Source organism: Bos indicus x Bos taurus, chromosome 3 (assembly GCF_003369695.1).
Source record: "Bos indicus x Bos taurus breed Angus x Brahman F1 hybrid chromosome 3, Bos_hybrid_MaternalHap_v2.0, whole genome shotgun sequence".
NCBI lineage: Eukaryota > Metazoa > Chordata > Mammalia > Artiodactyla > Bovidae > Bos > Bos indicus x Bos taurus.
In genome coordinates, this window is record NC_040078.1 from 82108933 (window position 1) to 82397290 (window position 288358).

Here is a 288358-nt window from a genome sequence, read left to right on the forward strand (position 1 = left end):
AGGAGAGGAGGGTTTGATCCCTAGGTGGGGAAGATTCTCTGGAGGAGAAAATTGCAACCTGCTCCAGTATTCTTGCCTGGAGAATCCCATGGACAGAGGAACCTGGCGGGCTACAGTCCATGAGGTCACAAAGAGTCAGGCGTGACTAAGTGACTGAACACCCCCGCATGTTAGAAAAAGGAAGCAACTCCAAAGGTCTAATTTGACCTACTGCTTTCCACCTGTTTACTGGTGGGCCACACACTACTTCCTCTGGTTAGGGTGGCTACAATAATAGGTAATATTTATCGAATATAATGTTTCTAAAGTAGAGGTTTTATTATTTTCACAATTTTATACTCACAAAGCTGAGATTTAAAAAGTAAAATGACTAGTCAAGACCACAGAGATAAGTACATGCAGGAGGCCAACACAGGTGGGTGTGGCTCCCAAACCAGAGCTCTTACAGTGATTTGCCTGCATGTCACCAGGGAGAACTAGGAAATGTACAAGAAGGCTTGAGAAATGTATGTACAAACACATACATTATTACCACCAAAATACATCAGTTATTCACATAGTAGAAAATTGGTGAAGAGATCAAGAACTGAGGTGGCCATAAAGGGTTGGAGGATACACAGTCAGTAAAAATCTTGATTGTTAAGTAGGAATCATCAGTCTTTCTTTTAGGCTCAGCATCTCCCTTGATTTAGTGAGAGTGACTGTCTCCTCTGCTTGAGAAATGTGTCATTTACAAGATGTGTTAACTGGGGAAAGCTCAATATCTGTGGGCATCTGCTTCTTTACTATAAAATAGAGACAAACCCTATCTTAGAATTTCTACAAGAATTAATGGGGTTTTGTATGTCAGTAGTTCTCAATCATGGATACACAGTAGACTCACCTAAGACACTTTAGAAACTACCCATGTTCTGGTCCAAATCATAATTGGACCAGATTCAGTCATAATCAACTGGTGTAAGTAAATCAGGTGGCCTGGTGCCTGAAACACAGAGACCCAAACATAGAGGTCAAAAAATATTAACTTGCTTTCCACAATTCCAAAACCAAAGCTTATTGTTAACCTGTGAAATTGATTATACTCATGGCCATTTAATGGTTAATTGGTATAGCTTGATCCAGGAGGGAGGCTGAATGATGCAAATAGTTGCTGACTCTCAGCAATCAAGTGTTCATATACAGGTTGATATAGGTGTCATGTGGATATAGATATGGGTTTTAATGCAGCCACTACAGATAAATTTCAGAGGTAAATAACATGTGAAAACTAAATTCTGGACAACTGATATTGATTTCTAATATTTACACAGAAGTTCACAAAGTTTACAGAGTTGTTGTTCAGTAGCTAAATCATGTCCGACTCTCTGCAACCCCGTAACTGCAGCACACCAGGCTTCCCTGCCCTTTACAGTCTCCTGGAGTTTGCTCACACTCATGTCCATTGAGTTGGTGATGTCATCCAACCATCTCATCCTCTGTCTCCCCCTTATCCTCTTCCTCAACCTTTTCTAGTATTAGGGTGTTTTTCAGTGAGCTGGCTTTTCACATCAGGTGGCCAGAATATTGGAGCTTCAACTTCAGCATCAGTACATCATTCAGTGTAGTATCATCTTGTGAATTAAGTAGTATAATCAACCCCATTTTATAGGCTAGTGCATTGAGAATAGAATGGTTGGCTGTAATCAAGTTTACTTGATTCCACAAAATGAAATATAACATAGAATCACTGAGTCTTAGAAATACCTACCTCTCAGAGTTGTATGGATTAACTGACATACTGAATATAGAGCTGTTTGCACAGTACTAATACCTGCTCAATAAGTGGTCACTCATTATAAAACAGTGAACTCAACTTCACATCACATGCTCTTTCTCTATTCTTCCCTATCTTTGGAACTAGGATGGGAATTTTCATTTACAAGGAATTGTCCCATATTTCTCTCACCTCACAAGATGTAATAATTTAATAATTGGCTTTAGCTACATAACAAATCACTCTTGAATGTAGATGGTCACCATTTATTATTATTATTGCCTGTGGTTTTATGAGTTAACTGGCTGGTTCTGCTGACCTGGGCAAGACTCTGCTGTCCCTGACTGTGCTCCTGTGGCACAGTCTCCAATCTCTGTGCCTCCTGGTAACCTCACCTTGATGTAATCCCCTTATGTTACTTTTCTTACCGTGTAACACATCACCACAGAGGCAGTGACTTAAAACAATGCCCACTTATTATCACAGTTCTACAGGTCACATGTCTGGGTGGGTTTTGCTGGACTGAATGTTCACAGGCCGTATAAAACAAGGCTGAAATCAGGATATTGGTGAGGCTGGGCTCTTTTCTGGAGCTTCTGGGAAGAATCTGCTTCCAAGTTCATTCATGTTGTTGGCAGGATCCATTTTCTTGCAGTTATAACTCAGAGGTCCTTGTTTCTTTGCTGGCTATGAGCCAGGCTCCTCTCTCTATTCCTAGAGGCTGCCTACAGTGAGTGAGTCCTTCTCCTGGCTGCATTCTCTGCCTCCTCCTTCCACCAAAAGCTAGAGAAAATGCCTGCTTTGTAAAGGGCTTGTATAATTAGATCAGATATACCTGGATAATCTCCCTTTTGCCATGTAACAACAATCGTGGAAATTATATCCCATCATATTCACATGTTCTGCACTCAGAAATTGACCTACAGAGATTTCCAAGTTGTAGTATTGACAAAAGTAGCGGAATGATTCTCATTCCCTCCTGGGTGACAACTGAAGACGGAAAGGAAGCCACTGGACCTGATCTGCCCATACAAACAGAAATGAGAATTCTCGGCAGTGTGGACCAGAGGCCAAGAGTTAGACAGGATGATCGTGTGCCTCCAGAGACACTGGGTATCAGATGCCAGGTACTCTTCTTCCCCTATGTTTGGCACCATATAAGCTAACTGTACCTAGTGACAGTCCAAGATAGATTATCTCTGGCAAATGAAATAGAAATCAAGATGAATTCTAGAAAAAAAATATTATTTCCTGAACACCTAAATTTGGACTGAGATTTGTGTCTGCTCAAAGAAATCTGATACATATACACAATGGAATATCACTCAGCCAGTAAAAGGCATGAAATAGTGCCATTTGCAGAGATATGGATGGGCCTAGAGATTGTCATACAGAGTGAAGTAAGAAAGAGAAAAGCAAATATCACATAATATTGCTTATGTGTGGAATCTAGAAAAATGATACAGATGAACTTTTTTGCTTGCAAATCAGAAATAGAGTCACAGATGTACGGAACAAACATAATTACCAAGTGGGGGGGGGTGGGATGAGTTGAGAGATTGGCATTGACATTTATGCACTATTATGTATGAAATAGATAGCTAATGAGAACCTACTGTATGGGATAGGGAACTCTATTCAATGTTCTATGGTTACCTAAATGGGAAGGAAATCTAAAAAAGAGTGGATATATGTTCCCTCATAGCTCAGTTGGTAAAGAATTCGCCTGCAATGCAGGAGAGCCTGTTCAATTCCTGGGGTGGAAGATCCCCTGGAGAAGGAAATGACAACCCACCCCAGTATTCTTGCCTGGAGAATCCCATGGACAGAGGAGCCTGGCAGGCTACAGTCCATGGGGTCGCAAGAGTCGGACACGACTTAGTGACTAAAGAGAGAAAGATAATTGATTTACTCTGCTGTACAGCAGAAACTAACACAACATTGTAAAGCAACTATACTCCAATAAAAATTAATTAGAAAATAAACTGATTAAATAAACTACAATTTATCCATTAAAAATTGTATATATAATATTATCCTACTTGAGCTATTTAATTTCTTTCTTTTAGAAACACATGCAAAGGACTAGAAGAAAATAGATCAACATATATAACAATAATTACTTCTGAGTTGTGGGATAGAATAATTTTTCTATTTTCCTCTGTGCTTTATCTGGATCTTCCATGCTTTGTATACAGAATTTATATTGTTTCTATAGTAATAAAAATACATTTTTTCTTTTTATTACCTCTTTTAAGTGGTAATTCTCATGTTATTTCATTAATAAGTTATCCTTTAGATGGCATCCATTCATTGATTCACTCACTCCACAGATGTATTTTTGAACTGGTACTAAGCACCAGCTCTCTAAGAGGTGTTAAGCATTGCAATTACTAAAACCTGTGCACCCTAGAGCCTGTGCTTTGCAACAAGAAGCCATCACAATGAGAAGCTTGCACAAGTAGCTGCTGCTCATCACAACTACAGAAAGCCCCCCACACAGCACAAAAGACCCAGTGTAACCAAAAATAAATAAATAAATCTTGGGGAAAAAAAAAAAAGGTGAACAAGTCAGAATAGTCCCTGGTCCCAGAGAGCTCGCAATATGTTAGAGGAGACAAATACTAAATAACAAATCAGAATTAGGATAAATGCTACAAATACCTAGAGGTGATTTAAAATGTAAACAGGAGGATCTATCATTGGAGGGAGTCAGGGAAAGTATCCTGGAGGAGGTGATGTATAAGCTGAGGACTGGAAGGATGAGCAGTAGTTGGTCAGATGAAAAAGGAGGAAAGAACATTTCATTCCATGAGAGGGAATGTTAAGGGGGCAGGTTTGAAGTAAGAAGGAAATTCTGTCATCAGAGATTTAAACTGTAACTGTGTTTACACAGTAAGTGTGTAAAGTGCAATCAGTGTAACTGTTCACACACTGTAAGTGTGTAAAGTGCAATCAGTGTAACTGTAACATAGAAACTGAGGGACAGAGGGCCTGATCATGTCTGGCCTTCTAGATGGTGTCAAACATTGGAATCTTTATCATAATAGCAACAAGCAATCAAAAGTTTTTTTTTTTTAATTGGAGGGTAATTGCTTTACAATGTTATGTTGGTTTCTGCCATATAACAATGTGAATCAGCCACAAGTATACAAATATCCCCTCCCTTAATATACATAATATAAAAATCATTACTTTAACCATTTTTAAGCACATTCAGTAGCACTGAGTACTTTAATTGCACAACCATTACCACTATCTCCAGAACCTTTTCATCATCCCAAACTGAAACATTGTACCCATTAAATAATATCTCATTCCTCCCTCTCAACCCTTGGGAACCATCATTCTACTTTGTCTCTATGAATTTGGTTATTCCATTCTCATATAAGGGGGATCATACCATACTTCTTCTTTTGTGTCTGGCTTATTTAACATAGCAAAATGCCTTCAAGTGTCATCCCTGTTGTAGCATGTCAAAAGTGTTTTAGGCAGAGAAATACTATGATCATAATAGCATTTTTAAGAGATCCCTCTGTCTGTTGTGTGGATGAGTAAAAGAATGTGGATGAAGTGAAACCAGATTGGCAAGTTGAAAACCGTAGTGGGTGGATTATACTAGATGGAAGTCAATGGAGATGTATAGGAGTGAATAGACTCAAGAGATTTTCAGAAAGTAGAGTCAACAGAACTTCCTAATAAACTATATGAATAGGGTATACACCTAGTGAAAAGGAGTAGTGTCTCCTGGCAATCTGGGACTGGAACCACTATAAAAAATGTGGGGTTGGAGGGTAGTATGGCATAGTCATGAATTCTGTTTTAGATTTGCAGGGTCTGAGGTGCCTGTCATGCCTCCAAGAGGAGTAATAAAGTAAGGTTTTAGACATAGAGGTCTAGAGTTTAGAAATGAGACCTGGTCAAGGGATATGAATTTATATCCCATTAGCATATAGATAACATTTGAAAACATGAGATGAATGAGGTCACCTAGGGAGAGAATATGGGGAGGTGGGGGAAAGAGTCCAACAGCAAGCTCTGAGATACTCCAACACCTAAAGGCCAAGAACTGCAGTGTGAAAAAGTCTTTTCTTAACTTTGAAAGAGAACTTTAGGAACATCAATCCAGCAGGAAGATTCAGACATATTTCTTCTGTATGCCATCCATACACCTGAATTCAGACCTATTAGGTTAATTCAAAGGCAAGGAAGGTTTACTCCTTTTTAAAAAAATATAATTTTATTTATTTTTGGCTGTGTTGAGTGCTTCAGTAGTTGCAGCACATGGGCTCAATAGTTGAGGCTCCCAGGCTCTGGAGCACAGGCTCAGTCGTTGTTGTGCATGGGCTTAGTTGCTCCGCAGCAACTAAGATCAGGGATCAAACCCATGTCTCCTGCACTGACAGGTGGATTCTTTACCAATGAGCCACCAGGGAAGCCTGAAGATTTGCTTCTTAAGTAAGTTATTAACATGCCATTTAGAAACCTTCCTAAACCAAATTATCTTGAATTTTGTTAGGTTTGATCTAGGTCAAGGAACAAGCAGTTGGCGATTCTGTGAAAGAGTTGAATGATTTCTCTGTTTACATATACATGTGCATATAAATAGGTTGGTTAAATTGTTGCTAAATAAGTGTACAATACTTGGTCAAATTCCATTTCCAAATACAGTGTTCATTAAGGCAGCTTTACCTTCACCTTTCACAAATCATCGTTTGCATTCCAACTATAATGATTTAAAGAAATATGTTTGCTATAGGATAGCAATCTTTGATGACTTCAACAAATTGCAAATAGTATGCATATGGAATTTATAATGAAAAAGACATGTATAGAATTTATAGTGGAAACACTGGGTAGTGAAGTGGGTGATTAGTGGCACTAGCCATTTAACATGTATATGACTTATACATAAACTGATTATCAAAATAAAAAATACTGAAAAGTAATCCATTAACAACACATAGACAAGGCCTTGGAGAAGGCAATGGCATCCCACTCCAGTACTCTTGCCTGGAAAATCCCATGGATGGAGGAGCCTGGTAGGCTGCAGGCCATGGGGTCACGAAGAGTCGGACACAACTGAGCGACTTCACTTTGACTTTTCACTTTCATGCATTGGAGAAGGAAATGGAAACCCACTCCAGTGTTCTTGCCTGGAGAATCCCAGGGATAGGGGAGCCTGGTGGGCTGCCGTCTATGGGGTCGCACAGAGTCGGACACGACTGAAGCGACTTAGCAGCAGCAGCAGCAGACAAGGCCTTAGAAACTAGCACCTATATGGCATACAATAAAAATATGTATCATACTGTTGTTTAAAAACAAAACACAACCCTTTGTGTACACTCAACTTCCTATCTGGTGGTGTCAAGTAATGGTGTAACACTATGTATTGAGGAATATTGGGCTGGTCTCCAGTTTAGGCCTAGAATGGTGACTCAAATCTCTCTCCTACCTAAGAGTTCTTCCTGGCCTGTAAGGCAGTCCCTCAACGATGACAAATCTGATGAAATAGGTACGTTGTAGATAATCTTCTACAAGAATTTTCAATTATTTGTAGCTGTCAGGTAACTATTAACAATTGATGATTCCACATCCCCAAGCAAATTAATACTGAATAACACAGCAAATATCATGTTTGTTCTTTTGTTAAACCTAAATCATAGATTCTTTATGGCCGTAGAATTAGTTCATTATGTTAAATTTTGATCTATTTATAATTTGCTAAAATAACTTGTTTCTACATGTGTCAGTAATAGAAAACCATTTAAAATTTACTCTATTTACACCTGTAAATTATTTAAGTGCTTAAAATTTATTTAAATAAAAGTTAAAGTCATCTGTAGTCAATGATTCTGAAATTGTTTTTGTTGTTGTTTACTCACTATATCATGTTTGACTCCCTTGCGACCCATAGACTGTAGCCCGCCAGGCTCCTCTGTCAGTGGGATTTCCCAGGCATGAATACTAGATTGAGTTGCTATTTCCAGGGCATCTTCCCAACCCAGGGATCAAACCCGCATCTCCTGCATTTCAGGTGGATTCTTTACCTCTGAGCCGCCAGGGAAGCCTAGGCAACAGCTTAGTGACACCAAATGCATGATCCATTAAAGGAAAAATGGATTAATTGAACTTCGTCAAACACTTGCTCTCCATATGACACAATTTGAATGAAAAGGCAAACTATGGACTAGGAGAAAATATTTGCAAATCACATATCTAACAAAAACTGTATCCAGAATTTATAACGGATCTCCAAAACTCAATGGTAAGAAAACAACTCAATTTAAAATAGGTAAAGACTTAGGAGATACTCATTAGAGAGGATTTACACAGATAGTAAAGAAGCATATGAAAAGTTGTTCAATATCATTGGCCATTAGGGAAATGCAAATTTAAACTACTGTGAAATAACACCACACATCTATTAGAATGACTGGTATAAAAAATACTGACAAACTAAGTGGTAATGAGGTTGCAGAACAACTGGAACTCTCATACAGACCTGGTAGAAATGCAAACTAGTAGAGCCAATCTGGAAAACACTTTGCCAGTTTCTTTAAAAAGTCAAACATACACTTAAACATATGATAAAGTAATCTAACCTCCAGGTATTTACCCTAGAGAAATGAAAACTTAATTCACGGAAGAACCTATACCTGAATGTTTACAGCAGCTCTGTTAATATTGCCGAAAACTGGACATAACCTAGCAGATGAATGAGGAAACTATGGTACGCCTTTATGATGAAAAACTACTCACCAATAAAAGGAACAAACTACTGATACACCAACTTGGATAATTCTCAAAAGCATTATGCTGAATGAAAAAAATTCAGTCTCAGAAGGTTACCTAATACACGATCCCATATGACAGTCTCAAAAAGAGAAAACCATAGTGATGGAAAACAATCAGTGATTGCCAGGAACTGGGAGAAAAGAGCTGGGAGGAAAGGAGGATGTGACAATAAGGGATAGTACAAGGGAGTTTTTGGTGCTGAAACTACCCTGTATCCTGACTGTGGTGGTGGTTAAATGAAGCTATACATGTGCTAAATTAATAGACATGTATAACCTCACTCTTCCCCCAACAAAAGGTCAAATTTATTGTACAATAATTACTTTAATACAGAATTAAAACTTTATAGAAAAAAGTATGTGTTAAAATAGAAGTGTAAGAAGTATAATACTTTCTTCTTGATTGAGGAAAGATTTTAAGGGCTTCATGAAGAATGAAACATTTTTAAAAATGTATGTTAAAGGCCCAGTGGGTAATATTTGTTCACAATCTATCTTCTCTGATAGACTATCTAATGAGAGCAGGAACAAAATCTAGCTTGTTCACTTCTGTATATGTAGTAAATAAAGCAATGCTCTATACATATTAGGCAATCAATAACTATATGACTATGGACTTACTGCCTATGATATTACTAGCAGAGATACAATACAGGAAATTCTAGGAAAAGTGAAAAGCATGAGAAAATGCCTGAAATTTCCTTCACCCTCCTCCCCCCACCCCCAACTTCTGAATCCCTCTTATCCTTTCAAGGTCGAAGTTCATTTCCCTAAATCTTCCAGCCACACTAATCTTTCTAACTTGTCCAAACTGTTTCTACGAAACATAATCTCATTTTAGTACAGCACTTCACAATAAAGTCTATGACTCATTTCCTTTAATAGTTATGAAAAGGTGCCTTTTCCCATTATTTAATTTTAAAAATATTATATTGCATGACTGAAAACAAATCAAAGCACTACTTGGCTTCAAACCACACTTCTTTCATTCCTTCAAGCCTCCAAGAGAATCTTATTGTCCTTCTCCCCTCAGATTGAGCATGTCTTCCCTTCCCTCTTCTGTTCCCATACCCTACCTCATCACTCAGTTCAGTCGCTCAGTTGTGTCCGACTCTTTGCGACCCCATGAATCACAGCACGCCAGGACTCCCTGTCCATCACCAACTCCCAGAGTTCACTCAGACTCACATCCATCGAGTCAGTGATGCCATCCAGCCATCTCATCCTCTGACATCCCCTTCTCCTCCTGCCCCCAATCCCTCCCAGCATCAAAGTCTTTTCCAATGAGTCAACTCTCCGCATGAGGTGGCCAAAGTACTGGAGTTTCAGCTTTAGCATCATTCCTTCCAAAGAAATCCCAGGGCTGATCTCCTTTAGAATGGACTGGTTGGATCTCCTTGCAGTCCAAGGGACTCTCAAGAGTCTTCTCCAACACCACAGTTCAAAAGCATCAATTCTTTGGCGCTCAGCCTTCTTCACAGTCCTTCTCCACAGTGACCTCATCACTAGTTTATGCTTAATGATCAGTGTATACTAATTTAAGATTTAATATTACTCTTAATAAGATAACATGCAATTCATTTCCTCAGCTCTTTCTTCTCCTGAAGACAGATATCATGTCTACTACTTCTGTATTGTAAATAATACGTGTGCTAGATACTTGCTAATTGTATTAATGAGTCCTTGTATACCGGTCACCAGTCTACTTGACTTCCAAAACTGTTACTGCTTTGCTAGGAAGAAAACAATTCTTTTTAAGAAGCTAAATCCAAACAATTTTTGCAACAGATGTTTATAAAAGACACAGAGATATGTACTTTTTAGTAATGCTGCATATTTATATCTGTAATTACCAAAAAGGTTACAATGCTGGTATTCTGTAACTGGCACTATTGTATTTCTATTGTATGCTGACACTAACCTCATACAGATAATTGAAATTAAGCTGGCCTTGAATTTAAGTTAAATTGTAAAATAAAGAATAAGTTAAGAATATGTATAAAATATTGAATGTTTACCAATTGTTTCTAAAAGAAAATTTAAAATACTATTTTTAAATTTTGGGGAATGTAACCATACTTCTAACCAATTTATAATATGTTGGTCTTCTTTTTAACATCTATGTATACCTTTAGAAATGTATTATGTAATTTTTTTTCTTTCCATTTGTGAATCACACATTTTGGGACCACCGCTGCATACCAGTGTTCTAATCCATTCAAGTGAAATACTAATTTCATTATGTCTGGGGTGACTGTATAATTTGTTGTTCAAACTGGGTAACTTTGAACGATGAAAAGGAGGATATCAATAACTGTTATAATTATTCCTGCTGGGTGGTATAAACTAGGACTGTGGTAGGCGCAGTGGGAGGTAGGGTCATCTGAGTCATTTCACTCCCATCTGTAACCTCAATGCCTTCCATCCCCAATGAATAGAACTAAATTTTTAACTTGCCATCCAGGAACTTCGTATCAACCCTTTGTGTTTCTCTGATGGGTGTACTCACCGATCTCCTCACATCCTTTACTTAAACTTTTCTACCCTTGCACCTTTGCTTACATTATTCCCTCTCCTTAAATGTTGGAATGCAAGGAGATCCAACCAGTCCATTCTAAAGGAGATCAGCCCTGGGATTTCTTTGGAAGGAATGATGCTAAAGCTGAAACTCCAGTACTTTGGCTACCTCATGCGAAGAGTTGATTCATTGGAAAAGACCCTGATGCTGGGAGGGATTGGGGGCAGGAGGAAAAGGGGACGACAGAGGATGAGATGGCTGGATGGCATCACTGACTCAATGGACCTGAGTCTGAGTGAACTCCGGGAGTTGGTGATGGACAGGGAGGCCTGGCGTGCTGCGATTCATGGGGTCACAAAGAGTCGGACACGACTGAGCGACTGATCTGATCTGATACCATTTCACCAATCTAGTCCCTGTACAAATTTTAAAGTAGAATTTCTCTCTCCTATTTCCTGTAAAACTCCCCTACTTTAGTCTACTGGGATTACTTTCTCTTCTCTCTGAACTCCTAAGCACAGATTGATCACTTGACTTACACTTGTAAGCTTGCGTTGATAACATTTTAATTATCTGGTAACTCTCAGATGGATTTCAGATTCCCCAAAGACACCTTTCCTATCTTAAACTCCCTTTTGGTACTTCATTCTTTCTCTTACTCTTATTATCTAGATAAGAAACTCTGGAGGTGATGTCAAAGTGAAGGAAGGGATTCTAGAGGCCAAAGATTACAAGAAGTAATCTCCACTGAGGTGGGTCCTGGTACATGGGTGGACCTGAGGTGACTGGAGAGATAGACAATGTGGCAAACTGCATGGCTGCACCAATAGTTATTAAAAAGGGAGTTTGGGTGAACTGTCATATAAAAGTGGGTCATGCAGAAGAGAGTAAGTAGGCTGGGAACAAATCACGGGAAAATTTGGGAGGAACGTGGCTGTAGAATTCTAAATATTGTTTAGTCCTGGATATTTGCTATTTAAAATGTTCCACAGTCCAGAAGTACTTGTATCACCGAGAGCTTACTAGAAACACATATTCACAGGCTTTGTTCCACATCCGAGTCAGAATCTTTGTATTAATGAGATCACTACCCAATTCCTTTGGGACACACTGGCTTAGGAAATCTGTTTGTCTTTGATGTAGATTTTATGGTTAAGTTGGGTCCTGGCACAGGGGTGGATCTCCCTGAGTTGACTGTTCAAGGATGATCCTCCAGATATCCAGTAATAAGGGTGGGTTTGTTAAATGCTGAAATCATTTTAATTCCCCATTGGTTCCTGAGTACTTCAAATGATGGTGTAGGTCTTGTACAGGCTTTTACAAAGGTGGGGAGGGAGGAGATTTGAGCTCTATGTGTGTTAGAATGATATTTTTCAGATAATAAACTGTGACTTAATATGAGTTAGGTGGAGAAAAATGGAAATAATCTAATTATGGATGAACCAGAGTTTACAAGTGTGTTCACATCATTAGGATCTGTAAGATTTTGACCTCAAGTATATTCTTACTAGTTTTAAGTGCTTCAGGACAGGAAAACAGTTGGCCATCCAGTTTTACTAAACACTTCCTTATGTACAAATATAAGATGCACTACTTGAAGGAGCTAGAATGGCACTGTGGGAAGAATTTAGGATTCTCTATATAAACTCTCAAAGATGAAGGGCTTGGCCTGTATCAAAAATTAAATAAATTTTTGTTGAGAGTACTTCTCATACTTTCTTTGTAAGCTTTTGTAAGCTTTGTAAGCTTTCTTTGTGTATAAATAGAGAATGTATTTAATCAGAGTTGGAGCTACATATAGCCACTTACCCACTTTTTTCCCTTTGTAGAATAGAAAACTTTGCTATCCAAATCTTTAAGTAAATTTGGTTACGTTTTTCTTGTTGCTTTCATTATTAAATTAGAAATGACACTTAACTAGTTAAAATTTACTTAACAAGAAAAAAAAATGAAGTCACAGGTTGAAAAAGACTAATGATGAATTTCTGATAAAACATTAGTTGTATTGAACTATAGGAAAAAAGCAACATATAGAACATAACAAAATTCAGTGTATGGTGTTAAACACATTGTTTTCACTACAGATATAACAAACGCAGAAACATGGAAACCTTTCAACATTATTAATTTTACTCTTAAATCTGTTCCCTCCCATGAGTTGATCTAACTAGTCTTCAGCAGACTTTCTTTTTTCCAGTGATCCCTATACAATTTGTCATAAGATTTTTTTAATGAAAAAAAAGAGTAACTTTTTTTAAAGTACAAATCAACAGGGTCAAATATCACAAATATATGCAGCTTGTGAATTATTCATAAGAATTGAGAATGTCTATTCTTCTTCCTTAGATAACAATTAACCATAGTTAATATGTATACACTTCAATTAAAACCCTTTACCCTTTAGATTTTCAGCAACCATTCCTAGTTCCTGGCCCCTAAATTGTGTCTCTGCCTGAATTTCATCTACCTTCCCTAAATCAATTCCATTATTTGCCTCTTTTTTATTCAAATCCTTATTTAGTTCTTATTTTTTCCAGAAAGTAAACTAGCCTGAGTAGCAAAAATAAGCTTTATAATCCCATGTAAAGCTAGCAGGGCTATCTCTTTATGTCTTTATACTGTAACTTCATGAAGAAGTGAAAGAGCTGAAGATTTAGTATCCAGTTTACAAACCAGAAATAATCTTTTATCCGTTCCCTAAAAAGAATGGGTGTATATATATATATATATGATACAATTGATTTCCCCAAAGCCATCTTAGAAGTCATAAAGGATTTAACCCATTGCTGAGAAATACCAGTCAGCTTCTGTCTCTGTATCTCTCTCTCTCTCTGGCATATGTGTATACTAATGAATAAGGAAATAATATGCTCACCCTCTGGTGGTCAAAACCAGAAATACATTCCCACTTTCCTGGATTATATCCAAAATATGATCAGTGTGGTGGATTAAGTTTCTGCTTCATATTTAACCTACACCAAAAATAGATCTTAAAAAAGGTCACTGGCTTAAAAAAATAGGTCACTACAAATGTAATGGAAAAATCAATAAATTATTAAATATAGTAATTTAAGAATTACTTATGGCAGCATTTGATATTTAACACTTATTTGGTTATAAAATATTGGAACTGTAGAATTTTGGAGCAGGAAGGAATTACAGTGAGTTAAGAGAGGATGTGGAATTTGGGAGAAGGTACAGAAGTATGGTTGGAAAGAAGCTTGAAAAGGAATGGTCAGAGGTTGGAAGAAAATCTGGAAAGCATGGTGTCAGAGAGATCAACAATGTCTTAACACTGGAAAGAAGACTTAAAAATATCCACTGGATTTAATAAGGAAGTTACTGATGTCCTTGGTGGAACAATCACTAGTAGAATTAACTGGAAAGAATGGGAGTCAAGAAAGTGAATATAGACAATTCTTTCAAGTCATTTCCGTGTGAAGGGGAGGACAGAACAATGATAGAGATAGATGGGGAATGAGAGCTTTCTTAAAGATGAAAAGTCAAGAACATGTATAAATAATAATGGGAAAGAAAGCCAATTTTGAGGAAGTGTTTACTGTAGATAAAATTCATCATGGAGACCTTTAATGTAGATACTATGGAGATAGCCAGGGATGGGACTGAGAGCAAAGGAGAGACTTGGGGAACTTAGATGGTCTTTTTTGTAAGTTGAATCCTTGTGATTTTAAAATTAAACAACATGCAAAGTTACCTCTAAAAATAATAGTCAATGTGTACAGAACTACCCTCAAAAAAGGAAGCACCTTTAAAGAAAACATTTTTACATGTTAATCAACAATATTTTGGTTGAATAAAGAATCACTATCAACCTGTGAGTCTGGTATTTCAGGACTTGAATTAAACTTTTCTGGATATTTTAGTACCACAGTACTCAAGTAATCCTTTAAAAAAATCATTTATTTCCAAAAATGGAAAAGTTACATTCATTAACTAGCTGATACCCTTGGATTTTCATTCACTTGGAAGAAAGATTAACTTGAAACAAAATACCTTTCAACTGAATAACTGAAGATGGAACCATGATAGCTGGATTTTTTTCCCCCTCTAATAAGAGTGAAAGGCTTGGTATGTCTAAGTGGTAACAGTGGTGGAAGATAATGTTTAAGTGCTCACTATTCTTTCCTGGGCCTCCATCTTCCAATGTTACCTATCATCCTGTTATAAAAAGTCTTTTTAAAACTGGGAGTAGAGATAGCAACTTTATCACATACTTTTGGTAGCACAGCCAATTTATGTCCTGCAAGTCAATACTTTGTGAAACAGAATATAGGGCCACATTTATTTGACTTATAAGGCATTTGGCAATTAATAAAATGTTTTTTGAATTGTATTCCTTATTTTTTTGGCCATGCCCTGCGGCATGCAGGATCTTAGTTCCTCCAACCAGGGATTGAACCCATGCTCCTTGCAGGGGAAGCATGGAGTCTTAAACCCTAGCCTGCCAGGGAAGTCCTGCATTACTTTTTAAGATATCACTCGAAGAACTCAAACTGCTAGGTAATGACAACCCATTTTACAGACATCCAATGAAGGGCCAAAAATCCAAGTGACATTTAAACTATGTGCTAGCATGTGCTGGGTAAAAATAATACACTGGTATTCATATTTCAAAAGTTGACATTTACTAGCCAAGTATTCTGTTACTGATATGGCTACACAGTTTTTAATTGCTTAATATAGTTTTTCATGCACTGTACTACTTCATTAAACGCTCTTCAGATTTAATGCCTATTATTTCAAAATAATTTCATTAAAAATAATTACAAGTAAATCCATTAAAAAATTTACCAACAGAACAAAATATTCCCACTGTTGTGATTAGATTTTGACTTCTTTAATACCAAAGGAATTTCTCCAAATTTTGCTTTAATTATATTTTCATTGGAAAACTACAGTATATAATGGCTATTTCTGCATTCACATTTTTTCCTTTTAGTGATTTTTAGTGTGGTCACAAGTTTGACAGCCACAATACACTGATAACATAGCTGAATACAATATTTGAAATAAGTAAGTTACAAAAGTGTGGCAAGTTTTAAAATGTCAGCTCTGAGTGATGGTGCATTTCTCATGTATTTGCATCTGTACCCCAATCAAAACTCAGTGTGTTTATCCTCACTGAGTGAAGATGTATGCCTCACCTAGGTCAGGGTAGGAGCTACTGTGCCTTTCTGCAGACCCGGATTTTCGAGAGCAAGGGTTGAACTCAGGCATTCCATGCAACATGTTGGCAACACAGGGTTTTGCTTTGGTTCGGGTAAAAATGCAATTACTGACAATCACTTATGTGAGCCACCTTATCTCCCAGGGCGTGGGCTAGCACAAGGGCTATTTTAATATCCCTGCATGACATCAGTAGGCAGTTCCTGTACACGTTTCCTTGGACAGGGGGTTGTGGGGTGCCTAGAAATGATGTGCAGTCTTTCAACACACTGTCAGGGTCAGAGATGGAACCAAGATGAAACTCATGGTAAATTTTTTCATCAAAGGTATTAACAGTCCAAGCAACAACCTGCATGCCTTTAAGTTGACCACTTCTTCAAGTAGTCTGGGGATACAAAATTCTTTTGCAGGAGGAAACCTGAAATTCCACACAGATACCGTAAAGGTATTACATTTGCTTTAGGCAAATGAAATGTCCATTACCACAAACATGCATTGTGTCCACAGAGTATCACAGTCCAATCTGCATGTCTAAGGTTCCAAGGTTTGTAAATTAATGGCCATTACTACACTATGATCTGTTTGTTTCATCTTACAGATAACTTCTGGCAAGAAAAAGCAAATGATACTATTATTGTTAGTTGAAGAAATTCCATACACATTTTCTTTAGTACATCAGTAGCAGTATTTGCATGGCTTTTGACATCAAGAAAGACTGTGAGATTATGGCTCAGGCACTCTGCCCCAGCTTTCCTGAGGGTAGAGGTCTTCTCATTAGGGAAATTATTTCTGGATCTGTAATCTCCTGCAGGGTTACACTTTCTAATTTGTTCAAAGGTCAAATTACATTGACCAGTCCCATCAGTCCTATCTGCTTGTGCTCTTGTACATTAAGCCAGTGATCTCATTAGAAGTAAACATAACATCCAACTGTTCTCAGACTCACTGGGACTGCCGCAACCAACAGCAGAAACTTGGTCCTGGGGCTTTAGCACTGGCAGAGCCCTGTGGGAGGGCACATGCTCAAGGCTGTGAAGAGGTGCAGCAGGAGATAGAGGCTGCTGGTGAAGAAGCAAGTGGTGAAGGGGCTGCGGGTCACCAGCCAATCAGAGGCAGCAGGAAGGAAAGGGGGCCCTGGAGCTCCCCTGGTCCTCTCACAGTCACATGCCTCTAACTATACGGTGAGGATGGGAGTCCTGGATCCACTGTGCTCCTTGGACAGGCCGGAGTACAGGGATAAAGCACAAGGCACTGGCTACAACTGGGGCATTTATATTCTATTTCAGGATTTTTTTTGATGAATACATCAAGAATGTATAGGATTTTATAGAATTCATTGAGTGTTACTTTTTAAAAGCTTACCTGTAATTTAATTTCAAATTATTAGTCACAAATGAAATATGCCAAGTATCCCATTACATTAATAAGAAGGCCACACATTAAAAATTATTTCTATTTTAATAATACAGTATATAATAAGGACATGAAATCCAAATGCATACAAATTAAATAGATTATTATGTACATCAGTTAAATTGATTACCTGTAGTGATCAACAAATAACAAACCAAACTTGAAATAATTCTTCTTAGTTTGACAGTCTCAAGCACAGTAATTTCTTAAAAATAGTGTTTAAGATATAAGGGAATACACACAATAATATATCCATTCTTGTCGTTCATTCAGAGCCATTACATGTTGACAGACCTGCACATAAAAACAGAAAGCCTTGACTTTCCTTTTACATACTATAATTTTGGGCTAATTTTTCAATAGGACATTTCTAGAACCTATATAAAAAATATCTCTGTGCAGATAAAATTCTTTAATATTTGTACTTAGCAAGGACCTGCAATCTACAATCTGATTTCCAACAGACTAATCCAGCCTAATTGTACTGTAATACAGTAGCTGATGGTTGGTATTTGTGAAGGTGGGTAAAGAGGGATGGCAGAAAGGGAAGTAAGTATTATTTCCTCTCTAAGCCTAGAGCACTTTTAAAAATCCTCACTGGAATAACAGCAAAAATAAATTCTCTTTATCCTGTTCTAGAATGTTTTAGGATTTCATAGACAGTACAGAGAGGAAAAGGGTAAGAACAGAAAGCTTCTTCCTTTTCCTCTTCACTAGACAGCGTTCTTGCCTGGAGAATCCCAGGGACGGGGGAGCCTGCTGGGCTGCCGTCTCTGGGGTCGCACAGAGTCGGACACGACTGAAGCGACTTAACAGCAGCAGCAGCAGCAGCAGCAGACTAGTTTCAGGGTTTACTGATCTCTCCCTGCCTTTGAACTCCTGGCTAAATCAGACGCCTAGAGTTCTGCTAACACAGAACTTCAGCTACTCAGCTCCTGACTTAGTTGGCTATCTAACACTCAGAGGCATTTTCTCTTTTAGGTTACCTTAGAAAATCAATAATGGAGACAAAAATATTCTGAATTATCAAAAGTCCAATTACTATTAATATTACTTTGTAGTTCTATATAATATTCAATACTGTTTTTCACATGTATCACTTTATCTTTACATTAACTTTGTGAAGTACCTAAAACTGGTGATATCACATTAATTTTACACTTATAGAGACTGCAGCAGAGAGGTTAAATGAATGCCCCATAATCACTGAACCAAATAGTGAGAACTGGATTAGAACCAGTTTCCTACCTTCTTGTACAGGATGGTACTAATACAAATATAACACAATTTTCCACTTTACTTCATACCTACAAATTTATTCATAGCATTAACTGCAATTTTTTCAAACTGATAAAACAAAAGCCTTTAATTAAAAGCAAAGCATTACCATTGTAGAGTTTGGTGCCACTTCTACTGCAAATATGCCGAGGCCTCTGTTGTTTACACAGTTTTCACTCAGCTCATTGTTGACGTGAATAATCACTTTATCGTCTGACTATAAAAAAAGATGTCATAAGTTGCTAGTCCTTTCTTTACTGAATATATACAAACAAAGTGATCATTACAAAACACTTTGCAAGTCTTGGGATAAGAGATTTTCACAGGGTTCTATAGAAACATAGAAACAAGACAGAATATCATGGAAGAAGTTATATTTGAGATGACAGACCATTGATAATAGACAGCCTCTAGGTTGGAGAGAAAACAGAATGAAGCTGATAAATGAGAGAAATGTACAAATTAAAGTAGTACCCTGTTAAAGAACCTGCAGTCACTCCCTGATGACTACACAGGGGCAATGCAACATTATAGACTACTTAGATTCATCTCTCAGCTCTTCTATTACTTAGCTGTGTGACCTTTTGCAAGTTATTTAACATCCCTGTGCTTCAGTTTCCTTGTGTATAAAATGTGGATAGTACTTACCTCACTGGGTTGTGAGAAGCAAATGCGTTAAAGTGCTTGGCACATGTTAAGCTCTAAAATGTTATTACCTCATTTTGGTGGAAAAATTTAATTTTCCTTGAGGAAAAAGAAGGAGATGGAGGGTTGAGAACTGAAGGTAACAGAAGTGCAGAGGAACTGAGGTAAGGTAGTGGCTCTCTTCCACCCTTTTAATCCTAATAAAACAGAGAGGGCATGTGCGCACGCGCGCGCGCACACACACACACACACACACACACACACACACACACACACACATATCCACATAATCAAAAACAAACAAAAAACACAGAGGGCAGAAACAGAAACATGCAGGATCTTAGGAATCGCTTTCCAAAGTGTTATGATCCATTTGAAGATAGCAATCTACTGGATGGGAATCTATCTTATTTCCTCAAGTCTAGACTCCTCTATCTTGTTTTTAATATAACATACATAATCTGGATCCATTCAGCCTGTATTATTTACCTTTCAAATGCTTCTCCAAATAAAGCTCTCTGCTTCTGCAAAGGAGATATTCCCATTCTTTCATTTATAGTTCACATTAAGGCTTACTCCTATTTCTCCTTCAGAGAAGGCAATGGCACCCCACTCCAGTATTCTTGCCTGGAGGCTCTTGCCTGGAGAATCCCAGGGACAGAGGAGCCTGGTGGGTTGCAGTCCACGGGGGTCACTAAGAGTCGGGCACGACTGAGTGACTTCACTTTCACTTTTCACTTTCATGCACTGGAGAAGGAAATGGCAACCCACTCCAGTGTTCTTGCCTGGAGAATCCCAGAGACGGGGGAGCCTGGTGGGCTGCCATCTGTGGTCACACAGAGTCGGACACGACTGGAGCGACTTAGCCGCAGCAGCAGCATATTTCTCCTTACACTGTTTCCTCTGCTTCTAAGGGCCGGCCCTCTGCCTATCTAAATCCTAGTTACCCTTCAAATCCTATACCACATGCTCAAATTACACATCACAATTCCGTTCCTCCCTAATCACAAATCCTTCCCCAACTTCTACAGTCCCAACTAACATCAACTACAAGAGATACAGTTACAGTATAATTCCTATTGCACATACAAACTACTATATAACTATTCTTTGATCTCTTTTGAGAGTATTAATTTTGCCTTTACAAATAGCCCCTAAACTCCTTGAAAGCAGTCTCATGGTACACGTTCTAGTGGCCTGTCTTATGACTAGGAGAGTTAGTTACATAATATATACTCACAATACTCGGCCAAATTTTAAGCACTTAAAGAAATTTATGACAGGCATAAAAATAATGTAAATCTCATCCAGGAACAAAGACAAATAAACCAACAGTTCTAAAAGCCTAGCTGTCTTGAGTAAGATTTATGAAAATATATAGTTTTTAGAAAACTAGGTGTCTCTGACTTAAAGAATTTATGTGAGCATCCTCTTGACATGCAATATCAATAGTATTCATAGCACAGAAGATGGACAAAGCTAGAAATAACTGGCTTGATAAAAACAGATCCTAGACAGTAGAATATGTTTAATTAGATAACATGATGATAATCTGTAGGATTTTTGATACTGCAAAGTCTGGGTTAAAAAGCTGGGCTAATAAAAAGGAATGCATTTGAGTCAGTTCTAGGAAGGTGGTGAACCTAGAACCTCTTATACAGAGTGAAGTTAGAAAAAGAAAAACAAGTGTCGTATATTAGCGCATATATATGGACTCTAGGAAAATGGTACTGATGAACCTAGTAGAGAGAGGACTTGTGGACACAGCGGGAGAAGGTGAGGGTGGGGCGAACTGAGAAGGTAGCACTGACATATACACACTATCATGTGTAAAATACTTAGTGAGAACTTGCTACAAGGCACAGGGAGCCCAGCCTAGCACTCTGTGATGACCCAGAGGAGTCAGATGGGGGAGGGGAGGGAGGCTCAGGAGGGAAGGGGGATATATATATATATATGTGTGTGTGTGTGTGTGTGTGTGTATATATGTATAATTATGACTGATTTGCTTTGTTGTATGGCAGAAACCAACATAACATTGTAAAGCAATTTTCCACCAATTAAAAAATAAAAGAAAAAAAAGTTGGGCTAAATTCTTTACTTTGTTTACATTTCTTTAAAACATGATGTGTGCTGTTTAAAATAGCTATGTATGTGTGAAGACATTTAGTAACAAACCAAATACTTTGCACCCAGATTATGCTCTATCTTCACAGATCTCCAAATATTTAATTTTCATATTTTAAGAGAAAACTATCTCAAAAAGAAACACAAAAATGAGCATCTCAGAAATAAATATACTTTAAAAATATATAAAAATTATCATGCCCAGTTTGAGTTAGAAACCTGATTAGAAAAAGAAACTGATTATTATAGATATTATTAATGTAATGGGGTTATTTAATTGCTATGTAAGGATAGGGTAAGAAAGAAGATGGAATGTATTAACCATTGCAGTTATGAGAACCACCTCATAACTGATACCTTGTTTTCAATAACTGCTGTTATCCAGGTGTCACGCTTGTAAGTATATATAATTATATTTTCATAGCCATCCATCACTTTGGCATTGCCTTTGTTAAGAACAGATTTACAAATGGCCTTCTCAAGTTGTCCACTGCATGCCTCCATATGGACAGCTTTAATTCTTGGCTTGCATTTGTCTGCATAGATATCAATGACAAATGGGCATGCCTGAAATGAAAAAAAGCACACTCTGTTTTAGTCTTTTGACATAATTTAAATTATTTATTATTAGTATGTTTATCTTATGATTTGGACTTCCCTGGTGGCTCAGATGGTAAAAATCTGCCTGTGGTGCAGGAGACTGGGGTTCGATCTCTGGGTCAGGAAGATCCCTTGGAGAAGAGAATGGCAACCCACTCCAGTATTTCTGCCTGGAGAATTCCATGGACAGAGGAGTCTGGTGGGATACAGTTCATGAAGTCACAAAGAGTCAGATATGACTGAGTGACTAACACAAACAACAAAATCATACGATTTAAGAAGACACTATACTTTCTAGCTTATTCCTCTGATACACATTTAAGAATTAATTAAGTTTAAGTACAATGAGTTGAGTAATAAAAAAGCACGAAATCATGGTTTTTTGGTTGCATATTAACTGATAATGTCCATAGAAAAGGAAAAAAACCTCTTTTACCCAGACCCCTCAATTTGCTCTAAAGCTAACTCATGTCATGTTAGTTACTTAATTTCCTTTCTTAACTTTAAGGTTACAGAAAGAATTCATCTGTAACCTTAAAGAAATTATGGTTATAATTGAAACAGTAGGTGAATATAGAACACCAAAAATAGCAAAATGTAGAAAAATTCTCACAGTTTAAAGTTAGTGTAAAAGTAACTATGAAAATCTAAGATCTAAAGAGATTTTCTGCATTTAGAAATAGATTTTTCTAATTTCTACTCTTTAGTTTTTACCATAGCCTACAAGATGTGCACAAGGTAACCTCTGACTCTCTATACAGCCCAATCTCCTGCTTTAATGTGCTCTAGTTACTCTGATCTTTCAGACCCTAGAAAAAATAAAACACTTTCCAGTGTTGGATTTCATAGGTAGTGTTCTCTCAGCTTGGAAGAGTCACATCTTTTCAGTGTGTACCTCATCCTCCTCCTTCAAGATTAAGCTTACGTGTCACTTCTGCAGAGAGAGCTGCTCTGGTCCCCCAGTCTCCTTCACTACCCGACTCTTCTCTATTTTGACCACTGGTTTGTTTCCTTCAAAACACTTTTAAATGATTTTTATTAGTTCTGCATTTAATTAGCCATCCTTCTTCATGGAATATCTAAGAGGGTAGAATCTTTGACTTATTCATAACTGTAACCTAAGTGCCTCTTTATTGTAAGCTTACTGTATATAGGCATTACAATGTAATTTTTGAGGAAATGAATGAATTCATACACATTGATGATCAACTTTTTATTTGGGGGACAAAAGATAAAAGTCTGAAGTTAGTAGAACAATATAGATTTTTATCTTTTAAACAAGTTTTAAAATAGTTATTGACTCCAACCTTTGGCAAGAATAAAGTTACCTTTTATAAAAGATGGCAGACTAAAAAAATCTTGGACTAGAAGATCTGAGTTTGTAACTGAGTTTTGCCATTTACTAGCTACATAATCTAGGGAAGTCACTTAACTTCTTTGAGGCTTGATTTCTTCACAGAGAAAGTGGGGATAAACATTGTATTTTCTGCCAAGAGTTGCTGGAGATATCTGATAGGTAATATGTATCAAAAAGGGAAAAAGAGAAAGCTAAGTTGCTTCCGTCGTTTCCAACTCTTTGCAACCCTATGGACTGTAGCCCAACAGGCTTCTCAGTCCATGGGATTCTCCAGGCAGGAATATTGGAGTAGGTTGCCATTTCCTCCTCCAGGGGTCTCCTCGACCCAGGAATTGAACCTGTGTCTCCTGCATTTCAGGCAGATTCTTTACTGCTAAGCTACTTGGGAAGCTCAATATGTATCAAAATATTTCACAATATAGAATTCTAAAAAAATTATAATGACTGTTGTTGGTTTAAAAAGCTGGCTTAAAACTCAACATTCAAAAACCTAAGATCACGGCATCTGGTCTCATGACTTCATGGCAAATAGATGGGGAAATAATGGATACAGTGAGAGACTATTTTTTGGGCTCCAAAATCACTGCAGCCATGAAATTAAAAGACACTTGCTCCTTGGAAGAAAAGCTATGACCAACCTAGACAACATATTAAAAAGCAGAGACATTACTTTGCCAACAAAGGTCCATCTAGTCAAAGCTGTGGTTTTTTCTAGTAGTCATGTATAGATGTGAGAGCTGGACCATAAAGAAAGCTGAGGGCCAAAGAATTGATACTTTTGAACTGTGGTGTTGGATAAGACTCTTAAGAGTCCCTTGGACTGCAAGGAGATTCAACCAGTCGATCCTAAAGGAAAGTCCTGAATATTCATTGGAAGGACTGATGCTGAAGCTGAAACTCCAATACTTTGGCTACCTGATGCGAAGAGCTGACTCATTTGAAGGGACCCTGATGCTGGGAAAGACTGAAGGCAGGAGAAGAAGAGGATGACAGAGAATGAGATGGTTGGATGGCATCACCGATTCGATGGACATGAGTCTGAGCAAGCTCCGGGAGTTGGTGATGGACAGGGAAGCCCGGCGTGCTGCAGCCCATGGGGTCGCGGAGAGTTGGACACGACTGAGTGACTGAACTGATTGATGACTGTTGCATTTTAAAGTACTGAATTTTCAATACTGAATAGATTCTGGCATTATTTTAACCATTTTCCAAGTCTTAGTTATCTGTTTTACTTGATCAAACAGTATCAATATTAAGTTTACCTGTTACTGAACATAAACATCTTAAAAGGTCTTTGTTAAAGACGCATTCCCTGAAATTTTTAAATAAAATCTTATCTACATAAAAAAGGTGCCCTTTGTATCCTTTTTTTTTTCTCCTGTTCATGGGTTTAACCTTCTATTTACTCATTTTTTTTTACCATATTAAGTTAAATAGGAAGCATACAACAAGGAAGAAAACTATTCATTATGAATTGTTAATTGTAAAAATATTAACAATATATAAAAAGGAAGATCAGGAAGATAGGAATAAGAAAACCTAGATTAGGACATGCTACTTAAGTTTTGCACAAAATGTGGCTCTTAGCTACATGTTAGCAAAGATAAAAGTGACACAGAAAATATTACACAGCTCTCAAAATCTAAAGAAAATGAAGTAAAATTTTCCCAGTTCTGAATTCTAAAAAGATTTTATTCATGAAATTCTTTTTTTAAAAAAGAAGCAAAAAAAGGGAAAACAAAAAACAAAAAAACAGACATATATTTGTTCATCAACATTCAATAAAAAAGCAAATTATTGTTATGGTGATATAAAAGCAATGTACTTGCAGGAGGAACAATAAAGAAGTTGTGCTGTTCACATGGAATTCTGCTCAGTGTTATGTGGCAGCCTGGATGGGAGGGGAGTTTGGAGGAGAACAGATACATATATATGTGTGGCTGAGTCCCTTTGCTGTCCACCTGAAACCATCACAGCATTGTTCATCAGCTCTACGTCAATACAAAATAAAAAGTTGGAAAAAAACAACAAAAAAGAAGTTATACTGCACTTTGAAAGAGGTTCTGCCTTTATAAATTGATAGAGGGAATGGATAATCTATAATTTTAAAACTAAATTAGGGGATTTAATTAAAAAATAAGGTAGGAAAAGGTGACACAAACTGAGAGTGAGTTGCTTCAGTCATGTCTGACTCTTTGCGACCCTATGTATGGATTGTTGCCCGCCAGGCTCTTCTGTCCACAGGATTCTCCAAGCAAGAATACTGGAGTGGGTTGTCATGCCCTCCTCCAGGGGAATGTGCCCGACTCAGGGATCGAACCTGTGTCTCCTGCTGCTTCTGCTTTGCAGGCAGATTCTTTACTACTGAGTCACCAGAGAAGCTGGTATAGTAACCTAAAGAATGCTTAACATAAAATAAATTTTGGTTTACTAAAATGATTCAATTAATGAGATTTAACAAACAATCCTAAGCTGTTTCCTAAATCCTAACTTATAACTGATACTTTGGTTAGTCTTTGTGACATAATACCTACTAATTTAATAGGTGGGGTCAAAATGTAGCTCATCTAGAGATTAGATTACTTACATAATATATAATTCAGGAAACTGCCAAAGAAATAGCTATGGTTCCAGAAACCTTATGGGCAAAATCCTCTACAGACATATTCAAACCAATTAGAACACAGCTCATAAGATTATAAATGGATTCTTCCTAGATTATCATAAAGCTTTCTTTTTTTGTTTTTACAAATATGAAAATGTTAGGTCATGCTCTAGGTATATTAACTCAATAACATAGCACATATCAAAGAATCAATGCCCATCAAAGGCAATACCTTAATTGAATAGCCTCATTGTCTCAGAGTACTTCCAGATATCAGTCAAAACTAAATTAGTCAAAATACCTTTAGGTTTTGTATTAATCCTTTAAATAAAATGTTACATGTGTATATCCCCATCATTAATGGAAACATTCAACATTTTTATACCAATTAATTAATTATGAATTATCAGTCTCACTGAATTACCATTTGCTGGTATAATATTTTCAATGCAACAACTCTATAACCCTTATTGAATAAGGAGAATTTCCTCATTATGATTCTATAAATCAGGAAGTATCCATACTCAGAACAAAATTTTTGGACACTTCAATACCAAATCCTGACATAGTATTGTTTGTTGATGGGGTTATATTAAAAAATAAAAAGGATAATATAGGCTTGACATACAATAAGTAGCCTAGTTTCCTTGTAAAAATCTACTTCCTTACAATGAAATAGTTTAGCTCAAATGATTAAATTATGGCTCTCTCTAAGGCATATCAAATTACTAGGAGAGTAAAATATATATAAAATAACATCTAGTATGCTCTTAGACTAACTGACCCGTCTTAGGACTGCTTTTGTTGCATCCTATAGATTTTGCTGCATTCTATAAAGAAAGCTAAGCACTGAAGAATTGATGTTTTTGAATTGTGGTATTGGAGAACACTCTTGAGAGTCCCTTGGACTGCAAGGAGATCAAACCAGTCCATCCTAAAGGAAATCAGTCCTGAGTATTCATTGGAAGGATTCATGTTGAAGCTGAAACTCAATAATTCTTTGGCCACCTGATGCAAAGAACTGACTCATTTGAAGGGACCTTGATGCTGGGAAAGACTGAAGGCAGGAGAAGGGGACGGCAGAGGATGAGATGGTTGGATGGCATCACCAACTCAATGGACATGAGTTTGAGCAAGCTCTGGGAGTTGGTGATGGACAGGGAAGCCTGATGTGCTGCAGTCCATGAGGTCACAAAGTGGGACATGACTGAGCGACTGAACTGAACAGAGTTTGTGTGGCTGTCATTTGTCTCAAGGTACTTTTAAAATTTCCTCTTTGATTTCATTATTGACCCACTTTGTAGTGTGTTGTTTAATCTCCATGTAATCATTTTTTCTCATTTCTCTTTCTGTGGTTGACTTCCAGTTTCATGGTATTGTGGGTCAGAATAGATGCTTGAAATAATTTCTGTCCTCTTACATTTGTGAGGCTTGTTTTGTATCCCTGCATGTGGTCGAGCCTAAAGAATATTCAATGTGCATTTGAAAAGAATGTGCTTTTTTTTTTTTTTTTTATGCAAGGTCATGAAAATAGCAATTAAGTCTAACTGATCTTTTATGTCATTTAGGATCTCTGTTGTCTTACTGAAGTTCTGTCTGGAATATCTGTCCATTGATGTCAGTGGGGTGTTAAAGTCTCCTACAATTATTGTATTCTCAATTCTCCCTTTATATGTCAATATATTTTTTTTTAATGCATTTAGGTGCTTCTATATTGGGTGCACATATGTTAATGGGTGTTATGTTCTCTTCTTGTATTGATCCTTTTATCATTATATAGTGTCCTTTATCTTTTTTATGGCCTTTAAAATCTATTTTGTCTGATATCAGTACTGCCACCTACCCCTGATTTCTTGTCATTTCCATTTGCATGAAATATCTTTTTCCATCCTCTCACTTTTGATCTGTGTGTGTCCTTCACCCTTAGTGGGTTTCTTGCAGGCAGCATATTGTAGGCTCTTGTTTTATTATCCAACTGCCACTCTATGTCTTTTGATTGGAGCATTCAGTCCACTGACATTTAAGTTATTGATAAATATGTATTTATTTTCATTTAACTCTTGTTTTTTCCAATTGACTTTGCATTTCTTCTTTGTTCTTCTTTTTATTTTTGTTTTTCCTTTTGTGGTTTTATGGTTTTCTTCTGCATTATGCTTGAGCTTTCTTGGTTTTGTTTTCTGTGAATCTACTGAATGCTTTTGATTTGTGGTTACCTTATTTTTCAAGTATGTTAACCTCTTACTATATCTGGGAGTCATATAGGCTCAAACACACTCTAAAAAATGTATATTTTCTTACTCCCTTCCCCCACATTTTATTTTGATGTCCTTTTTTACATCTTCACATTTACCTTTTTGCTGTTTATTGTGGTTATCATCACTTTCACAAATTTTTTTTTATATACACTGCCTTATTTGTGATTTTTCTCTTTTCTGTAGATTCTTATTTCTTTTCTATTTATAGAATAACTTTCAGTATTTCTTTTAGTATAGGTTTAGTATTGCTGCTGCTGCTACTGCTAAGTTGCTTCAGTCGTGTCCAACTCTGTTCAACCCCAGAGATGGCAGCCCACCAGGCTCCCCCATCCCTGGGATTCTCCAGGCAAGAACACTGGAGTGGGTTGCCATTTCCTTCTCCAATGCGTGAAAGTGAAAAGTGAAAGTGAAGTTGCTCAGTCATGTCTGACTCGTAACGACCCCATGAACTGCAGCCTACCAGGCTCCTCTGTCCATGGGATTCTGCAGGCAAGAACACTGGAGTGGGGTGCCATTGCCTTCTCCAATGCGTGAAAGTGAAAAGTGAAAGGGAAGTTGCTCAGTCGTGTCCGACTCTTAGCAACCCCATGGACTGCAACCTACCAGGCTCCTCTGTACATGGGATTTTCCAGGTAAGAGTACTGGAGTGGGTTGCCATTAAATACTCAAAAGAATTTAGTATTCTTTTAGCTTTTGCTTACTGAAAAATTTATTTCCCCTTTCTATTCTAAATAATACTCTTGCTGGGTAGATTATCCTAGATGCCAGTTTTTCCCTTTCAGGACTTGCTACTCTCTTCTGGCCTGCAATGCTTCTGTAGAACCTCATCTATGGAATGTTGCCTACAACCTCATCTCAGCCTGGGAATCAGGCAGTCAACCTGGATGTTGCTCAGGCACCGTGTTCATGGAGCCACCAGTGCAGGACCCTTGTGCAGTTTCACTGAAGCCAGGCACTGGGACCCACCATAGTCACAAAGTTGTGCTCTGTGTGCACAACTATATGTGTGCACAAGGGAATCAGGGCAGACCCCAGTGCTATGTCTACATGTGTACACCCATAAAACCTGCAGCTGCTAACTCCAGACCTGCCCCAGATGTGGAAGCACCAGTAAATCCATGCAGATATTCCACAGACACTGAGATTATAAAGTCCTGGCAACATACATCCATCAAAGTTGCAAAGCCGCAGGACAAGGCTGATTCCAGCCCAGCTTCTGAAATCAAGCAGTCCTGGGGATCAGCTCAGATTTCAGCTCTGCCTCTACATGTGGGCAACTGCAGCGCTTACATGCTCCAAGAGCTTGTGGAGGCAGAGCTGCACCCACTGTGAGGTCACTGGAGAATAAGGCTGCAAGGATAGGGCCCCTGCCCCTCCCTTTGCTTGCATAACAACAGAACTTCTATAGTGGACTCGGGCTTTGTTCTGTGCACACTCCCAGTCGCAGCCTGGACCACACTCTAGCACCTTCAAGCTGTTTCCATGTAGTCAACTTTAGTCCTATATCCAGGGCTGTCTGCTGAAGTCTGAGTTTCACCACCGAGCCACTGTGCACACCAGCAGATGCGACCCTCAGGCTGGGGTATGCGGTGAGGTTGCCAGGACCATTAATGCTGGTCTCAATCTGTTCTGCCTGCTCCAAGCCAGCTGCTGACTCTCCGCTGAGCCTCTGAATCTCCCCTTCTGCCCAGCTGATCTCCCAGTTGGTGAAGGGGGTTCCCAGGGTGAGGGAATCTTTTCTCTTTCACAGATCTCTCCCAGGGGTACAGCTCTGTCCCATTCTGATTCCTTTTTTTTCACCCTACCCGTACATGGTGATCTTTCTTGTAGTTTTGGTTGTATATGAAGTTTGCTAGTGTCCAGCAGGTAATCTGTGAGAATTACTCCACATGTAGATGTATTTTTGATACATTTGTGGGAAGAGGTGAACTCCAAGTCCTTTTATTCTGCCACCTTGATCTCTGGCCCCAGAACTTGTTTCAAATATGTTCAACTGATCTGCAACAACTCACCTCAATAAACATACTTCTGTAAGTCAGCTAGGGTTGGCTTTTCACTTTTGAAAGTCAAGCAGTCACAGACAGACTCAAAGTAAATAAATATATCACTGAGTATATCAATCAACCAACAGTCTCATCTGAATAACCATGCTTCCCCAATGCCCTTTATAAATAAGATGAACATTCTGCTTTGTGCCTGACCAGCATAGCTCTCCCTTGCAGTAAGCAATCAATTCAGTTTTGTCTTTTTATTTCAGCTATTGAGTGGTGGTCTCATTATCCTTTGACATTTTCACTGTATATATATATGTATATATATATATATACATATATATAAATTTTTTACTTTTGGAACTTCAAACAATGGAACTTATTACCTATTAAATACATTTTAAAAATTTAAATAAAAGATCTTTATCTCAGAAATCCTTCTTGTGATTTCAAAAGTCAATGATATCAGCAAACGCTATTATCTGCTCTTAACTTAAATCTTACTGTAACTTAATCTTAAATGCTATATCTTCTCTTAACTTAAAATGTCACAATCGTCTCTTAACTAACTCCTCTGTTAAATGGAAGCATGTGTAGCAGACACAATATTATTCACAGATTAGGTGCTGATTTTCACCATGCTTAAAGATGTAAGATTCACTAAATGTTAAAGTAGAATGTAAAAAGTTACTGTAACTATTCACCTCTTATTAATAAAAATGGCAAAAAAGTATAGAGAACTTCGCAGAAAACAAATTTTTGAGGAATTTTAAATGATGTCAAAACTAGCAACTAAACCAAAGTCTCAGTACACCCCAAACTTAAAATTTGTTTCTGGTAGTGTTACCCTCCTAGGTTGATGTATTTAGAGAAAGGACAGATACCATTTTTAAATTATAAACAAATGTACTGTTATCTAATTTGTGTGGCCTAAAACTCTTAAATCCTTTATTTTAAACTTTATTAAAGGACACAAAAATATAAAATTTAAGAAATAGGCCTAATTTTTATTATTCCTCTGGTTTATGCAAGTCTTATTCAACTTTTATACCTTACATGTTAATAAATAATAATAATCATAGCTAATACATACATAGTGCTTTATAAGAGCCAAGCACTGTTTCAAGTGTTTTACAAATATTAACCCAAGGAGTACCCGTGTGAAAAGATCAGAATTCCAGTTCTCATACAGACATATTCTCCTTATTTTAGGAGGGCTTTTATTCTATTAGGACAAAGAGTCTCTGAAGTCTCGGAACGGAAGCAACTGTTGAAATTTTAGCAACTCAAACAGCCATCACCAATTAAGAAATGTAACTTTTCATATTACCAATCTTTTTCCTGCATATCATAGGCTCAAACTACTTTTGTTCCTGAATTATTAAGATGTTGTGAGCAATTAAATTTCATATAAGAGCTTGCATAAACTAGCAGAAACATACTGTTGCACCCAGGATTCATTTGTATATTGAAGTTCATGGATTTGAGAGCCCAATTCAAAAGTCCTGTGTCAAGAAAATGTTTGTGGGGGAAAATATTATGTACATTACACCCACAGCAAACTTTAAGACTGCTTTACCTCCGTCAGTTCCAGAGCTTTATTGTAGCCCATTGAGTGCAGAGTTACCCAGAGATCACGAGGATCTCCTTCTCGGTCGTTGGCTTCCATCAGATTCAGATCCATAAAGCCCTGTCTTGTTAGTTCATTTTTCTTGGTATCAAAATTCTCTGTCAAAACAACCAAAAGTTTCTTCCTTACATATTTTAAGTTCATACATTTACTAAAATGGCTATATTATTATTCATAAATGTTTACTTTGAAGGAGGCCTTAAGAATCTGTGAGCACTATCAAAGTGAAATAAGAATGGCTCAAGGACTTTCCTGGTGGTCCAGCGGTTAACAATCCCCTGCCAATGCAGAGGACACAGGCTCGATCTCTGGTCTGGGAAGATTCCATATGCTGTAGGGCGACTAAGTCTGTGTGACACAACTACTGAGCCTGTGCCCTAGAGCACGCACGCCACAACTTCTGAGCCCACCCGCTGCAACTAGAGACAGACCCCATTCACGGGGACTAGAGAAAGCCTGCGCGCAGCAACGAAGACCCAGCACAGCCAAAAATAAATTAATTAATAAATAAACAAAGACCATATTTAAAAAAAAAAGAGTGGTTCGAAACATGTTTGAGAGATACTGTTCTAATTTCCCACAACTCAGCATAAGCACTATCACAGATTTAGTTTTTCAACAAGAGCTAAAGTCATAAATAGTACAAATATATTTCAAAATTAGAGGAAGTCTTAATTTTTCTGGGTAAATTCCAAGCTGCCTGCTTATCAGAGTATATACTAACATGTATTTTAATATTAGGGTATATACTGGTGAAGCCAGTACTGTATTTCAAAAATTAAAATACTTACTTGCCACTTAAATGCAAATGAATTTGATGTAATATCCCCCAAACTACTGGTATTTCAAAAGGGAAAAGTGAATGGTGCCAGATTCAAGGAGACTATTATATGCTTAACTGCTTTAATTTTAATAGAATTGTCCCCTGGTCCTTAAAAACTGTTAGATAATAGGGAATACTTTGAGTCCATGAATGTCCCACACAAATCTAAGTATGCCCATTTTAACACTGTTTATAAGCAAAAATTCATGTAGAAATATCTATATATAACTCTTGAATGTGACTATGAAATAGATAAAAAATAGCTACTCATTTTGGATTATGTTCTGTTAACTGCCCTACAACAAAGAAAGATTTTATTTTCCAACTCCCATCTATAATATGCCCAAGGAAAATGGGTACTCTTATTTGAGACATCTCTTTAATACACGTTACTGTGAGAAAAGAGGCAGAGACATAGCTGTTTAAAACTGGTTGACTGATTAATAGTTTAAAATGCTTAGAGTTTGGAAAGTGATTCATAACTTTTGTAAAGACAAAAAAGGAAATGTAGATTAAATTAGATCATAGAGAGATACAGTAACAACTAAAATGGAAGCTGGAGCTACTAAGTAGAGGAGCAAGATGAAAACATTAATATTTGATATATAATACAAAGAAATAATTACTTTTAAGAATAATGTATATAGATATAATGCTATAGAGACTATCAATAACTAATCTACTTTTAAAACTTAAAATTATCAATTCTCCATTAATCTTTTAAAGTTTGTTAATACCCAACTTCAAGACTTCCTTTAAAGCTACAGTAATCAGGAGAAGTGTGGTATTAGTGAAAGATGAGACAAATGGTTCAGTGGAATAGAACAGAGAACTCAGAAATACCCATACAAGTATGACAAAGAGAAAGAGAATCAAAATATTATATCAATAAAGTTACAAGATGATTGCATCTTCCTAAAACTAATACTCTATTATGTGTTATCAATCTTGTTAATCAAAGTTTAAAATTGTAAATCAATATGTATTTCTTGTTATTGATTACACTACATAAAACTTCAGTTAAAAACAGTTAGTCAGCTATACCCTAATACAAAATAAAAAGTTAATAAAAGATTAAAAAAAAACTTTATATTAATAATACTTCTACTTTACTTGCTCTTTTGAAAAATAGATTGATCAGATTCCTCCCTAGCTCACTGACTGCCAAGACCATTTCAAGAACCAGAGGATTAGGACACATTACTACTCCAGTGACAGCAACATGTGAGTTAATCTCTCTCTTGACTACATTCCAACCTTCTCAGACTTCTTGCTCTATGATTTATAGTTGGCTATGGTTTTCCGGCGTTCTCCTTTGACCTTTTAGTCCTTAGATGTAGCCAGTCTTTTTTAGATTCTTTTCCCATAAAGGTCATCACAGAGTATTGAGAATTCTCTGTATTATAGAGTAGGTTCTTATGAGTTATCTATTTTATATATATAGTAGTGTGTATATGTTGGAGAAGGCAATGGCATCCCACTCTAGTACTCTTGCCTGGAAAATCCCATGGATGGAGGAGTCTGGTGGGCTGCAGTCCACGGGGTCACTAAGAGTCGGACACGACTGAGTGACTTCACTTTCACTTTCACTAAATACACAAGCTCTATCCTCTTTTCAGTCTTCTCCCAAGTAACAACTGACTTCACCTCACTCTCATTTTTCTTTGCCCATGTTAGTATTTTTGGCTTCTCCAATGGGACCCCACTCCCATGGATGGAGGAGCCCGGTAGGCTGCAATCCATGGGGTTGCTGAGAGTGGGACACGACTGAGCGACTTCACTTTCCCTTTTCACTTTCATGCATTGGAGAAGGAAATGGAAACCCACTCCATAATGTTCTTGCCTGGAGAATCCCAGGGATGGGGGAGCCTGGTGGGCTGCCGTCTATGGGGTCACACAGAGTTGGACACGACTGACGTGACTTATCAGCAGCATACATCCATGGGTGGCCTTTCTTAATTCAACTCAAATACAAAAAACAAAACAATTCTTAACATACATAAACAACTTCCTGGAAACCTCTTAATATGGAAAATCCCATGGACGGAGGAGTCTCGTAGGCTACAGTCCATGAGGTCTCGAAGACTCGGACACGACTGAGCGACTCACTTTCACTTTTCACTTTCATACATTGGAGAAGGAAATGGCAACTGACTCTAGTGTTCTTGCCTGGAGAATCCCAGGGATGGGGGAGCCTGGTGGGCTGCCGTCTATGGGGTCACACAGAGTCGGACACGACTGAAGTGACTTAGCAAGCAGCAGTAGCAGCAGTCTGTTAGCTCTTTGCTGCCCTCTCCTGGGCACAGTTTGGGTCTCTTCACTACTTCAGTCTTCACTATCAGAGCTAAGACAAAGTTTTTATATTCTAAGCTCCAAAGAACGCAGTAATTATGAGTAAGTAATTTACATTTTCTTTTAACTTGAGTACTATACCAACTACCAATTTAAGAAAAATAAATGTTTAATTTGTTATGATCTACAAACAATGCTACTATTTTTAAACTGTCCTAACTGCTATAACGGAGAAGGCAATGGCACCCCACTCCACTACTCTTGCCTGGAAAATCCCAGCGGAGCCATGGACAGCGGAGCCTGTTAGGCTGCAGTCCATGGGGTCGCTAAGAGTCGGACACGACTGAGCAACTTCCCTTTCACTTTTCACTTTCACGCAGTGGAGAAGGAAATGGCAACCCACTCCAGTGTTCTTGCCTGGAGAATCCCAGGGATGGGGGAGCCTGGTGGGCTGCCGTCTATGGGGTCACACAGAGTCGGACACAACTGACGCGACTTAGCAGCAGCAACTGCTATAATATTCAATGGAGAAATTTGATATTTCACTTCTTAAGGATGAAAGGGTATATATACGAATATAACACACCCATTAAGAAAAAATGCTTACCTCTGCAGACAGCCCAAGCATCTTCATCACACTTCTCACTGCTTGTTCTCAATTCAAAAAAATTATATTCTTCAAGACTAAGAAGACCATTTCCATCTAAATCAATTACTTCAAATATATCTGATAAAGTTGACCTAAATTAAAAAAAAATAGCAAATTATTTGTCTCTAAGGCAACTAGACTGAAGAAGGTTTCGATGAGGATAACTTTCAAAAGGAAGTTATATCAAGGCATTAAACAATATTTGTGATGAATTCATCTATGAAACAGAAACAGACTCAGACACGGAGAATAAACTTGCGGCTGCCAAAGGGGAGGGAGAGCTGGGGGGAGCTGGACTGGGAGTTTGGAATTGATAAACAACAAGGTCCTATTGTATAGCACAGGGAACTATACTCAATATCTTGTAATAAACCATACTGGAAAAGAATAAAATAAAAACAGTATTTGTGAATGACAGAGTTAATGTATCCAAATATACATTCTACTCTGTCTAGCATTACATGACATAATCAAGCTTCTAAAGCAACCGCAGTATCTTAACATGTAGCAGGAACTCAAACAGAAGTTCCCCTTTTCTTTTTACCTGTCTCCATCTTTCTTCCTCTCTACTGGTAGCAAGATCTTACTTACATATTTAGAATATGGGAGAACTACCCTATTTGGATTTCATATTAGACAGTTATCTCAGACAATAGTACAATTAGCAGGACCTATTTCTAGTGGAGGAGAAATCAGTAAATTTGTAACTAAAGTTGACTTGCCAACTATACGGAATCCAGAAATAAATGGCAATCCCATTCAAAACCTTATGAATAGAAGGTCACAGTCAGATGCCTAGTGGATGAGTTGAGCTACTGATTAGAAACTGGGGCTGGGGTTTGCAGCTAGCCAAAGGAAAGGATGGAAGGCAGGCTACTGATCCACATCCAGTCTAGTGTTATACCTCGGACTTTAATAAACAAAACTTACCTAAATTCCTTTGTAAGAAATAATTCCCCTGTTTCATCTCTGTATACAAGTTGGGCTTCTTCTGTTACTGGTTTTACTTCTTTTCTTAGCCTGCAGCCAGTTGTGGAAGGAACTAACCAGTAAATTCCAGGTCCTAGTTCACCAGTCCACCCAAACGTCTTTTCTCAAAAGAATTTTTAAAACAAACAAACGCCATGAGTCTTAATGACTTTTAATCATTCTTATGAAAGAGAAGCATTAGAAACAGTTTTTTTTTTTAACTAATATTCACCAATTCTATTATGGTTCTATCATTGTTTTACAGGCTTCAAACTCTTTTTGTTAATGCTAAATCCAGTAATATTAGATGCAGTTCTTTATATATTTATAAAATAACTAAAATTCTAATAGGTTAGAAGTTATACAACTTCTAAATCTTCCCAATATTCTTCAAACATGCCAGTGATGCACTTAAGGGGAATAGTTTTAATTTTTTTGGCTGTTTTTAAAATGGGATGTTGGATAATCTTGCTACCCATACTCTTTCATACTGAATGATTATAGCATGAAAGATTAATGTGTATTTGGAAAAGATCTGCTATATTTTATGCAAATTTCTGGTATATTTTATGTAAAGTTACATAGTTCATATAAAATGAATGAATATTAATTTAATATACTCACTTGAAGGTAGTGGACTTTATGAAACAAAGCAAATTGTGATTCTATAAAATTTTCTAGAATTTATTTTTAACATTTAACAGCATTAAGGGAATTCACTAAGTCCTAACTAAAGTTTCTAAAATATAATACTATGTACTTTATCCATTAGTATTAATAACTAGTTATGAAATATTTGTTATATTGAAAATGGTCTTAAAATACTATTTTGAGTTTTGACTGTGTGCAAATATTTCAACAGGAAACAAAGAGAAAAAACTTTAAGTAATTTTTCTGGGTTATAGTTGCCTAATATGATTCATATTCCATTCAATATCACAATAATCCAACTCTGTGCTCTGACCAGTAATACTGAAGAAGCTGAACAGTTCTATGAAGACCTACAAGACCTTCTAGAACTAAAACCCAAAAAAGATATCCTTTTCATTACAGGGGACTGGAATACAAAAGTAGGAACTCAAGAGATACCTGGAGTAATAGGCAAATTTTGCCTTGAGGTACAAAATGAAGCAGGTCAAAGGCCAACAGAGTTTTCCCTAGAGAATGCACTGGTCATAGCAAACACCTTCTTCCAACAATACAAGAGAAGACTCTAAACATGGACATCACCACATGGTCAATACCAAAATCAGATTGATTATATTCTTTGCAGCCAAAGATGGAGAAGCTCTACACAGTCAGCAAAAACAAGATTGGGAGCTGACTGTAGCTCAGATCATGAACTCCTTATTGCCAAATTCAGACTGAAATTGAAGAAAGTAGGGAAAACCACTAGACCATTTAGGTATGACTGAAATCAAATCCCTTACGATTATAGAATGGAAGTGACAAACAGATTCAAGGGATTAGATCTGACAGAGAGTGCCTGAAGAACTATGGACAGAGGTTCATGACATTGTACAGGAGGCAGTGATCAAGATCATCCCCAAGAAAAAGAAATCCAAAAAGGTAAAATGATTGTCTGATGAGGCCTTACAAATAGCTAAGAAAAGAAGAGAAGCTGAAGGCAAAGAAGAAAAGGAAAGATATACCCATTTGAAAGCAGAGTTCCAAAGAATAACAAGGAGATAAGAAAGCCTTCCTCACTGCTCAATGCAAATACAGGAAAACAACAGAACGGGAAAGACTAAAGATCTCTTCAAGAAAATTAGAGATACCAAGGGAACATTTGGTGTTGGAGAAGACTCTTGAGAGTCCCTTGGACAGCAAGAAGATGCAACCAGACCATCCTAAAGGAAATCATCGAATATTCAGGAAGTCCTGAATATTCATCGGAAGGACTGATGCCAAAGCTGAAACTCCAATCACTTTGGCCATCTGATGCAAAGAACTGACTCATTTGAAAAGACCCTGATGCTGGGAAAGACTGAAGGCAGGAGGAGAAGAGGACGACAGAGAATGAGATGGTTGGATGGCATCATCAACTCAATGGATATGAGTCCGAGTAAACTCCGGGAGTTGGTGATGGACAGCGAGGCCTGGTGCGCTGCAGTCCATGGGGTTGCAAAGAGTTGGACATGACTGAGCACGACTGAGTGACTGAACTGAACTGAACTGAAGGGAACATTTCATGCAAAGATGGGCACAATTAAGGACAGAAATGGTATGGACTGAACAGAAGCAGAAGATACTAAGAAGATGTGGCAAGGATATACAGAAGATCTATACAAAAAAGATCTTCATGACCCAGATAATCACGATGCTGTGATCACTCACCTAGAGCCAGACATCCTGGAATGCGAAGTCAAGTGGGCCTTAGGAAGCATCACTACGAACAAAGCTAGTCGAGGTGATGGAATTCCAGTTGAGATACTTCAAATCCTAAAAGATGATGCTGTAAAAGTGTTGCACTCAATATGCCAGCAAATGTGGAAAACTCAGCAGTGGCCAGAGGACTGGAAAGGGTCAGTTTTCCTTCCAATCCCAAAGAAAGGCAATGTCAAAGAATGTTCAAACTACTACTCAATTGCACTCATCTCACACGCTAGCAAAATAATGCTCAAAATTCTCCAACAGTACATGAACTGTGAACTTCCAGATGTTCAAGCTGGATTTAGAAAAGGCAGAGGAACTAGAGATCAAATTGCCAACATCTGTTGGATCACTGAAAAAGTAAGAGAGTTCCAAAAAAGCATCTACTTCTGCTTTACTGACTACACCAAAGCCTCTGACTGTGTGGATCACAAAAAACTGTGGAAAATTCTTTAAGAGATAGGAATACCAGACCATCTGATCTACCTCCTGAGAAATCTGTACGCAGGTCAAAAAGCAACAGTTAGAACTGACATGGAACAACAGACCGGTTCCAAATCGGGAAAGGAGTAAGTCAAGGCTGTATATTGTCACCCTGTTTATTTAACTTATATGCAGAGTACATTATTTGAAATGCCAGGCTGGATAAAGCACAAGCTGGAATCAAGACTGCCAGGAAAAATAGCAATAACCTCAGATATGCAGATGACACCACCCTTATGGCAGAAAGTGAAGAAGAACTAAAGAGCCTCCTGATGAAAGTGAAAGAGAAGAGTGAAAAAGTTGCCTTGAAACTCAACATTCAGAAAACTTAAGGTCATGGTATCCGGTCCCATCACTTCATGGCAAATAGATGGGGAAATAATGGAAATAGTGAGAGACTTTATTTGGGAGGGCTCCAAAATCACCGCAGATGATGACTGCAGTCATGAAATTAAGATGCTTGCTCCTTGGAAGAAAAGCTATGACCAACTAGACAGCATACTAAAAAGCAGAGACATTACTTTGTCAACAAAAGTCCGTCTAGTCAAAGCTATGGTTTTTTTCAGTAGTCATGTGTGGATGTGAGAGTTGGACTAAAAAGAAAGCTAAGTGCCGAAGAATAGATGCTTTTGACTGCAAGGAGATCAAACCAGTCAATCCTGAAGGAAATCAGTCCCGAATATTTATTGGAAGGACTGACGCTATAGCTGAAGCTCCAACACTTTGGCCACCTGATGTGAAGAACTAACTTTTGGAAAAGACCCTGATGCTGGGAATGATTGAAGGTGGGAGGAGAAGGGGACAACAGAGGATGAGATGGTTGGATGGCATCACCAACTCAATGGACATGAGTTTGAGCAAGCTCCGGGAGTTGGTGATGGACTGAGAAGCCTGGCGTGCTACAGTCCATAGGGTGGCAAAGAGTTGGACACGACTGAGTGACTGAACTGAACTGAATATGATTCAAATATAAATATATGATTTGTAATTCAGATTTTATTGACAGAAAATAAAAGTTTAATACAGTTTAAAAGAATTCACTATTTGTATGAATTAGCCATATTTGTAAAAATCCAATGTGAACAAAAACACTGGAATTTTACTATTATTTATGTAATATGTACTCTAAAACAAGATGGTAGAATCCCAGATAAACCTACCTTATACAAATTCTTTTCCATCATAGGATATTTATAATTAGTGCCAAGACATTTGTATAGGAAAACATTTTATTTTCCTGTTGTATGAAAGAAAACAAAATGACATCCCTACGTACCTTCTACGGAGAAGGCAATGGCACCCCACTCCAGCATTCTTGCCTGGAAAATCCCATGGACGGAGGAGCCTGGTGGGCTGCCGTCTATGGGGTCACGCAGAGTCAGACACGACTGAAGCGACTTAGCAGCATGTACCTTCTAGGTGCTTTCTGGAGCCCAATGGCTTCCTATAAAACCTAGGAGTTGTCTCTGTCAAATATATTAAACCTAAGAACTGAAGCATTTTCTAGTTGTGTATAAAGTAAAAGTGAGTCACTCAGTTGTGTCTGACTCTTTGCGACCCCATGGACAATACAGTCCATGGAATTCTTCAGGCCAGAATACTGGAGTGGGTAGCCAGGGGATCTTCCCAACACAGGGATGAACCCAGATCTCCCGCATTGCAGGCGGATTCTTTACTAGCTGAGCCACAGAGGAAGCCCATATCTAAGCAAATAGGTATTTCTGCTTCAGCACAGAATTTATTGTTGTTTAGTGGCTAAGTCATGTCCAACTCTTTTGTGACCCCATGGAGTGTAGCCTACCAGACTCCTCTGTTCATGGGATTTTCCAGGCAAGAATACTGTAGTGGCTTGCCATTTCCTTTTCCAGAGGATCTTTCTGATCCAGGGATCAAATCTATGTCTCCTGCACTGCAGGCAGATTCTTTACCACTAAGCCACTTTGGAAACCCTCAAATGCAAAACAAAGTTGCTCATTCAAATTCTCAATTCAGCCCTATTTCTGCTCTCACAAGTCAGAGGAATGATAATCATACTAAAGTGACCATGTCCTATGTTGGATTATAAGAAGCAACCCAATATAAGTGAGGGCTATTTTGAAAATTAAACATTGACCAAACTCATCTTTTGGAAATCATAATCTTTTAGATTGGCCAGATATAAACTGATATCCATGTGTGAAAAACAATTCTTGCTGTTTCCTAACATACGTTCTCTGATGAACCTCCTTGTCTCCACGTATAAACTTGAATTGCCATAGTTGGCAAATGCAAAGTCTTTCATGGGCACAAAACTCTTCTTAAAGAAAATAACTGTGAAACTAAAAGTAAAAATCCTTTGTAAATATGACGTATTACAGATAAACAGAGGAGTAAACAGTAAAGAGGTAAATAGAAACTCATTCAAATTTTACTACAGGCTTGCTATGTACTAAGATTTTTATATATGCAATATCACAAGAAAGTAATTTTAGACAAAACAAAGTAGGAAAGCCATTGTTTTAGACAATGTTTTTTATCTTGAACTTAACTATGTAGTCAGTTTTGAAGAAGAGTTTAGTCAAAACATTAACTTTTGTCATTTTATTTGTTTCTTGACTATAACTATTCTTGTCTGTTAGGAAGCCGACAATAAAGACTTTTATATAACATTCCATCAGGGAAATGTTTGTCTGTCGCTGGGCCTATATAAAGATTAAATATGATATTGCAGTAAGCTCTTGAATAGTATTATTCATGCTACTGTGTAGCAGATGTATTTTGTATTCCTCATAAAATAAATAGCCACATTTATGTATCTGCCTCACATATTTGGCCTCTGAGTAAATATATAATTAGAAAAGATCAGAACAACCCCATGGGCAACATACAAAATCATTTGAAAGCATTTCTTCAGATCAATCTATTTTTAGACCCTCTAATATGAGGAAAGCCTGAGGATATGAAGTTTTTCTTTTTTGCAGTAGTACTAAAAGTAAGACAAACATCTAGAGGAACTTTTTCAAAGTTGAACTGCTTGAATTAAGGGGAAAAAATTCCCTGGCAACAATCATTTTTATTGAGTATAAGAAAAAAAATGTTCACATGTGGGGGGGGCATCAGGGTATCAGAAAAGATGAAAGTGAATTATAATGTCGCACACAACATATAAGTTATAAAGTCAAGGCTGCCAATAAATCCTCAATTTTTAAATCTCAGCAAATTAAAATCCTTCACAATTAATAAAAACATATGAATAATGATAAGAATTGTATTTACCTTAATTGAAAGAGAAGAAAAAAAGGTTAAAGATATATAGAAAAACTATTATTTTCCCCAAACTTGAGATCATATTATACTTTTAACTATACATTAGAAAATAAACATGTATACTTCTCTATTTCGTAGTTCGGTAAAATACAGAAGTTGTAGATTTGCTTGACTTTCATTTTCCTTAAGAATATATAAGGCAGTATCAACTGACAACCAAGGGGATGGTTTTCCTATAAACAAAAAACCCCAAACATCTTAAAATAAGCAATCACTACTTAGATCTTTCCTATTTTAAAAAGAAGTTAATGGTTTCTTTCCCCTTTGAATTATTTTTTTTAATTCACATCCATTTTCATATGTAAACATCAAAAGACATTTTCAATAAGACATATAACTATACAAAGTGATCTTGTTAGAAACATTCTGCATATATACACCTCTAAAAATCATAAATTTTAAAAACTCATTAGAGAGCTAAGGTTGCAACGCAACCAAGTAGACTGAAATCCAAGGAAAAACAACCCTTTCAAGAAGGGACAAGATACAAGTACTGGCTCACTTGTAAAGGAGCATAGGAGGAAAAGATGTTAGACATCATTCATATCCCCTGATAGACTTTTCCTAGGAACATTAGACCCATATATCCAACTGCCTATTTGACATTTCTACTTGGATTTCTATGCCTAAAACTATCCAAACACCTGAAGAAAAAAACTGTCCATCTATAGTCTTCTCTATCTCAGGTAAGAGACAGAGAAGAGTATCTCAAACCAGTTGCTCAACCCCCCAAATCCTGGAATCATCTTTAACTTCTTCCGTCCCTCCTATGTCATAAACAAGCTTCAGGAAATGCTATGGTTTGACCTTCAAGACACATCCAGAATCTTCTACTTCTTATCTCCTTTGCACCTCCGTTCAAAGCAAAAGCATTCTTTGCTTTCTCCTGAGTACCCTTCAATCTGTTTTCAATATACAACCTGACTGCTCTTGCTAAAATGTCAGAAAATGTTCCATCTCTACTCAAAATCCTCTAATAGAGTTGAAAGTTGGAAGAAAGCTGCTCCCATCCTAACAATAGGAAAAAAATGCACAAACTACAAAATCATAGCATTTCTTAAACCCATAAGATATGAGGTCACAGGATTACCATGAAGTCTGAAATCCAAGGAAAGACAGACCCTTCTAAGGAGGGATGAGATGCAAGCATGGCTGATCTGTGGGGGCACAGAGGAAAACAAGATGTCAGGCATGGAAGTGGAAGAGAGAGCGCAGAAGAAACAAAGATTCAACATTTTCTAAAAACAATAACCAACATAAATCCAAGAAACTCAGGGCTTTCTAATAGGATAAATACCAAAAAATAAACACAAACAAACAACAACTTAAAAAATAAACTTCTCCAAAATTCAAAAACAGCATCAACAAGAGAAACAAAGAACATCAAGACACATATTCAAACTATTGAAAATCAAAGATGAAGAGAAAATCTTGATGGCAGCCTCCTAAGGGTTTTTCATTTCTATTTCTTTCAGAGTAAAAGTCCAAGTTATGCACTTTTACAACATTATGGCAAAAAACAAAACTCTACCTGGTTTCGTCCTTGTTTCTCCTTTGTCTTCATCTCTTACCATTCTCTCCTTCCCTACTTCATTACAGCCACTCTAGCCACCTTGTTCTAACACCAGGCGCACTCTACACCTCAGAGCCTCTGAACAGAGGATTCCCTCTACCTGCCCCTTGCTCTTCATCCATCCCTTCCGCCACCCCTACATCCACTAAACTTGCTCCCTTGCTTCCTGTGGAAGACAGCAAAAAATGGCTGCTCCTGTCTGCATTCACAGCCCTTTGCAATGTGATTTTGCAGCTCTTTCATCAAGAGATCAAATCTATTTCTCCACCTTATAAATCTGTACTTGCCTTGTGATTTGCTGTGAACAACAGAGAGTAACAGAAGTAATGTGCCGGTTCTGATCCCAGGCCTATGCTGCTTCTGCTTTCTCTCTCAGATTCCTGTTATACCATAAGAACAAGTCCAGGCTAACTTACTAGAGGATTAGAGACTACACAAGGCAAAACCAAGTTGTCTCAGCTGAGGCCCACACAAAGAAAAGAGCCCAATCAAGACCAATTAAAGCCAGCCACCAGCTATCCTGCAGCTGATCACAGCGGTATGGGTGAGCTCCACAGAAAAAAGCCAAGCTCAGTTCAGACCAAAAAACTGTTCAATAGACCTGCTCATGAGCAAACAAATGTTTAATTATTTTAAGCCACTGAGTTTTGGGGGTAGTTTATTACATAGCTGCTGCTAAGTCGCTTTCAGTCATGTCCGACTCTGTGAGACCCCATAGACGGCAGCCCACCAGGCTCCCCCGTCCCTGGGATTTTCCAGGCAAGAACGCTGGAGTGGGTTGCCATTTCCTTCTCCAGAGCATGAAAGTGAAAAGTGAAAGTGAAGTCACTCAGTCGTGTCCAACTCTTTGCGACCCCATGGACTGTAGCCTACCAGGCCCCTCTGTCCATGGGATTTCCCAGGCAAGAGTACTGGAGTGGGGTGCCATTGCCTTCTCCGACTGTAGACGCTAGGAAATCATTAATTTTTATCTATCATTGGTGTACAGAAAAGTATTACCATTACCATACAAAAATTATTAAATAAGGACTAAGTCATATGACATAGGACTTTGAAGGTATTCAAAAATACTTGCAGCTCTTATTTGTCCCAAATTACGCTCCTACTGAAGTTCTCTCATGTGTATTCACTTAAAGAATTGATAAATGGAAAAAGCTAAGGATTAATTAGTGGATAAAAAGTTAATTCTATGTCAAGAGGAAACCAGGTAACATTTTGTTCTTTGAATAATATGACAACACAGTCAACGTCTAAATTACTTTTTTTCTTCAAATATATAACCACGTCTCTTACTTTGCATAATGTGACAACATAGTGTATAAACAACTTTCTTTAAATGTACGTAACCATGTTTCTTAGGCAAATCCATTTTCTTCACTAACTAGAACCATCAAATACTTACATAAGTATTTTTAAAGCTGGCATAAAGTGATGTATTTTTTAAATATAGAAAATTTAAACTTGCCTTCAGCTTGACTCAGGCTTAATGGCTTAATTGTTATATAAACCAGGGATCTCTGAGCTATTTGCATCTTGTATTGATGACTAATGATTTCACCATCTTCTTCTAAGAAAAAGCAACCTTTTGATTGTACACATTGCCACTCCTGGAATAAAGGAAAAATTTTTTTCAAAGAATATTCATTACAAGTTTCCAGCATGAAGAGCAATGAAGAAAAACCTAGGGAAGATATAAAAAGAAATGTCAACTAGAGCCAATGCCATCCAGGAATTTGTGACATCTTTAAGAGGCAGTATTTAAGTAACAAAAAATTAGGAAAAGATATAATAGGAGAAATATGAAAAATACAGTTCATGAGAGTTGGAGAAGTACTGAAACAAAGTAATAAATAAACATGCTGCTGCAATAATCAGGGTGAGGTTAGTGCTTAGAGCATATTAAGAATGGAGAACTAAGGATTGTTAAAACTGATATGTTGAGAGAAAAAGCAGTAGGATTTTATATTTAAAAGACAAAGTATGTGACAACCAAAATACTTGTTTCAAGTCTAGGTAACTAAAACACTAAACTCACTTCACAGCTATAGCAAAATGCTGATAAATACTAGTTTTGAGAAAGACCTCTCTAAATTAGCTCTAGAGGGATGGGATGCTTGGGAGGTGGGAGGGAGATTCAAGAGGGAGGGGCTGTATGTACACCTATGGTTGACTCATGCTGATGTATGGCAGAAACCAACACAATATTGCAAAAATTATCCTCCAACTAAAAAAATAAATAAAATTAAAAAAAAAGAAAATATATTTAGGGTAGTAAATTCAAAGTTTTTATAACACAGTGAAGTTCAAAGCGGGCTTCAGTCAAAAGTACAACTATTAATGATGAGTAAGAGTATGTATAGACTTTCAACTAACCTCCTTGTATTTACATTTACCCAACTGGAATGATAAAGGATATTAATTTAGAATTACAGAATATTAAAGGTAGAAATCTAAAAAGCAACTCAGTACAGACTTCTCTTTTAATGTCTGAAAAATAAAGTGATATGCTTAATTCACAATTCTCATTGATTGTAAACCTATATCTGAATTTAGGTGGCCTTGCTTTCTCTCCGTACTATCAGCTATATTCAAAATTCTTTTTTCCTGCACTTAATATCTGCCATGATTTTTAATCTAATATTTAATATTTTAATGATTTAAAACCTCATATTTATGAAATTATTAAGTATGATAATGCATTATTCAGAATTATACATATATTGATGTATAAATATAATTATTTGTTTTTTTTACTAAAAAAACAGATTTTAGTAGCTAAAAAATTTTTAATTGTGTTCAAATTATGGGTATAGCTGCCTCCTGCTACTGCTGCTACTGCTAAGTCGCGTCAGTCATGTCCAACTCTGTGCGACCCCATAGATGGCAGTCTACCAGGCTCCGCCGTCCCTGGGATTCTCTAGGCAAGAACACTGGAGTGGGTTGCCATTTCCTTCTCCAATGCATGAAAGTGAAAAGGGAAAGTGAAGTCGCTCAGTCATGTTCGACTCTTTGCGACCCCATGGACTGCAGCCTACCAGGCTCCTCCTTCCATGGGATTTTCCAGGCAAGAGTACTAGAGTGGGTTACCATGGCCTTCTCTGATAGCTGCCTCCTACCCCTAGGTTAAAAAAATGTTTAAATGAAACTAAAAAGCAATGCACCTTGCCTGGTACACTGGTCCCATCATTTCATGGCAAATAGATGGGGAAACAATGGAAACAGTGACAGACTATTTTCTTGGACTCCAAAATCACTGAGGACAGTGACTACAGCCATGATATTAAAAGATGCTTACTCCTTGGAACAAAAGGTATGACAAACCTATACAGCGTGTTAAAAAGCAGAGACATTACTTTGCTGACAAAGCTCTGTATAGCCAGAGCTATGGTTTTTCCAGTAGCCATGTACGGATGTGAGAGTTGGGCCATAAAGAAGGCTGAGTGCGAAGAATTGATACTTTCATTCAAAGTGTCATGCTAGAGAAGTCCCTAGGACAGCAAGGAGATCAAACCAGCAAATCCTAAAGGATATCAACCCTGAAAATTTATTGGAAGGACTGATGCCGAATCTGAAGCTCCAATACTGTGGCCACCCGATACAAAGAGGCAACTCACTGGAAAAGACCCTGATGCTGGGAAAGATTGAGGGCAGAAAAAGGGGATGACAGAGGACAAGTTGGCTGGATGACAGGATGTGGCATTTGGGAAACTCAAAGACGAAGAATTTCTCCACGTGCTTATGATATTTCTGGCTGACAGGACATGTTTTTATAAAATTTGGCTGGGGAATGAGTTAAAATTTTTATTAGAAGTCTTTCCAAAATTCTAATTTTAGAAAAGCTATAAGTAGAAGAGTATTTATAAGTTTCTTTGAAAGACATCAAATATAATACACGGTTAAGAAGGCTAGAAAATGTTAAGACAATAGCTATTATAAAATAGAAGAAAGCCAAATGCCATACTATATAAATCAACCAAACTTCAATATGATAATCATATTCTTTTGAATAGTAAATAACACAATTAGGAGAATTTGTATCTCTCTTGTTTCAAAGGAAGAATTCAAATTCTTTAAATCTATCAGAGTTATTAAACACGCAATGCTTATTCAACCCCAAATTTCCTTTAAAACAAATAGACTTTCAATCACACAAAGCTTTTTCTCTAGGACCTATACTAAAATGTTATAAATTAAAAGGAAAAAAGTACTGACAAAATATCTGGCTCTTTCAAATAAATTAATTTGAAAGGATTATAGATTAAGTTGACAGTTTGAGTGTTATGAGAAAAATGAAAGAAGGTTCAGTTTAAAAAATAAAATCTTAGCATGCTAGAGTAAGAAATTCCATGTATAATTTTTGACAATATAAAGCAGAAATAAAACAGTAGCTTGTAATTCTTACACAGGGCATAAGGTGGTGCTATATTCTACCAATTCAAGTAAATTCATATAAAAGGAAAAAATTCATTTGTCATATACAAATATTATTCCATTCACAATGTACAAGGAAATGCTTAAAAGCATAAATTAAAAATAGTAAAGTTGAAAATTCTAGCTATCAAAAACTTAAATTTATCAGTAAAATTATATTTTTCCTGGAACACTAGAGAATTTAATTTGTTTTGACATATAATTCTGCATTATTAAAGGTTTAGGTGAGGCAGAATTTAAGTAGTCGGTCTGCCGTGTCTGCGTGCACACTAAGTCGCTTTAGTCATGTCCGATTTTTTGCAACCCCATGGACTTCAGCCTGCCATGCTCCTCTGTCCATGGATTTTCCAGGCAAGAACACTGGAGTGGGTTGCCAAGCTCTCCTCCAGGGGATCTTCCTGATCAGGCATCAAACCCACATCTCTTATGTCTCCTGCATTGGCAGGCAGGTTCCTTACTACTAGCGCCCCCTGGGAAGCCCTTCATCTGCTATGGACTTGGTCAAAAGAGGAACTTGTATGTCATCATCACCATCATCAACATCACTGTTGTTTCTTATAAAGATTACCTTCTATTACATTATTAGAAGGCTATTTGCTGTCTGTTAAGAAAAGTAAGTAAACAGACTGCTGTTGAACTTTTTTTGTTAATAAAGAATCATAAACTGTACATACTTAAAAACAAGAGGTTAAATAGATGATTTATAAGGGAAAAAATTGATATGGATTGCCAACCTAATCAACAAGTTGAATTGATCAACATTTTGAAAATGTGAGACTTTTATAAGAAAATTATTATCTGGAGCTTTCATAAAAATTAAGTTAGACAACCATTTCAAGAATAAAATGTTTATATTTTTCTTGTTTTACATATATAGACATATATAACTTACATGTTATACATAAATATATGTAAAATGAGCTTTCCTGGTGGCTCAGATGGTAAAGAATCTGCCTGTAGTGTAGGAGACCTGGGTTTGACCCCTGGGTTGGGAAGATGCCCTGGAGAAGGGCATGGCAACCCACTCCAGTAGTCTTGCCTGGAGGATCTCATGGACAGAGAAACCTGGTGGACTACAGTCCATGGGGTCGCAAAGAGTCAGACATAACTTAGCGACCAAGCACATGGAACATATATGTAAAATAGATGTAGGCATTTCTAACTAGGGGTCTGGATATAATACTGAATCTCTGGAATTTATAATTCATGACTTTCTCTAATTTTAGCCATGACTGTCAACTGAAGCTATTCTCTTTAAGAAAAATTTCTGACATTCCCTGTACATGATAAAATCTAAAGTAAATATTTAGATAGAATTGAGGGCTGAGAAAAGAACAGTGATACAGTACCTATGTATAGCATACAGAAAGTAATACATGTATAGTTCCTGTAAAGGTTATATTTTCCTCCTCCTTGAAGGGTATAATTCAAGTCTTTTATCATTTGTGTGGATTTATGGTTTACAATCTGGCTTTATGCGTACCCCATTACAATAATTTTCTAATTTCTGAAAAGACCCTTCTTATCTGTCCTAATTCCATACTTCTCCACTACACATAAAATTGAGGTACTAAACTTGTTTAAAATAGATTTAAAGTCCTTGAAGAAAATTTAATAATTCTCTTAGTAATTTTTTTCTACCAATCTCAATTAAAACAAATTATACAATAACTATATTCCTAACCAAGTACTTTTTAGAGTTGTTGTGAAACTTAAGAAACATATAAAATTTAAGAAAAATTTAAAAGTAACCTCAAAGTAAAATGCAAACAAAGAACTAAATTTTGCTGAATAACAAAAGGATCACAGATTTTTTAAAAAATCATTTCTGCTCATGTAAGAAGTATTAGAGAATACAAAACAGTAGGCAATATCAAGATCAGGAAAAGGACAAGAAAATGTCAGGTAAGAAATATGAAAGCTATGAAGTATTTCCAAAAGACATTAGATTTTATATGAAAGTCACAGAATTTACAAGTTGACAGTATGCCTTCTTCATTCAATCATTAAATTCTCCTACTACCTCTCACCTAATTCCTAATACCTAAATACCTTTCCTTGTTGTTGATGTAATTAGATGCAAAGATTTAGTCTTCTGTTACACAATTACTATGGCCTACAGATTAATTTTGGCCTTGTCTATTATAGGAGTCCCCAGCCCCCAGGCTGCACAGCAAGAGGTGAGTAGCAGGAGAGGGAGCAAAGTTTCATCTGTATTTACAGTGCTTCCCATCGCCTGCATTCCTGCCTGAGCTCTGCCTCCTGTCAGATCAGCAGCAGCACGAGATTCTCATAGGAGAGCAAATCCTAACCCAAAGGTCAAGGTGGAATATCCTGAGATAGCCAAAGAATAGAAATAAAGTGCACAATAAATGTAATGCACTTGAATCATCCCCAAACCATTCCCCACCTGGCCTGGTCCATGGAAAAACTGTTTTCCACGAAATGGGTCCCTGATGCCAAAAAGGTTGGGGACCCCCGGACTATTAGATCTGTCCCTTCCTTACTATGTTCAGGTACTACTCTTGGCCTAGCTGTCCTCTATCACCCTCTCAATAGTCTCCTTAATTTGAAGTCTCCATACATAATACAATAGTAGAATAACTTTTCTTAAATTATCTTTCATCATGTCATTCCCATATTAAGACCTGCAGTAATTTCTTTGTTCCATAATAATACTGGGCTTCCCTGATAGCTCAGTTGGTAAAGAATCCACCTGCAATGCAGGAGACCCCTGTTCGATTCCTGGGTTAGGAAGATCCACTGGGGAAGGGATAGGCTACCCACTCCAGTATTTTTGGGCTCAGCTGGTAATGAATCCATCTGTAATGTTATTCCAGTATTCTGGCCTCGAGAATTCCATGGACCGTATAGTCCATGGGGTTGCAAACAGTTGGACGCGACTGAGCAACTTCACTTTGGACTGCCCTGGTGGCTCAGACCGTAAAGCATCTGCTTGCAATGCGGGAGACCTGGGTTTGATCCCTGGATCGGGAAGATCCCCTGGAGAAGGCAATGGCAACCCACTCCAGTACTCTTGCCTGGAAAATCTCATGGATGGAGGAGCTTGATAAGCTACAGTCCATGGGGTTGCAAAGAGCTGGACATGACTGAGCGACTTCACTTTCTTATAATAATATTAACGACAATATTATTTATTAAAGTAAAACTATTAATATATCCTTGGCACTGTGATAAATGGTTTATATATGTTAGGTGTTTAAATCTTTAAAAAACACACTAAATTTAACAACTTCCAATTTATAGATAAGGAAACTAAAATTCAGAAGGGCTGCTGACCACCTTATCAAAGGTCACACAGTTATTAAGTGACAAAGCTAAAATTTAAACACAGGTCTGTCCATTCTAAGGTTTTAACCAGCACCTTAGGACAATGCTTGGCACAAAAGAGTCATTCAATAAATATTTGTTGTCGTGGGAATTCCCTAGCAGTCCAGTGGTTAAGACTCCATGTTTTCACAGCTGAGGACTTGGGTTCAATTCCTGATCAGGGAACTAAGATCTCACAAGCTGTGTGGCAAGGCATAAATAAATATTTGTTGAATAAATGAATTAATAAATGAAATATTATGCTATACTAACTTGGTATATTATTAATAATGAGACCGAAATCTTCATTTTTTTATTCAGTGCCCACTACACTAAAAATAGTTTGCACTGTTACCTTTTTAACGAATATTTGTTGAGCAGAACTAAATTAAAGGAATGGTATTGGTATAGGCCCAATAAATAACAGCATGAAGCACAGAAATAGTTGGCCTTAATATAACCCACATTAATATTTAAATGCTTTACCCTCAGAGCCACATGGATAGAATAAATTTTTATTTATACTGGCTAAAATTATATTTATGTATATAATTAAACCAGGTAAACAACAGATATTTAACTAAGTTGATTTCATTAGCATTTAATTCAGTTGCAAAATACAGAAAGTTTCCATTGGTGGAAAATAATATTGTTGGAACACTAAATATTGTGTGTGAACATGTTGGACATGCACACCAAATTGCTTAGGGTGTACAGATTCCTAAACAGTCTGAACAAAATTCCTTTGAGATAATGTTTTAAAATTTTAATATAGAACAAATGTCACTGTCTAGCAATTTAAAGATATAAGGGACTTCAGAGTTCAATAACAAATACAGAGTTGTTATTTGAAACAAAAATGTAGCTCTTGAGAACAATCAGTTCAGTTTTCTAACAGCAGTTATAGTATGTGGTCATAACCATTTTCCCCCCTTTTACAGAGGTCCCTAGATACACATTTTTAATGTATCCTAGCAGTTTCCAGTTAATGTTTTATATTTCTGTAGCTATTATTTTCTGTTGAAAGAAAACTAGTAAAGGTTGAGTCTAGAAAGGGAAAACAAAGGAAGAAGATCAATATTAACACTCTACAAATATTGACTTAGTAAAGTGACTTTGCTGTCTTTCTCTCAAAGGAACTTGATATTGAATGAATGATTTATTTATAAGAAGCACCTATTAAAAGTATTTGTTAAAACCAAAAAACTGCTTGGCAAAGTACACGCATAATCTCCTCATCAAGTTCAAAAATTGAAGAATCATTATTTTTAAACTGCAGTCCTTTTAATATTCCTATTCATCATTTAACTTATTAGGACTGGCTTATAGGTAGAAATGCTGCGATCCCCAAAAATCCTCAAAGAATTACTTCATAAACTTTACCTATTCTCTGTAAACATTAAATAGTCATTAATAAATTTAATGTCAAATTTGTTTTCAGAAAAAGTTGTATCCATTCATTTAAAATACTATACCTTTATTGAGTGTGGCTCAATTAACTTTGAGTTTTGATTGCTATCAGCACCCATGGTAACTGTGAAAGAAACAGATGTTTTGAACTGTCTAGCTGTTGCCAGTGAAGAATTCCTGGTGTCACCTGTAAGAAGTAATAGTTATTTAGTCTTACATTATGAAAAGCTGTGGATAAGAAGTCTGTTTCTAAACACAGTGTAGTATGAAAGGACTATATATTAATTTCATTCTCTTTGTTCTTCCTACTGAAATAAACTCAAAAGATTTTATATTTATAAGGCTTTAATGGCTCTTTATGATTTTAATTTATGATCTACTAATAAGATTTATTTAATTTAGAATTTATGACCTACTAATAAGATTCTTTATTTAAATATGTCATCTTTTGGCCTGAAATTTTAGTTTTAATAAAACATAATGAGCATAGCCAAGTTCCATAATAAAATTTTACTTTACTAGATTTTTATAGTTAAGTGAGTCCAGAAACAGTAGCTATCAAAAGTTGGGTTTTCATTTATCACTGATAAGCTAAGACAGAAGGAAAAATTAAGGACTACAATCCTTAATTCTTAACAGAAAAGTAAATACCTTTATTTGAGAATGATTCCTGATCAGCTTTTCTTATGATTCTAGGTGATGCTTTTGCTACTGGTGATGGGGCCCTTTCAGGGGACCCTTCCACGTGGCTTCCAAACTGCTGACGCCTCAGTTTACTGTCAACCTCCAATTTTTCTAGAGTCGTTTTGAGACACTGTTCATTGGTTGCCATATATAATTTACAAAACTACAGGAAACAAAAAAGTATTCCAGTGGATAAAACATTCAATCATACATTTGGGAGGAGAAAATGTACATTAGTAGGCAAGAATGATAGATGGAATATATTTCCTATTGAACTAGGTTACTCATTTTATTTTCTTGAATCAGACTGACCACCCTCAAGTGCCCTAGTGAAATGCAGCCATAATTCAATGAGGAGGCCATACCCTGAATGAAAATAAAATGTTACACAAAGAGAGGTGATTTATTATTTTTTTTACAAGACATGTGTAGACTTGTATTTGTTCTAAATAATTTTTATGATTCTTCCACTCTCAAAAAGGCATATTTCAGAGAAGACAGTGTGTGTTCGTGTGTGTATGCACATGCATGTATTTTAAGTTGATAATATTATTTTTAATGTAGTCATCAGATTACAATTGGACTGGAGAGACTAAATTTCAAGTAAAATTAGTACATATATATATCATTGTCAATATTTAAATGATATGCCTCTTTAAAAATACCTCTTCTATCCAGTAGGCAAATTTACATCAGAATGAGCTTATGTACCTTGATATAGTCAAATTTGCCATCTGCATTTACATCAGCCAAATTTATTATGGCATTTACTTCTTCTCGAGTCATCTTTTCACCTTTCTGGAAGAAAAAAGTATTTAAAGCAACATAACGATTACTTTGTCATGTATGGGGAGAATGGAAATTTTAATCTTTTCTGTAGGTAAGTTTGAATATATGTTACACTAAAAATCTCAGAATGAGTATAATGTCAAGCAAGAATGAACCTGTTACATAAAATAAAATTTCACAATTTTATAAAGTGTATAAAAACTGAATTTCAGTTTACTAAATTTCAAATATATATATCATAGATTCAAGAATAACTACTATTAAATTTAGAGTAAGAATACTCTCTCATGCTGTACCAAGAAACAGAATGGTTTCTGAATCTCATTTATACTTTAGTTCTCTTTTACTTTTCACATATGAACTTATCACTGATTTACAAATTGTTCTGGCAGGAAAGAATTGCAAAGGAGCACAACATAGGCTCAATTTTATACTCTCTTTTTTTCAAAAAGCATACTTCATACAGAAGGATCCTTAAGTACTTTACAAACAATATATAAATGATTCATTTCACCTGCCAGTGAAACAGTTCTTTCTTATGTGGACTTTGGTAGCCAAAGCTAGATTCCAAGTTGTTTTGCAAAATAGGCATATTATAAAACTGTTTGACAGATCTTACCTTTGTTAGAAGCTTATAAAGATCAGTGTGTAAAATAGAGCCATTATCATTTACATCTAATTGCTTAAATGATTTTAGCAATTCTGCTTTTGAGGTTGGTTTTTCCTTTCTTAAAATTATACAAAAATCATCAAAATTCAGTTTGGCAGTTTGAGAAGTCCAATACTTATTAATGGTCTTTTGGGATGGATTTCTTCCTGCGTGCTGAAGAGCTGCCCAATAAAACAAGTATTATTTGTTACAGTAACATCTGGAATTAGTATTTTAAGTGTATTTTTTCTTTAAATCATTATACACTATAATGTTATATAAAAGTACACACATATCAATATATTAACTTTGGTGTTGATAGTCTAGTGAAATCAATACATGCCTTTCAAATATGAAAATATACATATATGTTATTATACCAGCTACAAATTCTCAATGTATTAATGCCAGAATTAAATAGGTTCTTCCCATTCTGACATTATTCCCAACTTACATAGTTTAATTAATTGATAATATCTGATTTACCGCATAAGAATGCCTGGAGGAAAAAAACAGATTAAAAACAATCATTCACTTAATTGTTTTGAGGACATAAGAATAAAGAAAATGAATAATTTATTATTTTTCTGGTTCAACAAATATCTTAATTATGAGGAAATCATTAGTTTGAGAATATTACTGTCAATGTCATGATGTCTAAAATGTTCATCATTGTTGTTTGGTCACTAAGTCTCATCCAACTCTTCGCGATGCTATGGACAGCAGCACACCAGGCCTCCCTGTCCTTCACTATCTCCTGGAGCTTGCCCAAGTTTATGTCCATTGAACTGGTGATGCTATCCAAAAATCTCATCTTCTGTCACTCTCTTCTCTTTTTGCCTTCAATCTTTCCCAGCATAAGGGTCTCTTCCAATGAGTCAGCTCTTCGCATCAGGTGGCCAAACTATTGGAGCTTCAGCTTCAGCATCAGTCCTTCCAATGCATATTCACGGTTGATTTCCTTTAGGATTGACTGGTTTGATCTCCTTGCTGTCCAAGGGACTCTCAAGAGTCTTCTCCAGCACCACAGTTCAAATCAAAGTATCAATTCTTAAGCACTCAGCTTTCTTTAAGGTCCAACTCTCACATCTGTACATGACTACTGGAAAGACTACAGCTTTGACTATGTGGACATTTGTCGGCAAAGTGATGTCTTTGCTTTTTAATATGCTATCTAGGTTTGCCATAGCTTTCCTTTCAAGAAGCAAGTGTCTTCTAATTTCATGGCTGTAGTCACCATCCACAGTTATTTTGGAGCCCAAGAAGAGAAAAATCTGTCACTACTTTCACTTTTTCCCCTTCTACTCATTATGAAATGATGGAACCAGATGTCATGATCTTTGTTTTTTGAATGTTGAGTTTTAAGCCAGCTTTTTCACTCTCCTCTTTCACCCTCATCAAGAGGCTCTTTAGTTCCTCTTTACTTTCTGCCATTATGGTGGTATCATCTGCATATTTGAGGTTATTGATATTTCTCCTGGCAATCTTGATTCCAGTTTGAACTTCCTCTAGCCTGGCAATTCACATGATGTATTCTGCATAAAAGTTAAACAAGAGAATGACAATATACAGCCTTGTACTTCTTTCTGAATTTTAAACCAGTCAGTTATTCCATGTAAGGTTCTAACTGTTGTTTCTTGACTTGCATACAGATTTTTCAGGAGGCAGGTAAGGTGGTCTGGTATTACCATCTCTTTTAAGAATTTTCCAAAATTTGTTGTGATCCACACAAAGGTTTTCGTGTAGTCAAAGAAACAACAGTAGGTGTTTTTCTGGAATTCCCTTGCTTTCTCTATAATCCAACAGATGTTGGCAATTTGATCTCTGGTTCCTCTGCCTTTTCTAAACCTAGCCTGTACATCTTGAAGTTTTCAATTCAAGTACTGCTGAAGTAGCTTGAAGGATTTTGAAAATAACCTTACCAGCATGGGAAGTGAATGCGATTGTTTGATAGTCTGAACATTCTTTAGCACTGCCCTTCTTTGGAACTGGGATGAAAACTGACCTTTTCCAGTCTTCTGGCCACTGCTGAGTTTTCCAAATTTGCTGACATATTGAGTGTGGCACTTTCAACAGCATCATCTTTAAGGATTTGAAACAGGTCAGCTGGAATTCCATCAACTCTACTAGCTTTGTTGGTAGTAATCTTCCTAAGGCATACTTAAGACTCCAGGATGTCTGGCTCTAGGTGAGTGACCAAACCATCATGCTTGTGGTGGGTCATTAAGACCTTTTTTGTACAGTTCTGTGTATTCTTGCCACCTCTTCTTAATCTGTTCTGCCTCTATTAGGTCCTTTACGTTTCTGTCCTTTATCATGCCCCTCCTTGCACGAAATGTTCCTTTGAGATTTCCAATTTTCTTGAAGAGATGACTAGTTTTTCCTGTTCTATTATTTTCCTCTATTTCTTTGCACTGTTCATTTAAGAAGCCCTTCTTCTCTCTCCTTGCTATTCTCTGGAATTCTGCATTCAGTTGGGTATACCCTCCCCTTTCTCCTTTGCGTATCACTTCTCTTCTTTTCCCAGCCATTTCCTCAGTTTGCCTTCTTACATTTCTTTGGGATGGTTTTGGTCACTGTCTCCTGTACAATGTTACAAACCTCCGTCCACAGTTCTTTAAGCACTCTGTCTACCAGGTCTAACCCCTTGAATCTATTCACCACCTCTACTGTATATCATAAGCGATTTGATTTAGGTCATACCTGAAGGACCCAGTGGTTTTCCTCACTGTCTTTAGTTTAAGCCTGAATTTTGCTATAAGGAGCTGATGATTTGAGACACAGTCAGCTCCAGGTCTTGTTTTTGCTAACTGTATAGTTTCCCGTCTTTGGCTGCAAACAATGTAACCAATCTGATTTTGGTATTGACCATTTGGTGATGTCCACGCAGGTCAGGAAGCAACAGTTAGAACTGGACATGGAACAACAGACTGGTTCCAAATAGGAAAAGGAGTAAGTCAAGGCTGTATATTATCACCCTGCTTATTTAACTTATATGCAGAGTACATCGTGAGAAACGCTGGCCTGGAAGAAGCACAAGCTGGAATCAAGATTGCCAGGAGAAATATCAATAACCTCTGATATGCAGACGACACCACCCTTATGGCAGAAAGTGAAGAGGAACTAAAAAGCCTCTTGATGAAAGTGGAAGAGGAGAGTGAAAAAGCTGGCTTAAAGCTCAACATTCAGAAAACGAAGATCATGGCATCTGGTCCCATCACTTCATGGGAAATAGACGGGGAAACAGTGGAAACATTGTCAGACTTTATTTTTTGGGGCTCCAAAATCACTACAGATGGTGACTGCAGCCATGAAATTAAAAGACGCTTACTCCTTGGAAGGAAAGTTATGACCAACCTAGATAGCATATTCAAAAGCAGAGACATGACTTTGCCAACAAAGGTCCGTCTAGTCAAGGCTATGGTTTTTCCTGTGGTCATGTATGGATGTGAGAGTTGGACTGTGAAGAAAGCTGAGCGCCGAAGAATTGATGTTTTTGAACTGTGGTGTTGGAGAAGACTCTTGAGAGTCCCTTGGACTGCAAGGAGATCCAACCAGTCCATTCTGAAGGAGATCTGCCCTGGGATTTCTTTGGAAGGAATGATGCTAAAGCTGAAACTCCAGTACTTTGGCCACCTCATGCGAAGAGTTGACTCATTGGAAAAGACTCTGATGCTGGGAGGGATTGGGGGCAGGAGGAAAAGGGGACGGCAGAGGATGAGATGGCTGAATGGCATCACTGACTCGATGGACGTGAGTTTGAGTGAACTCCGGGAGATGGTGATGGACAGGGAGGCCTGATGTGCTACAATTCATGGGGTGGCAAAGAGTCGGACACTACTGAGCGACTGAACTGAACTGATGTGTAGAGTTGTCTCTTGTGTTGTTGGAAAAGGGTGTTTTTTCTGTCCAGCTCTGTGAAAATGGATGCATAACTCTTTCCCACAAGTGGCAGCTCAAATGCTTATTGCTATCTTCAATAATAAAATGCTTTTTAAATGTACTAGGTTGTTTAAAAGAACAACTTTCTCAGAATAAAATTATGCCAAAATATGTAGTAGTTATACATTTCCATATCTAAGAAACAGGTAAAATTTAGTAAATACTAATGTAACTTTAGTCTTTAGTTTTAGAATTGGAGCTCACTGTTAAGTCCCATAACAATGAAAAGGAGAAGGGAGTGGCAGAGGATGATGGTTGGATAGCATCACCAACTCAATGGACATGAATGTGAGCAAACTCCAGGAGACAGCAGAGGACAGAGGAGCCTGGCATGCTGCAGTCCACAAGGTACCCAAGAGTTGTACACAACTTAGCTACTGAACAACAACAATGACAACAAACAGTGAAAAAACTGTGTAACTGTAAATGGTTAAAGGTTTACACCAAAATACTGACCTTTTGCCAGGGTTTATTTTAAGCTTTGATATGAGTTTATAATACCTATATTACTGGTAAGTTGGGGGGACAAAAAGAAACTTTGGGGAAAGAAAAAGAAACTGCTTTATCCTATTTTGAAATGGAATGTCAAAACACATGGTATGTACATAAAAGATGGATGGATACCAATGAAAAGCACAATAGTTAAGAAAGAGACATCACTGGTTCACAAAACCAGTTTGTTAAAATCTAGATTATCTGAAAGCTTTCATTGCAATTTTACAAAGACTATTCTACAATAAAACCAAAAGCTGAAAAGGTAAGCATTGCATTATTATCCTCCCAGATAGTTCTGTAAGACTGATAGCACCTGAGTAATACATACTCATTGATTTATTAATACAAACCAAATGCCACAGTAGCAGAAGGCATGTTAAACCTTTAAACTTAGTAAATTCATGATCTCAACCAACTTTCAAAAGCACAGACAAAACTCAAATTAAAATAAAATATAAATTGCAATGATTTGAAATTTTATATTTCCTCAAATAGAAATCTTATTGCATACAAATCTAAGACCTTGTTGCAAAAATATGTCAGATTTTTATTTCAGGAAAGTGCTTCTGAAGTTGATACAATAACTCAGTTTCTCTACTCCTAAAGTTATTTGCCTTGATGGAACTGACATGAATATAATATTATCTGGTATTTCTGTTTACCACCCTCTCAAGAATAAAGACCACCAAGTCATTTGACACACCTAGTAAGGACCAAATTCACTGGTTTGTGGGATATCTGCAACCAGAAGAGTTTAAAATATAACGGAAAACTCAACCTTACAAAATCATGGGATGCATAAAAAGCAGTTATCAGATAAAACTAAAAGCTGGTTCTTTGAGAAGATAAACAAAATTGACAAACCTTTAGCCAGACTTATCAAGAAAAAAAGAGAGAAGAATCCAATCAACAGAATTAGAAATGAAAAAGGAGAGGTTACAACAGACAATGCAGAAGTACAAAGGATTATAAGAGACTATTATGAACAACTCTATGGCAATAAAATGGATAACCTGGAAGAAATGGACAGATTCTTAGAAAAGTTTAATCTTCCAAGACTGAACCAGGAAGAAACAGAAATTATGAACAACCCAAATACAAGCACTGAAATTGAAGCTGTGATAAAAAATCTCCCAAAAAATAAAAGCCCAGGACCAGGTGGCTTCACAGGAGAATTCTATCAAACATTTAGAGAACAGCTAATGCCTATCCTTCTAAAACTCTTTCAAAAAATTGCAGAGGAAGGAACACTTTCAAACTCATTCTACGAGGCCACCTTCACCCTGATACCAAAACCAGACAAAGACAACACACAAAAAGAAAACTACACGCCAATATCACTGACGAACATAGATGCAAAAATCCTCAACAAAATTTTAGCAAACAGAATTCAGCAACACATCAAAAAGCTCATACACCATGTGTTTAGTTTAGTTCAGTCGCTCAGTCATGTCCGACTCTTTGCAACCCCATGAATCGCAGCACGCCAGGCCTCCCTGTCCATCACCAGCTCCCAGAGTTCACTCAGACTCACGTCCATCAAGTCAGTGATGCCATCCACCCATCTCATCCTCTGTCGTCCCCTTCTCCTCCTGCCCTCAATCCCTTCCAGCATCAGAGTCTTTTCCAATGAGTCAACTCTTTGCATGAGGTGGCCCAAGTACTGTAGTTTCAGCTTTAGCATCATTCCTTCCAAAGAAATCCCAGGGCAGATCTCCTTTAGAATGGACTGGTTGGATCTCCTTGCAGTCCAAGGGACTCTCAAGAGTCTTCTCCAACACCACAGTTGAAAAGCATCAATTCTTCGGTGCTCAACTTTCTTCACAGTCCAACTCTCACATCCATACATGACTACTGGAAAAACCATAGCCTTGACTAGACAGACCTTTGTTGGTAAAGTAATGTCTCTGCTTTCAATATCAAGTTGGGTTTATTCCAGGGATGCAAGGATTCTTCAATATACACAAATTAATCAATGTGATACACCATATTAACAAATTGAAAGATAGAAAACATATGATAATCTCAATAGATGCAAAAAGCCTTTGACAAAATTCAGCACCCATTTATGATTAAAATTCTTCAAAAAAATGGGCATAGAAGGAACCTACCTCAACACAGTAAAGGCCATATATGATAAGCTACAGCAAACATTTTTTTCTATGGTGTAAAACTGAAAGCATTCCCGCTAAGATCAGAAACAAGACAAGAGTGTCCACTTTCACCACTATTATTCAACTTAGTTCTGGAAGTCCTAGCTACCGCAATCAGAGAAGAAAAAGAAATAAAAGGAATCCAGATCGGAAAAGAAGTAGTAAAGCTCTCACTGTTTGCAGATGACATGATACTGTACATAGAAAACCCTAAAGATAGTATCAGAAAATTACTAGAGCTAATCAGTGAATTTAGCAAAGTTGCAAGATACAAAATCAATTCACATATATCACTTGCATTTCTATATACTAACAATGAAAAATCAGAAAGAGAAATAAGGACTCAATCCCATCCACCATTGCAACGAAAAGAATAAAATATCTAGGAATAAATTTACCTAAGGAGACAACAGAACTGTACACAGAAAATTATAAGACACTAATGAAAGAAAACAAAGACGATATAAACAGATGTAGGGATAGTCCATGTTTCTGGGTAGGAAGAATCAATACTGTGAAAATGACTTTACTACCAAATGCAATCTACAGATTCAGTGTGATCCCTATCAAATTACCAATGGAATTTTCTCAGAACTAGAACAAAAAATTTCACAATTCATATGGAAACAAAAAAGACCCCAAATAGCCAAAGCAGTCTTGAGAAAGAAGAATGGAGCTGGAGGAATCAATCTTCCTGACTTCAGATTACACTACAAAGCTACAGTCATCAAGACAGTATGGTACTTGCAGAAAAGCAGAAATATAGACCAAGGGAACAAGATAGAAAGCCCAGAAATAAACCCATGCACCTGTGGGTATCTTATTTTTGACAAAGGAGGCAAGAATATACAATGGGGCAAAGGCAGCCTCTTCAACATATAGTGCTGGGAAAACTGGACAGCTACATGTAAAAGAATGAAATTAGAACATTTCCTTACACCATACACAAAGATAAACTCAAGTGGATTCAGGACCTAAATGTAAGACAAGACACTATAAAACTCTTAGAGGAAAACATAGGCAGAACACTTGATGACATAAATCAAAGCAAGATCCTCTATGACACACCTTCTGGAGTAACAGAAATAAAAGCAAAAGTAAACAAGTGGGACCTGATTAAACTTAAAAGCTTTTGCACAGCAAAGGAAACTATAAGCAAGGTGAAAAGACAACCCTCAGAATGGGAGAAAATAATTGCAAATGAAACAACTGACAAAGGATTAATTTCCAAAATATACAAATAGCTCATACAACTTAACACCAGAAAAACAAACAACCTAATCAAAAAGTGGGAAAAAGACCTAAACAGACATTTTTCCAAAGACGACATAGAGATGGCTAACAAATGCATGAAAACATGCTCAACATCTCCCATTATTAGAGAAATGCAAATCAAAACTACAATGAGGTATCACCTCACACCAGTCAGAATGGCCCCCATCAAAAAGTTGACAAACAGTAAATGCTGGGGAGGGTGTGGAGAAAAGACCTGTTGCACTGTTGGTGGGAATGTAAATTGATACAGCCACTATGGAAGATGGTATGGAGATTCCTTAAAAACCTAGGAATAAAACCACCATATCACCCAGCAATCCCACTCCTAGGTATATACCCTGAGGAAACCAATATTGAAAAAGACACATGTATCCCATTGTTCACTGCAGCACTATTTACAATAGGTAGAACATGGAAGCAACCTAGATGTCCATCGACAGACGAATGGATAAAGAAATTGTGGTACATATACACAACGGAATATTACTCAGTCGTAAAAAAGGAACACATCTGAGTCGGTTCTAATGAGATGGACAAACCTAGAACCTGTTATACAGAGTGAAGTATGTCAGAAAGAAAGATAAATATTGTATTCTAATGCATATATACGGAGTCTAGAAAAATGGTACTGAAGAATTTATTTACAGGGCAGCAATGACTTTTCACTTTCATGCATTGGAGAAGGAAATGGCAACCCACTCCGGTGTTCTTGCCTGGAGAATCCCAGGAATGGTGGAGCCTGGTGGGCTGCTGTCTATGGGGTCACACAGAGTTGGACACGACTGAAGTGACTTAGCAGCAGCAGCAGCAGCAATGAAGAAACAGACATAGAGAACAGACTTATGGACATGGGGAGAGGGGAGGAGAGGGTGAGATGTATGGAGAGAGTAACATGGAAACTTATATTACCATATGTAAAATATATAGCCAATGGGAATTTGCTGTATGGCATAGGAAACTCAAACAGGGGTTCTGTATCAACCTAGAGGGGTGGGATGGGGAGGGAGATGGGAGGGAGGTTCAAAAGGGAGGGGATATATATATATATATATATATACTTATGGCTGATTCATGTTGAGGTTTGACAGTAAACAACAAAATTCTGTAAAGCAATTACCCTTCAATTAAAAAATCAATAAATTTAAAAAAACAGTTATTAGAGGGAAATTCATATGAAGGAAGCAATATGACCTTCCTCACAAAACAAGAAGAATCTCAAATAAATAACCTAGCCTACCACTTAAAAGAATTAGAAAAAGAAAAACAAACAATACCTGAAGTCAGCAAAAAGAAGAAAGTAATAGACATCAGAAAGGAAATAAAATAGAGATTTTAAAAAAATAGAAAAAGTAAAAGAAGACAAAACAAAACAAAATCTGGTTCTTTGAATGGATAAACAAGATTGACAAACCTCTGGCCACGCTTACCAAGAAGAAGAGAGAACACTAATAAATAAAATAAGAAATGAAAAAAAGAGACATAACTGATAACTCACCATAAGGGAATAATCATATGAAAACAAATTTGACAACCAAAAAGATATGGACAAGTTTCTTGTCCTAGAAACCTGTATATTTACTGGAAACAAACAGCCACCAAAATTGAACCACAAGGAAATAGATTTTTTAAAAAAGAAGAAATATATAATTTGAACAATTTGAAAAGATGGATCACTAGAATTGAAATAGATTTTGTAATTTAAAGGGGGCTATCCTTGTGGCTCAGCTAGTACAGAATCTGCCTGCAATGTGGGAGACCTGGGTTCGATCCCTGGGTTGGAAAGATCCCCTGGAGAAGGAAAAGGCTACCCACTCCAGTATTCTGGCCTGGAGAATTCCATGGACTGTATAGTCTGTGTGGTCGCAAACAGTCAGACAGGACTGACCAACTTTCACTTTCACTTTGTAATTTAAAAAGTCCCCACAAACAAAAGTCTATAGGACCAGATGGCTTTACAGGTGAATTCTACCAAACACACAAAAAAGAACTTATACTGACCCTTCTCAAACTCTTCGAAAAAGTTAAAGAGGAGGAACACTCCCAAGGACATTTGATGAAGCCACCATCACTCTGCTACCAAAACCAGACAAAGACACCATCAAAAAAGAAAACTAGGCCAATATCTCTGATGAGTACAGATTCAAAAATTCTCAACAGAATGTTAGTACACCAAATCCAACAACATATAAGAAAGATCATACACCATGACCTACTGGGATTCATTCCAAGTTCACAAGGATGGTTCAACACATGCAAATCAGTCCATTTTGTTTCTGATACATCATATAAACAAAAATCAAAAACCACAAGATCATCTCAGTAGATGCAGAAAAAGCATTTGAAAAAATTCAACATTCATTCATGATAAAAACTCTTACCAAAGTGAGTATAGAGGGGACATATCCCAAAATAGTACATGCTATTTATGACAAACCCACAGTTCATATAACACTCAATGGTGAAAAGTTGAAAGCCTTTCTGCTAAAATCTGGAACACGACAAGGATGTCCACTCTCACCATTTCTCTTCAACATAGTATTTGAAGTCCTAGCCAGAGCAATCAAACAAGAAAAAGAAACAAAAGGTAGCCAATTTGTAAGAGAAGAGGTAAAATTGTCATTACATGCCAATGATAGATACTATATACAGACAATCCTAAAGACACCATACAAAAACTACAAGAACTGATAAATGAATTCAGCAAGGTAGCAGGATACAAGATTAACATACAGAAATTGGTTGCTTTCTGTACATCAATGATGAAGTATCAGAAAGGGAATGAAAAAAACAATACCTTTTAAAATCACAACCCCCAAAATAAAATACTTAGGAATAAACCTCACCAAGGAAGTGAAAAACATGTATGCTAAAAACTATAAAACATTAATAAAGGAAACTGAAGATGATTTAAAGAAATGGAAAGATATCCCATGCTCTTAGACTGTAAGAATACTGTTAAAATAGCCATACTACCCAAAGCAATCTACAGATTCAATGCAATCCCTATCAAATTACTCATGACAGTTTTCACAGAATTAGAACTAATAATCCTAAAATTCATATGGAACCATAAAAGACCCAGAATTGCCAAAGCAATCCTGAAGAAAAAGAACAAAGCAGGAAGCACAACCATCCCAGAGTTGAGAAAATACTACAGAATTATAGTAGTCGAAACAATGTGGTATTGGTACAAATACAGACTATGGGCCAATGGAACCGAACAGACAACCCAGAAGCAAACCCACACACCTACTGTCAGTGAACCTTCAACAAAGGAAGTAAGACTATACAGTGTAAAAAAGACAGTCTCTTCAGCAAGTGGTTTTGAGAAAACTGGATAGCTGCATGTAAATCAATGAAGTTAGAACATATCCTCACATTATACCCAAAACTAAACTCAAAATGGCTTAAGGACTCAAACATAAGACATGACTCTCCTACAAGAGAACATAGACAAAACATTCTCTGACATAAATCATACCAATGTTTTCTTAGGTCAGTCTCCCAAGGCAATAGAAATAAAAACAAAAATAAACAAATGGGACTTAAAGTTACAATCTTTTGCACAGCAAACGAAACCACAAACAAAATGAAAAAATAACTAACACAATGGGAGAAAGTATTTGCAAACAACATGACGGATTAGGGCTTAATTTCCAAATTAAACAAATAGCTCATAGAACTCAACAACAACAAAAAACAAACAACCCAATTGAAAAATGGGCAGAAGATCTAAAGAGACATTTCTCCAAAGAAGACATACAGATGGCCAATAGGCACAAGAAAAGATCCTCAACATTGCCAAGTATGAGTGATCTGCAAATCAAAACTACAATGAAGTACCACCTCATACTGGTCAGAATGGCCATCATTAGAAAATTTACAAACAACAAATGCTGAGATGGTGTGGAGAATAAGGAACCTTCCTACACTGTTGGTGGGAATGTAACATTGGTACAGCCACCATGGAAAACAGTTAGGAGGTTCCTCAGAAAATTAAAACAGAATAACCATACGACTCAGCAAGCCCACTTCTGGGCGTATAGCCAGACAAAACTATAATTCAAAATGATACATGCATCCCTATGTTCACAACACCACTATTCACAATAGTGAAGATACAGAAACCACCTAAATGTCCATCGACATATGAATGGATAAAAAAGACGTGATACATAAATACAATGGAATACTACTCAGCCATTAAAAGAACAAAATAATGCCATTCGCAGCAACATCAATGCAATTAGAGATTATCATACTAAGAGAAGTCAGAAAAATAAAGGCAAATACCATATAATATCACTTATATGTAGAATCTAAAATACAGTTGAACCTATCTATAAAACAGAAACAGAATCACAGACATAGAGAATAGACTGGCGGTTGCCAAGGTGAAGAAGGGTGGGAGGGGTTGGATTTGGAGTCTGAGACTAGTAAATGCAAACTGGTATATATACAATGATAAACAACAAAGTCCTACTGTATAGCATGGGGAACTAAATTCAGTATCCTGTTATAAATCATAATGGAAAAGAATATGAAAAAAGAATGTATAGATAGATAGATATAGATATGCTAATGCTAAGTCACTTCAGTCATGTCCAACTCTGTGTGACCCCATAGAACTGGCAGCCCACCAGGCTCCCCTGTCCCTGGGATTATCCTGGCAAGAACACTGGAGTGGGTTGCCATTTCCTTCTCCAATGCATGAAAGTGAAAAGTGAAAGTGAAGTAGCTCAGTCATGTCCAACCCTCAATGACCCCGGGGACTGCAGCCTTCCAGGCTCCTCTGCCCATGGGATTTTCTAGGCAAGAGTACTGGAGTAGGGTGCCATTGCCTTCTTAGAGATACAGATATAGATATCTGTATAATTGAGTCATTTTGTTGTACAGCAGTAATTAACATTGTAATTCAACCATACTTCAATTAAAAAATTAACAATATAATGAAAACAGAAGACCAACTCTGTGAAACCCTCATCCCTAAAAAACAGAACCTCAAATTCTTTTCTTTAAAAATTTTACTTATTTTTTAATACTGCCCTTTTACAATCATTCAATACACACCCACATGGATATATGTGTACATATATATAAATACATACATATCCTTTACATTTTCTCCAGTGTAGGTCAAATTTAGACTAATGATTCAGTTGTCAAAAGCATTGTAATCTATTATCATAAATCTTAAAATACCAATATAAGAATTTAAAAGAACATTTTAAAGCAAATAATTGGTGTAAGCTTTTAAAAAAAAAGAAAACTAAGATTATGGCATACAGTCCCATCACTTCATGGCAAATAGATGGGGAAACAATGGAAACAGTGACAGACTTTATTTTTTGGGCTCCAAAATTAGTGCAAATGGTGACTGCAGCCAAGAAATTAAAAGATGGTTGCTCCTTGGAAAAAAAGCTTTGACAAACCTAGACAGCATATTAAAAAGCAGAGACGTTACTTTGTTAACAAAGTTCTGTCTAGTCAAAGCTACGGTTTTTCCAGCAGTCGTGTATGGATGTGAGAGTTGGACTATAAAGAAAGCTGAGTGCCAAAGAGCTGATGCTTTTGAACTGTGGTGTTGGAGAAGACTCTTGAGAGTCCATTGGACTGCAAGAAGATCATACCAGTCAATCCTAAAGGAAATCAGTCCTGAATATTCATTGGAAGGACTGATGTTGAGGCTGAAATCCAATACTTTGGCCACCTGATGCAAAGAACTGACTCACTGGAAAAGACAGGGAATGAGATGGTTGGATGACATCACTGACTTGATGGAGATGAGTTTGAGGAAGCTCCGGGAGTTGGTGATGGACAGGGAAGCCTGGCGTGCTGCAGTCCATGGGGTTGCAAAGAGTTGGACATGACTGAGCGACTGAAGTGAGCTGAACTGAATCCATACAAACATTGAAAGTTTTATTTTGAAGCTCCTGGATTATGTGAGGGCTTCCCTGGTAGCTCAGATGGTAAAGCGTCTGCCTGCAATGCAGGAGACCCGGGTTTGATCCCTGGGTCAGGAAGATCCCCTGGAAAAGGAAATGGCAACCCACTCCAGTATTTTTGCTGGGAAAATTACATGGACGGAGGAGCTTGGTAGGCTACATCTAACCATCAAACCTCGATTATGTAGCTATATAAAATGACATAATATGGGCTTCCTTGGTGGCTCAGTGGTAAAGAATTTGCCTGCCAATACAGGAGACATGGGTTCAATTCCTGGTCCAGGAAGATCCCATATGCTACATTGCAACTAAACCCATGTGCCACAACTATTGAGCCTGTGCTCCAGAGCCCAGGAACCACAATCACTGAAGTCCTGCACCCTATAGCCCATGCTCTGCAGCAAGAGAAGCCACTGCAGTGAGAAGCCCATGCACTCCAACTAGAGAGTATCTCCGTCTCATCACTAGAGAAAGCCCGTGCAGAGCAAGGAAGACCCAGTGCAGCCAAAAATAAATAAATACATACAATTAGAATGGCACAATAGCATAATGTACTTCTACCGCTCAAGCTTAACTAAGTAACTGGAATGATTCAACAATGTAATTTTAATTGGAGTCTTTCTGATTTGTTAACTTTCAGCAAATAAGGAAAACTACTTAGTCAAAAAAATTACCTAAGTAAAGTTGATCTTTAGAAATAATGTTATCTAAACTGCTTTTGAAAACAGTTAAGTAGGCAGCTCTACAATTCATATAAAATATCTCTTCTTCAGTTAGCAGAAATTTCTTTGATCGAGGACTCTCTGAATGCGTTGGTTTCTGACCCGAGAAAGCTGCATCACTTCCTGGACTGATGGCCATTCTATTAGAAAATAATTTAAAATTTTGTTTTAGTCACTGTTAGTCCTAAAATGAAAACGTCACTTTGGCTTTCAAATGGTGGTGGTGGGTGGGGGAGGAGAATAAAGACATGAAGGTTTTTATATGTGGAAAAATGATGTACATTATAATACGCATATGGTTATATTATCATATGTTAAACTAGAATAAGTTTTTGGCAGTTGATTTCTAAATATATTATATATACATATATATACACACAATATATACATGAGAACCCAAAGAACAAAGCTAAAACAAAGATGTAACATAAATACAAAAGAAGACTCATAGGGCAAAGGAAAAGCACGCATTTATTCTCTCAAAATTAGAGGACAGTCAGTTGAGACTCATCCTAGGATTGTCATGAGGATTAATTAAACTAACACATTTGAAGCATACAGAGCAGTGCCAGGCACATAATAAATGCTAAATAAACTATAGAGTGAAACTCCAGCATAATGATAATTTGAATATAATGTGATTGGCAGCTGGCATTCATCTCCATAGCAGCATCAACCACATCATTTCACTAACATCTCAATACTGCAGCCCCACATTTAAAATGACTGAATTCTTAAAATCCCATGTATAGCATTATCCTGCGGTTTTACTGTATTCTATTACCACCAATAATAATGTTAACAATAATTTCGGGGTTTATACAGCACCTCTGCTCATAAGAGTTTAAAGAACTGTCATACATCTTGATACATACCTACTACAGTGGTCAGGTACTTTCTGAACCTTTTACAGATACGAAAATTGAGAGACAGAGATCTCACCCAGCTAAGAGTAAGCAGCAAAAGCATGTAAATTTCGGTAACAGTTTCTTCTTTTTTAATGTTATAAAAGGTTTCTTGTACAACAGTTACTATAAGGCACTATAGTGGTGCCTTATAGTAACTGTGCTGGTGATCTAACAGCTTCCAACATTATTTTACCCAGCTTTGACTTCTAAAAATACATTTCAACCTAATAAATTGAATATTTCTAGTTCAACAATAAGACGACACAGGTAGGGTCCCCTTCAGGACTCATTGGATTCTTACTCAGGAGGCCTAAATTACTAACACCTTCTTGAATTATATAGGTCTTTTACACTTGGGAAAGAAAGATAATAATCGCTTATCATGGATGAAGTACCCTATTTATAATACACAGACCGCTTGCCTGACACTTTCATCTTACACCAGATTTAGAAGGACCCCACAGGGATGTGGTGTCACAGTCTGGTTACTGCAAATTGGTATAACTATAATTAAGCATCACAGTTTTTAAACACATATGCGTGCACGCGTATCTTCACAAATGTGAAAGAAATCTGTTTCAATAAGGAAAGGAGAATGAACGTTCATTTTGAAGCCAGAAACTTAGAAATTTAAGGTTTTGTGTGTGTGTGTTTCAGACTGTCCTCAACTGTTCTTTCCAAATAAACTGACGCCCTCAAATGGAAATCCCACAGCAAAAATGTTCCAGAATTCTTCCCCCCCCGCCCCCCGCTCTGTAATATGAGATTAAACTGAAGCATAATTAAATATATAATTCAGCTCCTCAGGCTTGGAAACCTCCTGCATTTAAAACTCCAGCCTGAGACCAAGACAGGGGCCTAGAGAGTACATTGCAGCAAATGCTCCATAAATAACCAGCCACACAATAGCAAGAAAAATAAACTGTTAACAAGCGCCTAAGGCTTCTAGAGGGCCAAGTGAAAACAGAGAGTCATCTAGTCACCGTCCCTACACTGTAAAATACGTTCAGGGCTGATCTCGGGCAACATCTCTCTATTTTTTGTATTACTCTGGGAATAAAATCGCATTTATATGTACATTTTAAGTACAGACATGGAGCAAGGCTACGTATGACAAAGTAATAAAAGATGCGGGTGAAGAAAAGGAAGCCGAACAGTGAGGGACGGAGCGGGCAAAGAGAGAGACAGCGAGTTGCTTGCTACCTAACTGCAGGTCACAAACGGGGGAGCGTAGTCAATTCTCCTGAAAGCCTCCGCAATCCTCTCACTGCAGCAGTACAGTCCTCGGCCTTCTTTTAATTACCATGGAAACTGCACCTCTCCGCCACCGGAAACAAGATGCGGAGCACCTCCCTAAATGGTCCGGCTAGAAATCTGCGGATACTTATTCCAGAGTGAACAGAGATGGCTCTGTCTCCGTTTTTTCAGGGGGCCTTCTTGTCAGAATCCTGAGAGAGGGCCCTGCGTTGCCCTGGCAGGGGCTGAGTGCTGTCTATGTGTTGACTCTCCTCCCCTCTTACTGGCGTACACTGGGATCCCTTGTCGCTGGCGGAATGTTTCCGGCGGTCTTCTTTGAGTGTGGCACAGCGTCGAGTGACTGTTGGCCCGCGTTTTTCAGGCTTCAGTGTTTCTCTTAGAAGGTTCTCTGTTTACGGAAGGAGTTACTTAGGGATTTTCATCTGGCGACGGAGGTGCATTCTTAAAAGTCGAAATGCCGTAAGTATCTCTTCCTTCGGGTGTTGCTGTGTTTGGGTACCTCTGTGAGCAAGACGAGTAGATATTTTGTGGCCCAGTAACCTTTTCCGTTGTCCTTTTCAGAGAGTAAATTTGTCTGTTTCTCCGACTGTTCCTGGTGCTTGGTACCCCAACCCAACTCTGCTTCTCTTCCTTCCAGTTTTATTTATCTAGTAGTATTTCTTCACTTTAATTCTGATTCTCCAAGGCTTTTGACAGATTTTATAGGCTATGGGCTATATTTAGTGATGTATTGCTTGAAATGATTTCAAATATGTTTAACATACCGAGAATAGGACCAGAGTACATTGCAAAACGCCGTATAATTTGATAAAGCCCCTTAATTTCTAGATTAGTGTGGTTAAGTTCCTATAAACTTGTAGCAGAGCCCACGAACCGGGTCCCAAGAGAACTAAATTTCATCTTCCAAAAGAGGACGCTTAGCCAGTTCTGAAAAGAGCTGACCAACGTTGAGTGAATCACTTAACTTCAGGCTTTAGTTTTCTTGCTTATCATTGCCCTGTAGACTTTTGTTGTTGTTGTTCAAAGCTCAGTAAAGAACGTTTTCTTTGGGGTATGAGTGGAGATAATATATCAGTTGAGTTCAGTCCAGTTGCTCAGTCGTGTCCGACTCTTTGCGACCCCATGGAGTGCAGCAGGCCAGGCTTACCTGTCCATCACCAATTCCCGGAGTTTACCCACACTCATGTTCATTCAGTCGGTGATGCCATTCAACCATCTCATCCTCTGTCGTCCGCTTCTCCTCCCGCCTTCAATCTTTCCCAGCATCAGGGTCTCTTCAGATGAGTCAGTTCTTCCTATCAGGTGGCCAAAGTATTGGAGTTTCAGCCTCAACATCACTCCTTCCAATAAACATTCAGGACTGATCTCCTTAAGGATGGACTGGTTGGATCTCCTTGCAGTCCAAGGGACTCTCAAGAGTCTTCTCCAACACCACAGTTCAAAAGCATCAGTTCTTCCACGCTCAGCTTTCTTTATAGTCCAACTCTCACATCCATACATGACTACTGGAAAAACCATAGCTTTGACTGGATGGACCTTTGTTAGCAAAGTAATGTCTCTGCTTTTTATATGCTGTCTAGGTTGGTCATAACTTTTCTTCCAAGGAGTAAGTGTCTTTTAATGTCTTGGCTGCAGTCACCATCTGCAGTGATTTTGGAGCCCAAAAAATAAAGTCTGACACTGTTTCTGCTGTTTCCCCATCTATTTGCCATAAAGTGATGCCATGATCTTAAGTTTTCTGAATGTTGAGCTTTAAGCCAACTCTTTCATTCTCCTCTTTCACTTTCATCAAGAGGCTCTTTAGTTCTTCACTTTCTGCCATAAGGGTGATGTCATCTGCGTATCTGAGGTTATTGATATTTCTCCCGGCAATCTTGATTCCAGCTTGTGCTTCTTCCAGCCTAGCATTTCTCATGATGTACTCTGCATATAAGTTAAATAAGCAGGGTGACAATATACAGCCTTGACGTACTCCTTCCCTGATTTGGAACCAGTCTGTTGTTCCATGTCCAGTTCTAACTTGCGTCCTGTCTTGCATACAGATTTCTCAAGAGGCAGGTCAGGTGGTCTGGTATTCCCATCTCTTAAAGAATTTTCCACAGTTTATTGTGATCCACACAGTCAAAGGCTTTGGCATAGTCAATAAAGCAGAAATAAATGTTTTTCTGGAACTCTCTTGCCTTTTCAATGATCCAGCAGTTGTTGGCAATTTGATCTCTGGTTCCTCTGCCTTTTCTAAAACCGGCTTGAACGTCTGGAAGTTCACAGTTCATGTATTATTGAAGCCTGGTTTGGGGAATTTTGAGCGTTACTTTACTAGCATGTGAGATGAGTGCAATTGTGCAGTCGTTTGAACATTCTTTGGGATTGGAATGAAAACTGACCTTTTCCAGTCCTGTGGCCACTGCTGAGTTTTCCAAATTTGCTGGCATATTGAGTGCAGCACTTTCACAGCATCATCTTTCAGGATTTGAAATAGCTCAACTGGAATTCCATCACCTCCACTAGCTTTGTTCGTAGCAATGCTTCCTCAGGCCCACTTGACTTCACATTCCAGGATGTCTGGCTCTAGGTGAGTGATCACACCATCCTGATCATCTGGATTATGAAGATCTTTTCTGTACATTTCTTCTCTGTATTCTTGCCACCTGTTCTTAATATCTTCTGCTTCTGTTTGGTCCATACCATTTCTGTCCTTTATTGTGCCCCTCTTTGCATAAAATGTTCCCTTGGTATCTCTAATTTTCCTGAAGCGATCTCTAGTCTTTCCCATTCTGTTGTTTTCCTCTATTTCTTTGAGGAGTGCTTTCTTATCTCTCCTTGCTATTCTTTGGAACTCTGCATTCAAATGGGTATAGCTTTCCTTTTCTCCTTTGTTTTCACTTCTCTTCTTTTCACAGCTTTTTGTAAGGCCTCCTCAGAGAGCCATTTTGCTTTTTTGCATTTCCTTTTCTCGGGGATGGTCTTGATTGCTGTCTCCTGTACAATGTCACAAACCTCCGTCCATAGTTCTTCAGGCACTATGTCCATCAGATCTAGTCCCTTAAATCTATTTCCCACTTTCACTGTATAATGGTAAGGGGTTTGATTTAGGTCATACATGAATGGTCTAGTGATTTTCCCTGCTTTCTTCAATTTCAGTCTGAATTTGGCAATAAGGAGTTCATGATCTGAGCCACAGTCAGCTCCTGGTCTTGTTTTTGCTGACTGTATAGAGCTTCTCCATCTTTGGTTGCAAAGAATATGATCAGTCTGATTTTGGTATTGACCATCTGGTGATGTCCATGTGTAGAGTCTTCTCTTGTGTTGTTGGAAGAGGGTGTTTTCTATGATCAGTGCGGAGATAATATGTAATATATGAAGTTCTCTGGCTGCCTCTTGTCCCCATGCTGATTTAGGTACCCTCCTCCTGTGCACTTCTAGAGTAACTTTTCTCCATTATTTTCAGTTCAGTTCAGTCTCACAGTCATGTCCAACTCTTGGCAACCCAATGGACTATAGCACGCCAGGCTTCCCTGTCCATCACCAACTCCCAGAGCTTGCTCGGATTCATGTCCTTCGAGTTGGTGATGCCATCCAACCATCTCATCCTCTGTCCTCCTCTTCTCCTGTCTTCAGTCTTTCCCAGCATCAGGGTCTTTTCCACTGAGCCTGTTCTTCGAGTCAGGTGGCCAAAGACTTGGAGCTTCAGCTTCAGCATCAGTCCTTCCAATCAATATTCAGGACTGATTTCCTTTAGGATGGACTGGTTTGATCTGGCAGTCCAAGGGACTCTCAAGAGTCTTCTCCAACACCAGAGTTCAAAAGCATCAGCTCTTCGGCACTCAGCTTTCTTTATAGTCCAACTCTCACATCCGTATATGACTACTGGAAAAAGCATATTTTTGACTAGATGGACCTTTGAAGGTAAAGAAGTGTCTCTGCTTTTTAATATGCTCTCTAGGTTTGTCAGGGCTTCCCTCATAGCTCAGTTGGTGAAGAATCCGTCTGGGATGCAGAAAACCCCTTTTCAATTCCTGGGTCGGGAAGATCTGCTGGAGAAGCGATAAGCCTCTCACTCTAGTATTCTTGGGCTTCCCTGGTGGCTCAGCTGGTAAAGATCCACCTGCAATGCCCAAGACCTGGGTTCGATCCCTGGGTTGGGAAGATCCCCTGTTAAAGGGAAAGGCTACCTGCTTCAGTATTCTGGCCTGGAGAATGCCATGGACTGTGCAATCCATGGAGTCACAAAAAGGCGGACACGACTGAGCAACTTTCACTTCGCTTCACTTCCCTTCACGTTTGTCATAGCTTTTCTTCCAAGGAGCAAGCATCTTTTAACATCATGTCTGTAGTCACCATCTGCAGTGATTTTGGAGCCCAAGAAAATACAATCTGTCACTGTCCATTGTTTCCCCATGTATTTGCCAAATGCAGAGTAACACAAGGTGGAAGGAGGAACATCTGAAGGAAATAGAATTGATGTGAAAGTGGGAAGATTTACAGAAATAATAACCTACATTTATTGAATATGTAATTATGATTTGGATACTGTAATTAACTGTTTACCTACATTTTTTGATTGAATCCTAAAAAAGACCTTGGGAGGTAGATGCTGCTGTTATCTCTACTTTCTAGATAAGAGAGCTTAGCACCTAATACAGAGAAGGCAATGGCACCCCACTCCAGTACTTTTGCCTGGAAAATCCCACTGACAGAGGAGCCTGGTAGGCTGCAGTCCATGGGGTCACTAAGAGTCAGACACGACTGAGCGATTTCACTTTCAGTTTTCACTTTCATGCACTGGAGAAGGAAATGGCAACCCACTCCAGTGTTCTTGCCTGGAGAATCCCAGGGATGGCAGAGCCTGCTGGGCTGCCGTCTATGGGGTTGCACAGAGTCAGACACAACTGAAATGACTTAGCAGCAGCAGCACCTAATAAGGTATCCTACACACAGGTACCAATAAATATGTTTCACTTATACCTTTAGAAGTTATGGATTATTAAAGAGGTTTTCCTTTCCCCAGAATGAAGAAAAAAGACTTGCCTTTGTACTCTTGCACTAGAAAAAGAACCCAGTTAGCACTTATACAAAACTATGAGGATAACGTTGCAAATTCCCTGTCAAATAGGAAATCAGTGGAATGTGGTTTGTGTTTGCATAATAAGTAGTGATACTTCCTGAGGTATGCTTGTGTTCTGCTGTAGATAGTAGGGAACCCCTAAAAACTTTTAAATGTGGACCTTTTGGGCACCTGTTTTCTTAACATATTAACTGGTACATGTTATCTTAGGAGAGTCTGCAGTAATTATATTCTGACAATAAATACATGACCTTAAAGTTGTATAGCAGCTTTATATGTATATATATAAAGTTGATATATAGCAACTTCACTGAGTTAATTTTGGCAAAGTGATTCAAGATGAAATTAATGGTTATGTAATGCAAAAGTACTTCGGTAGAGGATCTCCATAATTGTTAGGAAACTTTTAGTTTTCAACGTGGTTAAACTGCAGGGTCACAAATAATGGTGCAAAAAGTTATCTTGATAAGTTATATGTGAAAGTGATATGGCTTTTAAGTGATGTTGAGATGATAACTTTTTGATATGAACTTGGCATTTTTGGCATGGGATTGTGTGACCTATCTCCTCTCTAATTTATTTTATCATTGACATGGAAAAAGTATAACAAGTAATTTTGGAATATGCATGGCCTAAATTAATGTAAAGGAAGTATAACAGTAATGTCCCATAACAATAGAGTGGATGGGTGAATCTTAAAAACATACCGGATGAAAGAGCCAATTTGTAGAAAATTACATATAGCATATTACCTTTATAAAGCATGAAAGTGAAAGTCGCTTAGTTGTGTCCAACTCTTTGTGACCCCATGGACTATACAGTCCATGGAATTCTCCAGGCCAGAATACTAGAAGTGACCAGAATACTGTCGATTCTCCAGGGAGTCTTCCCAACCCAGGGATCGAACCCAGGTGTTGGGCTTTGCAGGTGGATTCTTTACCAGCTGAGCCACAAAGGAAGCCCTTATAAAGCTTAAGAACAAGCAAAAAACTATAGTTGAGGATTCTGTATGTTTATAATAAGTTTATTTATGGAAGAAAAACAGAGGAATGATAAATACAAAATTTAGTTTAATGATAGCCTTTCTGGGGAAAGCAGACGGATTAGAGACAGCACATATAGGTGTACCCATCCATATTGGTAATGGTCTAGTTCTTAAGTTGTATGGTGAGTTTATGGGTGTTTATTTTCACATTATGCTTCATAAACTAATCATTCTATATGTATTCTTTAGTGTCAAATACTACTCAAAATGTTTTTTAAAGATTTAGAAATTATCTTGAATTATAGTCTCAATAACTATAGTTTTCTCCGCCTTCTCTTTGGTCATATAAAGCAGATGCTATCTTGGAGTTGGGAAAACAAATGCATTGGATAAATGCTGTTCCTGATTCCATTAGGCTAATCATCATCCCTTTCAACTTTGCTTCTCTCCTGTGTACATTATAAAATTAGTGTCATCATTATTTCTCCATCTAGGTTGCAACCTTAAATTTTTTTAATTTTTGGATTTGAAGACTTTGAAGTAAGACAAACCAGGGTTTGAATCTTGGTTCTGCTACTTTACCAACTGTGACACTTACGTTGTTACTCATTGATCTCATGGATTAGTATAGTTATTCAATAAATAGTAATTGAATGATTAAGTTGCTGCTTTAAAGAGATTTCATCTTTTGTAGCCAAATTTCAAACCATGTTTATATTTGCATAATCAGTTCAGTTGCTCAGTCGTGTCCGACTTTTTGCAACCCCATGAACCACAGTACACCAGGCCTCCCTGTCCATCACCAACTCCTGGAATCCACCCAAACCCATGTCCATTGTGTCAGTGATACCATCCAACCGTCTCACCCTCTGTCGTCCCCTTTTCCTCCTGCCCTCAATCTTTCCCAGCATCAGCGTCTTGTCAAATGAGTCACCTCTCCACACCAGGTGGCCGAAGTATTGGGGTTTCAGCTTCAACATCAGTCCCTCCAATGAACACCCAGGACTGATCTCCTTTAGGATGGACTGGTTGGATCTCCTTGCAGTCCAAGGGACTCTCAAGAGTCTTCTCCAACACCACAGTTCAAAAGCATCAATTCTTCAGCGCTCAGATTTCTTTATAGTTCAACTCTCACATCCATACATGACTACTGGAAAAACCATAGCCTTGACTAGATGGACCTTTGTTGGCAATGTAATGTCTCTGCTTTTTTATATGCTGTCTAGGTTGCTCATAATTGTCCTTTCAAGGAGCAAGCGTCTTTTAATTTCATGACTGCAATCACCATCCACAGTGATTTTGGAGCCCAGAAAAATAAAGTCTGACACTGCTTCCACTGTTTCCCCATCTATTTGCCATGAAGTGATGGGACCGGATGCCATGATCTTAGTTTTCTGAATTTAAGCCAACTTTTTCACTCTTCTCTTTCCTCAAGAGGCTCTTTAGTTCTTCTTCACTTTCTGCCATAAGAGTGGTGTCATCTGCATCTCTGAGGTTATTGATATTTCTCCCGGCAATCTTGATTCCAGCTTGTGCTTCCCCCATCCCAGCATTTCTCTTGATGTACTCTGCATATAAGTTAAATAAGCAGGGTGACAATATACAGCCTTGACGTACTCCTTTTCCTATTTGGAACCAGTCTGTTGTTCCATGTCCAGTTCTGACTGTTGCTTCCTGACCTGCATATAGGTTTCTCAAGAGGCAGATCAGGTGGTCTGATATTCCCATCTCTTTCAGAATTTTCCATAATTTGCATAATACTAAAAGTCAGATTATTATTTGCATAATACTAAAAGTCATTTCATCTTTGGGACAGATGAAAATGGGAAATATTTCCTTCTGTCCCAAAGGAAAGATCTTTGGAGTACACATTAGATACGTTAAGATTGAAAGAGCAATGGCCCCTGAGTGGCTCACAAACAGTCTGGCAGTCAGAAGCACTTTACAAGGAGAGGCACACTCTGATAATGAACATGCCCAGGGGCCTCCCTTGGACTTGAGGCATCCAATTCTAATTTCCCCTCACAGGAGAACTGGAGAAGGAGACAGCAACCTACTCCAGTATTCTTTCCTGGAGAATTTCATTGACAAAGGACCGTGGCGGGCTACAGTCCATGGGATCACAAAGAGTCAGACATGACTGAGTGACTAACACTTACACTTTAAAGTCAAACATAGTTTTGTAATAGCTCTTCCTATAAATAATCAAATCTCCTTTTAAGTGCTTCCCCTGCCCCATTATATCTTTTCCTTTTTAAAGATTCCTAGTATTACTTGCTTAGTTTTTCTAATTACTGTGGATTATTATACTAATTCAGAGAAGGCAATGGCACCCCACTCCAGTACTCTTGCCTGGAAAAGCCCATGGACGGCGGAGCCTGGTAGGCTGCAGTCCATAGGGTCGCTAAGAGTCGGACACGACTGAGTGACTTCACTTTCACTTTTCACTTTCATGCATTGGAGAAGGAAATGGCAACCCACTCCAGTTTTCTTGCCTGGAGAATCCCAGGGACGGAGGAGCCTGGTGGGCTGCCGTCTGTGGGGTCGCACGGAGTCGGACACGACTGAAGCAACTTAGCAGCAGCAGCAGCAGCGTTATACTAATTCAGACAAGGACATTCCATCTGTTTCTGTGAGTTAATTTTATTCTGTTCCAAGCTGTCGACTGAGTTAAGGTTATAGTTGGAATACTTTTAGTATTGGAGGAAACTATGTTAAACAGTATTTCTGTGGGGTCCATTCTGATGACATATCATGAAAATCGGTGAGTTTCTCTGAGAGAACATTAAAATATGCTTTATATTCCTTGATAAAGGAGATTGATTCCAGGAAGCCGCACATGTACCCACATCTGTGTATGCTCAAGTCCCTTATATAAAATGGCTTAGTAAAATGGAAATGGTTGGCCCTGTGTATCCAAGGGTTTTCTGTCCACAGATTCAACCAACCATGGGTGAAAATCTTGACCACAGATGTGAAACCCATTAATATGGAGGGTACACTGTATATTTATTGAAAAAAATCTGTATAAGTAGACTAGTACAGTTCAAACCCATGTTATTCAAGGGTCAACTGTATATATTTTTTGCTTATAACTTCTTGAATAGACGCAAGTGTTTAAAGCAAGAATAATAATACTTATTGTGAGTTTTATAACGTTTGTATGTTTAACAGTATAACACAAAGGACAGAGTGAGTGGACAGTAACACTGTAAGAGTCTTACATTTTTGTAAAGTTGTATTAACTCTAAATGAACTGTGATGTGTTAAAAAGGTATGTTATAGTTCCCAAAGTAACTAATAAAAATTACAAAGAAAGATAATACATAACCAAAAAGTAAAAAAAACAGTAGAAGAATTGAAGTGGTATATTAAAAATATCTAATCAAAAGAAGGCAGCAAAGGAAGATCAGAGGGAAAAAAACAAGAGACAGAAAACAGGTAGCAAAATGTAGACCCAACTGTAAAATAATTCCATTAAATCTAAGTGCAGTAAAGACACCAATGAAAAGATTGAGAATATCGACTAGATTTAAAGCTATATATATATATCCCAACTCATTTAATCCTAGTAACACAGATACCACCCCCATCAGAAACCAAAGTACAAAAAAAGAATTGTAAGAAAATTGCTGGCTGATGTATTCTTTTTCATGAATGTAGAATCAACTCAAAATTTAAGACTTGAAGGTAATACCTAGGATCATAAAACTCTTGAAGAAAACATAGGCCATAAACTCCATAACATTGGTCTTGGCAATGATCTTTTGGATCTGACACTGCAAGCAAAGGCATTAACAGAAAAATAAGTGGGACAACATCAAAATAAAAAGTTTCTGCACAGAAAAATCTTCTTCATCAACAAAATGAAAAGGCAATTTGCAGAATGGGAGAAAGTATTTGCATATTATGTATCTGATAAGGGATTAAAATCCAAAATATACAAAGAACTCCTACAACTCAATAGCAAAAAAAGAAAATGAAAACCAATCAGTTCCAGAGAGGTCATTTTTTAAAGGCCTGCTCCCACCAGCCCAGCCCAGACCAAGCCGACGTTGAGGGCCGCTCCTCAGCGGAAGGGCCGATGCAGGCCGCGCCCTGGAAAAAAAAAAAAAAAGAAAACCAATCAGATTAAAAAATGGGCAGAGGATCTGAGGAAACATTTTTTCTGGAGAAGACATACAGATGGCCAGCAGGTACATGAAAAGGTGTTCAGCATCACTAATTAAAATGGAAAGCAAAACCACAATAAGATATCACCTCACACCTAATAGAATGGCTCTTATCAGAAAGATAAGAGATAACAGGTGCTGGTGAGAATGTGGAGAAAGGGGATCCTGGGCTCTCCTAGTGGGAATCTAAATTGGTGCAGCCACTATGGAAAGCAATAAGGAGTTTCCTCAAAATATAGAACTCCTATGTGATCCAGCAACTCCATTTCTGAGTGTTTTTCTGAAGGAAATCAAAACACTAACCCAGAAAGATACATGTACATGTTCATTACAGCATTATTTACAATAGCCAAGTATCCACCAGTGGTTGAATGGATAAAGAAAATCTGGTGTGTGTATATATGTGTGAGTATTATATGAGTGTGTGTATATATATATATATTATTCAACCATAACGAAAAAGAAAATCCTGCCACTTGGAATATGGATGGCATCTTGAGGCCTTATGCTAGACAAAATATCAAAAAGAAAGGTTAATACCATATAATCTCAGTTATATTCAGAATCTTTAAAAAGAACAAACTCAGGGAAAAAGAGGTAAGACTTGTGTTTACTAGAGATGGGGGATAGGGAGGGAAGAATTGAAGGAAGGTGGTCAAAAGGTACAGACTTCTAGTTATGAAATACATTAAGTACTGGGAAGGTAATGTACAGTGTGGTTACTATAGTTAATAATACTATATTGTATGTTTGAAAGTTACTAAGAGAGTAGTCAAGTGGGCCTTAGAAAGCGAAGTCGATTGGGCCTTAGGAAACATCACTACAAACAAAGCTAGTGGAGATAATGGAGTTTCAGTTGAGCTGTTTCAAATCCTAAAAGATGATGCTGTTAAAGTGTTCCACTCAATATGCCAGCAAGTTTGGAAAACTCAGCAGTGGTCACAGGACTGGAAAAGATCAGTTTTCATTCCAATCCCAAAGAAAGTCAATATCAAAGAAAGTTCCAACTACCACACAGTTGCAGTTATCTCACATGCTAGCAAAGTAACACTCCAAATTCTCCAATCCAGGCTTCAACAGTATGTGAACTGAGAACTTCTAGATGTTCAAGCTGAATTTAGAAAAGGCAGAGGAGCCAAAGATAAAATTGCTAGCATCCACTGGATCATCAAAAAAGCAGGAGAGTTCCAGAAAAACATCTGCTTTATTGACTATGCCAAAGCCTTTGACTGTGTGGATCACAGCAGACTGTGGGAAATTCTTCAAGAGATGGGAATACCAGACCACCTTAACTGCCTCCTGAGAAATCTGTATGCAGGTCAAGAAGCAACAGTTAGAAACAGATGTGGAACAACAGACTGGTTCCAAATTGGGAAAGGAGGATGTCAAGGCTGCATATTGTCACCCTGCTTATTTAACTTAAATGCAGAGTACATCATGCAAAATGCCAGGCTGAATGAAGCACAAACTGGAATCAAGATTGCTGGGGGAAATATCAATAACCTCAGATATGCAGATGACACCATCCTTACGGTAGAAAGTGAAGAACTAAAGAGCCTCTTGATGAAAGTGAAAAAGGAGAGTGAAAAAGTTGGCTTAAAGCTCAACATTCAGAAAACAAAGATCATGGCATCCAGTCCCATCACTTCATGGCAAATAGATGGGGAAATAGTGGAAACAGTGACAGACTTTATTTTTTGGGCTCCAAAATCACTGCTAATGGTGACTGCAGCCAAGACATTAAAAGACACTTACTCCTTGGAAGAAAAGTTATGACCAACCTAGACAGCATATAAAAAGCAGAGACATTACTTTGCTAACAAAGGTCCATCCAGTCAAAGCTATGGTTTTTCCAGTAGTCATGTATGGATGTGAGAGTTGGACTATAAAGAAAGCTGAGCGTGGAAGAACTGATGCTTTTGAACTGTGGTGTTGGAGAAGACTCTTGAGAGTCCCTTGGACTGCAAGGAGATCCAACCAGTCCATCCTTAAGGAGATCAGTCCTGAATGTTTATTGGAAGGAGTGATGTTGAGGCTGAAACTCCAATACTTTGGCCACCTGATAGGAAGAACTGACTCATCTGAAGAGACCCTGATGCTGGGAAAGATTGAAGGCAAGAGGAGAAGGGGATGACAGAGGATGAGATGGTTGGATGATATTACTGACTCAATGGACCTGAATTTGAGTAAACTCTGTGAGTTGGTGACAGATAGGGAGGCCTGGAGTGCACAATCCATGGGGTCACAAAGAGTTGGATCCGACTGAGCGACTGAACTGAACTGAAGCTCCCTGGGTTGATGATGGACAGGGAAGCCTGGTGTTCTGCAGTCCATGGAGTCGCCAAGTTGGACACACCTGAGTGAGTAAACTGAACTGAAGAGAGTAGCCCTCAAAGTTTTCATCACAAGAAAAACAATTATAAATGAGTGTGGTGATGGATTTTAACTAGACTTACTATGATGATCATTTCACAGTATATACATACATTGAATCATTTTGTTGTGTATCTGAAATTAATGTATTTCAATTGTTGAATTATTGTTCAGTTATTGAAATTAATTGTATTTCAATCAAAGAAATTTCCTGACTTTGTTGGTTGTATTGTGATTATGTAAGAGAATATTCTTGTTCTTAGAAAAACACACAGAAATATTTTTGAATAAAGTTATACAGGGTCTCAAGATTGCCGGGAGAAATATCAATAACCTCAGATATGCAGATGACACCACCCTTATGGCAGAAAGTGAAGAGGAACTCAAAAGCCTCTTGATGAAAGTGAAAGAGGAGAGTGAAAAAGTTGGCTTAAAGCTCAACATTCAGAAAACGAAGATCATGGCATCCGGTCCCATCACTTCATGGGAAGTAGATGGGGAAACAGTGTCAGACTTTATTTTTTGGGGCTCCAAAATCACTGCAGATGGTGACTGCAGCCATGAAATTAAAAGACGCTTACTCCTTGGAAGGAAAGTTATGACCAACCTAGATAGCATATTCAAAAGCAGAGACATTACTTTGCCAACAAAGGTTCATCTAGTCAAGGCTATGGTTTTTCCTGTGGTCATGTATGGATGTGAGAGTTGGACTGTGAAGAAGGCTGAGTGCCGAAGAATTGATGCTTTTGAACTGTGGTGTTGGAGAAGACTCTTGAGAGTCCCTTGGACTGCAAGGAGATCCAACCAGTCCATTCTGAAGATCAGCCCTGGGATTTCTTTGGAAGGAATGATGCTAAAGCTGAAACTCTAGTACTTTGTCCACCTCATGTGAAGAGTTGACTTACTGGAAAGGACTCTGATGCTGGGAGGGATTGGGGGCAGGAGGAGAAGGGGATGACAGAGGATGAGATGCCTGGATGGCATCCCTGACTCAATGGACATGAGTCTGGGTGAACTCCGGGAGTTGGTGATGGACAGGGAGGCGTGGCGTGCTGTGATTCATGGGGTTGCAAAAAGTCGGACATGACTGAGCGACTGAACTGAACTGATACAGGGTCTCTAACATTTTCAGTAGATCATAAAAAAAAAAAAAAATTGTATATGTATATATTCGTGTTTGTTTATATAGAGAATGGTAAAGCAACTGGGACAAAATGTAATAAGTATTAAAGTCTGGGTCAAGGATAACAAAAACTTATTCCTAATTTTTTTTTTTTTTTTGAGTGCTTAGGTCTATAGCATTAGATTATATGGACTTGATTGGATTAGATGATTCCCTTCTTTCTAGTCTGCCTGCAATGCGGGAGACCCAAGTTCAGTCCCTGGGTTGGAAAGATCCCCTGGAGAAGGAAATGGCAGCCCACTCCAATATTCTGCCTGGAAAATCCCATGGACGGAGAAGCCTGGCAGGCTACAGTCCACTGGGTCACAGAGTCAGACATGACTAACAACTTCCACTTTCATAGTTGTTTTACAATACTATGTTGGTTCCTGTTGTACATACAACAAAGTAAATCAGCTCTGTGTATACATATTCGAATCCCTCTTGGGCCTCCCACCCACCCCCAGTCCGTCCTACCCACTTGGCATTATAGTAGAGCATCAAGCTGAGCTCCGTGTGCTGTACTGCAGGTTTCTGGTACAGATAACTTAGAATATTTTTAACTTTAAAATATATAAAAATTAAATTACCCCTCAAACTACTCATCAAATTGTTTTTTAACTTGCTCTGTAACAAGAGAAGCCACTGCAATGAGAAGCCCTCTTGCCACAACTAGAGAAAGTCCGTGAGCATCAATGGAGACCCAGTGTAGCCATAAACAAATAAATAGAAATAAACATTTAAAAATGCTAATGGATGGGTTAAACAGTAAATTAGATGCAATTAAAGAAAGAATTGTAAACTAGAAGATTGACCTGAAGAAACTGTGCAAAAAGTAGCATAGAGATTAATGATAAGAAATAGATGTTTAGACATATTAAAAATGGAATAGAAAATCTAAGATTTCTTCTAGAGGGATTCGCAGAAAGGTAGAATCAAGGAGAACCAGTATTTGGAGAGATTATGGCTTAGATTTTTCCAGAACTGATAAGATACAAATCCACATAAAGAGACTGCTTTAGATACAAACCGACATGGTTGTGTGCTTAGTCGCTCAGTCATACATGACTCTTTTTGACCCTTTGCACTATAGCCCTCCAGGCTCCTCTGTCCATGCAATTTTTCAGGAAAGAATACTGGAGCAGGTTGCCATTTTTCTTCTCCAGGAGATTTTCCCAACGCAAGGATCAAACTCGTGTCTCCTGTGTCTCCTCATTGCGGGCAGATTCTTTACCCTGTGAGCTATACGGGGAAGCCCAGTTCTCTATCAGTCTTTTGATAGAGAAACTTTTGACACCGTAAACATGTTGCCCAATAACTGGTCATGGTTTGGGCCAGTTTTATCATTAAGAATAGCAAGATTAATCATTAGTTACTTTCACGTGGTAACCATGTTTCTGTGTGCATTGGAGTGATAGTCCCACTTACCCATACTGTGATAGTGAATTATTATATGACCTCTGTGAATGTTGAACACAAAAGAGCATAAACTTGAGTGAAAGGGAGAATGCAAAAGAGATGGGAGATTCTTATTCCTTCTTTGCTTATTCCCATATGTAGAATGAAAAACATCATTTTAGATTTCTTAATTTATATCTTTAAGAGTCACATGGGATGTGAATTTGGCCATTGCCTTTAGTCAAAGGATTTCTAAGGGTCTCATAAGCATATTGCATAATCTTCTAAACACTCTTCATGTAGTTGTAGCTGGCAGTAATATCTCCATTATAGAGAGGAGTAAATGGAAGCACGGTATACCAAATGATATTTTTATATCCATCAGAAATGTCTTACTGGTTTACAGGCCAGTATTACTATCAACTTTATGAAGCTTAGTGAGATTATGTGATTTGCCCAACCTTAGAGAAAGAATTTGGCATAACATCAAGGCTCCCTGAGTCTTATCTGCCTTACTAATTTTATCTCCTCCCCACACATACACACACTTAGCCTCAGTTCTGCTACTCAAGTCATATTTAATCCAATGTTTTAAAAGTCCTGTAAGGGATGATGGATAACTGTTAGTCACAATTGTGGTTACTTATGAGGGAAAAAAAAGGCTGAACAGGATGGGACAAAAGAAAGGTTTGGCAGGAGGTGGGGGTAGATGAAACACATCTCCCATCCAAGTTCTAACCAGCTCGGACCCTGATTAGCTTCTGAGGTCAGATGAGATTGGGTGCATTCAGGGTGGTATGGCCATAGACAGATGGCAAACTTCTATTTGTTCAGTGATGGTTACAAGTGTGGTTGCCTTATAATAATCCATTAAGCAATATATTTGTTTAATGTTAAAAAAGAGAAAGTCCTGTAAGGGAACCTTAACTCATGTAGCTTCATGAGTCTTTGAAGTATCATTCCTGGTTCTTAATTAAAAATCAAATGATAGTTTATTTTTTTCTAGAACAACTTTTTAAAAAAATATTGTAACTGCTATTAGTAATGTTGTATACTAAAACTCATGCATTTGTTCTGTTCTGATGAATTGTTATTCATTTGCCAAGTCATGTCTGATTCTTTGTGCCCTCATGGACTGTAGCCTACCAGGCTCCTCTGTTCATGAGATTTTCCAGGCAAGAATACTGGGGTGAATTACTATTTCCTTCTCCACGGGCTCTTCCTGAATCAGTGATCCAATCCGTGTCTCCTGCATTGGAAGGCAGATTCTTTACTACTGAACTAGCAGAGAAGCCCTCTGATGAGTTAGAGAATCCTAGTCAGGATATTACCATGTGGTAAGCTAAATAAAATAGTGGAAGATGGTCTTAAAGAGTAATATGGCTAATTCTATACAGTTACTCTCTGCCTGTTGATATAAAACCATATTCTTTATCTTTCTTAAATCCTCACCAGCAGTAGTGCTGGTAGCAAACAGAATTTGATCCCAGTGAATCTAAACCTAGTACACCTAAAGCTGGACTTACATTCAAATTGTGGGCATAGGTGTGGATATGGGTTAAGGTGGAAATGAAGAAAACCTGTAGAATTTAAAGTTACCCATAAGAGGGGTGTAATTAGGAAATAATAGGTGGGATGTAATTAGTATATAGTGAGGCTTCCCTGGAGACTCAGTGGTAAAGAATCTGCCTGCCAATGCAGGAGACACATATTGAGTCCCTGAGTTGAGACTATACTTGAGAAGGAGATGTCAACCCACTCCAGTATCCTTGCCTGGGAAGTACTATGGACAGATGGGCCTGGGAGGCTGCAGTTCATGTGCTCACAAAAGAGTCAGACATGACTTAGTTAAAGTGTAGTTCTGTGGCATTTAAGTATAGGTAACCCTTGAGTTATTTGGGGATTAAGGACACCAGTTACAGTTCACTTATAGCTTTACAATCAGCATTGCGTATCCCTTGTTCCACATCCACGGATTCAACCAGCTATGGTTTGTGTAGTACTACAGTACGTATTTGTTGGAAAAATAAAGCTCAAGTATAGGTGGATCCTCGCAGTTCAAACTCATGTTGTTCAAGGATCAACTGTACATTCACATAGTTGTATAACTGTCACCATCATTCATTTCCAAAACTTTTTTTTATCTTGCAGAACTGAGATTTTCTGTCTGTTGAACAGTAACTCCCTATTCACCTCTCCTCCCAGCCCCTGGTGACTACCTTTCTATTTTCTATCTTTATGAATTGACTACTTTAAGCACCTCACTTGAATGGAATTATATAGTATTTGTCCCTTTTTGATTGGCTTTTTCACTAGCATAATGTCTTCAAGGTTCATCCGTGTTGTAGCATGTGGAATTTCTTTCCCTTTAAGGCTGAATAATATTCCCTTGTGTGTGGTGTGTGTGTGATTGTGTGTATTCACACACAGATATATATATATATGCCAAATTTGTTTTACATATTCCTCTGTCCACAGACACTTGCACTGCTTTCAGCTTTTGGCTGTTGTCAGTGATGCTGTTATGAACATGAATGTACAGATGTGTCCCTGCTTTTAGTTCTTTAGGGTATATGTTCAGAATTGGGATTGCTGGATTATATGTTAATTCTATGTTTAATTTTTTGAGGAACTGCCAAACTATTTCTATAGCAGCTGTACCATTTTACAGTCCTATCAGCATAAGAGTTCCAGTTCTGCATCCTGGCAAACCCCTGTTTTCTAGGGGTTTTTGGGGGGTGGGGTGGGATTGATAGTAGTCATCCTAATGACTTGTGGTGTTATCTTGTGGTTCTGATTTGCATTTCCCTAATATTATTGATGTTGAGCATCATTTCTTGTGTTTTCCACCCACTTGTATATCTTTTTCAGAGAAATGTCTATTTGAGTTCTTTGCCTGTTTTGACATGCCCCTTTTTTAAAACCAGTGAAAGTCTCTCTGTCATGTCTGACTCTTTGCGACTATACAGTCCGTGGAATTCTCTAGGCCAGAATACTGGAGTGGGTAGCCTTTCCCTTCTCCAGGGGATCTTCCCAACCCAGGAATCAAACTGGGGTCTCCTGCGTTGCAGGCAGATTCTTTACCAACTGAGCTATCAGGGAAGCCCTGATAAAACCAGGTTCAATTCCTAGATTGGAAAGATATGCTGAAGAAGGGATAGGCTACCCACTCCAGTATTCTTTGGCTTCCCTTGTGGCTCAGCTGGTGAAGAATCTGCCTACAATGTGGGAGACCTGGGTTCAATCCCTGGATTGGGAAGATCCCCTGGAGAAGGGAAAGGCTATCCACTCCAGTGTTGTGGCCTGGAGAATTCTGTGGCCCATATAGTCCGTGGGGTCACAAAGAGTCGGACACGACTGAGTGACTTAAATTTTTTTAAAACCAAGGTAGTAACCACAAGAGATACTTATTTATTACTTTATAGAACTACCAGAGATAGATCACTTTTAATTGCTAATTAATACTGGTAGCAGATGAATAAATACTTTCGGAAAATATTTGTATATATAAACATGTAATCAAGTTTTGCCTATCCTTTGTGCATTTCATCCATCTCTTTCTGTTTCTGTTAACACAGTCCTAATCCATTTAACATCATCTCATGTTTGTGCTACTGTTGGTTGTTTTTTCAAAAAGGTAAAAGCATTTAGTGGGTGCTTAATTTGATAATTTATATCTTGACACTGGGCCCAGTTCTAACAGAATGGTAAAAATAGATGTTCATAAATTCCTCTAGTAGTTTGCTCTTCTTTACCTCTTCTTTAGCACCTCCCCCTCGATTCAACAAGGATTTATTGGGATGTGAAATCTGAGTTTCCCTGAGATTGTGTGATAGTGGATAAATCACACCAAGTCTTCCCTATTGGATGAACCAAATAATCTCTTAGGTCCCTCCTAGTCTTGTCTGGTAAATGTCTTTATGATTTTTGTAAATATTACCAGCTTTTGGTCATTAGATGCCTGAATTATCTGAAAACCACATTACCCACAATAAACCATGTTTTTAGATTTTCACTGAAGAGAGGGGAAGATAACAGTCTAACTCAAATTACTTTCTTATTTACTATCATATATCTCCTTGGGCTTCTTCTTAGATCAATGTCAGACCTAACTAGAAACCTTTTAAATACAAGCATTTAGTTTTCTAAGAATTAGCCATCACTCATAAAGCAATATAGTATTTTGAGCAGTTAATGTCAGGGTGGGGTTTGTTTACTTCTGAAAAGTCGTATTGCGTCTTAACAGCATGTAAAAACAAAGGCTAAAACTGTACTGTGTACTTTTAGTTTTTGATTTCTACTTTTGAAGTTTTATGGGCTTCCCTTGTGGCTCAGCTGGTAAAGAATCTGCCTGCAATGCCAGGGACCTGGGTTTGATCCCTGGGTTGGGAAGATCCCCTAGAAAAGGGAAAGGCTACCCACTCCAGTATTCTGGCCTGGAGAATTCCACAGACTGTGTAGTCCATGGGATCGCAAAGAGTTGGACACAACTGAGCAACTTTCATTTTCACTTTCACTTTGAAGTTTTATAAATACAAAAACGTCTCACACATCTGAATAGGGTAATATATATTCCGAAACTAAATATGTGTACTTTTTTGAATTAAATGCCATTTTTATTTGTTCATACCTCTGTTCACTTGCTTTATTGAGAATTCACATTAAATTGATTTCAAGTGGACTTCTAAAAGATATGAGTAATTCTTCAAACCAATTTAGTTAATCTTAAGAAATAATGTTATATGTTAGGCTAATGTAAATATAATAGCAAAATTAAATGAACTATTCTAGATAAACTTTTGTATTTAACATTTATTGCTGAATAATTTTTATAAATTGTCTATTTCTTCTATTTTTGCTCCTGTCACTTGTTCGAAATTCAGTAGTCAGTTATTTATGAATAGTCATTTTTTAGGATCTATGATTTTTTTTGTTTTCTGTAATAAAGCTATAATAAATTTTTTTCTTTATGCTCAAATTCTCTAATATTTTAAGTAATTTAATTACTTTTTCTCAGAGATTAGGAAGATACTTTTAATGCTGCGTTTGTCACTGGGAAAACTAGTTTTAATTTATATTGACCTTTTTCTCCTTTGAGCATTTAGTCTGCTTTCAATAAAATGTTGATGACTGCTCTTTAGAAGACAGCTGTACGAAATAAAGTATTATAAATATTCAGCTTTCCTTTCTAAGCTTTGTCACCAACAGCTGGGCATCCAGTTTAGCAGAACAGATTTTGCACAGAGAGAGCCTGGCATGTTCCTGAATCAGTATAGTGAAGGAGACAAAAAAGTAGTTTCTTATGGATTGGGGACTTATAAAGACATAGAGCATCTGTTCCTCAGTTTAGTCATAGTCTGGTTGCACTGAATCATGTTTAAAGCTAGAATAATGTGTAAAACTTTTTCACCTTGCTCATACCTTTATTTTAATATCTAGTGTATTATTTTTGCAAATAAAATGCTTTCAACATCTCCATTGAAGGTATGTAAATGATTTTGCTCTTATCTATAATTTTTCGTTAGTGATATTTTAAAACACACACAGATACTAATTTTTTACTAAGATTATTTTATTATATAACTTTAAAGTTTGAATTGTATGATAGTGCATATATATACAACTCATATATGAAAATCCATTTAAATATTTAATTATGATTTCATCTTGATATATGCTATTAAACAGTTTCCTCATTGTGAAAATTGCTTTCTTCATAGGTATTCTACTTTAGTTGGTGAAAGTAACTTAAAATGGAATCTTTGTTTATACAGATTACTCTTAAATACTTGGCTATTTGAAGCATATTAAATCTAAGATGTCTTTAAATATTTTGTTTGCAGTGTTAAAAGATCACTGAAATTGGATGGTATGTTAAAAGCAGATGTAAGTATTTACTTGTGAATTTGTAGTTGCATGATAACATAATAAGATTGTATTTTTATTTTTTTAACAGCTAATTTTCTCTTATACTAAATGTAAGAAGTATCAGAAACTCCTGTGACATAATTGTTATTGGCACACCATTTTCTACATATAAAGTTTGTAATATATGGAAATTCCTTGCAGGCTTGATATTTTTATTTAAGCGACAAATTATTTAGAAGCCTTAATGAAGTAATTTAGTAGAAAAAAATGCTTTGCAACTTAAATGCAGATAAAAATGGAACAGTGACAGTGCTTTAATCTACATTCTGTAATCTGCTAAATTGAAATAAAACATTAACAACATTTTTATATCAAAAAGGTACCTACCCCCTCACCTCACTGACATGATTAAACATAAAATACTAGCACTGTAATAACTTTCACCATGGTTATCACAATAAGAATAAAATTGTACTGTTGCTGTTACATTTTATAAATCTTGTCGTAGCACATTCCCAATACCAGCATATCATGACATATGCTAGTTTAGTATCTGTTTATTATCTTTTCATACCAACAGTGGATCTAGATACAAACACTAATACTAGCATACTTATGGCCTTAGTAATTTTAAATGCAAATAAATTGGTGAGAAAGTAAATTAAAATAAAGAGCTAGTCAATAAATGGGCTCCTATATGAGATCCCATATGAGAATGCCATTTCAACAAATGGGTTTTGTATGGAATTTCTCTTCAGAAGACTGGTATTCAACAATTTACCATTTTTAAAACTTCCTAGATGCTTTTCTAAAAAATTTAAACAAAGGTGGCAAAATACTGCATTGCCACTAAAAAAATCATTAGCGGTGTAATTAGCAATTTAAAACACCATTATCCAACTTGTTCGGTACAGAATGCAGCTGTGACTGTAATTTTGCATCTGTTTCTTTGGTCAGAATGGTGTTTTGGTAGATGAGTAGTCCAGCTTGAAATGAAATACAGTTCTTCTCTGCCCCAAGACTGTTCTTTGGGAGGTGGTAACACCATTTGAATGAAAGAGAATGGCCATTTAGGAATTCATCCTTTTCATAAAGTACAGTTGTCATGGATAGCTTTCTATCTAATTTCTTTCCAGATTAGGATGTATCAAGGTAGCCAGTGAAACAGTGAATATCCTGTATTAGAAAAATACATTGTTATGTTTGGCCCAGTTCTGTACCTTTAAACCAGTTGACAGTACCACATGGCCACCGACTGCTAAATGCAGATTCCTTAAATCCTAGCCAGGGCCTTCAACATTTCTATTTTCTAACCTATTTCTAATATTTATTATTATTTCTGATATTTTCAGCTTTTGTACTTTTGCCTCATCATTTATTTGCAGCTCTGTCTTAGATCTCACAACTTTTGCTCTGGCGCTACATCTAGGCTTCTCTCCTTAGCTATATTTATGCATCTGTCTACTCCAGTAATTAGCCCTGAAGCAGCCTGGTTCCCAAGAATCTACCTATATGCCAGTGGTTCCACTGAGGCTGCCTTAGCCCATGCAAAGGAAAATCAGACATTTAAAACATCACCTATAAGTCGTCTACTACTACTACCACGACGTCGCTTCAGTCATGTCCGACTCCATGCAACCCCATAGATGGCAGCCTGCCAGGCTCCCCCGTCCCTGGGATTCTTCAGGCAAGAACACTGGAGTGGGTTGCCATTTCCTTCTCCAATGAATGAAGGTGAAAAGTGAAAGGGAAGTCGCTCAGTCATGCCTGACTCTTAGCAACCCCATGGACTGCAGCCCACCAGGCTCCTCCATCCATGGGATTTTCCAGGCAAGAGTACTGGAGTGGGGTGCCATTGCCTTCTCTGACCTATAAGCACCTAATTGCTTTGAAGCTACAGAGGAACTTGTAGTAACTTTGTGCTCATTTTGCCTTACCAGCATGATGCTGAAAGAAGACAACTGTGGTATTGAAGGAAAGGAGATGGCTCTTAAATCCTAGTTGGTTGAAGTGTAGTCTGTTCATCTTAAACATCTAGTGTTTGCTCTCCCAGAGATGTTTGGAACTAGCAAATCCCAGTGTTCCCAATGTGGCTATGGACCTTCATGAAGATAATGCTCCATGATGTTAGGGCAAGTCTGCAAAAGTAATTTTCCTTATGATTCCCCTAATAGGAGAAATTGAGGTATGGCTCATCCCCTGTGATCCTCCATTTCATATATAGTGTGTATACTATAAGTACCACTATTTGCTAGTCCTCCCAAATTGTCGAGGGTAGTGAGGAGTGATAAAGATTTTGATTTCTCAACACCTACAGTATTGGGGTTGCTCAAGTTATTACCCTTCAAACACTGTTTTTAGATGAATTTTCAAAGACAAAGTTGAATTATTTATTACAAGTAATTTGAAAATTATTCATTACAAATAACGACCAGTGGCAGTTCAGATGAATTTGTAGGGACAGCTGTAACCTGCTCATATACCTAGCCAGCTTGACCTAATCTCTTTCAGGCTACCTCAGAGAAGGAACTGGAGAACAGATGCTGCAGATGGGAAGGGAAGGAGCATACTTCCTACCAGATCAGATCAGATAAGTCGCTCAGTCGTGTCCGACTGTTTGCGACCCCATGAATCGCAGCACGCCAGGCCTCCCTGTCCATCACCAACTCCCAGAGTTCACCCAGACTCACGTCCATCCAGTCAGTGATGCCATCCAGCCATCTCATCCTCTGCCGTCCCTTTCTCCTCCTGCCCCCAATCCCTCCCAGCATCAGAGTCTTTTCCAATGAGTCAACTCTTCGCGTGAGGTGGCCAAAGTACTGGAGTTTCAGCTTTAACATCATTCCTTCCAAAGAAATCCCAGGGCTGATCTCCTGCAGAACAGACTGGTTGGATCTCCTTGCAGTCCAAGGGACTCTCAAGAGTCTTCTCCAACACCACAGTTCAAAAACATCAATTCTTTGGCGCTCAGCCTTCTTCACAGTCCAGCTCTCACATCTATACATGACCACAGGAAAAACCATAGCCTTGACTAGACGAACCTTTGTTGGCAAAGTAATGTCTCTGCTTTTGAATATGCTATCTAGGTTGGTCATAACTTCCCTTCCAAGGAGTAAGTGTCTTTTAATTTCATGGCTGCAGGCACCATCTGTAGTGATTTTGGAACCCAGAAAAATAAAGTCTGACACTGTTTCCACTGTTACGCCATCTATTTCCCATGAAGTGATGGGACCAGATGCCATGATCTTCGTTTTCTGAATGTTGAGCTTTAAGCCAACTTTTTCCCTCTCCACTTTCACTTTCATCAAGAGGCTTTTGAGTTCCTCTTCACTTTCTGCCATAAGGGTGGTGTCATCTGCATATCTGAGGTTATTGATATTTCTCCCGGCAAAGGCCAACTTAATAGGCATTCTGCCAGAGGAATGGCAGTGCAGATTTAGGGGAAGTTTGCTGATTGGGACATGCATACCCAGTCGAAATTACTGCATTACCATTAGTAGGATACTCCTAAGTCTGATTATTCCCATTATCTCATCTCTCTGAGACAAAACTTTTCCTGACTCCTGAAATTAGAAAGAACATTGGATTTCAGGGCTTTAGAAAATATGACAGCTCACATTCTGTAGGCTCACTTATTGGTCTGGCTCATGTCTGCTCCTTTCTCCTCTCCTTCCCTCCTCTTCCCCTGCTTTTTTCCTTACCTTTTTATTACGTAAATTTTTGAACATACACTAAAGTAGAGACAATAATACAATGAAGTACCATGTAACCATCACCCATCTTCCAAAAGTATTAACATTTTGCTATTTTTGCTTCAACTATCTCTATATATGTATGCATATATTTACATATGTGTGTATGTATCTGTATATTTTTCCCTGGAATTTTACAAATCTCACACATGTTATTTCATTAGAATATTCTTCAGTATGAATTTTTAACAGATAATGACTTCTTTCATAACTATAGTGCCACTATCATAACTTATAAAATAAGAAGTAACTCCTTAATAATATCTTTTACCCAGTCCATATTCACATTTCTATGGTTGTTTTAAAATGTCCTTTTTTATTAAAATCAGGATCCAAACAAGATTTCCACATTGTAATGGTTTTTATGTATCATAAGTCTTTTTTTTGCACCAAGTCTTTTAAAATCTTTTAAAATCTCACTTTTTTTTTTTTAATCTCACTCTTTTTCTTATAATTTATCTTTTGGAAAAAAACTGAAATATTTTTTCCATAAGTGTATTTCACATTCTAGAGTTTATTGTTTTCTTGTATTCTTTAGAAAAGTGATTTCTCTATTCACATTTCTCTATTTCACAATTCACATTTCTTCACATTTCATATAAAATGTCATTAAAGCTAGAGGCTTGATTAGATTCTGGTTCATATTTTTGCTAAGAATGCCTCATAGGTAGTCTTTGTATTTCCTGTTGCATCACTTCCACAAGTACAAAGTGGTCTTGGTTTCAAGTGTTGCCAGCCTGATTCACCCATAGTAAAATTCTCAATCTTCTAATGTTTTTTTTAATTCATTAATGATTATTTTATAGTTCCTTATTTCACTACAGTTACCAAATACTGATCCCTTTTTTGCCTTTTGATTTTGGAGAATTTTGATTATAGAGAATGAGCTGCCTACTGTACAGCTTCAGTAAGTATCAACACAAGGCTAATATTGTTTCATATATGCTCCCATGCATACTTCAGTATCCCCTGTACTAGATTATTTGAAGCAAATCTCAAACATCATCCATATCATCCATAAATACTCCAGTAATTATTTTTAAAAGATAGACTTTTAAAAAGGTATAATAGTATTATACCCCACTTCCACCTCTGCTATGATCTCTGCAAAAAAAATCTCTCTGAAAATTAACATTAATTCCTTAAGTGGACATCTTTGCTCACATTCTCCCAATTATCTCATATACCTTTTGACAGTTCAATTCTTTTAAATTTTAGCATTTTTTATTCACATATAATGTAAAATTCATAATTTAAAAGTATACACCAGTGATTTATTATGTACTCATTACATTGTGCAGTCATCATCACTATCTGATTTCAGAACATTTCCACCACCCCAAAAACAAATCCATACCTATTAGCAGTTAGTTTCAATTCCCTCCTCCTCTCATTCCCTGGCAACTACTAATTTATTTGCTGTTTCTGTGGATTTGCCTATTCTGGCCATATTATATAAATGGAATCATACAATATGTGGCCTTTGGTGACTGACTTCTTTCATTTAGCATAACATTTTCAAGTTTTATCCAAGGTTTATCACATGAACAGTACTTCATTCCTTTTTATGGCTCAATCTTATTCTTTTGTATGGGTATATCACCTTTTGTTTTTCTGTTCCTCAGCTGAAGAATGGGCTTGCATTCTTCAGTGCTGCTAGTGGTGAAGAAACCCCCTGCCAATGCAGGAGACACAGGTTCTATCTCTGGGTTGGGAAGATCCCCTGGAGGAAAGCATGGCAACCCACTTCAGTATTCCTGCCTGGAGAATCTCAGACAGAGGAGCCTGGCAGGCTTTGGTCTATAGGGTTGCGAAGAGTCAGACATGACTGAAGCGACGTAGCACACACATACAGCTGAAGGACCTTTGAGTTGTTTCCACTTCATTACTATTACAAATACTGTATATAACATTCTTGTACAGCATTTTGTATGAATGTGTTTTCAGTTTTCTTATATACCTGGGGTGGAATTGTTGAGTCATATGGTGATTCTAACTTTTTACAAAATTGCTAAAGTCTTTTCTACAGCATTGTACATCCCCACTAACAGTATGTAAGGGTTCCAGTTTATCCACATCCTCCTCAACATTTCTTATTATCTGATTTTTTGATTCTAGCCATCCTACTGGGTGTGAAGTCATATCCTGTTGTGGTTTTCATTTGCATTTCCCTGGTAATATTGAACATCTTTTCCTGTGCTAATTGGCCATCTGTATATTTTCTTTGGTGAAATATCTTCAAATCTTTGCCCATTTTTTAATTGGGTTGTCTTTTTACTGTTGAGTTGTAAGAATTCTTTATATATTCTCAACACTGTTACCTTATCAGATATATGATTTGCACGTACTTTCATCAGTTCTGTGGATTGTCTTTCTTGATAGACTCCTTTGATACACAAAAGTTTAAAATTTTGATGAAGTCCAACTTATTTTTTTCTTTGATGGCTTGTGCAACCTATAGTAATGCCAACTTCCACTATATTTCTTTCTAGGAGTTTTATAGTGTTTAGCACATATGTTAAAAATCTAATAGATAATAGAGTTCATTTTTGACATGGTGTGATATTAGGGGCATGTAGTTCATTTGTCCTAGCAATGTTTGTTAAAAAGCTATTACTTCCCCCATTGAATGGCCTTAGAACTCTTATTGAAGATTAGTTGACTATAAATATATTGTTGGGGGCCGGTGTGAGGTACTCCGCCCGTGGCAAAGGTCATGAGGAAGGAGGCTCGACATAAGCAAAGGCAGGATCGAGCCTCAGGAGTACCCCTGGAAATCCTCGAGCATCTACCCCCATAACCAGAGCCTGCCTACTTTGCTACTTTGTGCTCTCACCTACACCTCTGACTTTACGGGGGGCTGTCCCCCACCACCTCTTTTGGAGAAGGAGTTAACTTAGAGCTCATGTTAATAATAATTCCTGGGCGTGATAGGAGTGTTTCAACCTACAAACTCCTCAAACTCTACAAACCTACAAACTGCCTGACAGGCTTGTCCGGCCACATGTGATTGCTCACAGCCTCCCAACCGTGAGAGGCACGAGATGCTTTAAACCTTCTAAAAACAGGTTCCTTAGAAAAGTTAGAAAACTATTAGTATAAGTATAATGGGCTGATTAGAAATTGTATTGGTGAAGGGTTTTTCATTTGTTGAGCCAATGTTTGTTGCTAAGTCTCCACATCCCCTGCCCTTACACACATTAATGAATATATAGAACAAATAAGTATTAACCTTTGATATTAATCACATTAGACCTTAGGCTAAGTAAATTCTTTCCTTAACTAAAACCCACTACACCCTCACCCTATAGGAATGTAACTTTATTTGGGTGGCGTCTGTTTTAAGAATAATCACCCCTGGAGAAATAAGTGTCCTTGTTGACTGACTGCTGTCACAAGGAGAGGGTCATAAATTGTCAGCAGGTCCCCTGGCCAGAAGATGATGTAACACCCCTAAGACCTCTGTATACATTTGTATGAAGCACCTGACTTTGATAAAAGTCAGGACTGCTGACCCCACGTGACTTTTGCATAACATCTCAGTGTATAAAAGTAGACCATGGAAAATAAAGAATTGGGATCAGTTTCTCAAAATACTGGTCTCCCCATGTCGCGCTCTCTCTTACACTCTGGCTGAGTCTCCATCTGGAGCGCGGAACCTGCCACGCTTACTAATTTTGCCTGGGCTTCTAAGATCCGACCGGGGAGGCCTCAGTATCTCCTCTCCTTCGGGAGAACAGAAGGATGCCTGCGGCCTACGTAAGTGGTGCAAGCTTCTTGTCTTAAAGTTTTATTAGTCTCCCGCGTAAACCAAGCTACTCAGCCTCTTTTCTCCACTGAATCTTCCTACTGAGCTATCCTCATTCTATTACTCTTTACATCTTTAATTAATATCTAATTGAAGCTATTGTATCCTGATCCTCGCCGACGCCGTCCACGCTTCAAATTCCCTGGATCAACCGGGGCTGGACCCCGGCAATATATGAATTTATTTCTGGACTCTCAAGTCTATTCCATTTGTCTACACATCTGACCTTATGCCACCACCATGCTGTGTTTCAAAATAAAAAGTTTTTTAATTACTATAAATTTGAAATTAAGAAATATGAGTCTTCCAACTTTGTTCTCTCTGTTGCAGAGATTGGGCTATAGTTTTCTTTTAAGGTATTCATCTGGTTTTGCTATCAGAGTAATGCTGGTCTCATAGAATGAGTTAGTAAGTGTTCCCTGCTTTTTTATAGAATTTGAGAAGAATTGATGTCACTTCTTTAAATGCTGCTAGAATTCACCAGTGAAGCTCTCTGGCGTTACAGTTTTCTTTTTCACAAGTGTTCTGAATTAATCTAATCTGTTTTCTTGCTTTTAATGTGTTCCAGTTTTCCATTTCTCCATGATTCAGTCCTGGTGGGCTGTGTATTTTGGGGAATTTGTCCACTTCATCTAGATTAGCTAATCTGTTGGCATACAATTGTTCATAGTATCCCCTTATAATCCCTTTTATTTCTCCAAGGTTGGTTGTAATATCTTCCCCCTCATTCCTGATTTATTAATTTGAATCTTATTTCTTTCTTGGTCAGTCTAGATAAAGGTTTGTTGGGTTGTTTTTTTTTTTTTTCCCCAAAGAACCAACTTTTGAATTCATTGATCTTCTCTTTTTTCTTATTTTCCATTTCATTTGCTTTCTCCTTAATATTTTTTTTCTTCTAGTGTCTTTGGGTTTAGTCTATTCCTTTTCTAATTTCTTAAGTTGAAAGCTTAGGTTATTGATTTGAGAGCTTTCTTCTTTTTTTAATGTAAGTGTTTAAATTTTTCTCTGAGTACTACTTCCATCCTATAAGTTTTTATATATGTTATGATTCATTTTCATTCTCTTCAATATGTTTTCTAATTTCCATTTTGATTGGTTGTCTAGGAGTATGTTATTTAATTTCTATAAATTTATTTTCCAAATGTCTTTATGTTTTTAATTTGTAATTTTAAATTCTGTTGTGATTAGAAACTATTCTTTATATGATTCTAATTTTTTTCACATTTACTGAGTGGTTGTTTTTTTTTTTTTTTTTTTGCTGCTTAACATATCTTCTGTCCTGGCTAATATTACGTGTGCACTTGAGAAGAATGTGTATTCTGCTATTGTTGGATGGAGGGCTTGATAGATATGTGTTAGGTCTAACTGGTATATAGTATTGTTCAAGTCTTCTGTTTCCTTGCTGATTTTTTTGTCTAGTTGGTCTATCTATTATTGAAAATGGGGCATTGAAGTTTCCTCTATTATTTTTCTTTTTCTTCCTTCAGTTCTGTCAGTTTTTGCTCCTTGTATTTTGGGGCTCTCTTGTTAGATGTGTGTGTGTTTATAAATTTTTTATCCTCTTTTCTTTCAGTATCAGTACGTCTTTATTCATTGAGTTTTCTTGGCGAGAAGAGGAAAGGGAAAAAGGATCAGCATATAGCAGAAACATAATAGTAAACCTATTGCAGAAAGGAAAGAAAGTATCTAGTACAACCAAGAACACACACTGCTGATAGAGTCACCAAAGGTCAAGGGAGCTCAGTTTTCTCTAGTTCAGGAATGAGAAGAAGGAATCAGGGAAAGAACAGAGGATCAGGCTATCCTTCCTTCCCTATAAATTCAAGAACTGGCACAAAGCTTTACTGTCTAGTAGTAAAACATGGTGGAGAAGGCAATGGCACCCCACTCCAGTACTCTTGCCTGGAAAATCCCATGGATGGAGGAGCCTGGTAGGCTGTAGTCCATAGGGTCACACAGAGTCCGACACAACTGAGGTGACTTAGCAGCAGCAGCAGCAGTAAAACATGGAGTTGTTAATTTGTCCATCTCTTATTAAACATAAATTTCAACTTAAGTTTTTTGTATCTGCATAAAGGCTCCTGAGTGACTTAAATATACATTCATCTTCCTCTCTTGGTTTCCCACCCCTTCTTTCTACATGAAAGCCTCCCATTTCTCCTCTCTCAATAGGAAATTAAGTAGATTTGGTTCATTCATATGCCAATGTAAGTTTTGGCATGAATCATATCAAGGAGTAGTCTTGACTCACAAGGTTTGGCACAAGGAATGACATTCCTAACGTCTTCAGGTTATTTTACACAAATCATTCAAAAGTTATGGAGACACTCAAGAATCACATGAATATGTCTATGTAAGGTAGGAGTCAAGCTTTTAGGAAAAATCTGGTTTAAAACAGGAAATAGGGAAAGGAGAAAAAAAGGATGACCCAAGGCTTTCACTTTTTTCCTCTTCGTTGTTTTTGTTTAGTTGCTAAGTCATGTCTTACTCTTTGTGACCCCTTGGACTATAGCCTGCCGGACTCCTCTGACCATGAAATTTCCCAGGGAAAAATACTGGAGTGAGTTGCCATTTCCTTCTCCATTTCTTCAACTTAGTGAGATATAATTGATCAAAATGTAAGATATTTGAAGTGTACAATGTGGTGATTTGATTTATAGATTGTGAACATGTATATTCATTGTGTGTACGTATATGTGTGTGTGTCTTTTTTATACACACACACACACATTGTGAAAGGATTGTTCCCATCAATTAATCCATCTATAACTTCAACTTTTTCTTTTTCTTTTTTGGTAAGAACATTTAAATTCTACCCTTCTAGCAGATTTCAGTTACTATATAATAGTGTTATTAGTTATAGTCCCCATGCTGTCCATTAGATCCTCAGACCTTATTTATCTTACAATGGAAGTTTGTACCCTCTGTTCCTCCATCTCCCAGTGACTAAAAACCACTTTCCTACTGTCTGTTTCTGTGAATTAGACCTTTTTATTTTCTTTTTTTAATTTTATTTTATTTTTAAACTTTACAATATTGTATTAGTTTTGCCAAATATCGAAATGAATCCGCCACAGGTATACCTGTGTTCCCCACCCTGAACCCTCCTCCCTCCTCCCTCCCCATACCCTCCCTCTGGGTCGTCCCAGTGCACCAGCCCCAAGCATCCAGTATCGTGCATCAAACCTGGACTGGCAACTCGTTTCTTACATGATATTTTACATGTTTCAATGCCATTCTCCCAAATCTCCCCACCCTCTCCCTTTCCCACAGAGTCCAGAAGATTGATCTATACATCAGTGTCTCTTTTGCTGTCTCGTACACTGGGTTATTGTTACCATCTTTCTAAATTCCATATATATGTGTTAGTATACTGTATTGGTGTTTTTCTTTCTGGCTTACTTCACTCTGTATAATAGGTTCCAGTTTCATCCATCTCATTAGAACTGATTCAAATGTATTCTTTTTAATGGCTGAGTAATACTCCATTGTGTATATGTACCACAGCTTTCTTATCCATTCATCTGCTGATGGGCATCTAGGTTGCTTCCATGTCCTGGCTATTATAAACAGTGCTGCGATGAACATTGGGGTATACGTGTCTCTTTCCCTTCTGGTTTCCTCAGTGTGTATGCCCAGCAGTGGGATTGCTGGATCATAAGGCAGTTCTATTTCCAGTTTTTTAAGGAATCTCCACACTGTTCTCCATAGTGGCTGTACTAGTTTGCATTCCCACCAACAGTGTAAGAGAGTTCCCTTTTCTCCACACCCTCTCCAGCATTTATTGCTTGTAGACTTTTGGATCGCAGCCATTCTGACTGGTGTGAAATGGTACCTCATAGTGGTTTTGATTTGCATTTCTCTGATAATGAATGATGTTGAGCATCTTTTCGTGTGTTTGTTAGCCATCTGTATGTCTTCTTTGGAGAAATGTCTATTTAGTTCTTTGGCCCATTTTTTGATTGGGTCATTTATTTTTCTGGAGTTGAGCTGTAGGAGTTGCTTGTATATTTTTGAGATTAGTTGTTTGTCAGTTGCTTCATTTGCTATTATTTTCTCCCATTCTGAAGGCTGCCTTTTCACCTTGCTAATAGTTTCCTTTGTTGTGCAGAAGCTTTTAAGTTTAATTAGGTCCCATTTGTTTATTTTTGCTTTTATTTCCAATATTCTGGGAGGTGGGTCATAGAGGATCCTGCTGTGATGTATGTCAGAGAGTGTTTTGCCTATGTTCTCCTCTAGGAGTTTTATAGTTTCTGGTCTTACGTTGAGATCTTTAATCCATTTTGAGTTTATTTTTGTGTATGGTGTTAGAAAGTGTTCTAGTTTCATTCTTTTACAAGTGGTTGACCAGTTTTCCCAGCACCACTTGTTAAAGAGATTGTCTTTAATCCATTGTATATTCTTGCCTCCTTTGTCAAAGATAAGGTGTCCATATGTGCGTGGATTTATCTCTGGGCTTTCTATTTTGTTCCATTGATCAATATTTCTGTCTTTGTGCCAGTATCTTACTGTCTTGATAACTGTGGCTTTGTAATAGAGCCTGAAGTCAGGTAGGTTGATTCCTCCAGTTCCATTCTTCTTTCTCAAGATCGCTTTGGCTATTCGAGGTTTTTTGTATTTCCATACAAATTGTGAAATTATTTGTTCTAGCTCTGTGAAGAATACCATTGGTAGCTTGATAGGGATTGCATTGAATCTATAAATTGCTTTGGGTAGTATACTCATTTTCACTATATTGATTCTTCCAATCCATCAACATGGTATATTTCTCCATCTATTAGTGTCCTCTTTGATTTCTTTCACCAGTGTTTTATAGTTTTCTATATATAGGTCTTTAGTTTCTTTAGGTAGATATATTCCTAAGTATTTTATTCTTTCCATTGCAATGGTGAATGGAATTGTTTCCTTAATTTGTCTTTCTGTTTTCTCATTATTAGTGTATAGGAATGCAAGGGATTTCTGTGTGTTGATTTTATATCCTGCAACTTTACTATAATCATTGATTAGTTCTAGTAATTTTCTGGTGGAGTCTTTAGGGTTTTCTATGTAGAGGATCATGTCATCTGCAAATAGTGAGAGTTTTACTTCTTCTTTTCCAATTTGGATTCCTTTTATTTCTTTTTCTGCTCTGATTGCTGTGGCCAAAACTTCCAAAACTATGTTGGATAGTAATGGTGAAAGTGGGCACCCTTGTCTTGTTCCTGACTTTAGAGGAAATGCTTTCAATTTTTCACCATTGAGGATAATGTTTGCTGTGGGTTTGTCATATATAGCTTTTATTATGTTGAGGTATGTTCCTTCTATTCCTGCTTTCTGGAGAGTTTTTATCATAAATGGATGTTGAATTTTGTCAAAGGCTTTCTCTGCATCTATTGAGATAATCATATGGGTTTTATTTTTCAATTTGTTAATGTGGTGTATTACATTGATTGATTTGCGGATATTGAAGAATCCTTGCATCCCTGGGATAAAGCCCACTTGGTCATGGTGTATGATCTTTTTAATGTGTTGTTGGATTGTGATTGCTAGAATTTTGTTAAGGATTTTTGCATCTGTGTTCATCAGTGATATTGGCCTGTAGTTTTCTTTTTTTGTGGGATCTTTGTCAGGTTTTGGTATTAGGGTGATGGTGGCCTCATAGAATGAGTTTGGAAGTTTACTTTCCTCTGCAATTTTCTGGAAGAGTTTGAGCAGGATAGGTGTTAGCTCTTCTCTAAGTTTTTGATAGAATTCAGCTGTGAAGCCATCTGGACCTGGGCTTTTGTTTGCTGGAAGATTTTTGATTACAGTTTCCATTTCCGTGCTTGTGATGGGTCTGTTAAGATTTTCTGTTTCTTCCTGGTCGAGTTTTGGAAAGTTGTACTTTTCTAAGAATTTGTCCATTTCTTCCACGTTGTCCATTTTATTGGCATATAATTGTTGATAGTAGTCTCTTATGATCCTTTGTATTTCTGTGTTGTCTGTTGTGATCTCTCCATGTTCATTTCTAATTTTATTGATTTGATTTTTCTCCCTTTGTTTCTTGATGAGTCTGGCTAATGGTTTGTCAATTTTATTTATCCTTTCAAAGAACCAGCTTTTGGCTTTGTTGATTTTTGCTATGGTCTCTTTTGTTTCTTTTGCATTTATTTCTGCCCTAATTTTTAAGATTTCTTTCCTTCTACTAACCCTGGGGTTCTTCATTTTTTCCTTTTCTAGTTGCTTTAGGTGTAGGGTTAGGTTATTTATTTGACTTTTTTCTTGTTTCTTGAGGTATGCCTGTATTGCTATGAACTTTCCCCTTAGGACTGCTTTTAAAGTGTCCCACAGGTTTTGGGTTGTTGTGTTTTCATTTTCATTAGTTTCTATGCAAATTTTGATTTCTTTTTTGATTTCTTCTGTGATTTGTTGGCTATTCAGCAGCATGTTGTTCAGCCTCCATATGTTGGAATTTTTAATAGTTTTTCTCCTGTAATTGAGATCTAATCTTACTGCATTGTGGTCAGAAAAGATGCTTGGAATGATTTCTATTTTTTTGAATTTACTAAGGCTAGATTTATGGACCAGGATGTGATCTATCCTGGAGAAGGTTCCATGTGCACTTGAAAAAAAGGTGAAATTCATTGTTTTGGGATGAAATGTCCTATAGTGCCGGTGCCAGCCGGCAAAGTCGATCAGGTCCCGAGAACGTGCACGGCGGGGCTAAGAAAGAAACTAAAGCAAGAGACTACAACAAAGATGGGGTCGAGAGGTTCAGACACGTCTCCACGAAGGGACGCAGTCTGACACCAACTTTATTCAGTATCTCATATTTATACAGAGGAGTGTGAGAAAGACAAGACAGTTGACTTTTTTTCTTGGTTGTCCTATACATCTTACAAACAGTCACAAGAAATCTTGAGAGCATGGGACTGGCTCCCTGTTATTATTTCTTCACCAGATAACATTTCTCTGTGCGTTGTAAGTTTGCACAGACTCCAGGTGTCTGCAGTAAATAAGCGCCTAATTTCTGGGGTGGCGGGACAGAGAGCTATGTTTGCAAGCAAACCCTCAAGGACTGAGGCAGCTCCCAGAGCTGTGTCCTTCAAGCAAAGGACCCCGTTCTCACGGGCAGCTCCCCGCACTATAGATATCAATTAGGTCTAACTGGTCTATTGTATCGTTTAACGTTTGTGTTTCCTTGTTAATTTTCTGTTTAGTTGATCTATCCATAGGTGTGAGTGGGGTATTAAAGTCTCCCACTATTATTGTGTTATTGTTAATTTCTCCTTTCATACTTGTTAGCATTTGTCTTACATATTGCGGCGCTCCCGTATTGGGTGCATATATATTTATAATTGTTATATCTTCTTCTTGGATTAATCCTTTGATCATTATGTAGTGACCATCTTTGTCTCTTTTCACAGCCTTTGTTTTAAAGTCTATTTTATCTGATATAAGTATTGCCACTCCTGCTTTCTTTTGGTCCCTATTTGCATGGAAAATCTTTTTCCAGCCTTTCACTTTCAGTCTGTATGTGTCCCCTGTTTTGAGGTGGGTCTCTTGTAGACAACATATGTAGGGGTCTTGCTTTTGTATCCATTCAGCCAGTCTTTGTCTTTTGGTTGGGGCATTCAACCCATTTACGTTTAAGGTAATTACTGATAAGTATGATCCCGTTGCCATATACTTTATTGTTTTGGGTTTGAGTTTATACACCGTTTTTGTGTTTCCTGTCTAGAGAATATCCTTTAGTATTTGTTGGAGAGCTGGTTTGGTGGTGCTGAATTCTCTCAGCTTTTGCTTGTCTGAGAAGCTTTTGATTTCTCCTTCATATTTGAATGAGATCCTTGCTGGGTACAATAATCTGGGCTGTAGGTTATTTTCTTTCATCACTTTAAGTATGTCTTGCCATTCCCTCCTGGCTTGAAGAGTTTCTATTGAAAGATCAGCTGTTATCCTTATGGGAATTCCCTTGTGTGTTATTTGTTGTTTTTCCCTTGCTGCTTTTAATATTTGTTCTTTGTGTTTGATCTTTGTTAATTTGATTAATATGTGTCTTGGGGTGTTTCGCCTTGGGTTTATCCTGTTTGGGACTCTCTGGGTTTCTTGGACTTGGGTGATTATTTCCTTCCCCATTTTAGGGAAGTTTTCAACTATTATCTCTTCAAGTATTTTCTCATGGTCTTTCTTTTTGTCTTCTTCTTCTGGGACCCCTATGATTCGAATGTTGTAGCGTTTAATATTGTCCTGGAGGTCTCTGAGATTGTCCTCATTTCTTTTAATTCGTTTTTCTTTTATCCTCTCTGATTCATTTATTTCTACCATTCTATCTTATAATTCACTAATCCTATCTTCTGCCTCTGTTATTCTACTATTTGTTGCCTCCAGAGTGTTTTTAATTTCATTTATTGCATTTTTCATTATATATTGACTCTCTTTTATTTCTTCTAAGTCCTTGTTAAACCTTTCTTGAATCTTCTCAATCCTTGTCTCCAGGCTATTTATCTGTGATTCCATTTTGATTTCAAGATTTTGGATCAATTTCACTATCATTCGGAATTCTTTATCAGGTAGATTCCCTATCTCTTCCTCTTTCGTTTGGTTTGGTGGGCATTTATCCTGTTCCTTTATCTGCTGGGTATTCCTCTGTCTCTTCATCTTGTTTAAATTGCTGAGTTTGGGGTGTCCTTTCTGTATTCTGGCAGTTTGTGGAGTTCTCTTTATTGTGGCATTTCCTCACTGTGTGTGGGTTTGTACAGGTGGCTTGTCAAGGTTTCTTGGTTAGGGAAGCTTGTGTTGGTGTTTTGGTGGGTGGAGCTGTATTTCTTCTCTCTCCTTTCAAAGACTTGGGTTGCTTTTCTGGGTGCCTTATGTCCTCAGCCGGCATTCAGAAGTTGTTTTGTGGAATTTACTCGGCGTTTAAATGTTCTTTTGATGAATTTGTGGGGGAGAAAGTGTTCTCCCCGTCCTCCTCCTCTGCCATCTTAGCTCCTCCTCCCCTTTTTATTTTCTTCACATGTAAGTGAGACTGTGAAGTGGTTTGTCTTTCTCTCGTTGCATTTCACTTAGCATAACGTTCTCCAGGTTCATTCATGTTGTCACTAATATCAGAATTTCCCACTTTAAGAAGAGCAGCCTTAAGATGATGTTTCAGATCCCTTTGGCTGCTGAACAATCCTCTGAAAGATACTTCATTTTTTTTTTTTTTTGATACAAAAGAAATTTGTATACAATTAAAACCCAAAAGCACATTTGGAACGATCAATACATTACATTTACATAGTCTGAGTCACATAACAGTCACCAAATCATTAGCTGTCAAGCTTTACAAATCTCAGACAGATATTTAAATGGAAAATTAGCAAATGAAAAAATATTCAGTGTTATTCATCATTGAAAATACAAATTAAAACCACAAAGTGATAACCATTCCCACTCACTAGAATAGCTAAGTTCAGTTCAGTCACTCAGTTGTGCGTGACTCTTTGTGACGCCATGGACAGGAGCACGCCAGGCTTCCCTGTCCATCACCAACTCCCAGAGCTTGCTCACACTCATGTCCATTGAGTTGGTGATGCTATCCAACTATCTCATCCTCTGTCATCCCCTTCTCCTCCTCCCTTCAATCTTTCACAACATCAGGGTCTTTTCAGATGAGTCACTTCTTCGCATCAGGTGGCCAAAGTATTGGAGTTTCGGCTTCAGCATCAGTTCTTCCAATGAATATTCAGGACTGATTTCCTTTAGGATTGACTGATTTGATCTCCTTGCAGTCCAAGAGACTCTTAAGAGTTTTCTCCAACACCACATTGCAAAAGCATCAATTGTTTGGTGCTCAGCTTTCTATATGGTCCAACTCTCACATCCATACATGGAGAAACCAATGGCTTTGTCTAGACGGAACTTTGTTGGCAAAGTAATGGCTCTGCTTTCTAATATGCTGTTTAGGTTGTCATAGCTTTTCTTCCAAGAAGCAAATGTCTTTTAATTTCATGGCTGCAGTCACCATCTGCAGTGATTTTGGAGCCCAAGAAAATAAAATCTCTCACTCTTTCCATTGTTTCCCCATCTATTTGTCATGAAGTGATGAGACCAGATGCCATGAACTTAGTTTTTTGAATGTTGAGTTTTAAGCCAGCTTTTGGAGTGTCAGACCACTTCAGTATTTTTGCCATGAGAACCTCATGAACAGTATGAAAAGAATAGCTAGATAGCAATATCAAAACAGAATGACTTTAAAAACCAACACAGCAACACCTAAAACAATCTAAAGGTTGGTGAGGATGTGCAGGATTTAGAGCTCTTATTTATTGATAGCAATTTAAAATGATATAAACACTGTGGGAAAGGAGTACATCGAGGCTGTATATTGTCACCCTGCTTATTTAACTTATATGCAGAGCACATCTTGCAAAATTCAGGGCTGGATGAAGCACAAGCTGGAATCAAGATTGCCAGGAGAAATATCAATAACCTCAGATATGCAGATGACACCACCCTTATGGCAGAAAGCAAAGAGGAACTAAAGAGTTTCTTGATGAAAGAGGAGAGTGAAAAAGCTGGCTTAAAATTCAACATTCAGAAAACTAAGATCATGGCATCTGGTCCAATTACTTCATGGCAAATAGATGGGGAAGCAATGGAAACAGTGAAAGACTTTATTTTCTTGGGCTCCAAAATCACTGCAGTTGGTGACTACAGCCATGAAATTAAAAGACACTTGCTCCTTGGAAGAAAAGCCATGACAAACCTAGACAGCATATTAGAAAGCAGAGCCATTACTTTGCTAACAAAGGTCCGTCTAGTCAAAGCTGTGGTTTTTCCAGTAGTCGTGTATGTGAGAGTTGGACTATAAAGAAAGCTGAACACCAAAGTATTGATGCTTTTGAACTGTGATGTTGTGAGAAGACTCGTGAGAGTCCCTTGGACTTCAAGGCGATCCAACCAGTCCATCCTAAAGGAGATCAGTCCTGAATATTCATTGGAAGGACTGATGCTAAAGCTGCAACTCCAATACTTTGGCCACCTGAAGCGAAGAACTGACTCATTTGAAAAGACCCTGATGCTGGGAAAGATTGAAAGTGGGAGAAGGGGATGACAGAGGATGAGATGGTTAGATGGCATCACCAACTAGATGGACATGAGTGTGAGCCAGTTCTGGGAGTTGTTGATGGACAGGGAAGCCTGGCGAGCTGCAGTCTACAGTATCACAAGGAGTCAGACACAATTGAGCGTCTGAACTGAACTGAAACACTTTGGAGAACTATTGAGCCTTTATTTTATGTATACAAAATAAATCTACAGCCATCCTATAGCCTGGCAATTTTACTCCTGGACTTTCCAAGTAAATAAAATCATATAGCCACAAAAAGACATACAAGAATGTTCTTAGCATCTTAATTCATAATAGCCCCTAACTGAAAACAGTTGAGATTTAGAACTCTTTTAGGAACCTTAAGCCTAAATTGTGAAAAATCCCTGAGACAGCTGGTATTTTAAATTTTCTAATGTAATTCCATAAGTACTAGTGATGCATAGTGTCTTAGGTGCATCATTCCAATAACTGGTTTAGCCAGTATAAGGTTATAAAGAATTGTCTCTATTAGCTACCCTAGTTTTCCTTTTGCTTCTCGTTGTCCAAATACCTACAGTACCTGTATTTTAAACATTTCAGTGATAGCATAGGCTAATATTTCATAATAATAGTAGCAGACCCATTGTATACCATATTTCATCCTGAAAGAACCCTAAGTTGGTACTTTTTAGACTGTTTATAATAGGTAAAAATCAATAACTCTTTTTGGTAGAATATGCTTTAAACAAGGTGATGAAGCAGGCTACAATTTGTGAAAGAACTTGAGAAAGGATGTCACATATATTTGAAATTATGGAGTGAACATTCATTTCTTTTGTTCTGGGCAGAAAAATCAATGCTCAAATTTTAGTTTTGCTAATATACAAGGTTTGACCTCCTTACAAAAAGTACAGTAACATTTGGACTAAGTAGGCCACGTCCTTCGATGTTTGTGGTTTGGCAAAATGGAAATTCTTAAATGGATTCTAGGATCATCTTCAGAGTGTAAAAATTAGGTTAAACTTGGAGAGAAATAGAACTTAAAGAAGTATGATTCTGGAGTTCCCCTTGTGGCTCAGTGGTAAAGAATCCACTTGCCAGTGCAGGAGACACAGGCTTGACCCCCTGGTCTAGGAAGATCCCACATGCTGTGGAGCAAGTAAACCCGCGCACCACAACTGTTGAGCCTGTGCACTGGAGCCTGGGAACCACAACTACTGAAGCCTGTGTGCCTAGAGCTGGTGCTCCACAGCAAGAGAAGCCACTGCAATGAGAAGACCTCACTGCAGTGAAGAGTAGCCCCCACTTGCTACAACTAGAGGAAAGTCTACTCAGCAACAAAGACCCAGCACAGCCAATAAATAAAAATAAAGAAATAAAATTATAAAAAAGAAGTAAGATTATACATTTTTGTTTCTAAGTAGACAGATACATATAAATATGCAGAATATTTAGTGGGATAGTAGAGAAAGGTAGACTTTCTTTTTTCCAAGTATATTACCATTATATGGGCTTCCCAGATAGCGCTAGTGGTAAAGAACCTGCCTGCCAATGCAGGAAGTACAAAAGACTCGGGTTCAATCCCTGGGTTGGGAAGATCTGGATTAGGAAACAGCAACCTGCTCCAGTATTCTTGCCTGGAAAATTCCATGGGCAGAAGTCTGGCGGGCTACAGCCCAGGGAGCCGCAAAGAGTTGGACGTGACTAAGCACACACACACGCACACACACACACACACATATTACAATTGTGGACAGACATTTTCCCTTGTAATCAACACATCACACACAAAAAAAACGCTAGCAAAGGAGAAGCCTTAGTATTTTTAAGGTGAGGGCAAAAATTTTATATATACACACGCATGTGCACGCACATGTACACACACGAAGACCTATTTTGCGAAAGCTAGAAAATTGTTTTCAAGGAGAAATATATGATCTACAGTTGCAATGCTTAGATATTTGGCAATTGGAAAAATAATTTTTGGTGAAAATAGGAAAACAGATTGACATCAATGTACATTAGCGTAGTGACTTTCATTTCTTGTACATACACTGTGAAATAGTTCTGGGCAATAAATTCTTAGAAAAGTGGGGTTGGATTGGACAAATGTCATAGTTTATGACTGAATACATATAAACAGGTGAAAACTCAAGGTAGAGGGGTAATAATAGCCACCTGATAAAGAGACTTAAAACCCTTTCACCTTACGAAAAAGATTGCTTTAGAGCTATAACTTGATATTATAGTTTGATTTTTTTAAAAAAGAAATTGGTTACATTTGTGGCTACTGTGGATACAGAAAATAAAGAATGGAATGCCTTTTGTTCCCCCAATACAAAGAAGTATCTATCATTTAAAATCTTAACTGTAAAAAAATAATTGATGCTATAGATTCTGGAACTAATACCAAAATTATTGGAAAAGGTAACATAGCTACTATTTCTGCCATGGTGTCTTAAAAATAAAGAATAGTTGACAGTAGAGAGTTATATAACTATTTCAAGTCAGCAACCAAGCTAAAGTGTAATTCTACAATGTTTGCAACATATCATGACCCTTCAGACATTTCCTTTATCCCCCAAATCCACCCTTTGCTGTCCATTTCATCTCTACATTTCAGGTTTTTCATACCTTTTGTTTTCACTCATCTAAGCCTCACGCTTCCTTCTCACAGGAATCCTGTGAGATTACTGCAGACTATTTTGATTTTCCCTCTTCAAATTTCTATAGCACACATACTACCTTTAGACCTGTTCTCTGCTGTTTATGAGGCCAGAGCAATTTGTTTCATTCCTGTATGTACATTAGTTAGCCAGATGCTGGGTGGTGGGTAAGTATTATAGAAAACAAGTTTAAAGGGAATTCAGAACAGGAAACAATTAATAGTGTGATGATGAGTATTTGGAGAAAGTGGATTATGAGTGAGGTCCCAAACAGTGAAAGATAAGCCGAGGCCCAAATGAAAAAGATGGCTTAAAACTCAACATTCACAAAACTAAGATCATGGCATCTGGTCCAATCACTTCATGGCAAATAGATGGGGAAACAATGGAAACAGTGAGAGACTTTATTTTGGGAGCTCCAAAATGACTGCAGATGATGACTGCAGCCATGAAATAAAAAGATGCTTGCTCCTTAGAAAGAAAGCCATGATCACCCTAGACAACATATTAAAAAGCAGAGACATTACTTTGCCAACAAAGATCCATCTGGTCAAAGCTAAGGTTTTTCCAGTAGTCCTGTATGGATTTGAGAGTTGGGACCATAAAGAACGCTGAGCGCCAAAGAATTGATGCTTTTGAACTGTGGTGTTGGAGAAGACTCTTGAGAGTCCCTTGGAGTGCAGGGAGATCCAACCAGTCCATCCTAATGGAAATCAGTCCTGAATGTTCATTGGAAGGACTGATGCTGAAGCTGAAACTCCAATACTTTGTCCACCTGACAAAGAACTGACTCTTTAGAAAAGACCCTGATTCTGGGAAAGATTGAAGGCAGGAGAAGGAGACGACACAGGATGAGTTGGTTGGATGGCATCACTAACTTGGACATGAGTTTGAGTAAGCTCCAGGAGTTAGTGATGGACAGGAAAGCCTGGCATGCTACAGTCCGTGGGCTTTTGAAGAGTTGGATACAACTGAGTGACTGAACTGAACTGAACTGAAATGTGAATAGCCTAAGTGACTGGGACTATAGGTGTCATTTAATAATGGATGAATGAACAAATGAATATATTTTGAGTGGAATCACATGGCTAAGTTTATTGGACTGTTCCTTTTGTTTTGTTTTTTTTTTTAATTTTATTTTATTTTTAAACTTTACATAATTGTATTAGTTTTGCCAAATATCAAAATGAATCCGCCACAGGTATACATGTGTTCCCCACCCTGAACCCTCCTCTCTCCTCCCTTCCCATACCATCCCTCTGGGTCATCCCAGTGCACTAGCCCCAAGCATCCAGTATCGTGCATCAAACCTGAACTGGCAACTCGTTTCTTACATGATATTTTACATGTTTCAATGCCATTCTCCCAAATCTTCCCACCCTCTCCCTCTCCCACAGAGTCCAGAAGACTGTTCTATACATCAGTGTCTCTTTTGCTGTCTCGTACACCGGGTTATTGTTACCATCTTTCTAAATTCCATATATATGCGTTAGTATACTGTATTGGTGTTTTTCCTTCTGGCTTACTTCACTCTGTATAATAGGTTCCAGTTTCATCCACCTCATTAGAACTGATTCAAATGTTTTCTTTTTAATGGCTGAGTAATACTCCATTGTGTATATGTACCATAGCTTTCTTATCCATTCATCTGCTGATGGACATCTAGGTTGCTTCCATGTCCTGGCTTGGACTGTTCCTTTTGAATCATCTGTTCATCATACATTTTTTAGTTCTAGACTACAAAGATGAAATAACAATTTATTTTCAGAAACGTAAATTTTAGTGGAGTATACAGAAATGTAAAGAATTATTAGAATTCACTAACTCCAGTAAGAGGTATACACGAGGTCTATGTAAACACAGAGCAGGAAGCTGTAGAGAGGATTTATTTAGAATAGGTAAAATTCTCAAAGGCCTTATATGCAATACTCAATTGCATTGAAATTGAAATACTGAACATTATTTTGGTCATCATTAGGACATGTGTCAGAGCAACTTTGTGAAGCTGTAGGACACCACTAACTCTTCCTAGGATTTCCCTGTGGGTCTTACTGAGAGAACTGCTGAGCATTTCTCTTGCCTAGCCCTGTAATTATCCTTCAAGTTCAGCTCAGTTCAGTCGCTCAGTTGTGTCCGACTCTTTGCAACGCCATGAACCACAGCACGCCAGGCCTCCTTGTCCGTCACCAACTCTGAGAGTCCACCCAACTCATGTCCATTGTGTCGAGGATGCCATCCAAGCATCTCATCCTCTGTCATCCCCTTCTCCTCCTGCCCTCAATCTTTCCGAGCATCGGGGTCTTGTCAAATGAGTCAGCTCTCCGCATTAGGTGGCCAAAGTATTGGAGTTTCACCTTCAACATCAGTCCCTCCAATGAACACTCAGGACTAATCTCCTTTAGGGTGGACTGGTTGGATCTCCTTGCAGTCCAAGGGACTCTGAAGAGTCTTCTCCAACACCACAGGTCAAAAGCATCAATTCTTCAGCGCTCAGCATTCTTCACAGTCCAACTCTCGCATGCATAAATGACCACTGGAGAAACCATAGCCTTGACTAGACAGACCTTTGTTGGCAAAGTAATGTCTCTGCTTTTGAATATGCTGTCTAGGTTGGTCGAAACTTTCCTTCCAAAGAGCAAGTGTCTTTTAATTTCATGGTTGCAATCACCATCTACAGTGATTTTGGAGCCCCCAAAAATAAAGTCTGACACTGTTTCCACTGTTTCCCCATCTATTTCCCATGAAGTGATGGGACCGGATGCCATGATCTTCGTTTTCTGAATGTTGAGCTTTAAGCCAACTTTTTCACTCTCCTCTTTCACTTTCATCAAGAGGCTCTTTTGTTCTTCTTCACTTTCTGCCATAAGGGTGGTGTCATCTGCATATCTGAGGTTATTGATACTTCTCCTGGCAATCTTGATTCCAGCTTGTGCTTCTTCCAGCCCAGTGTTTCTCATGATGTCCTCTGCATATAAGTTAAATAAGCAGGGTGGCAATATACAGCCTTGACATACTCCTTTTCCTATATGGAACCAGTCTGTTGTTCCATGTCCAGTTCTAACTGTTGCTTCCTGACCTGTATACAGGTTTCTCAAGAGGCAGGTCAGGTGGTCTGATATTCCCATCTCTTTCAGAATTTTCTACAGTTTATTGTGATCCACACAGTCAAAGGCTTTGGCATAGTCAATAAAGTAGAAATAGATATTTTTCTGGAACTCTTCTGCTTTTTCAATGATCCAGCAGATGTTGGCTATTTGATATCTTGTTCCTCTGCCTTTTCTAAAACCACCTTGAACATCTGGAAGTTCATGGTTGATATATTGCTGAAGCCTGACTTGGAGAATTTTGAGCATTACTTTACTAGTGTGTGAGATAAGTGCAATTGTGCAGTAGTTTAAGCATTCTTTGGCATTACTTTTCTTTGGGATTGGAATGAAAACTGACCTTTTCCAGTCCTGTGGCTACTGCTAAGTTTTCCACATTTGCTGGCATATTGAGTGCAGCACTTTCACAGCATCATGTTTTAGAATTTGAAATAGCTCAACTGGAATTCCATCACCTCCACTAGCTTTGTTTGTAGTGATTCTTCCCATGGCACACCTGACTTCACATTCCAGGATGTCCTGCTCTAGGTGTGTGTGAGTAATGACACCTTTGTGATTATCTGGGTCATGAAGATCTTTTTTGTACAGTTCTTCTGTGTATTCTTGTCACCTCTTCTTCATATCTTCTGCTTCTGTTAGGTCCATACCATTTCTGTCCTTTATTTTGCCCATGTTTGCATGAAATGTTCCCTTGGTATCTCTAATTTTCTTGAAGAGGTCTCTAGTCTTTCCCATTCTATTGTTTTCCTCTATTTCTTTGCATTGATTGCTGAGGACAGATCTTTCTTATCTGTCCAAAAAAGGACAGCTTTTTTGGGTGTTAGTTCTAGCAGGTCTTGTAGGTCTTCATAGAACTGTTTAACTTCAGCTTCTTCAGCATTACTGGTCAGGGCATAGACTTGGATTACCGTGATATTGAATGGTTTGCCTTGGAAACAAACAAGAGATCATTCTGTTGTTAAGACTGCATCCAAGTACTGCATTTCGGACTCTTGTTGACTGTGATGGCTGCTCCATTTTTTCTAAAGGATTCCTGCCCACAGTAGTAGATATAATGGTCATCTGAGTTAAATTCACCCATTCCAGTCCTTCTTAGTTTGCTGGTTCCTAGAATGTCGATGTTCACTCTTGCCATCTGTTTGACCACTTCCAATTTGCCTTGACTCATGGACCTAGCATTCCAGGTTCCTATGCAATATTGCTCTTTACAGCATCGGACCTTGCTTCTATCACCAGTCCCATCCACAACTGGGTATTTTGCTTTCGCTCCATCCCTTCATTCTTTCTGGAGTTATTTCTCCACTGATCTCCAGTAGCATATTGGGCACCTACTGACCTGGAGAGTTCCTCTTTCAATGTCCTATCTTTTTGCCTTTTCATACTGTTCATGGGGTTCTCGAGGCACGAATACTGAAGTGGTTTGCCATTCCCTTCTCCAGTAGACCACATTCTGTCAGATCTGTCCACCATGACCCGCCTGTCTTGGGTGACCCCTTAGGGCATGGCTTAGTTTCATTGAGTTAGACAAGGCTGTGGTCCATGTGATCAGATTGGCTAGTTTTCTGTGATTGTGGTTTCAGTCTGTCTGCCCTCTGATGCCCTCTCTCAGCGCCTACCGTCTTACTTGGCTTTTTCGTACCTTGGATATGGGGTATCTCTTCACGGCTGCTCCAGCAAAGCTCAGCTGCCGCTCCTTACCTTGGATGTGGGGTAACTCCTCTCGGCCGCTGCCCCTGACCTTGGACGTGGGGTAGCTCCTCTCAACCGCACTCGTGTGCCATCCCAGCCGCCATGCTTGTGCTGACAGCAAATGTCTGATGTAACTGGCAGAGTTGGTTGTCTCTACTTGCTTGGAAATACCATCTCAGAAGGTAGCAATCCTTCAGTGTTAAAACTTCATAAACATCAGATTGAGATACCCTAATTAGTATGGAGACCTGAAAAATGTGCATACCTTGAAATAACAGTGTTCACTTTGAAGATAGTGATGGTGTATATTTAAATCCAAAAAGAAAGAGCAAAGAAAAGAGTATTTGTTTGAATTTTGTAAGTTTTTCAAATGTATTTCCAAAGGTCTGTAACTAAACATAATATATTTGTCCCAAATTAATATTTATTTCTAGTCATTTGGTTCTCCTAAAATCACAAGGAAGAAAAGCGCTGCAGACTATTCTCCAACAACTGGAACCTGTCAGATGAGCCCAGTTGCTTCTCCCACAAGCTCAAAAGAACAAGAAAACAGAAATGGACCATCAAATGGTTAGTTGAACATTCTTTTCTGCTTATTGTGAGATTTTTTCTAGGTGTTGGTTAAATTGGAATTTTGATTTAATAATATGTGAATCCTGCAGCAGCTGATTTTTGTCTTTTTTAAAGAATTCAACATAGAAAAGACTAGAATATAGGTAATACTTTGGACATAAATGTAATCTCTAGGCAGTTACATTAAAATGCTGCTGCAGACTTTGTTACCTTACTTTCCCATCCATTAAATAGAAGTTATGGCGTGACTGCCTTCAGCCACTATCAATTATAGTAGTTTAGCCCCTTAACAAGTTAACAAGCTATCTATCATGTGCATAAATTAAAGGGCACATAATTCAGGTAATGCACTACACTTTAATACTTCTAAATGTTATTTTTATTCATGTTGTCCATTGAGTTTTATCCACATTTCCTGTGTCTTTATAGCTTGTTTTATTTATTGTATTTCATTCTCTTCTGTTACTATTTTAAGTGCACTTGCAAAAGGTTTGTATAATTACTGTTAGAGAATAATCTAATTTTAATATGAAATTCTTTATTTTAAATTATTGTTAGTTTAATTTTGACCACATATATTTCTTATCCTCTGGTAGTTTATTGCTAAAATATTCATTTAAAAGATGCAGGAATCTAGATTTCATAGGCTTAATTTTTAATATTGTAAAAAAGTCGTGAATCAGTGACCTGTCAAGTTTCTATAATATGAAATATTAAGTAGGCTTAAATTGAAAAGAATATATTTTAGATATACTGTGATTAGCCTGATTCATATTTATTGTAAAACATTTGAGTGCTAAGTATATACTGGAAGCTACAGAGAAACAAAGAATTCTCCTCATTTTACCTAATTTGTTGTAATGAAACCTATAATGAGATCTTAACTTTTGAATGACTTTAATCAGGTGCTTCTTAATCTATCACTGTTAAGTTTGCTTTCACAAAAATACATGAAGATGTAGATGTCTTCTTCAAGCTCTATAGTTCTGGGTTGTTGTTTTTTCTTTAATTCACTTGATACACCTTTTGTTTAAAATGAAAAATTAGTGCCTTAGATATGGAACATCTCTATACTGAAATGTGAATAGATTTTAAGTGGATACGTACTTAATTTCCATATTGAAATTAAATATGGACTTAAGGGAACATTTCTTTTGCCCATAAAAAGATTGGTCACATGATCTCAGTTGACATTTAAGTGGATAATTATCACCGGTTATAGTACTTGGTAAGCTCTTTTTTGAAAAGTCATATAGCAGGAGTTCCTAGAGTGCTGGTAATATTCTGTTTCTATATGATGGCTATGCTGGTTCACCCTATAATTATTCATTAAACTGTACATATGTGTTTTATGTATTCTTTGATATATAGTTCTCACACAAGCCTCAAAATAGAATTCTGCCTAGGATCTTGTAGCAGATTATGTCATTTGTAATCATTATATTGATTTTCCTAATATGTCATCTTATTGTATTTTAAAAATAGAAAAGCTTGTCTTACAAGTTCTAAATGAAATTATAACTTCTGTTAACAGCGTTACTTTTTAAGTATTGTACAAAACACAAGGTACAATTTAAATAAGCACTTCTGCTTAAAGCACATTTTCAAAGACATTTTAGGTGCTCATCTGTCTCATTTATTCTCCTGCCCTTCCCATGTTTACAGTACTTCAGCCACCCTTATTTTCTGGCTATTTGTCAATCATGCTGAGCCTGTTGCCTCCACAAGAACTGCACTTGCACTTCTTTCAACCTGGAATATTCTTCCTCCAGGTATTTATATGTGCTTTCTATGTTCAGTGGAATTACATACTATGTGAACAGGTGGCAATATTAAATTTATTTACAATTATAAAAGGAAAAAAATCTAGATATAAGTCTTACCTCTACTTAAATTCTACATAGCCCTCAAATGGAGTGACTGCTTCCAGTTTATACAGTGAAGATATGCCTACACATACACTCTCCCTCTCTCTCATTTGTCATTGTGTATATTGATTACATTTATGTTTGGTTGTGTGTGTGTCATTATACTGCCCTGCCCCTTAGGAGGGGTCATCCCCGTCCCTGCTGCTGCTACTAAGTCGCTTCAGTCGTGTCCGACTCTGTGCGACCCCATAAACGGCAGCCCACCAGGCTCCCCCATCCCTGGGATTCTCCAGGCAAGAACATTGGAGTGGGTTGCCATTTCCTTCTCCAATGCACGAAAGTGAAAAGTGAAAGTGAAGTTCCTCAGTCATGTCCGACTCTTAGCAACCCCATGGACTGCAGCCTACCAGGCTCCTCCGGCCATGGAATTTTCTAGGCAAGAGTGCTAGAGTGGGCTGCCATTGCCTTCTCCTGTCCCCGTCCCTACCACTTGGCAAATTTTTCCAAAGTAGTATCCTTTTTAGAGGAGAGAAAAGATGGTAAAATTTTGTGTTCCTTTACTCCTAAGAATGCACTTGTTTTTTAATAGTTGGGGTGGAAGGATAAACACCAAATTTGACAGTCAAAGAGAGTACTTGTAAAATAGACAATAGATGTGTAGAAATCACCCCAGATTGTAGCAGTGTTAACAGCATAGACAGATAAACAGATGGAGTATATGATAAAGCAGTAAAGGAAAGTAATGGATAGAATAAACTCCAACATATGTCAAATAGGAGTTCCACAAGAAAGAAGAGAAAAAGGAGCAGAGGCAGTAGTCTAAGATATATGAACTATCAGGTTTTCGTAGTTGAGGAAAGATGGAAATTTCCAGATTAGAATAACATGCTTTGTCTGAGCAAGATGAATTAAACAAACTCACACCTAATCATATCATGATAAAACTGCAGAACATCAAAAACAAAGACAAAATTTTAGCGACAGGCCGACATTAGACTTCTCATCAGTATCTATAGTCTGTGGCAGGAAATGGAATAATACCAACTGAAAATCACATCTGAAGTTTTCATTCAGGAAGTAAGAATGAAGTAAAGGTATTTTCATTCAGTCTGAGAGAATTAACCATTCACAAATACTCCTTGAAAGATTATTAAAGAATATTCTTCTGTGAGTACATGCTCATAGTTCAGTTAGTTCAGTTCAGTTCAGTCTCTCAGTCGTGTCTGACTCTTTGCGACCCCATGAATCACAGCACGCCAGGCCTCCCTGTCCATCACCAACTCCCGGAGTTCACTCAGACTCACGTCCATCGAGTCAGTGATGCCATCCAGCCAACTCATCCTCTGTCGTCCCCTTCTCCTGCCCCCAATCCCTCCCAGCATCATAACTGAGCCTCAAATAAAGGAATGGAATGCAAAGAGCAGTGGTAAAATAATAAATTAACAAGCATGTTGGTAAATCTATAAACCTAGTTATAAAAATGTGATTACCAATTCTGCTGACTATAAAGCAAAAGAGGGGGTTAAAAACAAGTACTAATAGACCATAAGAGCTTGGAAGATATATGTGGAAGCAGGAAGGAATTACAAATTTAAGGTCCTTGTAATCTTCAGGGAGCAGATGGAATATCTGTCAGTTGAACTTTTAATTGTGTTTTTGTTTACTTGCCTTTAAAATGGGGAAAATAACATCTACCTCAGGATTGTTATAAGAATTAAAAGAATTAACATACAAAAAGTACTTAGAACAGTGACTGGCATATAGTAAGTGTTTAATACATATTTTCAGTTCAGTTCAGTCACTCAGTCGTGTCCAACTCTTTGTGACCCATGGATTGCAGCATGCCAGGCTTCCCTGTCCATCACCAACTCCCAGAGCTTACTCAAACTCATGTCCATTGAGTTGGTGATGCCATCCAACCATCTCATCCTCTCTCGTCCCCTTCTCCAACCCACTTGATTCTTTCCCAGCATCAGGGTCTTTTCCAGGGTTAGTTCTTTGCATCAGGTGGCCAAATACTGGAGTTTCAGCTTCACCATCAGTCCTTCCAATCAATATTCAGGACTGATCTCCTTTAGGATGGACTGATTGGACCTCATTTCAGTCCAAGGGACTCTCAAGAATCTTCACCACCACCACAGGTCAAAAGCATCAATTCTTTGGTGCTCAGCTTTCTTTATAGTACAACTCTCACATGCATACATGACCACTGGAAAAACCATAGCTTTGACTAGATGGACCTTTGTTGGCAAAGTAATGTCTCTGCTTTTTAACATGCTATCTAGGTTGATCATAGCTTTTCTTCCAAGGAGCAAGCATCTTTTAATTTCATGGCTACAGTCACCATCTACAGTGATTTTGGAGCCCCCCAAATAAAGTCTCTCACTGTTTCCATTGTTTCCCCATCTATTTGCCATGAAGTGATGGGTCCGGATGCCATGATCTTAGTTTTCTGAATGTTGAGTTTTAAGCCAACTTTTTCACTCCTCTTTGACTTTCATCAAGAGGCTCATTAGTTCCTCTTTGCTTTCTGCCATAAGGGTGGTATCATCTGCATTTCTGAGGTTATTGATATTTCTCCTGGCAATCTTGATTCCAGCTTGTGCTTTATCAAGCCTGGCATTTCACATGATGTACTCTGTATATAAGTTAAATAAATAGGGTGACCGTATACGGCCTTGACATGCTTCTCTCCTGATTTGGAACCAGTCCATTTTTCCATGTCTGGTTCTGACTGTTGCTTCTTGACCTGCATACAGCTTTCTCAGGAGGCAGGAAAGGTGGTCTGGTATTCCCATCTCCTGAAGAATTTTCCAGTTTATTGTGATCCACATAGTCAAAGGCTTTGGTGTAGTCAATAAAGCAGAAGTAGATGTTTTTCTGGAACTCTCTTGCTTTTTCAATGATCCAACAGATGTTGGCAATTTGATCTCTTGTTCCTCTGCCTTTTCTAAATCCATCTTGAACATCTGGAAGCTCTTGGTTCACATATTGTTGAAGTGTGGCTTGTAGAATTTTGAACATTACTTTGCTAGAGTGTAAGATGAGTGCAATTGTGCGGTAGTTAGAGCATTCTTTGGCATTGCCTTTCTTTGGGATTGGAATGAAAACTGATCTTTTCCAGTCCTCTGGCCACTGCTGAGTTTTCCAAATTTGCTGGCATACTGAATGCAACACTTTTACAGCATCATCTTTTAGGATTTGAAATAGCTCAACTGGAATTCCATTACCTCCACTAGCTTTGTTAGTAATGATGCTTCCTAAGGCCCATTTGACTTCATATCCCAGGATGTCTGGATCCCAGTGAATGATCATGCCATCGTGATTATCTGGGTCATGAAGATCTTTTTCAAGATCTGTATCATGACTACACAGAAGAAGATAGTTCTTCTGTGTATTCTGTCCACCTCTTCTTAATATCTTCTGCTTCTGTTAGGTCCATACCATTTTCATTTTTTATTGCGCCCATGTTTGCATGAAATGTTCCCTTGGTATCTCTAATTTTCCTGAAGAGATCTGTAGTCTTTCCCATTCTTTTGTTTTCCTCTATTTCTTTGCACTGATCACTGAGGAAGGCTTTCTTATCTTTCCTTGCTATTCTTTGGAAATCAGCATTCAATGGGTATATCTTTCCTTTTCTCCTTTGCCCTTAGCTTCTCTTCTTTTCTCAGCTATTTCTAAGGCCTTGTCAGACAACCATTTTGCCTTTTTACATTTCTTTTTCTTGGGGATGGTCTTAATCCCTGCCTCCTGTACAGTGTCACGAACCTCTGTCCATAATTCTTCAGGCACTTTGTCTATCATATCTAATCCCTTGAATCTGTTTATCACTTACACTATATAATCGTAAGGGATTTGATTTAGGTCATACCTGAATCGTCTAGTGGTTTTTCTTACTCTCTTCAATTTAAGTCTGAATTTTGCAATAAGGAAATACATATTTTAGCTATTTTTATGAATATTATTATCAAAGACATCATATGATTTATTATAAAGGGGTAGAACAGTAAATTCTAGCTTCTTAAAAAACTAAGAGTTGGTATAAGAATATTAATATTAATATAGACCAAAATAGTTATTATGACAAAAGGGCTTTATTGCAAATAATAGAACTTTTTTCCCGTAATGAAAGAATAAAAGATTCAGTACCAGGAAAGGAATCCTGAACCTATGTGCATGAAAAATAAAAACTCAAGCAAGATGTGACAAAATAGGACAGTATTATAAGGAGAAATTCACAAGTCCTTAATCATAGTAGGCTATTTTTTCAGAAACTGATAAAATAGATTTAAAAAGTTAGGAATGATGGAGATAGTTTATGTGTTTGTTTTTATTGTCATTCAAACCATACTTTTTCTTCCAGTTTTATTGAACTAATAATTGACATATTGTTTAAGCTGTTCAACATAATGATTTGACTTACATACATCATGAAATGATTATCACAGTAAGTTTAGTGAACATCCATCACCCATTTCACTTTCTGCTGTTGTTCTTTAGTCTCCCAGTTATGTCCTACTGTTTGCTACCCCATGGGCTGCAGCATGTAGGCTTCCCTGTGCTTCACCATCTCCCAGAGCTTACTCGTTTCACATAGATATAAATAAAAGGAAAAAATTTTTCCCTGTGATGGGAGCTGTTAGCTTTCTCTCTTAACAGCTTTCATATATAACATACCACAGTATTAATTATATTCATCATGTTGTATGTTACATACCTAGTACTTATTTGTCTTATGACTAAGGGTTGTACCTTTTGACTGCCTTCATCTCATTCCTCCTTCCCACTACTCTGTGCCTCTAGTAGTATTCCATAGTGGCTGCACTAATTTATATTCCCACTAGTAGTGCATAATGATTCTCTTTTCTCCATATCTTTGTCAACATTTGTTGATTCTTCTCTTTTTGATAATAGCCATTCTGACCACATATGAGGTTTGGTTTGTATTTCCCTGATTATTAGTCATTTGAGCATCTTTTCATATGCCTGCTGGCTATCTGTATATCTTCATTGGAAAAATGTCTGTTGAGACCCCCTGCCCATTTTATAATCAGGTTGTTTGGTTTTTTGATGTTAAATTGTTTACGTTCTTTGTATATTTGGGATATTAACTCCTTACTAGACATATCATTTTGAAATATCTTTTCCATTCAGTAGACAGTAGTTTCCTTTACTATGCAAAACTTTTTTAGTTTAATATGTTTCCATTTATTTATTTTTGCTTTTGTTTCCCTTGCCTGAGAAGATAATATCAAAAAAAAATATTACCAAGTCCGATGTCAAAGATCTTACTGCCTATGCTTTCTTCTAGAAGTTTTATGGTTTCAGGTCTTATATTGGAATCAGAGTATGAAACTCTAGTTTTGTTCTTTCTCAAGACTGTTTGGCTATTTGAGTATCTTTTTGTTATAAAGTATAAAATATTTAGAATTGAGTGATAATAAAAACATGTCAGCACTTAGAGGAAAAAATTTATACCTAAACATGGCATGATAATGAAAGCATTCATAGTGGGTTCACATTTATCAATGCATATATTTTAAAAAGATGACTGAAAACTAAAAAGCTGAACATTCAACTCAGAAAGATAGAAAAAGAACAATAGAACAAACCATAAAAAGTAGAAGAAAATAGGAAAAATATAAATAGAAAAATATTACATAGAAATTGTTCGATTAAAAGAATAATAGGATCTCATTCACCTCTTAGCCTACAGACTCCAACTTGATCTGCAATAACTCTTTTAGAAAAAAAATTTTAGTATGTGACATCTCAGACAAGTAATTTTAAACCTCTCTGGGTCAAAGTTTTCCTCAATTCTTAATTCCTGGTTTGGGACCAAAAGATCCCTGAGATGTGCCAAGTGTAAAGTATATTTATCAAGAAGCAGCATGATACTGGCCTAAACCTGCTTGAACTTTAAATTAATTTGTTAGTAAATAATCATAGCATCTTGGCTAATAGAATAATCTTTGTAGCTAAATGGCTGGATTTAGATCCTGACTGTACCACTTACTAGCATTGGAGCTTCAGATAAATTTTATGACCATTCTGTGCATTTGTTGTCTCATCTGCAAAATGGGAGTAAGAATGACTATCTCAGAGGTGTGCAAATTAACTAGTTAATATAATGTAACATTTAAAACAGTGCCTGGCCCTAAAGGCACTTCATCATCACCATTGTTGATTATACTTCTAAACATTATTATCATTATTATCTATTGAAAGATATCCTCATTAGTTCAAGAAAGGGCTTCTGGGAGCCTTACCAGAAAGTCCAAATACAATTTTTAAGGCAGTCCCGATTCAGTGATAATACATTTATCACCAGTGTTTTGTGAAACTACATTTAAAGGGAATCAAGTACACAATTATTGGAGAAGGAAATGGCAATCCACTCCAGTGTTCTTGCCTGGTGAATCCCAGGGACAGGGGAGCCTGGTGGGCTGCCGTCTGTGGGGTCGCACAGAGTTGGATACAACTGAAGCGACTTAGCAGCAGCAGCAGCAAGTACACAATTATTAATCATATATAGTGTAGCAAGGAAGAGTACGTAGAATCCACAGTACTTTAGTGTATGTTAATTGCTAATAACATGGAATGAAATAAGGAAAAGTGATTATTAAATAAGTGAAAAACTCTTGTTGTGATAGAGTCCACTCAGTACTCTTTGATAACTGATCCAAATGTTATTCTTTGAGACATTAAAATTCCTCCTATTTAACAATTGAAATGTCTATTGTTGAAAAGCATAAATCCTGGGTGCTTCTCTGATGGCTCAATGGTAAGTAATCTGCCTACCAATGCAGGATACCCGGGTTTAATCTCTGATCTGGGAAAATCTCACATGCCTCAGAACAACTAAACCTGCGCCACAACTTTTTTTTTTAATTTATTTATTAATTGAAAGATAATTGCTTTGCAGACTCTTATTGGTTTCTGCCAAACATCAACATGAAGCAGCCACAGATATATATATGTCCCTTTCCTCTTGAACCTCCCTCTCATCTCCTTCCCCATCCTACCCCTCTAAGTTGTTACAGAGCCCTGGCTTGAGTTCCCTGAGTCATAACAGCAAATTCCTATTGGCTATCTATTTTACGTATAGTACTGTAAGTTTCCATGTAACTGTCTCCATACATCCCATCCTCTCCACCCTCACCCCCGTCCCTTGTCCATAAGGCTGTTCTCTATGTCTGTGTTTCCACTGCTGCTCTGCAAATAATTTCATCAACTTTTGCACCTGTACTCTGGAGTTCAGGAACTGCAACTACTGAGCCCTCGACCCGTAACTACTGAAGCCTGTGTGCCCTAGAACCCGTGCTTCGCAGCAGGGGAAGCCACCACAATGAGAAGCACTCACGCAACTAGAGTAGCCCCAGTAACTGCAGCTAGAGAAAAGCCTGCACAGCAACAAAGACCCAGCACAGCCAAACATAAATAAATAAAATTATATATATATATAAAAGAAAAACAAAACATAAGTCCTTCCATGAGAAGATTGAAATTAATGCTATTAGTTATGTTTTATAGTTCGTGATATCTGACTAATCCCCTTATAATATCTGAATATTTAGAAAGGCCTAAAACACCTGGTGAAAATTCAAATAAAGCAGTCTTTTGCTGTTTCTCACCTAGCACTACTGACTGCTTTTTCTAAAAATGTGAAAAATAATTAATTACAGGTTAAAAGAACAAAGTAATATGGTGGAACTTTATTGAATGGAAATAGCTTAATTCAAAATTCAGGAAGTTAGTATTAATCTTTAGGCAACGATTAATACTGTTTTATGAAATAAAAGTATATAATGTATTTTTCATTTGTGGTTTTTCTATTAAAAACACTTTTTTTGAGAGACAGATTTTAATGAACTTACTTCCCCAAAGTTCTCCAAAATCATAAGTAAAATATTGTTACTCTTTTCCCCATTCATCTTTTATTAAATAAACTCTTAACCATATTGACTTATTCTATTTGGAATTTAAGGATACCAATAAATCAAATAATGAAAAGTTAATAACAAGAGGTAACTAGGACTTTAGCAAAATTTCTAGACGTGCAAGTTTTTCTGTTTTGGGCATTAAAGACTATTATGAGATAAAAATTTAGTTATGACTTATTTTTTTGAGAGAAGGCATAAGTTCCAAAGTAACAACGAGGGAAATTATTGTTAGTTTCTGAACCACCTCAGTCAATGAAATTGTAAATTTCCTCTAGAAATAGAAGCAAATGAGAGTAATGGAGTACAAATTAAATGAAGAAAAAAATGTCAACCAGCAATGGATAGTCTGTTCCAGACAATATATTTTTTAATGTGTTAATAAATCACACTTAAATTTTAAAGAAGTTGCCTTCATGTTATATGCGTATTTGATTTCATCTGGAAGTATTGGATCCTCCTGCAGTATTATCTAGAACTATGCCATCCAGTACATGTACATGTTGAACATGTGGAGTGGGACTGATCTGAATTGAAATGTGCTATAAGAATACACACCAGATATTAAAATCTTAGTTTGGAAAAAATAATATATATAATAATTTATGTAGATTGTGTGTTAATATAAGAATATTTGGGTATATTGGGTTAAATCAAATATTCAAATTTGACTTTTGCCTTTTATAAAAATTTTGTTAGTAGATTTTAAATTAATAAGTGACATTATATTTCTTTTGGAGAGTATGAGCTTGTTTTTCATGGTGCATTGTACCAATTTTTTAGAAAAGTAGTAACTGCCAGTTGTTGAGCAAATGGAGCTATATTAAAATGTGTAGTGAAGGTGGCAATGTTTGTATTATAAAAAATGAATTTTCTTCACTGATTTTCATTAGTAGTAATGAGTTTGGATTATTCATTCATTTGCTTCTTTATTCATTCAGTAAAAGGCCAGTATATGTAAAACACAGAATCTCTAACTATGCTAATGTGTCCTCAAGTATGAGGACTAAGTCAATATGCACTTTTAAATTGAAGTTTAAAAGTTGATTTACAATATTGTGATTTACAGCATAGTGATTCAGTATTTTTGCAGATTATATTCCATTGCAATTTATTAGAAGATAATAGGTATCATTCCCTGTGCTATACAGTGTATCTCACTGTCTTAGATGTAATTATCTGTGTCTATACATCCTAAACCACTAATTTGTCCCTCCCCTTTTCGCTTTCCCCTTTGGTAACCACAAGTTTGTTTTATCTGTGAGTCTGTTTCAGTTTTGTATATACATTCATTTATTATATTTTAAATTCCACTTATAAATGACACCATGCAGTATTTGAAATATCTTCAAAGGCATTAAAGGTATTTCCAAGAGTTTACTAAATCATTTAGCATTTAAGCAGTCAGGTACTTTTGTCCCTAAAATTATATTTGATTTACTGTGCTATCATGAGGAGCTCACTATTTTCTAGATATTAGTATCAACAATTCCTTGTTGTTAACTGTGAGACAAAAAAATAGGAGTTAAATAATATAAACTGGAAACTTTAATAATTTTTATTAAAATATTTGATGAAAGCATCCTGTATAAAGTAAAGTTTATATTATTCAGTTGGGTTTATCTAGTTTTTCTTTTTAATATACCAAGCCCCAATAGAAATTTTATTCAAAAGATTGTTTCTTCTGTATAATATAATCCATGAATAAAAAATTAGAATGGAAAAAAAATAAAAATAAAAAATTAGAATGGGAAATAAAAAAGAAACAAAGTACCTATTGCAAAGTTCTTCACAATATTGCAAAAATTTTCCCATACCAAATTGCAGGATACTTTTTCATTAACTACTGTTCTTTCATTTGTCTACCCTTTTATTTTTTATTTAAAATTTGGTGATCTAAATTCTATTTAAAGTTTGACAATTTTGCTTTAACTTTATGTTCCTTTTATTGCACACATAGGAAAGAGGGAAAACTTGAATCACCTCAGTATAAACAAAAGAATGGAATCTACTATGCAAGACAATGAGTAAGTTTGTTTTTGCTGAAATAATATGCATGTGTCTTAAAAAGGTCATATTTGTTAAAGTGATGTTTTAAGATAAATCATTTCTTTTGAGAAATGAATGGTTTATAGAAATGTTTATAGTTTATAGAAATGAATAAAAAGTCTGTAGAACTATTTTTTCTTAAAGAAGTAACATACTTTATTTTTGATGTGTTTTAACAGTGTTCATATGATGGTGATATGCATGCATGCATGCATGCTAAGTCGCTTCAGTCATGTCCAACTCTGTGCGACTCTATGGACAGCAGCCCACCAGGCTTTTCTGTGCATAGGATTCTCTAGGCAAGAATACTAGAGTGGGTTGCCATTTCCGTCTCCAATGATGGTGATATATGATACCTTAATTTTAATAGCCATTTAGCCCAGTTCTCCCAGTCTATGCTTAAGAAACTAGCTTAGGGTAAAACTGAGGAAAACACCCTCTTTGGATGGAGAAGTAATATATTAATTTACAACATGAGACCATAAGACCCCAATGGATAGATGCCTCATTTTCCTCATCTTTACCCATCCATCACACTGTATGGCACAAAGAAGATACGGCTGGAAAAGTAATGGATGGATGGAGAAGTAATATTTTAGAACATAATGCCTAAAAAATAACTGGTTCAGGAGATAGGAACATAGTGAAGCCAGCAGAATGAGGAATCTAGAGGAACCTAGAAGGCTTATTGGCCATCAGTCAACAATTTTCATATTGGCCTGTCAATAGTGCCTTGAATGAAATCGTTTTGTGTAGAAAGCTACTGCCTGTGTATTCTGGAAAGAATATTTATATCTGTTCACTACGACTTGAAAAATTGAAATAAGCAGAACAGGGAGTTGAATTTTCATAGTAGTTCATGTGTTCAGCTCATTTACTTTTCCAGCTGTATCTTCTTTGTGCCATACAATGTGATAGATGGGTAAACATGAGGAAAATGAAGTATCTACCCACTGGGGGCTTATGGACTCATGTTGTAAATTGATATACCTTCCCTGACTTAGAAGTGGGTTATAGGTTATGGTTCAAAATCTTATTTATTTATTTAAATTGAAGTACAGTTGATTTACAGTCTTGTATTAGTTTCAGATATACAGCACAGTGATTTAGTTTTTTATATGTGTGTGTGTATTCTTTTCAGATTCTTTTCCATTATAGGTTGTTACAAGATATTGAATATAGTTCCCTATGGTATACAGTAGGTCCTTGTTGTTTATCTGTTTTATATATAGTAGTGTGTATCTGTTAATCCCAAACTGCTTATTTATCCCTGCCTTCCTCCCCCACTTTTCCCTTGATAACCATAAGTTTATTTTCTATGTGAATGTGTTTCTGTTTTGTAAATAAGTTCATGTCATTTTTTTTTAATTCCACATATAAGTGATATCATATGACATTTGTATTTCTCTGACTTGACTTCAGTTAGTATCTCTAGGTCCGTCCAATTTAAAGGGCATTATTTCATTCTTTTTATGGCTGACTGATACTCCATTGGGTTATACCACATGTTGTTTATCCATTCATCTGTCAGTGGACACTTAGATTGCTTCCATGTCTTGGCTATTGTAAATAATGCTGCTATGAACATTGGGGTGCATGCATCTTTTTGAAATAGAGTGCTTTCCAGATATATGCCCAGGAGTGGGATTGCTGAATGATACGGTAACTATTTTTAGTTTTTTAAGGTGCCTTCCTACTGTTTTCCATAGTGGCTACACCAGTTTACGTTCCCACCAACAGTGTAGGAGGTTTCCCTTTTCTCCACACCCTCTCCAGCATTTGTTATTTATAGACTTTTTGATGATGATCATTCTGAGCAATGTAAGGTGATATGCACTGTAGTTTTGATTTGCAATTCTCTAATTAGCAACGTTAAATGTCTTTTCACGTGCCTGTTGGCCATCTGTATGTCTTCTTTGGAGAAATGTCTATGTAGGTCTTCTGCCCAGTTTTTGATTGAGTTGTTTGTTTTTTTGTTAGCGACTTGTATGAATTGTTTCTGTAATATGGAAATTAAGCTCATTGGTTCCCTCATTTGCAAATGTTTTCTCCCAGTCTGTAGGTTGTCTTCTCATTTCATTTATGGTTTCCTTTCCAGTGGAAAAATGTATAATTTTAATTATAGCATATTTGTTTATTTTTGCTTTTATTTCCATTACTCTAGGAGACAGATCCAAAAAAAATATTGCTGTGATTTATGTCGAAGAGTGTTCTGCGTATGTTTTCCTCTAAGAATTTTATAGTATTGAGTCTTATATTTAGGCCTTTAATACATTTTATTTTTGTATATGGTGTTAGATAATGTTCTAGTTTCATTTTTTACATGTAGCTGTTCAATTTTCCCAGCACCACTCATTAAAGAGACTGTCTTTTCTCCATTGTATATTCTTGCCTTCTGTATTGTAGATTAATTGACCATAACTGCATGGGTTTAGTTCTTGGCTTCCTATCTTTTTCCATTGATCTATGTGTCTGTTTTTGTTCCAGTACTTGACTGTTTTGATGAGTGTAGCTTTGTAGTATAGTCAGAAGTCAGGGAGTCTAATTCCTCCAGCTCTGTTCTTTCTTAAAATTGCTTTGGCTATTCGGGTTTTTTGTGTTTCCATACAAATTTTTAAAATTATTTGTTATAGTTCTGGAAAAAATGCTATTGGTAATATGATACAGATTGCATTGAATCTGTAGATTGCCTTGGGTAAGTATAGTCATTTTGACAACATCAATTCTTCCAGCCCAGAAACATAGTATGTTATGTCTTTCTATCTGTTTATGTTGTCTTCAATTTCTTTGAATTCAGCATCTTATAATTTTTGAAGTAAATCCTTAGGTAGGTTTATTCCTAGGTATTTTATTCTTCTTCATATGATGGTAGATGGGATTATTTCTTTGATTTCTCTGTCTTTTGTTGTTAGTACATAGAAATGCAACTGATTTCTATATTTTAATTTTGTATCCTACAGCTTTACCAACTCCTTGATGAGCTCTAGTAGTTTTCTTGTGGTGTCTTTAGGATGTTTTGTATACAATATCATGTCATCTGCAAACATTGACAGTTTTATTTCTTCACTTCCAGTTTGGATTCCTTTTATTTCTTTTTCTTCTCCAATTGCTGTGACTAGAACTTCCAAAACTATGTTGAATAAAAGTGGCAAGGGTGTGTGGTTACTGATCTTAGAGGAAATGCTTTTAGCTTTTCACTATTGAGTATGATATTAGCTGTGGATTTGTCATATATAGTCTTTATTATGTTGAGATATGTTCCCCTGTGCCAACTGAGAGTTTTTGTCATAAATGGATGTTGAATTTCATCAAAACCTTTTTCTGCATCTATTGAAATAAATGAAATTTATTATTCAGTTTGTTAATGTGTGGTATATCACATTGATTTGCTGGTACTGAAAAATCTTTGCATCTCTGGGATAAATCCCATTTGATTATGAGGCATGACCCTTTTAATGTATTGTTGGATTCAGTTTGCTCGTATTTTGTTGAGGATTTTTTCACGTATGTTCAACAGTCGTATTGGCCTGTCATTTTCTTTTTGTGTGATATCTCTGTCTAGTTTTGGTATCAAGGTCTTGTTGGCTTCACAGAATGAGTTTGGGAGTGTTCCTTCCTCCGCAGGTTTTTTAGTTTCAGAAGAACAGGTTTTAAATGTTTGATAGAATTCACCTGTGAAACCATCTAGTCCTAGACTTTTGGTTTTGGGCAGTTTTTAAATTACTAATTCAATTTCTGTACTTATGATTGGTCTGTTCATATTTTCTATCTTTTTCTGGTTCAGTCTTGGGTCTGAATAATTTTTAAACCATTTGAATGAATCTTAGAATGCATTTTCCATACAAATTGTGTTGTAATTTGTGGTTAAGACCTCATTTCAGGCTACAAGTATATTTTTTTCATAATGTAGGTAATGTATAGTATTAATCAGTGGTAGTCTGGGTAAAAAAAAAAAAAATATGGAGAATGCCACATAGAGTATAATAGGGACAAAAATAAGAGTTTATCAAAGAGGTCTCCTAGTTTGACATCTGTATATATCACCTGTACCCCTTTATCTTTTTATAGCTGCTTTCCCTAGTCATACTCCCCCCAGTCCAAATATTTTTATGTGCTCTATCCCACAAATAGTTTTGTTATAAATTACTACTCCTCCTTCCTTTAACCAAACTTCTAGCTTCCTTGGTGAAACAAATTTCAGCTAGATATTAAGATAAAAACATTATTTTTTAACTCACTTAATATATTTTAAAATAGACAATAGATGTACATAATAGAAACTCAAATTGTCCAAAAGGATATATAGAAATCAAGTGGCAAGCAATGATTTTTGAATCACGTATATTCTTAGATTTCCTTTATTATTTTATAAAACCATTCAAAAGACTTATATCTTTTAAATCTGACTTATATCTTTTAAATCTGAAATTAAACTATTTCATGCTTTTAGATAAGTTTTAAGTGATTATAACATTTTATGATTTGTTTTGGCAGTTGTATTAGATTACAGTTTTCCAGAGAAAGAGAAAGAATAGCAGATGTGCATACATATAGTAGTGTAATAATGAGAATGAAATATAGTGTGATATAATAATTATTGATTAATAATGAATTGTATATAATTACACATATAGATAGACTTACTGTGAAGAATTGACTCATGCAAATACGGAGGCTAAGTCCTACAATGTACCGTCAGCAAGCTGGAGACCCAGCAAAGCCAGTGGTGTAATTCCAGTCCAAGTCTAAAGGGCTAACCATCAGGAGATCCAGTGGTGTGAATCTCAGTTCAGGGGCACAAGAGCAATGTCCCAGCATGAGCAGACAGGCAGCAAACTCAACCTCCCATCCTCTACTTTTTCTTCTTTTCAGAGCGTCAGTGGATTGGATGATACCCATTCACATTTGGGAGGACAATTTACTGAGCCAGTAAACAAAGACACAGGAGCCTGGTGGGCTGCATTCCATGGGATCGCAAAGAGTTGGGCATGACTGAGCGACTAACAATTACTAAACTAAGACAGTTACATAGTAATGATTTTCTAACTCCATCATCCTATTAATTGGCCTTTTTTTAATTCATGAATTCTCTTTGTATATGAAATATGTATATTTCATTATATGCAATTTTATCACATCTACCACCACAGTCAAGGCCTTTTTTTAATTCATGAATTCTCTTTGTATAATGAAATACGTATATTTCATTATATGCAATTTTATCACATCTACCACCACAGTCAAGACATAGAATAGTCCTCTTTGCTATATAAAGTGTATTTTCAATCACTGGCTTATTCTCTTGTAGGCAAAAGAGTAACTTATTTCTATACTTATCCAAGTAAAGCCTTTTTAATAGTAATGTTATGCTAGAATCAGGTTCTGTTTTTTTTTGTTTTTTATCTATACAATTTAATTGTGACAATTAACCATATTTCAGAACTCTAATTTTCTCTTTACTGTATTTTAAGTATTTGATCATATGTAAGAATACTGACTTATGTATCACTTTCTGCTTAAATGAAGGTCTCTGGGTAACTTAGTAGAAAATATTTATTGAAAACATAGGAGGGTTCAGGATGGGGAACACATGTATACCTGTGGCGGATTCATTTTGATATTTGGCAAAACTAATACAATTATGTAAAGTTTAAAAATAAAATAAAATTAGAAAAAAAAAACCATAGGATGAAGGTATAATTATGCTTATATTCTGTAGGCAATCAAAGACTAAGAGGGAGACAAGTATTTACTTTTATTTTCAACTGTTTAAAATTCTGGACAGAAAAAAATGGAAACTTTCTTCCAAACATCAGTATTAAGATAAGCATGCTCACTTTCACCACTAGTATTCAATATTTTACTGGAAATTCTAGCCATAGCAATTAGATAAGAAAAAAGAGTAAAAGGCATCCAATTGAAAAAGAAGAAATAAAACCATCTCTTTTTGCAGATAACTTGATCTTCTTGATCCTACATAGAGAGACTCCTGAAGAATGCACAAGAAGCTGTTAGTACTAATAAACAAAGTCAGCAAAATTACAAGGTATAAGATCAGTACACAAAAATCCATTGTGTTTCTATACACCTGCAGTGAACAGTTTGAAAGAATTGAAGGAGGCAATTCTGTTTATAGTAGGATTTAGAAGAATAAATCCTTCCTGGTTTCCTTGATGGCTCAGAGGGTAAAGTGTGTGCCTGCAATACTGGAGACCTGGGTTCAATCCCTGGGTCAGGAAGATCCCCTGGAAAAGAAAATGGTAACCCACTCCAGTACTCTTGCCTGGAAAATCCCGTGGACGGAGAAGCCTGTTAGGCTACAGTCCATGGGGTCGCAAAGAGTTGGACATGACTGAGTGACTTCACTTCACTTCACTTAGAAGAATAAAATATCTAGGAATAAATTTAACCACAGAGGTGAAAGACTTTGTACACTGGAAACTGCAAAGTATTGCTGAGAGAAATTGAAGAAGACCTAAATAAATGGAAAAACAATCTGCTTTCATGGGCAGAAGATTTAATATTGTTAAGGTATCTGTACCTCTACCCAAAGTGATCTATACACTTAATGTAATGCCTATCAAAATTCCACACCGTGTAAAAAATTATTCAGGCATAAAAATGATTGAGGTTCTGATACATACTGTATAGCATGATGAACCTTGAAAACATGGTAAGTGAAATAAGCCAAATACAAAAGGACGAATGTTATACAATTTCAGTTATGTGCAATATCTAGAGTAGGCAACTTTAAAGAGAAAGTATATCAGAGATTACTAGAGGCTAAGGGCTATTGTTTAATGTTATGGAGTTTCTGTTTGTGGTAATGGTAGTGGTTTAGTTGCTAAGTCATGTCTGACTCTTGCGACCTCATGGACTATAGTCTGCCAGGCTCCTCTGTCCCTGGGATTCTCTAGTCAAGAATACTGGAGTGGGTTGCCATTTCCTTCTCCAGCAGATCTTCCTGACCCAGGAATCGAACCCAGGTCTCCTGCATTGCAGGCAGATTCTTTACCAACTGAGCTACAGGGGAAGCCTGAAATAGTTCATTGTATTTGTTTTAGTCTGTGGTAATAGAATGGTTTTGAAAATAGATAGTGTTGATGGTTGTAAAGCTTTGTGAATGTAATTAATACCACTGAAGTGTACACTTTAAAATGGTAAAATGACAACTTTTATATTTTATATATATATATACATACACACGCACACACTACAATAAGAAAAAATTTTGAATTGAAAAACAACTACAGGGACAACATGACTATGCATTGTTTAACAAGATGGTAGCTCAGACCTTACAGTGAGCTCAGTCCTTACAAAAACATTAAAATCACAGCTCAGTTCAGTTCAGTTCAGTCGCTCAGTTGTGTCCAACTCTTTGCGACCCCATGAATCGCAGCACGCCAGGCCTCCCTGTCCATCACCAACTCCCGGAGTTCACTCAGACTCACGTCCATCAAGTCAGTGATGCCATCCAGCCATCTCATCCTCTGTCATCCCTTTCTCCTTCTGCCCCCAATCCCTCCCAGCATCAGAGTCTTTTCCAATGAGTCAACTCTTTGCATGAGGTGACCAAAGTACTTGAGTTTCAGCTTTAACATCATTCCTTCCAAAGAAATCCCAGGGCTGATCTCCTTCCGAATGGACTGGTTGGATCTCCTTGCAGTCCAAGGGACTCTCAAGAGTCTTCTCCAACACCACAGTTCAGAAGCATCAATTCTTCAGCACTCAGCCTTCTTCACAGTCCAACTCTCACATCCATACATGACCACAGGAAAAACCATAGCCTTGACTAGACGGACCTTTGTTGGCAAAGTAATGTCTCTGCTTTTCAATATGCTATCTAGGTTGGTCATAACCTTCCTTCCAAGGAGTAAGCATCTTTTAATTTCATGGCTGCAGTCAACATCTGCAGTGATTTTGGAGCCCAAAAAAATAAAGTCTGACACTGTTTCCACTGTTTCCCCATCTATTTCCCATGAAGTGATGGGACCGGATGCCATGATCTTCGTTTTCTGAATGTTGAGCTTTAAACCAACTTTTTCACTCTCCACTTTCACTTTCATCAAGAGGCTTTTTAGTTCCTCTTCACTTTCTGCCATAAGGGTGGTGTCATCTGCATCCTGCTGATAAAAAACAATGGAACCTACCAAAAAAGATACTCTGTAACCCAAGACAAAGAATAAGCCACAATGCAATGGTAGGAGGAACACAGTTGCAATAAGCTAGACAATCCACAAACTGGAAAATAATTCTATCACAGAAGTTTTCCCACAGAAGTGAAAGTCCTGGACCCCACATCAGGCTTCCCAGACTCGGGGGTCTGTTAACAGGACAAAGATCCCCCAGAGAATCTGGCTTTGAAGGCCAGTGGGTTTTGATTGAATTTCACAGGACTAGGGGAAACAGATTTTACTCCTATAGGGTGCACACAAAGTCTTGTGCACCAGCTCCTAGGGGAAAAGCTTAAGAGACTGGACCACACCTACCTGCTAGTATTGGAGGGTCTCTTGCCAAGGTGGGAGGCAGGTGTTGCTCACTATGGGGAAGAAGACACTGACAGTGGCAGTTCTGGCAAGTACTCATTAAGATGAGCTCTCCTGGAGGTCGCCATTTTCTCCCCAAGACCTAGCCCCACCCAACAGCCTGTAAGCTCCAGTGCTGAGACACCTCAGGCTAAGCAATCAACAGGACAGGAATACAGCCCCACCCATCAGCAGACAGGCTGCTTAACATTTTCCTGAGCATGGCCCTGCCCACCAGGGGGCAGAACCAGCACCCACCAGTGGACAGGAACCAGTTCCTCCCACCAGAAAGCCTGTGTAAGTATCTTAGCCTCATCTACCCGATTTCAAATCATAAAAGCAAGAATGATTGCAGCCTGTGGAATATAAACTGCAATCACAGAAAGTTAGACAAAATGAGACGGGAAAGGAATGCATCCCAGATGAAGGAATAAGATAAAACCCCAGAAGAACAACTAAGTGAAGTGGAGATAGACAATCTAATGGAAAAAGAATTCAGAGTAATGACGTGAAAATGATCCAAGATCTTGGGGAAAAATGGGAGACATATGTTGAGAAGATACATGAAATGTTTAAAAAAGATCTAGAAGAACTAAAGAACAAACAGAAGAACAATGCAGTGACTGAAATGAAAGATAACATTACAAGGAATCAATAGCAGAGCAACTGAGGAAGAACAGATAATTGGCTTGGAAGACAGGATGGTGAAGATCACTCCCAGGAAACAAAAAAGAATGAAAAGAAATGAAGAACTTGAGAAAATATTTGAAGCAATAATAGCTAAAAACTTCCCTAGCAAGGAAAGGAATTAGTCGCCCAAGTCCAGGAAGTGCAGAGAGTCCTAGGCAGGATAAACCGAAGGAGAAACACATGAGACACCTAGATTTCAAACTAATGAAAATTAAATTAAAATTTTAAAAAATATTAAAAGCAACAAGGGAAAAGCAACAACAAAACATACAGGGGAACTCCCATAACATTATCAGCTGATTTCTCAGCAGAAACTCTGCCGCTCAGAAGGGAGAAGCATGATGTATTTAAAGTAATGAGAGGGAGAACTCTACAACCAAGAACACTCTACCCAGCAAGGCTGTCATACGGATCAACAGAAAAATCAAGAGCTTGATAGACAGGCAAAAAAATATTAGAATTCAGTACCATCAGACCAGCTTTGCAACAAATACTAAAGGAACTTTTCCAAGCGGAAAAGGCCACTACTAGAAACAAGAAAATTACATATGGAAAAGCTCACCAATAAAGGCAAACATGCAGTAAAGGTAGGAAATCATCCACACACAAACATGATATGGAAACCAGCAGTTGTGAGAAAGGAGAGCTCTTTGAAATGAATTCAAATTTGAAATTAAAAGATCAGCAACTTGAAACAATCTTGTTTATATATAGACTGCTATATTAAAACCTCATGGTAACCACAAACTGAAAATCTACAGTAGATATACGCAAAGAAAGAAAAAGAAATCTAGACACAACACTAAAGTTCGTCATCAAGTCACAAGAGAAGAGAACAAAATAGGGAAGAAAAAAGGCTTACAAAAACAAATCTTAAACAATTTAAAAAACAGCAATACAACCATACATATTGATATTTATATCAATGGATTAAATGCTCCAACCAAAAGTCATAGACTCTCTGGAACGGATGCAAAAACGAGACCCATATATATGCTGTCTACAAGAGTCCCACTTTAGATCAGGGGACACATACAGACTGAAAGTGAGAAGATAAAGATATTCCATCTTTCTTGCAAATGGAAATGAAAAGAAAGCTAAAGTAGCAGTACTCATATCAGACAAAATAGACTGTAAAATAAAGACTGTTGCAAGAGACAGAGGTCCAACAGTCCAAGACAATCCCAGAAGATGTAACAATTGTAATTATATATGCACTCAACATAGGAGAACTCCAATATATAAGGCAAATACTAATAACATGAAAGGGGAAATCAGTAGTAACACAATAATACGGGGGACTGTGACACCCCACTTAAACATCAGTGGACAGATCATCTTGATACAATCAACAAGGAAACACAGACCTTAAATGTTACTTTAGACCAGATCAGTTCAGTTCAGTTCAGTCGCTCAGACCAGATAGACTTAATTAAGTATTTATGGAGCATTCTATCCAAAACCAGCAGAATACACATTCTTCTCTAGTGCATATAGAACATTCTTAAGGATTGATTATATGCTGGCCACAAAGCAAGCCTTGGTAAATTTTAAAAAATTGAAAGCATAATCAAGCATCTTTTTCAACCTAAATGCTATGAGCTTAGGAGAAACTACAAGAAAAAAAACTTTAAAAAACCACTTTGAGGCTAAACAATATGCTACTAAGCAACCCCATGGATCACTGAGGAAATAAAAAAATACCTAGAGATAAATGATAATAAAAGCATGATGATCCAAAATCTATGGGAGGCAGCAAAAATGGCTTTAAGAGGGATGTTTATAGCAATAAAATCTTACCTCAGGAAACAAAATCACCTAATCTTACACCTAAAGCAACTAGAGAAAGAAGAACAAACAAAATCAAAAGTTAGTAGAAGGAAAGAGATCAGAAAGATGAGAGCAGAAATAGAGATGAAAACAATAGAAAAGACCAATGAACCTAAAAGCTGGTTTTCTTTGAAAAGATAAACAAAACTGATAAAACTTATCAGACTCATCAGAAAAAAATGAAAGAGGGCTAGAATCAATAAAATTAGAAATGAAAAATAAATTACAACAGACACAGAAATACAAAGGATCATAAGCGACTGCTACAAGCAACTATATGCTAATAAAATGGACAATTAGAAGAAATGGACAAGTTTTTAAAAATGTGTAGTCTCCTAAGACTAAACCAGGAAGAAATAGAAAATATGAACAGACCAAGCACAAGTACTGAAATTGAAACTGTGATTAAAAAGTTAAACAAGGAAAAGTCCAGAATCAGATGACATCACAGGTGAATTCTAGAAAACATTTACACAAGAGTTAACACCTGTCCTTCTGAAACTAGCCTCAAAAATTGTGGAGGAAAGAACACACCCAAACTCATTCGTGAGGCCACCATCACTCTGATACCAAAGCCAGACAAAGATACCACACACACAGAAAAGAAAATTAAGGCCAATATCACTGAAGAACACAGACACAAAAATGCTCAACAATACACTAGCAGTCTGAAACCAACAAAATATTATTAAAAGAATCATATGCCATAATCAAGTGAGATTTATCCCAGGGATGTAAGAATTTTCAGTATCTGCAAGTCAATCAGTGTGATGTACCACATTAACAAGTTAAAGAATAAAAAACATACAGTCCTCTCAATAGATACAAAAAAAGCTTTTGACAAAATTCAGTGTTCATTTATGACCAACTTAGCATATTAAAAAGCAGAGACATTACTTTGCCAACAAAGGTCCATCTAGTCAAAGCTATGGTTTTTCCAGTAGTCATGATGGATGTGAGAATTGGACTATAAAGAAAGCTGAGTGCTGAACAATTGATGTTTTTGAACTGTGGTGTTGGAGAAGACTCTTGAGAGTCCCTTGGACTGCAAGGAAATCCAACCAGTCCATTCTAAAGGAAATCAGTCCTGAATGTTCATTGGAAGGACTGATGCTGAAGCTGAAACTCCAATACTTTGGCTACTTGATCCAAAGAACGGACTTATTGGAAAAGACCCTGATGCTGGGAGGGATTGGGGGCAGGAGGAGAAGGGGACGACAGAGGATGAGATGGTTGGATGGCATACTGACTCAGTGGACATGAGTTTGAGTGAACTCAGGGAGTTGGTAATGGACAGGGAGGCATGGCATGCTGTGATTCATGGGTCGCAAAGAGTCGGACACGACTGAGCGACTGAACTGAACTGAACAGAGACAAAAGACCTGTACTCCAAAAGCTATAAGACACTGATGAAAGAAATCAAAGATGACACAAACAGATGGAAATATATACCATATTCTTGAATTGGAAGAATTGATATTGTCAAAATGACTATACCACCGAAGGCAACCAACAGATTCGGTGTGATTCCTATCAAATTACCAATGTATTTTTCACAACTAGAACAAAAAAGTCTTAAAGTTTGTGTGGAGACACAAAAGGTCCAGAATAACCAAAGCAATCTTGAGAAAGGGAGCCTGATTGATCCAGCTCCGTTTTTCTGACTTCAGACTATACTCAAAGCTTCAGTCATCAAAACAGTATGGTACTAAAACAAAAACAGAAATATACATCAATAGAACAGGATAGAAAGCCTAGAAATAAACCCTCACACCTAAGATCAATTAATCTACAACAAAGAAGACAAAACTATGTAATGGAAGACTGTCTCTTCAATAAATGGGGCTGTAAAGACTGTACAGCTGCATGTAAAAAGATGAAATTAGAACATTGTTTAACATCATAAAAATAAACTCAAAATGGATTAGAGACTTAAACGTAAAACTAGATACTATAAAACTCTTAGAGGAAAACATAGGCAGAACACTCTTTGACATAAATTGCAGCAGTATCTTTTTCAAGCTGTCTCCTAGAATAGTGAAAATAAAAACAAAATGAAACCTATTTAAAATTAAAAGCTTTTTCACAGCAAAGGGAATCATAAACAAAATGGATAGACCATCCAAAAAATGAGCAGATGACCTAAATAGACATTTCTCCAAAGAAGACATACAGATGACCCAGAGGCACATGAAGATACACTCAGCATCACTAATTATTAGAGAAATGGAAATCAAAACTACAATGTCACCTCACACCAGTCAGAATGTTCATTATCAAAAAAAATCTATACAATAGAAACAATAAATGCTGGAGAGGGTTGGAGAAAAGGGAGCCTCCTTCTTCACTGTTGGTGGGAATGTAGATTGGTACAGTCACTATAGAGAACAGTATGGAGGTTCCTTAAAAAACTAAAAGTAGAGCTACCGTGTGATCCATCAATCCCATTCCTGGGGATATATTCAGAGAAAAACATGGTTTGAAAGGATGCATGTACCCCAGTGTTCATTGCAGCACTGTTTATGATAGCCAGGACATGGAAGCAACCTAAATATCCATTGACAGATTAATGGATAAAGATGTGGTACATGTACACAATGGAATACTCCTCAGTCATTAAAAATATTGAAATAATGCCACTTCCACCAATATGGATGGACATGGAGATTATCATACTAAGGGAAGTCAGAGAAAGACAAGTACGGTATTGTGTGGAAAGTAAAAAAAAAAAAAAATAACACAAATGAACTTATTTATAGAATAGAAACGGACTCACAGACTTAGAGAATGTAGTTATGGCTATCAGAGGGGAAATGTGGGAGGGAGGGAGGTATAGATTGACCTTTGAGAGTATATAGTGTTAGTAGAGTAGTAAGGGAGAAATCTGAATATTAGAATTTAATTTCAATATGGAGGAAGTGGAGATTGGCTTAAATCATTGTTTTGAGCAGTAGTTTGTGGTGGAGAGAATATTCTTTAAGTAAAAGGAGAGTTAAACAGAGGGAATAAAACAAATAGGTAGAAAGTCCAGGATTATACATTAGAAAGACATGTGTGTAGCAGAAGGTTAGGGGATTGGGAAAATTAGCTTTCTTTTTAAAAAAATTTTTCCAGCTTAATTGAAGTATAACTGAAAAATAAAATATGTATATTTAAAGTATATAATGTGATACGTATTCACTAAAATAATTATGACAGTTCGGTTAATTAACACATCTCACATTGTTACCTTTTTCTCTTTGTGAGAATGTTTAAGATGTACTCTCTTTATCAGTTTGAAGTATCACTTACTGTCTCCAGCACTCTTAGTCGCTCAGTTGTGTCCTACTACTTGTGACCCCATGGACTGTAGCCTGCTAGGCTCCTCTGTCCGTGGAATTCTCCAGGCAAGAATACTGGAGTGGGTTGCCATTTCCTTCTCTTAAGGGATCTTCTCAACCCAGGGGTCGAATCCAAGCCTCCTGCATTACAGGCAGATTCTTTACCATCTGAGCCACCAAAGTATACAATGTAGTATTTATAGCTACCATGCTATGCATGGAATAGCTACCATCAGATCAGATCAGATCAAATCAGTTGCTCAGTCGTGTCCGACTCTTTGCAACCCCATGAACTGCAGCACGCCAGGCCTCCCTGTCCATCACCAACTCCCGGAGTTCACTCAGACTCATGTCCATTGAATCAGTGATGCCATCCAGCCATCTCATCTGTTGTCCCCTTCTCCTCTTGCCCCCAGTCCCTCCCAGCATCAGAGTCTTTTACAATGAGTCAACTCTTTGCATGAGGTGGCCAAAGTACTGGAGTTTCAGCTTTAGCATCATTCCTTCCAAAGAAATCCCAGGGCTGATCTCCTTCAAAATGGACTGGTTGGATCTCCTTGCAGTCCAAGGGGCTCTCAAGAGTCTTCTCCAACACCACAGTTCAAAAGCATCAAGTCTTCGGCGCTCAGCCTTCTTCACAGTCCAACTCTCACATCCATACATGACCACTGGAAAAACCATAGCCTTGACTAGACGGACCTTTGTTGGCAAAGTAATGTCTCTGCTTTTGAATCTGCTATCTAGGTTGGTCATAACTTTCCTTCCAAAGAGTAAGCATCTTTTAATTTCATGGCTGCAGTCACCATCTGCAGTGATTTTGGAGCCCAGAAAAATAAAGTCTGACACTGTTTCCACTGTTTCCCCATCTATTTCCCATGAAGTGATGGGACCGGATGCCATGATCTTCGTTTTCTGAATGTTGAGCTTTAAGCCAACTTTTTCACTCTCCTCTTTCACTTTCATCAAGAGGCTTTTTAGTTCCTCTTCACTTTCTGCCATAAGGGTGGTATCATCTGCATATCCATGCTATGCATGAAATCCCCAGAACTGATTCATCTTACATATGAAGGATTGTACCCTTTGACCAGCATCTCCCTGTTTCCCCCACCCAGCTTTCTCAGTGAGATAACAAACTAATGAACTTTGAAGTCTGTACAGGAGACAGGGATCAAGACGATCCCCATGGGAAAGAAATGCAAAAAAGCAAAATGGCTGTCTGAGGAGGCCTTACAAATAGCTGTGAAAAGAAGAGAAGCGAAAAGCAAAGGAGAAAAGGAAAGATAAAAGCATCTGAATGCAAAGTTTCAAAGAATAGCAAGGAGAGATAAGAAAGCCTCCTCAGCGATCAATGCAAAGAAATAAAGGAAAACAACAGAATGGGAAAGACTAAAGATCTCTTCAAGAAAATTAGAGATACCAAGGGAACATTTCATGCAAAGATGAGCTCTATAAAGGATAGAAATGGTATGAACCTAACAGAAGCAGAAGATATTAAGAAAAGGTGGCAAGAATACACAGAAGAACTGTACAAAAAAGATCTTCACGACCCAGATAATCACGATGGTGTGATCACTCACCTAGAGCCAGACATCCTGGAATGTGAAGTCAAGTGGGCCTTAGAAAGCATCACTAATAACAAAGCTAGTGAAGGTGATGGAATTCCAGTTGAGCTATTTCAAATCCTGAAACATGGTGCTGTGAAAGTGCTGCACTCAGTATGTCAGCAAATTTGGAAAACTCAGCAGGGGCCACAGGACTGGAAAAGATCCGTTTTCATTCCAATCCCAAAGAAAGGCAATGCTAAAGAATGCTCAAACTACCGCACAATTGCACTCATCTCACACGCTAGTAAAGTAATGCTCAAAATTCTCCAAGCCAGGCTTCAGCAATATGTGAACTAACTGGACATGGAACAACAGACTGATTCCATATAGGAAAAGGAGTACATCAAGGCTGTATATTGTCACCCTGCTTATTTAACGTCTATGCAGAGTACATCATGAGAAACGCTGGGCTGGAAGAAGCACAAGCTGGAATCAAGATTGCTGGGAGAAAATCAATAACCTCAGATATGCAGATAATACCACCCTTATGGCAGAAAGTGAAGAGGAACTAAAAAGCCTTTTGTTGAAAGTGAAAGAGGAGAGTGAAAAAGTTGGCTTAAAGCTCAACATTCAGAAAACGAAGATCATGGCATCTGGTCCCATCACTTCATGGGAAATAGATGAGGAAACAGTGGAAACAGTGTCAGACTTTATTTTTGGGGTGCTCTAAAATCACTGCGGATGGTGACTGCAGCCATGAAATTAAAAGACGCTTACTCCTTGGAAGGAAAGTTATGACCAACCTAGATAGCATATTCAAAAGCAGAGACATTACTTTGCCAACAAAGGTCTGTCTAGTCAAAGCTATGGTTTCTCCAATAGTCATGTATGGATGTGAGAGTTGGACTGTGAAGAAAGCTGAGAGCCAAAGAATTGATGCTTTTGAACTGTGGTGTTGGAGAAGACTCTTGAGAGTCCCTTGGACTGCAAGGAGATGCAACCAGTCCATTCTAAAGGAGATCAGTCCTGGGTGTTCACTGGAAGGACCGATGCTGAAGCTGAAACTCCAATACTTTGGCCACCTCATGCGAAGAGTTGACTCATTGGAAAAGACCCTGATGCTGGGAGGGATTGGGGGCAGGAGGAGAAGGGGATGACAGAGGATGAGATGGCTGGATGGCATCACCAACTCAATGGACATGAGTTTGGGTAAACTCTGGGAGTTGGTGGACAGGGAGGCCTGGCGTGCTGCGATTCATGGGGTTGCAAAGAGTCGGACACAACTGAGTGACTGAACTGAACTGAAAAAGAACATTAAAATGAAAGATGAGCATATTTCACTTGGATCTAGGAATGAATGTTCACTGGATTAGGTCTTTTATATTTTATTCATTGTTCCATCAAATAATATCTACCATACTATAGACACCATGCTAGGTAACTTGGTTTATAACATAAACAAGGTAGACACTGTCCTTACCTTCATGGAACTTATGATCTAATGAGGAAGAAAGGTGCCAAACAGTTGGAAGTTACAGAAAAGGGTAAATTAGTATCTTTACAGGGCATTATGGCTTTTAGAGGTTTCACATCTTATTCCACTGCATCCACATTGCCTGCACAGTCAGTATAGTAGGCACCATGGGTTGCATGCCAGGGAATCTTGAAGAAATTGATGACCTCCCTTCCACATTTGTGATGGCATAGCAGCAGCTGAGTTAATGCTTGCTAATCACCTGTATCATAAGTTTTCAGTTAGAGTCGCCAATTTAAGGATAACTTCTCCTTGTTCTTTTAGTTCTTCGCTCAGAATATATCTGAGGAGCTTTATGGAGAAAAGGAAAATAACGAAGTTAAACTTGAAGTTAAGAATGGAAAATAATTGAAAGTAGTCAAGATAGGGAAAAAAGCAGAATTGAAGCAGAATGATACTTTTAAAAGTTATGTATCACTTGCTTGAGACTGAAGAAATCACTATGGAAGAAATTTAAAGCATAATTAATGGATATGTCCCTCTATGTATTTTATATGAGCAAAGCCTCTAATTTCAGTTGTTCTTCAGAATAATAAGACTTTCTCTTTGGGGAAAATGAGAAAACTGAATTTTACAGTGAGACTTTTCTAGGCAAATTGGAAAATACATCAAAAACCCTGAATTTGGGGCATGTGGCTTTCTCAAGAGAAAAATGGATATTCATAGTGAACATACCATAAGAATCTGCTCTGAGGAAAGGCAGTCTGGCAAAAAATGTCAGAACTTGAACAGCTTTCTCTTCTGCCAGACCAACTGGATCATAGTTTCTTTTTAAAAACAGAGTACTAGACAATTTAAAAAACTAGTTAACAAAACTAGTTAAAAAAAAGATGTTGCTGAATTTTTACACTGCTGAAACAAAAAAATGATTCATTCAAGAAAGACCAAGATTTCATATTTCTCAAGTTGTACAACAGTGGAATTTGGGCATAATATAGGATTTTATCAAATTTTGTAAGGAGGTCATGAAACAGGCAGCAGCCACTGGATATCTGGATGCCGTACCCATCAACATCTGCATAGTTTGCAGTGGTCATTATAAGATGAAGGATTTGACCCAGTGTAGTCCAGCCAGAGGCAAATCTGTTTAAGAAAGGAATAGTGTTTTATAAAATATGATGGCACCCACTGATGATACTTTCACTTACCAACTTGAATAAAAGGGGCAACAATAACTTGGAAACTTTGTAGCAGAAATGTATTCTGTAGGCAGGTATAAAAGATTGTTGGTTTTCAGAAACAACTAAATTAGTTGAAGGCACATAGAGATAATATTAAAGCAAACAATAATGCTGTCTTAGGACAGCAAAGTATAGTTGAAACTATCCTTTGAAAATATAGAAAATGCTATCCCTGGCAATAAAAATTCAGCTTCCAGCACATGAGATTAAATATAAATATTGCCATTTTGTCTAGGATGAAGACAGTGGCAACCATTCTCCCAAAAGCTGCTCAGCAAGTTGTTTATCTCCAAAGAGTATGACGTCTTGTCTACCATCTTGTCAGAAGATGTAGAAATGGAGAACACTTCCTGAATTTCTCAAAATATAGCAGTTGGATGACAGTTTAAAAGCCATTCTATGAATTTGCTTACCATTGAGATGAGGAAAAGAATTTCACCTAGCGAGAAGTATAATGAGAAAGAGAGGAAAGGAAATTAAAAATGACAAGAGTGATGGAATGTCCACCACTCTAATCGGTCCTGCAGTGCAAGCAAGTTTAGGCATGTGAAGGATATCTTGATACTTGGGGAACTGATCCTCAGTCCAAAAACTCCGAGGCTGTTGAACAGGTTGGTTAGCTGCTGGATAACTGTCTTAGGAGAAAGATTTACTAATAGATTCATTGGGTACACTTACATACCACAGTTCTTGGGGGTGCCATTCACTTCTCGCTCTTTCTGAACAGAGCTTTTTGGAGTCATTCACAATGGCAACACTGCAGGATTTAGCCCTTCCCACACAACTGCCTGGGGGTAGACAGGGAACAGCATCAGTTCCTTAAAGAATGGTAAGACCATGTGAAGAGGCTCTGCCACTCTAATCCTCCCAGGAAAGGGATGCCAGCAAAAGAGCCCCTAGGACTCCTTCTCATAGCAAAGGAGCTTAATTGCCTCAGCTTTGTATTTCTGAGGTACTTAGTGGGCTTAGGAATAATGTAGGGGAAGCTGGAGGTTCCCAGCCTTGAGTGGGAGTCACTGAAGTCCTCCTGCTCCTTCAGGCTTTTGGAGCTTAATTGGAGGAGCCAGAATTCCTTTATGATAGTCTCTCTCATATGGAGGTAGTCTGTCTCATATGGAGGTAGTGTCTCTCATATGTAGGTGGTAGGTGGTCTGTCTCATATGGAGGTGGTCTGTCTCATATGGAGGCTCCAGTGGTAAGCAGCTGGGACCTCAGACAAACAGACAACTTCTAATTTAAAATGTGTAATAATGAAGGAAAATGTTAAGGAAAAAAATATCACTTGGGATTCCACTGTGTTCACATAATTTTTAGCTTTTGCATATCGCTTTCTTTCCATTCTTTGCTCACATACTTATATACATATTTTACTTAGTTGAAACATACTGTTCATATTCATTGTGTATGAACATTTAATGTCACGTTTGTCTTATTTTTATAGCACACACAAATGTTAATGGATAACACTGATGTGATTTTGAAAAGCATTTAAATAGAATTTCTAGTTTCTCTCATAAAATTGGTAGGACAGATTTGTGTTCTCTGAAACAGTAGTCACTAGCCAGCCACACATGGCTAATGAACTTTTATTTATTTTTGGCTAATGAACTTTTAAAATGTGACTATTCTGAAATGAGATATGCTATGAATATAAAGTGTACACTGAATTTTGAAAAAAAGTATAAAGTATCTCATGGATAATTTTTATATTGATTACATGTTGAAATGGTAATACTTTGCGGGGGGCGGAGCGCTGCGCCTCACGGGGCGGCGGGAAAGGGGTAGAGAGGACAGCTCTGAGGGACGGTGGCAGAACCTGCGGGCTAGTTGGGAAGCTCACCCTCTGGGAGGAAGGGAAGCGGAGACCTCCTCTGCCCAGGAGCGAGGAGACGCCTGGAGGCCGAGGGTTAGGCCGCCGCTACCTCCTCCAGCAGCGGTCACCGCAGAGATCACACAGCCGGCGGGCGCACCGGCCACCAACGGCGACCCTTCGCCCTTCGCGCAGGTGGCAGTGTAGAGGCCAAGACAGGAGCTTCCAGAAGTACTTTCAGAAAAATAACAGTGAACCTCAGTACGCAAACACAGGGATCTGAAAAATCACAGTTGAAGAGGGATTTATTTAGCCCCTGCCAATGAGATGTAAGACAAAGTCAGATGCTGTTCTTGAAGAGAATAATATCAAATTGGACATTTACCAGTAGAAAGCAAATTGGGACCTTTGACTTGAAAAGTGTAAATTGAAGACAGAAAGATTGTTTGCTGGAAGGATCCCATGGGTGTGGAGTGGCTTGACAAGAGCTCTCAGTTAGGAACACATAAATTTGCACTGTGTGGGACTCAGATTCATTATCTGACTCTGTAAACTGGGAAGTAACTAATCATTGCTCAATTTGGCTAAGAAGAATGAGATCTAATCTTCTAAGAAAGGAAAGGAGCAAAGATGAGATTTTACACCTTTCTGGAATTATAGCATTCTCAATATAGAGACATCAGGTGCTTTAAAGATGTGCCCAGGAAGAGCACTGCTTTGAAAATACTGTATTTTATTTTTGAGGTATAACATGGGACTTCCCAGGTGGCATTAGTGGTAAAGAATCCACCTGCCAATGCAGGAGACATAAGGGTTGCGGGTTTGAACCCGGGGTCAGGAAGATTCCCTGGAGTAGGGAAGATTCCCTGGAATAGGAAATGGCAGCCTACTCCAGTATTCTTGCCTGGAAGATTCTATGGGCAGAGGAGCCTGGCAGTCTACAGTCCGTGGGGCCCCAAAGAGTCACACAACTGACTGAGTACATACATAAAATAAAGTGTGTACAATGCATTAATCTGAAATGTATTGCTCTATGAACTTTGATATGTGTATATGCTCATGGGACTACCACCCAGGTCAAGAATACAACTTTTCTAGTACCCCAAAAGATTTCCTCCTCCTTCCCCTTCTGGTCAGTTTTTATCCTATTTCTAATCTGAAGATAACTACATTATGATTTTGTTTCCACACTGTAGTATTTTTTAAACTCCATCCATTCCTTTGTTGGTTGTTAAGCTCCATGTAAATAGAGTCATATAGAAGGGACTTGTGTGTGTGTGTCTTCTTTCACATAACATAATGTCTTTGTGGGGGCTTCCCCATTAGCTCAGTGGTAAAGAATCTGCCTGCAATGCAGGAGATTGGGGAGATGCAGATTTGACCCCTGGGTTGGGAAGATCCCCTGGAGGAGGGCATGGCAACCCACTCCAGTATTCTTTCCTGGAGAATCCCATGGACAGAGGAGCCTGGCGGGCTACAGTCCAGAGGGTCGCAAAGAGTCGGACACGACTGAGCGACTAAGCACACACGCGCAATGTCTTTGTAATTTATCCGTGTTGCTGTGTTAGTAGTTCATTCTAATCGGTTGAGTAGTAATTTATGTTGTATGGATATACCACAATTTGTTATCCATTCTCCTCTTGGATCTTTGGATTGTTTCTACTGTGTGACCAATTTGAATAAAGCAGCTGTGAATATTCTGGAAAAAAAAAAAAGAAATGGTAATACTTTGGATATATTGAGTTAAATAAAATATATTATTAAAATTAAAGTTCACCTAATTCTTTTTACTTTCAATGTGGCTATTCAAAAATTTTTAATTATATATATGGCTTGCATTATATTTCTGTTAAATTGCACTGGCATAGATTATCGTATACAAACTGTGAGATCTTAAAATACGAAAAGAAACTAAAGTTGCAGCCATAAGGAAATAGTTAAATCATCTTTGGTATATTTACTAGGTCCAATATTGTGCAGCTTTTAAAAGTATAGACACATGAATGTGGCCAAACATATCTTTCGTTGTCTTCAAATTTAAAAGAGTACCTTGGTGTATTTGTCATTGGAATATATTAAGCTAAAAAACTTATTTTTTAATTTAAAAAAAATTACTGGGTAACACTGATTCATAGACTTCAGTTCAGTTCAGTCGCTCAGTCGTGTTCGACTCTGCGACCCCATGAATTGCAGCACGCCAGGCCTCCCTGTCCATCACCAACTCCCGGAGTTCACTCAGACTCACGTCCATCGAGTCGGTAATGCCATCCAGCCATCTCATCCTCTGTCGTCCCCTTCTCCTCCTGCCCCCAATCCCTCCCAGCATCAGAGTCTTTTCCAATGAGTCCGTTCTTTGGATCAGGTGGCCCAAGTATTGGAGTTTCAGCTCTAGCATCATTCCTTCCAAAGAACACCCAGGACTGATCTCCTTCAGAATGGACTGGTTGGATCTCCTTGAAGTCCAAGGGACTCTCAAGAGTCTTCTCCAACACCACAGCTCAAAAGCATCAATTCTTTGGCTCTCAGCTTTCTTCACAGTCCAACTCTCACATCCATACATGACTACTGGAAAAACCATAGCCTTGACTAGACAGACCTTTGTTGGCAAAGTAATATCTCTGCTTTTGAATATGCTATCTAGGTTGGTCATAACTTTCCTTCCAAGGAGTAAGCGTCTTTTAATTTCATGGCTGCAATCACCATCTGCAGTGATTTTGGAGCCCCCCAAAATAAAGTCTGACACTGTTTCCACTGTTTCCCCATCTATCTGCCATGAAGTGATGGGACCAGATGCCATGATCTTAGTTTTCTGAATGTTGAGCTTTAAGCCAACTTTTCCACTCTCCTCTTTCACTTTCAACAAGAGGCTTTTTAGTTCCTCTTCACTTTCTGCCTAGTAAATAAGATGATGGTGGTGTATTTGTTCTTTCAAAATGGTATGAAGGAGAAAGGACAAGCCAACTATATATCTCTTCTTTCCCATTGCTCAGTGGTGATGAGAAAGTGAAATGCCAAAGGATAGGATGGTTGGTAAAATATATTGTTTGTAAAGGAGTGAAAGCTGAAAGAGGAGCATTTACATCTTTTACCACTTTGAAAAATGCAAAGAAAATGATAAAAACTGAATATAAGATTCTTTTAAAAAGATTAAAGCTTTGAAAATGACTTGCCGTGTTCAACTGCTTGATCTTACTGAATATTTTTGTTTTTTTTTTTCATTCACAGATTCATGGTGTTGCTATCTAAAGTTGAAAAATCATCAGAAGAATTCATGGAAATAATGCAAAATTTAAGTAGTATACAGGTTTGCTTTTTTTGGCATATAATTTTTCATAATTCTGTTACCCCATTAGAAAAAGCATAGGAGAATCCAATCCTGGAAAGAGTTTACAGAAGATATATTCATTTTACTTTTCATAAGAATTTCTTACATGAACATTAATTAACCATAATATTTTAGTAATACCTGACTTCACATTGAAAAGTAAATTTATCATTATGTTTTGTCTTTGTAGTTAATAGATTGGTTTTATTCAGATATTTTAAGGCTTTAGTTAACCTACCAGAAAAAGTTAAATTTCATTATCACAGAGTTTAAGTTTTTCAGAGAAAGGAAGCAGTGTACTGTATTTTCACTAGAGTTGTCAGTAGTATTATATTTATAGAGAACATAACTCATTTAAAATGCCTTTCTTTTAGGCTTTGAAGGGCAGTAAAGAGCTTGAAAATCTCATTGGTATCCCCCATGCATCATGTGTCTTTAAAAGAGAAATGCAGAAAACAAAAAAACTAAGTAAGAGAAATTTTTGAGTTTGTGGTTTTTTTTTTGTCCCCCCACCCCTAATTTATGAGTTTTTAATGAGTTTCTCTCTATTGCTTGTTTGTAAACTTAGAACAGGAAACCATATATCTTTTGCTAGGATGTGTTGTTTCAGAGATTCTTCCTGAATGTGAGGGAAAGAGTGTTCCTTGGTAACTCATATTAGGCTTAATTTATGTAGTTCTCATTCTTTACATAAGATATTAGGTATTGCATTTTGTACTTGATACTTATAAATATATGTATTTTTTTAAGTTGTTTCTTCCAAATTGAGAAATGATTAATATCCCATATTAATTTTTTTCCTTTAGTGACTAAGGTAATAAAGCAAAAACTATTTAAAAAGAAGAATTCAGGACTTCCCAACAAAGGTAAAGAATTCTGTCTTAGTTTATTGTATAAAGAGATCTTTTCATCTCATTTTACCATTTCAGCCAATTGTCATGAGCCCTGTTCTAGTGTATTCTTTTAAAAGACCACCAATCTCATTGGAAAAACATTATACTGCATTTAGCAGAAGACCATGTCCAGTAAGATCAATTTTCCTGATGACTGAACTTTTGAAATACAGTTTTTAGATTAAGTTATAGTTATTTCTTTTATTAAAAGTTCTTTTTGAAAATACAGACAGATTGGGCAATAATGCATATATGGCAGATTTTAATGTTGATATAGAAAGATACACAAAACATAAAAAGTTACTTTGTAGGCAGTGTTGTGAGATTTTTAATAACATTTGCTCTACTGTGAACTCATACCTCTGAGCATTTCACACTATGGGAAACTAAATTAGGAAACTAAGTTCCCATAACACATGCACATTCACACCTAAGTAAGCAAAATAATCACAGACTATAAAATACTAAAGCCACTAGACCAACTTGAGGGATCATTTTAATATTACTGACAGGAATGCCATTTGGCAATCTCTGCAAACGGAGGTAGGCCTTGAAGTGGGTAGCCATGTGTTAGTCTACCATTTTTGAGTACCAGTGACTTCCCTTTGTTGAGGACTAATAATTACTATGTTCTCAACACTAGGATCAGCAGATCTATACAACAACCCTGCAAGATAGCTGTTATTGTCATTATAGATAAGGAACAAAGACACAATAAAATGTTGAGTAGTTTGCCAAAAGACACTGCTGCCTATGTCAGAGCAGGGATTCCAACTGAAAATCAGTCTCATGTCAAAAAGTTTGGTCTTTGTATTTTTCTGTGTTGTGTCTTCCTAAAACAAATGAAAGCATCCAGCCATCCCAGCTCTCAGGTTCAAACATAAGACATAACTCAACCAATTTAGTCTGTGTTTAGGATCTTTAACAAAGTTAGCGATGAGTTTGTAGGAGGAAAAGCTGAGATTCCCTGCTGGTCAGTTCCAGAGGCCAACTGGGAAAACTCCAAAACTCATGTGGGAAGATATCTGAGCAGGCTTCCTTGGCCCTTTGCTTGGACAGCTACCTCCCATTAGGATCCATAGAATTTAAGTACATACAAGCAGCTCTTCCCTAGAAAAGGATTGAGATCATTTCTCTCCAGTGCAGTGTATCTTGATTATAATGTGTAACTAGCTTTCAATGATTTTAATCTCTACTGACTTGACAAGTTTTAGAGGATAAGAATATTTATTATTTCTCAACTAGAGAAAATCTTTCTTTTATTTATACAATAGCAATGATGTAATTTTTTTTAATCTATTAATTTCCTAGAGCTAATTAGAATTAGGCTTTACATTAGGCTTTTGCCAACAGTTTGGAAGAATGAGGAAGGGAAAATTATAGAACAAATAGATGAACTGTCACTGCTAATAGTTAATGGGAAAAAAATTCCCAAAAGTATTATTTCCTTCCGTAAACATGTATTAAGACATTAAAGTTATGTTCACGTGTTAAAACAGTCACCCCCTTTCAGTTATCCAATACGTAGGGATTCTTTGTATGTTTCTGCATGAATCAGCCTTAAATCTATTTTCTAGTATTTTAGGCATTAAAACTGACTTGCCCATTACCAGGTTTTCCCTGAGAGCTGAGTGTTTCTTCATGCATAGAGGAGATTGTATCACTAAATCATGTTTTAAAGGTTCTGATAAGCATTGGTTATTTGTTGTGGTTTAAATATAAACTGAGCTAACTGAGCTAAGATACATTAAATATATAATATCTACATAATATAAACTATATGGTAATATATATTATATATATGAGAATATAGAAGTCATTTTCCATTTTGTTTCTTGGCAAGAGCTACATTGACTGTTTATACTTACTGAGGTATTCAAATCTTCATTAGTTTTTAATCTTATTTTTATATTAATATTGCCTGGAAAATAGATTGAAGCTTTTTTTTCTAATTTGAATTTGAGCTAAAATTCAAAAGCATTTTACAGAATGCTTTTCCCTATTTTTTCCTCCAGTTCCTAATGTATATATATATTTTTAATTTTGGTGGGGTTTTTTTTTTTTGGTTAAAGATGAGCACACTAACACATGCACATTATATGTAAATTTCTTTGCCAAGTTAACTTTCACCCCTTCTATTCATACATTCATTTTAACAGGACTTTGTTAGTTTTTTGACAGTCCAAACTAATATGCTTTACATATTCCTTATTTGGGGATCTAGCCATCAGCTTTTTACAGAAATTTCTACTTTACTTTTCTTTTACTATGCTGTTATCCAGAATTATTTAAATTTTAAAATGTTCTGAGAATCTCCATAACATTAGAAATTATATAGTTAGAAATGACATAATATAAAAATCAGCTAATATGTTTTTAATATGTTTTAGATTTGTTATATTAGGTAATTAGTGAAAATGAGAGTAAACACACTATTTATTTCACTATCAGAAGAATGTCCTTCAGATTTTTTTTCCTTCAGATTCTTGTCAAATTTTCCTAGAATAGTTAAAATAGACAATACCAGGAGAATTCCAGCATTTATTTTGTCATTCTGCCTTTGAATTAATCCTTTAGTTTTATTTTTTTCATTTTACTGCTAATTTGTTTAGCAGCAGTTGTAGTTTTTATTATAGTCAGAGAAGTATAATTGTAAAGATAAGACTCTAGTGTTTTAAATAGACATCTGAGACACATTCTAAGGCTTTGTATAACCTATTCCATGGAAATTTAAAACATCCATATTAACATTAAAAGTACAATGAGATTTTCATAATTTTCAGAACTGGACCTTGCAAATTAGGCAATGACTTGATAAAGCGTGTGAATAAAGAAGACCTCCTTTACAGAATACAGATTTCTTAAACAAAAGAAGGCTTCTTTCTTTTTTCAGTTACTTAGGAAGTAAGCTTGTCTTCACTTTCCTTAATAATATTGGCTTTATGACTGTTAGAAAAATAATGAAATGAAAGGTTTTCTTCTGTTATATTTGGATGTGAATTTTCAAAATTATTTTTAATTTGTTATGCTGAAGATTTAAAACATATGACCATTCATTGGGTTGATACAGAAGGACTGTCACATTATCATCACATGAGAAGGCATGAAATTTATTTACTTTACATAGTCAACCTCTGCATAAAACAACTTGATACAAATATTCCTGAGACAATAGGTGGCATTATGTGGTACTGAGTATTTTCATTTTTTCTGGAGATACTAGAAAATACCATCATTGTTTGTCCATGACTAGTACTTCCAGTAAACAAAATGTTTTTTAAAAGAATGTAAGCAAATTGTAGAGCGTTTGCCAAGATATGAAATCTAGACACTTAGCTTCAGTCCAAAACATATTTTATCTGTTTTGAGAATAATTGTGTAGGTTGAAATATGCATATTTTAAAAGAAATGTAACCATCTGAACTTTACATTGTTCAAAAAAGTTGATTGTTTCAGCTGTCTGTAATACTAAATATTTCAAAATTTCTAGCTCTGGCCTTAAAAAGAAAAAAATGCCAACTATAAATGTTCTGATTTTCTTTAACTAGATTACTGTCTTCTTGCATTGTAAAATTAATTTTGGTTATAGGATTTTTGAGGTTTTCAAATTCTTGGTCCAAAGGACAAATTTTAAACTCCTTCTGTCTTAAGACTATATAAATAGTTTGATATTGCCTTTTCATTCTAACCACCCACTGAAGTATTTTTTAACTTAAAAATATGTTGTTCTTTCCCCTACTCAGTCTTGAAAAAGTATTTGTCTTATCAGCTAAATACTTTTACTCCTAGAAAACTACTTCCCTTTTATTTTTTTCTGTTATAGCTTAACATGAAGCAGTATCTTTTTTCAGACAAATACTCCAGTATTAAAAACACAGGTTTGAAGTTTAGACATGTTTCAGAAGAAACAACAAAAATTCCACTATGCTTTTAACATTCTTAGTTTATTTAGAGCTAAAAAATAGAGATGTTAATTTTGGTAACACAAACACACATTAATGTACAACTGTAGTCCTCAGCTCTTTATACGAATTCAGTTGTCACTTATCCTGTATGTGGGTCATACCTTCTCCTCTTATTAATGTTAATGCTTGTGCTTTACACTGTTCATCACTGTTTGGGGCTATATTTCAACTGCTTACTTGAGATGTGTCTAGGATTTAAGGAAACACAAACTGGTTTATTACTTTTCAAAGCCTTTTAAATAATTTCTCCTATGATTTAATTTTTTTATACATTACTAAAAGTATGGTGCTTTTATCTTTTAAATAATCAGTTAAACTTTTTACACCATAGATTTTAACTCACTTAATAGCAATTATGTGTTTAAGAGGTGTAAATAACTTGCTATCAGACATTACAAATATCCAGGTGCTCTGTATGTGCTGATGACAACAAAATTGAAACGGAAGACTGTAATAATTCTGACTGGTTTTCTCTGCAGAAGATATTGATTATTTGTGTGTGGTGAGAGATTTGGAAAATTCAATTAAAGGAGTTGTGCAAAGGTTTCATAAATTTTCCTTCTACAGCGTGTACACAGACATTGTTGCGTATTAAATCAATGCAGCACTTCACAATATATTTTCTTTGAAACATAAAAATAAATAACATTTAAACAGTTCTGCTTACTACAGAAACAAATTTTATTTTCTGTGAAGCATTTAGTCATGTGCTATCACTGACTCATACACATTTGCCAGCTGTAACAAATTTTATAGACATTTTCTCCAGAGACATATCTCACATACTATGAATTTTTAAATGAGCAAATGGTGAAGAAGGGATGTCAGCAATATAAAAATTGATCAGTTAAAAGATAAAAGCATAAGTAAAGAGATTTGTATGGTAGTCTTAATAGGTTTTATTAAATAAAAATACTATAAAAAGACAGTAATGAACAGACTGAAGACTAACTGTTCTTGAGGTGGAGAAAAATTATTCTGGCACATTTAGTAGAAATTGGTTTTATGTCACCTGACAGATGAACATTTTTTTTTCCACTTTAACTCTTAGAGTAGTTAGAAAAGCTCCTTAAAGTGTTAGATAAATTCTCTAAGTGGTTTGTGTATTTTAAACACCTCTACATAATCATAAAGCAGATATTTATAGTGTTATATAATTAATTATATAGTTAAAAGCAGGACTTTGGCAATCAGTAAATAGTAGATGATTTTTTTCCTCTACCTCAGACTTCACATAGGAAGAAAGGAGTCTTCTTCCTTCACACTCTTTATACTATATGGTTTAGTCCTCTGAAATCTCTCCTTCAGGACTCCAGGCTTCTCTATGACCTCCCTTTCTACCTGGACTACAGTTTCTTCCTTCTCTGTCTAGCAAACTCCTGCTCATTCCTTAAGGTCAGCCTTCAACATCACATTCTTTGAAACTCTCCCCAGATAACCTAGGTAAAAAAGAAATTGCTTCATCTTCTAGGCTTCTACAGCACTTGTCTGAATGTTTATAAATGTACCATGCTGTAGTGTATTGTAATTGTCTGGTTACACAGCTCTCTCTGGACTTCTCTCCTTGGCAAACAGACAGTCTTATCTCTATACCGTAGTATTGAACCTGGATGGAAGCTCCACAATACATGTTCAGTGAATGAACAAAAATGAATGGCCACTCTAAGAATTTTTTTTAAGGAATTATCTAGATATTTTCAACTAGGTATAAATGGCTATTTCCTTACATACCTCATTCATTTAATATTTATTGCATGCCTACTAGGAGCCAGGCACTGTTCTAGCATTGTGGATACACTAATTAAGGAGACAGACATAGTCCTGCTCTCAGGATTATAGAATCTAGCATAAAAGATGAATAATTATAATAAAACATAACCACACATTATAATGAGTTTCTTGGTAGTTTTCATCCTAAATTCTTAAATGTGCATTCTGAAACAGAATCAGGCAAATCTGTAGGATGTTGAAACAAGAATTTATAGCCCCAAAGCTTTTATTTATAATGTAAAATAAAACTTTATGTTTAGGCTCTTTATTTTAATTTCATTTTGATTAAGCATTTATTCTGTATCATATACTATGACAACTTACTTTACACTGTTTTCTGGAAAAAAATATTCTTTCTTTCATATAGAATTATATGATTTTGACAGCTGTGAATTCCTTAAAACCATTTTAAACTTAGGTAGTTTCACCTTTATAATTAAGGTTACCCTTGTTATATTTCACTGTTTTTTCTTTCAGTTCAAAACATTTTAATTGTATTATCAAATTTGGTATTGTCTGTAAAGAAAATAGGAACATGAGCTTTGATGCATTAATTAAAATTATATTTAATCTATTCTTATAAATAATAGGAAGATAATCTGACAAGATCTATGAGTTAGAGGCCAATTGAAAGAGAACACTATTGAGCTTGCCAGGCTAGCTTTCAAAGAGGGCATATTTTTAGTATAAAGAAGGCCCTTAATTGAGTAAAAACAGCTAACTTAACAGTGACAGGTAGGTTATAGTTTCTGTAGGGCACATCAGACTGAACAAGATACAAACAAGTCAGTGGATTTGGAAATGTGCTGAATTGATTAAGTGAATAATTGCATATTAATTCATTAATTAGTGTGCTAATTAATTGCCCACTACACAGGAGTAATCAGTGAATGTCACGTTTCATAACTGGTCAAAGGTTTTAGATTCTATTACGTATACAATATATATACAAAGACACAATCATTCACTGTAAGGTTAAGTGTTTTATAAAATTTCTGACCCATATACTATGGGTTCTGACCCATAAACTATGGAAATCCATCACACTATTGGATGGTGATCATAAATACACAGTTCATACATAAATATTCACAGTTATACATTTGGCAGATGAATATACACATTTAATATAGGACAGTCTCATTAATAAATGATTTGGGGGAATCTTAAGAATACTAAGAATAGCTTTGTGTTCATGGATTCTAGTAAAGATCATCATATGTTAGGGGTGTTTTTCTGAGTCTTTTATTTGAGTAGTACTTTCAAAAGACTTGAAAGAATTAAGGTTAACCTACAGAGAAATAATGGTTGAATGTTTTTGACTACCTTGTAAACATTTCCCTGGATTTTTTTTGAATTCTTATTTATTTCTGCTGCACTGGGTCTTCATTGCTGCGTCCAGGCTTTCTCTACTTGCAGCGAGTGGGGCCTGCTCTCTAGTTGTGCTGTGTGGGCTTCCCACTGTGGTGGCTTCTCCTTTTGGAACACGGGCTCTAGGTACACAGGCTCAGTAGTTGTGATGCATGGGCTTAGTTGCCCCACAGCATGTGGGATCTTTTTGGACCAGGGAGTGAGCCCATGTCCCCTGCATCGGCTTGTGGATTCTTAACCATTGGCCCACCAGGAAAGTCCTCCCTAGGTTCTTTTGATATTGTTTTCTCTCACCTTGGACTCTTTCTTCATGACCTCATCCATTCCTTGACTTTTGTTCTCACCTTTGTGTATATGGTTTCCAAATCTATTTTTCACCTTCCTCCTGAGCTATAAACAATCTCAGCTGCTATACATTATTCCCCAAATATACTGACTTCACCCTCCCCCCTCCCATGTTGTCCCTCATTGTACATTTTTAGGGATTACATTCATCCAGTGATAGAGCTGAAAACTACAATTCTGTCTCTCTTTTTGTCCCCACATCCAAACTGATATCAAGTTGTATCACTTCCCAGAACATTACTTCTCCTTTCCATGTACACTGCACTGGTTTATTCCTTCATTAGCTCTCATCCAGATTACTTGCATCCTCATTGTAACCTGCCTCTGTGCTCTTTGTTCTTGTTTCCCTACAGCCTGTCCTGCTACTGAACGAATTATGATTTCAAAAGTATCACTCCACCATATATGTCGTAAAATCCAAATTTATACCATTGTTTAGAATTCTCCCTGATCTGACCACAACTTACCTTTCTAATTTGTGTGTCTCAGTTACTCCACATTATTTGCCATTCATTGCTGAAAACATTCCTTAGAACATCCCTTTCTCGTTTCCTTACTTTTGTTCTTGTCTCCTCCACTTGACATACCTTTTCCCCCCATCATCAAAATTTTACTAATCTTTCAGAACCTGCTTATGAGTTTCCTTACACTAGGCTTCCTTAGATCCTTCTCTTCCATGTTCTTCTTTTATGGATTTGTCACAGCTGCCCAACTGGTATAACTAAGAGAGGATATTAAACTTCCTGACCTTGTCCTATGCCCTAGAAACCTCTGATAGTCGTGATACCCCTAACACCACTGTGTGACCAAATTCCCTGTCTACACATTAGCTTCTGCCCTATTACACTTCAGTAATTATTCATCCTGACCGATTTTGTTCAGTGAGCATAAGCACCCCATATTAATTCACTCTCAAAGCCTTTAAAAAGTGAAGCCTTTATAAAACAATGTTAGAATAAGGGAGACAGCAACCCATAGGCCATAGACAGTATGAAGACCAGCAAAGTGTTAGTTGCTCAGTCATGTCTGATTGTTTGCAACCCAATGAACTGTAGCCCTCCAGGCCCCTCTGTCCATGGTATTCTCTAGACAAGAATACTTGAGTGGGTAGCCATTCCCTTCTCCAGGGGATCTTCCTGATCTAGGGATCGAACCCAGTCTCCTGCATTTGCAGGCAGATTGTTTACCATCTGAGCCACCAGGGAAGCCTCCGAGAAAGCATGATTTTGGCTAATGTTAACTAGGAATACTACAGGGGATGCTGAGATAAATCTTCTAGAAACAATGTAAATCACTTGGTTAGCAAAAGTGTGAGGCTTAGTATAAACAAAGCCCTTTGCATACTGCCCATCTAGTATTCAAACTGAGGATGTAAGGTTTATATACATGAAATGATAATCAAATAAAGCAAGCAAGTGATAACAAGTTCAGACTCGTCTTTCCAGGATTCTGGCCTGTAGCAAGTATAAAAAAGGATTATGAATCCATTGAGGATCAAAGTATCAACTTGACTAGTGGAGGACTTAATAACCTCCAATATGGCAGGCCCTCTGGTAGAAGCTCGGAGTACTAATGTGGACTAAGGCAGAAGTGGAACCTTCTCTCTCCTATAGATGGAAGAAATGCTGCTGGATAAAAGTGCTCGGTCATGTCTGACTCTTTGTGACCCCATGGACTGTAGCCCACCAAGGTCCCTCTGTTCATGGGATTTTCCAGGCAAGAATACTGGAGTGGATTGCCATTTCCTTTTCCAGGGGATCTTCCAGACCCAAGGATCAAACCTGCTTCTCCTGCATTGCAGACAAATTCTTTACTGCTGAACCATCAGGGAAGCCCTCCCTCCCTTCCATATTGAATGCAAATCTTAAAATCTATGTGCTCTCCTGACCTGAGGAGAAAGCTGGATCTTTAAATAGATCCATGTCCATGTGCCTCTATAACTGCAGACATGCCTTATATGCTTGGTTGCAGAAAAGAATGAATGGGCTGCTCTCCTTACAACATGAAATTAAGAAGAGCAAAAGGCCACTGGGCTTGAGAGTAGACCGTGAAAGGGAAACTAAATAGTGGGGCACAAGAGTGCTGTGTAAGAATACTGACTGAATATGACTTATAAAACGTGGTCTGCTATTCTGGACGTCAGTCAGTCAAATTTGTCACTTTTCCATGGGCTACTGGAAGCAGAAGAGTTGACAGAAGTTTCTTCCTCTTCAGACTGAGAAGTGTAAAAATTCTTCCCTACTCTAAGTAACAAATGAAGGGTAAGCAGTATGGAAATACACAAAATGGGCCACCTCAGGATGGAGTGATTAGGTCATTATTTAAGGGTTCATGATTTTAAAATCAGTTCTAGTTATTCCACTCTGCATAATCTCTAACAGAGGGCCCTCCAGGCCCTCGTAATGGAAGCTTTGTGTTTTAGTAGGAAGCTGGAATTTGAAAAATGGGTAATTTTGATGGGCTGTGTAAACATTCTAGGCAGAGAGAACACTGAACAGAAAAGGCAGAGAAGCAGAGCGACTGAACAGTAGATTCCAGACACATCATTGACAGTTATGATCACCAGGCTAATAAGTTCAGACTTTATTCTTTAGGCAGAAATGAACCCATGAAGATTATTAAAGAAGTAACAATCTAAAATATGTTTTAGAAAGAATAAAATATAATTGCTATGTGAAAGATGAATTCTGTCAAAATACTGCTCATGAACTGCATCACGGTATCTAAATTTCTTTCCATTTGTGTTCTGAGATCTTCATCTCTATAACAGTATGGCCGTGTAGAGATAACAGACATACTGCTGCTCCCTGCTTCTGTGCTATGATATGTATCACATTGATCAAAGTGTTGATTTTTGCTGGACCCTGAATTTGGCCTCAGAATCTTTCTCGACACAGCTGTCTTGGCAACCATGATCAACTGATGATGATTCTTTGCAGGGCCTGACATTGTAACAGAGAATGGGATTTGGATTAGATGTCCAGCACTAGTTCTACCACCTACGTAGCTGTGTGGCCTTAAACAAGGCACTCGGTTTCCCAAAACCTTAATTGTAAAATGGGACTGGTGATATTTACCTTGTGGATTACATACAAGAATTAGCTTGAGGAATTCCCTGGAAGTCCAGTGGTTAGGACTCAGTGCTTTCACTGCCAGGGCCTAGGTTCAGTCCCTTGTCAGGGAACTAAGATCCTGCAAGCCATGCAGTGTGGCCAAAAATTTAAAAATTAAATAAAATAATTAGCTTAATTACTACCTTTCCTATTCGCTGTTGTTAGTCACTAAGTTGTGTCTGACTTTTTTGCGACCCCATGGACTTTCCACCAGACTCCTCTGTCCATGGGATTTTCCAGACAAGAATATTGGAGTGGGTTGCTATTTCCTTCTCCAGATCTTCCCAGCGTAGGGGTTGAACCTGCAACTTCTACATTGCAGGTGGATTCTTTACTACTGAGCCACTGGGGTGGCCCACCTTTCCCATAGTAATTATTTAATAAATGGCAGTCTTCCTTTCTTCTAGAGTATTAGCTTTAGTTCTGGTAACTGTATCAAAAACCTATAATAATATTAGGGGAGCACTGGAATGCTTAAAATCTTCTGTAGGTATTCTGACCAGACTCAAATGAGTTGGCAAACTATCTTCTTGTAGGACAGGAAGAATATATGTGGACCATCATGCTGCCACTGCTGCTAAGTCACTTCAGTTGTGTCCGACTCTGTGCGACCCCATAAACGGAAGCCCACCAGGCTCCCTGTCCCTGGGATTCTCCAGGCAAGAACACTGGAGTGGGTTAGGGGCTCACCATATATGACTTATTCATAGCTGCCAGTATAAACAAGGAAGGGATATTTCAGGAAGTAAGGGGTCCACATGCCCTGTAGGGATACATGCCATCTGTTGCCATTGGGTGTTTTGTTCAAAGGCTTCATCTCACAAGGATCCTAAAACCAGACAGACAAGAACTTCTATCACCACTAGGAGTCCCCAGAGGGACATACCCTGAATAGGAATGCCAGTAAAGATGGTCTCTTTTTTGGGGGGGCAGCTGTTGGAGGAAACACCTGCTGAAAGGCCCTGAAGGCTTACAGACAAAGGCATGTAAGACTTGGTGTTTTCATTAGGTCATGTTGGAGTTCTAGAACTCTCTCAGAAGTATCTCAAATCCATCTTCATAAAATGAAGTGTGCCATGTCAGAGTAGTCATAGTGACAATTATTTGTGAAGGTGAATCTTGCTTTGAAGATTCAAAAATAAGCAAATAAGATATTACCAATACCTAACTAAATTAGGTACCAAATTACATAGTAAATGGGTGTTTAAGTCATTTCTCAAGTCATGTATGAGATGCATGTTAATTTGGAAACTAATTCTTGATGATTTAATAATCACCTTTTATATCCCACAGGCGTTTAGAAGAAACACACTCACTATGAACACCAACTTCTGTATCTGCCTGATCATATTTAAAGGAACAGAAGAAATGTTTGTAATTAATCTGTGCAGTGAATACCAGATCATAGCATAGGCAGGTGCGTGTCTAGATAAAATTTCTTGAAGCTAATTTAAACTTTCTACACACACCAGTAGATAATCTCAACATAAATAATACATTTCTTCTTGACCCTTTAAAGTAAGCCAACATATAGAAGATCCTGACTTCCATTATGTATCTGGTACACTTCTGTATACTTTTATCATCTGTGGATAGACTTATAGTTTGTATGAAAATGGCACCTTTGGTAGAGCTCTATATCTTAAAACTCAGATTAAACCCAATAGTGAGTGGAAGTAGGTCCTGATTTTCCAACTTAAAGCTCTAGATTTGTACTAATTAGATCCTTTTAAAAGCTTTTAAAATTGTAAGTTTACTTTAGCTTCTACTTCATAGATGTTTTTATTCTAGTTATGCCTATGCTTGTACAGAAAAAATATTTTCAAAGTTTTAAAATTCTTACATCTTTTATAAAATGCTGGAATGCATTTTTCAGTGCAGATATTTCAATGTGAGGTTGTTTTTAAACTGAATTACACAGAATCTCCTGAATATAAAGAAAAGACCTTATCTCATGGGACAACATGTGATTCCCTCCACATTTCGAAGCATCAAATTTTTAATTTTCTCCAGTGTTGTTTTGTATTATCTATTTGTCCTGTCACAAAATAAAGGGGAAGAGTGAATCACAGTGTTATAACTTGATGGCACTTTTTTTTCCCCATACTTATGCACCTTTCTTTGACCATTTCCATAGGGGGAAAATGCTGTTCCTTTGGTATTCACCCTAAGCCTTGGCAAAATCTGTATATTACCATGTCATTTAATTCACTGTATCATGAAAATAAAAATACTATGTGAAAAATGTGAAACAAAATTTAACAAATTGAAGTTGAAACTAACTTTCCATTTAGAGAATTTCAGATTTGCCTCTTAAAATGAAAATGAATTATTTTTTAAAACTATTAATTGAAATAACTAAATAGTAACTCAATTTATAAAACTAATTGCCTTCACTAGTGATTTTATTGGGACAATCTAAATAAGGTTTTTAAGATAATCTGCTAAATATTAAGAATACTTTGTGATATAGTCCTTAAAATGAGAGTACCTTAAAATATACCAAAAAGGTTAATTTGTTTGTGTGTTCCAGCATTGAAAACTAACCTCAGAATGTAAAGCAAAACATATAAAGACACCTACATTAGTCAGGAAATGAAGGGTTAAGAAGTAAGATTGGTTTCATATGTAATTCAAGTTATGTAGCTATGTGCTTAATGCTATTAAATCAGTTACTGTATGTTTGACCTCTTGATATACCAAGCTTTTGCCTTTCAGAACAGCTGGGTCGGCTAAGAATCATTTCCCAGTTCTTTTCATTGTAGATCAGATGACTCTCGCTTTATCACCCTTGGAGGCCACATGAAGGACAAAGCAGAAAGATCCACACACAAAACTAATGTTTATATGGAGGCAGTGTGGGGGGAGGAAGGCAAAAGGCGGGGGATACACTTGGCCCTGATCTTCCAATGAACATAACAGAAGGACCAATTGAGACTTGAAACTGTTATGTTACTCCAACCATTATTTAGTTACATCCTATCCATCTCTTACTCTCTTTGTATTGAACAGAGAGGCTCCTTTGGCTGCCTTGACTTTTGTAAATGTTTCACTCACTTAGTTGTGGTTTATCATTTGGACAGAATGCTACATTGGGGATTTTTCTCCCCTCCCTAAGGCTTCAAGGCAAAATGACTTCTGTTGCCTCATATTTGATACATGAACATACACTGTACTGTCTTCATTTTAAGAATCAAACCTAAGTTTATGGCAACAGAGAAAACTCCATTTTTCAGAAACAGCTTTTGCCTATAAAAGAACTTGAAAATAACTTTCCTAAGATCATTTTTTGACAGGGATATTAGTGAATAAAGGGAGGCATCTTTAATAATTTTTATATAAGTAAATGTCTTTATAAAAAAAATATCCCTATTGTTTTTTTGGTACTTAATTGCTCAAAGTGGACTCTTCTTAAATTGGTTTCTAATAGATATGAGATACTTAAAATTGCTACAAATCTCCAGTAAACCTACAGTGTAACTCCATATAACTAAATAGTCTAGAAATGTATTTTTATTTAGAATTTACCTGTAAGATACCTTGAATATAAGTGTATTCTATTTTACTGTTTATATATACTTTCATTTTCAAATAATATTTGTTTCAACTATTTAGAAGTTAGAACTTTCTCATCATTGAGTTAAATCAACATCCTGTATTAAATGCAAGTATTCTATTACAAAAAATAAGACTACACCAGCCAGCCAAGATGCTGACATTTGGGCATGGTGATTATATATGGTGACCATGGACAGCGATGTTCCTGCTGATTCGGCAGCGATTCAAGGCTGCTTTTTCTGTGCTGATCTACCCTTTGAGTCTTTATGCACATTTGCTTTGAGAAAGAAATACTTCTTGATTTTTTGCTTTGTCTAAACCTACTTCCTTTACCGGACTTAAAAACCTATACCTTGTTGCATCAGCTGTCCATGTCTAGAACCAAATTGTCTTATGTGTGTATATGTGTTTGACTTGCATTGTTTTAAAATATACCACTTAGTTAATATGCTTTAATGGCTATCTTACTAAAGAAATATATTCATTAAAAACATAAGTTGGTAGGGAAGTGATTATTTTTTATTAGAGACTAAAGAAAACGTATCTTTACATGAGAAACTATGTGGTTATAAATTATTTTTACCAATTGAATACTATAGTAAAGATGTGCTTTTTCTAATATAGAGTCATACAGTATTAATAGGACTAAGTTAATACGAAGTATGATATGGATCAATGCTTATGGCATTGGTAACCTTGAACCATGTCATAACAAAGAAGAACAGGATGAACCCCTCCCTGGATAAGGCCATTTAAACAGAATGAACCTGAAAGTTTAGAGCCAATGATCATGAAAGACTTCATTCAAACCACTTAAATTCAGGAAAATTCTTTGTTTAATGGCATTCAAATAAATCAGAGTTCTTAGAAATAAATAAAAACACAGTTTAGTCTTTCTGCCTTTCTAAAAAAATTCAAGTTTACACATGGTAATAAGGCGTGTTCAAGCTTTAAACAGTTTAAATTGCCTTCTCACAGTAATTTAAAAGATTATCACAAATTTAATCCCTGAGATATAATTTCTAAAACATTCTAAAATATAAGAAAAACTAAATCTGAATACCAAAATTAGTGATTTCCTTCAAAAATAAGGGACTAAATTCTCCAATTAAGCTCACTGTATCTGCAGATTTTTTTCAAGACAACAAATTATAGAGTACATTTCTTAAGTAAACACTGATTAAGGACACGTTTCTCTTATTTTCCCACGTGAATAACTGAACATAAAAAAACTATAATATGTCTTCGTCACTCAGTAGTTAGAAAATAAAAGCCTTCATTGCTTTGGTGCCATATAGATTTATTTTGGGTCGACAACAATAACTTTGCACCATTTCCTTTCCTATTTCCAGGATTCTCAAAATGCTTCTTTTATTCATACATAGCAGAAAGTCTACAAAGCCTTGCGGCACTGACATTTTCACATTTCTTTGGGGACACAGCTAGCTGATTTTCTTCTGGCTTCTTCCAGTTTTGGAATCCCACATGATTATAATAGTAAAGTATACCAAGAAGAATAGGAAATGTAAGCAGGATACAAAACACACCAATACAGCAAATAAGTCCGGTAGTTTCTGAGGAGGATCCAGTGTGACAGTCATCGTCGTCAGAAGGATCATAGTGATCACTGACATAAGAAACTATAAGAAGGGGGGAAAAAAGTGTTACTACACAGTATAAAAGGTAACAGTTGAATGTACTGGTAACACTGGTTTAGTAAATGAGCAGAACTGAAGGGGACAGCTGGGGGTTCAATCTCCTCTACTAATGGATCTCAACCTAGTTTGTATGTAAGAGTCATTTGGGGTTTAAAAAAAAAAATCTCAACTCTCAGACCACATCCCAGGCCAATTAAATCAGAATCTCTGGGGAAGGCTCTACAAGTGATCCCCATGTGTAGCCAAAGCCTGAGAACCCCTTTAGATTTCATGTCACCCAAGCACTAAAAAAAAAAGGTACCTGGAATAGATAATATTGCTAGTCAGGGTTAAATTCACGGTATGCTCCAAGGGTCTATGGGATATACAATTCTAAGTTAATCCAAGAATTCATCTATGAAGTTTTCCACAGCAAATGAAATATTACATTTCATATTCACTGAATACTTTCAATGAGCTAGTTCTATAGTAGAGCATCGTGGGACACATGAAAGAAAATGTCCTCTGGCCTCAAAGAGCTTCCAATTTAGGGGACTACATGAACTAGTTAAATAAAATCACAAAGTCACATCTTATTAAATGCCAAAATGAGTAGTAGACATAACTGCATTTATTGTAATTGTGCACCAGTTTCCTTGTTCAGACCATACCACAGAACTTTCTGCAGTGTTCTAAATGTGTACTCCCAAAAAGTAGCTGCTAACCGTATATGGCTACTGAGCATTTGAAACGTACCTGCTGTGAATGAGGAGCTGAATTTTTAATTTAACCACATGTGTCTAGTGTCTACTGTATTGAACAATATAGCTATTGACTGAGACAAGGACACAGAAGTTGCTTAAGTAAATGTAGAAAACAAGAAGTGAGAAACAGAAGTCAGTGACTTTCATGATGAAAGTGGGACATAATGGAACCCTGAAAGATTCTTTAATGGCTGGATTATGACAGAACTGATGGGACCTGAAAAAAACTGTAATGCAGTGATCAATTCTAGACAGAAGCCCAAAAGACTAAAAGAGTAACCTATCACTTGCTGTGTCTACTCTCCCATTCATTAGTGAACCCACACCAATTAGGCTTTCACTCCATTCTCCAATGACACTGCCTTGGTAAAGATCTATAATGACCTCCACTAAACTAAACCCAGTAGTCAGTTCTTATTACCTTAATGGATCTCTCAGCAGCATTCAAAATAACACATAACTGGTATCTTGAAACCCTTCCTTCACTTGACTTCCATGACATCATTCTCTCCTGGTTTCCTCCCACATCACTAGTTAATCTTTCTCAGAACTTTGCTGGTTCCTTCTCAATCTATAATCACACCTTTGGTGAGCTCACTCATTCAGGGACATGACTTTAATTACTATCTATATACTGAAGACTCAAATTACTGTGTCCAACTTGGACCTCTCTTCCCCTAAACTCTAGGCTCATATATTCAAGTTTTCCTTAAAATCTCTACTTGGGTATCTAAGAAGTACCTAAAACTATACATAAACTATCCTCAGTAAGATTAACATTTGACTTCTCATTAGGAAATATGGAGGCCACAAGACAATGGGATGGATGATGTTCGGAGAGCAAAAATACCCTTCAAAAATGAAGGCGAAATAAACAAAGTCAATAGATTTGAAAATACTGACATAATACAAGGTCTGTTCTTCAAATACATTAGAATTGGAATAGAAAAATGGGAAGTAGTCAAGGAAATCCCCAAATATTTGTAAACTGAACAACAGATGCCTAAATAAATCATGAACCAAAGAAAAAAATTGATTACAAAAAATGGACTATATTTTTAACTAAATTAAAAAACATTTCAAAGTTTACGGAATATTGCTTTAAAATGGGGGTTTTATATGGGTTTGAATAACTATATAAAAATGGAAGAAGGGTCTCAAATCAACAACCTCTAACTTGAACTTTAAGAAACTAAAGAGCAAACCCAAACATGGAAAAGGGTATAATAAAATTAGAACCAAAATCAATGACATAGAAAACAAACAATAGATAAGATCAATAACCAAAAGTAGGCTGTGTAAAAATATTTATAAATGAAACCACCAAACATTAGCTAGACTGACCATGGGCAAAAGAGAAGGTACAAATTCCCCAAGTTGGGAATGAAAAAGTAATATCACTCCTTACCGTATATAAAAATAAAAAAGGATGGTATGGGAATATAATAAATAAATAAACAACCGTTTGCCAACAAATTAGATAACAGATGAAATGGACAAATTCTTAGACACACTACTGAAATTATGTCAAGAAATACAGAAAGTCTCAATAGACCTATTAACAAGAGATTGAATTAATCATATTTTTTAATTGAAGTATAGTTGATGTACAATATTATGTTAGTTTCAGGTGTACAGCAAAGTGATTCCGTTATATATATTTTTTCAGATTCTTTTCCATTATAGGTTATTAAAAGATACTGAAAGTTGTTCCCTGTGCTATACAGTGAAAAACCCTTGTTGCTTACCTATTTTATGTAGTTTGTTAATCCCATACTCCTATTTTATCCCTCCCTCCTGAATCAGTCATCTTTAAGATCCCATGAAGAAAAGATCCAAGAACGGATGGCTTCACTGGTGAATTAAACCCAATGTTTCTAGAAGAATTAATACCAGTCTTTCACAGCTCTTCCAGAAAGTAGAAAAAGAACCCTTCCTAACTCATTCCATGAGGCAACGTTAAGCTTGATTCCAAAATGATACAGATACCACAAAAAAGAAAACTACAGACCAATATCCCTTATGAATACAAAATGCAAAAGTCTTCTACAAAATACTGACAAACCCAAGAAAGTGACATATAAGAGATTATAGACCATGATCAAGTAGAATTTATCCCAAGACTGCAAGGATAGTTCAGTATATAAAAATCAGTCAATGTAATATACCATATTGATAAAGGAGAAAAAAACACATGATAATATCATTAGACACAGGAAAAGCACTGGACAAAATCCAATACCTTTTAATGATTAAAAAAAAATTCAAACTAGGAATAGAAGAGAACTTTCTAACCAAATAAAGGCCATATATAAAAACCCCACAACTACCATCATAGTTAACGTTAAAGGACTGGATGACTTCCCCCTAAAATCTGGAAGAAAACAAGATGTCCACACTTGTCACATGTGTTCAGCAAACTGTACTGGAGCTGACCAGCCAGGTAATTAGGCAAGGAAAAGAAAGAAAAGGCATCTAGATTTAAAGAGAAGACATAAAACTATCATAATTTACAGATGACATGATCTTGTATATAGAAAATCATAAGGAATTCACTAAAAACTTAACACTAGTTCAATATTTTAAAAATCAGTTGTATTTTTATGCAGTACCAATGAACATTATGAAAACAAAATTAAGAAAACAATACCACTTACAAAAGCATCATAAAGAATAAAATACAAATGAATTTAACAACAAAAAAGTGCAAAACCTGCACACTGAAAACTTCAGGCACTATTGAAGGATGTTAAAGAATAAACGGAAATACATCCTATGTTCACAGGTTTGGAAGACTAAATCGTGCTAAGATGGTAATGCTCCACAAATTTAAATACGCACTTAAAGCAATCCCTATAAAAATCTCAGCTGGGGTTTTAGAGAAATTAATGAGCTGATCCTAAAAAGAATACGGAAATACAACAGATTTAGACCAGCTAAAATGATCCTGAAAATGAACAAAACTGGAGGACTCACATTTTCAGTTTTGAAAACTAACTACAAAACCACAGTAATCAAAACAGTGTGGAAACAGCATAAAGATAATACAGATCAGTGAAACAGAATTGAGAGTCCAGAAATAAACCATTACGTTTAAGATCTGTTGATTTTCTACAAGGGTGCCAATACAATTAGTGCTGGAACAACTGAATAAAGTTGGACTTCAACCTCACACCATACACAAAAATTAATTCAAAATGAATCAATGTCCTAAAGATAACTAAAATTATAAAACACTTCAAGAAAACATCAATCTTCATGACCTTTGGTTATACACAGTTTCTGAAGTATGACATCAAAAGCACAAACAACAAAAGAAACTGCTATTGGGCTTAATAAAAATGAAAACTCTTATGCTACAAACAATACCATCAAGAAAGTCAAAAAGCAACCCACAGAATGGGAGAAGATATTTGCAATTTAGTAAGAGACCTGCATTAAGAATGTATAGAGAACTCAAAAATACAGAAACAACCGAATTAAAACTGGGCAATGTATGGGAATTCCCTGGTGGAATTCCATGCTTTCACTGCCAACAGCCTGGGTTCAATCCCTTGTCAGGAAGCGAAGATCCCACAAGCCACTCAATGCAGCCAAAAAAAAAAGGGGGGGAAAGGATTTGAATAGGCATTTCTCCAAAGAAATTATTTTTTAAAATACTCAACATTATTAGTCACTAGGGAAATGGAAAAAGTACAATGAGATACCACTTCACATCCATTTGGTGTGGCTATAATAAAAGATAATAACCAGTGCTGTCAAGGATGTGGAGAAACTGGAACACTCATAAACTGCTGGTGGGAATGCAGAATCATGCAGCCCTCTGAAAGATAGCTGGGCAGTTTCTCAAAATGTTAACACAGAATTACCACTCCTAGGTATATACTTGAAGGAAATGGAAACACATGTGTACCAGTAAACTTAGACACAAATCTTCACAGCAGCATTATTCATAATAGCCAAAAAGTGGAAGCAACCTAATGAGCCTCTACTGAAGACTAGATAGATAAAATGTGGTATATCCATATAATGAAATTGGCAGTAAAAAGGAAGGAAGTATTGATACACGCTGCTGCTGCTGCTAAGTCGCTTCAGTTGTGTCCGACTCTGTGTGACCCCATAGACGGCTACAACACAGGTAAAAATCAAAAACACACTAAGTGAAAGAAACCAGTCACCGAAGACCACATTTTGTATGATTCCATGTTACAGAATGTATGTCCCCACAAAATTCATATGTTGAAGCCCTAAGCCCCAATGTGACTGCATTTGGAGATGAGCCGAAATTAAGATTAAATAAATCATATGGGTAGGGCCTTAATCTTATAGGCCTGATGGCATTATAAGAAGAGGAAAAGACACCAAAGAATTCTCTGTCTACACAGATACACACACCAAGAGGCCACATGCGGAGACAGCAAGGTCACCTACAAACCGGGAAAAGAGAAACCAAAAGAAACCACTGCTGATGTCACACTAATTTTGGCCTTCCAGCCTTGTGAAAAAATAAGTTTCTGTTGTTTAAGCTACCTTGTGTGGTGTTCTATTATAGGAGCCCTAAGGGACTAATACATTCCATTTATATGAAATGTCCAGATAGGCAAATCTATAGAGACTGAAAGTAGATCAGTGGATGTCCAAGGCTGGGTCTGGGGTGAGGGTGGAATGGAGAATGACTGCTACAGGGCACAGGGTTTCTTTTTGGGGTGATGGAAATCTAAAATTAGGTAGTGTGATGATTGTAAAACTCTGTGTGTACATATTTAAAACACAAGTTGCATGATTTAAGTGGGTAGATTTTATGAGTGAATTTATGGGAATTATATCTCAAAAATGCTAGAAAGAAAAACAACTTACCAAGTGTTGTATAATTCTGGGAAGAAATGTAAAACATGTAAAATATTTCCTAACAGAAGTGGAAAAACATTTCAGTTGCAATTCTTCTTCAGAAGTCTTTTCAAATATTGAAAAGGAAGTTGCACAAGCTATAAAAAATGCCATCACTGTCACAACTGAAGGCATTAGGAGTTCATCTTTTAATAGAAGAGGTAGCATACTATATAGGAAAAACAAAAGAGAATTGTCAATTCAAACCACAATCACTGTGTAAAAAAGTTTTAAATGAGTTTATAAGTACTATACTGAACATGTTATATTGGAAATTGATTTGACTCACCTAAATGTTGACACAAGTAAAAACCAAGTAGACATAAAAGGAATTTCGCTTAAAACTAAGCAGACTGGTCTAAAATAACAGAGAAAAATATTTTAGAGAATATAATTTCAATGCTTATATGTAAAAATGTGAACACATTTTATCTGATTTTTGACATAGCTAAAAAAACACAAAAATCACAAAACACAGCCAGCAAGGTCTCCATAGGGACTACTGATTTCATTTTTTAAAATAACTATCAATCCAAACTAAGTGAATCTAGACAAAGAGACGGTATCAGCTTGTCATAATAATTGGAAAACTGCTTCTTCCAGTATCATTAATGAAACTTTTTTTTCTCTGTCATACAAACAGTAGCTTAAAGAAAGGATAAACAACTGAACATTCAGAGAAACAAGCTTTTCCATATATTCCATCCAAGTTGGTAAATATGAATACCCTACTTGGTATGAAAGTTTTCAAACTTTTTTATGCTCTTCCGTGTGACCTAATACTCAGCTAAGTTAAAAGCTAAGACAGGATCATCATTGGCCACTGAATAGAGGCCAACAGAAGCAAAGAAAAATGATAAAGGGTTGATGATGGTAGAATAAAAGGAAAAAATGAGTAGGACAAGGCTACATGGAAAGAGAAACAGTATAGGAAGAGGAAGATAACACCAACAGATGGACCAACTGGCTTTATTAAAGAGCTGATTAGGGTCACGGGTCCAACATCTGTGACCTCCTGAGCACCAATCACCCCCAGTCGTTATTACCTTCTGGATTCAACTGTGGCTGTGTTCATGAAGAAGGGGGCTAGTCAGAAGACCTAAGTCCGAGCCTCATTCCTGACACTTACTTATGACCTTGAACAAATGATTAGTTTAACCTTTTCTTATGTATATATGGAAATAATAACTTGGATTGCTGAGTAGTTGAAAGAACCCTTCCAAGTATTATCTAGTGTTTATTTTTCAGTAAAAAAAAATAACTTTACTAGTGATAGTAGTTGTTGAATTACATTTTGTTGTTGTTGTTATTTTTATTAGGGGTCTCCTTATTTTAAAAGATTTTTGTATTCTCATTTCTTAAAAAGGATGACTTCTCATGGCAACTAGCGTATGAGATGTGAAGCCTGGGATTATAACTGACTGAAAACTACTGCACTAAAAGAAAATACTACAGGACTTTGATTGCTTGATGCTTTTAAAATCAGTATGTATTTCTGTTAATTACAAGCATTTAGAAAATGACTCAGTAAACATTATTTTCTCTTTCTGGGTCAGAATCCTTTGCTATTTAATCACTTGATATTCATTTATTGAAAATGTATTATGTAAAGTGTTAGTCACTCAGTCGTGTCTAACTCTTTGTGACCGCGTGGACTGTGGCCTGCCAGGCTCCTCTGTCCATAGAATTCTCCAAGCAAGAATACTGGAGTGGGTAGTCATTCCCTTCTACAGGGGATTTTCCCAACCCAGGATTGAACCCAGGTCTCCTGCATTGCAGGCAGATTCTTTACCATCTAAGCCACGGAGAGAAGGGGACAACAGAGAATGAGACGGTTGGATGGCACAACCAAATCAATGGACATGAGTCTAAGCAAACTCCAGGAGATAGTGAAGGACAGGGAAGCCTGGCGTGCTGCAGTCCATAGAGTCACAAAGAGCTGGACACAACTTAGCAACTGAACAACAACGCTTATGTCAAAGTGTTGCTCTGAAAGGGATGCAGTGAGAAGACAGAACTCAGCGCTTGGCTTCAAGGCACTTAATATTTGTAACTAAGCAGCAAAATCCTCAACATCCTCAACCTCTTCTTTCACTACCTTGTTCAAAACAAATTCTGGTTCTCTCCCCCCGAGGAAGAAAATGCTGCCCCTCTGCCTTCTCAGTTGTGCCTGTTTTATTGTTCCTGTTTCCCCAACCTTCAAACGGTTTGGCCCAGAGGAGAGAAAGAACCTCCTTGATCTTCATCATGACTTCCCTTCTCCCTTCTCCCTGCCCTAACAAGCTCCAGCTTTCAATCTCTTGTCGTCAGGCTTTATTCCCTATTATTCCTCATCTTTGTTATCATCCACCAGCCTCAAGAATCACTTCCCTCATTACTCAATAATTTCAACTCTTTACACACTATCTACAAAAAAAAATACATGATTTTCAAGTATCCAGCAGTCACTTAATATTTCCCTAGTCTGTTCCTACTCTGTGTCTCTTTAGAAAAATAGTTCACACTTTCTCCTCTCTCCTCATATTCCCAACATTTCCAACCTACTCTGACCTAATGACTTTGCCTTCCATTTCAATAAGAAATTTGAAGCAATGAAAAGAGAACTTTCACAGACATCACCATCACATTTGCTCTCTTCCTTAGCATCTGTACTGATAATAGCATGCTCTTTTATTAAGATGAACCACGCATGCACCTGTCCATAGCCAATCCTTCCATTTACGCTCTAGATACCACTCCAGCTCCCTCTTTGAAGGACACTGCTCCTGCAACTCTTATCTCTCCTGTATCACTGCTGCTGCTGCTGCTACATCGCCTCGGTCATGTCTGACTCTGTGCGACCCCATAGAGGGCAGCCCACTAGGCTCCTCTGTCCCTGGGATTCTCCAGGCAAGAACACTGGAGTGGGTTGCCATTTCCTTCTCCAATGCATGAAGGTGAAAAGTGAAAGTGAAGTCGCTCAGTCATGCCCGACTCTTTCCCTTTCTACTGACCATCTTCTGGCATTATCTCTTCTATCTTAAATAACAAACCTCTTTGTCCCCAACTTCTCTGCCAGTTTTTGCAGACTTTGCTCCCCTTTTCAGCAAAACTCATTTAAAGAACTGCCAACCTGTCCCATACCATATACAAAAATTAACTCAAAATGGATCAAAGACCTAAATGTAATTCTTGGAAGAAATATGAGGATAAATTACCTTGGATTTGGCAATGGTCTGTAAGATATATCATCAAAAGCAAACACAATGAAGGAAAAGATAAATTGGATCTCATCAAAATTAAAAATGTTCATGAAAGAACATTATCAAGAAGGGGAAAATTCAAAGAATGGAAAAAAGTATCTGCTTATCATATATGTGTTAAAAGTTTAATATCCAGAATATACAGAGAACTTCCAAAACTCAACAAGAAAAAGATAAACAACCACTTTAAAGCTGGGCAAAGGATTTAAATAACAGGCATTTCTCTGAAGAAGATATACATATTGCCTGACAAGGACATAAAAAAGATGCTCAACATCACTAGTCATTAAGAAATGCAAATCAGAAGCACAGTGATATACCATTCCATACCTACTAGGATGGCAAAAATAAAAACAGACAATAACAAATGCTGACAAGGTTGCAGAGAAATCAGAACCCTCATACATTACTGCTGCTGCTGCTGCTGCTAAGTCGCTTCAGTCGTGTCCAACTCTGTGCGACCCCATAGACAGCAGCCAACCAGGCTCCCCCGTCCCTGGGATTCTCCAGGCAAGAACACTGGAGTGGGGTGCCATTTCCTTCTCCAATGCATGAAAGTAAAAAGTGAAAGTGAAGTCGCTCAGTCATGTCCGACTCTTAGCGACCCCATGGACTGCAGCCTACCAGGCTCCTCCATCCATGGGATTTTCCAGGCAAGAGTACTGGAGTGGGGTGCCATTGCCTTCATTGCCTTCATATGCCATTGCCATACATTACTGGTGTGATGTAAAATGGTATAACTTCTGTGGAAATTAATCTGGTGATTCCTCAGTAAGTTTACAGAATTACTATGAGACCCAGAAATTCCACTCCTAGGTATAAACCCAAGAGAACTGAAAATACATGTGTATAAGCGGCACTATTCCCGATAGCCAAAAGGTGAGAACAACTCAAAATGTCCATCAACTGATGCACGGACAAACAAAATGCAGTATATTCATCCATGCAGTATTATTCAGGCACAAAAATGGATGGAGGCCTAACACATGGTACCACAGGGATGAACTCTGAAAATACTATGCTAAGTGAAAGAGGTTGTCTGACAAAATGCCATGTATTTTATGACTGCATTTATATGAAATACCCAAAATAGGCAAATTCACAGAGAAAGCAGATCAGTGGTTACAAGCATTAAAGGAAGGGGAGAATGGGGAATGACTGCTTAATGTGTACAAGATTTCCTTTTTGGAGAGATGAAAATATTCTGTGAGTAGACAGTAGTGATGGTTACACAACACTGTGAATGTACTAATGGTGTATTTTACCATATGTATGTAACTGTCCTGGTGGCTCAGAGGGTAAAGAATCTGCCTGCAACGCAAGAGACAGGGATTCAATCCCTGGGTCAGGAAGATGCCCTGGAGAAGGGAATGGCAACCCACTGCAGTATTCTTGCCTGGAGAATTCCATGGACAGAGGAACCTGGTGGCCTACAATCCATGGGATCACAAAGAGTTGGGCATGACTGAGTGACTAACACTTTGACTTTCTTTTCACTTTCATATATCTTTAAAAAAAGATCTACACTTGTCTTCAATTCTTCTCTTCTTGTTATGTCTTAAACCCACTCTAATCAGGCTTTTCCCCGCATCACTCTATCAACACTAGCTGTTTCAAAGTCACCAGTGACTTCCACTTCAGTACAACAGTCTATTCCTAACCCTCGTTTTATTTGACCTATTCACAGCATCTGATGCAACTGATCACCTCATTCTATTGTTCCCTGAATATATCAGGCATACTTCCATCTTAGGGCTTCGGCACTGGCTGTCTAGGATGTTACTCACCCAGATAACCATTGGGCTAACCCTCATCTCATCCAGTCCACTCAAATATCTCAACAAGGTCTACCTCAACATCCTCATAAAACTGCAACCTGCACTTGCTCCTTTACCCCACCTCCAATAACTCTCAACTTCTCTTAATCTCTTTTATGTATCCTTTATGGCCTTTATTACCTTCTAACACTTTAATTTCTTATTTTTATTTAATTATTAGTGTCTGTCCTTGAGAATCAAACCTAAGAAAGTAGCAATTCTGTTATGTTTTGTTCACAGATATATCCCAAGTGCACAGAACAGTACCTGGTAAATAGTAGGACCTCAATAAATATTTATTGAATGAAATATTCATTTAATGATAGATTAGCTGGAACCAGATCGAGAAGAACTTTTAATGTTAACTTTAAAATATTTGATCAAAATTAAAGTCACTTACTGTTACAAATAATCAAAATACAGTTGTAGAGTCTGAACTCCCAGAAATTCAGGGACCACGAGCTAACCTCAATGGTCAGATTACAGGTCATCGATCAAAGACATTTCTACAGAGTAGAAATGCTGGGGGAAATTATACATGTTTGAAAGCAGCACCTCTCCATAATTTCATCCCCTGGCACTTGGGATCTGTGTAGGGTCAGCCGAGGCTTACACAACAGGGCTCAGATCTAACTCAAGTTTAGACTTTGGGGGGTGAAATTATTCTGCCCTCTCAGTCTACAATTGTACAAGACTATTTTGTTCAGAGGAAAGAGGCCTGCCCCATAGGCCAGCTTACTCTAAAGCTCTGCACTGAGGTTTTAGTCCAAAGCCCCACCTAATAAAAGCAATACTTCCTTCCAGTAGTCATTGGTCATTTCATACATGTATCTTTCACAGGAGCCTAGCAAACAGGGTGCGGTGGGACTGAGCTAGGACAGGATTCAAGTATTCCACGGTGTTCTGGGTATTATTTTAGTAGTGGGATAATACACCCGCAACTTCCACCCAATTTCTATGAAATCCAAAAAAAAATTAATGCTCCTAGATTTACAGACTACCAGTAGAGTCTAAACAAAAGTCTTGACAGAAGAACTAGAAAGGAGGCAACATATAAAAAAACCCCTAAAGAGCTTAACAGAGAGAACCAGGCTATTGAATAGTAATGGAAATGAATGAAATGAAAAAGGCAAAGAGGACAAACAGGCTTCAGCCAGAGTACAGCCATCTTTAGAAGACCATTTTTATTAGCAAGTTCAAAATGAAAAAACAGGAAGAAATACTAAGTATGTCAGAAATGATTCTATAAAATTTTACCAGTTTAAAGAAGTAAAATTGTAACAGGTCATCATTCTAAAAAAATGTGATTTTATGAAATAATTTTATGCAACTGTGTTACATTTATATAGTTTTGATTTGTACTTAGATGATTATATGTAAGTATTAGATTCATGTATATATCATAAGCACATAATAATAAATAAAACACATACTTGAAACCATTTTACTTACAGTGATACCAAAAGAATGGACTTTTCATGCACTTGGAAAGAAAATAAAAAGAATGATAGTGCACAGCTAACCTTTAAGGAAAAAGGACAGAAAATCAGATATAAAAACTTACAATAGCAACTTAGTATAAGTCAGATTAAAATCATTTCAAGTAACATTTTAAAGTTTAATATAGCTTCTAGCTAAAAGGAAAATTATATACAATTGTAAGAGGCATAATATTTTATTTAAATTTAATTATCAAAATATTTTGAAAATTAACTATTGTAATACTTAACCATCTAAAACAAGTTCACTGAATCTTAGTTATTAATAAACAAAACTACTAAGTACTTCAGACACAATAATCATACCTTCATCCTCCCTTAGAATCTCTGACAATTTAAAAAGTATGAAGTCAAGAAGGTCAAAATATGAAAGTGACAAAATAAATCTATTCGAGTGTTTTTAAAACAGGCACTTCAGTAAAATATATTCAATGTTTTATAAAGTAATCATTTGCTATCTGGGGTTTTAAATTAAAACTTAACTCTATCTTCAGGAGTTTATATTCTGCATATTAGACATCTCTCTATATACACCCAATCCAGTTGCTCAAGCAAAAAACCTGGCTCACTATCTTGTACATGCTTCACATCCAATCCATCAGCAAATTCTACCTACACCATCTCCTAATACAATATTCACCCCACTTCTTTCCATTCCACCCGGCTGATGGTGGCAGAGGTGGTCTTAGCCACCCCCATCTTCCTCCTGGACCACTACAATGACCTCCTAAGTGGTAATGCTCTTGTCCCCTATAATCCATTCTCCATTTAACCACAATATCAGATCATGTAATTTCCCTGGTTAATATCTTCCAATAGCTTCCCATTACACTTAGAATTAAAATCTAAACTTCTACATAATCTGGGTCCTGCCTTCCTCTTCCAATCTATTTTTTAATGTCTCCCTCACTCATTTCACATCAGTTATTTCACACTTGTCCCTTTAACGTCTCGAACTTGCCTTAAGGGAAAAAAATTTACTTTTTATCAAGTCAGAGCCCAGATCGTCTTGTAGTTGGTTACTTCTGACCAGTCATTCAGTTCAAGGCTCAAATGTCACTTCCCTAGAGAAGCCTTTTATTCAACCTAAAGTAGTGCTACCCTAACCAAACCCCACCAGCCCTCTTTTCACATAAACCTACTTTCTTCATAGTCTCCATTATGCCCAGATATTTTCCTATTAACTGATTCATTTTATTTACTGTCCTTGTGCCAACTAGCATGAGTGTCCCCAGTTAAGAAAGCAGGGATAATCAGCTGTCACTCATTGGCATGCCAGCACCGAGGAGAGGACCCGGCATGCTACAGGGCACTTAAAAAATACGTCCTGAAAATAATAGGTAAAAATCACTTGGCCACTACAGATTTATTAGTATTCGTACTACCAATTACCTCAGTTATAGACCTATATTAAGAAATAATTCAATCTAGACTGAAAGGAAAACACTTTAAAATTATAATGGGAAATGTTTTTAAAGCTAGTCAGGAAGAATTTAAAACATCAACAAAAGTAACTCACTACATTTTTTTTTATTTTTTAAACACAATGGTTGGTATTAAAACACAATAAACAAAATTAGAAAATTAAGAGAAAGAAAATGTTTTTTTTTCTGCTTTTAATCCTAAAAGTAATCATCTCTAATATTGCTACAGTTATCAACACTCTGAAATCTCATTTCAGCACCTTTGAAATATAGTTATTTAGCATGGAATAACAATTTTACATAAGCTTGCAAATATTTCAAGTTAGGCCTACTGAAGACATCAGAATATTACTAACCACATCCCTCCTATTCTAAACATCCAACAGAGTATTAACTATGGATGACTTACTGTGCTCAGAGTTCATTCACAGAAACAAACAACAGAAATCATCAATAAAAGGTAATTAAAAAAAAAAAAAGGAACATGAAACTATGCTTTTTGCACTGTGGAACTGATAAGCACTTCTGAAATTCCTGACTGATATCTCTGCTCTGGCTTGCTTTTAGAATGCAATGTAAATAAGTGGCAGTCCCAGAATTGAAACCCTAATTTCTAAAATGTTGTCCCTTTAGAGAATCCCCTGGCAGTTCAGTGGCTAAGACTCCACACTTTCACAGCCAAGGGTACAGGTTTGCTGTCTGGTTGGGGAACTAAGATCCTGCAAACCACGTGGCATGGCCAAAAATAAGAAAAATAAAAAATAAAACGTTGTCCCTTTAGAAGTCCACTAGGACTATTTTCATAAACTAAATTTTCTTGATATTTTAAAAAGATAGTCTTTAAATGTCATTTTGTAGACCAAGGTACATGGAACCAATTTTAAACACCACAGAAATACAACCAGGAGGAATTTATAAACCCACTCAGAGAAACCCCAAATGTAGAATATATACCCAGTCTATGTTCCAACTGACACAAGTCATCTTCCTAAAAGGGTGATCTGTCCCCTTTCCTCCAAAATCTTTTTTGCTCCTCTTGCACACAAATCAAACCCCAAATTATTCAAGCCAATATACAAGGTCTTACACAATTTGATCCTTTCTGACTCTTCTCTCTCCCTATATACTCTCCTAACCTCGACACACACACACTCCTACATCAGTCACACAAATCTCACTGGCTAACAGTTGTTCCCGCATGATTCCTTATCCTTTCCCACATCTGTACCTTCAAGGTCTTCCTCCTGTCTTAACCACCTAGTCCAAATCTTGCTCAGTTGTCAAAATTTGGCTCCAATCCCGCTTGCTTTAAGAAACTGTCTAAAATCTGCCTTCAAAGTAATGTCTCCCTTTCCCACACTATCATAGCACTCATTGTACCTGACAGAACTTAATACCCCAGCTTTAAAGCATAACAATTTAAACATGTCCATCGCCACTGTTTTCTTCTTTGCATTCCCTTACTGACCAACACGAGGAAATTAAATTAAACTGAAAGATTCTGATTGCTCAGCCTACTCCAAAACAGCACCTAAGTGTGTCAAACGCTCAATAAATGTTTGCCAAATAAATGAATGTCTTATATCTCAATCCAATAAATCCTGTTCAAAGCAGGAATATAAGTATTTATATTTTTAAAAACTCAGTTGCAGCAAGAATTAAGTATCTAAACTAATGAGCAACTTACCAGAGTAAATCTGAATCCTTTAGGAGAGGGATGAAGTGTCAATTTTATACATGCAGGAAGCAGGCTCAAAAATGTAAAACAAAAGCTAAAAAAGTAACAAAAATCAAACATTTATTTTCTTTATAGAAGTATACAACTAAAGCAAAGAAACATTTTTTAAAATGTAAGGGTCACATTACTTATCAACTTAAATTGATTTCTAAAGTTTTTTTATGTATTAAGTAATAAATTCAAGACCAAATAACATTTAAATAAAATCCAGACACTGAAATATGTACACGCTTTAATATATATGTGATTATATAATACAGAACAAAACACTTAGAACTAAATATTGCTTATGTTATTTTAGTATTTAGTATCTATTCTGGGAAAGATACAAAGATAGACAGCTAAAAGTCAATCAGCAAACACTCAAAACAGATATCATGGACTCAGTGAACATGACTGAGCAAACTTCAGGAGAGTGAAGGACAAGGAAGCCTGGTGTGCTGCAGTCCATGGGATCACAGAGTCAGACACGACTTAGTGTCTGAACAACAACAAAACAAGAAAATAAAACCAGGTATAAAGAAACAATTCTGTATTTGTTACGCAAACATTCATACAATTTACTCACAAGAGAACCTCATTAGCCCTCATTTCACAAAAGTTGATTATCTGATTTTCAACCCATGGTAAATCATAAAGAACAAGCTGGAAAGGGAGTGGGAAGGTGCCAGAGCTTCTCCTTGTGATGACTGATGGGCAAGGAGGACAAAGAACTCAGCAATAAGCACAGTTGGAGCCACTTAGTACCAAGGCAAACAGCCTTTGAAAGCCCTGAAAACAATAGTTACAAGGCAAAATAACAACTGACTTTCCCACTTGAGGGAGCTTTGTGGCTTGTCAGCTTTACTAGTCTGCCTCCTGTTAAGGTGGGCTACAAAGGATATTCTCCAAAAGAATGCAAGGAAAGAGGCAGGCAGCACACACACATACACACACACCTCCCAGTCATTCAAACACTAATGATGGTGCTGCAGGAAAGAGATCTGCAGATTAATTAAAGTCCCTTTTCAACTGATTTTAAGTTAATCAAAAGGGTGCTATCTTGGGCCTGAATCACTTGGAAGCCTTTAAAAGAAGGCTTAGCGGACTTCCCTGGTGATCCACTGGTTAAGAAACTGCCTGCCAACGCAGCAGGCGTGGGTTCAATCTCTGGTCCAAGAAGATTCCACAAGCCGCACAGCAACAAAGCCTTTGCGTCACAACTACTGAACCTGTGCTCTAGAGCCCATGTTCCGCGATAAGAGAAGCCACCTCAGTGAGAAGCCCATGGAAGCCCCACTCTTCACAACTAGAGAAAGCCCACAGGCAGTAACAAAGACCCGGCGCAGCCGAAAATAAGTAATAAATAAATTAAAACCTTCAGTGCTTTATTAAAAAAATTATAAAGAGGGCTTAGGCCTTCCCTGAGCTCAGACTCCAAAAGCAGTCGGCGGGAGGGGGTGGGGGGTGGGGGGGCTGGGGGGGGCGGGGAAGGGGGAGGAGGAGGATTGGAGGGATTGGTACAGCTCTCCCTTCCCCAGAGACCCTCTCCTGAATGCCTGCCTTGCGGACTTCCAGTTTGCTTAGCCAGCTCCCACAACTGTATAAGCCAATTCCTCGTAATAAATTCACACACACACACACACACACACACGGACCTACTACTCATTTTACTTCTCACCCTGACTGATACACCACGGAAACTCGTGACTCTTCAAGGTCATGGTAAATCATGTTTAGTATACTCTGTTTAAGGAAGAGGGAAGTAGTAACAATAACTTTCACATAAAATGTTTCAAATAAAAGACTTCTGTTATACAGCAGCATAAGTTTACGTTATGTGGACTATTCACTAATGAAGTGGAGAAGGAAATGGCAACCCACTCCAGTATTCTTGCCTAGAGAATCCCAGGACAGAGGAGCCTGGTAGGCTGCTGTCCATGCGGCTGCACAGAGTCAGACGTGACTGAAGTGACTTAGGATGCATGCATGCATTGGAGAAGGAACTGGCAACCCAGTCCAGTATTGCCTGGAGAATCCCAGGGATGGAGGAGCTTGGTGGGCTGCCATCTATGGGGTCACACAGAGTTGGACACGACTGAAGCGACTTAGCAGCAGCACTAATGAAGAGTACCTTACTCCTATGATGCCAGATAAATGAGGTATTGCCATGACACTTTAAGAGTAGCTTATAAAACACTATATACAAACTTCATGTCTCTTACCTGATCATTATCTGGATGTGATGTGGCAAAATATCCCTGATCTTGAAAAAGACACTGAAGCTGCACCAAATATTGGCTACTTTATCCTTAAAAGAAATTTGTTAGTTTTACCTTCTAGTATGATTAAAAGAAATATTAAACTCCACAAAGTCCTAAATCTCTAAAGAGATAAACTTTTGGGTCATGGGAAATATTTGCTCACAATTTCATAATTAAGTTGATTAAACTCTCCAAAGAACACACACACACTCAAACAATGGGAACTTTCATTTTTCGCATGGGAGGTGATCTAAATCACTAGTCAATCATAATTTAGATGCTCCCAAAAAATACTTAATATTTTTCAAAGAGCAGCCCATTGTCCCTAAATACAGTTATTCATCTTTGGAAATGTATCTAAGAAATCTTTACTTTTTGTATTCTATTTGTATTCTGATTTGTAGAATACACGTTGTTTGACCCATTTACCACATGCCTACTAGCTACTAGCAATGGTAAGATAATGACTACTAGCTACTAGCAATGGTAAGAGTCAACTGTTAATGAATCAACAAGTTTAAAGACATTAGCAGCTGTGCTAGAATCACTTTCAAAATCATACTTGTAACTACAGTTCTCTGATCATGAAACCCATCCTCTGCAGAGCTGCTTAACTCACAGCTATGTAGGCATAACATCAAGAAAGTAACTATCACTGACAACTGTACCATCCTACTTCCCTCTGCTGGGCCAGTGAAACTGCTCTTCAGATTTTGAGGGCAACAAGTGAATGAAGGTGACCAACACCACCATAAAAATGCATGACACTCGTTTTTATAATTACCATGGTAAACACCATTTCTGAAACAGAAGCAAAGGCAAATAACCAGGCAGCTTACATGGAGGATTAAACTTTTCTTTATATAAGTGTTAAGGTTAGAGGATATATAAAGAAGTTAGGAACACCATTCTGAGTTCAAACTACAGCTCTGCCATGCACTAGCTATATGAACCTCTGACCTCAGTTTTCTGATCTGTAAGAATGGGTATATATAACTATCTCACCACTATGGCAAAGAATCAAATAAAATTACATGTGAAGTGTCTGGTACCTAGTAAGTGGTGGTGATGGCAATAATGATTGTTTATGATTCTCAGTAAGGTCACTATCATTATCCCAAGTGACATACAAGGCATACATTTCTGTTCCTTCACAACACCAAATTCTCTTAGTCTCTTTCTCTTCCATCCTCCCACAGACTGACTGAAAGATATTCTATAGAATTTTATATATTCAAAAATTAGAAAGATACATATGCTTGTCTAATTCTTTTTAAAAGAAATGTTTATTCAAAAGCAAATTATCTATAAATATGTTGTCTCTAACTTTATTAAAAGACCTTTTTGTTTCAGAAAAATGGTTTGTTTAATTTAATTACTGACTCTAAATCAAATTATCCATGCAATAAAAGTTTAACAACAGTGATTAAGCTAGCATTAAATGAAATGAATGATTCTCATTAAAAATTACTATGGATGAAGGTTATATATCTCATAAGGAATTATGAGATCTTTCTGAACCAAACATGATTATTAGTTTAATAAATAATTTCCTAGGACTAAAAAGAGAATATAACCCCCCCTCCCAAAAAAACCCCACAAAACTGTTAACTTTATAGCTGCAACTTTTCATGCTGTCTTTCATTATGGACTCTATTTCATTAGAAAAATGTATAACTGAATTATGGATCTCATGGAGGCATAAATACTACCTACTCATGTAATGTACTAGAACATGCCAGCTGAGCTAGAGGTTGTGCACAGATTAAACAAATGGCAAGGAATGATTGCAGGAAGAGAGCAGCTGAAGTCACTATTCCTTGTGAGTCTTCTACATGAAATCCCCAGAGGTCACAGAGAAAGGCCTCTAACAGAAGGGAGTGAGAGAAAAGTCCTTAAACATGCCTCAAATAACCCACGATCAACCGGAAAGAGTCTTCTTAGAACTTGCAAGGTTTGTTCCCTCTCTGTAAAGAACGGCAGCCAGCAGAGAATGAAGGAAGCCACGACAGTACAAGCCAGCTTAATTAACAACACCAACCTGGAACACAAACAGAGGGAAACAGTAAGATAAAGAGAGGTCAGTAATTCTGAGAAATCAGTCTGTGGCTCACTAACTATAATAAATGCAAATGTACAGTAATGATAAATCTATGCCACCAACACAGGTTTAAGATGAATGAGAGTCTACTTAAATCACGGTTAAGAAATTTACAACTATTAATATGTGCAATTCCTCAACAAAAAGACTATCACCATCCTTATTAACATTTAACTTAGATGCCACTCCTAGGCAGCCATGAAGAAAAATGTCAAATTGGGATGTCTTTCTAATAAGTATACAACATGCTCTAAAGGGATGAAATCCTATAGCAATGTTCTACCAAGCCAATCCACATTACCTCCAGTAAATATATGTATTTTAAAATATTTATTGGCCACAATGCATAGCAAGCGGGATCTTAGTTCCCCAACCAGGGATCAAACCTGCGAACTTCCCTTAGAGTGGAAGTGCAGAGTTTTAACCCCTGGACCACCGGGGAAGTCCCCATAAATATTCATTGATCAAAATATTTTTCTCATTAGGAAGATTTAAAATACAATAGTATAGAACATAACAATCTCTCTTTCCAATGGAAAGAGAGCCAACACAGCCACCAACACATTAATAAGAAATCACCAAGGGGCAAAGACCACCTTCCTCCAAGGTAAGTATGCCAAATAAATTAGCTGATGTTTTGAATTCTGCTATTTAAAAGCTACTCACCCCTTTCCTTTGAGGCCTTTTTTAAAACACTTGCCAAGTAAAAAACAAAAAAATGGCAAGGAGTGGTAAAGTTCCATCTGCTTATAGTTTATAGCTAAGCAAAATGCCAGGGACCCTAGCAGGTCCCAGTCATAAGATACTCCAAGAATACCCCACAAAGCAAAGCCGAGACTCACAGAATTATATATGTTCTCATGTCAAGGAAATTATCTCAATAAGTAAAAGAGATTTTGCATTTTAAAGAACATTTTACTTATGTGATTCTGTAATAATATGTATAATCAAAACAATTTCTAAATAAAAGCTGAAAGTATTGAATTGATAAGCAAATTTGAAATTATATATAGTGGTCTCAAATATATTAAATCTACTACTAAACAGAGCAACTGATTTGTTTAGGTTTAAAGAACTCTAAATAAGTAACACATAGCTTTGTTTCTGCTGGGTTATTTTACCATATTACTGTAACAACGTACCAAAATCAATGCTCCAAAAGTTAAAAATACACAAAAACACTGAACTTACTAATATCACTATCCTTCCTCTATAATATGCATCAATAATATGAATTAATACATGTGCTTGATTGGAAATTAACAACACTGCTATGTGAAAACAGTATCACAACTAGATTTTCATTTGAAAATGGGAAGCTGAGCACTCATGTTTACCTCCTCTCCTTCCTGAGACCCCCTTAAAGTGGGGAATTTTTAAAAGTATACATCTACAGCCATAAGGCAATGGCACCCCACTCCAGTACTCTTGCCTGGAAAATCCCAAGGACAAAGGAGCCTGGTAGGCTGCAGCCCATGGGGTCGCTAAGAGTCAGACACGACTGAGCAACTTGACTTTCACTTTTCACTTTCATGCATTGGAGAAGGAAATGGCAACCCACTCCAGTGTTCTTGCTTGGAGAATCCCAGGGACGGGGGAGCCTGGTGGGCTGCCATCTACGGGGTCGCACAGAGTTGGACATGACTGAAGCGACTTGGCAGCAGTAGCAGCTACAGCCATAAAGAGAACAGGGGTCGGTTATAACAGATAAAGATTTCAACACATCTGTAGAAGACAGAAAGAGGACAGAGAAGTGGCAACCAATAAAATACACTAAAAGAAGCCACAGCTTAGTGAACACACAGAGGAAGCTCAGGCTAGCAAGGAGCCTATCCGCCCTGCACACCCTCAGAGAACTCTGGAAACAAGTAGGTTGGAGTACTTGAGGATGTTAAAAAGAAAACAAGGATTAACTGAAAATTCCAAATGGAGAAGGCACATCCCACCTCATGCCTCTGCAAAGATTATCTAGGAGCCAAAGCATTTACCGCTGGGCAACGAAAGAAGGAATATTTCTCTCCCCCAAAATGGAATAAACTATCCAAGCAACTAAGTTAACACTATCATGCAAATTCCTCCACACTGTGACATTTAAGGATCCCAGAGTGCTGGCCAGAACCCTACCATGCACCCCACAGTGGACTAAAAGTATAGAGAGCTCACATGCAGCTTTCTCTTCTGCCTTATTCTTAGAATAAACACACCAGGATCAAATAGACATTTAAGGAACACCTATGACAGAAAAGGCCTTCCCTGGTAGCTCAGCTGGTAAAGAATCCACCTGCAATGCAGCAGACCCTGGGTTGGGAAGATCTGCTAGAGAAGGAATAGGCTACCCAGTCCAGTATTCTTGGGCTTCCCTGGTGGCTTAGCAGGTAAAGAATCCACCTGCAGTGCGGAAGACCTGGGTTCTATCCCTAGGTTGGGAAGATCCCCTGAAGAAGGGAACAGCTACCCACTCCAGTATTCTCGCCTGGAGAATTCCATGAACTGTATAGTCCATGGGGTTGCAAAGAGTCAGACACAACTGAGTGACTTGCACTACTACTATGAGAGAAAAAGAACCAAAGTGAAAAGGAGAAAAGACTGACCTAGGAGAAGAGAAATAATTCACAGAACAGTGGGGTAAGAAAGTAAACTGAAATTTAAGATATGCTTAACAAATGAAATTTAATACAAGTGTTAGACATAAAGCAAGATAATCTTCAAAAATATAAAACAAAGACAGATGCTCAAGATGGAGATGAAAGATCTAATATCTGTCTAACAAGCTTCAGAAAAAAGGGAGAGAATTATAAAAAAATATTATTCATGAGAATTCCCAGAACTGAAGAACATGAGTCTTCAAAACGAATGATCCATAGTGTCCAAAACAACTGTCAAAAATGCCTCTGCCCAGACTAATATCAAATTTCAGAGCCCAAAAATTAAAAAACAGTAATAACAGAAGCAATAGCAACAATACAAATAATAAGAGCAGTAAATACTTACATGATATTTAGCACCTCCCAAGTAGGGTTTTAAATGTTTAACAAATGTGAATTCATTTAATTCTCAAGAAGCTTAAAAAGTAGGGTTTTTATCATCTCCATTTTACAAATGATGAAAGTAAAGTAAACAGTATTTTAAAAAAATGTGTTCCTATAAAATGACATAATCCTAAAAGTTTTAAGAGTTTGATTCAAGTCACAGAGAAGACGCCACTACAAATTTACCAGAATGGTTAAAAGGAAAATAACTGACAATTGTTGAGGATAAGCACCTATACCATTGCTCACAGGAGTGTTACTTGGTAGATTACACTTAAAAACCATATGAGAATACTTAAACATGTGCATACCCTATAATTCAGCAATTCCACTCATAAGAATTGTGAAATAAGAAATATATTTACATGTGTACAAAGAGATCCTTACAAGAAAGTTCAAAGCAGCATAGTTTCATCATAGCCAAAACCTGGAAACACTCCAAATGTCTATCAGAAATAAAATCACGTGTACTCACGCAGTGGAATCTTACAAAGCAGTGAGAAAGAGAAGAAACCACAACTACATAGACCTGCGCGGATAACTCTCACAAGGATAACTCTCACAAAGACGATGCTGCACCAAAAACACCTAAGGCAAAGGAACACCTCCTGTGCTGTCTCTCTCATGTTAAATTCAAAGAAGGGGGAGAAGCAGACTATAGTGTTCCAAAAGTCAGTATGTGGCTGTCTTTGAGAAAGGAGGAGGGAGCAGTGCCAGGGCCGTGCACAGGGTCATTTTGGATACTAGCAATGTTCTATTTCTTGACATGGGTAACAGCCGATTCATTTATGCTTTCTGTATTTTTCTGAATGAGTGTTAACATTTCAAAGTAAATATAGTTTAAAAAAATCTTATAAACAACTTCATGTTTCCTTTCTTTATCTTGGTGTTCCTATTAGACTATATGAAAGCCATGATTCTACAAAGCAAAAAAAAAAAGAGCTCAATTAGGAAAGTGGACAGAATAAAAAACATGGTGGAAGCAACTACATATCTGAATATCTTTCACAAGTCTTTTGACATATATGTATTTTAATTTTATTACTAAAATAGACTAGAGACAAAAGGAAAAATGATTAATTAAGCAATCATGGTATGGATTTTTTTTCCTTTGGGACAGATGGAGACAACCAGCAATATTTAATGCATTAGAAGACAAACTGGAGAGCCATGTACAGATTTTATCAACTTTCCTCTACAATCTGTTTACTTGAGTGTTGCTTATTTTAGGTATCAAAAATTAAACACACCAAATCCACACAGATTTAATCATTAAATTTTAGTTTCCTGAAGCTTCCAGTTACCACTATTTGTTAGAAGAACATTTTGTTTTAAAACTCAAAAACTGGAAGTCTTTTTGTCAGTGTCAGATAACGTTTACAAAAGATAGAAGATGTTTTACCTTTTTAGTATTAGGAGAGCATCACTGTACTTGGCATTCTTTTTCTAACTTTCCAGAAGAGCTAATCGGTTACCAGTGTTCTATTCCCAAGCCAAATGGGTGTGAAAAAGCATTTCTACTTTTAATAAATCTGAACTTTACCCATCAAGTAAACACCTGGTGAAGAGATACTTTTATCATTTTTAAAAGGTTTATATAAGCAAGAACCCTAGTAAATAAGACATTGTAGATGACAACATTATACAAACGGAGCCTAGATTTCATGATGTGCATCTGACTTCATTTCTAAATCAGTAAAGGATACTGAAAATGTCCATAGTCGATAAGAATAAGGCCTGGGTATAGCAATATGCATAATGCAGTAGCAATCTGTAAAGAAAATTATTATGAAATAATAATCTGTTACTTGAATCAAACAAGGTAAATGCATAGTTTCATTTAACACAGTAGCAAATATTCCATTCTTACCTTCTATTTATCAAAATATTTCATTTTTATAAAACAACTCTTTAAATACTGAAGTTTTCATGGAGGTGACATAGCATACTCCAGTAAAAATGAAAAAAAAAATCACTAAAAGGTATTTGTTAGAGAAAGCACTTTTAGATATACAAATCAGATAAATTAATCTAATAATTAATCTATATAAAATGACCAAAGAGAATATTCATTAACTGTGAATATGAGAATATATAGCAACTTTTCAAAATGCCTTTCAGTTGTCATTCTCCCAAGCCAACCCAACATTCAAATTTACCAGTTAAGCAATAAATTTAGAATTCTGTGTAACTCAGAAGTATACAACTTCTAAAATTCAGTGCCTCTTATTACTACAGTTGGGCATTAAAATAATTACTCTAAGATAAGTTAATGTTTCTAAATGAAAATTAATTGACAGAAGATATACTGTTCCCTATTATCTATTCCCAAAAGCATAGCTTCCTTAAGCTCTACACTTAATAGCTAAGCTAATAAAACATTTCAGAGATGAAATGTCAAGTTATTTCAAAACCTACCTTTTTCTTAGTTGAGATTTCTTTTAAACAACAACAGTACAGAACCACTGCAGGTATGTATATCAACAAATCAGCAATTAACACTGAAAAAACAAACAAATGATTTTAATCGAGAGTTCATCAAGATTTACTATAACCTATTAGTCACCTCCCTCCAACCTTGAGTGGGAATTCTATTAACACAAGGTTGCTACCCACTCTGGATGAGTCCTTTCCACATGGAGCCCTTTCCATTCCCTTCACCTGTGCCTAATTTCAACTGATATAGGACTAGAGAGTGTCTTAATTTCCTCTAATAAATTCACACATTAAGTTAATTAAATGTATCTAATTCTCTCTTTGCCCTGACCTGAATTTAAAAATTAAGAATACTCAAAGCAAGGGAAGTAAACTTTTATTTTCCCCTCAATATCTATATGCTCCAAATTTTCTGATGCAAACAATACCTCAAATGTGGAGATGCATAGGAGAATCTTTTTAAATGTGAATATTTATAAAAATTCATAAAGTTTTGCTAATTAATGCATACAAAGACCTTGAGAGGCCAAGGTGAAGAAGAAACTGAAAAAAAGTGGGGAAAAAATAAAGCAATTCATAATTCTGAATGTTCAGTCCTTTCAGAACCAAGAAAAACTAATATATTAAGTTCTTCAACAATACAACATAGCTATCCAAAGAGCCTATTTTTCTCTTGTACCAGAAAACATATATTTAAGTTCAAGAATAAGGTAAACAATAGTAAACATTCAGTGTTAGATACATGCAATCTATTTTCATCCCCAGATTCTATATTTAAGATGACACTGAAAAGCTGGAACATATTCAAAGGAGTACAACCAGAGGCCTCAAAACCATGATTACATTCAAGAAACTGGTCATCTAATAAGAGCTGAAGTATCTAAGAATGTTTAACCTGGAGAGGAGATAACTTCACATGTCTGTCAGGTGTTAGGTATAAAAAGGACCAGACTTGTTCTATGTGGCCCAAGGAAACAGAACTTCATATGACTTGTGAAAGTTCAATATAAGAAGGAAATTTCTAATAATTGGAGCTCTTTGAAAATAGAACAGACTATGTCTAAAAGTCGTGAGTTTCCTCCAGATACAGGTACTGGCTCAGAAGCTAAATATCATGAGGTGAGTATGCAGGTCAGATGGGATTAAAGCATTGGAGCGGGGGGGCGGGGGGGGGGGGGGTGGAGTGGTGTGGGAGAGGGAGGGGCAATGCAGGTTCTCTCTTGGACCTGAGAGTCTTTCATGGCGTGAATGGTAAAGAAAACAAATCTGACAAGACTTAGAGTAATTAAGGAAAAGACCCATAAAAGCCTAAGTCTTGTAAAGGTTTAAAAAAAATGTAAGCTCATTACTTTCAACTCTTAGCATACAAAAAATGCTCAATAAACATTTGTTATAAAGATTAGTTCAGCAACACTACACAGCAACACAATGTATGATATACAACTGTTGTTTAGTTGCAGTCATGTCCAACTCTTTTACAATCCCATGGACTGTAGCCCACCAGGCTCCTCTGTCCATGGGATTTCCCAGGCAAGAATACTGAAGTGGGTTGCCACTTCCTTCTCCAAGGGATCTTCCCAACCCAACGACTGAACCTGCATTTCCTGCATTGGCAGGTGGGCTGTTTACCACTGAGCCAGTGGGGAAGCCCATACAACTGTAATTTACTTTAAAAGTGAAAGGGATTTATCAAAGCAAAGGCCTAAACAACTAAAACTTTAATTCAGAGCTAACCAACTTCAGGTGAGCTAATAATATTGCCCTCACTCAGCTTAACAACAGTATTTTACCTCATTTGGGTGTCCATATTATTAAGTGAGATAATAACAAATGTAAAGCACCCAGAGTTATTCGTTTCTACTGTTGTGTGTCTTAGTTTACATACACATTTGCTCAAACAGTATACATATATACGCATATGTACAGTTACACAACTGTAAAAGTCAGTAAGGACAATAATAGAACCAGTTCAAAAAAATGTTTAATTCAATGTTACATTCAACATCTACTGCTCTTTTACCTGTTGCACGCATGAAGAGCTTATGTGCCTGACTCTCATATCCACGTGATGAATGGAGAGCAATCCAGTCTGGATTTATAAACTTTGCCCTGCAAATCAAAGCATATATACATGCACTTTATGCCCCATCACTTTTAGCAATAAGGACACCTGAGGACATATGAATCTATGTTGAGAAGTGGAGCAATAGAGTTAAGGCTTAACTCTTTGTATTTAACCATGTGAAACTGACTAAAGCTAAAAAACCGAGTCCACCTTGTTCATCTTCCAACAAATTCATGTAACATTTTAACTGAAAGCCCTACCTTCATGATACTTTCAGTGTGAAAACAATCTAATGTGTCACCTTGCGTTTACTAAACATGTACTTTGTAAACAGCAAGATACTAGGACTGAGGATCACAGCTTTATAATTTATCATCTTTTCAGTTATCATAATAGGCTACAATAAATAGCTGTTAATCATAAATCACTGCATAAAACTGAACATAATTATTAAAGATACATTAAGTTTTCAATAGTATTACATTTTCCAGAACACTGAAAAGTACAACTAGTTACCATGAAGTTTGGAGACATATTTTTAGTCCAGGAAGCTAATTTTTTAAAAATATGAAACGGTAAAATAAGTTCAGAAGATACTGTGAAGAAGTTCCTCAAATTTCTACTGACACACTGCAGGTCTGAAATGGAATACCACTACAGAGTAGAACTGGGTGTCTACTAAACAGAAGTGCCTTATCATCTATAAACCATTCCATGCCTGTAAAAGAAGGAATTCCAATCCGATCTTAAATCATAAGTGAAACACTACAGTACTTCTAGTTTCTAACTTGACTGGTTAATCACAATACCATTTAGACCTTTATTTTTCATTTACTTTGGGCCATTCCAGGAAAAAAGCTTTCCTATGCACAACTAATCATATTAGATATATTTCTCAGTAAACCATGCATAATTGGTAACATTTCTACTTCAAAACAAAGCTAGATTTTTTTGCATCTCTTTCTAGCATTTCCGCCAAAAAGATTACACAAATATTAAAACTCTGATAGTTAACTTTCCTACAAACCAATTATAAAGGCATGGTGCTCTACAAACCATAATACAATAATAGCTACAAATGATCTCTCCTCCAATCAACAAACTGTTCCTTACTGCATCTGCTAAGGGCATAAATATGTAGTTATGTTAAGGAAGAAAAACTTACACATATGCACATAAAAAACTATGATAAGCTGTAAGAGGTGGATAGTCCAATCCCCAATACTGTAAATTGTTATCACTGCTGTTAAAATACCTGGAAAAAAAAAGAAAGCACCACTCCATCAATCAATATTCAAGAAATAGACTTGTATTCAATATATCATGTCATTTAACTTGAAAAAACATATAAGGTAAAAAAAAATCATCTACATTTTTTCTTTTCCTCTTCTCTCAAAAACTTTTGTGAACTCACAATTAAAGTTGTTAATGAGTAGTGTGACTAAATTATTATCTAAACTGAAGTACTCTTAAGAGTGAAAGAGGAAGCTATTAATAATTAAGCCATAACAATAGAGGTAAACCAAGATTGTCACAGGCAAATTGGAACTTGTTGTCATTTTACTATTAGTAAACTTAAACAATGACTAATACTTATACAAAAGAAAATATGCAACGAAAAAGAGAATTTGCTTCTGACAGTCTAAAAATTACAGAAACAATGTGAAATCACAATTTTAAAAAGTAAAAAATGAATGTTCAAATCATGTAAAGATTTGGTTTGCAAAGAAAGAAATACTGCGTGAAACAGGTAGACTTATTAATATCACTTTGAACACAATTCAACCAACATTTAATGAGAGCCTATTACATGCAAAATTCTGTGAATTAAGGAAAAACACTATATGTAAAGTTCATAAATTAATAGTTGGTTAAACTATTTAATTCATCATGTAATAATTGGTTAAACTATTTAAAATAACTGGTTAACCAATTAACCAGTTGGTTAGAAAGGGAAGAAACTACATATGAATACTGTGACTCAAGAAATGAAAATTTATAGACTACATAGACTATAATAATTTACATAAGACTCCTTAACTATAATCTTTATAACTAGACAGCTTCCTCTATCCAAATAATTTTCTCAATCATTACAAGAATTTATAATAATGGACACCAAACTATATACAATATAAATAATCACTATCCCTAAGCCTGTTTCAGTCAGTTCAGTTGCTCAGTCGTGTCCAACTCTGCGACCCCATGGACTGCAGCACACCAGGCCTCCCTGTCCATTGACAATTCCCAGAGTTTACTCAAACTCATGTCCATTGAGTCAGTGATACCATCCAACCATCTCATCCTCTGTCATCCCCTTCTCCCGCCCTCAATCTTTCCCAGCATCAGGGTCTTTTCCAATGAGTCAGTTCTTCGTATCAGGTGGCCAAAGTATTGGAGTTTCAGCCTCAACATCAGTCCTTCCAATGAATATTCAGGACTGATTTCCTTTAGGATGGACTGGTATGATCTCCTTGTAGTCCAAGGGACTCTCAAGAGTCTTCTCCAACACCACAGTTGGAAATCATCAATTCTTTGGCACTCAGCTTTCTATACAGTCCAACTCTCACATCCATACATGACTACTGGAAAAACCATAGCTTTCTAGCCAGACCTTTGTTGGCAAAGTAATGTCTCTGCTTTTGAATATGCTGTCTAGGTTGGTCATAACTGTTCTTTCAAAGAGCAAGCATCTTTTAATTTCATGGCTGCAGTCACCATCTGCAGTGATTTTGGAGCCCCAAAAATAAAGTCTGTCACTGTTTCCACTGTTTCCCCATCTATTTCCCATGAAGTGACAGGACCAGATGCCATGATCTTAGTTTTCTGAATGTTGAATTTTAAGCCAACTTTTTCACTCTCCTCTTTCACTTTCATCAAGAGGCTTTTGAGTTCCTCTTCACTTTCTGCCATAAGGGTGGTGTCATCTGCATATCTGAAGTTATTGATATTCCTCCCAGCAATCTTGATTCCAGCTTGTGCTTCATCCAGCCCAGCATTTCTCATGATGTACTCTGCATATAAGTTAAATAAGCAGGGTGACAATACACAGCCTTGACATACTCCTTTCCCTATTTGGAACCAGTCTGTCATTCCATGTCCAGTACTAACTGTTGCTTCCTGACCTGCATACAGATTTTTCAAGAGGCAGGTCAGGTGGTCTGGTATTCCCATCTCTTGAAGAATTTTCCACAGTCAATATTCCACAGTCAATAAAGCAGATGTTTTTCTGGAACTCTCTAGATTTTTCGATGATCCAACAGATGTTGGCAATTTGATCTCTGTAGGGCCACCCAAGACAGACGGGTCATGGTGGAGAGTTCTGATAAAACGTGGTCCACTGGAGAAGGGAATGGTAAACCACTTAAGCAGTCTTGCCTTGAGAACCCCATGAACAGTATGAAAAAGCAAAAAAAAAAAAAAATCCTGTTTCAAATGGGTCACAATTTTTTGACATCACAACCCCTTACTCTGAGACTGAAAAAAAAAAGTTTTAAGTTGGCCTTTATCATGATCCAGTTAAATAACCTACTACAGTTGACCCTGAACAACATGCAGATTAGGGGCACTGACTCTTCATGCAGTTGAAAATCCAAGTATAATTTACAGTCAGCCATCTCTCTCCAAGGTTCCTCTGGATCTAGGTTCCACAACCTCGGATTCAACCAACCATGGTTTCTGTAGTACAGTATTTACTATTGAAAGAAATCCATGTATAAAGGGGCCTGCACAGTTCAAACCCATGTTGTTCAAGGATCAACTGTATTCATCTTCAAAAGGTCTACTTTTCTTAGTGTCTGATACACAATATGTAGGTTTGTATGCAGGGAGTGAGGATTAATAAAATGATCAGGGCATGCTAGACAGCCATGGGCACAGTACAGCATGGTATCTTCTGGTGACAGTTATGTACCGCAGCAGCAACATCCATGTGAACAATCCTGGTTCCTGTATCTATCTGGCTGGAACTCAAAATCAAGATACAGTGAACCCAAGACTCCATATAAGTCAGAGTCCCTTTCAACAGCTTGAAACTGGGAAGCTGGGCCAGGCCAATAGTGGAAACCAGAGGACCCACTTCTCTAAATAGGGTTACCTGAACACAGGTACCAAACTGCGTTATTTCCAAATTCACGTAATGACAGGGAGCATTAGCACAAGGTTTTATTGTATTTACCCCAAAGAGTTGTTGAAGGACTGAATTAAACATGTAAAACTGTGAAGCAACTGCCTGACACAAAGTGAGTGCAACAGTAGTTCTAAGTGGTCATTAGCTACAAAACCACTGGGATGGATACAGTAGTGGAAAAGCATCAGATAATTCAAAAATCACATTTTGAACAATATAATTTGATTTGTTTTTCAGCTTCTTCTAAGGCAAAAGCTATTTTTCATTTACTTTAACACTGAGGTCCACTGGAGATAGCGAAGGAGGCATGGATGGTATGCAAAGGTATACACTAACAGTAAAACCACCGGTTGGACTGGGAAGAAGGAATAATACAACCAACAACTAACTGTGCTACCTACTTTATGGAAATGCATAAGTAAGAAGAGAGAAATTTGTGGAAAAAGATAGCTTAAAATTGTTTCAAGTAAAGCTTCAAAATCTACCCGTAGAAACAAAGCAAATAGTTAATTCTCCTGCTTTATATGTATCAGATCCACCTGAAAAGTTGGATAAATACCATTGGAATGGAATGTCCTTTCCCACTGAATTCCCATGTAATCTCAGTAGATGTTTTATCAGAAAAAAACTCTAGCTGCCACAGCAAACTATAAAATTACTCCAAATGTGTTATCATTAACTTCAAAATGTAATTTTTTCTAATATATTGTGGCTATTTTTGCTCTGTACAAAAATATATTCTATTTTAAAACAGTTCCAAACTTAAAGAAGTTTCAAGAACAGTTCAAAGAATGTCTATATATCAAATGTAAAAATTTAATAAAAAACACCTTAAGAAAAATTCAAAGAACAGAAAGAAGATATTTATTTTATACATATACACACACCAAAACAAATGATTAAACTGCAGAATACTATTATACACTGCCGAATACTACGGCAGACAGACTTTAAAGTCATCCCTGTGAACCCATCTCCTGGTATTCCTGCCACGTGTGTGTACATTAATTCCCTCCCCTTGAGTATGGACAAGACATGTGACTTGCTAGTAAACAACCAAGTACAAAAAAAGTGACAGGATGATCATTCTTATGCTTATGTTTTACATATATGGAAGATTCCATCTTGCTGGCTAAGCTACAGAGTACTCCCTTTCACTGACTTGGAAGAAGAAAACTGTCATGTTTCTGTAAGTGGGCATAGCGGAGAAGCCACAGAGCAAGAAACTGCAGGGAGACTCTAGAAGATAAAGATAGATTCCAATAAGAAACCAAAGCCCTTAGTTTTATAGATGCAAGGAAATTAATTCTGCCAATAACTTGAGGCAACTTGGAAATGGTTCTTTCCCCAGCTGAGCCTCTGATAAGACTGCAGTCTCAGACGACAACTGGATTGCAGCCTCCGGAGACTCTGATCATAATACTGAAATAAGCTGTGCCCCAGACTTCTATAATAAATGTGTGTTTTGGACTTCCCTGGAGGTACAGTGGTTAAGAATCCTCCTGCCAATGGAGGGGACACAGGTTCGATCCCTGGTCCAGGAAGATTCCACATGCTGTAGGGCAACTGAGCCTGTGAACCAGAACTACTGAAGCCTGTGCACCTGCAGCCCACGCTCCTCAACAAGAGAAGTCACTGCAGTGAGAAGCCAGCACCACAAGCAGAGAGCAGCTCCCACCTGCCACAACCAGAGAAAGCCCAGCACAGCATTGAGGAACACAGGGCAACCAAAAATGAAAAACAAGTGTGTGTTTAAGTAATCACCGTTTTTGTGGTCATTTGTTACACAGGAGAGAAAGTTAATGTAATTTTTTATCTTAAAATCACACAAATCATTACAAAAAAGATCAGCAATTCATCAGTAACATGGGGGAAATATATAAATATGCAAATTTGAGAAAAATATGATGATCAGTAAATACACCAGGGGCTTCCCAGGTAACACCGTGGCAAAGAATCTGCCTGTCAATGCAGAGACACAAGAGACGTGGGTTTGATCCCTGGGTTGGGAAGATCCCCTGGAGCAGGAAATGGCAACCCACTACAGTATTCTTGCCTGGAAAATTCCACGGACAGAGGAGCCTGATAGGCTATATGGTCCATGGGGTCACAAAGAGTCGGACATGAAGGAAAATCAACATCACATGTACTCAAGGAAATGGAAATTTTAGAAGTCTGGTATTGTTATTATTAAATATTGGTAAGGGTAAGAGATTCTGGTATTGGTATCTATTATAACTGGCTACTTTAGAGATTCCGCTTCTAGGAATCTACCTAGAAAAAAAATGTACACATGCATATAGGAGAAATGTACTTTAATCATTCCCCTAGCAAAATATATTTAGGCTTCTCATAGTTATAACAATGCTGAAATAAACAGTGGTTCCCACAATTCCTCACTTATAAAACTGTGATCTTGTTTTAAAAAGCAACATACTCAGGGTAGGTGGACACTTCTCCTACCCCAGGTGATAAACCATGCCTGCACTAAGCCAGGCATTTCTATTAATGATTGCTTTAAGGGTGGAAAAGATTTTGCTCCATAACAAAAAGAGACGTAAAAAATAAGGTACTTTTATTATTCCTGCCTTGAATATGGTTGTACAACGTCACAGTGCTGGTAGCCTTGGCAGTCATCTGATCTTGAGGTAAAAAGCCTCAGGATGAAAAGCCAACATGCCAAGAAGAGAGGAAAGGAAGAAAATGGAAAAGCCTGAGTTCTTTAACTGCTATCATTGAGCCACTTTACCAGCCCTGCAAAGACCTACTTATGGAGATAATTATTTTATTGCTTTAACTACTATTAGGTTTTCTACTGCTGCTAAGTCACTTCAGTCGTGTCCGACTCTATGCAACCCCATAGATGGCCTCCAACCAGGCTCCCCCATCCCTGGGATTCTCCAGGCAAGAACACTGGAGTGGGTTGCCATTTCCTTCTCCAATGCATGAGAGTGAAAAGTGAAAGTGAAGTCGCTCAGTCATGTCTGACTCAGCGACCTCATGGACTGCAGCCCACCAGGCTCCTCCGTCCATGGGATTTTCCAGGCAAGAGTACTGGAGTGGGGTGCCATTGCCTTCTCCGAGGTTTTCTACTACTTAATGCCAAAAGTGCTTCTGACATCACACATTAAGGAATTGTCATTATAAAAATTATAAAAATTGTCATTTAAAGAAAAAAGTTGCTTGCATCTATCACTTTCAACTATGTATAATGAAATGGAATAAATCAGTTTTTAAATTTAGAATTATAAAGCTGACATTTTAAAACTTTACCTGATAGATTCTGATTTCATATTTCAGACAAGTATATCACTTGAAAGTTTTGACTATAACTAACTTTCTAGATGAACACAGAAAGACTTCACACTTGGAAAACTGAAGTTAAAAAATAAGAAACCATTCTTCAGTCACATTACTAGGTAACAAAAATGGCAAACTAATCAAATTTGACAAAATTAGACAATTCAAAATATTAGAAATGTTATTGCCAATACAGATTTATATCCACTGTAGAAAATAGTGAACCTGTCAAAAGTATGTATTTTCTGTTTTGTAAACTATGCCATTGAGATATATCTTTTTCAATGACAGTCATTATGAATGATATAACAATAAACTTCAAACTACGAAAAAAAAAGAAATCACACCATTTAAACATTAGAACTTGGTGCTTTCACTGCCATGGCCTCTGATTCAATCCCTGGTCAGGGAACTAAGATCGTACAAGCTGTGCAGTGAGGTCGAAAACAAGCAAAAAACAAATATGCACACATCTATTAAAAAAAACAAGAATATCAAATATTTAGCTGATCTCTATTATAAATACTCCAAATTTGGAGTAGGTAGAGCCAACCTGTTAATAGAGAGTTCAATGTGAAGTTCTTATATATAACTCTCTTTCATAAAGGAGTTAAATAAAAGCAGTGACCAAAGCAATCAAGAGAATGATAAAAACAGTTTGTACAACCAGGTTTAATCAAATAATCTACCAGGCACATAATAAGTAAAAAAAGAATACTATCATCAATTATCAGAACATGTTCAACAAAAATGGCAATGCACAGATTTTTTGAAGACATAACTACAGCTAACATTTATTGAGAGCTCATTACACTTCAGGCACTGGTGTAAGTGCTTTAAGTGAATCATTTTATTCAGTCTTCACAATAGCCCAGTGAAATATGTATTCTATTATTTCTACTCTGTGAGTGATAAAACTGTGGCAGAGACAGTTAAATAACTTGCCAAAGCTCACACTGCCAGTAAAGAATACAGGCTCCGTCTGAACACTAACACACACACATACACAGGCAGTCTGACTCAAACATCTACATTCTTCATCACTAAGCTACTGCTTCTTTACATCTCATACGTTCCTAACAGAGAAACTTTGAGGAACTGCCAAAAGAAATATTCTAAGCCCATAAACTTTCACAGTTTATATCCTCAGGAGCTTTCATGGCATACAGTGTCCTATCCTTAAAGTTCTAGTTTTGTATCATATTCCAGCTGGTAGTTGAGTATATGGTAACTTTCAGGGGGATAAAATTTCAAAATGAGCTGACAATATACAGGGTAACATATGTGACTTCAGTAAATAGGAAGAGGATGCTAAAGATGAAGAAACAGAGTATTTTCCTTTTAAGTAATTTCAAATAATCTACATTAACTGACTGATAATAAAATCAAGTTAAAATTATCCATACCATTGTTTGATGGGTAAATTAAAAGTAATCTCTTGCCAGTGTCTCTGAGCTTCATAATCACCAAACATAGGGGGCTTTCCAGCACCTAAAATAATAAGGAAAACAAAGCAAAATAAATTTATACTTCAATTATCATTGTCTTACGGCAATCACATTCAAGGAATGAGGAAGGGCAGACACTGAGGTTACAACTGGGATAATGTTAGGGGAGCGCATGAAGCTGAGTGGGAACCAATAGGTGTTCACTGCAGAGCACTCACCTTGTGAGCTCCACTGCCTTCCTTTGCCCTAATAAACAAAACAGAACTTCCTGTCCCACTGTCAGCTACATAAGCTTTTTAAATTAGCATTTTCTGTTTAAAAGAAAGCCAATTTGTGTTTATTTTCAACTCCCCTCCCCAGTATTTAGAGTATATAAGTACCTCCCTTAACACAATCAATATAAATTTCCCAAAGTTGCTTGTAAATTGGAATTTTGTAACTCCAGTTCACTGAAAGACTCAGTATTTTTCTTAAATGGTAAAAAATTCTATAAAGCAAAGAATCTTTAAAAAAAAAATATATATATATATATATACTTTAGTATACTAGTGATTTTATTTCCTCATGAAAATTTTCTAAACTATAAAGATAGTATAGATAGAAGAAAAGGACACAGAAGTGACTTCAAAAGTCAGAGATGAGGTCTGAATTGTGGCCCTGCTAGCACACTGAGTGACACTGTGTCCCGGAGCAAATGACCTTAGCTCTCTAAGCCTCAGCACATTAAAAACAGAATCAATACTATCACACCTAAAGGACTGCTGGAATAAAGAAGATAATGAACATAAAATGCTCTGTGTAGTACCTGGTACACATAAACATTCAATAAATATTAACACTAATTAGGTTTCTTTTATTTTTATTTTTTTTGGCCATGCCGTGCAGCATGTGGGATCTTAGTTCTCGACCAGGGATGGAACCCACACCCTATGGGCTAGAAGCACCCAGTCTTGACCACTAGACCACCAGGGAAATCCTTTACTTAGTTTTTAATTAGCCAGTTGATAATACTAATCACAAGATATCCAAGTTTATTTTTACTTCATGAGAAACACTGTAAACTATACTGTCCAATAAGTATCATAAAACAATTGTAATAACATATGTCTATAATTTACAAAGAGCTTTTATAAACTAACTATAATAACTTAAGGTCAAGTATAGAACCAAAAACCAAAGACATTGATTACGTCAGGGTTTGATGTCAAATGAATTATATTAAAAACTGCCAGTTTATAGTTAACTTCTAAATTGCAAATAAGGGATAATAGATCTTTAATAACTATCAATAGACAGTGTCTACTACATGCCAAATACAACAATGAAGTAGGGATTATTATCATCCCCAGTTCATAGCTGGCAAACTGGAAACAGGGTCACCGAGGTAATGAGTAGCACAGTCTGGTCTGGAACCCAGGCAGACCGGCTCCGTAATTCATGTTCCTAGCTCCTGTTGTGTATTGCCTCACAACTTGGTTAAGTTGTTGCCTCAACAACTAGGTTCTTAACCCTAAATCATTTTACATGACATAAAGGTAATTCCACTTAGTAAATAGTAAACAAACCACTCTTTAGCTAGCAGTTGATTACAAAATTTTATGAGAAAGCCCGAATAGGTACAGTACAGACACAGGTTTCTCAATCAGCAAGTAAAAAAATCACATGTAGTCATATATTCATTAATCCATTGGGAAGGTGTACCACACTGGTGAAGGACATATTATCACTTTTTACTCTAACCCAGATATTCTCTAGCTTTGAAACACAACATTAAGTAGATTTTTTGCATTTTAACAGCCATATTATACCACTATTCCTTAAATGCTAACATCTCCACCAAGGAGATACTCCCTATAATCATGGGGAAAGCAGATTAACATCTCCAAAGGGTATACACAGTGAGTGACTGCCACAAAGAACTGCCCACAGTAGAGACACATGGATACACACACAAAAACCTACCCCTGTCTCTCTCTCTTGGAAAGTACTATGTCTTGTTCATTTTTGCTTTCTCCGGATGTAACTGCACCTAGCAGATTCTCTGTGAATGATGATGTAGCAAGGATGTCAATATTATCAATATAACAAGGATTTTAAGTTAAAAAAGATTTGAAATTTTGAGTCTCTGATTTTCCACTTACTAAATGTGCAACACTAAGCAGTTTGTGACAGACCAATTAATTACACCAAGGCTACTTTAACACAATGCCCATACATTGGTTCCTGCCTCAAAACATCTTTAAGTTACTATCTGACATTTTGAAATTCCAAGCCTCCGTTCATGCTGCTTACTCTCTCTCCCTATTCATATAACTCTTGTTTCAACTCATATCCAACGTTTAAGAACCAGCTCAACTGCCAAATTCGCCACAAAACCTTCAGGCATAAATTAAAAGCACACTGATCATTAATTATTGACTTCTCAGAACGGCAAACTATAGACATCGTACTTATGTAGATATATAATATGGTTAGGTAGCATCACTGACTCAATAGACATGAATTTGAGCAAACTCCAGGAGAGAGTGAAGGACAGGGAAGCCTGGTGTGCTGCAGTCCATGGGGTCGCAGAGTTGGACATGACTTAGTGACTGAACAACAATATATTTTAAGCATTACTCATCAAACCTCTATATTATTGTTTTATTATTCAAACAAGTGGTGAAATACTTATTTTCCTTACATGAGGCCAGGGATTCTCAGTGTGATTACAGAAAAAGAATTATTAGCAACTTCAGTAGTGAAAACATTTCTAAGTACTTAAGAGCAAAATAAAGTGCCAAGAACTTTAGATGTAATTCATTTGATCCTCAACCTATGATTTTATCAGCATTTTACTAATGAAGAGACTAAAACTCTGAAATTTTAAAATAACTTGTGCACCGTCACACAGTAAGACACAGTAACATTCAAACTCACAGGTGTTTAATCTCATTGCCTGAGTCCTTGTCAGAGCAGAAATGATTTGAATATATATAGAATCATGAGTTGAATAAGAAATAGAAGACAAGAGACATTACAAAAAATTAACACCAAAGGAAGTGTATCAATTGTTTAGTGAACTGAAAACCTGTTACCACAATATCTCAGAGCATTATCTCCTCCTTTTGTTTAACAAACAGCATATAAAAAAAGCAGAAATCAAAATAGGTAAGTAAAGCAGGTTTTTAAAAAGGAAAAAAATTGACTTCTCATGATACTTATGTTTTCAGTATCATATATTTGGTCACATGATTATACTATTTTCTAATAGCGACCTAAATGAGAATTTTAGTTCCAATGGACACAGAATGTGATTTTTCCAGAGTTCAAAGGAAACATATTGTGAGACATACAGTATATACTTTCAATTAAAACTTGCTCCATTAACTGAACAGAATGGGAAATTAACCTACAATTTTTTAAAAAAAGGAAAATAATTCCCCAATGAATTAACTGCATCCTTGCATGTGCATTTTATAGATGTACGTATGTACGCTGGTGGGTATGCTTCTCTTTTTAAGCATACAGCTACTGTCTATAGGAAGATAGGAATTGACTTTTATTGTTTGTTTTTCTTTGCTTTTTGGTCCACTGGGATAATAAAAGTCATAGAGAATCTTAAGTAATTTCCTATACCTGAAAAAATCCAACTATCTAGATTTTCTGAAATTGCTCTAGACTTGTGGTCAATGTGGAGGAATTTACTACCATTCTCTAACAAATAGAAGAATGGATAATGACTCTCTTTAGGGTTGAGAAACAAGTTTCTATCCAGAGTCTGACCTACTTCAATAAATTCAGCTGACACTGGCTATGAAATTAGTACTTAAGTTTTTAAAACTGCTAAAGTGCCCTTAAAGCAACCCAGAAGGACAACCCAACTGCACCTAAGGGAGCTTCACTTGGGAAGGGCAAAAAGGATTCCTTCTACTGTGATTAATTCTACAAATTCATTTACATGAAATTCAGAATTACATAAAGAAAACATATTAATGTACATTTACAAAGCTCCAATTTTGTCTCATTCTTAGGAAAATGAGCTTAAGCACCACTTAAATGTTCATTTTATTAATTGCTGAATTGTTCAGAATTATGTAGAATTTAAAAAACAAGTAGTTTCTTTGATAACAATATGTACTAATTGCCTTTACATTGAAATTTTAAACATGCTAAGAGAAGAGAATATGGCTAAAATTTTCCCTAATAATTCCCCTTTTATATTTCCCAGTGAGTAAGAAGAAACATTACAAATAACAATGGGTAAGCGGAGAGAAAGTATACAGTATGTGCATCTCCAAAGAAGAAATAATGGCCGAATACTAAGCAAGCTCACCTGGGTTTCCCCGCTCCAGGGTTTCCTAATTACGATCTGAAGCAAAACGAAAGCAAACTAAAATAAGCACGTTAAAAACAAACTATAATCAAAAAAGTATTTCAATTATAGAGGGAAAAAAATCTCAACAGAATCACAGACGTTACACTCTTAAGTAATTCTCCCAATCTCCAATAAAACAGAAGTTTGTCACATGCGAATATTGTTAACACTCTTTACGACAGAGTTGGGAACTCGGACAGAATAACCATTTTGGCATTTCTATTTTTCTCATCTGAAAAATGATTTTAAAAAAATGTAACAACCACCTACAAAAGATGCTACAAATATTTCCATTTACAGTAATAATACTCTTCTTACAGAGTAATCCAAAAGTACTTTTGTTGGCTTTCTTAGAAGACAGTTTAAGAGTAAGGTTTAACTTTTTTTGAAGTACAGTTGATTTACAATGTTGCGTAGTTTCAGGTGTACAACAAAGAGATTCAGCTATACATACATATATATCTACTTTTCCAGATTCTTTTTCCTTATATTCAAGATATTGAATATAGTTTCCTGTGCTATAAAGTATGGCCTTATTTATTATCTATTTTATACATCAGATCAGATCAGTCGCTTAGTCATGTCCGACTCTTTGCAACCCCATGAATCGCAGCAGCCAGGCCTCGCTGTCCATCACCAACTCCTGGAGTTCACTCAGACTCATGTCCATCGAGTCAGTGATGCCATCCAGCCATCTCATCCTCTGTCGTCCCCTTCTCCTCTTGCCCCCAATCCCTCCCAGCATCAGGGTCTTTTCCAATAGTCAATTCTTCGCATGAGGTGGCCAAAGTACTGGAGTTTCAGCTTTAGCATCATTCCTTCCAAAGAAATCCCAGGGCTGATCTCCTTCAGAATGGACTGGTTGGATCTCCTTGCAGTCCAAAGGATTCTCAAGAGTCTTCTCCAACACCACAGTTCAAAAGCATCAATTCTTCGGCACTCAGCCTTCTTCACAGTCCAACTCTCACATCCATACATGACCACAGGAAAAACCATAGCCTTGACTAGACGAACCTTTGTTGGCAAAGTAATGTCTCTGCTTTTCAATATGCTATCTAGGTTGGTCATAACTTTCCTTCCAAGGAGTAAGCGTCTTTTAATTTCATGGCTGCAGTCACCATCTGTAGTGATTTTGGAGCCCAGAAAAATAAAGTCTGACACTGTTTCCACTGTTTCCCCTTCTATTTCCCATGAAGTGATGGGACCGGATGCCATGATCTTCGTTTTCTGAATGTTGAGCTTTAAGCCAACTTTTTCACTCTCCACTTTCACTTTCATCAAGAGGCTTTTGAGTTCCTCTTCACTTTCTGTCATAAGGGTGGTGTCATCTGCATATCTGAGGTTATTGATATTTCTCCCGGAAATCTTGATTCCAGCTTGGGTTTCTTCCAGTCCAGCGTTTCTCATGATGTACTCTGCATATAAGTTGAATAAACAGGGTGACAATACACAGCCTTGATGAACTCCTTTTCCTATTTGGAACCAGTCTGCTGTTCCATGTCCAATTCTAACTGTTGCTTCCTGACCTGCATACAAATTTCTCAAGAGGCAGATCAGGTGGTCTGGTATTCCCATCTCTTTCAGAATTTTCCACAGTTTATTGTGATCCACATAGTCAAAGGCTTTGGCATAGTAGTACATATATGTTATCCCCAACCTTCTGAGTATCCCTCCACCCTTTCCCCTTTGGTAACTGTAAATTTGTTTTCTGTGTCTGAGAGTCTGTGAGTTTTTAAATAAGTTCATTTTGATTCCACATATATATGATATCACATGATATGTCTTACGTATTTCCAAAGACAACTTTTAATTGGGTTTTTCCTTAGTCCTCCATAACCCATTCCAGCTACCAAGTAACTCCCTCCTTCCATTCACTAACAAAGCTCCTAAAAGTTGCTGTCTACTTATTAATTCCAGTCATTTGTGGTCTGATAATTAGGAGGCTCACAATGGCCTCCTAGTGATCCTCTATTTTAAATTTTCATTCTATTTGACATGTCTAAAATTTGACAGTTAGCTAGTCCTTATCTTTTAAAATTCCCTGATTTCCTGGCTTCCAGGATAGTAACTTCTCTAGGCTCTAATCCTACATCGTTTCTTCTCAGTCACCTTTAATCATTTCCCCTTCTCCATGGTTAAATCTGTTTTCTCAGTGGTTAAATCTGTTTTCCTCTTGCAATAACAGACACTCCCAACTCTGTGGCTTCAACCATCATCTGTATCGACCTTTTGTAAACATCAAAATAACCTGTGGGTCTTTCAAAAACACCAATGAAACTAATTTCCTGCAACATGGCAGAAACAGAAAGTCAGAAAAAACGCCTCCAGTATAGGAAAAGTACATATTTTTAAATTATTTATTTTATATGTTATACATATACAATTTTAATGTATGGCTGAATTAGCAGCAAAATAATAGAATTCTTTAGAGTCCAGAAACAAACAAACAACAAAAAAAAGGATAGACCCAGAAGAGTAAGCATTTGTCCTGAGGGTATCCAAACATCTTTAAGTGGCCACTACCCAAGGTACTGACCAGCTCAATGCCATGAGTAAGGAAGTAAAGCTTTGTACTTGAACAGACAGGAATTCAGTGTCAGAAAAACCTCTACTAGAATAAACCTTTGACGAGATGGTGAAGATAATATTTATCTCTAGGTTGGCTCTTAGTAGTACATGAAAAAAGAAGTCTCCCCAAAATTCCTAACCATATGCCGACACTCACCCTGTTTGGGACCTGAATTCATGTGAAGTATATGCCAAAGAAATCTTGAGATGAGAATCTGGTTTGACTTTTGCTAAAAGTGCCCAGGTACCTGGCAGGAAGCAACACAAACCCTCTGTGAAAAAATACACAGTAAACTCAGGCCTCAAAGAATTTCCACAAGATATAAGTACTAGGTAATATGAGCTCACAATTCAAAAAAATCACTAACCTCATGAAGAAACAAAGTACTATGAGCAAGAGTCATCAGAAACAAACTATGAAATCAGACGGCAGAAACTGGAATTTTCTGATAGGTAATATAAAATAAGCATGGTTAGTCTATTTAAAGACAAAACAGAACACACTGAGAGTATGCTGAGGAACAAGAGATGATCAGAAAGATCAAGAAGATACAAAGAGGAAACAAGCAGAAGTTGTGGAAATTAAAAACATAATAGCTGAAATCTGAAAACTCAATAGACAAGTAAAAAAACAGATCAAACACAATTAGAAAAGTAAAAATTAGGAAGACAGATCTGATGATTATAAAGAAAGCAGTGTGAAGACACGGTAAGATGCTAAATAAAAGCAATTATAAAGTAGAGGAAAGAATGAAAAGACCCAACATATATCTAATAAGACTTTGCACAGGGAGATTAGAAATGAGAGAGAAGTATTTGAAGAGATAACAAAATTATTCTCTGCTATACCACCTACACTTGGCACAGAGTGAGTGACCAACACATATCTGTTGAATGATTAAAAGAACAAAGATATAACATATTTCTACCAGAGTTCTATAAGAAAGAAAAAGAATGAGAAGGGACAATGGCTGAGCATTTTCTCAAGAAACAGAAGGTACAACTCCCTAGAGAGAGAAATCAAAAATCCTAAGAGGATAAATTCTTTAATATTCACATGTAGATATACCACAGTGCAACTGCAGCAAGAAAGAAAAGACATACCATCTACTAAGGAAAGACAATTAAAGTGACAGCTGATGTCTGAACATCAGCAACAGAAACTAGAAAACAATGAAAGATTTTTGAAGTATTGATATTAAGAGAAAATAACTGTCAATACAGAATTCAATACCCATAAAAACTTCACAACAAAGAGGAAAATGTATTTTCAGTCAAAAATGGAGTTTGCCAACAACAGACTCTCAAAAAAACTCTTCTGAAGATGTACCTCAGGAAGAAAGAAAAGGATCTCAAAGAAAGATATACTATGTAAGACGGACAAACAAAGAAAATGAGGGTAAACCTAAGAAATATTAATTATATAAAGCAACAGTGACTAACACCTAAAATCATGAAAGAAATAAAATCTTGGGCAATAATACCATTTTAATTTGAGGCAGGAAGTAAATATTTGTAACTATAGTTAAAATGTTTCTAAGGCCCTAGCATTGTTCAAGACAGCATTATAGATTTTGTTAAGCTAATGAGTAAGTCCTGAAAGGACAAAATAAAGTATAGCCTCCAAGTCAGGAAGAGAGACAAAATGGAATTAGGGAAGGGAATTGGTTAGACAGATTTGAATCACAGGGATTCAGAGGTAGAGGGTAAAAGAATAGAAAAAGATATATCAAGCAAAAAATAAGCTAAAGAAAACTAGTAAAGCAATATTAATTTTAGAGAAAACAGACTTTAAGACAAAAGCATTACCGTAAATAAACAAGGACATGACAGTGATGTCATAAAATTCAACTCACAAGGAAAAAAATTCTAAATCACCTAATTATACTGATTCAAAATATTCAAAAGGAAATTGACAAAACTACAAAAAGAAACTGCCACTCTCTCAATAACTGGTAGATCAATTTGGCAAAAATCAGTAAGAATATAAAAAAAACTGCATCAGAACATTGAGTAAATGGGTATATGCAGATTATTGAACTGGAGAATATATACATATTAAGCACACAGAGCATTTAAAAAAATTGATCACATACTAGCCCAAGTTTCAACACATTTCAAAGAATTAGTCCCATACATAAAGACTCTCTTTCTGTTGTTATTTTCTACTATACAATTAAATTTAAAATATCAAAGAGATCATTGTTAAAGCCTAAATATTTAAAAATTTTTAAATATACTTTCAAATTATTCATGAGTCAAAGCAAAATCACAATAGAAAGTACAAAATATTACCTCTAGGGTGGTACTTGAAAGAAAATGTATAGCCTAAATGACTTAATTAGAAAGAAATGACTGAAACTTAATAAGCTAAAGCATGTGCTAAACAGTTAATGTAAGAATAAAGCCAAGCATACTACTGAGAGGATAAGAAAAGCTCAAATTAATTTTTTGAAAACACTAATAAAATCAATAAATGTCTAGTAAGGCTGATTTTTTAAAATGAATCAACATAAACCATATCTGAAATGAAAAAGGAACCATAACTAGTTATACAGGAAAGATATAAAAAGTAAGAAAACATAATAATTTATATCAATGTATTTTATTTTTTATTTTAATTTTTATTGGAGTATAGTTGACTTACTGTGTTGTATTACTTTCTGTTGCATAGCAAAGTGAAAAAGTTATACATATACATATATATATATATATATCCACTCTTTTTTAGATTCTTTTTCCATATAGGTTATTACAGAGTATTGAATAGAGTCCCCTAAGCTATACAGTAGGTCCTCAATAGTTCTCTCTTTTATATATAGTAGAGTGTATATGTCAACCCCCGTCTCCCAATTTATCCCTCTCCGTCTAGTCAAGGCTATGGTTTTTCCAGTGGTCATGTATGGATGTGAGAGTTGGACCATAAAGAAAGTTGAACACAGAATTAATGCTTTTGAACTGTGGGGTTGGAGAAGACTCTTGAAAGTCCCTTGGACTGCAAGGAGATCCAACAGCCCATCCTAAAGGAGATCAGTCCTAGGTGTTCATTGGAGGGACTGTTGTTGAAGCTGAAACTCCAATACTTTGGCCACCTGATGCAAAGAGCTGACTCATTTAAAAAGACCCTGATGCTGGGAAAGATTGAGGGCAGGAGGAGAAGGGGACGACAGAGGATGAGATGGTTGGATGGTATCACCAACACAATGGACATGGGTTTGGGTGGACTCCGGGAATTGGTGATGGACAGGGAGGCCTGGTGTGCTGTGGTTCATGGGGTCGCAAAGAGTCGGACACAACTGAGCGACTGAACTGAACTGAACTGAACGACACATTTTGGGGCTTCCCTGATAGCTCAGTTGGTAAAGAATCCGCCTGCAATGCAGGAGACCCCAGTTTGATTCCTAGTTCGGGAAGATTCCCTAGGAAAGGAACAGGCTACCCACTCCAGTATTCCTGGGCTTCCCTTGTGGCTCAGCTGGTAAAGAATCACCTGCAATGCATGAGACCGGGGTTCAATCCCTGGATTGGGAAGATCCCCTGGAAAAGGGAAAGTCTATCCACTCCAGTAGTCCATGGGGTCACAAAGAATCAGACACCACTGAGCAACTTTCACAACACATTTTAAAACTCAGTTGAAATGGGCAAATTCTTAGAAAAATATAAATTATAAAATAAATCAAAAAGAAACAGAAAGCCCAAATGTTCTATAACCATTAAGGAAGTTAAATCACTGAATATTTTCCCACAAAGAGAATTTTAGACCCAAAGAGTTTTTTTAGCAAGTTCTAGCCAAGCATTTAAACTACAGACAATTCCATGGGACTTCCTTGGTGTTTCCACAGGACTGTACTTCCACTGCAGTGGGGCACAGGTTCAATCCCTAGTCAGGAAACTAGAACCCTACAAGCCACATGGCACAGCCAAAAAAATAATAAATGAATCACAAACAATTTCAATTCTGAATACTATTCCCGATTGTAGGAAAAGAGGGTATGCGCCCTAATTCATTTTATGTGGCTAGCTGGCTAGCCTATCCTTGATAAATTTGACAAAGGAATTTCAAAAAGTAAAACTGTAAGCCAATTTTATTTGTGAGCATGGATGATAAAATCATAAATAATTAATAAGCCAATCTGCAATATACTTTTTTAAAAAGGTACTATATCACAAATAGAGTTATGCCAGGAATGCAAGGTTGGTTCAATGCTAGAAAGAACAAATGATAAATTAAAAGCACCTGTTAAATTTAAGAACAAGATAAAGATGCCTGAATCATTACTTCAACACTGTAATAAACTACTAGAATTAAGAAGACAAGAAAAAAGAAAGAAAAAGGATAGGGAGTAAAAAAGAGGAAGTAATACTCTAATTCACAGATCATTTTTTAACACAGAAGTTTCAAAACATGGGCTTCCCTTGTGGCTCAGCTAGTAAAGAATCCACCTGCAATGTGGGAGTCCTGGGTTCGATCCCTGGGTTGGGATGATCCCCTGGAAAAGGGAAAGGCTACCCACTCAAATATTCTGGCCTGGAGAATTCCAGGGACTATATAGTCCATGGGGTCACAAAGAGTCAGACATGACTGAGCAACTTTCACTTCACTTTAAAACATACTTCAGATAAATTATCATTTTTGGAAGGTTGCCAAATATTAACAAATCAACCACATTTTCATTCCCCTGGAACAGACATTTAGATAAGCAATTTTTTAAAAGATACTATCTACAATGGGGAGGGAAAAAATATATAGGATATCTAGCAATACACCTAAGAAAAGACAAGTAAAACTTTCATGTAGAAAACTATAAAATTTCGTTGAAAAACATTAAAGATTTAAATAAATGGAGAAACATACCATCTTAATGAATTAGAAGCCTTACTATGTTAATGATTGCCAATTCACCCAAATTAATCAGTGGTATAGTATATAACTCCAATTAAAATCCAAACAGTTTTTCATAGGACTTTAACAATCTGATTTTTTTAAAAAACATATACGAGGAATTCCCTGATGGCCCAGTGATTAAAGACTTGGCACTTTCACTGCTGTGGCTCCGGTTCAATCCCTGGTATTGGTAACTAAGATCCCATAGAGCAGAGGCAAAGCACTGACTATGGAATAAAATATTTTTGAGTTACAGTTGTCATTTATCAGTTGTCTCATTTTCCATTTGTAAATTAGAAATAATACCTATCTTCAGTGGTTGTGATATTAAGGAAAGTACTCAATGTCTAGCATTTGGTAAATACTTAGAAAATAGTAACTCTACCTCTATTATTATGATTGTCTCATTTGTCTCTTTACATCCAACTTTCTTCCTACAATCGTTTTTCATGATAATAATAAGATAGTAAAAAATAAGTTATTTTTCTACAACACAGCTAACTACATAGCCAAATCTCCAGCCATGCCTCCCTATCCTTTCTTTCCTTCTTTTTATGCTATCTAATACCAAATACTTTCTGTGAGTATAGATTCACTGTGTCTGCCCTCTGATGTCCTCTTGCAACACCTACCATCTTACTTGGGTTTCTCTTACCTTGGGTGTGGGGTATCTCTTCATGGCTGCTCCCAGCAAAGCGCAGCCGCTGCTCCTTACCTTGGAAGAGGGGTATCTCCTCACCGCCGCCCTTCCTTACCACAGCCTTGTCTAACTCAATGAAAATAAGCCATGCCCGTGGGGCCACCCAAGACGGGCGGGTCATGGTGGAGAGATCTGACAGGATGTGGTCCACTGGAGAAGGGAATGGCAAACCACTTCAGTATTGCCTTGAGAATCCCATGAACAGTATGAAAAGGCAAAATGATAGGATACTGAAAGAGGAACTCCCCAGATCAGTAGGGACCCAATATGCTACTGGAGATCAGTGGAGAAATAATTCCAGAAAGAATGAAGGGATGGAGCCAAAGCAAAAAGAATACCCAGCTGTGGATGTGACTGGTGAAAGAAGCAAGGTCCGAAGCTGTAAAGAGCAATATTGCATAGGAACCTGGAATGTCAGGTCCATGAATCAAGGCAAAATCGAAGTGGTCAAACAAGAGATGGCAAGAGTGAATGTTGACATTCTAGGAATCAGCGAACTGAAATGGACTGGAATGGGTGAATTTAACTCAGATGACCATTATACCTACTACTGCGGGCAGGAATCCCTCAGAAGAAATGGAGTAGCCATCCTGGTCAACAAAAGAGTCTGAAATGCAGTACCTGGATGCAATCTCAAAAATGACAGAATGATCTCTGTTCGTTTCCAAGGCAAACCATTCAATATCACAGTAATCCAAGTCTATGCCCCAACCAGTAATGCTGAGGAAGCTGAAGTTGAACGGTTCTAGGAAGACCTACAAGACCTTTTAGAACTAACACCCAAAACAGATGTCCTTTTCATTATAGGGGACTGGAATGCAAAAGTAGAAGTCAAGAAACACCTGGAGTAACAGGCAAATTTGGCCTTGGAATACAGAATGAAGCAGGGCAAAGACTAACAGAGTTTTGCCAAGAGAATGCACTGGTCATAGCAAACACCCACTTCCAACAACACAAGAGAAGACTCTACACATGGACATCACCAGATGGTCAACACCGAAATCAGATTGATTATATTCTTTGCAGCCAAAGGTGGAGAAGCTCTATACAGTCAACAAAAACAAGACCAGGAGCTGACTGCGGCTCAAATCATGAACTCCTTATTACCAAATTCAGACTTAAATTGGTGAAAGTAGGGAAAACCACTACACCATTCAAGTATGATCTTAATCAAATCCCTTATGATTATACAGTGGAAGTGAAAAATAGATTTAAGATAGAGTGCCTGATGAACTATGAAATGAGGTTCGTGACACTGTACAGGAGACAGGGATCAAGACCATTCCCATGGAAAAGAAATGCAAAAAAGCAAAATGGCTGTCTAGGGAGGCCATACAAATAGCTGTGAAAAGAAGAGAAGCAAAAAGCAAAGGAGAAAAGGAAAGATATAAGCATCTGAATGCAGAGTCCCAAAGAATAGCAAGAAGAGATAAGAAAGCCTTCTTCAGTGATCAATGCAAAGAAATAGAGGAAAACAACAGAATGGGAAAGACTAGAGATCTCTTCAAGAAAATTAGAGGTACCAAGGGGACATTTCATCCAAAGATGGGCTTGATAAAGGACAGAAATGGTATGGACCTAACAGAAGCAGAAGATATTAAGAAGAGGTGGCAAGAATACACAGAAGAACTGTACAAAAAGATCTTCACGACCCAGATAATCACGACGGTGTGATCACTCACCTAGAACCAGATATCCTGGAATGTGAAGTCAAGTGGGCCTTAGAAAGCATCACTACGAACAAAGCTAGTGGAGGTAATGGAATTCCAGTTGAGCTATTCCAAATCCTGAAAGATGATGCTGTGAAAGTGGTGCACTCAATATGCCAGCAAATTTGGAAAACTCAGCAGTGGCCACAGGACTGGAAAAGGTCAGTTTTCATTCCAATCCCAAAGAAAGGCAATGCCAAAGAATGCTCAAACTACCGCACAATTGCACTCATCTCACATGCTAGTAAAGTAATGCTCAAAATTCTCCAAGCCAGGCTTCAGCAATACGTGAACCGTAAACTTCCTGATGTTCAAGCTGGTTTTAGAAAAGGCAGAGGAACCAGAGATCAAATTGCCAACATCCGCTGGATCATGGAAAAGCAAGAGAGTTCCAGAAAAACATCTATTTCTGCTTTATTGACTATTGCAAAGCCTTTGACTGTGTCGGTCACAATAAACTGTGGAAAATTCTGAAAGAGATGGGAATACCAGACCACCTCACCTGCCTCTTAAAAAATCTGTATGCAGGTCAGGAAACAACAGTTAGAACTGGACATGGAACAACAGACTGGTTCCAAATAGGAAAAGGAGTACGTCAAGGCTGTATATTATCACCCTGCTTATTTAACTTATATGCTGAGTACATCATGAGAAACGCTGGACTGGAAGAAACACAAGCTGGAATCAAGACTGCCGGGAGAAATATCAATAACCTCAGATATGCAGATGATACCACCCTTATGGCAGAAAGTGAAGAGGAACTCAAAAGCCTCTTGATGAAAGTGAAAGTGGAGAGTGAAAAAGTCGGCTTAAAGCTCAACATTCAGAAAACTAAGATCATGGCATCTGGTCCCATCACTTCATGGCAAATAGATGGGGAAACAGTGGAAACAGTGTCAGACTTTATTTTTCTGGGCTCCAAAATCACTGCAGATGGTGACTGCAGCCATGAAATTAAAAGACACTTACTCCTTGGAAGGAAAGTTATGACCAACCTAGATAGCACATTCAAAAGCAGAGACATTACTTTGCCAACAAAGGTTCGTCTAGTCAAGGCTATGGTTTTTCCTGTGGTCATGTATGGATGTGAGAGTTGGACTGTGAAGAAGGCTGAGTGCCGAAGAATTGATGCTTTTGAACTGTGGTGTTGGAGAAGACTCTTGAGAATCCCTTGGACTGCAAGGAGATCCAACCAGTCCATTCTGAAGGAGATCAGCCCTGGGATTTCTTTGGAGGGAATGATGCTGAAGCTGAAACTCCAGTACTTTGGCCACCTCATGCGAAGAGTTGACTCATTAGAAAAGACTCTGATGCTGGGAAGGACTGGGGGCAGGAGGAGAAGGGGACGACAGAGGATGAGATGGCTGGATGGTATCACTGACTCAATGGACGTGAGTCTGAGTGAACTCTGGGAGTTGGTGATGGACAGGGAGGCCTGGCGTGCTGCGATTCATGGGGTCGCGAAGAGTCGGACACGACTGAGTGACTGAACTGAATACCAAATACTTACAACCATGGTCTCATGCCACGTACCGTATCTCTGCACATGTTCTACTGTCTAGAATACGTTCCCCATTTTATTTGCGTAGCAAATTCCAACTTATCTTTCAAACCTTGAATTCAAACGCCATCCTGTGAAAAGTTTTCTGCAGTGCATCCTGATCATTTTCTATGTTAACACGGAAACTCACACTTCAACATTTAATTATCACATTGTATTGTGACTCAAAATTCTCCAAGCCAGGCTTCAACAATACGTGAACCATGAACTTCCTGATGTTGAAGCTGGTTTTAGAAAAGGCAGAGGAACCAGAGATCAAATTGCCAACATCCGCTGGATCATTGAAAAAGCAAGAGAATTCCAGAAAAACATCTACTTCTGTTTTATTGACTATGCCAAAGCCTTTGACTGTGTGGACCACAACAAACTGGAAAATTCTGAAAGAGATGGGAATACCAGACCACCTGATCTGCCTCTGTGTTCAGGTCAGGAAGCAACAGTTAGAACTGGATAGCGAACAACAGACTGGTTCCAAACAGGAAAAGGAGTCCGTCAAGGCTGTATATTGTCACCCTGCTTATTTAACTTATATGCAGGTACATCATGAGAAACGCTGGGCTGGAGGAATCACAAGCTGGAATCAAGACTGCCGGGAGAAATATCAATAACCTCTGACATTCAGATGACACCACCCTTATGGCAGAAAGCAAAGAAGAACTAAAGAGCTTCTTGATGAAAGTAAAAGAGGAGAGAGAAAAAGTTGGCTTAAAGTTCAACATTCAGAAAACTAAGATCATGGCATCTGGTCCCATCACTTCATGGCAAATAGATGGGGAAACAGTGGAAACAATGACAGACTTTATTTTGGGGGGCTCCAAAATCACTGCAGGTGGTAACTGCAGCCATGAAATTAAAAGATGCTTGCTCCTTGAAAGAACAGTTATGACCAACCTAGACAGCATATTAAAAAGCAGAGACATTACTTTGCCAACAAAGGTCTGGCTATTCAAGGCTATGGTTTTTTCAGTAGTCATGTACGGATGTGAGAGTTAGACTATAAAGAAAGCTGAGTGCCAAAGAATTGATGCTTTTGAACTGTGGTGTTGGAGAAGACTCTTGAGAGTCCCTTGAACTGCAAGGAGATCATACCAGTCCATCCTAATGAAATTAGTCCTGAATATTCATTGGAAGGATTGATGCTGAAGCTGAAACTCCAATACTTTGGCCACCTAATGCGAAGAACTGATTCATTTGAAAAGACCCTGATGCTGCAAAAGATTGAAGGCAGGAGGAGAAGGGGATGACAGAGGATGAGATGGTGTGGATGGCATCACCTACTCGAAGGACGTGAGTTTGAGTAAACTCCGGGAGTTGGTGATGGACAGGGAGGCCTGGTGTGCTGCACTCCACTATGGGGTTGCAAAGAGTTGGACACAACTGAGTGACTGAACTGAAGTGATTGTGACTACTTATCTACTAAATGGAGACCCCTTTAAGTATTAGATATTCACCTTAAATTTCTAGCCCTTAGCATAGTGCCTGGATAGGAGAAGTATTAAATAAATACTCACAAGGTTAAATTTAATCCCACCCCCAATCTCCAGGACCAGACTCCATTAATCCCACCCCCACTCCATTTCTCTCACATCATTCTCAATCTTATTCTCCACTGCTGTCTTCCTTTCAAGGTAGTAATATGCCTTCTCTACCCTGGGCTTTCCAGGTGGCATTAGTGGTAAAGAACCTGCCTGCCAATGCAGGAGACGTAACAGACTCAGGTTTGATCCCTGGGTCAGGAGGATCCCCTGGAGGAGGACATGGCAACCTATTCCAGTATCTTTGTCTGGAGAATTCAATGGGCGGAGGAGCCTGGCAGGCTACAGTCTATAGCATCGCAAAGAGTCAGACACAAGTGAAGGACTTAGCATGCATATAAAAGCCTTCTCTACCCTAAACAAACAAAAAAGCCTTCTTTGATTCAGCTCCCTCTTTGAAATACTAGCTCATTTCTCTCTTCAACAGCTAAGAGATAACTGTTTCTCAATTTGTCTTCTTCCCAGTTAGAATACATCTTTCTTTTCTCATATTACAAAGCCTGTGCTTCTATTTAGCTCTTATACAAATTCTATTTATTAGCCTTAGATGTTTAAGTGCCTTTTCTTGACTACACTAATAAAACCTGAAATTCTTCTCTGTCTCGGTCAGAAAACTATAAACTGTTACCAAAAACAAAAAACCTCAAAAAACAGACAAAAAAAAAAAAAACAGACAAAAAGAAAGATTCAAAAAAAATTCACCTATTAAATGAAAAATGTGTTACCTGAGTAAGAATTAAGAGAAACTGTCCACCGTACTGTTAGTCCTAGTAAGACTGCAGCTGTCATCAAGTACCATTTCTCCATATTTTTTCTTCGAATTCAGGAAGAGGAAAAAAATACAGGAATACTAATACAGGAATACTTTTAACATGCAGTCAATCACTTCTTTTCTTGATCAGAGAAATATTATCAATTATTTGGAATTAGGAGTTTGAGAGGATTTTAATTGATGCTTCGTTTCCAGTTAAACATTGATTTTTATCTCTAGGAAGAAGTAACCTGCAGGGAAAACAAAAAAAGATACCAAGATTTAGCTGAGCATAGTGCCCAAACAACAAACATTAAACCAAAGAGAAAGACGGAGAAATGGGGGAAGGGGACAGTCAAAGAAAACAGATAATTTTAAGTTCCTTATTCCTAGTCCTCCAGTCAGGAAATGAACCTCAAAAGATTAGCTCTCCGGGACTTCCCTGGTGGTCCAGTGGTTAAGAGTCCATGCTCTCAATGGAGGGAATTCGAGTTTGATCCCTGGTCCTTGGGGAACTAAGATTCCATGTGCCAATCGGTGAGGCCAAAAATAAAATAAAGGAAATTTAGAGAAACTAGGACTTGCTAGATTAGAAAATAAAACAGTTTCATACTCAAAAGATTAATCAATTAATTAATTCAGGCAATTCCCTCATGGTCTAGTGGTGAGGGCTCCATGCTTTCATTGCCAAGGGTACAGGTTCAATCCCTGGTCAGGAACTAAGAACCCACAAGCTATGCAGTGCTAAATTTTAGGGGAAAATTGGCACATTTAACCTATAGGTCAAAAAAGTATTTTTCTTACTTAAAAATAGCAAGGAACAACTCTAGAATTAATAAGTCTAGCATCTCAGTAAGTTAGAATGACTCGAAGCATTTAATAAGGCTATGTGAATGTATTATTCAAATTTTATTTATACAAATTCCCTTTTTCTTTCCTCCCTCTTACTGCATCCACCTTTGATCATTTCATTGATCACAAGATATTCTACAAGAGGCAAGGGAGGAGGAAAAATGAAAATAAATCAGTTTCTCACATTGATTCCAGGTTTGACACAGTTTATGGGCCATTATAAACTTTTCAAATCCTTTTTGTGTGTGTGTGTATGTGTAATAAAGTTTTATTAAAGTATAAAGGAGATAGAGAAAGCTTCTGACATAGGCATCAGAAGGGGGCAGAAAGAGTACCCTCAAATCCTTTTCTAACCCAACTCAAAAAGCCCCTTTTAACGTGTTGCACTATATATTCCAGAATTGCAACACAACACTCTATTTCCTGCAGAGATATCAAGTTTAAAATTGATTTTACAAATGCTAAGTCCTGGATTTAAAAATCCATAACTTAACTGATATTCCATTGCCGAAATTTTAATCAGTAATACAACCAAGTTAAATGAATTATCCACAGTTCCAGATGATCATATCTAAATAACAAAAATAAGACAAAATCAATGACCCTTAATAATCATAATGAACTTTAAAAAAAAGAATAACAATGCTTAACTAATAATACGCTGATCAAGTTTTTTGTTTGTTTGCTTTCTGGCCTCACCAAAGGGCTTGTGGGATCTCACTTCCCCAACCAGGGACTAAACCCAGGCAATGGCAATGAAAGCCGGAAATCCTAACCATTAGGCCACCAGGGACCTCCCTGATCAAGTTTATTAAGAACACAATGGCGGAACTGCTGACAGATGAAAGGATCATATCCAAAAGATTTAGACAACATCTATGATGGGCCAAATCTAACTCCAGAAATCATTGCAGGGATAATAAATTCAAAGTTCTGCACTTAAACGTCAAAAAAAAAACCCAAAAAACTGCTTGAGTACTGAAAGGGAGGCAACAGATAACAGATCAGCTCTGGATGGACCCAGATGACCCTGATGACCAGTGTTAGATTAAATATTAGGAAAACTTTTCTAACACCTAGAGTTGTCCAAAAATTAAATGAGCTTCTTCTTAAGAAAGGAGTTACTCTTTCAAAGGCTCAAACAAGGACTTCCCTGGTGGTCCAGTGGCTAAAATTCTGCACTCCAGATGCAAGTGACCCAGGTTCGATCCCTGGTCAGGGAACTAGATCCCACATGTTGCTTCCTGATTTAAGTGGTTGTTAAAAGATGTGTTTACTTAATGATAAATCAGTTAGTTAAAATTTATGATTTGTGGACAGTATTTTCTTTTACATGTTATAATAAAAGTTACAAAGGAAATAACATTTATTTGTCAACCAGAATATAAGCTCCAAGCAAGCAGGGATCCTCCTATCTTAGCCGCTGCCCAGTTCCCTGCTCATAGAACAAGGCTGGTACAGAGCAGGTAACTCAAAAGTATCTGCTGAATGGAGATCTTCGGGTGAAGAAGGGAGGTACCTAATTGTACTGAGTCCTTTGTGGTTTAAACATATTATCATATGAAATTCTTAACCGATCTGTTCTCCTAGAACAGTAAAAAGGGTTGTTTCTGTTTTCTGTTTTATTTTACTATTTTTCCTTTCTGTACAACAAAAAGTACAGTAGCTTCCTAACCCATTCTCGCGGGCAGCAGAGAATTCTTCTGTCCCAGTTTACCCAGAGGGTGCGTCTCAGCAGAAAAAATGTCTGTCGTCCACGTCCCAGGGCCAAACTTGTTCCTTTCGGTGCGAAAATGTCCCTCCCCCAGGTGAACAGCACAGTCAGGGAGTGTTGCTATCCCAGGAGAGGACATCTCGCCAAAGAGCCCCCTCTTGGTGTGTCTGCCCCTTTCTCCGGCGGGCCGGACCCTCAGGACCGCAGGAACAAGGGTGCCAAGCTTTCCAGTCCAGGATACCCTCCATGATCACCGCATCCCCCACCCGGCCCCCAGTCGAGCCTGCGGGCGGGACTGAGGAGGCTTCGCTTCCCCAGAGCGGAGCGGAGCCGGGAGCCAGACAGCCAAGCCCCAGGCCCTCCCCCCTCCCTCCAAGCGCCCCAGAATTCCAGGGACCCGGCCTCTTACCCCACCGCTCTCCGAACGTAGGGATTCGCGCCGCAGCAGGTTTCAGGAAGGCGCCTGCGCGCTCGCCCCCGCGGCGAAGAGCCCTGCCGGCCTGCCTTCCGCGTCCGCGTACTCGCGCACCGTCCGCGTGCCCGGAGCGGGAGCGAGCCCGTCGAGCGTGTGGGGAGGGGCGGGGAAAAGGCGCGGAGTGGAGAAGGCGGGCTTCGGAGGCGAAGCACGAGCCGCTGGAATCCGAGAGGCCTGGTGTCTGGGTGAGGCTTGGGGCAGGTGGAAAGCCCCTTGCTCTTCTTTCCTGGGATCGTGGCCAAGGCCTGAGCGGCTGCTTAGTCCACGGATTCCTGTTAGGGGAGCGTCCTGGCGCGCTTCACACAGTGGACAACCCATGGCTAGTCCTCACCAACGAGCAGGAGATCTTCCTCTGGACCTATGCCCTTGAGGAGCCAGAAAGCCAATGGGCTTTACTTTCTTCAGGCTGCATGCCTGCAGAGAAGTAGGTATTAAGCTGGGAAGCCACTTCATGGAGGAAATAGTATTCAACTCCAGGCATCTTCAAGAAACTGTGGGGGATGCTAAAGAACAGCCTTGCCCTCCAGTAGGCATCACACCTTCCCCATCAAGCAGCTTGGACCGCATATTCCCAAACTTGCAAATAATAACCACATTCCCTTACTTTGGTCAGGGAAATGCCCTCATATCCCCCTTCTGAATCCTGCCATTCTGTAAAGCCAGTCCCGCTATAATCCCTGAAAGTAACCACACACCATGAACATGAAAATGTTAGTTGCTCAGTCGGGTCCGACTCTTTGCAACCCCATCAACTATAGCCTGCCAGCCTCCTCTATACATGGAATTCTCTAAGCAAGAACACTGGAGTGGGTAGCCATTCCCTTCTTCAGGGGATCTTGTGGACCCAGAGCTTGAACCTGGGTCTCTGCACTGCAGGCAGATTCTTTACAGTGTGAGCCACTAGGGAAGCCCAGTTTGGCTTTTTGTTCTTCAGTAACTAAGGTTAAGTCATATCCAACTCTTTGCGACTCCATGGACTGCAGCACGCCAGGCTTCCCTGTCCTTCACTATCTTCTGGAGTTTGCTCAAACTCATGTCCATTGAGTCAGTGATGCCATCCAACCATCCTGTTCTTTGTTGCCCCCTTCTCCTCCTGCCCTCAATCTTTCCCAGCATCAGGGTCTTTCCCAATGAGTCAGCTCTTTGCCAGGTGGCCAAAGTATTGGAGCTTCAGCTTTGGCTTTGGCTATGGCTTTATACTGGGGCCACTCACCAATGGAGGAGATGGAGGTTCAGTCCCTGAGTTGGGAAGATCCCCTGGAGAAGGAAATGGCAACCCACTCCAATATTCTTGCCTGGGAAAATCCTATGGACAGAGGAGCCTGGCGGTCTATAATCCATGGGGCTGCAAATATTCGGATACAACAGCAACTAAGCAACAACAACATGGCTTTATAACAAAGTGGCTCTGAACAACTCTCTGGATCATGCTTTCTTCACCTGTGAAATGAGTGAGTGGGCTAGATAAACTTTCAGACCTAAAATTTTATCCTACTATATTTTAAAGACCGTCAGCCCTGGAAATATGAAAAAATATGGCCAAGTGTCTGCCTTCAAAAAATTTTCATTCTCATTGGAAAAAAGCATAAAAGGATAGAACAGATGCTAAACGTCAGATTACTAGTATATGCATTAAGTACTGTAGGAGTTCAGAGAAGAACATTCATGTAAACTAAAAATTATCAAGAAACACTTTCCCTAGAGAAGTCAGCTGAGCTTTGAAAGAAAGCCTGGGCCAGGAGAATGGGAGTTAAGACTCTTGACAAAGGAATGGTTCAAGCCAAAATTGTGGCAGTTGGGACTTCCTTGTCAAAACTCTGCACTTCTAATGCAGGGGCCTACGGTTTGATCACATATTGATATTTCAAAAATATCAATATATTGTAAAAGATATATCTTCAAATAATGACAATTGGTATCAGTCTCTTCTTTCTTCCTCCCAACCTGATAGCTTCTGATATAGTATTCAGAGCAAAGTTGGTGCTTAAAATGTTCATTGAATAAATTGTGGAAGGAACTTCAAAACCTCTAATTCACAGCTGAACTGCCCCACCAATGCATCTATATACCTACTCCTGCTCTTTCCCTCCACTAGGTACAAGTTGGTGATACAGTGCTGAGCATAACTGCCTTCCTCCACTAGGTACTGTCACTCTCTGAATGTCCAGTGTCTATACGTAACACTCAGTAAATGAGTTTGGGATGAGGTCATTAGGATTCACTGTCACTGGTATCTTTATAAGACGAGGAAATTTGGCAATGGACATGCCCACATGCAGAGGATAATGTGAAGACATGGAGAGAAGTCTTAAAAGACACCAACGCTGCTGACACCATGATCTCAGACTTCTAGCCTCCAGAGTATGAGAATACACATTTCTGTTGTTTAGGCCACCCAGACTGTGGTTTTCTCTATGGCAGCCCTAACAAACTAGTACACACCTTATCAACAGTACTCTGAATACTCGGAGTAGGCCAATACCCTCACACAAATCATACTTTTATAGTAATTTTCTAGTCCCTTCCCTAGATCACTTCCACCTATTAAGAAAACAAGCCCTTTTCTATATCAGGCCCAGGACTTTCCTCTTCTGTATCAGGCCCAGGACTTCCCTGATTCTAGGTGAAAATCATTCACCTGATCATAGCTGTTCAGGTGGCACTAGTGGTAAAGAACCCACCTGCAATGCAGGAGACACAGGAGATTTGGGTTCGATCCCTGGACAGGAAGATCCCCTGGAGGAGGGCACATCAACCCACTTCAGTATTCTTGCCTGGGGAATCCCATGAACAGAGGAACCTGGCAGCTGCAGTCCACGTGGTTGCAAAGAGTTGGACACGACTGAAGCAACTTAGCACTCACGCACGTTGTTGGAAATAGATTTTTTTTCTATCTGTATATCTTCCTCAATTGACCCTTACGTGTCATTTCTATTCATCTGAAATCTCCAACATTCATCATACCTTTGTCTCCTCCAGGGATAAGTTCACCTAAGTAGCATAGAGTTAGAGTGAATCTCCAAATTTCCATCTAGCTATTGGCAAAATAGTCTCCTCCTTCATATGCTAAAAGTTGTTCATACCCAATTCACTTCATCATCACAATAACCCTGAAAGAATATTAGAAAGGTATTATTATCCCCTTTGGACACACAAGAAAACTTGACAGCAACATTTCACAAAGTATGTCATTCAGTGGGATAACTACTGTCCAAAAAAAAAAAAAATGTGAAAAAAGTATGAGAGAACTTCCCTAGGGGTTCAGTGGTTAAGCCTTCATCCTTCCACTGCAGGGGGCGTGGGTTCCATCCCTGGTCAGGAAACTAAGATCCCACATGCAGTGCAACATGCCCAAGAGGTAATAATAATAATTTTTAATAGCATGAGGATGATCTCTTGATACAGAGATAAGTTTGAAAACAATGGGTTACACAAATCTAAAAAGAATTCTTTACTTCAGGTTTTCTCAGAGGCTTTTGTGTGTTATTACATATCAATGTAAAGGAAATCAGTCCTGAATACTACTCATTGGAAGGACTGATGCTGAAGCTGAAGCTCCAATACTTTGGCCACCTGATATGAAGAATTGACTACATTGGAAAAGATCCTGATGCTGGGAAAGACTGAAGGCAGGAGGAGAAGGGGATGACAGAGGATGAGGCGGTTGGATGGCATCACCAACTCGATGGACATGAGTTCAAACAAGCTTTGGGAGTTGGTGATGGACCTGGAAGCCTGGCGTGCTACAGTCCATGGGGTCACAAAGAGTCGGATACGACTGAGCGACTGAACTGACTGATACATCAATGTTACTATACATCATGACCCTCCAAAAGAATATAGAATTTCAGCTTTGCTGGTGGTCCAGTGGTTGAGAATCTGCCTTGCAGTGTAAGGGACACTGTTTCGGTCCCTGATCCAGGAAGATACCACATGCCGCAGGGCAACTAAGCCCATGCACCACAACTACTGAGCCCTGGCTCTAGAGCCCCTGATCTGCAATAAGAGAATCCACTGCAATGAGAAGCCCTCACACAGCAATTAGAAAGTAGCCTCTGATTGCACAACTAGAGAAAGCCCAAGTGCAGCAACGAAGACCCAATGTAGCCAAAAATAAATAAATAAAAATTTTTAAAAAGTTATCACTAAACTTAAAAAAATATAGAGTTTTCAGACATTAACCATGAAATTCTATCCCCACACTCCATCCCAAATCTAACATTACATCCTACAGAGTGGTTCATGAATCACACTTGTTGGAAATTCTGGTTAGTGACTTTCGCCTAATTTCTCTAAGAAATACATGTCTTCCGGGTCCATCACCAACTCCCAGAGCTTGTTTGAACTCATGTCCATCAAGTTGGTGATGCCATCCAACCGTCTCATCCTCTGTCATCCCCTTCTCCTCCTGCCTTCAATACAAGAAATAGATGTCAGGACTATACAAACATGAATTTTAGTTACTTTCATTCATTTTCATGTCATTTTCATTTTTTGCACCCCTTAAAAAAAAGACAAAATATTGACATGATGATTGTCCTTAATATGACTATGAACTTTGAAAATTAAGTTAATTATAAAACAAAATTAAATGGGAAAAAATAAATCCCTTGAAACCAGAAATAGAATGAAACAAAAGAACTTAAATGGGTATCCAACTGGTGGCTCAACTACACAGAGAATAACTGTTCCAAATGACTTTTTTTTGGCCATGCCCCATGGCTTGCCAAATCTTAGTTACCTGACCACGGATTGAACCTGACGCCCAGCAGTGGAAGCTCTGAGTCCTAACCACTGGACCACCAGAGAATTCCCTCAAATCACTTTAAAACCCAATAATTTAATGATGTATCCCAAGTGCAATATGCCCTAAGAAAAAAAGATCTGTTAAAAAAAACATAAAATGATTGCTGTGTTGTTGGCATTAGGATTAGTATTATTATTTTAAAAAATGCATGTGTGCTAAGTCACTTCAGCTGTGTCAGACTATTTTTGACGCTAAGGACTGTAGCCTACCAGGCTCCTCTGTCCACAGGATTCTTCAGGCAGGAGTATTGGAGTGGACTGCCATGCCCTCCTCCAGGGGATCTTCTGGGCCCATGAATCGAAACTGGCATCTTCTATGTCTCCTGCATTGGCAGGCAGGTTTGTTTTTTTTTTTTTTTTTAACCACTGCTGTATGTGTAAAGTGGGATAAAGAAAATAAAGATTTATGTGATACTCAGATTCTATCATCCCAGTATTTTGATACTAGGATTCTTGGTGTGGGGAAAAGGAGTAAAAGGCATAAGATAGAAATATCCATATGAATTTATGATTTATTTTACTTAATTATTGAAAGGAAAAATGGGAGGGAGAAAGAAGGGGAGGAAGGGAAAAAGTGAGTCAGGGAAATGGAGCAAGGAAATATTTCCTAGCTCTTAAGAAGGCAATGCCAAAGAATGCTCAAACTACTACACAATGGTACTCATTTCACATGCTAGTAAAGTAATGCTCAAAATTCTCCAAGCCAGGCTTCAGCAATATGTGAACCGTGAACTTCCAGATGTTGAAGCTGGTTTTAGAAAAGGCAGAGGAACCAGAGATCAAATTGCCAACATCTGCTGGATCATGGAAAAAGCAAGAGAGTTCCAGAAAAACATATTTCTGCTTTATTGACTATGCCAAAGCCTTTGACTATGTGGATCACAATAAACTGTGGGAAATTCTGAAAGAGATGGGAATACCAGACCACCTGACCTGCCTCTTGAGAAACCTGTATGCAGGTCAGGAAGCAACAGTTAGAACTGGACATGGAACAACAGACTGGTTCCAAATAGGAAAAGGAGTATATCAAGGCTGTCTATTGTCACCCTGCTTATTTAACTTCTATGCAGAGGACATCATGAGAAACACTGGGCTGGAAGAAGCACAAGCTGGAATCAAGATTGCCGGGAGAAATATCAATAACCTCAGATATGCAGATGACACCACCCTTATGGCAGAAAGTGAAGAGGAACTACAAAGCCTCTTGATGAAAGTGAAAGAGGAGAGTGAAAAAGTTGGCTTAAAGCTCAACATTCAGAAAACGAAGATCATGGCATCTGGTCCCATCACTTCATGGCAAATAGATGGGGAAACAGTGGAAACAGTGTCAGACTTTATTTTGGGGGGCTCCAAAATCACTGCAGATGGTGACTGCAGCCATGAAATTAAAAGACGCTTACTCCTTGGAAGGAAAGTTATGACCAACCTAGATAGCACATTTAAAAGCAGAGACATTACTTTGCCAACAAAGGTCCATCTAGTCAAGGCTATGGTTTTTCCAGTGGTCATGTATGGATGTGAGAGTTGGACTGTGAAGAAAGCTGAGCACCAAAGAATGGATGCTTTTGAACTGAGTGTTGGAGAAGACTCTTGAGAGTCCCTTGGACTGCAAGGAGATCCAACCAGTCCATCCTAAAGGAGATCAGTCCTGGGTGTTCATTGGAAGGAATGATGCTGGGGCTGAAACTCCAATACTTTGGCCACCTCATGCGAAGAGCTGACTCATTGGAAAAGATTCTGATGCTGGGAGGGATTGAGGGCAGGAGGAGAAGGGGACGACAGAGGATGAGATGGCTGGATGGCATCACCGACTCGATGGACATGAGTTTGGGTAAACTCTGGGAGTTGGTGATGGACAGGGAGGCCTGGCATGCTGCGATTCATGGGGTCACAAAGAGTCAGACACAACTGAGCAACTGAACTGAACAAGCAACAAGATGGGTAGCTAATTTCAGGTTTGGAAAAGAAATATATAAATCTGGAACATTTTGTTCTACCAGATATCACAGAAACTATCAAACACTACTAGAGTCAATGTCAGAAGGACTCCAAAACCACCTTGAAGAGACTCCTATGGGCCACGGATGGGACACACGGAGCATTAGTAAGCATAATAACTACAAAAAATAGAAACATGTCAAACGTGAATTGTTTGTCTCATTGTCCTTGAACTTGTAAAGATACTTTAAAAAAAGAAAAGGTCACCAATGGAGGAAGCTAGCAAATCACTCATTATTTTGAAAACTGGTAAATAAAAAAAATTAAGTAGTTATTCTCCCTTTGTTATATAAATTATTCCAGTGAGAACCCAAGAGGGAAAGATTCTCTTTATAGAGTATTTAACTTACCTCTCTTCTCCTCCTTCCTCTCCTTTCCCTTCCCTCTCTCTCTTTACACACACCAAATAGCCTTACAGATGAAATGAACTGCTTTGGGAACTTCAGAAACTAGCCCCTTATGTGAATGGGACCAAAGTGGAATCACCCTAAATTGCATTATCTATTGTGAATTAGAATTATTTAAATTTCTTTATTGCTTAAATGAATCTAGTCAAGTTTATTTATAATTACTTATGGATATATTCATTTATTCAACAAATAGTTATTCAATAAACAACCTGCCCTTAAGGTGTTTATGCTGCTGCTAAGTCGCTTCAGTCGTGTCTGACTCTGTGCGACCCCATAGACGGAAGCCCACCAGGCTCCCCCATCCCTGGGATTCTCCAGGCAAGAACACTGGAGTGGGTTGCCATTTCCTTCTCCAATGCATGAAAGTGAAAAGTGAAAGTGAAGTCGCTCAGTCGTGTGCGACTCTTCGAGACCCCATGGACTGCAGCCCACCAGGCTCCTCCATCCATGGGATTTTCCAGGCAAGAGTATTGGAGTGGGGTGCCATTGCCTTCTAGACCCATATTATATATAGCCCAGAAGAATATAAATCATTATTTTTACCCCCAATTTCAGATGCCACTTGGAATTATTCTCATATAAATACAGATTTTTCAACAGTATATATGTACATAATCACACATATAATGTCATCGATTTGGACCATAAAAGAAATAGTACATGTTCCTGCCACTTAGTTCAAATAGTGTTATTGTAACAGAGTCTAGGAACAATCCTAAGAACATCATTTTTATATCTTTATTTATATCCAGATATAAAAAAGACAGAAGGAATGTAAATATATAACAGTCCACAGATATAATTTGGTGTGGGAGTCTGAGCTTCATAAATGCAGAAGATTTTTTAAAATTCTGTTTTTAAAAGTTATTAAAATATAGGATGGTGCTTATATCATTACAGATATAAAGAGATCTTTAATGTGGCAATGTAATGTATTCATTGGTTCATGGACCCAAAACCTCCAAGGAGTGTCACAAATCTACATCTCTCTCAGCCCAGGACTTTGAATTTAAACTTAAATATGTGATATATGATATAACTTAGACCAATATATTTTGGAGAATTATAAACATCTATAGTTTCCAATAATGAGTAACACCATGGGTCACTGTTAAAGTAGATTTGTAAAGCCAATGGGATAACACAAATGCTACTTTATTACTTTATCGCCAGTGTCTTTCACAACTGAGTGGATTGTCACACTCTATTATGTGGTACACAGATCCATGGGCTAGAGCTATCATGGCACTTGTCTAAAACAGTCTTTGAAAATGAAAATTTGGGCTAAGTATAAAGGAGGCAACCTGCCAGTAAGAACTATTCAAACCAAAAAGTGTTCCCGAGGGAAATGATAAGAACTCCATTTTAAAATCATATAAATCAAGATGGCAGTAGGTTCTAACTTGTAAATTTTACAGTAAATACATCAAGATTTAAAGTCTGATTTTTAAGTAAATTTTTATTTATAGTAAAGAATGAAAGTCCCTACCAGAGAAAAAGGATAATTCAAAAAATAAAGCCTTTGCTTCCTACTTGGTTTTCTGCTTTTGCTCACCAATTCTTAAAAAAGATTGCCAAACTAAAAAAGAGTGCTGAGAAGAGGGGTGGGACACAAAATATGTAGGGTGTGATTTTTTATCACCATTTTGTTTTACAGTGGGTTTGGGGTTTGGTTTTAATGAGAAGGGAGATGGCAGATATTGTCAATAGTAGCACTCTGCCTCTAGGAACATGGATTTAAAAATCTAAATGAGATACCACATGTGCCCAGTAATAGTAGCTACCACATATCACCTGAATGATTCTCATAAAATGAAGGTAAGAACGTAGGTGCTTTGATGGTGTGAAAGAAAATAATCCTTCCTGGATATGCACTGAAGATAGGTTTGGAAAAAACTATAAAAATTTATTTTCTATAATTGATGGAGTTAGTTTTCTGGAATAAGAGCTGAACTGAACAGAACTAAACTATTATTGAATCCACAGTAGTTCATAACCTCTAGGTGCCCTTCCTCCTCCATGATTTCTTTCAGGATCTGGAGAAGAGGGCTAGCAAAAGGAAAACATCCTCTCCCTTCCACTGACACCTATGTCTGCCACCCAAGAATATATGACAAGGAAAAATTAAAAACAAACAAACAAAAACAACGAACAAGTTTTTCCCCAAACTCTATCCAAAGCTATAGTGGAGTATCATTGTGTTCACTTTTCAAATACTGGAACTCCTGTTCTTTATAATAGTTCTTGGAAAGGAGTGGAACTATGGTATTACCCTGGGTACACACTTGAGCTGATTATGAGGGTGGGGCCAGAGAGTACTAAATCCTATTTAAATAAATGTGCGGGTCTGAAAAAGAAAAGTGTGAACAGTTATTCTTCAAAATAGACCCCAGTGAACTGCAATTACGATTTATCAGATAACCCTGCATTTACCTCTCCACAGAATTCTACAGAACATTTGTGGTTTAAAGGAAATGCACCACGGCTGGTATCTAGTTACATTAAGCCCCAATTTGACTACTTGGTTTGTTCTCTGCTGGAAGCTGTATACTTCTCTTCCCAAACGAATGTTCCCTAGAGGCATCAGAGAAGTGGCAAGTCTTTCTCTGGAGACTCCTTTTCTAGTTTTTGCCTCTTACTTTCTGTAAAACACTTAGTTCCTTTAAGCCATTTCACAGTGTGAGATTTAATTACATTCTGGGTTGCTTTTTTTCTGGTCCCTCCTTGGTGTTACTGATTTGATCAAATCCACCAAATAGACACTTTATTGAGTCTTAAAACCTAAGATACCCAGATCAAATTTTGGGAAAACTTGTGGTCTTAATAAAGTTCTCTACTTTCTCAGCACACTTATTTTACATTGAATTAATAAAATTTTGGTAGTTGTTTCAATAGATTAAATGTCGCACTTTCAATAGAAAGAGAAGGCTCTACCTAACTGACCTATTTTTCATCTGTGATTTAGAAAAAGGCGAGATTAGCATGGATATTGCATTTTCAAGGACCTCACCACTATTAAATAGACTGTTAAGTGCATTTTATGGCTGAAGAGTCTGTTCCCAGTTCAGTCTACAAGACGTGCTAAGTTCATCTCTACCTGCTACATTGAACATTCACTGACTAAAATACTTTCTGTGGATGTAATACCTATGCTCTGTATCTTTTAAGTACATAACTCTAAATATTTAAAGACTAGTAAAACGTAACTCAATAAAAGTCCCAAGAATATGTGTTGTCCCTCAAGAAAAATAGTGTTCTTATTTATCCAATGATATACATCCTGTGCTCCATTAGCAGCTGCATATCATAAGGTAACCAGATGTTGAGAAATAACACAGGCACTCATAAAATGAGATTCCAAGTCTTATTTAAACCAAAAAAGCAACAGTAACTGGTTAAAACTCCATCCTCACATCAACTCAACTTGTTCTCAGGGTTTCAGGGCTCTGAAAGGAGTAGTTTATAGGCTTCTAATGAACAGAAATATTTAACCATTCATTATTACTGCAACATGGGCCAACTTGAGCCAACTTGAGCATTTTTCTCTTGTCCTTTAAGGAAGTTCTGCCTGTCTGCTTACCTTTTCATTTAGGTGATCTTTGAACACAAAAGAAAATGCCAGTGAATGAACATGAGATAAATTTTAATATGAAAAGTAAAGATACTTACATAAATTAAGAAATTATCTCCCTATGTCTCCCTCTCTTACATCAGAGTATATAAGCATTGTACTCTTGCCTGGAAAATCCCATGGGCAGAGGAGCCTGGTAGGCTGCAGTCCATGGGATCGCTAAGAGTCGGACACTACTGAGCGACTTCACTTTCACTTTTCACTTTTCACTTTCATGCATTGGAGAAGGAAATGGCAACCCACTCCAGTGTTCTTGCTTGAAGAATCCCAGGGACAGGGGAGCTTGGTGGGCTGCCATCTATGGGGTCGCACAGAGTCAGACACAACTGAAGCAACTTAACAGCAACAGCAGCAAACCCCCAAAGAAAGAAGTCTCTGTTAACGGAGAATTCTGTTCTAAAGGCTACTTACATGCTTTTGCTTCCTTGGCACACCAGAACTTTGTTTTAAATTGATCAGTAGTCTCCATCTAATCCAGATATCCATACATGATGGTAATTACAGGGATTCTTCCATTCAGAATTTTATGTACCCAAAAGATCCCATTTTAGGGAAAAAGTGACTATCTGTTTCAAGGGCTCCTAATACCGCAGACATCCATCTTTAGCATTTAAACGTTTTAAATTCCCCAACTTTAACTTTCTGTGAAGAAAATCTGTTAACCACTCTATATGTAGAAAAAATTTCTTCTGGTTCTTCTTCCTTTCTGCCACAAATGATTTAGCCTTTCCCACTCCGCCCAGCTGGAATGACTACAATTGTTCTTCTATATTCTTATTCCACTTTGCTAATATCTCCCTTACAGCATCTAATTCATTTCTCTTTGTGTTGTAGTTAGTTATATATATGTTTGCCTGCAAAAAGATGTTAAGCTTCTTAAGAGAGTAAATTCTATTATCAATTTTCAGCACAATATTTTGAATTGGTGGGTTCACAATAAACATTTGCTGAATTAATTAAAAAATTCATTAACCAACCAATTAATCAACAAGTTTACTTTAATCAAAAGATGAAGACCTATTAGTGAACTTCTAATTTCCCAGTGGGACCAACAAGAATAACTTGAATATACTTCACACTTGTTTTTAAAAATATCCCAAAATGGAAAAGAAAAATATCCCAAAACGAAAAATCATCTAGACCCATTTTATACAGCAATTGTAACCAAATTTTTTATGACTTGGTAAATGATTTATTCTACAGCTACACTAGACTATATTTCCTTAAAAAAAAGAATGAAGCACTGACAGTAGATAACCTGGATAATTCAAATTCCTTTTTTTTTTTTGTTTTAGACAATAGTCTTTATCTTTTACACAAAGCAGTACAAAATGGGGCAGTTCCCCAAAGAGTGACTTGGAGCTGGAAAATCCATTACTGTTAGTCGCTCAGTCATGTTCGACCCTTTGCAACCCCATGGACTATAGCCTGCCAGGCTCCTCTGTCCATGGGATTTCCCAGGCAAGAATACTGGAGTGAGTTGCCATTTCCTTCTCCATCAAATTCCCATTTTACTTTTCTCAGAATTGCTTGGATTCTTTTTCTAGTCTTTTCCTTTGCCTGCCTGAGCTATAACCTTTAAAGTTCTTAAGAGCAATAGGGCTATGTTGTCAGGTTCTCTAGATCAAAGATCATTAATAAGCTTTATTTGCAAAAGGAACTCCTATTGGGGAATTAAGAGAACAAGACTGGGAGGCAGAAGACCTGGTGCCTGATTCTGTTATTATGTCATCTTAATCCAAAATACTTTCCCTTTCTGACTTCCAGTTTCCTTATTTATGCAACCAGATGGTTTTTATACTAATCTCCAAATTTCCACCAAATTCTTAAAATCCTATGAATTCATTACAAATAGCATTGGTACTTATTTTTTTATTGAAGTATAGTTGATTTACAATATTGTGTTAGTTTCAGGTTTACAGCAGTGATTTGGTTACACAAATACACACACATACACACATATACACACACTTTTTTTTCAATTCTTTTCCATTATAGGTTATCACAAAATGTTGAATACAGTTCCCTGTGCTATACAGTGGATCCTTGTTGTTTATCTATTTCATATATGACACTGTGTATCTGTTAACCCTAGACTCCTAATTCATCCCTCCCTCCCCCACCTTCCCCTTGGTAACTCTGTGAGTCTCTGTTTTATAAATAAGTTCATTTCGACTATTTTTTAGACTCCACATATAAGTGATAGCATATGATACTTGTCTTTCTCCCTCTGAGTTACTTCACTTACTATGATAATTTCTAGGTCCATCCATATTGCTGCAAATGGTGTTACTTCCTTATTTTTATGGCTGAGTAACATTCCATGATGGACACTTACGATGCTTCCCTGTCTTGGCTATTGTAAGTGCTGCTATGAAACTTGGGGTGCATATATGCTTTTGAATTAGAGTTTTTTCCAAATATATGGTCAGAAGTAAGATTACTAGATCATATGGTAACTCTATTTTTAGGTTTTTAAGAAACGTCAATACAGTTTTCCATAATGGCTACACCAATTTACATTTCCACCATCACTGTAGGAGGAGTCCCTTTCTCCACATCTTCTACAGTATTTATTATTTGTAGACTCTTTGATGGTGACCATTCTGAGTCGTATGAGTTGATACCTCATTGTAGTTTTTGATTTCCATTTCTCTAATGATTAGCAATGTTAAATATCTTTTCATGTGTCTATTGGCTGTCTGTCTTCTTTGGAAAAGAGTCTGTTTTTGTTTTTTTCTTTTTTTGGTCATACCATGCAGCTTCATTCATTCATTCATTTCAGATGCTCAGTCGTGTCCAACTCTTTGCAACCCCATGAACTGCAGCACGCCAGGCCTCCCTGTCCATCACCAACTCCCAGAGTTTACCCAAACTCATGTCCATCGAGTCGGTGATGCCATCCAGCCATCTCATCCTCTGTTGTCCCCTTCTCCTGCCCTCAAACCCTCCCAGCATCAGAATCTTTTCCAATGAGTCAACTCTTAGCATGAGGTGGCCAAAGTATTGGAGTTTCAGCCTCAGCATCATTCCTTCCAATGAACACCCAGGACTGATCTCCTTTAGGATGGACTGGTTGGATCTCCTCGCAGTCCAAGGGACTCTCAAGAGTCTTCTCCAACACTCAGTTCAAAAGCATCAATTCTTTGGTGCTCAGCTTTCTTCACAGTCCAACACTCACATCCATACATGACCACTGGAAAAACCATAGCCTTGACTAGACGGACCTTTGTTGGCAAAGTAATGTCTCTGCTTTTAAATGTGCTATCTAGGTTGGTCATAACTTTCCTTCCAAGGAGTAAGCGTCTTTTAATTTCATGGCTGCAGTCACCATCCGCAGTGATTTTGGAGCCCCCAAAAATAAAGTCTGACACTGTTTCCACTGTTTCCCCATCTATTTGCCATGAAGTGATGGGACCAGATGCCATGATCTTAGTTTTCTGAATGTTGAGCTTTAAGCCAACTTTTTCACTCTCCTCTTTCACTTTCATCAAGAGGCTTTTGAGTTCCTCTTCACTTTCTGCCATAAGGGCAGTGTCATCTGCATATCTGAGCTTATTGATATTTCTCCCAGCAATCTTGATTCCAGCTTGTGCTTCTTCCAGCCCAGTGTTTCTCATGATGTCCTCTGCATAGAAGTTAAATAAGCAGGGTGACAATAGACATCCTTGATGTACTCCTTTTCCTATTTGGAACCAGTCTGTTGTTCCATGTCCAGTTCTAACTGTTGCTTCCTGACCTGCATATAGGTTTCTCAAGAGGCAGGTCAGGTGGTCTGGTATTCCCATCTCTTAAAGAATTTCCCACAGTTTATTGTGATCCACACAGTCAAAGGCTTTGGCATAGTCAATAAAGCAGAAATAGATGTTTTTCTGGAACTCTCTTGCTTTTTCGATGATCCAGCGGATGTTGGCAATTTGATCTCTGGTTCTTCTGCCTTTTCTAAAACCAGCTTGAACATCTAGAGGTTCACAGTTCATGTATTGCTGAAGCCTGACTTGGAAAATTTTGAGCATTACTAGCGTGTGAGATGAGTGCAACTGTGCAGTATTTGAGCATTCTTTGGCATTGCCTTGCAGGATCTTAATTCTCCCATCAGAGATCAAACCCAGGCCCCTAGCAGTGGAAGCACGGAGTCCTAACACTGAACCACCAGGGAATACTCCCATTTTTTGATTGGGAGTATTTTTTGATATTAAGGTTTTTTGATATGAAGTTACATAAGCTCTTTGTATATTTTGGAAATTAATCCCTTGTCAGTCACATCATTTGCAGTTATTTTCTCCCAATCTGTAGGTCATCTTTCATTTTGTTAATGGTTTCCTTTGCTGTACAAAACTTTGTATGTTTGATCAGGCTCCACTTGTTTAGATATGTATTTCTTTAACTAGTTTCTTATTGGAAAAAGTAATATGTGTATATAATAGATTAAAGTGAACGTTAAGTCGCTCAGTCGTGTCCAACTCTTTGCGACCCCATGGACACCAGGCTCCTCTGTCCATGGGATTTTCTAGGCAAGGGTACTGGAGTGGGTTGCCATTTCCTTCTCCAGGGAGTCTTGATAGAGTAAAACTGGCCACAAATTCTTTGACATTCCTCCCTGTAAGAGATAGAGTCTATTTCCTCAGTCCTTGAATCTGGGCTGAGCCATGTAACTTTCTTTGACAGAAATATGGCAGAAATGTTGTGTGAGTTCCTCTGAGTCTAGGCCTCAAGAGGCCTTGAAACTTCAGCTCTTGTTCTCCTTGAATGCAGGCATCGTGTCAATAGGCTGAGGCTGACCTGCTGGAGACAGACGGCATATATGACAGCCAGCATCCATGGCCAGACACCTAAGTGAGTCCATGACAGATTGTCCAGCTCTTGTCCAGTCACCAGACAACTGCAGCCCATGACCAAGAGAAGACCAGGAGAACTATCCAGTGAGCCCAGCCCTAACTGCTGATCCTTACACTTGTAACCAAAGAAAATAGTTGGTTAGCCACTAAGTTTTGAGGTGATTTATTACATATACCAATAGATAACTGGTAAAAAAAAAATTCAGAACAAGCAAAAGTATGTCTTTCTTCCTCCTAAACACGAGTCTCATCTGCAAAGACAACAGTCCCCACAATGGGAGTATATTCCACACACTGCTCTGAATCTTGCTTGATTCCTTTAATATAATATGGAATTTATATCAGCCATACATAAATGGCCTTGGAGCATTCCATTACATGGATAATATAGCATAATTTATTTAATCAGTCTCTATCAGATAGACTTTTAGGCTGTTCTACTTGTTATTTACAAACATTGATATAATAATCATCTTTGCACATAGATAGTTATACATGCATATATACCTATATATATATATGAAATAGGCATGGGAATTAAGGATGGTGCTCTCTCACTCAAATATGTGAAGTATCCACCCCAACAAACAAACTTCTATCCAACAGCTAGGACTAGTAAGGCTGTCTTATTGTCCAGTCAGTGCCAATGAGGGTGATCCCTACAAAATACAATTTTGTATAGGCAGAATGGGGTAAGAAAACTTGGCTGAGTGTTTCTTCACCCTTACAACCTCATTTACTTCCAGAGACCTTATCTCCAACCACAGTCATTTGGAGGTTAGAATTTCAACACATGACTGTTGAATGGGACACAGTGTAGTCCATAGCATGGCCTCATTAAAAGCTAAGAAAAAAAAAGTGTCATCTCAGAAAATGTCTTCACCTGCTTTCCCAACTCTTAGTGAAGTCTTAATTATGAAAATAATTAGCTATAAATAAACTCTTAAGTTTTCTTTTAATAGGGCAAAATAACTTGCAAATCACCTAACAATCCTTGAGTGCCTACTGTGTGCCAGGCACTGTTATCAAGACTTTACATGTATTAACTAAATTCATCTTCACACCATCTTATTAGGTAGATACTATTTCAGTTCCCATTTTGCAGATCAAGAAATGGAACCTGACCAATATTACACAGCTGGTAAGGGGTAAGGCTAGGATTCAAATGCAGATAATCTGGCTCTGAGCCTGTGTTCTTAATTATAACTCCACATAGCTTATACTTATTATAGTCATTTCCAATTTATTTATGTTGTAAATAAACATGGTTATACAAAATAATTGGAAAGTAATATGTATGAATTATACTTGTATAGCTTATTCATGTACAGTGCTTAGAAATATCATTCTAAATTAAAAGGAAAAATAAAAGCAATAGAAAATTATAGCCAACTCAAGGAAGTAATGCACAAATAAAACATCTCTCCTAAAATTTTGGGGAGTTCCAGCTATCTACTTATGTCATATATAATGGGAACAATGAAATATTGCGAAGTCTTGCCTTTATTAGTAGAATACTAAATTAGAATCCTCAATATACCCTCAGTTCACTTCAGTTCAGTTCAGTCGCTCAGTCATGTCCGACTCTTTGTGACCCCATAAATCGCAGCACGCCAGGCCTCCCTGTCCATCACCAACTCCTGGCGTTCACTCAAACTCATGTCCATCAAGGCGGTGATGCCATACAGCCATCTCATCCTCTGTCATCCCCTTCTCCTCCTGCCCTCAATCCCTCCCACCATTAGGGTCTTTTCCAGTGAGTCAACTCTTCGCATGAAGTGGCCAAAGTATTGGAGTTTCAGCCTCAGCATCAGTCCTTCCAATGAACACGCAGGAATGATCTCCTTTAGGATGGACTGGTTGGATCTCCTTGCAGTCCAAGGGACTCTCAAGAGTCTTCCCCAACACCACAGTTCAAAAGCATCAATTCTTTGGCACTCAGCTTTCTTCACACCAACTCTCACATCCATACATGACCACTGGAAAAACCATAGCCTCGACTAGACGGACCTTTGTTGGCAACGTAATGTCTCTGCTTTTCAATATGCTATCTAGGTTCCAAGGAGTACGCGTCTTTTAATTTCACAGCTGCAGTCACCATTTGCAGTGATTTTGGAGCCCCCAAAAATAAAGTCTGACACTGTTTCCACTGTTTCCCCATCCATTTGCCATGAAGTGATGGGACCAGATGCCATGATCTTAGTTTTATAAATGTTGAGATTTGAGCCAGCTTTTTCACTCTCCTCTTTCACTTTCATCAAGAGGCTTTTGAGTTCCTCTTCACTTTCTGCCATAAGGGCAGTGTCATCTGCATATCTGAGCTTATTGATATTTCTCCCAGCAATCTTGATTCCAGCTTGTGTTTCTTCCAGCCCAGCGTTTCTCATGATGTCCTCTGCATAGAAGTTAAATAAGCAGGGTGACAAAAGACAGCCTTGATGTACTCCTTTTCCTATTTGGAACCACTCTGTTGTTCCATGTCCAGTTCTAACTGTTGCTTCCTGACCTGCATATAGGTTTCTCAAGAGGCAGGTCAGGTGGTCTGGTATTCCCATCTCTTAAAAAATTTCCCACAGTTTATTGTGATCCACACAGTCAAAGGCTTTGGCATAGTCAATAAAGCAGAAATAGATGTTTTTCTGGAACTCTTTTGCTTTTTCGATGATCCAGTGGATGTTGGCAATTTGATCTCTGGTTCCTCTGCCTTTTCTAAAACCAGCTTGAACATCTGGAAGTTCATGGTTCATGTACTGCTAAAGCCTGGCTTGGAGAATTTGGGGCATTACTTTACTAGCGTGTGAGATGAGTGCAATTGTGTGGTAGTTAGAGCATTCTTTGGCATTGCCTTTCTTTGGGATTGGAATGAAAACTGACCTTTTCCAGTCCTGTGGCCACTGCTGAGTTTTCCACATTTGCTGGCATATTGAGTGCAGCACTTTCACAGCATCATCTTCCAGGATTTGAAATAGCTCAACTGGAATTCCATCACCTCCACTAGCTTTGTTTGTAGTAATGCTTTCTAAGGCCCACTTGACTTCACTTTCCAGGATGTCTGGCTCTAGGTGAGTGATCACACCACTGTGATTGTCTGGGTCATGAAGATCTTTTTTGTATAGTTCTCTTGTGTATTCTTGCCACTTCTTCTTAATATCTTCTGCTTCTGTTAGGTCCATACCATTTCTGTCCTTTATCGAGCCCATCTTTGCATGAAATGTTCCCTTGGTATCTCTAATTTTCTTGAAGAGATCTCTCATCTTTCCCATTCTGTTGTTTTCCTCTATTTCTTTGCATTGATCACTGAGGAAGGTTTTCTTATCTCTCCTTGCTATTCTTTGGAACTCTGCATTCAGATGCTTATATCTTTCCTTTTCTCCTTTGCCTCTCGCTTCTCTCCTTTTCACAGCTATTTGTAAGCCCTCCTCAGACAGTCGTTTTGCTTTTTTGCATTTCTTTTCCATGGGGATGGTCTTGATCCTGTCTCCTGTACAGTGTCACAAACCTCCGTCCATAGTTTATCAGGCACTCTATCAGATTTAGTCCCTTAAATCTATTTCTCACTTCCACTGTATAATCATAAGGGATTTGATTTAGGTCATATCTGAATGGTCTAGTGGTTTTCCCCACTTTCTTTAAGTCTGAATCTGGCAATAAGGAGTTCATGATCTGAGCCACAGTCAGCTCCTGGTCTTATTTTTGCTGACTGTATAGAGCTCTATCTTTGGCTGCAAAGAATATAATCAATCTGATTTCGGTGTTGACCATCTGGTGATGTCCATGTGTAGAGTCTTCTTTTGTGTTGTTGGAAGAGAGTGTTTGTTATGACCAGTGCATCACACACACAAATATATATATATATATACACCCTAACAACATATACCCTAACAACACTTAAATAATTTTGGTAAATATCAAGTATAATTCGGAGAAGGCAATGGCACCCCACTCCAGTACTCTTGCCTGGAGAATCCCATGGATGGAGGAGCCTGGTAGGCTGCAGTCCATGGGGTCGCTAAGACTCGGACACGACTGAGCGACTTCACTTTCACTTTTCACTTTCATGCATTGGAGAAGGAAATGGCAACCCACTCCAGTGTTCTTGCCTGGAGAATCCCAGGGACCGGGCAGCCTGGTGGGCTGCCGTCTATGGGGTTGCACAGAATCGGACACGACTGAAGTGACTTAGCAGTAGCATCAAGTATAATTGGAAACAGAAGACCATCCCCAACTAGCATGACCAACTTTTCCCAGTCTGTTTGGGCCTGTCCTTGAGTTATCTTCTCCTGCATTGAAGGCAGATTCTTGACTGCTTGGCAAACTCAGAAGCCCCTTGAATTCTCTTCTAGTCCAGAAAATTTGTATCTCCTCTAGAACCAGAAACAACTGTACTCATCAAAACATGTTTTTGTTTTTCCATGTCTTTGGGTTTTGGTGCTCAAAAGCTAAATACTTAATATTTTCTTTCTTACGGTTTCCTTTTTCTAAGGCAGTGGATAATGTCCTAGTCTGAACTGAAGAGATGGATGGGATTAAAAAAAAAAAGATTACATCGTTTAGAGTCCAAAAAATATTAGCAGGAAGCAAAATTCTCTGCTATCAAATTCCCAAGTTCATCCACAGGGACATTTATCCCAGCTCTGGGAATCAGCCTGGCTTGGGGAAGGTCCCATTTACCTTCATTAGCTTCTCTCTGGTTTCTGCTCCTCTCTCCTCTCCAAGGCTAAGAAAATTTATACAATTTGGCCAGCTGCGAGTCTTTATCTGTTGTTTCGAAATCAATTGTTAATGATGCAATCTTCGGTGTTTGACAAACAGCTCAGTTTCTTTCTAAAAACCTTTATTCCTTTTTGCTATCAACTTCAAAATGTCTGGTTTAAAACTCAAAACTAAGCAGACACTTTTTCCCTCTGAATTTCTGCTATAACAAATAATAATAGCTAACATAGGCTAGGCTAGTCTAGATTAAGTCGCTTCAGTTATGTTCAACTCTTTGTGACCCTATGGACCATAGCCCGCCAGGCTCCTCTGTCCATGGGGTTCTCCAGGCAAGAATACTGGAGTGGGTTGCCAGGCCCTCCTCCAGGGGATCTTCTCAACCCAGGGATCGAACCTGCATCTCTTGTCTCCTGCATTGGCAGGTGGGTTCTTTACCACTAGCACCACCTGGGAAGCCCAATAGCTAATATGCAATATATTTAATAATAGTGGTACTACCCCCATGGGGTTTAGGTGTTACCAAAATGAAAGAGAATTAAACACATACATTGTCTAACATGAGATGGTATTCTGCAAGTGTTTGCTAGCCAAGCACTGTTGTAAGCACTTGACATGTATTCTCACAGCAACTTCAAGAGGTAGGTACTATTATTAATCTCTTGTTACAAATGAAGACACTAAATAACAGTAAGGTTACACAGTCACATGACTAGTAAGCGGCAGAACTGGATTTCAAGCAGTCAGGCTTCAGATCCATTCTCTAAGCTACCCTACTTCTGCCTCTGAGAGAAAATTGAGGAATTATACGAAACTTCAAGGAATAAATCAAAGGTTAGCATTTCAGAATATTATGGCAACACGCTACTTTGAAATGCCTAAGAAAAGTAAGATGGAATGATGGATGGATCAAGGATGAATGACTGGATCAATTACATGATAGAGCAAGTATACTAAAATGTTACTGGTAAGATGATGAGTATACAGGTGTGTATTGCAACAGTCTTTCCACTTTTCTGTATGTTTGAAATTTTCCATGACAAAATATTAAACATTCCCCCCCAAATATAACTGCAGCATATTTGTATCCTAAGAACAGCAGCTCAGGTGTTTCTGTCTTTTTTTTTTTAATTTTTACTCTATCTAGCACCCCATTACATATGACAGCATATATTTTATTGCTAAATTACATAGAATTAGCAAAGTGATTCTGAAATAAGAGTGAGTACAGCAGACTAGCATGAAGACCTCATGAAAGAAGTCTAAAAGTGTCCCTGGGACATTCCTGGTGGTCTAGTGATTAAGAATCTGCCTTGCAGTGCAGGGAATGCGGGTTCGATCCCCGATTGTGGAACTAAGATTCCACCTGGCACAGAGAAACCAAGCCTGTGCACCTCAAATACATAGAGTACATAAGCTTCAATGAAAGATCTGCATGACATAATGATGATCCTGAGTGCTGCAACTAAGACCCGACACAGCCAAATAAATAAATAAAAATTTTAAAAACTGCCCCTAAGGAATGTCACTGTGAATCCCATTTCTACCGATTGTGACAAGTAGAGAAGAAAGACTAAATTACTATGTTTAGCACAGAGAATTAACCAGGAGAAAGCCCCTGTGATGACAATCAGTAAATCAACATCTTTTAAGGAGGGAAGTTAGAAGCTGAATGCAAATTATTTGCAAATATTCAGGTTGTATCTTTGGGTTATTAGTATTAATAATGAGAAAAGCTAACATTTGTTGCATGCTTACTGTATGAAGAAGTGAAGTGAAGTCGCTCAGTCGAGTCCGACTCTTTGCAACCCCGTGGACTATAGCCCACCAGATTCCTCTGTCCATGGGATTCTCTGGGCAAGAATACTGGAGTGGGTTACCATTTCCTTCTCCTGGGGATCTTCCCGACCCAGGGATCAAATCTGGGTCTCCCGCATTGGAGGCAAATACTTTAACCTCTGAGCCACCAGGGAAGCCTGTATACCAAGGACTATTCTAACCACTTTACATGTATTAACTTATTTAATCCTCTCATCAACTGTATGAAGGTAGGTACTATTATTGTCCCCGATTCACAAATAAGGTAACTAAGACAGAGAGTTTAACCTGCACAAGGTAACACAGCTGAAAAGTAATGCAGCTGGAATTTGAAATCTGGCAATCTCCTTTCCACACATGTGCTCTTAACCACTCACTCCCTTATACTGTTAGGGTTTTAAGTAGCTAATTCATAACTCTTCTCTTCCCTATCCACCTAGATTTAGAAATAGTTAAGAAGTAGACACAGGTATCAGAGTTAAGTATTAGCTTTATTTCTAATGAAAGCTACATTAAATGATGTGCAACTAGGGCCTTCCCTGTTGGTCCAATGATTAGGAATCTGCCTTGCAATGCAGGGGACACCGGTTCAGTCCTTGGTGCAGGAAGATCCCACATGCTGTGGGGCAACTAAGTCTGTGCACCCCAACTACTGAGCCTATGCACTGCAACAGCTGAAGCCCACGTGCCTAGAACCTGTGCTCTGCAACAAGCAAAGCCACTGCAATGAGAAACCCATGTACCTCAATGAAGAGTAGCTCCCACTCTCTGCAACTAGAGAAAGCCCTCGCACAGCAACAAAGACCCACCACAGCCAATAAATAAATAAATAATCTTTTTTAAAAAAATTATACGCAACCAGGTGAACTTGCTTATAGTTTAGGAACTAGTCAGACTTACCTACCCAATCATATGCATCACTAAACAGATGCAGACCTCAACCACAAGTACAGCACATGTTCTGCTAAGGTCATGGCATGGAAGACACTGAAAGCCAGAAGGCAATGGCAAACCACTCCAGTACTCTTGCCTGGAAAATCCCATGGATGGAGGAGCCTGAAAGGCTGCAGTCCATGGGGTCGCTAAGACTCGGACACGACTGAGCGACTTCACTTTCACTTTTCCCTTTCATGCATTGGAGAAGGAAATGGCAACCCACTCCAGTGTTCTTGCCTGGAGAATCCCAGGGATGGGGGAGCCTGGTGGGCTGCCGTCTATGGGGTCGCAGAGTCGAACACGACTGAAGTGACTGAGCAGTAGCAGTGAGCAGTCAAGTCCAAAATGTGCAGGAATGGCTGGTCCACAAATGCCTGGTCCTTTTTTCTAAACTCACCATTTAGATGTCATCCTCCTCCCTCACGAGAGGAATAATAGAGAAAGGCTCACATGTCCTCTAGCAAAATTCCTTCACATGGAAACACACTGAGTTAGGAAATAAGTATTTTTCTCACCTAGCACTTCTCAGTTATTAAATTCAGCAATATACAAAGGGGAAACACACACACACACACAAGTAATGCAGAGGCATCCCAGAAAGTGTACGTAATATTTGAATTTGGAATGTTTTAAGAGAGCCAATGGCACCCCACTCCAGTACACTTGCCTGGAAAATCCCATGGATGGAGGAGCCTGGTAGGCTGCAGTCCATGGGGTCGCTAAGAGTCGGACATGACTGAGCGACTTCACTTTCACTTTTTACTTTCATGCATTGGAGAAGGAAATGGCAACCCACTCCAGTGTTCTTTCCTGGAGAATCCCAGGGACGGGGGAGCTTGGTGGGCTGCTGTGTCTGGGGTCGCACAGAGTCGGACACGACTGAAGCGATTTAGCAGCAGCAGCAGCAGCAGCAGCAAGAGAGTCTAGAAGGATAGAAACCTAAGAGGAAAAACTCGTCCCAAAGCACTCTCTAATTGAGATAATCTGCTTGAAGCATGAAACACATTTCCTGGCAGGTACTATGTAGTCAATTTATCTTCTTAGCTCCTATCCTTATTATTATTATTGTGCTTACCGTTCTGTGCTCAATCACAATTCACTTTCTGTGTGAAAACACAGGATAAAACCTTTTAAATGGATTTCTGGCCAAGTCTTGTCCAGAGGACAGAAACATTTTATAGCACTGTGTATTTTGCAAAGCACTTTAACATATATTATCTCATTTGATTCCAAGAACAGCTCTGGTAAGGCAGATAGTATAGTGGAAATTGCATTTTGTGCAGAAACTAGATTTTAAAGTAACATGTAAGGTAAAAACAAAATCAAATATAATAAAAATAAGTCACAAAATCCCTTAAATTCGCCCTTACAATATACAAGCATATCATCACTTTCTGGATCTAATTATCAGCATTTCCACTGTTGGAACAGGTTGATACCTCTTTGGTTGAACTCTAGATGAAAGAGTTGTTTTGCATTTAGGGTCCATGCTGTACAAAAATATAAGGACAATATATTTAACCATCAAGATATACGATTTTCTGAAGCAAAATGCTTACATTGTAAAATGCATAAGTGAATAGAGACTAACCAGAACTAGCAACTTCATGCCATCCTTGCTTCATTTCCCTCTGTCCCATGCCCACTGAATGGAATTCATGACAACTTCACATTTAAATGGTTTTCCATTCTCTCTTTTGTCTTTTTTCTCTCTCTCTCATACTTTTAAAAATGGTTCATTTATTTACTTATGTATTTTTGGCTGTGGCGGGTCTTCACCACTGTGTGGGCTTTCTCTAGTTGCACCGACGGGAACTACTCAGTGTAGTTGTAGTGTACCAGCTTCTCACTGAGGTGACTTCTCTTGTTGCAGAACCTGGGCTTTAGGGAGCACGGGCTTTAGTAGTTTCGGCTTGTGGGTTTCAGCAGTTGCAGCTCCCAGGCTCTAGGGCACAAGCTCAATAGTTGGGGCACATGTCTGCTGCATAGTCTGCTGCATGTAGACTCTTCCCAGACCAGGGATCGAACCCATGTCTCCTGCACTGGCAGGTGGATTCTTTACCACTGAGCCACCAGGGAAGACACTTTCATAAAAAGTAATGTTGGGTTTAATTCAAGCTAAATAGACGCAGACCGTCCCCAGTAGAGTACCATAATTTGAGGTTTACAGCTTCAAATAACTTAGCTGCCTTCAAGTAACTTAGCCAAAATCATCAGGCTGCAAAACCCTATCAGCTGACTTCTGTCCCAACTTTCTTTAACTGTACAACATCACATCCTCCCATTAACCAGATAATATAACTGAGGTAGTCTTTATAAGCTCAAAATTAGGCATTTCCCCGATCAGATACAATGCAGACAATGAGTAACTTCTTTTAGTATAATTGTAGTGTAGATCTAGAAAAATGTTAAAATTAGTCCACCTAGACCCAGAGATCAGCAAAGACATAAGGCACATGTCCTTGTTCTTGTGAAAGTGCTATCATGTCTTTAATGACTATTGTCAAGACCTCTCATCCACAAGACTGAAAAATACTCTGAAAGTGAAAAAGTGATTTACCAAGTGGCACTACAGAGTAAATTGTTTCACATTTGTTAGGTTGTGAGAACACAAAAATGATACCTAGTTCAAACAGATGGAAGGGACAGTGGCATCATCAATATCATTTTAAAATACGAAATGTGACAAGTATGGTTATATAATATTAGAGGGAAACAAAAGGTAGCTTCATGAAAATATGACTGCTATTAAATCAGCAAAAACTGTAAAGTAATAATAGCCACCATTATTGAGCACTCCAAATGCATTATCATAGTAAATCTTCATATTGTGGTCCCATTCCCATTTCATAGATAAAAAAATTGAGATTCAGAGAACCCAAATGCCTTTGATCAAAATCACATTTTGGAAATGACAGGCCCAGAATTTGATTGACCGTAGGAAACAGATCCAAAAATCCATGCTCTTTCTAGACAATCATTCTGCATCTCAAACCCTTCCCAGAAAGGGAATCAATTTTGAAAATACAGTACAGCTATCTCTTACACAGTAAGTTTTTAGCTCTTATAATTTAATAAAGTTTTTTTTTCTCACACTTCATCTCATTTATAAAAGGATATTTAAAGCAACAGATAAATGAATGTAACCCATTAAGACTTCCCTGGTGGTCCAATGGTTAAGACTCCGCACTCCACACAAGGGGCATTTCCTTAGTCAGGAAATCAAGATCCTGCATATAGTGAGGAGTGGAAAAAAATATTTTTTTAAGTAACCCACTACATATGTGTGTACGTATTATACACACATATGTAGTGGGTTACTTTATTTTGTATATATATATATATATATATATGTATACATACATTTTATACATATATATTTTTTTTTTCTGTACTAGAACGATGGCTCCCAACATACCTCAGTCGGTAAAGCATCTGCCTGCAATGCAGGAGACTTGGATTCAATTCCTGGGTTGGGAAGTTTCCCTGGAGAAGGAAATGGCAACCCACTCCAGTATTCTTGCCCGGAGAATCCCATGGATAGAGGACCCTGGCAGGCTACAGTTCATGGGATCGCAAGAGTCAGACATGACTTAGCACTATCTTTCTTTCTTTTCCCAAAGTAAAGAGCAGATTTGTTCAGTTTCCTGTGGGGCTTCCTCACTTTATTCATGTGACCCCCATGGGTGGTGGTGGTAGAGGTGGGTGATCCAGTCTCCTCCTCTGAACTATCATATACACTACCAATATCAGAGTGAAGGAGTCATCAAACTACTGGAGATTTGAACAGCAGATATCTTGATATAACAGATACCTTAAATCAAGACAAAAGTGAAACTAAGGTTTAAAAAAAAAAAATCTCTAAATTTTTAAACAGTTACTCAAAAAGATCTGTTGCCTGAATCGTTAAAATGATAGTTATAATACTAAATTCCTCTCTTCTCTTTCAGCTACATTTTCAATAGTGGTCTTTACAGAGAAAGACAATTACTGAATGATAGCACTTATATGTGGAATCTAAAAAATACAACAAACTAGCGAATATAATAAAACAGAAACAGACTCACAGATATAGAGAAAAAATTAGTGGTTACCAGTGGGGAGAGAGAAGGGAGGAGGCAATATAGGATTAGAGAATTAAGTACAAACTATTATGTATAAAATACACTACAAAGATATATTGTATAACACAGGGAACATAGCCAATATTCTATAATAAAAAAAATTGTGGTCTTTATGTGGGCAAATATAGAGTCCATCAGATACTTCCAAGTTCAATGTCAGGCCTAGGACTAAGAATTACTCTTGTCTTTTAATCCAATCTATTAACTCTTGTACTCGATTCCCTCCAGCAGCAAGAGCAACTTTATCATAAAGTCATAATTCCTGATGTATGTGGAAAGGTGATGCTGTTGAAGTACCATCAATAAAGCAGATGTTTCACAGTGGTTGTGATTAATTTGTGCTGATCTTGATACCACCTTGTTCTTGTAACCAACATTTACATTTGCAAGATGGTAGAATTTGAGAGATGGCTTACTGGTATAATCTGTAACAATGGCAAAGAAAGAAGTTAACTGAGCTATATAAAGGCTAAATCAGTAAATCAAGTATACATCAGTAACTAAAAAAAAAAAAAAAAAACCCTAAATCAATAGGGACTACACAAACTAGATATAAGTTTGCAAAAAAAAAAAAAAATCCATTAAGTGTATAACACTAAAGAACATAGTATCTTGATCTCAATTGGAAGGCAATGGCCAAATAACCTAAGATTTTCTTTCTTCTTCTCTATATTAAATAGTAGAATCTGTATGAATTCTACATATAGGGAAGCCATCTAAGTTCCTAGTTTCATATGGTGAATGGGTTGGATAACTGACAGTTAAGAGATTAATATTTATGCCAATGTTCACAGCAACGAAAGAGAAATTAAATAATTTAACTTTTTAAAACTAGGTTTTTTTCTGGTTTAAAAACAAACAAACAAACAAAAAACCCCACGAGATCCTAACAACCATCCAACAAAACTTTTACTACCAGTATAGTCTGAACTCAACCCTGGGGGAGGTGGCAAACAAAGTGAGCTCTCAAAATAGATCTCAGAACAGACCCCATACAGGCCTGGAACATGTATACTCAATACAGAACACCTTCTCAAAGCTTTAGCTGTTGCTCAGTTTTCTCCACAAACACAGAGGTCAAACCATGGTGAATTCTTTGGGCTTCAAGATAGAGAAACCCAACACATGACAATATAACATCTTCAGTATTGACAACTAAGCAAATGACTCTCAAATTCTCTAAGGAAATAAAAGGTCTATAAAAGAAAAGCACTCTAAAAAATAAAGCTGTCTCTATGTGCAATGGATATTTCGTGAGGTAGTGAATGCTCTTCTACTGGAAGAACTGAAGCAGAGGGACTGAAAATCCCAAGGTATTCTAATGGAGCTTTCTTCCTTAGGAGGGAGGTGGAACTGTCTGTAGGTATATTTTAGGCTAGGCCAAGAAGTTTTCAACTAATTTCACAATGGCAGAAAAAATATTGCATAAAATCCAATTATTTTATGAACATTGACATGTTATACTTTTTAGATCTCTAATAAGCACTCTTTAAAATTCCTTTAACATGGTATTTATAAAAGCATTTATTATAGGGAAAAAGGGGGGGGGGGGAGGGAGACTGAAGGAAACGAATGGGAAGAAAACCGCCCCCAATCTCGAAAAAACCTCATTCGATCAATTAACAGCCTTCAAGGTTCCTCATCCCCATTCCCATGGTCCTAGTTTGTCTTTTATTAGACAAATACTTTTGATCGTTCCCTTTGTGCTCAGCAATATTAGATAGTAACGAGATCACAGGGCAACGTAGGCAACGATTCATTAGTTGGCACCGTGAACTCCAAGAAGGCGCAACTGACCTGAGCTGGGAGGCTCAAGAAGGCTTCCCGGAGGAGGCAGTGCCTCCCAGGTGGCGCTTGAAAGCAAACAGAAAAGTTAAGGTTTGGGGTTGCTAGCCCGCTGCGTTCCTCTGCATGCGCCCCTTGTAGATAAGTGTAACTGGCAAAAATGTGTTCTTGATCTTTTGGAGAAAACAGTCTCGCTCACCATCTGCAGAGAAGAGAGAGTGGAGGGCGAAAGAGAACTCCCCTCTTCGATAAGGCGTGCACTTCAGCTCCTGTGCAGGATCTCGCGAAGGAGCAGCCCAAACGTCCAGTCCGCTGAAGCGGGAGCAGAGGGGCGCGCGGATGGCGGAGAAGAGACCTCTTGCCACGCGTTGGCGGCCGGACAAACAGGCCCAGGTCGAGGGGCACTCCAGTCCCAAGATCCTGGCCTTGTTGCCCGACTTCTCACGATCCTCCTTACGACTCCTAGGATTGCGCCCTAACTTGTACCTAGTACCTAGTACCCCGGGTTCCCTGGAGATCCTGGGCTCGGGCGTTACGGCAGTCCGGGTGCACACCGCGGAGATTTGTCCTCGTCACGAGCTTCCCAGGCGCGGGCCAGTGGGGCGCCGCAGGAGCGGGTGTCTTTTTAAGGATGGGTTTCCTCCCTAATCAATTCAAATTCTCCTCTCCCCCCAACCCCCGCCCTCTCCCCTCCAGTCCAGGGGAGCTGGAGTCCCTCAGGCCAAGCCCTAGTGGCTGGCGCCAAAGTGGACCCGGCGTGGGAGGGGCTGGGGACACCGGTGGGGACCAACTCGTGGGGACCTGAGCGATATGGCTGGACCTCTGACCTCTGAGCTTCGGGCCTGGAGTTTCCGCCTTCGTCCTTCCCTTCCCAAATCACGAGGCCGGGAGATCCAGGCGTAGGTGGCCGAAGAACCGCCTGGCTCTGGGCGAGAGGCGCGGCGCGGCGCGGATGGGTCTGGGCGTAGCGGGCCTCCGGGGCCGCGCGGGGTGGCACTGGGTCTAGGTCTTGGCCTTTGCAGAACTGAGTTCAGCTCGGCCCAGTGTTTCTCTGCGTTTGTCTTTTTTTCTTTCTCTCTGCCCCCCTCCCCGCACCCCCAGTCTTTCCAGTCTTCTTTGTGCCACTGTTCGCTTTTTTCCTTTCCTCAAGTGCGGCGTCTTTCCAGGATAGAGAACAATTTTTCCTCCGCTGAGCATTTCTAAGGCTTATCCTTGGGCTGCCCAGTGACCTTGGGAAAGTCACAGAACTTTCAGGGCCTGTGTGGAAAGAAGAGAGGGTGTTCTTTAGGGCTGTTTTTCTGAAGATGCCCCTGAAATTTAGACCCAGAGGGCTCAGACAATAGAATGAACACCTCCCCATCTCAACTGACAGGACCGAGCTGTGTGCTTTAAGCACAAAATAATCTGAAGAAGGAGGAAGGGAGGTGACTAATTTCCTTCTTATTTTGAAAAATTCGGATATAAGACACCCTCTCAAGAAAAAAAAAAAATAAGATAATGCTTTCTACGACTCCTCCGCTGATTTTGCAACATTTTTTTTTTTTTTACAAATTTTGTTCTGCATACCCGCCTTTCTTGGCTGGTGTTGCCCTCGGGGAGCAAAGAATGGCTAGTACATTCCTAAGAGGGCAAGGGGAGGGGGTGGTGATGATTAAGAGAGAGAAGTTGGCTCTGGGTGTATCTCTGCCAACTGTCGGAGGCAGGCAAAGGGAGGGTGGTCTTTCACGTGGGTCTGAGATCTGGTTACCTTTAATTCGCCCTGAGGCTGCGCGTTGCGTTAATGGGCGTCTGTCAGCGGAGGGCTCAGGTTTCCCCACTTGCCTCGGACAGTGAAGCAAAGGGGCAAAGAGAAAAGTAGACGACTCAACAGAAAGAAATAGGCCAGGCCTCTAGAGCTGGGACTGCGGACTGAGAGCAGGTGGGCATCCCGGCCTTGTCCTCAAGCCCAGGGCGGGGTCGAAGGACTCTAGACCAGGACGAGACCCCTCCTTTGAAAAGCCCATTCTGACTAGCCTCTCTTTTGCTCCATCCTTTCAGACAGCGGGTGGGGGGGCGGGGGGAGGGGGGAGGGCTGAACTGCTCATCTTTTACATCTAAAATCTAGTGGTGCAAAACCCAGCCCAACACTGCAGGTGTTTGTAACAGAGTTGTTCGTCTTTCTGTCGGTTGGTGGTTTAGTCGCTAAGTGGTGTCGGAACCCTTCCTATGCTCATGGGATTTCCCAGGTAATAATACTGGAGTGGGTAGCCATTTCCTTCTCCAGGGGATCTTCCTGACCCAGGGATGGAACCCAGGTCTCCTATATTGCAGGCGAATTCTTTATTGACTTTATGGAGCCACCAGGGAAGTCCGTTTGTCTTTCTAGAAGCCACTAACAAACCACCTTACATCCCCTTAGGTCTTTACAGTTCACAAAACACCACCCCTCCGCCCCCCACTGACACCAACTCACCTAGTCCTGCAAGCCCAAGCTAAAAGTATCATTCTCTCTCTCGTTGTAGAGACAAGGGAATGGACAGACTCAAAGAAACCAAGCAGTTTGTCCAAGGTCACAGTCAGTAAATACCTATGTCCCGATTGGGATGTTCTCTTCCCTCTGGAAGACCTCTCTCTTTCCACTGCTTCCTATCATTCCCTCCCATGAAATAGACACACACACACACACTCCACCCGGGCACTCTGAGACCTTCCAACCTCCCATCCACCTCTCAGAGAGGAGTTTATTCACTAATGATGCTGCAACTTGCCACCATCACGGACACGAGTGCAGTCTGATAGGCATGGCTCTGGAACTGGCTTTCTTTCAGATCATAGTCTCTTCAGGACAGTTCTTCAAGGAACCTGCGTTAAAACATGCATGCGCGCGCGCACACACACACACACATACACACACACATCAGCCTTTCATGGTCCTTTCACTGCCAAGACTCTTTCTATAAACCGTATAAAATAAATAACCTCAAATATAACTCTTAATTGCTTCCAAGTCTATGTTTCCTCATCACTAAACTTTATTGCTTCCCAATCTTTAGGGCCAATTCCCCTCGGGACTCGGTCCCTTCCAAGAGAGTGATCGAGAAAAACAGCTTTTCTGAGATTCGACCTGGGTGTCCCAGGCCGGGAGGATGAAAAGGGTAAGAGGGTCAGGGTGCTCGGAGCCTGGAAGGGAAGGTCTCTCAGGTTTGGGTCTGGGACCCTCGGAGACAAAACTGGGAAGTTTTGCATCTGCTCATCGCCCCCTACAGGCCACGTCCGCCATCGCAGCAAGAGCCCTGAAAAGAGCGTGCATATATTGTAGCCTTGCTTCGCTTTTCCCTGGACCTCCGAATTCACCCTCCATTCCCGGAGCAGTGACTAAGTACCGGGACCCCCTCAGGGACTCCATCCAGGGGATGTTCTAAGGGCCACAGCCCTCGGAACTGGATGGACTTTTTAGAAATAAGTGCCAGAGGAAGTGGAAACCAGTTTAAATTGGTGTGTAGCCGAAAGCTAAAATCCGCCCCCCGCCCAAAAAAAAATCCGCTTCCTCTTTTTATTACAAATAAATCTGCCTACGTGAAATAAAAAGCTGATATCAGTCGTGTTGCCTTTAAATCTCAGTGTAAAGGGGATTTTCAGTGCCTTTCGACGCCGGTGGTCGCGTTCGCTCATATAAAATATGGGTTTCAGGCCCTCCCTTGAAGCCCAAGTGCTTGTGTTCATTATATATGATATTTGCATTTTCTTCTGCTGCTCTAAGGCTTCGTGGTCTAACAAGCTTAAACCAAAAAGAGCTTTTCGGGGGGAATGGCCAGGCCTATATCCCTGACATCTGCCTGGACTTTTAAAGAGTCGCTGGTCGGTTTGAGGTCTGGGGCTAAGAGTCTCCTACCCACCCAAAAATAAAGAAAACGGTCATCTTTAAGCTCTAGTTCAAGGCTAGGAAGTGTCTGGAAGGAAAGTTGCCGGCGGATCTCTCCTCTACACTCCATCGCCGAATATATCAGGGGGGGAAAATGCTCCGCGGATCTCAAGCGGCGGCTTGTGGCCGAGTGTCACGCCGCGGGCGCAGGCTCGGCCGGTATTGCTGCTATGCGCGGAAATATGAGCGAGTAATTTTATAAGTAACAAAGGATCAGGGATGGAATGAGGCCCCTGTTATCCAATGTCATTTAGAAGCCTTGGATCAGCAGCTTCTTGAGGCTAAAAGTGAATTCAAGAAGCCCGGCCTTTCCCTTTTCCCAGGGGTGTAAGCTAAATTTAGAAATAACCTCTATGTGTTTGCACAAATCATGTACCATTTGCTGTTTGTGTAAAAACCGATTAGCCAGACACAACTGTGAAACAACTTGTTACTTTTATAGCTGCAACACACAAACAAATTTAGATCCGTTTAGTTTTCCTTGTAAAAAGAGATTAGAAGGGACCCGCCCGTAGACTGTGTGGTCCATAATCTCTTCTTCGTGAAGGTTACTGTAGCTCCTCTCGGTGGCGGTTGATTATCAAGTTCTTGTTTATCAAGTTAAACGATCTCACCCCCGGCAGCTTGTTTTATTTTAGGACTCTGATCCAGAAGGAATGTTTACTCAGGACACAATAATGTTTACTGTTTACCAGGAAGACAAATTCGGTATTTGCGAGGAAGTGTCTTTTAAAGTGACGCCCTAGCCCACGCCGACAGCAGAGAAATAAGGCTCGGATCAGCAGCCGGGAGCCATCTCCGCGACGAGGGAGGCGAGGTGGACGTCAGCGCCGGGGACTGACGGTGTTTTGCAAACAGCACCCGCATAGGGCCGAGCTGACAGTACTGCTACCCGCTCCAGTTTTAAAAAGCAATTTCGCATACGTAATTGCAACAGCTAAATTAATTACGAAATAATTAGAATTGATGTCATTTGAGGATGTGTTGGTGGTGATGGGAACTGACTTTCCGCATCTAGATGTTTCATTTCTACGTTAATACTTATGGTTGCAACAGCTGAAATGCACATTAAAAATAATCCACAAGGACATTTCTCCATTCCTGCTTTGTGATCTCCCATTTCATACCAAACTAGCCTAAGGTACTTTTTTAAAGTTTAAGAAACGGGGTGAGGTGTATCTGTTTTAAGAGGATATTAAAGGTTTATTTCTTGGCCTTTGGAAAAGTTGTGGGTTGGTAAGAAAACAAACATTTACAGGAACCCTTCAGATATCGAAATTATGTTGTGGATTGATTATTGCCATAGAAAAGAGGCATCTTATTTGAAAATATTATGAAAAAACAAAACAACTATGTATCATCTATGAAGTTCATATAGGTAATACAACTTCACTACAAAATTTAAAATGCTATTACATATGTTTAAAAAGTTAACTGGGTTTATTACCACTTCCACTTAGGGTATGAAAATAGTTTGGAAAAAATCAAGGCTTTAAATGCTAAGATGAGGGAAATGTTTGGAATTAACATTCTTTTGAAAGGTTAACTGAAATGATTAAGAACTCTCATTTGGAAAGTTTCCATTGTGAAAGATGAAGTCTGATGTTTAAAAATAATTAAAATTGTGCTGAAGTTTAGAATTAGGTTGGTTTTTTAAATGGCAGCTTACTTTATCTTCAGAAATATCTAGTCATTTAGATGTAATGTATTGATAGGAAGAAAATCACCACCTACACACCCATGTTATGTGAAAACTAAAAGAAAATATTAGTACAATTTAAATTAGGCATATTTTTCCAATTAAATTTTTCTTACACTCAAATTATGAATTAGCAAAGTTTGAAAAGGTCATTCCTTGAAACTCATCTGGGAAGAATAAAATGCAAATATTATTTTAAAATCTTGTCATTTACCTCAGACACCTAAATGAAACATTAAGCTGAGCCTTTAAAAATTTTATTTACAAAGTTGTGTACAACACGATGGAATAACATTTAGAATACCATATATATTCATTATATATAAACAGACTTTTATATAGAATGACTTTCGTCTTCTGAAAATTTTATATTTAAAATCTCCCAACGTCTCTATACATTTTTTCTCACATAAAACTGCGGAGAGTGAACCTTCAGAAAAAATGAAAGTTCAGAGCTCTAAATCTACTGAATTTTTTTTTTCTTAAAAAAATAAAAACCCCAAAAGGAAAGTCAATAATTTTTATACAAATATGTACAAAGAATTTCCCTCTCATCCCCCAGGTACTGAGAGCAGGCGCCGTCCGGGTACAGTTTTGGAAAAATCGGTTTTCGGTTTTACCTGTACGGAAAGATATTCCCCGCGGGCGCGCAGTGAGAGTTTGCTCCGCCAGCCTAGGTGTGCAGGACTGGGTGGAGGCCGCCGAAGGTCGGTGTTGAGGGGTCGAGGGGGAGGAAATGGAAGAGAGGCAGAGTCCAGGATTGGGCAGGGGGGCCAGGAGCGGGGCGGGGCGCGCAGCTTGCAAATTGCAGCCGACAATCCAGGCCGCTGCCAGGCCCCGCATCCCGGCCACCAGCGCGTCCCTATTGAGCGGGCCACTTGGCTTGAGCAGCGGCGGCGGCAGCAGCGGCAGCCGAGGCTGCAGGCTGCAGAAACTGTCCAGAGAGCGGTACGCTCAGAATCGGCGCGATGGTCGCCGTCGTCCGACTCAGTGAAAGAGGCTGGTGCGTGGCCATGAGCGCTGCCGACTGCACGGTCCCGGGCGGCCGCAGGAAGGACTGCGCGGCGCCACCGCCTCCGCTACCCGCGGTGCCCCCAGTTACCCCGGCGCCCCCAGCACCCGCGGCCGAGCCCCCGGGCGCCGCAGGGCCCCCTCCGATGATATTCTCGATGCTGAACGACGGTCGCGCGCTCGGCTCGGACTTAATGAGCGACGCCGTGGTGCCCGCGGCGCCCGCCGTGCCTGCGGCGGCCGCGGCGGCTCCTAAGCTGTTGAGCTGCAACTGCAGGCCCGGGCCGAGTTGCGAGCCGAAGGCGGCCGCTTTGCGGCCCAGCTCACCCGAGGGCAGCAGCGGCACGGCGGGCGGCAGCACGGGGGCCACGGGCGGCAGCGCGTACGGGTACTGGAGCGCCGCGGCCGCCGCCGCAGCTGCCGCGGCCGCCGGGTGCGAGTAAGCGCCAGCCGCGGCCGCAGGGTGCAGGCCGTAGGGGCGGCCGTAGGGCCCCGCGGCACCGGCCGCCGCCGCCAGGCTGTAGGCGCCGAAGCTCTGCATCATGAGCGCCGTCTGCTCACGCAGGTGCTCCTGCTGGTGGCGCTTGAAGCGTTTCCGGCGCCGCAGGAAGCTGCCGTTGTCGAACATGTCCTCGGACTGAGGGTCCAGGGTCCAGTAGTTGCCCTTGCCCGGGTTGCCCGGTTCACGGGGGATCTTGACGAAGCAGTCGTTGAGCGAGAGGTTGTGGCGGATGCTGTTCTGCCAGGCGGGGAACTTCTCCCGATAGTAGGGAAAGCGGTTGCTGATGAACTCGCAGATGCCGCTCAGAGTCAGCTTCTTCTGCGGGCTCTGCAGGATAGCCATGGTGATGAGCGCGATGTACGAATAGGGCGGCTTCACCAGGCTATTCTTGGGCTTGCTCGGGGCCAGGCCGCCCGCCGCACCGCTGCCGGAGCCGGGCCCGCCACCGCTCCCGCCGCCCTCCTCGCCGCCAGCGCCGCTCTTGCAGCCGTCGGCCTCGGATGCTCCCGCCTCGCCCCCTGGCCCAGCCCCGGCTCCAGCCACCTCTTTGGGCAGTGCCAGGGGCTGCTGGTGCGGCTGCTGAGGCTGCCCGTGGTGGGGTGCCACCGGCGTCACCTCGTCCGCCTCGTCCAGGCGCAGCTCGGGCGGCCCCGCGGGACTGTCGCAGCCCCCATCGCTGTCTTTCTCTTCCAACGCGTCGTCGCCCTCGCCCACCACATCGATGTCCACGTCCTCGGCCGTCAGCACCGTCTGGCCGGACATGTCGCTGGCGCTGCCGCCACCGGAGAGGGTCATCCCTCCTCGGGGTTGGTGGCGGCGGCGGGGAAGGAGCGGCGCGCGATGGGCGTCTTCAGGGGCTGCCGCCAACCTCAGGAAAGGGGTTTGGGGCGCCCCCGAAAGACAGGGGATTAGGAGAGGGGAGGGGGGCGTAGGTGGTCCGGGGCCCTCCCGGTTTGGCTCACAGTCGGCGGCCGGGCATCGCACGACTCGGGCTGTGCCGTCCGCCCCGCGTGGCAGCGCTCCGCAAACTCCAGCTGTCCCTGGCGCTCGGTACTAGGCGCTCCCTGCTGCCCCCGGCAGCGGCCCCGGACCCGGCCCGGGCCCGGCAGCTTCTCCACGCCGCGCCCCCTCACTTCGCCTGCCTTCCTCTGCCTCCGGCCCGGGCGTGGGGAGCAGGAGCGGTGCCGGCGGGCGCGGGACGCGGGGCGCCGAGCAGCTCAGGAGGGCGCGGGCAGGGGCAACCGGGGGAGGGGGTGTCAGGGACGCCGAAGCCCCCGCAGTCGAAAGTCCCGTTTTAAGGACTGGCCTGATAGATTACTTTCTACTTAAAGATCCAACGGGAGGCGGGGCCACGTGACCGTGCGTGACGTCAGGGCCGCCGCGGAGCCGGCCAAACTCAAGTTGGTCGAGAGAATTGTCAACAAAGGGACAAGGGACGCGCAACTCCGCGCCGCACCGTGCGCCAGCATCCCGCGGGGCCCAAGGGCGCCTGGGACCGCCCTGGGACCCCACCCTGGGCTGGAGCCTGGCGAGGGGGTCGAGGGAGCCTGTGGGTGTGAGTGAGGGTGGGTGCGTGTGAGCTAGGGAGGGTGTGGGCCCGGGAGCCCCCGCCGGATCCGCGGCTCTGCTTCCCTGACATATCCGCCCCCTCTCCCTTCCCCGCCCCCCCTCTTGCCACCCGCCCTTTGCCAAAGCTCCCTAGGCATAGAATGTAGGACAAGATTCACATCCTTTTTTTTTTTTTTTTTAAGAAAAACTTGGTAGTCTCAGTTTTGTTTTTTTGATTCTTTTTAGCTCTAAAGATTAAGGGCAGCGCCCCGGTTCTGTCTTGCTAATTAGACTTAAGAGCCTCTCCTGCCTCAGTGCTTAGTCGGCGGAGACACCTGCTGAGGGGAGGCGCTCCTCCCGCTAAAGTCAAACCACAGGGTCCTGTCTTCGGTTTCCTGGCTCGATGTGGGCGTGTTTATATGTATGTGTGTGTAATAATATATTCCCCCCCCTCCCCCGCTCGGCCACAGCAGCATCAGTTGGGATATCCGAAGGTCAGAAAATGGCTATTGATTAATCTATCAGAATAGTTGCAGAGAGAAATAAAAAGGACGTAAAATAACGGAGAACCTATAAATAAAGCCGCAACTAGCTGCTCGGAGTTGTTAAACGACTTAGCATGTGAAAAAGTCGGAAATGAGGCGCTGGGGAAGGAGCCGGCATTGGCAGCGGCCTGGGTAAGTCGAGTGGGGACGGGAAGAGGCTTCGGGCCTCTAGGTTAGACGCCGCGCCCTGTTTGGGATGGCTGACCTCAGGGGGAGCGGGCGGTGTGACTTCTCAGGCTTCTGGGCCCAGCCTCCTGGGAGCGAGCTTGTTGGCGGCCTAGACTCTCCTTGCGGCTAACTAACGTGGATTCTTTCCCCTTAGGGTATAGACAAACCCTCCAAGATTTTAGTTCCTCAGAGACCGGCAGCAGAGGAGGTGGAGGAGGAGGCGAGGATATGGCCAGTGCACACCGAGTTTCTTTGGCAAGGAAAGTCAGTGATGGTAGGAAAGACTATCGGCATTTAACTGGGATGGAGGGTTGGGGGCGCAAACCGACCCCGGATGCGTGACATTGCTGGGGCGCGCTGACCGCGCACTTCGGAATAGTGTTCCCGACCCGGTGAAGCCTCGATGCGCTGCTTTTTTTCCTCCTGCATTTTTAGGCAGCCTCCTTGTGAGCCGCGAGTGCCTGCCGGGTGTTAAGGGCTCCTGGAACCCAAGCCCAGTCTGGCCACTGAGGCCTGAGAAGGGAGTGCAGGCCTTACCAGAGGAAGGAGCACAAGGGGATATAGTCTGAGAAGAAATAGTGAAATACAGTATTTACAGATGATACTAAGAAACTGATGTATTTCCTGGAGGACAGTAGTACTTACGATTCCCTGTCTGTGTCTCTCTCACCTACCACCTCTCTCATTCCTTAGCCTAGATACACACGTAAACTTGCTTCACTTATAGGCAGTGCGACACACAGATTGACTTCAATTTTCACTAGATAATTTCCCGGATAAAACACTAGCACATTGCATACCCCCACTTCGCAGGATGTTTCTGGTTGAAACCAGGGCAGTTCCTCCATCTTGAGACGCCCAGGTAACTCCACGATTTTTCTGTATCTAAATGATATCCCGGTTGCACTTGACCCTAAAATGCATCTGAGTTCATTCCCGCAGCTGCACCGCTTTGTCGCCCGCAGGCTCCGAACCATTTACGATACCTTCTAGACAGCTTCCTGCAAAACCGACTGCAGCGGCGAACTGGCTGCCCGCTGTCCCTCGGCAGCGGAGGTCCCGGTGAAACTGTCTCAAAACCCAATAATTACAAAAAGAACGTCCGAGGGGCACGGAAAAGAAACTGAATCCACAAATTCCCTTTGCTCAGCTTCGGTTGTCCAGCCCCAGAGGCAGGCGCGGGCCGGCAGGAGCCCCACCGCAGCCTAGGAGGCTGGGCCCGCGTGGACGCGTTGCACGTGTGTGTGTACGCGCGGAAGGTTAGCGGCTCCCGGGGATGCCCTCCGCAGTCTTCTTGAAGCATCCTCCAAATGAGCCTAATTTCAATTCCTCGGCCCGCCAGGGCTGGCTCTCAGCACTCCCTCGGCGCCGCTGTTTACTGCCTCTGAGCCTCCCTCGGCCAAGACCTGGCCCGATCCGTCCATTCCCCCGTGTCTCTTTGGGACCTCCCTGGGGAAAGGGGTGGGGGTGAACAACTCCCAGCCGCCAGTTCCATTTGTTGCGCTTTTTTCTTTCGACACAATAAAAGTCAAATTAATTGATTCATACCATTAATTACGGCACGTAGCGTGAAAAGCAACGCTTCCCCTCGGTTAGAGATCTATTGTGCTAATCTCTTGTTCAATCAGTGTTACCATCTGATGCCGGGTCTGGCCCTTACAGAAACTTTTCGACTCGATTAGCTAAATGATGAGACGTGCGGGACCTACTGGCTGAGCCCCCGACGTCCTGCGCCGGTGCCGGCCCAACGGCTTAATATCGATTTCCAGCGGAGACGGCGGATTTCTCCCAACAGCTCTAGGCTGGGCAGCCCGTCGCCCTTTTCCTTCTTCTGGGCGGACAGAAGCGCCGCGCAACCTGCCGTGGCGGGAAGGAGGCTAAGCTGCAGCCCAGGTGGGAGGCAGGAAGGTTCCCGCTGCCATCACTGCGGGACACCGCCAGGGCGGAAGGGCGCGAGCCCGACATGGTGCAGGGTCCTGTCCTAGGCCAACTAGATTCCGGGTTTAGTAAATCCTGTTTGCCGCATGATCCCAGTTAGCGGCTAAAAGCCCACAGGTCGTCAGTTACCGCCAACTTTGGAACAGAGATGGGAGAAGAGAGACAGATACAGAGCGACAGTGACACACTTGGGGGGGGGGGGGGGGGGAGATGTGATAGAGGGAACGGAAATATTGGGGGTAGGGGTGGGAAGGAGAGAGAAATGTGGATAAAACATCTTCTGAGTCTCGGTTACTGGGGAGATAGTAAGAGGGAGAATGAAAAACACAGGCACAAACAATATGAATGAGAGTGATTATTTGGGTCACAACAATCGAACTTCCCAGGAGGGATTTAAAGAAGATGGCAGCCAGCTGTCTCACCTGTTCAAATGTTTGGAACGTTTCAGCCAAAAGAGAATGTAATGAGGCTCCCTCCGTTTCTCCTGGGGTGGGCAGAATCCGTGGTACCCAGCTGCAGAAACCACCAGGACAGGGTCCGTTGGGGGCGGGGATTGGTAGTGGTGGTGGAGGGGACCGAGGTTCTAGCAACAGGAAACAAGAAAAGTGGAGTTCGGATCGATAGGAAGGAAATTGAGACGTCTCGGGGGAGGGGAGATTTAGTGTGTGTGTCCTGGGGGGTGAGATGGGGATGGGGGAGACAAGAAGAGGATGAAACAATTTATGACGGAGAAGGGGAAATTAATTACAACTCAATTTGGGTTCTTAAGTGGTCAACACAGGAGGAGGGGCACGGTCAGCGTGTTCGGAAAGCTGGAATGGCCCACCTACCCCTCGTCAGGCGCGGGAGAAACCAGGTGCCCTCTTCCTCGCCCTTTAAGTCAGAAACTATGCCCGTGGTTGAATAAATCGTTGGCCGGAGGTGAGATAGAATCGTTACGGCCAGGCGCGGGTGCACTTTTCTTATTATACGGGGAGAAAGGACCATGTCGCGCAGTAAGGGGCACGACCCCCACAGACAGCAGCCACCCTTCCTCTAATGCAGGGGAAACTAAACGTGGGCGGAGTCCATCTGGAATATACCCCTCTCCCCACCCCCAAAAAAACAAAGTTGGCTCTTTATTGACAGTCTTCACCGATATGTTAAACTATTATCAGCCTCTGCCTGGATGACGGCCACCGAGGGAGGTGGGAAGGGCTGAAAGGACATCCCGGGCCCCCACCCCACCTAAGTTATTTCTGTTTCCAAGAGGGTGGGATTTTCAACTCATTTCCCACCACCCTTGTATACCTCTCCGGATCTCTTTGGTGGGCGGGGGGGGGTGGGGGGGGGTGGGGATTAATTTAATGTTCATGTTTGGATTTGCATCTCAAAACTTCATTTATTTTTAAGGTGTCCGCCACTCAGGGCCCATGAGAAGAAGTGCCTTCTAATGGCGAGAGACCAAAGGAAGAGGAAGAGAGACAGAGAGGGAGAGAGGATGGCTTCGAATTTATTTATATTGGAAATGTATAAACATCCATTCTGTAAAAGGCAACACGTTTAATTAACGATGAGAGAGCAGTTAGGGGCAGAAAGCTAGTAAAATTGTGTGATAAATTTATGGCATTGTTAGCGTGCTTTTAATTATGGCTATTATGTTAATTATTTCACATTAGCATGGAGTTATCAGCAGCATGTCAGATTTAATCAAAACGAGCCTTTCTCTCGAAAATTGTTCTTTTCATCCGCGAGGAGAAAGGTCCTGGGCAGGATCGGGGCTTAAAAATGACTTGGCATTGAAAGCTCGAGTCTTCCCGACACGGTTTGGTGCGATGCGGCGGGGCCCGGCTGTCCGCGAGTCGCTCCGGGCTACCGGCAGCTCTCGGAGGAGCCGAGGGCCGGGTTTTTAGGAATTCACCATTTTCACCCCCTTCGGAGCCGACACTTCATCATATGGGATCATTCTGTCAAACAATATGATGCTGCTCATTTTTATCTGTCCCGCTTTACAAAACCCCCATTCAGCCCGCCGAGGAGCAACAAAAGCCTCGGAGCTGTTCGGCGGCTGCTGCCGGCCACGGCCTCCCCCGCGCGCAAAAGAGGCGGCGAGAGGGGCCGAGAGGGGCCGAGGAGCGCGGGCGGCGGGCGCGCGCCCCTCGCCGCCCGAGGGAACGCGGCCTGGCGGGGCCCGCGCGCCCAGGTTGCGGGTCCTCGGGTGTGGCCCCCTCGGGACACGCCTCTCCCAGGCCTGCACCCGCCCTCTGCCTACCCGCGAGCTCAGGGCAGAGGCGCCTTTCCCTCCCCGAAAGCGACGTCGCCCACCCAGGCCACATCGATTTCTTAATCACTGCGGATCGATTTATTGGGAGCAAATAAATAGCCCGTTTTGGAAACGTTTCAATTGTGGGCTTCATGGTTGGGGCGCTAACGCGGGAGGGTGCAGGGCCGAGGGGCGTGCGCCGGGAGGGGCTTGTGGGTGAGTGTAGGGCGCTAAGGCCGAGCACCAGTCGCTGCGGGAGCCTCGAGTGTGCACGCGCGGCCACTGCCGCACGACCCCCACTCTCGGATCCCCGGCGACGCCGCGGCCTTCTCGAGGGTTTTGCTTCCCCCGCTTGCCCTCAGCTCCCTCTGGCGGCGGGGCGAGCAGGAGTTCAGCTCTCAGCCCTTCTGCCTTGTCACGTCCAGGCAAGTTCTCCCAGGGTTCTGAGTCTTTCAAAAGATGCCTCTCGGGCCACCGAGCGACGCTGACTCCAGTCCCTGGGACCCGCACTTGGCTGCTCGCGCCCATCCCGCTGGCCTTCCGTCCCAGGCCCGCGGACGCTGCTGCCTCCTCGTCCCTGCGCCCGGAGCGGCCTTCCTGCACAAGACCACTCAGGCCCCCGCCCTTCCCGGGACCGGGCTGTGGACCGGCCAGCTGTTGCCTTATTTTTAGCGCTATTCCATTCGCGCGGTTATATTTAACTCGATCCACTCCTCAGAGGAGGTCGCTGGGACATCGAATTCTCTACATCGCAGCTTGGGCCCGCCCGCCTAGCTTCAGGGGCAAGTTGGAAAACCCCAGCTTAAGAATCTTTGACATCTCCGGAGCTTGGCTAGGAGAGGGAAGGTTGAGAGGACTGGTCCGAGAAGCAGTGGCCACCGTGCCTGCACACACACAGTAGACGGTCAGTCCTGGGTGGGGGAGGGGAGTGTAGAGGAGGATTCAGTCCCTAGGGGAGAATTCTCTGCGGGAAGTATTGGGTCCATTTCCTACTTATGCATGACCCAGAGCACCCAGATGACCTGGAAGACCTTTTACAACTCCGCCCTTCAGAAAGGTAATGATTTTTGTATTCATGCAGAAATCCCCTTTCCTCCCTACTCCTGAACACAGGGCAACAGCATACTTAAGTTTAAACCAGCTTCTCAGTTTCAGCCTAGTCTTGCTCGTCAAAAATCTCCAGAAGACCATGCCACTGGCTCAGTCACATCCCAAGGAAAGGACCCATTTGGATAACATATAGAAACACCGCCATAATACATACTTTTTCTCTCAGACTGAATTTACACACACACACAAAAGCAAAAGTCACATATTAAAAGAACACAGACAGATGTGACAAGACCTGGGATACACTTTTAAATTTTTAATTCTTCTCCTAATGCTTTTAAAGAAAGGACTTTCTTAGCCTTGGGTCCAAAGCAGTTATTTCTGTCTGCCTCTTTTTCTAGGTCTCCCTACAATGTATAGGAGAAGGATGAAAGTCATACAGCTGAATTCAGGGAGGGAAAAAAAAGTGAAGTCGCTCAGTCGTGTCTGACTCTTTGTGACCCCATGGACTGTAGCCTGCCAGGCTCCTCAACCCATGGGATTTTCCAGGCAAGAATACTGGAGTGGATTGCTATTTCTTTCTCCAGGGGATCTTCCTGATCCAGGGATCAAACCCAAGTCTCCTGCACTGCAGAGAGACTCTTTACCATCTGAGCCACCAGGGGAACCCTGGAATTCAGGACCAGAGGATGTTCTAACCAAACATTCTCTGGGTGACTAGGGGAGGAGTGGGGAACCGACTGGCAACATTCAATAAATATTGGTTCAGTAACTGAATCAGTAAGACACAGCATCACTGATGCGTAACTTATTGAAGAATGTAGTTAAAATGGGATGTAATTAATTGTATAAATATTTATCATAAAACGTTAGAGGATCTCAGAGTAGACATACCTAACTCTGCCTGGAAAAGAGGTATGTGGAGGAAGGTTTCCCAAAGGAAATAAAGCCTGAGCTCTCTTGAATGATGAGTAACTGCTGTTAGGTCGATGAAGGGAGGAACCTTGTCCTAGGCAGAGAAGACAGACTTATGCAAGACAAGAGGAGGAGCTTATAGTTTAATTGGACTGAAACAAGGTAGTTGGAATTGATACAGTGGAAGCAGACAAGAGTGAAATCATAAAGATTCCTGAATATTGTGTTAAAGAGACTAAATTGATAAAGAGCCACTGAAGGCTTTTAACTTTATTATTGGCAGTTCAGTTTAGTAGCTCAGTCCTCCGACTCTTTGCAACCCCATGGACTGCAGCATGCCAGGCTTCCCTGTCCATCACCAACTTCCTGAGGCTGCTCAAACTCATGTCCATCCAGTCGGTGATGCCATCCAACCATCTCATCCTCTGTCGGTCCCCTTCTCCGCCTGCTTTCAATCTTTCCCAGCATCAGTGTCTTTTCCAGTGAGTCATTTCTTCGCATCAGGTGACCAAAGTATTGAAGCTTCAGCTTCAGCATCAGTCCTTCCAGTGAGAGTAAAATTTTGCAACAATGTTTTGGGGCCAAGTGAAAAATAAGCTAAAAGAGTAAGACCGGAGGTAGTAAAGAGTCTATTTCCGTTGTCTCAGTAAGAGGTGATAAAGATGTGACCTCAGTGCAGTGGGACTGGAGAAGAAGGGGTGAATTGAAGAAAGATTTTGAAGGTAAAATTGATAAAACTAGGTGTCTGATAAGAGAGGAGGAGTTCACAGTAACTCTCACATAGAAAACTTGGGTGTCTGGAGGAAGAATACAGATGGAGGAACACTCTAGTCTCTTGCTCCTCATCCACATGACTACCCAAGTTACCTCCTTAAATATCAGTCAGAGTATGCCAATCACATCCCGGATCAAAACCCTCATTGTTTATAGAGGAAAATCCAAACTCTTTAGGAAAGCATTTCAGGTATGTTGTGATCTGGCTCCAACTTATCTTCTAGTTTCATTTGTACTCCATGCAATAGGCCCATGAGACTATACTCCCTTCCAGGACATACCATGAACTCCATTATATACCAGTTGTGTGACCTTGAGCATATCCCTTACACTTCTGTGTGCCTTATTTCCTGTAAATAAGGAAATAATTTATCTGTAAAATGGGGATAATAGTACCTTCTTTGGGGGATTATTGTAAGGATTAAGAATACCCAGAACACTTAGAACCAGGTTTGACACATAGTTTTAAGAATCACTGGAAAAAAATTTTTTTTCAGTGAATTGTGTTTTTGCGATACCTTTTTCTGTTTTCTGGTTGAGACTCATAGTATAGTCCCATCTTTCTTAGAGTTTTCAGTCTAGTTGTAAAAAGTGAGAGAGGAGACATTGTAAACCCTTGAAGGTAGAGATTGAGAGGCTTAGATTATATTTCGTTTAATCTTGAAAGTGACTATTGTAGAATTTTGAGCAGGGAAGTGGTGTGACTGGATGTGTGGTTTAGCAGTATCACTCTATTATTGAGATAGAGAATGGACTGAACACAGAAGTTGATGAGTTCTGTTGTTGCAGATACTAAATTTGAGGTGCTGGTGGAATTTCAGAGTTGAAATAATTAGTAGGAGATAAGGCTCTAGAGCACTGATGTCTAATGGAAATAAAATGTGAGCTACAAATGTGAATTGTGTATGTACTTTTATCTGTTAGGTATGTCTAATAGTCACTTTTTAAAAAGTAAACAAAAATAAAAAAATAAACAGAAACAGGTAAGTTAATTTCAATGATAAATTTCATTTACCCCAAGGTATCTGAAAATATCGTCATTTAAAAATGTATATAAAATATACATGTCATGTATATAAAAATATAAAAATTACTGAGATATTTTCTATTCACTTTTTTCCTGATGAAGTCTTTGAAGTACAGTGGGTATTTTATCCTTATAGCCATCTTACTATGAACTAGTCACATTTCAGGTGCTCCATGGCAATAAGTAGCTAATGGCTGTCATATTGGATAGTGCAGGTCTAGATCTTAAGAGAAGTTGGGACTACAAATACTTAGGAATCATCAGTATTTAAACGTGATAGTTCAGGTAATGAGAGTTTGTAAGCTTAGAAAATGGGAGTGGGTGCAATGAGAAAAAGACCAAGGGAATATCAGAGCAGGAAGAAGGAAGAAGAACCCATTAAAGAAAGAGAGAAAAGAAATAGAGCATAATTGGAAGCAAGTACCACCGTGGGAAGCAAGGAAGAGGAACTTTTTTATTTAACTGAAGGATAATTGCTTTACAATATTGTGTTGGTTTCATTGATAAAACAACTCGAATCAGCCATAAATAAATAAATATATATCCTATTCCTGTTGAGCCTCTCTCCGCCCATCCCACCCCTCTAGGTTGTCAGTGTTAATATACAATATTTGTTTGTCTCTTTCTGATAACAGGCTCTAGGCTCATCCACCTCAGTTCAACTGACTCAGATTTCTTTTTATGGCTAATGTACGATTGTATTTAATATATGTATACTATAACGTCATTTAAACTAAACTCATTTAAACTGAACTCATTTAATTTTGTGGATCTTGGATGTTAAGCTTTTAATTTTAATTTTTTGTTTCAGCCCATCTTGAAGATGGCAAACAATGGGCTGAAACAAAAAATTAAGGTTGAGAGCTTGATGTTTAAAATTTACAAAACTTAATGAGTTTGGAGGAAATTCAAGTGGACTCTCAGGTGATGTTTTATAAGTTTGTAGCATTTATACTTCTACAAGTATCAGAGCTTCCAATTGCATAAAGACTTCAGGAGGATATCTTGTATCTTTATAGACTTGGCCACCTCTTTTTAAAATAGTCCTTTGCCTGGCTGGGTTTATCTGCTTGAGCACTGAAGTTTCTTTTTTCTAGATTTGGTAAATGAATTATGAACAATAGCATTAATTCTCCTGTAATAAATTGAAAGGAATTGGACCCTAATAGTACTCTTGCCTGGAAAATCCCAGGGACGGAGGAGCCTGGTAGGCTGCAGTCCATGGGGTCGCAAAGAGTTGGACATGACTGAAGCTACTTAGCAGCAGCAGCATAACATCTTTATCAATTCATCTGTCAATGGATGTCTAGGTTGCTTCCATGTCCTGACTATTGTAAATAGTGCTGCAGTGAACACTGGGGTACATGTGTCTTTTTAAAAATATTTATTTATTTTTGGCTGGCGCTGAGTCTTCATTTCTGTGAGAGGGCTTTCTCTAGTTGTGGAGAATAGGGGCTACTCTCTAGTTGCAGTATGTGGGCTTCTCTCATTGCAGTGGTTTCTCTTGTTGCGGAGCACGAGCTCTTCGGTGCATGGGCTTCAGTAGTTGTGGCACATGGACTTAATAGTTGTGGCGCATGGGCTTAGTTGCCGCCCGCACGTGGGATCTTCCTGGACCAGGAATGGAATCAGTGTCCCCTGCATTGCAAGGCAGATTCTTAACCTTTGGACCACCAGGGAAGCCTCATGTGTCTTTTTGAATTATGATTTTCTCAGGTTATATGCGCAACAATGGGATTGCTGGGTCATATGGTAGTTCTATTTTTAGTTTTTTAGAGAACTTAGTGATCTCTATAGTGTCTGTTCTCCACAGTGTATCAATGTACATTCCCACTAACAGTACAAGAGTGTTCCTTTTCTCTGCATCCTCTCCAGCATTTATTTTTTGTAGATTTTTGATGATGGACATTCTGACTGGTGTGAGGTGACGCTTCATTGTAGTTTTGATTTACATTTCTCTAATAACGAGTGATGTTGAGCATCTTTTCATATGTTTGTTGGCCATCTGCATGTCTTCTTTGGAGAAATGTCTGTTAAGGTAGGAAGAGGGACTTTTGAGAAGATAACAGGTGTCAACAAGGTCAGGTGTTTCTGAGATGTATTTTTATTATGTGTAATTGTTATATTGTTATAAGGGTTTGGCCATCTCTGAAAGGAATTATTGAAATTCTGGCAAAGCAGTTATTAAAGTAGATACCATTTCTTTATTCTGTGCATAGATGGCAAACTTGTTTGATTTCATTAAAATATGCATGTTGCCTCTATGAACTTGTGCCACAGTCACAATGACCAAAATGTTCGTTACTCCTTGTCTGGAATAGTTTCGGTTTAAGCCTATTTTTCACATATAATTATATCTAGAGCCTATTTTATTCTCAGAAGTGTCCCAGTCTATTTGTGCACTCCAAGAGCAGAGTCTCTGTTTCCCCCAGACCTGTGGAAGTCTGGTAATCAAATCCTGCTGACCTTCAAAGTCAGATTCCTAGTCCCTTTGCCGGATCCCCAGCTGGGGAAGACTGATGTGATTCTCAGAGCCTTCCCAACAGTGCAAGAATTTCTTTGGTATTGTTCTCCAGTTTGTGGGTCACCCACCTGGTGGGTATGGGATTTGATTTTTTTATCATGATTGTGCCCCTTCTACCATCTTGTTGTAGCTTCTCCCTTGTCCTTGGATGTGGGGTATCTTTTTTTGGTGGGTCCCAGTGTCCTCCTTTTGATGGTTGTTCAACAGTTAGTTGCAATTTTGGTGCTCACACAAGGAGAAGATGAGTGCATATCTTTCTACTCTGTCATCTTGAACCAATCTAGAAGTGTCCAAGTTTGTATAATAAATTATTTGGGTCACTCCATACATTGTAGATGTAGCTTTCAATACTAAGAACCTATTCAATCTGCTTTTTTACTGATGGATAGAGAAGTGCTTAATGCAAACATAGGTGCCACTACATTGGAAGGACTGATATTGAAGCTGAAACTCCAATATTTTGGCCACCTGATGCAAAGAGCTGACTCATTTGAAAAGACCCTGATGCTGGGAAAAATTGAAGGCAGGAGGAGGAGGGGACAACAGAGGATGAGATGGTTAGATGGCATCACCAACTCAATGGACATGAATTTGGGTAAACTCTGGGAATTGGTGATGGATACGGAGGCCTGACGTACTGTGGTTCATGGGGTTGCCAAGAGTTGGACATGACTGAGCAAATGAACTGAACTATAGTTTTAATTGCCTCTCAGTTAGATTAGGGCTTCTCTTTGCACTCTGCTGAGGTTTTCTGAAGGGAAATTAAAGCAGCATAACCTGCCAAGTAAGTAAGACTGTGACTGAATCTTCTTTGTAACTCAAAATACATCTGTCCATTTCCATTCCATCCACATCTCCAGGATGATGTAAGTGATTTTATTAAGTGCATAGTATGTTCTGGGTGCTCTCTTGTGTACTCTACATGTATTTAATCTTTATAACAATCTCTCAAGGAAGGGACTATCATTATTCCCATTTTACAAATGAGGAAGCTCACTCAGTCAGGATTTGAAGGCAGTTTGGCTCTTAACCACTACACTGCACTACCCTTTAGTAGCATCTTTCTTTTCATCTGCCTGTTTTTTCCCTTCCTCATTCCCAATGGCTTTCTCACTGCCACCCACAGCTGAATTAAACCTTTCAGTGTGGGCATGTTGATTAAATGCCTCTATAATTTTAATATTAATTATGTTAATTATGGAAGATGATGCACAAAGAACAGAGCGCTTTACTGTCTAATTATTACTGTAGAGTTTGATATTTTGCTCTTTTCTGGGATGAAGATATGTGTCAACCATTTTGTTCTATTTTCTTTTAAGAGGGACTCTAATACTTTTTTTTAGTTAGTTTGTTTTTGTCTTTGCCGTTTGGCATGTGGGATGTTAGTTCCCCAATCAGACACCAAGCCAGCCCCCTGCATTGGGAGCTGAAGTGTTAACCCCTGGACCACCAGTGTTGTCCCCCTAATACTTTTTCAATAACTGGTTTGAGAGTCTTTCTGAACAGCCTGTCTTTAGGGAAAAAATATTATAGAGCTTTTAAGTAACAGCAACTTAAATTGTTATTTATCTCTGCATTATCCCCAAATTTAGAAATTTAAAATATTAAATACTTATTTTCTCATAGTTTCTATGGATCAGGCATCCTCAGGGCGTAGCTTGGTTATTCTTACCCTGCATCTCCCTTGAGTCTGCAAATAAGCTGTTGATGGGGGCTGAATTCGTGAGAATACTTGACTGGAACGTACTCACATGACTGAAGAACGCCTCAGTTCCTTGCCATGGAGACCTCTCCATAGGACTGCTTAAGTGTCCTTATTTCATGGTAGCTGGGTCCCCTAAGATAAAAGAAAGGCAGAAGCCACAGTGTCTTTTATGATCTAGTCTCATCACATGCTGTCACTTCTGCAAATCTATTGGCCACGCAGAACAATGCTGATACAATGTAGGAATGCACTGTGTAAGGATGTGAATACCAGAATATGGCGATCTTTGAGGGCCATCTCGGAGGCTGGTTACCACAATCCACTCTCTGCTCCCTGGTTCCCGTTGTTCCTATATATACAGTGTACTTTTTTCTTTCCAAAGTCCCTGAAAGTTTCATTCCATTACAGCATCTCCTCAGAGTTCAGAATCTTCTCATGTAAGTCAAGTATAGACAAAACTTCTCAGATGAAGTTCCACAAAACGTAGAGCTCCTTGAGTACAGTTTCTCTTGCTCTGAAGACTTGTGAACTAAAGAGCCAAATTATTTTCCTTCTTGTACACTCAACATATAATGGTAGGCTAGGCATAAGATGGAGAAGGCAATGGCACCCCACTCCAGTACTTTTGCCTAGAAAATCCCATGGAAGGAGGAGCCTGGTAGGCTGCAGACCATGGGGTCGCTAGAGTCAGACACGACTGAGCGACTTCACTTTCACTTTTCACTTTCATGCATTGGAGAAGGAAATGGAAACCAACTCTAGTGTTCTTGCCTGGAGAATCCCAGGGACGCGGGAGCCTGGTGGGCTGCCATCTATGGGGTCGCACAGAGTCAGACACGACTAAAGCGATGCAGCAGCAGGCATAAGATAACTGCTATACAGACTCTTATTCAAAAAGGCGGAATAGGGAGTCACACAAGAGTCACTGGTCTTGAGCAATTCTTATGTTCAGTTATGCACAGGTTGACATTTCCTTGGTTAGAGCTCAGTGTTTGAAAATAATTCTTAGTGGCTGTTGGCTCTATCTTCTGGGTTCTTATTTCCATTCTCCAAGTTACCCTTCCTTTCTCATGAAGGATAGCAACAAGTTTGCAGCTGAAGTAATTTTCTTAACCTGCTTGCTGCTTGTAGAATACTGGGGGATCAAAAGACCTCTTTTCATTTTGTACTGTTTATATCCCTCTTAGACCAATCTAGTGATGTTTCTGACAGCCTAATTCTCTTCTGCTAATATAATTCTCCAGGTATCTCCTGTCATCCTCCTGGTCATGTATATTGAAAGAGATGAACCCCATTCTAGGGGGGTGAAACTTGATTGACTTCATTCAGCTAGGATGGTTTTATCCACCTTACCAAAGACTAATGAAGACGTGGTAAAGTAATACCATTCTGTTTAGTGAGAAAGAAGGGGAAAATTGTTCAGGGGCTTCTAGGAAAGGTTTTCTTTGCTGACAAAAAGATCTCCAGGTAGGGAAATGTTCCTCTTTCTCTACTTGACATTATGTCTGTGTGATACTTGCAGTTGTCATCTTTTGCCCTTGAGTTTGACCAAAGAAAATGATGGGGAGCACTTGTATTTTCATTCTGTAATTGAGAAACTGAATTAAGTAAGGCCAGAAAAACAAATTTTCTGTATTTTTAAACCAGTTGCTAGTTGTTTTCAAGGATTTAAAGTGAAACCCAATTAGCATGGCTGTGTGTTTTTTTGTTTGTTTGTTTGGTTTTGTTTTTTGGGCTAATCGCTCAGGTCAAGGCTGGAGAGAAGTAATAGATAATGGTGGGATGAATTAGGAGATTGAGACTGACACAAATACATTATTTGGTACTATGTATAAAATAGAAAACTAATGAGAACCTACTCTATTCAATGTTCTGAGGTGAGCCAAGTGAGAAAGAAATCCAAAAAAGAGTGGATATATGTATACATATAGCTGATATACTTTACTATACTGTAGGAACTAATAAAACATTGTAAAGCAACTATACTCCAATTGAAAATATCATTAAAGAAAGAAAAAAGTAGTGGATACTGGGATTCAAGCAGGTTTTGTTTACTTTTATTAGGGTTAGGGTTTGCTGAGTACAGTGGATATACTTTACAAAGGCATGATTATTATAATTATGGCTCCCTCTCTCTCTCCTTTACCAAACTTTTCCTGGCCCCGACCCTCTCTCCTATTCCTTTCTTTTCCCCTCACTTTCTATTCTCCCTGCCCCTTTCTCCTTCCTCTTCTTCCTTCTGCACAGGTTGCTTCCTGATTCTCAGTCTTATTTAAACTACCATTTATATGTATGAATTGTCTTAATCTTTATAATAGCCCTATGTAGCAGGTACTGATTAATAATCCCATTTTCTAATGGAGTGATTAGATTAAGGAACTAGTTCAAGGCCATACAACTGGTGTCAGCTCAAGCCTATATGATTCCAACCTCTGTGTTTTAACCAGTGGTAGTGGTGATGATTTAGTCACTAAGTCATGTCCAACTTTTGGGAGTTCATACACTGTAGCTCACCAGGCTCCTCTGTCCATGGGATTTCCCAGGCAAGAATACTGGAGTGGGTTGCCATTTCCTTCTACAGGGATTTTCCTGACCCAGGTCCAGGGAACAAACCTAGATCTCTTGCATTGCAGGCGCTCCCCTGCATTACAGGTGGATTCTTCACCAGCTGAGCCACCAGAGGTTTTAACCAGTATGCAGGAGTGAAAGGAACACTTCTAAAGAAAGACCATTCACAAACTCTCAGTATTAAACTAGTTGAGCCCTGGTGGATATCAGTTCAGTTCATTTCACTCTATCAGTCGTGTCTGACTCTGTGACCCCACGAACTGCAGCATGCCAGGCTTCCCTGTCCATCACCAACTCCCGAGGCTTACTCAAATTATGTCCATCGAGTTAGCGATGCCATCCAACCATCTCATCCTCTGTTGTCCCCTTCTCCTCCCACCTTCAATCTTTTCCAGCATCAGGGTCTTTTCCAAGAGCCAGTTCTTCATATCAGGTGGTCAAAGTATTGGAGTTTCAGCCTCAACATCAATCCTTCCAGTGGATATTCAGGACTACTTTCCTTTAGGACGGACTGGTTGGATCTCCTTACAGTCCAAGGGACTCGCAAGAGTCTTCTCCAACACTGCAGTTCAAAAGCATTAATTCTTTGGGGCTCAGCTTTCTGTATTGTCCAACTCTCACATCCATACATGACTACTGGAAAAACCGTAGCTTTGACTAGACAGACTTTTGTTGGCAAAGTAATGTCTCTGCTTTTTAATATGCTGTCTAGGTTGGTCATAGCTTTTCTTCCAAGGGGTAAGCGTCTTTTAATTTCATGGCTGCAGTCACCATCTGCAGTGATTTTGGAGCCCAGAAAAATGAAGTCTGTCACAGTTTACATAGTTTCTGCATCTATTTGCCATGAAGTGATGGGAGCAGATGCCATTATCTTCATTTGCTGAATGTTGAGTTTTAGGCCAGCTTTTACACTCTCCTCTTTCACTTTCATCAAGAGGCTCTTTAGTTCTTCTTTGCTTTCTGCCATAAGTGTGGTATCATCTGTATATCTGACGTTATTGTTATTTATCTTGGCAATCGTGACTCCAGCTTTGGCTTCATCCAGCCTAGCATTTCACATGATGTACTCTGCATGTAAGTTAAATAAGCAGGATGACAATATACAGCCTTGTCATCTTACTCCTTTCCCAATTTAGAAACGGTCTGTTGTTCCATGTCCGGTTCTAACTGTTGCTTCTTGACCTGCATATAGAATTCTCAGGAGGCAGGTAAGGTGGTCTGATATTCCCATCTCTTAAAGAATTTTCCACAGTTTATTGTGATCCACACAGTCAAAGGCTTTGGCATAGTCAATAAAGCAGAAATAGATGTTTTCCTAGAACTCTCTTGCTTTTTCTATGATCCAGCGGATGTTGGAAGTTTAATCTCTGGTTCCTCTGCCTTTTCTAAAACTAGCTTGAACATCTAGTTCATGGCTCATGTACTGTTGAAGCCTGGCTGGGAGAATTTTGAGCATTTCTTTGCTAGCATGTGAGATGAATGGAATTGCATGGTAGTTTGAGCATTCTTTAACATTGTCTTTCCTTGGGATTGGAATGAAAACTGACCTTTTCCAGTCCTGTGGCCACTGCTGAGTTTTCCACATTTGCTGGCATATTGAGTGCAGCACTTTCACAGCATCATCTTTCAGGATTTGAAATAGCTCAACTGGAATTCCATCACCTCCACCAGCTTTGTTCGTAGTGATGCTTCCTAAGGTCCACGTGACTTCACATTCCAGGATGTCTGGCTCTAGGTGAGTGATCACACCATCATGATTATCTAGGTCATTAAGATCTTTTTTGTATAGTTCTTCTGTGTATTCTTGCACACCTCCTCTCAATATCTTCTGCTTCTATTAGTTCCATACCATTTCTGTCCTTTATTGTGCCCATCTTTGCATGAAATGTTCCTTTGGTATCACTAATTTTCTTGAAGAGATCTCTAGTCTTTTCCATTCTACTGTTTTCCTCTATTTCTTTGCATTGATAACTGAGGAAGGCTTTTTAATCTCTGTGCTATTCTTTGGAACTCTGCATTCAAATGGGTATATCTTTCCTTTTCTCCTTTGCCTTTCGCTTCTCTTCTTTTCTCAACTATTTGTAAGGCCTCCTCAAATAACCATTTTGCCTTTTTGCATTTCTTTTTCTTAGGGATGGTCTTGATCACTGCCTCCTATACAATGGCATGAACCTCTGTCCATAGTTCTTCAGGCACTCTGTCTATCAGATCTAATCCCTTGAACCTATTCATCACTTCCACTGTATAATCATAAGGGATTTGATATAGGTCATACCTGAATGGTCTAGTGGTTTTCCCTACTTTCTTCAATTTCAGTCTGAATTTGGTGGCAAGGAGTTCATGATCTGAGGCACATTCACTCCTGGTCTTGCTTTTATTGACTGTATAGAGCTTCTCCATCTTTAGCTGCAAAAAATATAATCAGTCTGATTTTGGTATCAACCATCTGGTGATGTCCATGTGTAGAGTCTTCTCTTGTGTTGTTGGAAGAGGGTGTTTGCTATGACCAGTGTGTTCTCTTGGCCAAACTCTGTTAACCTTTGCCCTGCTTCTTTCTGTACTCCAAGGCCAAATTTGCCTGTTACTCCAGGTATCTCTTGACTTCCTACTTTTGCATTCCAGTCCCCTATAATGAAAAGGACATCTCTTTTGGATGTTAGTTCTAGAAGGTCTTGTAGTTGAACAGACCTGTTCAACTTCAGATTTCCCAAACTGGGGATCTGGCAAAGGGACTGAGAACCCCCAGGGAATTTGACTTTGGAGGCTAGCGGGATTTGATTACAGAACTTTTGATTACAAGATTTTGATTTTAGGATTTTGATTACACAGGACTGGGGAAACAGACTCTTGGAGTGCACCAACAGAACCTTGTGCACACCAGAACCCAAGAGAAGGGAGCAGTGACCCCACAAGAGACAGACCCAGACTTGCCTGTGTGTGTCCAGGAGTCTCCAGTGGAGGTGTGGGTCGGCAGTGGCCTGCTGCAGGGTCAGGGCACTGAGTGGGGCAGTGTGCAGGAAACCTTTTGAAAGAGGTTGCTATTGTCTTCATTACCTCCACCTCAATCTGGTCAAACAACAGGGAGGGAACACAGCCCCGCCCATCAACTGAAAATTGGATTAAAGATTTACTGAGCATGGCCCCGCCCATCAGAGAAGACCCAGTTTCACCCTCAGTCAGTCTCTCCCATCAGGAAGCTTCCACAAGCTTCTTATCCTTATCCCTCAGAGGGCAGACAAAATGAAAACTAATCAAACTGATCACATGGACCACAGCCTTGTCTAACTCAATGAAACTATGAGCCATGCTGTGTAGGCATGGACCCAAGATGGACTGGTCATGGTAGAGAGTTCTGAAAAAACATGGTCCACTGGAGGAGGCACTAGCAAAACACTTTAGTATTCTTGCCTTGAGAACCCCATGAACAGTATGAAAAAGCATAAAGATATGACACTGAAAGATGAACCCCCCAGGTCGGTAGGTGCCCAATATGCTGCTGGAGATAAGTGGAGAAATAACTCCAGAAAGAAGAGATGGAGCCAAAGCGAAAACAAAGCCCAGTTGTGGATGTGACTGGTGATGCAAGTAAAGTTGGATGCCATAAAGAACAATATTGCATAGGAACCTGGAATGTTAGGCCCATGAATCAAGGTAAATTGAAAGTGGTCAAACAGGAGGTGGCAAGAGTGAACATCAACATTTTAGGAATCAGTGAACTAAAATGGACTGGAATGGGGGAATTTAACTCAGATGACCATTATATCTACTACTGTGGGCAAGAATCTTTTGGAAGAAATGGAATACTAGCCCTCATAGTCAACAAAAGAGTCTGAAATACAGTACTTGGGTGCAGTCTCAAAAACAACAGAATAATCTCTGTTCATTTCCAAGGCAAACCATTCAATATCACAGTAATCCAAGTCTATGCCCCAACCTGGTGGATATAGATAAACAGAAAACTGATCTAGGCCTCTAATTCTTGTGGAAGCCAATATTGTAACTATAAAATAATCAAAATTTCAGTGTTTATTTTCCTTTAAAACAAAGGAGGTTAAACCCTAAAGTTTAAAGCATGATCAAGATTCTAATTTCTCTAAGCAGTCCTAGCCTATGAAATGAGCTGGTTCCAGGGAGGCCTGATTAGTTTGCCACCTTTAAGTAGCTAGACAGGAGGAAGAAGTCAGCCCAGTCCCTCTCTCCCATCACTACCTATAATGAGCTGCTAAAAGGGTGGCATTGAAAAATATCTGATATTGATCTTTTTTCCCAGAGTGTTTTATACCAAGCGATGGCCAAGAGATCATTCTGTGAGGCCTGATCATTCTATGAGAATCAGTCATTCTGTAAGGAAATAATTTCTTGTATATTAGTTTAGATATCTTCACTTTTACAGTCTTGATTTTACACTTGTTTAAAGGGAGTCATATTTAGTTTTGTATGTATCTTTCAGGAATAAGAAATTAGTCTCAAAAAAGTCCTGAAATTTGTCTCTGGCAGTCATATCAATCTGTAACTCCTTGGGACCTCTTAGGAATTTGAAAATTATTGAACACAGTACCTTTAAAGAGGAAAGAGTTTTCTTTGTGCTCTGATTTGGGTGTTGTTGAGAGAAAGTGATCTTTAATTTGGAGACGGGCAGTCCTCTTGTCCTTCTGGAGACCTGTGGTGATAGCTCACAGACAGCCCTGGTGCCCTCAAGGCATTTACCTTTTTTTTGAATATTCACTCCTACTTATTTAAAAGACTTAGAGAAAAACAGCTATGCTTACTCTTTTATTATGTTAATCTCATTTACATACTAACTGGAATTGTTTATGTAGGGGATTTTGACTGTGGTATTGTTTGCCTAAGGAAGAAAACTTGGTAGCAATCTTGTCATGCAATATTTACAGTCTGCATGCTGTATATATTTAGGGAATCTTGCTAAAATATTACATGACAGGAAATTTCAACAAGCATGTTTAAATGAATTCTAAGAAACCAGACAGAAAGGAAATATGCCTCTGTGGTTCTGAAACATTTATCTCCCTGGGTGGAAAAGGGTAGGGGTAAGCCTTTGAATGATAGATTGGCTGAGAGAAAAATGTACATTAATCTGTGGTTTAATGTGTTCCCTAAATGTCTTAATTGCTTTTAAAGCCATGTAAATAAATAACATTCAAAGGATGTGAATTAATATCCTAAGAAATGACTTTCCTGATATAGGGGCTCCTATTTCAAATAATATTTACAAGGCACTACAAATAATTTTTCAGTTCAGAAGAAGCCTGAGGCTGGGAAACCTGAATTTAGCAACTGTTAAGGTAGGAACATTTGTTTGTTTTGTTTTACAATGAGGTTAATCCTTGCCCTAGGTATTACTTGTTAGTTTATAAAGGAAGGAAGGATCACTCTCCCTGGGAGGAGACAAAGGATCTTGGA

At 38.5% G+C, this 288358-nt stretch overlaps 4 protein-coding genes, 1 long non-coding RNA gene and 1 pseudogene across 13 annotated transcripts; 2 read left to right on the forward strand and 4 right to left on the reverse strand.

The window, feature by feature from the left end:
* Window positions 1-15473: 15473 nt before the first annotated feature.
* On the reverse strand, window positions 15474-17695 carry LOC113890341 (annotated as a pseudogene).
* Window positions 17695-72704, reverse strand: EFCAB7 (EF-hand calcium binding domain 7). 2 transcript variants are annotated; one of them, XM_027537031.1, is made up of 14 exons: window positions 72561-72704; window positions 70402-70589; window positions 55888-56099; window positions 55191-55277; window positions 54447-54642; window positions 53861-53982; window positions 46090-46231; window positions 43115-43224; window positions 36851-37008; window positions 35879-36012; window positions 32106-32254; window positions 22076-22285; window positions 19056-19163; window positions 17695-17962 (listed from the first exon to the last, which is right to left on the reverse strand). In XM_027537031.1, exons 2-14 carry the CDS (start codon window positions 70586-70588, stop codon window positions 17888-17890), a joined length of 1890 nt encoding a protein of 629 aa, XP_027392832.1. In that variant the 5' UTR covers window position 70589; window positions 72561-72704; the 3' UTR covers window positions 17695-17887. The 2 variants fall into 2 exon arrangements, with proteins under 2 accessions (XP_027392832.1, XP_027392833.1); XM_027537032.1 differs by lacking the exons at window positions 43115-43224; window positions 46090-46231.
* Window positions 72705-72961: 257 nt separating this feature from the next.
* On the forward strand, window positions 72962-179744 carry ITGB3BP (integrin subunit beta 3 binding protein). 6 transcript variants are annotated; one of them, XR_003510340.1, is made up of 9 exons: window positions 72962-73073; window positions 93613-93655; window positions 120126-120261; window positions 132033-132099; window positions 155784-155862; window positions 156258-156351; window positions 156690-156749; window positions 168634-168757; window positions 179553-179744. XR_003510340.1 is itself a non-coding variant. In XM_027537040.1 (8 exons), exons 1-8 carry the CDS (start codon window positions 73069-73071, stop codon window positions 179555-179557), a joined length of 489 nt encoding a protein of 162 aa, XP_027392841.1. In that variant the 5' UTR covers window positions 72962-73068; the 3' UTR covers window positions 179558-179744. The 6 variants fall into 6 exon arrangements, 5 of the variants coding, with proteins under 5 accessions (XP_027392841.1, XP_027392840.1, XP_027392837.1 ...); XM_027537040.1 differs by lacking the exon at window positions 168634-168757; XM_027537039.1 differs by lacking the exon at window positions 179553-179744 and having other exon boundaries at window positions 168634-171259.
* Window positions 171717-229806, reverse strand: ALG6 (ALG6, alpha-1,3-glucosyltransferase). Of its 2 annotated transcripts, none has more exons than XM_027537034.1 (15): window positions 229699-229806; window positions 226698-226974; window positions 208616-208700; window positions 200946-201035; window positions 199736-199824; window positions 197698-197780; window positions 196986-197050; window positions 192917-193102; window positions 192055-192190; window positions 190111-190196; window positions 187856-187940; window positions 184698-184768; window positions 178476-178544; window positions 178157-178355; window positions 171717-172538 (listed from the first exon to the last, which is right to left on the reverse strand). In XM_027537034.1, the coding sequence occupies exons 2-15, from the start codon at window positions 226777-226779 to the stop codon at window positions 172341-172343; spliced, it is 1524 nt and encodes a 507-aa protein (XP_027392835.1). In that variant the 5' UTR covers window positions 226780-226974; window positions 229699-229806; the 3' UTR covers window positions 171717-172340. The 2 variants fall into 2 exon arrangements, with proteins under 2 accessions (XP_027392835.1, XP_027392836.1); XM_027537035.1 differs by lacking the exon at window positions 229699-229806 and adding an exon at window positions 212973-213008 and having other exon boundaries at window positions 226698-226764.
* A 34855-nt stretch (window positions 229807-264661) lies between these two features.
* Window positions 264662-267238, reverse strand: FOXD3 (forkhead box D3). Its single transcript, XM_027537041.1, has one exon. It carries the CDS (start codon window positions 266726-266728, stop codon window positions 265283-265285), a length of 1446 nt encoding a protein of 481 aa, XP_027392842.1. The 5' UTR covers window positions 266729-267238; the 3' UTR covers window positions 264662-265282.
* Window positions 267239-267327: 89 nt separating this feature from the next.
* Window positions 267328-269736, forward strand: LOC113889786. Of its 2 annotated transcripts, XR_003510342.1 has the most exons (4): window positions 267328-267488; window positions 267955-268158; window positions 268349-268468; window positions 269160-269736. It is a non-coding gene; the product is annotated as an uncharacterized LOC113889786 (long non-coding RNA). The 2 variants fall into 2 exon arrangements; XR_003510341.1 differs by lacking the exon at window positions 267328-267488 and having other exon boundaries at window positions 267575-268158.
* The last annotated feature ends 18622 nt before the right edge of the window (window positions 269737-288358 follow it).

Excerpts from the sequence above, each read along its gene's own strand:
- FOXD3 (XM_027537041.1), bottom strand. The coding sequence starts at position 266,728 with ATGACCCTCTCCGGTGGCGGCAGCGCCAGCGACATGTCCGGCCAGACG.
- EFCAB7 (XM_027537031.1), bottom strand. The coding sequence starts at position 70,588 with ATGGCCATCAGTCCAGGAAGTGATGCAGCTTTCTCGGGTCAGAAACCA. Across the intron at positions 46,232-53,860 it reads TTGAGCCACACTCAATAAAG|GAGTGGCAATGTGTACAATC; the intron begins GTATAGTATTTT and ends CCTTTATTCCAG. Across the intron at positions 22,286-32,105 it reads AAGCTCTGGAACTGACGGAG|GCATGCCCATTTGTCATTGA; the intron begins GTAAAGCAGTCT and ends TTTTCATTTCAG.
- ITGB3BP (XM_027537036.1), top strand. Across the intron at positions 93,656-120,125 it reads ATGGTATGTTAAAAGCAGAT|TCATTTGGTTCTCCTAAAAT; the intron begins GTAAGTATTTAC and ends ATTTATTTCTAG. Across the intron at positions 155,863-156,257 it reads AAAATTTAAGTAGTATACAG|GCTTTGAAGGGCAGTAAAGA; the intron begins GTTTGCTTTTTT and ends CCTTTCTTTTAG.
- ALG6 (XM_027537034.1), bottom strand. The coding sequence starts at position 226,779 with ATGGAGAAATGGTACTTGATGACAGCTGCAGTCTTACTAGGACTAACA. Across the intron at positions 201,036-208,615 it reads AATTTACCCATCAAACAATG|GTATTTTAACAGCAGTGATA; the intron begins GTATGGATAATT and ends TTTTTTTTCCAG. Across the intron at positions 187,941-190,110 it reads CACATCCAGATAATGATCAG|CTTTTGTTTTACATTTTTGA; the intron begins GTAAGAGACATG and ends TTACTTTTTTAG.